Source organism: Myripristis murdjan, chromosome 16 (assembly GCF_902150065.1).
Source record: "Myripristis murdjan chromosome 16, fMyrMur1.1, whole genome shotgun sequence".
NCBI lineage: Eukaryota > Metazoa > Chordata > Actinopteri > Holocentriformes > Holocentridae > Myripristis > Myripristis murdjan.
Genome location: NC_043995.1, coordinates 24,704,780 through 24,993,137, shown reverse-complemented (window position 1 = coordinate 24,993,137; position 288,358 = coordinate 24,704,780). Strand labels below are relative to the sequence as shown.

The 288,358-nt window shown below is 42.8% G+C and overlaps 3 protein-coding genes across 6 annotated transcripts; 2 read left to right on the top strand and 1 right to left on the bottom strand.

The window, feature by feature from the left end:
• Window positions 1-8,419: 8,419 nt before the first annotated feature.
• On the bottom strand, window positions 8,420-27,113 carry fam110d (family with sequence similarity 110 member D). The gene is made up of 2 exons (XM_030073498.1): window positions 26,983-27,113; window positions 8,420-12,225 (listed from the first exon to the last, which is right to left on the bottom strand). Exon 2 carries the CDS (start codon window positions 11,464-11,466, stop codon window positions 10,114-10,116), a length of 1,353 nt encoding a protein of 450 aa, XP_029929358.1. The 5' UTR covers window positions 11,467-12,225; window positions 26,983-27,113; the 3' UTR covers window positions 8,420-10,113.
• A 22,943-nt stretch (window positions 27,114-50,056) lies between these two features.
• Window positions 50,057-87,332, top strand: slc9a1a (solute carrier family 9 member A1a). 3 transcript variants are annotated; one of them, XM_030072276.1, is made up of 13 exons: window positions 50,057-50,748; window positions 50,901-51,218; window positions 63,873-64,345; window positions 66,455-66,705; window positions 69,087-69,304; window positions 70,314-70,516; window positions 75,601-75,690; window positions 78,471-78,541; window positions 78,715-78,891; window positions 80,558-80,684; window positions 81,342-81,443; window positions 82,646-82,727; window positions 83,677-87,332. In XM_030072276.1, the coding sequence occupies exons 2-13, from the start codon at window positions 50,927-50,929 to the stop codon at window positions 83,967-83,969; spliced, it is 2,379 nt and encodes a 792-aa protein (XP_029928136.1). In that variant the 5' UTR covers window positions 50,057-50,748; window positions 50,901-50,926; the 3' UTR covers window positions 83,970-87,332. The 3 variants fall into 3 exon arrangements, with proteins under 3 accessions (XP_029928136.1, XP_029928135.1, XP_029928138.1); XM_030072275.1 differs by having other exon boundaries at window positions 50,057-51,218; XM_030072278.1 differs by lacking the exon at window positions 83,677-87,332 and adding an exon at window positions 83,030-83,106 and having other exon boundaries at window positions 50,057-51,218.
• Window positions 87,333-96,675: 9,343 nt separating this feature from the next.
• LOC115374115 (mannosyl-oligosaccharide 1,2-alpha-mannosidase IA) lies at window positions 96,676-280,326 on the top strand. Of its 2 annotated transcripts, none has more exons than XM_030072870.1 (12): window positions 96,676-98,223; window positions 179,414-179,510; window positions 202,484-202,599; window positions 221,443-221,523; window positions 258,130-258,224; window positions 263,706-263,829; window positions 264,048-264,141; window positions 266,778-266,893; window positions 271,685-271,904; window positions 275,966-276,138; window positions 277,456-277,571; window positions 278,948-280,326. In XM_030072870.1, exons 1-12 carry the CDS (start codon window positions 97,666-97,668, stop codon window positions 279,087-279,089), a joined length of 1,932 nt encoding a protein of 643 aa, XP_029928730.1. In that variant the 5' UTR covers window positions 96,676-97,665; the 3' UTR covers window positions 279,090-280,326. The 2 variants fall into 2 exon arrangements, with proteins under 2 accessions (XP_029928730.1, XP_029928729.1); XM_030072869.1 differs by having other exon boundaries at window positions 263,703-263,829.
• Window positions 280,327-288,358: the final 8,032 nt, after the last annotated feature.

Here is a 288,358-nt window from a genome sequence, read left to right as displayed (position 1 = left end):
TGTTGTTTGAAGACCTTATAGACGAAGCTGTACTGCTATAATATCATAGTTAGTCTCTTATTTAAGCAGTAATACACAGAATATTCACTCCAATGTTACTGTGAATCCCTCCTTCAAGAATGGTTGCATTTATTTCTACATTAATACCTAAATAAATTCCTAAATAAACCCACTATATGGTGTCCGAGCTTGATTCACACTTTACTTTTTTTACTTAAAAGTGAATAATTAACTGCAAAACACCATTGAAACTTAATTCATAATTCAAATTATGTGCAGCATGTATGGTACGGAGCCACGATCTTCGTTGGATTGTGCACAGTAATTCAGAATACTGTCGGTAAGTTTTGAGAGCTCATGTTGATAGCCTGAGGAAGGTAATTAGAGAGAACGTCAGACTTTGATGGACTAGACTTCTCTGGGGTAGCGGGAGGTTCATGTGCAACTTGTTGACATCAAATTAGTTTGCAGGTTTCGTTGCTATGGTTGTAAAACATTAAACCAATCTCTAATTTAGCCTTTATCAAGCAGACCTTGACTGAGTTTTTTTTTTTTTTTTTTTTCCAAATAGCATCAAATTGTGTGTGCACAGCATGCTGCAGGATTACCCCTTTAATTTTTTGTTTTTCAAACCTCTACTAAAAAAAAAATGGGATGTGTTACACAAATTGAAAAATCTGTTATTTTAATAGTTACTGCAAAACATTAAATCTGAGTTGCAGAGAAACATCTTCCCACCAACGCTGATTACGACTGACAGAGGTACTTGAGCACGATGCAATTAGACACCACAGAGGATAGTATGTCAGGTGGGCATCCTTGGTGGTTTCTGAGGGCCGTCACTGGTCGAATCCCCGGGGGAGGTCCTGCCCAGCATGGCGCCGTGGTGATAGGCCTTCCCTTGCCCTGCCAACCAGACTGGGGTTAATTTAGGAACGGCTAACCCCAGAACCGTGGGCGCAAGGAGGGCGAGGTCAAATGCTCGGAGCTGCTTTGATGGTGGTGGAGGCTGGAGAACGCAGCAGACGCTCTTGATCTGGAGCCTGACAGATCCTGCTGGGAGGAAGGATTGAGTGCTGCTCATCGCTTATGCTGTTCCCATGGGGTTCACACACAGCTTACTCACGTGTGTGTGGCCATGTGGCAGCCACTTACACACACACATAAACATACACATACAAGCACATTCATATGCGTGCACACATCGTACATGCAATGCATCTACTCAAGGACACAATTCATTCTCACACATGCCCTGTATGAGCTGACCATTCCCTGCCCCCTCTTCCACAGCACCTTCAGCAAGGCTCCTGCTCCGTGGGAATATGTGTGAGCTCGTCCCCTGCAGATAAACAGTTTGCAATTAGAGTGGGAGAGACAGAGACGGAAAGAGCAGACGGTGGTTTACTCTCCAATCCTCCTGCCTCTCCTCTTGGTCTGCAATAGTTTTATAATCAGGTGGCTCCACTGGAGGGGCAGTATGGCCTCCTCTTCTCTCCCACAGCCTCAAGGTTACAGTCTTAAGCCTGGGCTCAGTATCTGTTTCGCTGTGTTCGAGAAATAAACTTTTTAAACAATCACAAACAAAATTTCACTCTGGCTTTGGACAGTTGTTCTCAGTAAGGAAATGCTATGACAAATAGCAATGGAAATGCATTTGTCAGATAATAATGATTCAGCAGTATTTACAGTCTGCGCATGTAGAAATATCATGCAACCCTGCAACATCCCTGTTGCTCCTTTTACAAGATGCCCATCATGTTTGTCTGGCTATTACTTACTGCAGTTAAAGTACACGTCCTTGTTTTCATCGTCGTCGGGCATGAACTCTGACTGCTGTCATGAAAGAATTATGTTCGACCCAGCAGCTGGGAAAAGGTTATTCCCATTACATGTTTTGTGACATTTCATATATTTGTTTTAAATTCAACCAGCTGGATGTAAACTAAGGGTGTAACCATTTTATACCAAAACCAAAAACCATGAATCTCCAGTCCATGGTTTACCAAACTGTATACGCATGGTTAACCGTGATTTTTTTTCAGCCACTGTTCTTTTTTTTCTTTTTCTTTTTTTTTTTTTAGCATGATGCAAAATTAGAATGAACACATCCATCATGTCAAACATTCAAAACTGCTTTTGATTAATAACAGTGTTAGGTCTAATAACTGACTTTTACATTAAAGCCACCACTTTGAGCAACCAAGCAGCCAAAACTCAATGCCACCCCTGCCACCCCATGTAAAAATGTATAGATCTGCCGCTGCTTAATGTAAAGCATATGCGCCTGCAAAGTGTGGTTGTACCTGTCCTGTATCTATACGTTAGGAAAGCTGTCACTTCAAAAAAGTTAGAGGTCTAAAGCCACTTTATTGCTGACCTGAGGGCTTGAGGGCTTTACCAACACTGAAGATTTGTGTGAGGAGAAGGAGGAGCTGAGACTATTTGAAGTTGTAGATGAATCATCTTTTTAAATGTACATTTTCCCAAACAAATTTAACTGCCTGTGAAACACATCAAAGCTCCAATCTAGAGAGGCAAGGGCCCAGACATTGGTTGTAACCGGGGCATATTGTGAACATATGGTCTCAGAGACGGCTCTACCCCATTTGATAAAAACATCAAGAACTGAAAGCGAAAGAGAGTTAACAAAACCTGTAGGGGTGCAATAAAGTGACCAATAAGGGAACTGTAACATGAGGTAGGGTTATGAACTTGGTGCCCTTGTGGGAGTCAAATATCAGAGCTGGAGGAGCGTGGATGCATGTTTTCGGGGATACAGATGAGGAGCGCCGGCCAGCTGTCGACCTGATGTTTTCTTGTTCCCACACGACTGGGAATAGATCAGAGCATATGATTAGGCCACTTTCTCCCTGCCCAAAGGCCTCCAAGGCTCACCCAGTGAAGAGCACGCTGCAGACTGTTATTTTGCAGAAGAAATCAGCCAAGACGTTAAGAGAGATTTGTCTATAAACCAGGTTAAGATGTGAATACTTGTGAATGTGAATAATTCTTGTTAGTTATTTGATGAATATAGAAAACACACACACAACATGCATTTTTGCAACATGCAGATTTCATTTAAAAACTCTCTGGGTGTCAAGGTGGCCTAGAGTTTACATGGTGTGTTCTGTAACAGAAAGGTCAAAAGTTTGAGACCCCAACAGCCATTTTGCGCGTCAGAAGACTCCCGCCTGCTTAATCCCTGCAAGCAATCCCAGATATCATGTGAAGGCTGAACTCGTAGATGCATCTTCTTGATGCGACATGAGGTAATTAATGCTCTACTTGTATTGTGCAGAATCAAGAGACGTTTGACAATAATCTTTTCAGACACGCTCTGAAACTGACCTTGCACTCACGCTGGGAGCAACTCGGTTGATGGGTGGTTCTATTCTGACCGTCTGGTGGACCGTGCAACTCATGCGACTACAAAGTCAAAGAATGCATTTTTGAATAGCCTATTGTCTTTCATAATGTTACACTGTTTTGATGAACATAATAGCAGACTGGCGAGTGCTAATTAGGCATCACTGAAAATAAACAAAACAAATTCATACAAAAAATGACTTCCAAGCCCGCCATCAGCTCCGACAGTTGTTGCAGCCGCTCTCCAAGCATTGTTCCTGTGGTTTTATTGCTGCAGTCTTTTAAAATAAAACCTGCTTTGAATCACTGTAATCAACTTGTTGTCCATTCAGGCGTAACTACTGTTCATGAAACTTCCAGTTGGGAGACAAAGAAGTGTGGAAATCTGATTGGCTGTTGGCATTCGATGGCTGTGAAACATTCAGCCATGGCTATCTTTTGTGAACTAACAAGCTTGTTGTGAGTCCATGGATTGGCTCAGTTTCCCTGGCCGCTTAGCTCTGTTGGAAATGAATAGACTTACGGTGACTTGTGAACATGGGGTTAGAGTGCCTCACACACAGTCATGTAAGCTTAGGCAGGCAATAACCAGCAACACCAGACTATTGCATGTCTAGGTTAGTTTTACAGTGACAGATTATTGTGCGTCTGTCCTGACCTTTATCTCTTTGCCGCCTTCAAAACAAAACAACACCATTGTCAAACTATATTTAAATATCTGTTTTTAGCTTACCAAGACACCAAATGGAAAGAATTTGCTATGTCAAAACAAAAAAAACTTCACTCTCTTCTTAAAAGTGACTTCTTTGTGATGCTGATTAATTTGCACTTCTAGCAGGTTAAACCAAACACCAAGTATTATTTGTAGCTACTGTCTGACCCCGGCCTGACCACACAGCCTGCAGCCCAGCAGCCAAAACAATGAGCCTGTCACAACCAAGAACATTACTTTCTCTCCTCGCTCTCTCCTGTCAAGACAAATGTCGTTTGGTAATTGCATTAGTGTGTCATGATGGCAGCCCATAAGCTGCTGATGTTGATTACATTTTAATAAGGCAGCACTCTGTCTCAGCCCATAATCTCAGCCACATTTCTTCAGCCATATCAGTTACAGTGCAAACACCTCTGCAATAACATGGATTTACTCAGTATTTACCAGTGCTTATGTGATATATTTGATGTTGTAAATGGTTTGCAGGGTTATATGCTACTGTGACTCTTGAGACTCAGCAGCTGTCACTAATGACATTAGCAGATTTTCACTGCTGACTTGTGTGAGTTGGTATTACTGATAGACATCTTGTTAAAGAAGCCATTTTTTAGTAATACTCCACCAAACTATGACATATTTTTGCTTTGTCACTGGCAGTGCTTACATGCACAGAGAATTCAGCTCTCAAATAACCTGTTTTTGGGTTGGTGTCTTATGCAAACATCATAATTAGGTTAAAATAACCGGGATAAGCTCACTCTCAAGAGAAAGCTGGTTTAAAATGCCTTGTTTTCTCAAATATTAAATGGGTTATTAAGTGGGTTACAGTGGCAGGAAAACATCTTACTCCTTTCACTTTGGGTTTTTTGCTGTCAGCATAAACTCACACAGGGTTGTGCAAAGTGCTATTGTCTGTCATGAGTGTCAAGAAGATTATCAATATATTAGAAGTAGCTCACTATGGCTCATTCAGAGAGGGACGGGGTAGCTGCCCGCTGCACGATTTTGTACTTTTTCACAGCATTGTTGCAAAAGTCACAACAGGTGAGAAGGAATAGTCTGTTCATTGGTTTATTCATGAAAACAGGGAATGTTTTGTAGGGTCGCAGAGGTTCATGTAAACAGCTTGACCTGATTAACACCATAACCTGTGTTTTCAGTGGCAGTATTACTCCCTGCATGTAATCGTAGCCATTGAGCATTCAAGTTTCAGTTTCGGTTCAGCCCAGCTGCGGTCGGCCTCTGCCCCAGCTCTACAATGAGGGTCAACTGACCTCGCTGTACCTTGAAAAGAAGACACATAAAAGGGGTCCTCTGATCCTGTACGTCTCAATTGGAGCTGAACCAAAGCGCCCTCCGGCCGTCCTCCTGTTGTTCCTCTGTAGTCTCTCCTGACGTCAGACGGTCATTTGAAGATGGTCTGCGGCTCCCGGTCAGGTTTCCCACAGGGCCGAGCCACAGCCCATCTCCCCAACCTCCCAGGAGGTTGAGGTCACGCATGAGAGACGGGAGTGAAAAGGGCCAGACCCCTGATTTACGGCCTGACGTAGCAATAGGATCCCTGTGCTTTGGGATGGTTTTTGTTTCAGAGGTGGGGTCCACACCACAGATTCCCCCAACACCTCCTGCCAACTTTGGTCTAAAGTTTCCGCCATTTACCAGGTCCTGGACTTCGGAAGGAAGGGGATGGTAGCTGAAAGGTGAAAAGGTCACAGAGCTGTGCTGGTTACTACGTAAGGTATTAGGGCAAAGGCTAAGACCTGTGCACAGTGATAGCGTAAATGTGCAATCCCAGATGTTACCCGGCGCCGTTATGTAACCGATTCGAGTCGATTGAAATGCTGCTGTGTCAGACCATTCCAGTCATGGCTTGGAGCTGGTTTTGATGTAGGTCTTATTTTTAGTCTGACGGACGACGTGTCAGGTTTGAGTCCACCTTTGTCTGCATCAAATCAAACTGTGAGGTCAGGTGCTGTTGACCTCTCTGGCTCCCAGTTCCAGACCTCGTCCTGAACCTGGATCTTCAATTACAGCTCACCACCGGTGGTACAAACAAAATCCCCCTTGTTAGCTTTCTGATGTTTGAAGCCACATTCCCCATAAAAGTGTGCCCTGGCAACAGCTGCTAATTGGTAACAATATGGTATTCTTGTCCTGGAACACTGTACAATACTCAGTGTGTGTGTGTGTGTATGTGTGTGTGTGTACTTTCCCTCCCTGAGTCATGAACTGAGCTTCTCTCAGGCGTAGACAGTCTGCCGCAGTCTGCTGAAGCTGCTGGCCCAGAAGAACTAGGCCAGATTTGACACACTTCACAACCCATGCTAACCCTGAGAGGCTGACACACATTGCTTTTCAGAGCAGAGGGGCAAAAATCCCAACTACAAACACATCACTGTTTTAGGCCACTTGGATAAAAAAAAAAAAAAAAAAAAAAAAAAAATGACAGCATCTGAACTGAGTTGCGATCAGGCAGTAGCCCCGGAGGTTTCCATCCCAAGACAGACTCAAGTACTACCTGCCTGCACAATGTGAATAACGTGATGTTGTGACAGAAGCCACAAGCATTCAAACCCAGAATGATTTAAATCTCCAGGCAAAAGGGCATCTAATTTCTGTGTGTTGATTCTTCCCCTAGAAATAGGTCATTTACACTGGTGTGTCAGCCGGTGCCTACACACACACTCTGATATTCATAAAATGAACAAAGTAGAGGAACTCAGCAACCCACATCTTTGTTTTCTAAATTATGAACGGTTCAGTTTCATCGGTTTGGAGCTCGGTACATCGCTATTACAAAACATGGAGGTTCAAAACATCAGGGTTTAATTCATTGTGACCGCTAAGCTTGCATGTAAAGTCAGAAATTTAGGGCAGGATTTGAGCACTTGAACGGGATCTGCTGGTGGGTAAACGGTGAAGCAGGAGGTCTGCAGACCCCCTGCAGTTTTATGTCAGGAAAAACCCACATCAGCAGCATCAAAGCCCAGAAGAGTGGATCCCTGCCAGTTTATCACCAACTTTTTAGCCAACCAGGCATTTTTTTTGGAAGCTCAAGTCTTAAACAGGTAGCTGTAGCTCTTTTCCTTACCCCAAAAACTTTGCTTGCTCAGCAGTGAACTCACCAAAAGGGTCGCCATCAACCTTACAGTAATGGGATTCAAATTGTCTTCTTCCAGCTGTTACCTGTTTATCCCCAAACAGACTGAGGAAGAGAGGGAGTCCAACCCAAAACGTGACCATATGTTTAAACCTTGTCCTATGAACCCAAAACAGGATGTCACAGCAGGCCCTCCGGTCAGAGCTAACTGACACACACACACACACACACACACACACACACACACACACACACACAGACAGGAGGGCCATTGTTTTGCTCCACATTGGGAAAGACAGAGGGAGGGAAAAGGAAATGTGGTAAAGGAGAGAGAAATTGGATGTGTGTGAGTGTGTGTGTGTGTGTGTGTGTGTGTGTGTGTGTGTGTTTGTGCTGGTGTTTGAGGCGTACAGATTGCAGGGCTAAAGAAAGGGCAAAACAACACAATACAGTGTCTGCAGTGACAGCCGGCCAAACCATGCGGCCGGGTCGCCGAGACTGGGTTTTTTGTATCCTTAAATGTCCTTAAGCCATGTAAGATTTGTGTGTGTGTGTGTGTGTTTGTGTGAATGTGCGAACTGGTGCATGGAGAAACAAGTGCTGACTCAGGACTGGAAACAGGAGAGAAACATAAAGGCAGAAAGTAAGGGTCCACACGGCCCTCGGAGACGCAGCATCAGGCCACACAGAGCCCTCCTTGTTGTGTATAAACACAACCTGTTGCGGCTCACTCGAGGCCGTGCTATGCAGGGAATGCTGAAAGGATTAGCGCCTAGCCACTTGAGATAATGTGAAAAATGAGACGTAATGTGGTGGAGGGAGGCAACAAAGAGTCAAGGGCGAGACAGCGTCACAACACTGACTCACTCAGCCATTACACTCTAAGAGGATTAGACAACAACTCAGTCATAGCTTATTCTCTGGGCTTATTTTTTGCACAGGCCACCTTTTTAACAATTAGCCTTTGATAACTAATTAAAAAGAACACTATATACTATTAGAAATGTATGTATATTTGATCAATATTATATTACAATATTATTTTTTTAAGATTTTGATTGAATACTGCTTTTTTCTGTCTGATTTTCTGATCATGATGTCTGATGGTGGGTGCTGTGATTGATGCACATATAAATACTGTACTTCAGTAATTAAGTCATCTAACAACACAAAAAAAGTAGTAGAGGTGTTTTTTTTTCCACAAATATTTCTTTTTATTCATTTTTATTTGCTTTGTACATCATACACAAACCTCTTTGGAATAAAAACCAAATCTCATATATGGAAAACAAAATATAGAGATTCAGAATTTATAGAGCCACATTGTAAACATGCAACCAGATGGTTTTTCAGGGGTAGGGGGGAAAAAAGAAATCCATGTTGAACAGGTTCAGAGGAGTTTAGGTGCCATGCTGATGATACATATGGGGGGAAAAAAACATACCAAGGCTGCAAGAAATTGTGTTACTTTATCACTTGTACAAATATCACATGCCCTTAGGTTCAATAACACTTAACCTGATACACCTCTTACTCTAACCTCCACATTCCACGGCAGACACCCAATTCATATTTCAGTGGCATCGTCCAGGCAAAGCAATGGAAATGACCTTTCATGGAGATAAAGGGAGAATCACACAGGGATTGATGAAGTGAGGTAGGATCTGTGGTTATCAGTGAGAGGAGGGCAGCTTCAACCTCCCCCTCGTCTCCCCTCGCTCTGATGGAGGAGACCCAGATGATCACATTAGCCGCAAACAGGCTAACGAAACCCGCCGGGGAGGTTCAACTTGTGTGAACTGCCAGGTTTACACAAGTAGAAATGATATGCTAAATTATCAGGCAGTAGGTTTCTGTAAATGCATGGTCCCATACGCATAAACCAGAAAATTTTCAGCGGCATTAATTTGAAACCTATTTTGGGAGATTTAAAATGATGTGGCTGTTTGCCTGAAAAATAATCCAGTTGTGCTCTCAAGGGATTGACCACTGGTGGGCTGCCTTTCCCCATCTATCATTTTTACCTCACTATAGCTTACACAGTATGAGCAAACTGAATAGGCGTCATGTTGTGGTGATTTATATAAATGTGTCATAAGTGGTCACTTGTGTGTACTGTGAGAGAATTAGCCCTCTTCAGGGGTGTGAATTTGAAATGACAGGATCAGAAGTACTGGCCATACATGGCTCCTTGTCCTCTTCTATCCAGGTACTCTTTACAATATAGCTCAGTGTTCTAGGTTATAAGAGATGAGTCTCTGTACAGATTCAAAGCTGTATCTCTTCATCTCTTTCATTTCCTCTGTCTTTCTGTCCAGTTCAGTGCATTAACAACCCCACAGGGGTGCCTCTCATGTTTGTTCCAACGCCTGCGTTTAAAGAGTAAAAAAAAAAAAAAAAAAAAAAACACACACAAACTAAACTGGGACAGTTCCAAATGAGGTACTCATGGTTCACTTCACACTCACACAACAGTTCTCCAGTTTAGAAGAAAAAAGCTTAGTGGTTTTTCGTTGTAAATTATTCATTTGGGGAGAGTGTTGTGTTATATTCCATGTCAAGGACACTAAATTTGGTGTCCACTGTGCAATGACGAACATACACTTTTATATTTATGTGCCTTGTGGGGGTAGGGGGGTGATTTCAGACCAGTCCCGAATCCAGCTCTGTCAATAACTGGATAGGAGCTCTAAATGGAGAGGGAAGCAATTTCCTCTCCACACACGCACATGCACTGACACTGTAATATTTTGCTGGGGGAAATGGTACCACTCAGCAGCAAGGTGTAGCTATACCCACACGATATTTCCATAGGATCCATAAATACAACATTTCACTTTGACAGGAGACACAAGTAGCAGTATAACATCCAGTCTTTCAGTCCTGCCTCCACTGAAGAAACAGTCCTTTTGGGTTCGGAGAAAGCAAAGGATTAAACGGTTGACTCTTTGGGCCCTTCACGGGCAGCATTCTTACAACCGTAAAGCCACTTGATGACGCGGGCGTTTCTCTCAATGATTGACACACCAGACGGGAGCTGCTCAGTGAGCTCCTCCTGAAATAAACCTTCTCCTGAGTGGCGGGAGAACTCACTGGGTTCAGAGCCTCCGCAGCCTCCCCCGCTCACGCTGCGGAGCGCCAATGATAGAGTGTCAATAGAGCTGGCACCAGACAGGAAGTTCTCCCGACCCAGCCGCTCGATCATGTCGGTGTCGAGTCCACAAAAGTCAAAGAAATGCTCCTGCTCTGATAACGCCACCGAGCAGCGGAGACGCAGGTCGGACTTGGAGCGCCACAGCCCCCCGAACTGCCTTCTGGGTGGCGGTGGTGGTGATGCTCGCCTCCAGGGGTCATTGTCATCATCATGCTTATGTGAAAGGTTGCCATTGGTGCCAGTGCCTTCACTGATACCATTTGTAAATCCATTCTTAGTCTGTTCAAGTTTACAGCTAAATCCAGGGCTGGGCATAGACCCTGGACTACGTTCATGGTCAGTTTTACTGGACCTCCTGCTCCCTGGTCCACCATCTGTGGTGTCTTTCTCATTGGTCCAAGACATACGGGAGTCTCCATCCCGTGATGGAGCTTTCTCTTCTCCGATGACCATTTTCTGGGTTCCCCCCTCACCGCCGCCACTCTTCTCTCTCATGGAGCCCTGGAAGAGGCGGCGGACAAAACTGTAGCCCTTGATCTCCATGTTGTTGTTTTCTCCTACTGCTGCACCACTGGGACTCTTGCACTCTTTCTTTTGCCGGTAGATGACCAGGGAGTCTGGTCGCAGCATGCGTTTCCCTGTGCTCCTCCTGAGTACAGGGGCACTGTGGGGTGCAACAAGTGGGACAATTCCAGGGGTCCTGGGGCTGGGAGGCATTACATTGTTGATGTTGCTCCTATTATTAGCCTGAACATCCAGTGAAGTCCTTCGGTTTTCTTTCCTGGAGTCATCGTTTTCATTCTCATCACGCGAGGTGTAGGAACCGGAGAGTGTGGAGAACGGGGTGTTGGACGACCGGCGTGGGGGGAGGCGAGTGGTTGCGGTGCTGGGCATGACAAGAGGTCGTCGGGGCTGCGGTGGTGGAGTGGCACAAGGCACCAGTACAGGTTCCTGCTTGGAGTTGATGACCTGCTGGCTCTTAACATATTTGGCTTTGTCTGCCTCCAGCCTCTCCACAGCGCTGACTGAGCGGCCATGGCCCCCACCGTCTATCTGCCTACGCAGGTAGTCTGGGCCCTTGTTGAGGAGCCTCAGAGGAGAAGGGGATCCAATCGGGGTAAGTGGCTTCATGGTGCTTCACTCAACTGGGAAAAGACATCAAAACTGCAGCCCCCAAATGGCTGACAGCTTGTATCGTGAAAAGTGTCCCCACAGGAGCTAGCGCTGATCCTGTAAAAATTTCAAAATGAGTGAGAGTGTTTGAAAAAGTCTTTAGCTATGGAAAACTCTGGCAGCGCTCATTCCTGTTCTCACAGCTCTTGAATCTTCCTTGAGTGGTAACAGATAGGTAGCAATTCCAGAGACCACAGAGGCCAAGTTTGTTGTGAAGTTTTCTATAGATAGCTTTTCGTCTCTTTGTTGGGCAACGTTAGAGCCCAGACAAATTGATATCTCTATCCAGTATTTACACAGGCATTTGGATAGGCGGGCAGGGCACAGGGAAATCCTTTTTCCGTCAGCCAAGAGCACTCCCAAATGAGACGCTCCCTGCCCACAGCACAGCAAAAATAGCAGGCAGGGTTCACTTTGAAAGGGTTACTTTTTCTTCCCCCACGTTTTCTTCTCTCTCTCTCTCTCTCTGTCCCCCAACAACACCCTTTTCTGTTGATCTTTTCAATGACGGCTGCACAGGGAAATGAGATAAAATGGCTTCAAATATTTGCTTTGTGCAAACGGTCTGAGGGACGCTGGGTCAAGACTCTTATTGTTTGGCGTCCGTTGTGGTTAAGGTGACCTCGGGGTGGCCGGCACCAGGGTACTTGTTTCGCTGATGGACAGATGGAAGGTTGCAGATCTTGTCCTTGCCTCCACTTCACCTGCACCAAGGACCTTTGGGAGAGGGGGAGAGATAAAGAGAGAGAGAAAGAATGGTTTTAGTTGGAATGGAAATTCTCCAGGGTAGGCAGCAGAGTCCAGATGGCAGAAAGGACATTAGTCCCTTAAGCTACGCTCAGATGATGCTTATTTAAAGCTGGAGGGAGTCCCATGTCTGGAGCTGGGCAGAGAGCAACACTCACATTGCACACAGCTGAATTTTATGAGAATTTACAAACCGCCACTTTGTCTACATTGAATATAATTTGTACACTAGATTTTGGCATGTAGCTGACACTGTTATCCATAGCAAGACACAATGACACTTTTTTTTTCTTTTTTTTCGCTGAAAACTACAAGGGCAGCCTGCTTGAAAATGTGTCTCCTGCACTTCTACTGAACCCTAAAATCTTGAAAAAAACATAACATATATGAATTCCCCTCTGTGCCTGCAGGACATTTACTGTGCATGCACCGCTGTGATAGAAATGTTGCACCCACACCACATTGCATATTATGGTGTAAGGCTTAAAAGGTTTACACGAATTGCAGATGCATTTGAATTCAACAGCTGCACTAAATACTAGATTGAAGCTGTTAATGTTTATACAGCCATAAGACCAGCTTAAGTAAACCAAGCTTCTCAAGTGACAGATCCTTTGTAGACACAGTTAAACAGCCTTGCTCTTAAAATTAACAGTCCCCAACAAAAGTTAAATGACACATAAAACCAAAAGGAGTCCATGACGCTGTGTAACAGATAGCCGACATTTCTCACTGATACTGCGCTCGGTAGAGAGAGAGAGGTTTCATATTTTTAGGTTGTCACAACGCTGCATGGGATTTGTGAAGGAAGAAGGACAGAAGTGGAAGGAGAGGACGACGCACGTGCTTATAACGGGATTGGTTGTACCAAAAGAGGTGCAGGCACAGTATTTATAGCTGGGAAGCATCCAAACACAGTTATCATGTGTCTATGTGTGTATGTGTGCATGTGTGTGTGTGTGTGTGTGCATTTGGGCATGTGTGTATTTGTGTCTCTGCTCCAGTTTGCTTGTAAGTTAGTTTGTGCCTGTGCCCTTGTGTGTGTGGGTGCATGTGTGTGTCAGCACAAGGCAATAAGAGCCTTCCCTGTAAATGAAAGTGGGTTGCACACTGGAAAAAAAAAAAAAAAAAAAAAAAAAAACAACTCCAACTCAACTAGTAAATTTAGTCTCGTATTCAGTCTTAAAATCTTTTTTTCCCCCCATGAAACAAGTGATGAAAAATCTGTGTGTGCTGAGATAATCCCACCTATTTTTATTTGTTTCACCATTTTTTCAGGGAACAAATATGTTGAAACAGCGCAGAATAAGGCAGATCAACCCAGTAGTATCATGAAAATTACACTTGATTCAGGAAGATTCTTGAAACTGAGATTGTCTCATCCCACTGGCAGATTTTTTTTCACTTGTTTCAAGACCAAGAATATTTTAAAACTTATATATAAGAGTAAATTAATTGGATGGAGACATTCTGCAGTGATCTACACACAGTTGGTCTCAGTCCTTTTGCAGATTCCTTATTCTGCTCCTTTTTATGTGCACAAAAGAGGTCGTGAAAGGCTGCCATGGGTAAACACAGAACACAGCTTTGAAACATAAAGCTGTTATAAATACTTGAGGGCACAGGTCGTGCCTGTTTTTCATCCACTTCCCTTCAAACTGTATTAAGACCACCGGTCTCTCAGTCAGGAGAGAAACATGCTCCTTTTGCTGGCAAGTGCTATATTGTTGTTCTGACGGTTCCCTCAGGGTCACTTAAAACGTATCAAATGCTATTTTAGCCTTTCCTCATTTGATGGAAAACAATGAGCGACCCTCTTTGGTAGGAAAAGGATCTATGGCTCGTCCTTTACGATGAACCGGCTGACACCAATCAACAGTGGCATCTACAAGCAAACACTTTCTCATCCAACTTAACATTTTCATTTTTTTTTTTTTTTTTTTTTTTTAATTTTTGAGCATTCTCAATTTTGACATCGTAAAGGGAGCACTGTAAAAAGTCAAAATCTTACCAAGATGATTTGTCTTATTTCAAGTAAAAATGTCTTATTTCTAGTCAAAATATTTCATTACACTTAAAATAAGACATGATCAGCTCAGAAATTACTTGTCTTTAGACAATTTTCACTTGTTTCAAGTGAAAATCTACTTGAAACAAGTGAAAATTAGCTTGAAAAAGAAACAAATTTTGCTAATGGAACAAGCAAATTTTTACTTGTGACACAAGTGAACAAGTAAAAATTTGCTTGTTCCATTGGCAAAATTGTCTAAAGACAAGTTATTTCTGAGCTGATCATGTCTTATTTTAAGTGTAATGAGATATTTTGACTAGAAATAAGACATTTTTACTTGAAATAAGACAAATAATCTTGGTAAGATTTTGACTTTTTGCAGTGAGAGTGACAGGATGATCTGGTCATGAGCCACATTTGAAACTTGACAACATTAGTACTTTACACAAGCTTCATGCAATGCCTAAGTCAGACCTGAGCAGTCTGCATCAATCGGCTGAATGAAAAACTGCTGGATTAAGGATCCTAACGGAAGCAAACACAATCAAGACACTCCCTACTGTGCTCTCTACCTCTGAACCGAAACATATCTGTGTGAAATTGAATCACAAGCACTGGCACGCTTCCCATCTATCTATTTGCATGCAAATTATGATGTATCAGAGTAGAAGAGATGAAATGTTGTGCTGTGCAGTTAAGAACAATGGAATCGCTAATAGCATCATTAAGTCTCTAGGACGGCAATTTAAAACAATCAAAAGTAGCTTTGTGTTTTCTATCTGTAATATTTGTTCAGTGCAGTATGAAATAGCACATGTGCTGATGCTCCCATGTATAAGACGCCCATCTTGGATATATGTCCAGCAGTTGGTACGCTAATTGTTTTTGTTTTCATCTTCTAAATAAGCCCAAAATGCAAAAACAATATCAGTTTGCCCAATACTAATCACTTCTTGAAATCCATTTTTCTGGTGAGTTGAGGAAGACTATTTATTCTACTCAGCCCAGTTGATGAAATCACACATTTGCACTTTTTTCCACATTTTCTGCAACATTTTGGAAAGATTGCTTGAGATGCATCTCATGTAAACTGAGTTAATGTCACTTGAGAAGGTTACGTATTTTGCATGCCTGTCCAGGTCTTAACAGCCACACCTCTCTCACACAATGCCTTCAAATAGCCTACTCCAATAAATTCACTGAGGAGAGGGGGGGGGGGGGGGGGGGGGGGGGGGGGGGGGGGGGGGGACGGGGGGACGGCACAGGCCTACTTGCTACGTTTTCCAGATGTCAGAGCACTAAGTTCTGGGAAAGGCAGCCATTGTTTAGGTAGGGCTCCGGGAAAAATGTCTCACAACAGGTGTGGAGGAGGAAAAAAGGGCTTGGAATTGGCCAAAAAAAGACAAGAAAAATGGGCAGAAAAATGAAGCGGAACTGAGGATGGGGGTTATGGTGTCTGGCTGGGTTTTTGGGTAACCTGCGCACTATTTATTAGACGCGACTCTTCCGGAGCAATCTGTTCCCCATCTGAGTTAAAAGTTCAAAGTGGCAGGTTAATGGTTATTGAAGCATTAAGATTAGCACCATGCCTAAACAAGAGTTTCTTAATATGTGCTTTCCATTGAGGGATGGAAAGGAGTGGGTGCAGGAGGATAAAAGGGTGGCTTTTACCTTATATTCATATGAAGCATGGGGAAATGTCAGCGGAGACAGGCATTATTAATCCCCACTGACCAGATATAATCACGACCTTGAAACCCCTAACAATATAGCAATAAATCCTGCTAGCACTCCGCTCGTGGAAGACATCTGGCTGTCCTTTGCTCTTCTCTTTCCTTTTTCCTGCGTCCTGCTCGTAACGTCCGCGTGTGCTCATCGAATCTGACATTAGGGGTTCGAAGGGAAGGAGACAGGCTCCACTTTCAGAGGTTATCTTTTGCTCCGAGCGCTATCTTGGACATCGCAAGGATGAATGTGAGTCACAATGCGAGCCGTCGGTGGTTTGGGACACTATTTAACGGGAAACTGAGCTAAATATAGGCGGCCGGTGGTCTGGAGAGAAGTGGCTGCAGGATTCTTCTCGACACAGATGAGGATCAAACCGATAAAACAGAGAAAGCTCGAACATCAGGGAGTTTCTGTGAGTCATACGTCCACAATGAAAAGGGTCAAGTCTGACAAGCTTTCGTGTCCCTCTCGTGCCAGCACACACACACACACACACACACACACACACACACACACACAGTGGGCGAGCCTGTGACTCAACCTGGATTTGCACGAGAACAATAGCCACCATTAGGTCCATTGACCATAATGAGTCAAATTAGTACCCAGCACCTTCTGCTGTGATCCTCGGGCTTTTGAAAAGCATGAGGCGGCTGCAGAAGCTCTCTCCTGTTACACGGCCTCCTTCGTCTCTCACAGTGGGTAGTTATTAACCTCTAAACCCCTTTCCATCCTCTCTCATCTTCTCTCTGTCCTCCTTTCCCCTCCCTCCTTTCTACCTCACCCTGTCTCTTTCATTGCCTGCCCTCTCCCACCCTCCTTCTCTCCCTTCATCTCTCTTCATCTGTTGTATTTGCTGTGGGCCTCCTCACCCTCCATCTTTCCCTCCCTCTCTCTCCCTTTATGCATCCTGTGTATCTCTGCCCCCTCTCTCTCTCTCTCTCTCTCTCTCTCTCTCTCTCTACCTTTATCCCCCCCACATCTGCCTGCGCTCTTCAAAAGCTTGTCTGGTCTGTGACAAAAACACATCGGTGCTTCAGCAGACATTGCAACACTGAGTACTATATATTGCAGATTGATATAAACACAATGATGATCCAACATGTGACCAGTTCATGAAAGCTGTGATATTTTTCTAAGCAGTGAGTTTCCTTTCCTTTCTTTAGAAAAGCCCTCACAACAGGAAGTGATGTGTTTTACATTACTGGCAGCGGAAACAGCAAATCCAGGTTGAGTCACATGCTTATCAACTGTGTGTGTGTGTGTGTGTGTGTGTGTGTGTGTGTGTGTATTAGCATGAATGGGAAAAGCAAATCTGTCAAACTTAACCCTTGACTGGAATAAATACCGTTGTTTCGTCCCTAGACTCCGCCTGGGGAATTACCAGAAGGAAGCAACGTTAAGGATTCAGACTCAGAGTACTGACATGTACAAGATACTGAGGTTTTAATGTGCATCAAAATTATCCAGAGAAGGGAATAAATCAAACTCTCAAGCCGCTTCAGTGTCCGCTGTCTGGACAGAGAGAGAAAAAGACGAGGGGGAGGAAGACAAAACACATCCAACACACAGCGAGTGCACAGCGACCTGGCCCGTCACAAGCGCTGATAACCACCATGGCTGAGCTGACAAAGAGAAGAGCAGCAGCTTCAAAAACTCAAACCTCATCAGCACACACACACACACACACACACACACAAAAAGAAAGATATTGCAGTGCAGGTTGTGTATGCTGTTTGAGTGGAAGTAATCACCGGAAAATGCAGTGGAAAAACATCACAGTCATAACTGCTTATCACCAAGGATTGCACCAAAATAAATAGAAAAGAGAAAATATAGGATTGCTCTAGCATGTGTTGAAAGGTAACTACACACCCGGAGGCTTTGAAAATGATGTGCTTTTTAACTGTGTGCCCCCTTTCTCCCTGACCCATCCTCCATCTCTCTTCCTCAATAACCCGACTGCCTGGCCTCCAGTCTGTGAAGCGGATGGCCCAGCCTGCATGGAGGCTTAACAAGGCGCCCCCATGAAGCCAAAGAGGAACCAGATGTCTTCTGTCATGCCATATCAAGGTGCTCGGACATCCCTGTCGGAGAGACCCGTCATCAAAAGCGACCCTGCGTTTCACTTTTCCGTTTAATCAACACGATTATTTGAGCTACTTGCTTTTCATTCCCTGAGAAGATAAAGAAGGTCACGGCTACGTTTTGTTATTGATTATAAGGCCACGCACACATGCTTGACTCCATACCGAATGGGGGAAGCATGGAGTTCTGCTTATTTTTCTGATGTGAAAACAGTGCCCCAGAAAGAAGCTAAACAAAAAAAAAAAAAAAGAAAAAAGAAAGTCCAGGAAGAGCTTGTTTGCTTCAAGAACCCACAGAAGAGCAGTTTGATCTAAGCTTGCGAGGCGTATCCGAAGAAAAGCCAGCTGGCCTGGTATCGAAAGGTTAGAGGAAGTTCCGCCGTGAAATATGTGTTCAGAGGGGTAAACACAAGATAAGAGGTTAATAAACTCACGGGGACCACCTTTGTGGCTGTTGAATGAATTCATCACGCTTACCTGTTAAATCAATCTTTGGACAGATGAGAGACATCTGCTGCCGACGAGGACCCAACTGCCGACCTTTCTCGGTTTCTTTATACTAACATCTGGCATCCCTATTAAGGATGACACGGACTAACGATCGTCACTGTTGGACTCGTGGCGTCTAAATGTTCAAACTTTAACCGCAGCTCATTTAGATGTCTTTATATCACCTCCAAAGCATCTGTACGCCCATCAATTCCCCACAGTCAACGTGTGAAAATAAAGCCTGTGGCCACTATTGGGTCGGGATTAATGACTTCATCCAGTTCGGTCATTAACCAACACCACAGAAACAGACCTCAAGCAAGTCTGGTACAGGGCTGGGAGGAGAAAAGTGGGCGTCTTCTTGAGTTTTCTCCAGAGACAGATCGTCACTTTGCATTGTTAATGGGCCAAAACAAAAGTCCTGCCTTGGGTCTGCAGATAAGGCTTGAAGACCTGACTGCCCTGCCTCATTAGTCAGGGAGGGGAAAACACAAACAACAACATTGTGACAATAAAATATAAAAGAAACCAGAGCCAGAGGACAACCGGGCCACCGTCCCCGTAAAGACAAAGCCAGGCGACAGCAATTGTAAATCCAGTCACTATTGTGGAGCCTTGGGTGCCATTAGCCATTTGATCTACAGTTTGAGGCTACCGAGGGTTTTCTCCACATTCATGAAGGGGCAGCAGAAGGCCACATGGAATGACTTAAGGGACCCCCAACCTGAATAGACCTCCTCCCAAACCATAAAATAGACGCGATGGGCTCTTAACTCACTGTTGGTGCTCTTTTGTCATTCAAAGCTAATCACTGTAGTACAGCTGAGCTCTGGAGCCCTGTCCCAGTGAAGCAGGGCCTGCACAGACATCAAGATGACAGCGATAAGATACGCTCAGGAACACGTCTGCTGTAAGTGCAAGTACGTGTCAATATTAGCTAATGAAGGTCAAGAGTGAAAGCTCGCTGTAAAAGGTGGCGAGCATATTCTGGTCACAATAATCAAAAACCTTTACTTTAGACCGCGGTTGTGTCTCACCCGGCTGGATCCCCGTAAGTCGAGCTAATAATTAAAACACCAATCATCATAACTAGATTCTCGAACACGTGACAGTCAGCCAAAAACGGCCATTGTAAGCCTGCTGCTTCTCAGGAATATGACGCCCATGCAATGCTAACACAGATAACGCCTGTTGAGATAAGATATTCGCCATTATTTTTGCTTTTATCCACAGACTACACACAAGCTCCCCTTTCTTCACCAACTCTGAGCCCGAGAAGAGTGCTGTTAAAGCTGATAACTACAGAGCGTTGACCTATATAAGTTTATGACTCACCATTTACTTTTTGTGCTACACATTTTAAAACGCTTTAACGAGCGACGAACACAAGCTTCGCCTACCGCCTCCGTGTTACAGACCCTGTAAAACACAACACTGCTCTCTTCAGTGGGCTTGAAGTTCTACTTTTATGAAAATTACACTTCAAATGAGCCATCGAGCCTGTTCTGAACAAACTCTGCCTTCACTGAAGTCAGCTGAAGGACAATCTCTGAACTCCCTTCACCTCCCTGCTGTCCCAAAATCTAACCCCATCCAATGAAATTACTCTGATGGGTGATTTTATATAGTATATCCTCGTCCAGAGATGCAAACTGTAAATCTCTGGACTCCATCATTTTGCTTTTGCATCCAATCTTTAAATATTGTTGAGAAGGACAACTTTATCACTGACATATGAATTCAAATTTCCACTTTGATTTTTACATGCGTAGCTTCAAAGTGCATCACCCTGAACTTTGACGGACTTCAGCACCAGGTGCATTGTGTCTGCTGAAAAAATCCACACTGTAACAGAGAGACACCTGAGCCAGCCGACTCCTGTATGTCCGCCCAGGCTGGAATGTTAAGCCTGAGCTGCGATACCTCACTGTCGACAAGTGACCTAATGAAGGGTGAGCTAATGCACTTGCAAGTAGATGACATATAGAATAAAAAGATCCTCTTTATAAGAACCTGTACAGAAACTGTACTGTCGAAGCTTCACACTCCGTCCGGCTGGCAAGCATGCAGGGAATGCAGCTACAGATCCAGCAGGAGAGTCTACTGGTGGGAGATGAGACAAGTTTTTATGAGTGTGTGTGTGTGTGTGAGTGTGTGTGTGTGTGTGTGTGTGTGCAGCGGCTGGGAATAGACTGTGTCTGGAGATTATTTTGATGATATTTTGGGATGTGTGTCTGTTTTGAGGACTGTGTGAATGTCAGCGCATGTGTGTTTCAAAGAGAGAGACAGACAAAAATGTTGTACTGTCAGTTTTTGTTGCCCTACCAAATATCCCAGATCTGCCGAGCATTGTTTTGTAAATTATGACCACTGCTGCAGCTCGCTCCACATGCCAGCCTGGCTTATGTGACCAGCAATACAAACCGCAACAAACTACTGTGCGTGCAACTGCAGCCCTGGACTGGGAATGCGCTGCACAGCTCAGGGTAGCACAGATCCCCCCAGATATCCAATTCTGGAGTTGTTTATGCACTGCTGTACACAGGCATAAATCTGGGCACATCCCTCGATCTCCCAGAGTCTTAAATTATGAAGGCCTGTTCTCACACTGTGAACCCTCATTAAGCTCTCAGCTGGTGTGAACGCTCCAAAAGAGAGCTCTGTCTGGCGAGCCGCCAGATGTTTTATTTCACCAAGTCGGCACATTTTTCACTCCGCGATGCGTACGTCTGCTTTGACAAAGTGATAAAAGACAGTTCAGTGGATAGTGGCTGTTAGTTTTACAAAGAGCAGATAAAAAGTTCAAACATGGACACCGTCCCAAAGTCAGGCTATCTTACTTTGCACCTGTATACCTGCATTTAGCTCACTGATACAGCCTTTGGAAGCATGGCAATAATGGAAAATGGGAGTAGATATTTTTTTTAAAAGGGAAATCGGGTTATGCTATTGCTTAAGCATGTTTTCTATATTGAGAAACATTATAATAAGACAGAGGAAAGGAGATTTTAGCAGGGTTCAATCCACAGCCAGCAGGGCACATAAGGAAGCATATTCAACACACAACTGCCAGAAAGAATAAAAAAAAAATGGCAAAGGTGAGCAACATGTGCGTAGTCCCAACCTCTTCTCACACTATCAGCAAGCCAAGGTGCCAAAAGACATTCACACAACATTTGCTGAACTGTCCTAACCTCATGCTGACGACGTTACATCACCCATGTGTTGTAGGAGCAGTAAAACGTTTGCACCAACTCACGAGGTCTTGGGGCAGGGTTGTTTGGGGGTTGGTTAGAGCTTTAAGCTGCTCCAGCTGTGCTGTGTCCCCAAACACTGGGTCATCTGTGACCGTGTCACCAGGCTCCATCCCACCCCCCCCTTCCTACTGTGTCAGGACACACTCACCACCACTTTCACAGTGCCACCATCGATTTGCTATCAGTGCAGCTGAACTGCCCTGGAATGGTGCCCTGAATTTGGCCAGGTCCATACTGTGTGATTCATTTGTTGAAACAAAATGTTCCACTGATGGCTGTTCTAGCAAAAACTTTTTAAAAACTGAGCCATTTTGCATGCTGGATGACCAGATGAAGGATGCATTGCCAAAACTAGTTCGCTGTGGCACAGATCATTAGTTTTATGAGTGTTTTGTTCTTGTTTTTTTTTTTTTTTTTTTGCTGACTGCTGTTATAGTTTTAACAGTGCAGCTATCACAAGCATGGTGAAAATGTCAGCTAATGTGACCTGAGAATGACGCGCAACAGAATCCGCAGCACCAACACTTTCCTCGACAAAGCCTCAAACAAGCCAAATTTTTCCTGAAACTTTTGACTGTAAAAACAGAAGCAACCGCGGGGAAAACGAGCCTTAAAACCTCCGCAGCACAAACCCGGAACGTGCTCTTCTGTTTTTACTTACTGCCATCTACGCTTAGCTGTTAACCTCCACTGAACCTGCCAGCTGTCTTCTCTCATTACCGAATGACCGACCTGCTTCCCCACAAACAGGCCCCGAGAGCCGCAGAAATAGAGCCCACCATCTCTCTCCTCTTCCTCTGCGCTCTCTCCCTTGTCAGAATCACCCAGACTCCGGGGGAGTCAGGACAAGGTTCTGTGGATGTCGGAGGCTGCATCGATGGTCTCCTACCGCGTCGAAGGGAATGTCCAGGGTTGTGTCATCTTGCTCATGGTTGAGCGGACATTGTGCGGCACGTTTGAGCGTGATTGGATGTGGCAGAGCTACAGAGGCACCCAGTCGGACTGTGAACAATTACAGGGATGTGAGAGCGACAGGGAGAAAGGCTGCTCTCACAGCTGTCATCCACACACTGGGGACTGGCAGGAGATGGAGAGATGTCAGATCATGTTGCATGATTTAGCTGCCCACAATAAATTATGGATTGAGTTATGAGCCCATGGAGATGAGTGTGATGTAATGGCGGAGGGATGACTTGAAGGCTCAGAAAATGACAAGCTTGATCATGATGGTGCTATCTTTTGTGGGTGAAAAGTTAAAGACATGAGCATTTGGTAAAAAAAAATTGGACTTGGTGAGCCTAGTATCAAGCCAGTTCTGATTCAAAGACATTTCACAACAATATGGCAACATAAATCTTCCAAGAGAGATGAACCAGCAAATATTAGGTTTCATTCCAACATGCTGTGTAATCAGAAATTGATACCTGCAATTCATTGCTCAATAAATGTAATTCTACCCAAGATGTTTTAGCATTTGGTATGCAAAAGAATACTACTAACACTTAGATCATTCTCCATAATCCCACTGAGCATTAGATGTCTTTGAAAGGTTTATTGGCCATGTTCAGCCCAGTTATTATTCCATATTTAAGTAATGCATTGGCAGGTGTTAATATCAAGCATGTTCACCAGAGAAGTTCATATGTATATGGTAATGCTTTATGCTTTTTGTCTTTTATCCCAGAATACAAAGACAAAGAGGTCAATTAACCTTTCACTTTGAAACCCTTTCCATTTGAGTTTTAGCTTTAACCTTTATAGCCATTTATATCTATATAAATATTTACTCATAGTAAAACTGTTCGATGGGAATATGTTTTACTTTGCATGTCAGTAATCCTGTGGAAAAGAAGGTACTGCTGTTTCACAAGGTAGATATCTTGTTTTTGACCAAAACTCCTGTGGGATGTAACTGTGAAAACGATGAGTATCTTGACAAGCTCTTCCTCTTTTTCAAGCCGTGCTTCCTGAAAGCAGTTGGCGCGGAAGTTCCCAGAGACCGTAGGCACAATGGCCCAAACCAGGCGACAGGAACAATAAAGTCAAATTATAAGCCCAGGTCCTGACAGTTTGTGTGAGTAGCACGGTGTTTGAAGTTTCACACTCTTGTGCATGTCAAAAGTCTGAAACCAGCTGCTGCTCTGTCTAACACACTCACACACACACACACACGGACGCACATCACAGTGCCAGGGGGGAGATGATGTCACTAACAGAACCTGCTTTCCCCTCTAATTAGAAACTTGAGTTTTCCACCATAACTTGGGGGTCTTTACATGCAACCGTGCAACAAAACAAATATTAACCATAACAAGTGTTTGGCATCCCTCTCAAGAAAATAGTGTTTTCAAGACTGAGCTATGTAGGGGAGCTTGACTGTGACTTGCGGTATGGCTGAACTTTAAGTGATAAGAAACACATGAGTGGCCCACTGTGAACTGAAACCATGCAACGTCCTGTGGCTTCCGCTTGGTCTCCGCAAACAACACTGATGTGGCTTAAAGCAATCAGATTATACACTTGTGGAGCCTCGAAAAAACACTGCATAGAAGAAATGAAAGAGAAAAGTAAAGAATGAAAGACTAAGGGAAACAAGGGTGGACTAATGCTTCCCATAAGATACTCAAGCCTTTGATTTATGCCAGATCATGCAAAGGTCAGTGATATAGCAACTTCCTAGTTTTTGTTTAGATGGCTATCATGTGGTGAATGAGCGTGCACTTTGCATGAATCGGCTTGAACGTGTGTGTGTGTGTGGACGCACCACCAAATGATTTCTGATGGTCACACAGGGCAACATGACTTTTTGTCTGCAACTCCTTCATCCGTGACCGCAGCCATCACTTCCTCCATCACTGCTGGTGATATAATCACTCTTAAGTGGGAAGGCAAGGCCTAAATTACATTTCATTTAGTCATATTAATGATGTCAGGGTTCCTGTCAACACCCCAGACAGGGGCTGCGGCGGGCTGCTTTGTGCTGGTGCCCCTGGGCTCTCTGCTCTGTGACGGCAGGAAGTATTCTTGTCTGCTCCACTGGGATCAGAATCAAACACAGATGCAGCCTTATTACAGCTGGAAAAATTAGCACACCGCCACATGAAGCAGCCGGCGGAAAGAGGGACTGAAAATGTTTACGACTGCTCCACACTGTAATTTCGCAGGCAGGTATACGGTCGGGAGAGACACAGTTTCCTGTCATGAGCGTCGGTACTATGAGGGATTGATGACACCTGAAGGTGTTTCTGATCCATGCAACGCAGTGACTCATTTCAGCACACAGGCATGTGGCTTACAACAAAAACAACCCCAATCAAGGAGTGGTAGCTGGCAGACACACCTAAACCATCTATCAATTCAAAATACATCAGGTATAACCTCTGCTCATTTCAAAAGGATTACTGCGGATTATATAAATTTTTATGTGAACAGGCATATTTAATCATATTTTACCACTTTGCACTGAAGGATCAGCTCCCCCTCTGAAAATCAAGGGTAAGTTATTCTTTACCAATACACAATATGGCACAGTCTGCCTCTCACATGTGCTTCAGGTGTAAACTAAATGATTACATCCATAAGGTATTCAAAAAGCATGAAATTAAAGTAACACAACCCTTCAAAACACACGTGCCATGTCACCTATGGATGTCAGAGTGTTTGGAAGACATGTGTGGTCTGTTTCCCTGGCTGTTTAGACTGGCCCAAAGTTGTTTATGCTGCTGACCCCACACTGATCAAACCAACTGAGGACCCACGGGCCTCAGCTGTATCCGTGGATGGGTGGGGGAGGGGAGACCTCGAGGGCACATTATCGTCTTGAAAGGTCCACAGTCCGTGGTGTTTTTTAAATTTTAGAATAGGTGGATTGCATCATGACTGTCTGAGGAACCACCAGGTTAAGCTTTTTATTCTTTGGTAACCTCTCATTTAATGCTGTTATGTTTTACAGCTAGGCCAACTTTCTATTGGGGCACCTCAGGACCCCACAATTCACTATGACATGGATTTGCTGCAAATTAAATTCCTGATTGATTGATTTTTTGGATCATGGCTGGGGCTGTGTGACTACTCTCCTCCATGTTAATAATTGCCACAGGAAAATGTTTCGCTGAATTCAAAATGCCAAAACCTAACTCTTTTCTGTGATTAGATGGCCCCGAGCCAGTGCAGTGTTTGGCCCATTCCACTGATTTAATCCAGATGTAAATATTTACTGTAATGCAGAGTTAAGATGGGTTAACCCTGTTGCCCCAGGTCAGCTGTATGCCTTCCAATCAGAGCCAGAGCTGGTCAATCACAAATCTCTCTCTCTCTCTCTCTCTCTCTCTCTCTCTCTCTCTCTCTCTCTCTCTCTCTCTCTCTCTCTCTCTCTGTGTGTGTGTGTGTGTGTGTGTGTGTGTGTGTGTGTGTAACTTTAGTAAAGTCACGCAGCTAATAGATTAAGCACTGGACCACTTTAAGGAGTGAGTGAAAGCAGGGGCCCTATGAATTATTGCACTTGTCAACTTCTCAAACTTGTGGGTCGATTAACGCTCGGCACCCTCAGCAATGCCACCGGCCCTTCTAAGATTATGCCATCTGCAGCGTTCCCTGTGGATTATCTTAATATTCCGTTTGAAATGTCAACACAGACGTTTCTGCGAAGAATTTGCCATATACAGTAGCATCTGCTACAAGATCCCAAGCATGACTCTGAAGAAGAGGAGCTAAAGTAATAAACTATAAGAGGATAGTGTGGACTACCACGGAAACTAAGTTCCTATAGGAATATAATTTATCCAACTTCCATATGGAGTCATTAAAGTGTCAGGTTAGGCTATCTAATGTTATGTGAATATTATTGTGATATCAGATATCAGTTAGATTAAAAAATACCATAAAGTACAACAGGTAACAATAAAGTCAGAAATGAACCTTACAGACATTGCGAAAGTCCGATTAGAAAATATTAACTTTAACTGAGGTATCGATCCTTTTAAATATAGGCTACTGTTGGCTGTTTTTTCAATAAATAGTTACAGATGAAGTCTACTCAGTCATACGAGTCAAATGTGCCCCAGTTTATTTGCGATTAGCCCGAACTCTAATCTTTGACCTGCGTAAAACTTCAACTTCCAAAACCGGGTCGACTGAAAATGACAGTAATGCTCACCTTATCGTGCAAGCGAAAGCGATCTTGGTTCAATCTCCAGTCTTTGAAATCCTTTAGAGGTGTGCGGATCCTCTGTGTGACAGCCTGGGCTCCAGTGCGCAGTGCTGGTGCGGCGCTGATGTGCGCTGTGCGCGGACTGCCGGCTCACTGAGGCGCGGCCGCCCCGCTGCAGCCGGATAAGGGAGTCCCGACCTCCCCGCCGCAGGGGGGCTGGGCAGGTACGGAGCTGTGTAAACTGACTCCTGTGGAGCCTGGGGAGGAAGGGGTGGGGGCTTGGGGGTCGACACTGCAAAGAAAACCCAATCTAATAAGCCTCGAGTATCGTATCAGGTATTAAGATTTTTTAAAAACACATTTCAAAGAAAAATCAGCCACCGTGACGTAATTCTTTCAATTTCAATCGCATATTTTCCCTAAGATTTTTTAGAAAGATTTCTTAAATAAGCCAAAAGAACAACTTGCATTTAAATGACACTTAATTCAAGAAAATTCACAAGTTCACATCATTTCACTTTACTGGCTTATTAGTTCCATTTATTTATGAAAAACAATGTTTTAAGATTCATTAATCAGATTTATTAAACAATCCTCTATTCCACTCATTCCAATTAACTGAAACATTTCTAATGATCCCACATCACTAGCACATTATTTTTCTTGATCTGCGAAAAATAACATTTGGAGATTAAGTGCTTAAATTAAATAGCTTTTGTCGCTTTGTGATCAGAGCACCAAACCATTGATTCATTGATTGATTAATTGACTGACTGCTGTACTCAGTATTGTTTTCATGTTGTTGATTAATGGCTCTTAAACAGTGCTCTTGACACATAATCTGAGCAGGCTATGTGAGCTGTAATAGCCAAACAATTACCACACATCTCATATGGTCTGATCAGCCTCACATGTTCGTCTTTACATTTGACAAGCAGATTGTAACAGCAGCAGGAAATGTGCTGTAAATCCTTAATCCATATCATGCATGCAACTGAGTCTGCACGACTCCTGGCTCCTAGTTTTCGAGGCTATCAAGTACAACACTGCATCTACACAACTCTTATGAAACACTTTTGCTCATCATCCTCTGCTTCATCCAACTCATTTTTTTTTTTTTTTTTTTTTTTTTACTTTTGTCTACAGTGAGTGGAAATGATTTGTTGTGGGTGTTGGTTGAATAACAAAGCAGCGTCATCGTGCTCTTGTTATAAATGGACTTAATTGTCAGGGATGTCAGCATTGAAATGCAAAGAATAAAGTGCATCACAGCCAATGTGCAGCAGTCATGTTTGTTCTTTCTCTCCTCATGTGATCGCCTCCTCTCCTTCTGTGTTTTCTCTGCACGCCCTCCTCTCCTTCTCTCTTTACCCCCTCTGTCATAAAATACTGCTCAATATGCCCGGCTCAGAGAGGTCTAGAGACGAGTGGAGCGAGAGAGAGAGGGAGAGAGAGAGAGAGAGAGATAAAGGATTGATCCACACATTTCACACACACCTGTTTCTCATTCCTTAGCTCATCACTCTTGACAGGGCAGACAGGCGAATGAAGAAGCGCAGCACACACTGAGCCACTGAAAATATTTTACCAAGAATATAAACACATTCTGAGACAGCGACATGCGAAGGCTCACACCATACGCGCCCTCCACTCCTCCAACATCTTACTGTTGAGGAGCTCTTGAGCAAGACTCTTGAGCTACTCCAGTGAAGTGAAAATGTTGTTTTTTATGGGATGTTTCATGCTCAGTAAACCATCTCTGGGTAAATGCAGGTTACAGTAAAAACATATCTATATGCTCTTGTATTATAGAGGAATGCAATTCCTCAGAATAGTAGCTCTTGTTCTCTTACATCTGAGGCTGACAGGGTAGACACGCTACATTTGGGGCACCTCCAGACTGGAGCCATGCCTCTCCTCTGCCACATCTGTGTGTGCAGTAATGTGATCTGCTGATCCCATTCTCCGACCTTTGCCCTTACGGCCCTGACTTAAGGAAGCCACACTTCCTGCTGGGCACTGTGCGCAGAGGTGGCAAACCACCCCAGCCTTGTTTGACGCCATCTTTACCCCCATGGGGTCGTGTGGATCCTGCATTCAACAAGTGAGTTCCTTGCTGCAGCTTGGTTGTGGATCACCGTTGTAGCAGGTGGCTAATTCTTGGCACAGTTCCTGGTGCCAGTCAGCTGTTTGAGACCCTGTTAACATGAAGCGATAATCCTGTAAAAGCCGGGAGTGATCACGTAGCAAGAGGCAGAGGGTCCAAAAGAAGGTCTGAATGTTGTGGTTCAACTATGAGGGGTCTATTTGGTTGTTGTCTGCTGGCACCAAAAAGAAGTGTGTGCCCCACCTTGGTAATATCTGGCATAAATCTCTCTTCCCCAAGAGCAGAGCTCACACAAGTCTTCCTCAGTTTATGTCATGTGCATTGACATATGAGGAGCTGTATACCAAAATACAGCATTTTTTTTTTTTTACCTGACATTTGTCACACAACATTTTAAAAGCTTACATACGGTTTTGCAAAAAGGGCAGCTGTAGTTGACAGCCTTCTCCTCTCGAGGATCTACTCCAGCACATTTTGAGGGATTGCTGCAGAGTCCATGTCCATTTTAAATACTCTTTCCCATCTTCTTATTCAGACACCTCAGCACTCTTTCATAAGCCTGCACTGAACCAGTTTCCTCAGGGATTGGAGTGAAACCTCATCCATGTAGCTTCTGTTTGCACATATTATCCTACATGAGGACATCGGATACCCAGGAAAAATCAGTCAAGTATTAAATGTCAGGTCGTGACATGTGTTTTTCACATATATGCCCCATCATCACATGATGAAGCATAAAACCCCTGCAAAGGCATTCAAATATGCACACTTGAATACTTGCGCATATGCATGCATGTATACATACGCATACACACACACACACAATTAAAACTATATCTTCTACCATAATTTATGACATTCAAATATAACAAGTTTAATGTATACACACATGCACACTCAGATGCATGCACACACATGCACATGCACAGATTTGAACATTAATGACACCTCAAGGCGAGGAAGCCATATCACGGCCCGTTTCCTGCCCTGGCCCATCTTAGGCCATTTGCTGCCATCTCTCTGGCTGATGACGGCCTGTGAGCCATGTGGTGGCTATTTGGAGCCACAGCGGTAATTGTGTAAGGCGCCCATTGATGTGTAATAGAACTTTGTCTTCTGCAGGAAAGGCTCAGTAACCATCAACAAGGGTTGCCTGGGGCCCCGTAACCTATGCAGTGGCATCGTTCAAACTTGATGGGGGCCATTTGTCTGGGAATGAAAAAAGCTTTTTTAATTAGGCTTTGATAGTGAATGGAGTGAAATGGGGAGGACTCATTTCCCCCTCTGATAAATGCATCATTCTCTCTGACTGCCACAGATTTAACTTATAGTATTATGTGGCCCAGGGACTTTCCTGTGAAACATCTGTCTCAGACTGTCCACAACTGTCGCTCTCCACTCAGTATCTTTCCTGTAGATATGCAGCCTCTGAATTTGAATCCTACAACTCTGACTCAACTACATCGTGTCATACAGCGACTGTTTCATGAACGGGGATTTTCCATATTTGTAACACCTACCTGTTGTCATTTCATCCTCGGTATCATCCAACTGAATGAAGAGACAAATGGAAGCGCCTTGCAAAAAATTAAATATTTATTTCAGTTCCATTAGCACACACAGGAAAAACACATAGCGAGCAACAGCAAAAACAAGACTTGGCTCAATAAACATACATGCAGGCATATTTCAAGTCTTCCTCAGGGAATGCTGCCACGTTTTGCTTGTCTATTGCCCTCTATGCACATTTTCGTATATGCACTAATGGTTTCAAAATAAATATTTCATTTTTTTGCATGGTGCATTCATTCTCCTGTTCATTCATTGGGATTACACATAGGTCCAGTTTGGAAGTTGCACACCCACTTTTTTAATGTGTCATGCCAGACTTTGTTTTAGTGTTGAATCCTCTTCTTCTCAAAGGTTTATTTGGGCTCCAGCGGACAGATTTTTTTTTTTTTTTTTTAAGAAGAGCAGGGCTACAGAGAGTATAGAGAAGTATGATTCTTAACCATGATCTGTGGACATGTAGACTCTTTCCTATGTCTTCATCTCATGTCATCTCAGCATGCGTACAGAATCTGGGCCCTGTAGTCTGGACATGATGGCTGACCTGTACATGCTCCCACCAGTTACCTCCACTGTGTTCCTTGCCCTATACCCTGACCTTTACCCCTCTCCTGCCAGCTATGGCGTCTTTTGTTTAGAGTTTACATCTGGTGGTGGAACACCATGCTTCTGCTTTGTTTGGATTAGCAGTCACAGTCTCGCCCAGAGAAGAAGGAAAGAGAAACAAAACAAAAAAGGGAGGGAGATGTTCCCAGACCCCTACATAGCAGATCCGAATTGTTGATCCGGTGGCCTGGGCGTTTGAACGTACATGGAAAGCGACTTAGGGAAGCCTTGTTGTGTTTAAGCTCCAACATGTTGGAGTTCTGATTGATGTCTGGGCTTTTGCCAAATCCTAGTGAGGTGCTAAGCCCTGTGTTGTGGATCGGAGCCATCTGCTGATGTGTCTCTGGACAGCTTACCGCCCAGTCCCATTGTTTGGTGAGGAAGGCCGTCATAATGTGACGGGAATCCGAAGTGAGCAATGAGAGGGGCAAGAATGCAGCATGTGTAATATTTTCTCATATTAAAGAACAATATTTGTGTAAGTACAGAAAAAAGGAGCTACATTCTCCAGAGCGCTGGGTATTTCCAGTTGGCTCAGGGAGTCATAGCCTCTGGGTGAACGTCTTTGTCCTAGTGAAACAATACCAGACATGGACAGGCCGAGCCGTAGAAGGGGCTGGCATTATGAAAAGCATGCTGAAGTCAGGCTCAGAGGTCACTCAGCCAGTAGGTCTCCATATAAACAGACCAAACCAACACATCCAGGCTTTCAATGAAAACAAACACTGGAAGGTTGAGGATTAGTTTTTGTATGTGGGTCAGTGTCTTTCAGCTGGATGGCTAGAAAGCTTGTCATACCTCGGTGGCAACTCTGCCACCTGCAATAATATTGAGAACTGTCAAAGTGAGGGTGTTTGTTGGAACAGGACTGAAAATTAGGACACTGTGCTTTTGCTTTGAGAGCCTCTCAATGTTGTCAAATTAAAGGCATTTTAACCCTGGTATTTGACAAACTAGGTCAGGTAGTGGCTTTCAAATGCAAATATTTGATCAGGCTGTGTTTTTAAATTCATTGTCAATACAACTTGTGTAAAGCAAAATCATGAGGCTAAGAAAGTGTACTCTGTCTTTTAAGTATATTTTGAGTTTGTGGATGCATTTTTTGATTTATGCTCATGCACACTGTATCTCACACATCTCAGGCTGAATTTAGACTCCAAAGCCATGTGAGTGTGTTCACTCTTCTCTCTCAAGCAACTTTTGCAAGCAGTTTGAGAATGGCCAGCCCTATAAAAGAGGATGAAGCTGGACAGTCAGTGCTTACTGGAAGCACGACAGACATCAAAGGTCTTGATCACAGAGGGAAGGCAGCCAAGGAGACTGCCCATGCACTCTGAGAGGATCTGTCAGATGGCTGGCATGGGACAGATGTGGAGCTAGATTCAGGCTAATCACCTCAGTCTGGAAAACACACAACCTCACTCACTCCAAGGCGACAGCATGGCTCACTCAAGCCTATAAACCTGGTTCCATTCTGCATGAATTGTGATCTACACCACCAATTAGTCATACAATGGAGGGCTCCACATCCCAAACAGGCCACTTCCACTTCTACTGTACCCCTGCAGCGGAAAGACCGGGTAAAATCACTTCCATATGTATTCAGGTTGGCTGATGATATATGGCTCCTGTAGGCTAGGTAATGAGCTGCACCAAACACGGTGGTAGCCTGGGAAGGATGTTTTGCAGACTCACCCTAAATCCTACAGTTAGCTTACAAGCTAAACAAAGTCTTGGCTAAGGAGAGACAGCTTTTCCTGTTGTAATTCACTCTTGGATGTGGTCAACCGAAAGGCGACGTTGCCTATCTCTCCATGGTTCAGAAGCTCTCTCTCATACCATTTCTTGTCCACTTTTGTCTGCAGCAAGAGGACAAAGGCGTCATCACCTGTCCCCTGACAGAGGTGTTGAGGATGTAAAGTGGCTCTGTGACAAGCCCTATTGTCCCCTCAGGCATGACGGGTTTGTCCCTCCTTTGTACTTGTCCCTCAACAGGAGACACGGACGTCTTACCATGTGGAGGTTCCAGCCTGCGGGGACACGCATGAGTTCACACTTACCTTATGTGGCGTCTCGGCTTTTTGAACAGCAGGGTGGTCGGATGTGGCCACGCTGGTGGTTGTCATCACCTATCTTGTCCCAAAACATGAGGTTAAGTGGACATACCTTGCAGGGAAGTGACATGCGGTGATAGGCATATTTTGGTTGTTTCTGCTTTTTTTCATGATTAATCTCACGGAAGTAGTTCTTTTAGAAGTTCATTTATCTAGACACCTGATTTGGAGCAGAGCTATAAAGGTTCTGCATTGCAAAGAGGTTTTTAGCATTTACAAAGAAAGCGTTGTGATATTATATAAAATGTATTCAGTGCAATTAAACTGTTTTAAATCTTACTGAGTGGGGGTCTGCAGTTGTTTTATTTGGCCATGTGTAGACCAAACGGTGCTCAAGTTAATGAGGGCTGCAGTGCAGCAGCTTGCTGCCAGGCCCAAGGCTTCGCACCCAGGTGCCGGAGTGCCCCTTGCCCTTTTATAACTGTTTGACAAGGACAGAAACAGGCAACCAAAGTCTGCACCAAGATCTGAGTTGCAATTTAACCGGTGTCCAAATGACCATGAAACCACAAGGGAGAGAGGTCATGGATCAAAGCCAAGGGTATGGATGTAAAACTCTTTAATGTTGTACATTTCCATCTGCCAGGGCTTGATTTAAAATGACAGCCATTTATCAAACACGCACACACAGTCTGCATTTACAGCTTTATATCATGTTAATTCTATTGAGAGAATGTCTGTTTGTTTCTAATGAGTTCGTCGCCTGGGGAAACAAATTCACAGTAACTTGAAAGATGTGTCTCCACCCTAACAAATGTTTCCTGTTAAGATGCTCAGCTCAAAAATGTGGGAAGGGAAAGGAGATTTTTTGTAATATGTGCCAGTTGGGCATTTGCTATTGCCGTTTGCAACCTCTCAAGAGTTCATTGTGTTTGAAAACCTTTGATTCTCAACTTTGGCAAATGTTGCCCTGATGCTGGCGGTCTGCAAGCAACCATGTTTCATGGCTGTCAATCACGGAGGTGGTCTTAGCATTTAACCCTGTGGAGTTTCAAAGGGCCTAGACTTTCCCAATACCGTACTCCTCTGCCTAAATGAAAATCACATTGTCTTCAGCTATTGGCCCATGGCAAAATCTGAAGGCTTACCCCGAATTTAACTTTGATTAGCCTGGCCCCTGTTAGACTGAGTGGCCCATCCTGCTCTGCTCTTTGATCTAGTAGTGATCTTGTAGGAAACTTTAGTGCACCCTAATCAGCAGTTTGTGGACCAGTCCAGAGCTTCCCTGAGGGGTACACAGCGAAGACTGACCAACATTGTGTGCACTATGGATTGAAGCGGACGGGAAAAAGCAGGGTCAGATCAGCAGACGCACAGACTGGCTCCAGCCATGGATAACCTCAGGGTACTCCCATGCCTAATGTCATGCTGTCGTTAAATCAAGGAGCCTCCGTTAAGCTGGACACAACTGCTTTTGACGCCAGGGTCTGACACACTGACACCCTTTATGTGACCATTACAGGGGCCATTGGCCAGTCCAGAGTTGTTGACATAAAGGGGAACTTTGATGGACCTTGAGGGCAGCGATAAATCCACAAACACCAAAGTCCATCCCCTCTGTGTGACCAGTGGCTGTCTTTTGTAGATGGTCTACGGTCCATAATGTTTCCAGCAGCCCTTTGTCTGAGTCCCACTGGGACCACTTACGCTAAAACGCATGCAGTCGTGGTATTGTGAGGTGCTGCGGATAAAAATATTCACCAAAGGGCTTGCCAAATCCCAGCAGCTTGGATTGATCAACTACTGCACAGCCTCCAAAGGTTTTCACGGGCCAGGTTTAACTTAGGAATTGGTTGGAGAACTGGGACCTCTGTGCCCTTAAAACAATGCCAAATGGAGCTTGACCTCCGTCACTGCCTTTTGCCTCAGACCTCCCAGTCACAGGTTGTTTTCAAAGGCCACAGGACTGTTTTGGTCAATATCCTCTGTCATGTGGGAGAGTTGACCCTAATCACCCTTGTCACATTTTGAGTTGTTTTGTTGCCACCATCCCTGTTGTCATTATTAGACAAAAAAAAAAAAAAAAAAAAAAAAAAGACAAAAATGTTTTGTCATTGTAGATTTGTATAATTAAATATGAGTTTTTGAATACTTTGCAAATAATAGTTTATACACTTTGCTTGACAATGTCTGCCTCTTTATTGTTTTTCCTTTTTTTGGACAAACTTTACTTGTGAATTTTTGTTAATGCAACTTTTTTCTTTTAATACAATTCACTGCATAAACACATTTGGAACATCTTTCTTCAAATCAGACAGGACTGTAAAAGCATCTAGTGGGCGCAAGTAGCACCATGTCTTCAGATAGCAGTACAAACCTACTGTTCTGTTATCACTAATAACAGATTGGCTGCAGTGAAAAAAAAACAAAAAACACCACCTTAACTTCAAATCTGTTTGTCTCCTTGTTATTCTTAACCCCAGTACCACTTCCATTATCAGATGTAGGTTTCTGCGTTGTCTCGAGGGACAAAGCATCGACAACGAAGACGCTATAAACAGGAAACAGGGGCCCTCCCTGGTTTTTGTTATTTCTCCCAGGAAGAGACAGCCCCATTCCAATGAGTGACACAAACCAGGTCCCACACACATACACACACACACACACACACACACACACACACACACACACACACACACACACATACACACACAGGATCTATCAAGTATCAGGCTTTATTTGCCTACTTGACACCCTAATCCCCAATGTGTTAACATGGTGAGTGGAATTTTACCTCGGGTTTTACAGTAAGCTCCCAGAGAACAATTATCTCCTCTGAGAAAGTCCACCAGTTCATAATACTACATACATAAATCCTGAGTTTTTGCAATAATCTGATTTTGGAGAGGGAATGAACCAACCTTGGAGAATTTTTGCTTGTGGAAATCCAGTGATTCATGAACACGGAAAACAAACAAAAGGACAGCAACGGGTCTTATGACTTCACTGCCCTATTTCCTAACATCCCACTTCCAGTTATTGGCACTGTGTTTTCATTTGATTCCTTGGATCTGATATCAGCATAGCAAAAATGGAGAATGAGTCTGAAAACATTTGACAGAACAAAACTCATGAATCAGAGGGAAACATTGCCTCAGACTGATAAAAGATTTACCAAGTTTCACTTAAGCCGACGGTGCTGGGAAAGCCAATGGAAAGTTACTATTGTGTACCTTGACAGATGCCCGTAACACTGTTCATTTTGTTTGCTTTGGCGAGGAGAGTTTTCGTTTCATGTGTGACTGAGGGATTGAATGCCTCTTGCTATCTGGAAAAATTCGTCTCTCTCTCTAGCAAACCCCTTGTTCCCAGCTTCTATCTCTTTGACAAACACACTCCCACCTCCTGATGAGGACTGTCAGAGCGAGCGAGGGATGAAAAGCGATAAGAGGAATGATTGCAGAGGAAATGCAAGGGTCATGTGCGGACTGTGTTTTTGCAGGCCTGCCTCTTTCTCCGCCTGACCTCTGAGTTTCACATTTTCAGTTTTATCTGTGTGTGTGTGTGTGTGTGCATCTTTTTGTGAGTGACGGACAATGAGAGAAAGAATTTTAGTGCATGTCTATATATGCATTTGTACACTGTATGTGTGTGTATGCCTGTGTACACTCACATATGAATACCTGCAGCATGTTCCTGTTCAAGTATTTCAGTGTGTGCATGTTAATAACACCGATTATGATGAATGATTGATTGTGCAGCCGACTGACAGGCTGTTGTAGGCCGATGTGAGCAGGACAGATAGACAGCTAATCAGAAAAGTATGCCATACTCAACTTCTCTGGTTTGCTGTGGGAGTCCTGACTTTGCTCACTCTCCCTCTCTCTTCTGTTTTGTCTGTCTCCTGCTTTTTCTCTCCCTCCCTCTCCCTCCCTGTCCATCTCTGCCTCACTTTCTCTCCGTCATTCTCGTAATAATGTGATGATTACAAAAATCCAGGATGTTCAACACAGCGCTCACATCCTCATGTACTGACGGCTCACGTGGACTCCAGAGCTTTTTGAGTTACTATGAGAACAAAGTTTGTCTTTTTCGCCTTTCATCTTGTTGCAATCATCACTCCTACTTGGCTTGATGTTTGTACTGTAGAGCTTGATGGGTCTTCATGGTTGTCTGGTCAGATGTCACGTCTGCATAACTCCGACTCGATGCCCTCCAGACATCCAGGATTGTTGCGTCACTGCTCTAACTCCTCTGCTGAGAGCGACTGGCATGGATGAGTTGAACCAAAGTTGAGTTGCATGAGCAGAGAAGGCAAACCAGGCAGAGTAAAGTATTAGAAGCAGCACAGGATGTTGCTAAAATTAGTTGAAAGGAAGGTTTATGGACTATCTGAAGACTGGAAAGGATCATGCACATGTGCGTGAATCCACCTCTTGTGCTTACGTATAAGTAAACACACATAACAAGCATGCAAACCTAATAATCCAGCAGCAAATTTAGTTTTGCTTGTGGAAATAACACCACGTCTGTCAAATATAGACATTAAATCAAAACCTAATATGATATGTCAAAGTGGAAATACTGCATGGTGTGTTGACTTGCATTTCAGGGCTCATTGTGAATGCATGCAAGTTCTTATCAAATGGGAGAGAGAAATTTTATACATGCCACTCAAAAGAAACTGAGCTCGCGGATACAAAGACTCTTATTTTAACTCAGACACGTGGCTCATCAATAATTTTGTTTCACTGGGTGGCTGCAATAGAGTCAGGTTCTTATTACTTTCTGTGTACGCAGACCGAGTTACCTAAGCAGCGAAGCGAGGACAACTGTCCTCAGATAAACTTTGCAGACTTAAGTGGAAAAATTGCTGGTTACTATTCAGCACATTGGGTCAAGATTTACATATCATTTTCACAGTATCTATGCAGTCAACCGCGGAAGCACTGGAGTAAAAAAGTTACACTGAAAAGTGAAACACATGAAGAAATATACAACGATAAGTGATGACAACTGTAAAAAGCACTTGGCTGCTGGACAGATACTAAAAATATGAGCCGTTACATTCATTGCAATAGTTATCATGCCTGTACAGTGTTTTGTATGGAAGGGTTTGGAAGGCTATAGAAGAACAGGGGGAGCTGCAGCCAGTAGACATTAGTGTGAAACCATGCTTTTTGCAATGTGCTTTTATCCAAATGGCGATGTAATATTTAACTATTGCACACAGCATGGACCTTTTTTTTTTCTTTTTTTTTTTTTTTAATAAGTTACTGTGAATACACTTACAGTACAGTCCTCTGGTAGCTAAAGGGCCTGACCCTAAATTAGTTCACTATGAATAAATCATGGGTTAGAGAGCTGCACTCTTGGCCAGTCTTGTAGTCTAGCGAGCCACATTTATAGTACACTGTGATCTCAAAATCAAGCCTGCTAGCTAAAATTAGTTAGAATTTATGCACTTGAAACATGCACATACACACATTCTCCCTCTCTGTCATAGACCCATTAAACAGTTTAATTGCAATTTTAGGCTGTACTTCAATCATATTTCTTTATGTTTATGTGCAGGCAGACACGTAATGAACTAAACACACATATACACTCACACCGCCCCCCCCACCCAACCACGAACACACACATGCACACACCACATCACACAGTCCCTCTGCTCTCTTGAATATTAGGGAATGTGGTTCAAGTTCTCTCCCAAACAAGCATCATGACATGTTTCTTTGTTTCTCGCTCCTCCGCCCCACTCCCTCATTCCTTATGATCGCTGACGTGGTGAGACTCCACAATCACCCACTTTTTCTTCCTGTCCCAAAAACAGTACAATTGCTATTTGTTTCTCTCGTCTTATATTCGGCATTGTTATTCTGGGGGTCAAGACTCAAGACAATGGCTTATTCAGAAGGGGCCTTGCGGGTGCATCCTCTTGTACGAGCCGTGGATGATGTGCTCAAGTAGTTACGACCTGCACAGAGGGGCTTTTTTAAAATTTCTGCCTGGCCTCTGAATATTTCCTGAACACCTTTTGAGCTGCATCCTGTTTCACTCACAGTTACACACCTTCATCTAGGAGATACAGCCGCTGAAAGCCACTGAGCAGCTTGAGTGCAGCAGTTTAGTGATTACATGCCTTGCTCAATGGCTCCTTGACAGTAGCTGTTGAGGTAAATGAGTGTTTACTTTCCCTGTCCAGACTTTCCCACTTTTAATAACATCCCTATCCTTCCTCTAACCTTTAGGCTATAGCACTGTCCCCATTTTACACTGAAATAAAATTCTGTCAACATTATTGTACTCCACACAGACTTGCATAGTAGATGATGTCTTTATTTGGAATCCGTCAGTGGGCGGGGCTGATTACAGAGCGCTGTTTGTCTGTTGTATTGTTCCTCTGGTTGGTAACCACCGCATGTCTGGGTTTCCAGAGGGCATTGTTACCGACGGTGACTCCTCATGTCAGACGAGCACTCAGCACAATGCCGTTTCACACAGCTTAGTATTTGTGAGTGTAGCACTTTGCTAAGCCTGTTGCGGTTAACGGTAGGTCTACTGTAGTTTGGGCTCTGCCGGTTGGAAGCAGTGTTCATGATTCATGGCCTTTTGTGTCCAATTAGATCAAACTGGGCTGCCAGATGTGCCTTCAGCATGTTCATTTACATTTTCAGAGGTGTTGACCCCCGTGGCTCACCATGTTTGCACAGTGCTCTCCTCTCATGTAGGCTACTGTGTATAATATAAGCTATATAAAGCCTTAAGGGATTTTTTTGCATGTGAGTTGGTATGGTTTCCCATACTCATTTGTTCTCAGGTTTGAATTTCATGTACTGATATTGCTTCCCCTCAGGAATTTCTGATATCTTCCTGATTGTTGATTTGCAGATCCTTATCCCTACTCTGCAATCTTGCATACCTCAGCCCAGCTAGTGGCTGCATGCGCCCACCCTCCTCTACTCTACACACACTGGGCCTTGTGGTTTTGGGTTTAGTCCAGAGTGCGTCTCTGTGGTCAGCCGCTCCTTAGACAGGCTGAGTGAAACAAGAGCTAAGTTTCCCTCTCCTCACAGTGGCACCTACCTAACATGTCATCACGTTTGCACAGACAGACACACGTCAGCAAATTGTGGTTCACGGTTAGTTTTGGGAAACTCTTTGTCATTCCTTGGTTTGGGTTAAATACACTTGGGTATACCCTGGTCTTTTTCCATCAGCTCCAGGGTTATCAGGTCAACCGAGGCTGAGGCTCTGTGGTGTCTTGCCCCAGAATGAGGGGCTAGCGCTGGGATGGCGCTCTGCAGAGCCTTGGGGGTAGGGGGTGGGACACTGGGTGGTGGGGGGCTCTCCAGTTCTCTAATGCAATATTCAAATCTAGCCTCGGTCTCATACTGCACTGTGCCCCACTGCTGTAAAGCTGTCCTGTCTCATAAGCGTCCAAACTGAGTCACACTCCCCGCTCTCCACGCAGCCATTGCCTCTACCGCCTTCTGACATTCTCGGCCCCGCTCGAGGGCAGAGGGGAGAAAGGAAGGCGAACATACATGCAGGCACATGGAGAAACACACATGCATGCACTCATGCACTTGCACACTCACATATGCAGGCTGGCAGACACTTTTTACATACCCACACATATGCACATGCACACACATGCACAGACATCTCCTGTAACATAAAGAGGACACATTAATGTAACAACTTGCAGATATGTGGGTGAGTGAATGTGAACATGTGTATCCTGTGTTCTGACCCACTTAGATGTTGTATTTATGGAAAATCTTCATTGTTCATGGTCATATGGACTGGCAATAGTGCATTGTAATTCAAGACCATTAATACAAGGAAAACATAATTTGTGGACATTAAAGAACTGACTCTGACATGGTGGCAGTAGTTGAGTGGATATTGAGAGTTTGAGGTCATACGCTAATTGAAGAGCAATGCATGCAGATGCACATTTAGAAATATAAAGAAAACATTTTTACTTTGTTCAAAGCAAATACTCTACAATAATTTATCCTTAATCAAAATACTTAACCCAATGGCTTATGCTAGTAGTTATCCTTGAGACTCATTGTTATTTGATTTAATATGGGTTGATAAGATTAATATAAATGGCCAATGGCATGCATATTCCATCTCATTCAGGGGTCCAGGTCTGCAGAGAAAGAGGCACTATAATTGAAATGCTCATTACATTAACATAATAAAGCGACACCTCTTGGGATGATTGGATCATAGTGTTTAAATGGAGCTAAAATGCTGCATGCAGTGACTTAAAAGCCACGGTAAACTGCTGACATTTTTCTTGATTTGCAAGCTTCAGTGTATCAGCTAATTATACAATGAAATCACCTTGATTGCGTTTTAAAATGGTAATACTGCTCACTGGATTATCCTCCCTTGCAGAAATAATGGAACCTTTCAGGGACCTCTCTGCGGCAGCCGTTTTATTTCAAATCAGTGAACACTATGCATTAATGTTTTAATAGTGTAACTATTTTATTTCAAATCATGCATTAATGTTTCTTGGCTGCCCTACTACCCAAGGCTATTTTAGATGCATGGTGGAGAGAGATACAGCGAGAGCCAAGAAGGATGCAGCTGGACTTGTGTTTGCCCACCTCTCCTGGCTCTGTCTTTGTATGCTACTGTACACTCACAGGCAGGGTTACGCCATTTTACCTTCTCTCTCACCCGTGCAGTCATCAGTGTGTAGATGAGGCTTACAGTGAGTCCTATAAACTACTTGTAGGCATGCCTAAACAGCTCCCACAGCCCTCTTTAGAATAAACAGGCAGTCTGTCAGAAATAGTGCCCTACTTGGTTTATGGGGATCTATATTTTGGTCGCTCCGGTGCTGAAGATGAGGTAAGGACGGAGTCCTGTGGTTGTTTCCCTGGCAGGGGCTCTCCATTTATAGACTCAACTGCCACTATATTTCTCTCATGTGGTTTCACTGAGGGGTACAGTGACAGCGAGCTCTGGAATCGACTCGTCACCCTGACACAGTGGCAGTGGTTATGTGCTTGAGACTCAGACTTGTTGGGTTGATTAAAGAGAGTGACAAAGCATGGTGACATATTTAGCAAAGCCAAAGCAAATGACAGTTTACTTAGGATAGCGGTGTTTAGAAACAGATGTATCATGACACAATGACCTGAGACAGTTTGCATATGCAATAACGCACAGAGGAAAATGCACATGCACATTTTAGCTATGCAGTTGCTGCTGTACCTGTAGAGACTTTTGCATTCACCTTTTTTTCTTGAACTTTTTATTTTTGTACACTGTCCCTTATATCTCTTATATCTCCATTTATTGATGCTGTCCTGTTTTGGCTTGTTTTGTTGCATGGCTTGTGTATGACTAAATGATATGAATGTCCATGTGTAGATGATAAAGGCCTAGAGAATCTGAAAAATGTTGATTAAAAAAAGGGTGAGATTTGTGAGACCGACATTCATAAAGTATCCCAAAACACCCGTTGCATAAAAAAGGAACACAATAAGACAAAGTAAAAGTAGCCACACAAGTAAAAATAGCAGAAAGTATAGGCTTAATGTGCTGACTTATGTTTAAACTGAGACTGACCTCAACTTCAGTTTTCTTTTGACAGTTAAAAAAATGTCATAACATACAGGCTAAAAGTATTTCTAAGCTAAATGCATTCTCTTAAGTTTTGAAATCTAAACTTTCATTAATTTAATATTACAAAAGTAGTTTCCAGCTCATAAGCTTTCAGAATAGTCACCACTGTGTGGTCATAATTGCTCAGTGAAAACACCGGAGTCCAAATGACAGGTTACACATTTAATAATACATGAAAGAGTTTTTTTTCTTGCAGTGGTAAATTATACATGAAAACAGTGGTGGTGAATCACAGAGCTGCCATGTCAAGGTACATGCTGGAACATCTCCTGCACCTAGCCGAGAGGATGATTTGTGTTCAGGCTCGGAGATTGTGGGAGCAAAGGCTGAGTCAGATACTAGTTAAGCGCCAACAACTTTCTGAGTGGCGTAATGTGTGTATGCGTGTGTGTGTAGCTGTTAGTGGGTGGAGTGTGCATCTGTGAGGTGTGTGGAGAGCAGGAGAGATAATACTTGGTGGGTGGGTGTGCATGTGGATATGTGGGAGAGAGAGAGATGGAGAGAGAGAAAAGGAGGGGGAAAAGTGATGCTCTTTATCTTACACTCTGTATTTTCATATTTTGTCTGAACACTCTGCAGAGGTGCTGATGTACAGCTCATATCACAGCTGACCTCGTCTAGCCCAGCTTGAGGTACGACGTACACCGTCTCCCCCTCATCCTCTCAACCTTGTGGATGAAGTCATAACTCCAGCAGATGTTCAATAGCGTCACATCAACATGGAATCAATACCGCCCTCTAGAGGTTGACTAAGAAACAGCACTGTTTGGCAAGCTGTGAAATAAAAGAGACTCACGTCAACATCACCAAGTTAATCAATGTCCTTGCATGCTCTGAATCAGGGGTTTTCAAACTTCCTCATATTCTGGAAAATGTGGTGAAGCTGGAGACTTTCGGCCACGTGGTAGGCTGCTTTGAACGACCTTCATCTGTGGCTGCGTTGTTGATTGCAGTGACAGAGGCACCTGTGTGACTGATCTGAGATTTGGATATGTTTATTTGCTTAAGGAGCGGTTTCAGAAAAGTTTTATTCTCAGACTGCTGCAAAATTTAGAAAGCTAAAAGAAGGAAATATCAGCAGGCTGGTTGTAAATGGTATAGTGTGAAGCAGACACACAGTGATGACTCTCACACTTCAAGTGGTCATTTCACTGTAAAAAAATGCACTTACTTAATGCACCTTTAAATTCTGATGGAGATCACAGGGTTTCCAAAGATATCAAATATGTGATGCTGAATGAGAGGGAAATGTATAATATGATGTGGAGGACATCTAAATCTTTTTTTTTTTTTAATGTTATGTAATGGTGCAGCCATAAAACAATGGGTTGGAATATTTCACTCAATATATGAGAGATATAGCTTACAACCACCAAATACACACTATGTATGTGTTTGTGTTGCATAATGTGGGAAAAATGTCTGTTCTACCCTTGAAGCACCACGTGAGAACTTTAATGTAAAATCAATGTTCAAGGGACCCCAATTTTAAGTTATTTTGGCCGAGAAATAAAGATATGAAGAGACCGCCAAATAGATTCAAAGTGGTGTGACAGGAGCATAGTGCATTTTGTAAGACATTTTTTCTAGTGATTTAAATTATAGTAATATTAACTGTTCCTCATCTTTCTGGGTGTCCCCATTCCCCACTTTGAAAACCAGTACTCTAAATCTTGCAGGTAGAGAAAATGATGGTGCACGCTGAATACAAAGTCATGAGTGTATACAGTGGATACCTCCCAGCAAATTTTACCGCCTGCTTTGAAGTTCAAAGTGGCTCCCTTCCCCCTGTCTATTTTGGGGGGTGCCAGATGTGATCTGGGCAGAATCGCTGAGAGGGCGCACCTCTCATGGTAATGAGGTAAGAGTTATGGTTCGCCCCGGAGACAAAGGTCTGCCTGGCCAACAAAGAGAGGAACACCTTGGAAACCTCGACCTGACAGAACAGAGCAACGTCTGGCTCTAGAGCACAGAGGGACTTTTATTGAAACAGTGTGTGTGAGAACAAAAACACACACCATGTGATGTTCCATTTTCAGTAAGGCCACATGGCTCCCCCATCTGAATCTGATTTTCACAGCACAGAAAAGTGAACTCTTGCTCAGCGATTTGAGGCCTTTCTCACTCTGTAAAGAGAGTTTCGGTACTTTTCATCGCCATGATTACTGATACTGATCATTTCAGATGTTGACTTCAAACTCACCTCTTAACTCTATCATGTTTTTCATTACTTGATGGCTTTCCAATAAATAAAGTGTTTTCCTCCAGGTGTTTTGTTCCACTTTTCTCCATTGATGTTTACTTTTGTAAAAGGAGATGTGTGAACAAAGTTTGACCTGAACGCTGTAAAACTTCACGTGACTGGAATGATGGCACCACCTTCAGGCAAAGAGAAGCACACACACTCATTTAATGTTCACATAGCCAAGCAATGACATCTAGTTGACTTTGGGAGGTAGTGCTGCATCATCTCTGAAAACGACAGAAAATATTTTGAGTGAGTCAGGTTTTCTCAGATAGCAAAAGTGTCTGCCTATTTATATACTGCTTACAGGTAGGAGGCAGTAGTAGGAAACAAGAGACAGAGACAGACAGGAAGAGAGAGAGAGAGAAAGACAGAGAGATGGGAAGGAGGGGGCTGCAATCTAATTAATGAACTATATGCTGCAGTGAAGAGGCGGTGCATGTTAACCTTCAGCTTTATTTGATGAGCAAATTAATCCCAGAAACCATAATGCCAAATCGGCCGCACTCATTTAATGGTTTATGTAAAGTCCTCATTTCTTATCAGTTGTTTTCTTGATTGGGCAATTTTGTAATGCCTTTCTGCATCACTGCAGTAGGTCTTGCAACAATTTCCCAGAATAGAAAAAAACAATACATATTAATTAAAAGAGCGAGAAACGGCAGCAAGGCAACCCACTTTGTGTGCAGAAATAGTTTATGGTGGCTGAGACTCATGAGCCTGAAACTACATGTATGCACTCTAGTGGTCAAGGCTCCACCTCTGCCAGAAACCCCTCCTGGCATTTTTCCAGTATTTTATGGAGCTCTCAGCCTTTCTACTGTTAAAGAAAAAATACTAATGGGAGGGGACTGCAGGCATATGTTTTATAACTCTACAAAAAGGCAACCTACTGTATGTGGCATTTCCTCAGGCTCTATGTTATGCCAATTCACACCTAATTAACAGTTATCGGCTACATGAGTGAATGCTATTAGATCCGGTAAACTGCTAAAAACTGCTGAAAAAATGTACATGGGTCATGTTGATCATGAGCAGCCAATTAATTACACAAGAATAATTATATGGATCCTCATTTCGCCCCTAGTTAGCCACGACCACATGACCATAATTACGGAAATATGCCTTTGCCATAATAAATGCTATGGAAATCATACCCAGAGGACCCCAGTGCTCTCCAATAATTACTATATAGTTATTAAGGTGATCTGGCATCTGTTAGAGCAGTGATATTTACAATGGGGGGCTGAATGGGAGTGGGGTCGCAGAGGTTTACAGCAAATGATCTTGTGTGTATGAGACTATGCGAGAGAAAGAGAGAGAGAGAGAGAGAGAGATAAAGCGAGACGGGGATTTGGATGCTCTCCAAATGCCTCAGCATGTCAGAAGTGACTGTTAGCCCAGTGAATCCACAAATAACCATGGCTGCCCAGCAGTCTACCCTGGATACAATTAAAACTGTCAAAATATTTTGCTCTTGTCAGACAGACATGCTGTCAGAGCTCGTCAGCTTTTACAGAGCTCATATCAGGAGGCAGTGGCAAGGTGGCAGCAGTCATGGCACCACATTTGTTTTTCCCAGTCTTATCCCAGATTCTTGCTTGCTCATCATCATTACAAATCCAAGAGGGGACGCCGTGGGCTCCTGTGGCCAGCCACTAATGAAAAGCCACGTCGATGCAGTTAGGCCAGGAAGCCATCAGTGATGCAGACAGTGTCTCAGCAGAGGTATGAGCAAGAAAGTCTGTTGTGAAGCCGTTCATATGCAAACCATATGACCTGTTCACTTCACTGGGCCAACAGGCTTCTACCACGAGTGTTAGGGTTAGCATGGACATTTCTAACCTGTTTGTTTGTGTATTGAGCATCTATGAATAAATGTGCCTCTGAGTACTGTGTTATTGCTTGCCAGGTTTCAGCAATGAGTCACTTTTTCCAAATGAAATAAATAATTGGAAAAGGAAGCAAAAAGAAAAGAAAAGAAAAGAAAACAAAAAACAATATTAAACAAAGAAGCAAAAACAAAATGAAGAAAGAAAAAAAATATTCAAAAGCCACAAAACTAGTCAGTTCTCCTGTTTGTCTTTAAGTGAAGATGGTGGAGATTGCTTCCAGATTTCTTCGGTAGGTTTGAATACTGCATGGCAATAATTGACTTGTTTTGTTCCACATTTCGTGGTTTGTGGGAGAAGACATTATGACCAGTACCATGCAGATAAAGGCAAAAAATAGAAGTTTCAAAGTAGTTATATAAGCCAATCTGGGTTCAGGGTGAGCCCGTTGAGGTAGTAGTTTTTTAGGATTTGAAATTCTCTAATTGCACAGTGTAGAGAGTTTAAAAAATTGACTTCTGTCACTGACACCCAGCGCTTCTTTAGTTTCAGTAATACGAAAGAAAGACTGCTGGCCAAAGTAAACCAGCTTTGCTCTGCAGCCTTGGCCACTGGGGTTCAATAAAATTGCTTTTGCATGGTTTTGGATGCTCACAAAGCCTTCATGCAGCATGCTCCAACACACAGCTCCTTTTTCTTAAGGCTAGGTATTTATTTTAGTAGAGTGCAATCTATCTTTGATCAGAATTTCGATTTTCTGGCTTCAGCTGTACAGTACAGATTGACCTTGACTTTGAGCAATGAACCCATGGAGCGTTGAGTTCATGTGGTCTTAAAAAACATGGTGTATTTGCTATAAGTAGTCTCTGCATAAATAAGATATGCCAGGCGTGTGTTTAGCTCTGTGCTCCTGAGTAATTTGCCTCATATCCACCAACCACAGCACCGTGCCTCCTATTATTTTCTCAGAGGGTTTGATGACGTTTGGACTCATGATGCTGTAATCTGTGCTCTTGGATAAAGACTCTTGGCACCAGGAGCTCCCCACAACAGAGCAAAGGCCGCAGATGTACGCTATGCATTTTCATGTTCCAATATAGACTGTGCTGGGTATAACAGGTTGCCACATTTTCTGGATAATGGTGAATTTAATTATCCTTACGAACTGAAAATTGAACCATAAATTCATGCTTGGTATGGTGCACTTTGTTTTTGTTTCAACAAACCAAGCACACATACATGCATCGGAGAAATAACAACAGCAGCAACAGGCCTATTTTATGAATGGACTGAAATCAAATCAGTGGCCACTCCTCTCTGATGTCTGTACTGCATTTTAATCAAATTGATATGTCTAGAGAGAGACAGAAAGATAGGGAGTTGGTTGCCTGGGTCAAATGACATTGTGTGCGTGTCCGTGCATGTGCAGGCCCAGGGGCATACAGTGCAGAAAACGGTTATCACCATTGACCATAACTTATTAATGCTGCACCCACTCTCTTGACAGCAAATTCTATCAGACTAGACATAATGCAATCCATTTTTGTTATCAGCTTTGGCAAAGAAATAGTGTGATTGCTCTGCCCTTCACCTACCAATCTCCTGTCTAGAAGTCTATTAAGTTGCCATTTGAGTGCAAAACTGTAATCAACCCAAGTGTCTGCACCTCACCACAGGCATACTCACTCTTGGGTAACTGGCCTAATTGTTGAGGACTGTACGTAGTTTAAGCTGTATAGGTCACACCAGCTCTCAGCAACAGTTTTCCCATCACTACAATTTCACGTCAAATCACCAGAACAAAATGACAATTCGCAAACAAAGGGTTGTTTTGGATTTTCCCTGGTGGAGAGCTGGATTAGCATGGGCAAATCTTTACACACACTTGAGCTGTCTCTGTACTACACCAAGGTCACCCTCTGATGGAAAAGTAATTAGTTTGATGAGCAAGTTAAGTTCCTTACTTGAATAAAGCTTCCCTTGTAGGACAACAGGCCCGCTCCATGTTAATGTTTTAGGTCTTAGAATAATTATATAGGGCTAAATTCGGAAGGTGTGTTTGGTAATCCACCGACATGTGAGCCATAATTTTGGATTCCAAGGCCACTCCCAGAGCTGTCCACCAGGAACAATAATCAGCAGTGTGGTGTGGTGATTAGGTTGGCTGTATTTCCACTAAAGGACACAGGGTCACAAGTACGAGCCCTGCTGAAGTGCTCTTGCAGTCACCGAATCCCTACCTTTTCTAGGGGCGCCGGTCTGTTTCCGATACTGACCTCTGACCTCACTGTGGAGAGAAGCAAATGAAAGGGGGAATTTAATTATGGAGCATCTGGAGAACGTCCCATTCTTTCTCTAACTAAGATCGGTTGCTGCAAACTTTTGAACCCCTACGTCCATTCAGCCATTGTGAATATGATTGCCCTTACTAATGCCAGATCACATGATGCTAAATCCGTATACTTAGAGGGCACTGGCATCCCCTGGGTATCATTTACATCATCTTAGATTAAGACAAAGCCATATTTTCATTATTATGGCCATGTGGTCATAGCTATCTAAGGGCCACATAATGATCCATATAACCGCCCTTGTGAAATTCATTGAATCTGCATGCTCAGTGTATCGTGGATGTTTTCAGCAGAACTTTCACATCAGGATTTCAGCAGGGTGTTGTGGTGAGTAGGGTTTCCCTTCTCTACCCACTGTGACAGTAAGCGACCACCATGCTGTGTTGCTGGTTTCTTTGAGCAAGACACTGTGTCTTTGGACTGTCAGAGATTTTCTATATCATCAACAGAGGAGAGTTGCTTGGTGGAGATTTATTTTCCTTCTTTATCAGCACCATAGGTATTGTTCTGTATCTGTGGGTGTACTGCCTTCCAGTAGACACCTAGAGCCTCCTCTCCAATAGATGTCACTATAGTCAGACCTCCCTCACCCCCTTCCATTCCACTCCTCCTCCGTGTCCTCCCATTTACAAAACCTCCGCGAATGGTTGTGGGGTTTGAAGGTTGTATATAGCCGCACATCACTGGAGATTGAAAACAGTCCTGTCTCGGCTCGACGGCCCAGGACAAGCTGCAGAAGGCGGTCAGACCTCTCCTCCTCCGCCCCCCTCCTCCATCCTACCTCTGAACCCCACCAACCTCCGGTCCTGCAGCCGGGACGTAGTGTGTGTGTGTGAGAGGAGAGAGAGAGGGTGGAAATGCCGCATACACGGACGTGAACACTCAAAGTTGGATTCCATAGGATAGCCAACAAAATGCAATGTGAGAGCGGTGTCGGTTTTCCTCAAGGTCAATATCTGAGCACCGTCAGACGCGCCTCACGGACGACTTTGCTGGCAGTCGGAGGGGAAGAAGAGGAGATGAGTGGAGGGGATGCCGCGGGGTCTTCTGCTCTGTTCGCCAGCATCAGTGATGACACCTTTCACAGACGCGGACACTGATAGCCACTGACAGAAAATCAAAAATCTGTCATTGGAGAAACAGATAAAGAGCATTATTAGTTGTGCGCGTGGTTGCTACAGTCCCCACTAGCCGCGCGGTATCTTGGCGTTTCCTGCTTTCTCCAAACGGCCTGTCAGTGTTTACCTGGCTGTGAGCGACACTAAACTCAAGCTAATTCACGTCAAAAAAGAGATTTTTTTTTTAATGTAGGCAACACGAAAACCGACGGCTCCATCCTGTTTCGCATGTACGTCGTTTTCCAGAGTTGCTTCACAAGCGTTGCACAATTATAGCAAAGTTGCACCCAACTTCCTTGAACTTCCTTGGCTTATTGTTTTCCACGCGTGATTTTGACAACTCTTGTTTTTGTTTTGTTTGTGTTTTTGTTTTTTTCTCAAGTGACATCGCTGGTCACCATCGACAACATGCCTTCCAGGACGGGCTCACACCGCCCGGCCAGCTTCGGGAGCAGTTTACCGGAGCGGGCTCTGCTCCTGGTGCTGGTCTTGGTGTTCCTGCAGGGCTCCGTGCTCCCCCTCGGAGCCGCCAGCTCTCCGGATGTCAGCCACCAGGACAAAACGGACAACCACAAAGTTGAGGCCCAGGGGCACAATTACACCAAGAAGGCTTTCCCCGTCCTGAGCATTGACTATCACTACATACAGACCCCTTTCGAAATCTCGTTATGGGTGCTGCTGGCCTCTTTAATGAAATTAGGTGAGTAGCAAGGCAGACAATGTGTGTTTTAATGGGACTTACAGTAGATGAGCCACATAAGGAAATGCCAGGGTTAAAAAAAATGTAGTCGGTGTACTGGGGTAGCCAGCAGGAACTGGCTAATTGATTGCAGGTGAATTGGCCCACCTTCAGCCAGATTTGCAGATGCATCACGCTGCCTTGTATTATCAAAACAAATCAAGATACTGTGGTATCTATTTTATCAGAATGCTCTTTGAAACACATTGTGGCTTAAAAATAAATCTATTAAACCAGGCGATCAGACTCTGGCCACAGTCACTCAAGCAGACACAGCATATTAGCAATGCAGATTAAATTCCTGATACAACATCTTACATGTACATTTTGAGCAGTGGTATTCCCATCCAGAGCAGTTTACAGGGTGTGAGCAGTGTGTGTGTGTGGGTGTATGGATTTTGATGGACACACACTGGTAGTTGCAGGGGTCAAAGTTGTCACTGTAAGGTTACAGGACCAGCTCTGACCTTTACCATCCTGCCGCCTGGCACATCTTTAAATGCTGCATAGTATTTAAAGATGCCTCAGGTGTGCTGACACAACAAGCTGGGCCAGGATAGCTCTATTCACCCTGTGACTCATATTCTACAATCCATAGTGCCGGTCATGCGGCTCAGTTAAGTCATCAGGTCTGTCTGCTGCATGGGGGGGAGGTCCATTTGCCAGAGTTGTGCTTAATCTCTGGAACTCACTACAGTAATAATGCATGACTAAGCAGGCTTGGTATAGTGGTTTAGATAACAGGAACTTAGCAAATTACAACAAGGAGGGTAGCTCTGTCTGCGTTGCTGTGAGGTGTTTCTTTTGCATCTTTGGTTTCTGAGACTGTTGTGAAATACTCAGGTCATTGTAAGTCCAACCACGTGTCATTTATTAATAATTCTTGAAATGAACTAGAGGATAAATGCCCACTAAATTACCAAGTGAGTGACATTTCCGGCTTAAAGTTTAAAAAAAAAAAACTGTGGAGCACACAAAGCAGATTCTGCCCTGCTGTCCAGTTCCCTCTGATGCATCAGCGACTTCTTTTTCCTCTCCTGGCAGTGCTCTGCCCCTGTCTGCTGCTTGGCACTCTTCCTTCCTTTTCTCCTTTCCCTCTCCTCACTATCCTGTCTTTCCCTCGTTTGGTGCTCCCTCCTCCTTCCTGTATGCAGTGTGCTTTCGACGGGACTCTGCAGTGTCCCCTGCTGTCTTTTCCTGAGAGCCAGCAGCTTGTCAGTTCCTTGTGACATCACAGGCCTGACTGAGCACCAGCGTGTTGGAAAGCCAGGGAGGATATTGCCTCGTCCTCCCCAGCGAGAAGCATCATTTCTCTGGGGAGAGGGACAGGGAGAAGGAGCACCTGGCTTGGGTGGTTCACTGGAAGGAGGCTGTTGAAGGGCACGAAGATGAGAGATGGAAATGGAGAGGGAGAAAGAGAGAGAGCAGGATGGATGATATTTTATGAAGCCGTGGGAGATGGCAAAGAAATGAGACTGAATGAGAGAGGGCGATGTCAGTAGCAGCAGACCATGGTGACCTTAAGCATCTGATTATCTCAAGACTGCTGAAAATGGGCTGTTGGTAATTTGATGTGGCTGCTACACTGCTCAGCCTTGACTCAGTATCTGATTCATGATTGTGGACCTAATATCTTACAAGCCCAAAGGCACATCCACTGACCATTTATCTCTTTAGCAGCCCTGTCTGGGAGTAGTACATGGTTCCTTTCTTCAAGGACAGTCAGAAATATTTCACTTGAATCGATTTTCTGCAGTGCCAAGGGTCCTCCATATTAGTAAAGACCCATCAGACTCAATTCCCCTGTGTATGTGTGCTAAAAGTGCTACAAGGGAGAGCCTCTCCATTTACTACAAAATTGTGCATCAGTAATTAATCTTTAGTACACAAATAAGCTATTCAGCCAATAGTATGAAAAGCTGTAGCTTACTTGTAGAGGCTGACTGATTTTTGAGGCTGATATTGAAATTTGGGAGAAACAATATTCCAATAATTATATTTTGACCAGAATTAATTTCTACATTAAAAAGCCCTTTTGTAGCAGCAAATCATTGAAGTTAATAGGCAAATAGTTGTAATAAAGATAGGATCTGGAGGCTTTTGTATTTGACAGTTGAGTTGTAAACTTATTAACTTCCTAACACAACCCGCACCACCATCTGCTCAGCTGTGACACGCAACTCTGCCAACTTGTATGCAATACAAAGTATTGTAAACAATTGAGTCTGCTGGTTAAAACTAATGAGAAAGCTGTTTTTCTGATCGCCACAAGTTCTTTTTTATTGTAACCCATCTCTGTTTTTGTATATGGGTCATATATGCTGATATCCTTTTATATCTGTGATAAGACAATATGAACCGATAATATCAGCACCGCTAATACCGTTTGGGCTTCTAGGCAGGATGAGGAGCTCGCACAGGGCTTATGAGGTAGGCTAATGGTCAAGTTGAGTTTTTTTTATCTGTACTGTGTATTGAATCTTGCCGCACAGGAAAGGTGTGTTTCAAAGGAATCTCAGTATAAGTATTACCAGTAGGCGTGCATGTAAACAAGCTGTTATCTAAATGACCATTTTGAGTCATTTAGATAACTGCTACATTTTTCATTTTGTGAGTGTAATCTATAGCATGGCAGTAGGGCTCACACTTTAGACTCAGTGAAAAAAACTAAACAAAACCAAGAAAAAAACCTACACCCTTGGCACCATCAATGATTGTCATAGGCAGTAGTATCCATCATAGTTTATGGCCTTATCAGACTTTCATATTGGACTGTCAGCTGGGTTGAACCTGAAAGTATACAGCAGTAATGCAGTGGTGGGACACATGGTGGAAGGTCCCCAGTTATAAGTGGCTGTAAAGCTCCATGCAACGTGCCTGGTGTGTCACGTTAGTCTCGCCTTCCATTTACAATTCAAACATGGCAAAGCAATTTGAAGAAAGGACATGCGTTAAGGAAAACCACACTGACACTCCATGAAACCTACACACACACACCCCATTACACACAGAGCTGCTGTTATCGGAGTTCACTGTTTGTCGTGGTGGGATGCAACCTGAGCTGGGATTGCCTTGTCTGGGAGTGAAGAAAAGCGAGAGACTGACACAGTTGGCTCCCCCGCATTCTCTTAACCCCAACCCAGCAACTGAACAATAGACACAGTGACATGATATTGACTTTTTCAGTTTATATCAAGGCAGTTCTCCATTTCATAATCTCCTCTATTTAAAAAACAAACAAACTTGTTTCTCTTTACTATGTGGAAATAAACATATTGTTAGTTGCTTCCTTATCACATATCAGTAGGCTATACTTACAAAAAACATTAAAACAGTACCATTATCATAGATTTTTGAACAAACCTGGTTGTCTAACCCTCCTGTTCAATGAAACCACCTTTCTCCCCATAGCACGTATGGCTTTATATGTGTAATGAGGCAGTGTATACTCTTGTTCCCCACACCACAATCCTGTTTCAAACCAAAATCACGTTAAATTCCAGAAGAAAGATGCGATTACATGGAATATTTTGAGTCATAGCAAAGCCAAACAGGGTGTTGTAAACCACAGATATCAAGGACTTATTAAATATTAATTTACAAAATCAATGAGAGCAAGGTGTTCAGTTAAGACACGACTCATGACGCTCACGTGACACTTAATTAGCTGCCCAACCCTGGTGTGGTTTTGTATTTTGAATTTAATTAATGTGGGAATACAAGCGGACTTTTTGATCAGCTTTTTGCTTCGTGCCAAAAATAATGGTTACAGGTCCAGTTGTGTTGTTAGGCAGTATTTGTAGTGCTTTTGGGGATGCTCATTCTGTCCACTAAATTTAAGGCAAGCTAAAGCATGACCATATGCCGTGGCAAACCGAGTAGCCGTAAGTGAACATGGCTATCGTTCCTCTTGTCACAATATTAAGTTGATCCAAGAGCAGTATGCCAAAAAAGTGGGAGTACACCTTTAACTGCTTCTGAGTACCATTTTCTACCTACCTTGCAAGGCTTTAAGAAGCTTGCCAAAATTTACCACAAAGCTGAAATCCAGCTGGCATAAGGGCAAGAATTTAATCTCAACACTGATAGACACTGATTGCTCAGACTCCAAGTCTATCCTTGTTTCTCAGAGTCGCCATTCTTTGTACATTTCAGGTGCCATCTGTTATTGATATGGGCCATGTAAGGCCTGTATTGATTGTGGGAACACATGGATTTTCCATGCACTGTTATCAGGCCACAGATAGTAACCTCAGCTTGATTGTATTGGGTATTGTGTTTTGCAGTCATTGTTTTACAAATCACGAATTGAATTGATCACAGTCAACTTATGTTTTGATTATATTTATTAGCTGCAAACCTGTAGCAGTAATGACTTACTCAGGTAGTTGAAAACAGTCAATAGACGGACAGTTTTGCAGGAGAGTGGACACTTCATTTGCCTTTTAGTGTGTTTATTCTGTGTTACAGCAGGAGAGAAAGTTTTTTTTTTTCCATTTAAATAATTATCACCTGTTAACCTGATGAACCCAAAACATGCTGGTTTAATGTTAAAGATCTTAGCTGATTTTCTCCTATGCCCTTGGTTCCTTTTGATTTATGCATCTTTGGAAGAGCTAAAAAGAGAGCTTGGAAAGTTGTGACATGTTTTTTGCCCTTTGTGCACCTCTGCCTTGCTTGACAGGATTCTGCAAACTCAGCTCTGGTTTTCACAGTGTGTAGTGTCACTAGTGGACTGCACAGTGGTCCAGCGTTTCCAAAGGTCCACTACCTCTTGATTAATAGGAATTCCACAGTTGTTTAGCTGATTTGGTTTGCAAAGTAAACGGTTCACTATTAGATTAGGCCAGTCCTTACAAGGCTGCTTTATCTATAGTAAACATACTTCAGATGGTTTTAGACTGATGATAACCAGGGAGGTGGGACACATTATTCATATCAGTGGAGTGACCTACAGAACCACCTGTAATATACTCATTGTACCATACACCTGTTGCTTCAAGTACTGTAATTGTAACTGGTCAGATAATTTAGCTGCTTTCCTAATGTCTTGAGAACTAAAGAGTGTGCCAGAAGGAGCCTGAGAAATGAAATCAGTTGGCATAAAGTCAAGACTGGGGTCCCAAAATTGATGGTGTGTACTCTCTGTGAAGTAGCAGTAGTCTCAAATGTTATCAAGAGAAGTGCATTTCATTACATTAACATTTCAGGAATTGAACTGACAGCTCAAATCCAGAGCGGCTTGCAGGGAGGCAGGTAGGCGGTCAGTGTCTGGCACAAGAACATTTCATACAAGGCATATGGCTCTTGATGGACATGTTTATTCTTGCAGAGAGCAGACTTGGCACAGTCTCTCTAACCAGTAAGCCATTCTGCTATGCAATTAGCCTCAACAGGACATAACAGCCTCACAAAATAGTAACCAAAATCACTGAAAAGAGAAACAAAGGAAGGAGAAGGAAGCAGGACCAGGAAAAACGGGATGGACGGTTGGTTTTGCAATCAAACCCATAAGCAGGGATGTAGTGTGGTGGGAACATATTTCTTTGTTGTGAGTCACAAAGAATTCTAAAGTTACAGGACTTTAATTGAGTCATAGTAGCCTCCATACTTTCCTAATCTCAAATGGCTGTGTGTCAGAGATTGCAGGAATTGCAGAGTACATTAAACACCTCACCCTAAACTGCATTCAATCAAGATGAATGCCGTTATCTGTCCAAAAATGTTTTCATTTTAGGTATAGCCCAGAACAGTTTTTCTGATTCCTCTGGGGAGCTGTGAGATGATATTCATGTTTGTCATTATTAGTAAGGATTGCATCTTGATTTCTTGTGCCTTTTATTTTTAAAACACATATATGTGCATTTTCTTGTAATATAATAAGATTATTAATTCCCTATGGGAGTCATTCTAGTGAATAGCCTTAAAAAGGAAAACAGGTATAAACCATTTAGATCCATTGGCTCCTCTCATAATCATCATCCTTAACATTAGTGGTTTCAGCTGAGGTTGTGTTGTCTGGCTTATATTTAATAAACGGTACCATGGGTGGACCTGTGGTTTTGAACTTCACTATTGTTTGAAAAACAACCATCTTATCTTGTATATCGCTGTCTTCTTTATGACTCATCGCAATCTCTTGCCAGTCACTGCAGTGATAAGTAAAGTAAGCACAGGGAGATAAAGATCTTGTTTAATTGTAAGACTAAAGCTCTGCTCCTAATATATGAGAACCCTTAAGGATGCATGTGCTGATCCCAGCAGTTGCACTCACATAAACTGCTTCCCTACGTCGCCTTCTATGATAGTATTCCCCAGTCATGTGCCATGGAGAGCCAAGTGTGTACAGGTTTTCCTTCCAACCAACCACTAAACCACTTCACTTTTTGGCTCCATGGCACATGACATGACACCACCGCTCTGAGGAAAATCTGAACAGAGCCTTCCTCTGTTTGCCTCTCTGTTTAAAATATCAGAAACAGACTGTGATCATCAGAAGGTGTAGATCTGATAGATGTTTGATATTGTCGCTGAATTTTACTGCACGGACTTGCTCCAGTGAAAGGTGTGTGCTGTTTTACCTCAGCACAGCTTAGACACACAACCATGGGAAAAATCCCCATTGTGTACCAGCGGGCTTTCTGTGCGGGTTTAACTGCTGGGTTAACAGTAAAATAAATTAGCAGGCCATTATTAATAATTCAAACCAACATGTGTTACATAAGAAACTGAAGGAACACAATGGCCTGCATCACATAATCAAACAATGACTCACAAAAGCAAGTCCTTTGTGTGGGTCTAGATTGTTCAGAATAAGGCCTGCATGCAATAAATGGTTTGTGTATTTCTTCTCCTTCCCTTGAACAACAGACTATCTGGGCACTGAACAATTGGTCAGCCAGATTGAAAATGCAATCCTAAAGGAAGGAAAAACAGCAATGGCTTGCTTTGGATCAGTCCCGTATCGCAACAGTAATTGTGTTTCATCATTTGGTTGCTATTGTGCATTGTGCAATTAGTCACCTGGCAACAAGACACATTTCCTGGTTGTGCTGACACGGAGCACACATGCAGAGGTGTTAGAGCTGCTAAACCAAAGGTGCTTTTCGACAACCTTTCTACATAAAGGCTCTCACGAGGGAGTAGCAGCCTAGAATGACCTGCCTGATGTCCTAATTAAAGCACCAAGCAGGCCATTTAATGGAATATACAAAAAAAAAAAGAAAGATTAAGATCCAGGGAAAGGAAAAGAAAAAGATCCTCCAGTACATGTATGGTTTATTAATACCATGCTCATGAAAGTACACTTACCCCTGCTCTCATCTGTGTCTGGGCAACAGTTGGGTGTTACGAGACATGCGTTTGCCTTTCAGCCGTTTCCTTTCCACTATCTTATCCTCTGTGATATGGCTCTGTAGATCATGAGCACTGGAGGCCTTAGTCGGAGTCATGCTGGAGAGATTTGAGAATGTGTGAGCTGTCACCACTCTGCCTTGGTTGGGCGCTTCAGGCACCATCACAAGGCCTCCATTGACCACGGGCCCTAATTCAAAAGGAAGCCAAAGCCGTTCAGAGGGATGAAGAGAGAAGTGATGCGGACAAAGCACACACTTTAGACCTGTGCAGTGTGAAATGTTCTTTTATGACTACGTCTTTTCAGATTCATTCAGGACCTGCCCTCTGCTGAGCTAATTGTCCTGAGTTTTGGGTGCGTTGAGAGTTTTTATAGTAGCATTTGGAAGGGTCAGTATTGATCCTGAAAGAGCCCCTTGTCCAGGAGCAGTGATGAGTCATTCTCCTCCTGGTTGGCCAGGGTGCACAGTCTTCACTTGTCCCTCCTGGTCAACCATGAATGATAATGGGTCATTTAGCATTCCAGTCCTGGATCCAGTGCTCAGTCTGTGACTGCTCGAGGCACCAGCTGTAATCACGTTAGCCCATCCAATTATGACCTGTTTGTCTGCTTCAGGCTGGCCAGACCAGATTTTTTCTTGAGGGTTTTGTGTAGATAACTTCCCTTACACGACTTTGTCCAACTGTATTTTAATCTAACATTTCGGGCATATATATATATGTGTGTGTGTGTGTGTGTGTGTGTGTGTGTGTGTGTGTGTGTGTGTGTGTGTGTGTATGTGTGTGTATCTCTCTCTCTCTCTCTCTCTCTCTCTCTCTCTCTCTCTCTCTATATATATATATATATTGATATCTATATAGATATACATATACATATAGATATATAGATATAGACATATAGATATACATACTTATCTATCTATCTATCTATCTATCTATATGTATATATATGTATTTAGCTGTTTTATAGGGCTGTTTGTTTTCCCTGAGGTTTAATTAAAACTCCTGTGAATTTCTGATGATTACTCTGTAGCCTCTGCGCAAACTCAACAAAACTTTAACTGATGTGTTGATATCTGAGACCTTTTCATAAAATGTGACTGTCACAATCATCATATTGCTCCCGTTCAACAATTGCCTTTTTGAGCTTGAAATGACAAGTCATTGCATGTTATTTATGGGTCATTATTCAGGGGTCAAGAGTCCTGGTGCAGAAGGATCCCTGGCTCAGGTTCATACTTAAAAGCACCAGCAAGAACACTTTCCATAAGGGACCATGGGACTCAGTGTCTACTAATAATATCCCCAAGCTGTTTTCTCACGCCATCCTGAACTGTGCTTTATAGAAAGCCCTGCGCTGTCCTACTGTAAGTGTTACAGAACGGCGCTTGTGACCACAAGGTCGTCTGTTTGAACTCCACTGAGAAGATCTGGTTGGGGGGAAATGGAAAAATTGTGTTTTGTTGTATTGTATAGCAATATAAACCCCAAGCTGGTCAGTGGCTAACAATACAGAATGTTAATGTTACTGGGCAGCTCCTGTGTCTGAGTGTGTGGGTGTGTGTATTTGTATAGCCTTCCCCACCTCTGATGATAGTCTCTCTGGGTGTTGCTGTAAATAAGCATGCATTCTTTGTCAACTTACCTAATATACCCTATGTAATATACCCTATTTGACAATTATAATAGGCTATATTAAGTATATTATACATAATAGAGCAATATTGTTACAATAAAACACATGATACTGCTAATCTGTTTTATCAGCTGTATACAAAAGGTGTTTATTTTCACCGAGTCGCTATGAAAATGCAAGCATAACACCTCATGCTATGAATACGTGATTTGTTGCCTCAGAAATGTAGAGCATCAGTCCCCTTGAGGTCTGATTTGGAGAAGTAATGTGCTTGTTAGCAGCAGACCTAGCTTTGTAGTATTAGCATGCAGCACTCTTTCATCCTGCAACAGGTCGAACAAGCTCCTGACGGCAAGTCATTTTCCATGGAAGACTGCTGAGTGTGAGGTGTGCTAAGAGTTGTTGACAGGGGAATTCTGAAGTTATTTACCTTGCAGGCTGCAACTTAGATCAACATAGAGGTAAACAGGGTTACTCAGTACCAGGAAGAAATTTTAGACAAATCACTGTTAGGGGTGGGCATTTCAAAGGATTCCTGTAGCTGTTATCTGTGGACACAATTACTGTAGTGGTGGCGCTCAGTTACACGTGTGGAACCTGCTGGTGTTACACTGAATAAAGATCTCTGTGGTGTTGCTGTCTCCTCCACATGGCTGTATTAATTTTTCACAGCTCCTTTATTCTTGCACAGTGTTGATGGAGGGGTTTAGAGGTTGTGAGCATGTCAGCAGTAAGTTGGCTTTGATTTTGAAGCTTGCTGTTAATAGATTCATGCTCGCTTCTTAATTGACACGGCGCTTCAGAGAGTCTGAGAACAAGCTGTGGAATTCACATCCTCCTCTCCACATTGGGCTTCGGGAAAAGGGAAGAGTCGCACAGGGTTTATGTGTGCTGCCTTCCAAGCAGTTGTCATCAAAGCATCTTTGTTAGCCCACCTGGCTGGATGGCCTCCGTGGAGTTGTGGGTGTCGCCTGGTCTCTAATAAGGTTCACTGAAAAGAGAGAAGCATGCAGCCTCTTGACATCTTATGGGGAAATTAGGCCTCATTAGACCATTTAATACAGAGATTCTTTGACTAGGTTGCCTCAAAGCTAGCTCAACTAGAGCTTTGAAATCACAGCTGCACACAGCTGTATTATGAACTCCACAGACATACTTTGTTTGCTTGTGCACTGAAACACTAAGATAGTGTTCGTCTTCTGAGTCTTCATTAACAGAAGGCCTTGCATCACCCATAGAAAATTTCACATTGAGCTAAGACATAGCAATGTCATGTTTTAATGTTCAGTTGAGTGTAATTCCAGTTCTTTGGTTATGTCTAGATGATAATCCTAAATTTACAAAACTTACACAATCTCATGCTGCACACTTCATTCAACACAGTAGTGCTTGACTCTGCCCTAACCTTCACCTTAAAGCTAGGTTAAGGTTAAGGTTCACCTTACCCTTAACTCTGGTTTATCTGGTTAATATGTAGTCAGGACATAGTTCTTTCTCCTTCTTTATGGATTTATTTTACTTTTTTATTTTTATTTTTCAGTACTTTCCATGGTGATCATTGTCTACTGCCAGCATGTGTATGAGGCCTGGCCTTTACATAACAATCAGTGTGACCTGCACATATGAATTTGCTGCTTCACCATGCTGACTCTATGAGCTTTAGCAAAACCGAGCAGGCTTGAGCTGTTTACCTGTCTGCCCCTCCCCTCTTTGCTCAGTGAACACACCCTGTGACTAACACACCAGATGGTGCCGCTGCCATTGCACCTTTTATGTTTGTCTCAAAGAGATTGAATGTCGTAGCCATGGAGCTTGTTGATGGTCTTTTAACATATGCCACAGGGTGGACGCTTTTATCTAAGGCGATATGCAGTCCTATGATTGCATACTTTTTTAGCTTGGGTGACCAAACTGGAAAGAATTGCACCCCTAACTACACAACATTCATCCGTTTCATCTGTTTCTATCTAGCTACCCCCTTTGATGGTTCAAATTTCTGTGTGTGTGTGTGTGTTTGTGTGTATGAATGTGTGCGTTAGTGCAAGTGTTGATGCATTATAATGTCACACTATTAATTTAATGGCACTGTGCCATTTGGAAGGTGACATGGCGCCATGTTGCAGGGGTGTAAATATAGCCGGGGTGGGACCTCTCATGCTGTGATGCACGCTGCTGCCGCTTTGAAGTCTTCATCCACTCTTGCTATTTATGTAAAGACTGCAGTTGTCTTCCCATTCTTTCATGTATGTGTAAGCCTTCCCTGTGTTTAGGTTTTCATGTCGGACTTTATAGCAGCACAGGAGTAATGGGATTTGTGGAGTCCACACCATCTTACATGCCCTTGATGGGTCTGCCTTCTAGAGCATAACAGTTTTATTTTCCCCTTTGTTGAAATCCATTAGGGAGGCAGTCGATCTTTCAGCTTGAAAGGACTTTTAACTTAGCTAACTAAACAGTATCTGGAGACTTTTATCAGAGCTGCTTATACTGTGACAAGTGAGTCATACTCTCTTAGACGATAGTTGCTAATTACAAAAGGTTTTTTTGAGTTACACCCTCTGAACTCTTGCGAAACTGGACTAGTGTGTAAACAAGCAGACGAATTAGTTTCTTCAAACATTTTATACTTTCACCATCATTTCTCTCACAATGGATTTGATGAAAGTCAGCCTAGCCCCAGACCTGGTGAACAGCCACATGAGATGTGTCTACAAGGAATGTTTTGCATATCATTTCCATTTTTTTCCCCCTTTAGGCAGTCATTTTAGCCATGTGGCACATCAACAACTACACGACATACACTCCTTGTGCTCTTTCCCAGCCTCTTTGACCCCGTGATGTCACATCCTCTGACGTGCCCAGAGCTGTCATGGAGCTTACTGCAACTAGCATGCAGGTTGCAGTCTGCCTGCGTAGGTTTTGAATGAAGGAAGAGCAAGCACTGGCATGTCTAATCGGCCTCGAGGACATCAGAAGTATTTCTCTCACAATCTCTTGCAGACGTGGCCTGTTCAGAATGTTAATTCTGTTCAGTTTTGAAATTAACATGGATGTTGAAAATCCAAAATGTAGGGATATTCTTGCTAGGGCCATTTGTCCTCACTTGGATGGTTTGAGATTTGCTGTGTCGTCTAGCTCTGCATCATGAAAGTGTCTGCTCAGTGTGAAACTGAAAGTGGAATTTGATGTGCTGGTGGTGCTTGTACTCGTATAAGTGTGGTATGTCACAGGTGATTGTTCTTATAGTGGTGCTTATCGCCAGTGAGTTTCAGGTGGCTTTTGCAGTGCTTTGGAGTTGCCTGTTACAGAGTGAGAACAATAGATGGGAGCAAGGCCAGTTAATCTCATGCACACCCCCGCCTCTCTTATCACTCGTACTCGCTTGTGCACACACACGCACACACATGCATTAACATCGAGGTGAAACGGTTTTTTTTTTAACAATAATAGTAAACTTTATCTGTGTAGTGCATATCTTAAAATTACAAAGAGCTTCACAAAGCAAAAATGAAAGAACAGAGAATAAAGCGGATCTGTGCCATGGATTCTGAATTTCCTTGGCACATCATTCGCTCTGTCCCTTCATCCCTTTTCATCTCATCCCTTCTCTTCATCCTTCCTCCCAGGGTTCCACCTAATCCCCCGCCTATCCAGCATCGTGCCAGAGAGCTGCCTGCTGATTGTGGTGGGCCTGCTTGTTGGGGGGCTCATCAAGCTGGCCGGGGAGCAGGTCCCTCCTGTGATGAACACCAGACTCTTCTTCCTCTGCCTGCTGCCGCCCATCATTCTGGATGCGGGCTACTTCTTGCCCATTCGTCCCTTCATGGAGAACCTGGGCACCATCCTGATGTTCGCTGTGGTGGGCACCTTGTGGAACGCCTTCTTCATCGGGGGCCTTCTGTACGCCGTGTGCCAGATCCAGCCGGACAATCCATCCAGCCTGCACCAGATAGAGTTGCTGCCCTGTCTTCTCTTCGGCTCCATCATCTCGGCGGTGGACCCCGTGGCCGTGCTGGCTGTGTTCGAGGAGATCCACATCAACGAGCTGCTGCACATCCTGGTGTTTGGCGAGTCGCTGCTCAACGATGCAGTCACTGTGGTGAGTGATCAGGATGGGAGGAAGGTACATTGTTGATGGTAATGATTTCACCGAAAGCATGCCGTCTCTTCCCATCCATCTGGCGCTTGGAAACGAAATGTCACCAAGAAAACTTGATGGCACAGTCAGCTGCTGTGCGGTACCTGAAAGGCATGTTTTTAATTCTCTTTTTCCTCCTCCAGGGCAGTCACAGGATGCGTGCACAATTTAGAGGATGTTGAACAAAATGTAGTATTGTTCAACATCCTCAGGTGTAAGTGTGTGAACGTGTTACTGTGACACTACAGTCTCTTTAAGAGTGCTTTCAGGAAGACGTTTTTGCTCGCTTATTGAAAACAAGTGGCATTAAGAATTAGCCTTAGACGATCTGATTTGTAGATACGTACAATGGCTTTGGTTGCAAACAACAAATGCGCTGTAGTGTCAAGATGATATTGGCAACAGGTATGATTACAATGGATGGGTACTGACACTTGCCCAGCCCTGTTTGTCACCAGCACCAGCCTCCTGGGCACTCCTGTGGCACTGTTGTGAGAGGTGAAAACATTTTGTCCATCCTTGAACCCTTTTCTGTTTCCTGTTGTAAACATGGTGTTTGGCTGCAATACAACAGGTGTTTTCAACTGATTGTTGCTCTGGGAATAGCAGCCTGGGGACTGCTGTTATTGGACTGAGGGCGAGAGGGTATTCGTGACAGCAAAGTGAAAGTCGACTCCAAATTCAGGTTCACCTATCAGACAATAACTCACTTGTACTTAGTTTTACTTATCACTGAAACTTGGAAAAAGCTCTTGTCATTGGCATAATCAGCTATTTTTGAAATAGTAGTCAGTAGTTGACTTTTCTAAATTTTAGATGTTTGAATGATTTTGATTGTTCACAAACAACAAGTGATACGTGGAAATATGTGTTTAATAAAAAAACCCAGATCACTTCCAGCATTCTAGTTGAATGGATGGTGTCAGGGGCCACTTCCAAAACCTTCTACGACCACCAGGAGGTCGTGAACCACCAGTTGAAAACTCCCGCCATATAGTATAAAATCTCACCTTTACGCAGCTTGTCCGGGTCTCTTTACAAGCGTAGTGCAGTCTGTTTTTCAAACTTTTCTGCTTGGAGCTTAAAAAAACACCAAACCCGGGTGTAGATAATGGACTTGAGAGGCACATGGTCTCACTGAAATTAATTAAAAGTAGCTTGCACATTCACAGTAATTAGTATCTGTCTGAATGCATATGAAAACTAAATAATGAAATAAACCAGTAATCAAGCCGTTGTGTTATTTACAGGCAGGATTGAACAGCACAAAGTTGAGTCTACATTACATTTGACTGAGTGCTCGTGGATGGTAGACATTTGATTTTGGTTGCGTGATTGTGGCTGTTGTGACAGCTGACCTGCATTCGGTGTCATGTGTTTCCTCCCTGGAGGCAAAATTTATTTTCAGTTAATTTCCATTGTGACCTGTTAATGCGATGTTCCTCTTTTTGAGACACAGTGGCTTTTTTGATTCACACCAGCTCAGTCATCAGTACAGGTTAAGACTTTGCAACATGGACAAAATCATATATTACGATATTTTTGACTAACGATATTGTGGCAACTATATCACTATTGGTGCTTTTACAAAATATTTACACTATGATAAAGAGTAATTGTGGATTTGTTGAACGAGCAGGTAAATAATGGATCATCTAGAGCAGTCTAATGAGTTCAGAAAACAGCATCCCTTTACTGTTACCATTTAAAACCAGGAAAAGACAACACTTTTAAAGTGATATTATTGACATAATATCAATATTTTGCTCAACCCTAGTACAGGTATCCTTAATATCAGTGATATCATCAAGTGCTTATCAAATCATGAAACACAACAAGTTATTTTTGCAGCCTTTTTGTGTCCGTTGCAAATAATTAAACACAGTATGTCTTTTCCATATGTATCCTTTGTATCTCTACCCACATCCAAACTTCCCTTTTTCATCCTTTCCCATTCCTCATCTCTCTCACTCATTTCCCCACAATCGCCTAACCATTCTCTCTCTCTCTCTCTCTCTCTCTCTCTCTCTCTCTCTCTCTCTCTCTCTCTCGTGTTCTTGCCTCCTTCAGGTGCTGTACCACCTGTTTGAGGAGTACTCAGGTATCGGCACGGTGTCGGTGTTGGACGGCTTCCTGGGAGTCATCTCTTTCCTAGTGGTCGCGCTCGGCGGCGTCCTGGTCGGCGCCATCTACGGCATCCTCGCTGCCTTCACGTCACGCTTCACCTCACACACACGTGTCATCGAGCCGCTCTTTGTCTTCGTCTACAGTTACATGGCCTACCTGTCGGCTGAGATGTTCCACCTGTCCGGCATCATGGCGTGAGTCACACAAACAGACTGCAAATACACACTCTCAGATGTTGCATTCTACTTTTTTTTTAAAAATTCCCCTGCATGTAGCATATTAACCTAATTTTGTCATTCATTTTATAGCATAGTAAGTAAGGTGACTACAGAAATATGACACAATTTTGGTGAAACTTGATATATTCCATGAGTTGTGTTTACCGATGTGTTCATTCTCAACACCCCGGGTTAGTATATAGTATATAGTACAGTATATATAGTGTGGTATAGTAGTATATATAGTATAATTTGGAGCAAAATGTGCAAGACTGACAAACAACTAGCCTTAGACACAGTCATGGGAGAAGTAACTCCCCTCCTTAAGGCGTTTATTACTGTTCCATTAGTCAGTTTGCATTAAAACAGTTTCACATCACCTCATCTTTACACATATGCCTGTGACAGCTCTTGTAAAATACCACCAGAAAAAAAGGGGTCAACAGGTTTCACATTTTACTAGCAGCAGCTTTCAGTGTCTCTGCATGACTCAAAACGTCCCCCTCCTTTTGTCATTTCATTATCTATTCTTTAGTTAATTTTTATTCTTCTATATGATAAGGCAGGAGTCAAGTCTGGTTCAGGGGTGTGGCGAGGATTCATCCGAGAACAAATGTATCTAATCTGGTCATATATCGTATACTCCACAGTATGTGACCTTTAGAACCATCAAGATTTCCACAGGAATACCAGTGTCTTAGGTGTAGCTGCATTGCCCTATTTTTACAATTTACATTTCTAGCCTCGGGTACTTTAATCCAAAACACCTTACAGAGCCAGGAGACCAGGGGAAATAAATCTTTCCTCATTGCATTGCATGCTGGGGTGCAACAGGAGTGTGCACACTTACCCGCGGTTTTGCATTTTGCTGTGCGGTGCTGCTACTGATTTATGTTCCTCCTTCCTGCATCTGCCTTGCTTCTTTAAAAACATTTTCATGACCGTTTCATCTTAGCCAAATCAGTGTCAGAATTAAACATAAACATACATATTATCACTTGCGACATAATCAACGTGACATCAATAAGCATGAAAACATAAAAAAATGGAATGAAATGTAATGATAGGTAAAAATAGACACATTTTTCATCACTCTGTCCGTCACTGTGACAGAATGTGATGAACTGTTGCAAAATCATTGCATGACATGATAAATATTCAGCATGAGTGGTTCTCCATGGGTGGAATTGAAGAGTGGACAGAGTTAATGTTTACTCGGTGAGCTGCCCTATACAGGAAGAGTATCTCCAAATTCAGAACCGTAATGTATTGTTTCTTCCTGGTACTTTGGAAATACCATAGCTGTGTCAGGGGTGTCTACAGTGTATTGCGTGTTCTCAACATGTGTGTCTTCGCTCAGTGGTTTGGTGTTTTGGTCCCTGCCAATACAAAATCAGTTCATCTGCTCCTTGTAAGACAGTATCTCAGCAATACATCCTGGCTGGTCACGCAGACTAGCAGCCTAATGAATGACTCCGCTCTGACTGCAATCAACCCAACCCTCAATTTATGGTGCACTGTCATGCTCTGAGGTGCCGTTTCCTCGTGACCTGCTGCTCCTCCAATACATGCCATTCCATTTTCTTCTCCTCCCTCATTCCACTCCTCCCGTTTAAGCTCGTATGAGCTGTAGATCATGCAGGCAGGAGCTGCTGATATACTGATTCTCGATGGTGTGTCATGGCCGCTGTAGCGGTGAGGACAGTGTGTTCCTGGTCCCGCACATCATAAACAGAGGATTTGGAAAGATGCTTTTATATCATCTGTTGATAAAAGAGAGGTGAAACAGCTTACCAGTGTCAGCTCCTGTTATCCCTGCTCCCTAATGCCCTCAATACTAAACCAATATTGCCGTAGAGGTGGAATTGGGTGGAATGATGAGCAGCTGCGGCGGCTTACGTAACTTGGATGGCATTCATTTTTTGGCCTCTGCACTTTTGGCATGGGAACATTGCATGACAGTAGGATGGAATAGAGAAGTGGTCACCAGACGGGGATGGAGACATCTCACTTAGTGTCGTGTGTTTCCGAGATCAGTATGGAACTCAAGACGCATAATTTGGCCGCTCGTTATGTGGTAACGTCTTACATTACTGTTGCCGTTTGTTGCTGCTGTGCAGTCCAGCAACTGTTTAATTTAGATTGCCTGTTCCCTTTGAATTTCCCGAGGCAATAATCAGTACTTAGCTTTGTTTAATAGTATGAAACTAAAAAGCATCAAAAGTTAGGGTGGACGTTTTCAGAGGAAACCGCTGACATCTCCTTGTTTAAAAAGAAAAATGAATGAATGTCTGCTTTACATTGACTAACTGTCGTATCCCTTCGACTGAGCATCCACTTGCGTCTTGTCCTTACAGACTGATAGCATGCGGAGCAGTCATGCGCCCCTATGTGGAGGCCAACATCTCCCACAAGTCCCACACCACTATCAAGTACTTCCTGAAGATGTGGAGCAGCGTCAGCGAGACTCTCATCTTCATCTTCCTGGGTGTGGCCACCGTGGACGGACCACACAACTGGAACTGGACCTTTGTCACTGTCACCGTCATTCTGTGTCTGGTGGCCCGAGTCATAGGTCAGCTCCACTGCAGTGATTCACATAGGCTCTTAATGTATATTTTATGGTGCCAGGCTGGGATGTGTCACATTATCTAAAGTACGTAAAAGCGTAGCACAAGGCATGCTGCTTGATCTGTACTGGAAACTGCTTTTAATGAAACGAGTTTGTCAACCAACAAATGAGGTAATGATTGGAGTGGATTACTATTGTCACTCAAAATAGATAAATCCAGTGCAGTCATGTGTTGAGCAATGAGCAAAGTAAAAAGAGATGAGTTGTACCGTCTTTAAAAAGAAAAAAAGTGGGGAGAGGAAGGGATTTCCAAGTAAATAAAAGAAATGTCCTTCATTCTTTCTCAGACGAGAAAGAGGAACACAGACATCATGTTTCATTACACATTTTCAGTGTGTAAGAGGAAACGCGACTCAGGATATCCATGTTGACATCAGGCTGTCACAAGTCTCTCTGTGGATGATGTGTCATGCTTGATTTATTAGAGTGGTTAGAGAAAGAGAAAGAATAACAATTATAATAACATGTGCTCCTGAGCTGACTTATTTCATTACTTTATTGTCAACCTCAGTAAATGGTGAGGCTTTGGCCCCCAAACCTCCCCACATGATTTTGTGATGACAGCATTCATCAAAGACACAAATGAAGAACACACGCACAATCTTGGCTGTTTATTATTTGTTACGCAGTCATCACATGATAACCCCTTACATGTATGGTATGAAAGTTGTCATTGAACACATACAAACCCAAATGTACCTAATACACAGAGTTGTGATAGTGTCAGAAAATCAGCTATATCCTGTGAGAAAGTGCACTCAGTTGACTTTACTGTAAATGTCTGAACTTGCTGCCAATCATTTTATGGCCCTGAATTCTAAGTGATAACGAACTAGGCTCAAAAACATATTTGTTTTTTTTTTAATTACTCTTTTACTCAGGTCTGTTACACACACACACACACATACCAACCCAGAGACTGAGCAGTTTTTCATCACTTTGTCCCTCCCAGGTGTGGTGGGTCTGACCTACGTGATCAACAAGTTCCGTATTGTCAAGCTGACCACCAAAGACCAGTTCATCGTGGCCTACGGTGGCCTGCGAGGTGCCATTGCCTTCTCCCTGGGCTTCTTGCTGGACCCAGCCCACTTCGCCATGCGAGAAATGTTCCTCACAGCCATCATCACTGTCATCTTCTTCACTGTCTTTGTCCAGGTACTGGGACGCTGTATGTTTTGTTCTGTCTTCCTCCCAGCAGACTGTATGGTCACACTTCACTTGTTCATTCAGGCTTTTTAAAGTGTAGCTAAATTAAAGTTTTAGCCGAATTATGAGATGCCATCATGGCTTTCATTATCGGATGGTTTCAGTTCTTTAAAGGTACATTAAGCTATATTATATTCTCTGTGTTGCAGTAAAAGGACCCCTTGCAATGCGAGGTCCGTAACTTTGTTCCACCATAGAATTTATAGCCAGCCAGTTCTTTTTCCCTGGTTTTAGCTTTCCAAATTTCGGCTCAAATAAGCGCCCTCTCTGCCCTCCTCTTCACCAACTTGTCACTTTAGCTTCATTCAAAGCTTTTGTGAAACCGCACATAATGCAGATAAACATATTCAAATGTAGGAAATTCGCATGAGTGCCTCTGTTGCTGCAGTTAGCACTGAGACGGCAGAAGAAGTTCATTCAGAGTGAGTTACCTTGTACCTTCACCACATTTTTTTTAATTAATAGAGACAAAATAACCCAAGTAATCCAACAGGAGCCTTGTGAGAGTGAAATGTTTCCCTCATTTCCATTCATAAAACCGATGTTTGTGACTGAACTTCTGTTTTTTCAGCTCTCAACACCCTCTGGTGGTCAGAAGTCACTTAGTGCAGCTTTAAATTTGGGAACATAACAAACAGACTGCATTTATATGGCACATTTCATATAATTAAATGCATTGCAATGTGTTTTACAGTTGAGCAAAACAGAACATTAACTAGACTCGTAAAAGACAATAAAACAACCTCCATACCCATAAAACTGATTGTATTTCAGTTTAGGAACAAGCTTCTATGGAACTGAGTGTACTTAGTTGTAGGAACAAATAATAATAATAATAATAATAATAATAATAATAATTTAAAAAAGGGTAATAATGAAATGAGATTCAAGTAAATATATATATATAAATAAATAACTGGAAAATTCTAAGGTGAATTTAAACGGGAAAAAAAAACATTTGATGAAGAAGTACAAATAAAGAGCATCAGTGTTAAAGCTGAAGAACAGGATTTTTTGACATTATTAGAAACATCCATTGTGTCAGTCCTATGACTCTCCTCTGGTGTGCAAATGCAAATAAGAGACAGTGCTATCCAGTCATTTCCTGTGCAGCTGTATTCACCAGTGATATCCTGTTTGGGCATTAATATACTGCTGGCTACTAATTAGCTGATCAAATTCAGTGTTTGTTTATTTTGTTCAAATATAGTACTAACTTCATTCAGCCTCTGGCAGCCAGATAGAATTTGTTAGTGGAGGACATTTCTCTGAGTGTATGGAGCTGAAATTTTCATTCAGGGCGTGTTTGGATTCACACTGACCGACACGCTAACAAACTCAGTGTGGCCTGTACAAGTACAAAAGCTTCACTTGCATGTCCAGTAAAACTTTGTGGTATGTACTATAGTGGCCTTTGGGCATGCTGAGGGATGAACATCAAAGGCGTTTTTACACATTCTCAGGAAGAGGTTGGTTTTGTTGGTTTGTCTAGAAATAGGTTCACGCCACTGACTCAGCCTCGAGTGGTCAGTTTTCCTCAGCCTGTTTTGAAGCAAACAGCCTGCTGCTGGTGGTGTAAGAAAATGTCATTTCAGCTATCGCTCAACAACACTGACAGACAGGCAGCCATGCAGATTCACACGCCAAGAGTGCGAAAAAATGGGAAGGAGAACACAAAACAACACATGCAGACGCACACAGGCCACTTACAGCCCTTTTCCTTCTCCCTTCTTCTTCTTCTCCCTTCTCTTCATGTTTGCCTTCAGGGAAAATACACAAAGTACATAAAGACATGACAAAGGCATGCACAGAGACATACACAAGCGCATTGCTCACACAAGCCATGAACACACGACACACACTGTATTATCCGTTCTCCATTTGACGTAAAGCACCATGCATTGCCTCTGCCCGGTCCTGTCGGATAAACCGCTCTCCTAGTGAAACTGTCAGAAGACGTTTGGACGTGCATCGTGTGGATTAGGCCCAGAACGGCAGCAGCTAAAATAAAACCCTTTAGATGTGTGCTCTGCTCAAAAAGCCAGGCTAGAAAGATGATTTATTCATGCTACAGCACTGGCAGCCCCTGATGCTGAGAGAGATGCAGACTGGGAGACAGGGTCACCTTTCACCTGCAGTGTAACAATGGCTGGAAGTGTGTATATGTGTAGGGATGGGAATTGATAAAATTTTATTGATATCAATGTCATTATCAATTCTGCTTATTTGTATGATTCTTTATCGATTCCCGTATTGATTCCTGATCAGTTTAGGCCTATACAGGTTTCATCAGCATCCATAACTGAAAATATGAAGCATTGCCTCTGTGTTCTCCCTTCTGACAATGTTAGAAATCTTGCTGACTGTGCCCTAGGAAATCATCCTTTTTTCAGTCACCGGGAGAAGGAAAGATATGGAGGCACTGTGTGCATAGTTTCCCGTGCCTCTTTTCCCAATTTCCGGGAAAACGGAAAATACAGAGGTCACTGGTGCTCAGGCTTAAATGAAGAACTCCTGATAGAAGAAGTTGATAAGCTCGGAGGCATACGTCTCCAGTTCTCAACTATATTACTCTATTTTTGTCCTTAAAGTGGACCAAACATCCTCAGAACGGAAGATCCTCCAGTGTTAGGGCTTTTTTGCTGGCCCTCCCTTTTTGAAGATGCTAATTTGAGTCACAGGGTTCCCTGGAGTGATGGAATTTCTGGAAAGTTGTGCAATGTTGGAAAGTTTGTTCCAAATATGGAAAGCCATTGAATTTAATAAATTACTGGGACAAATTCTAAAATATGTTCAATGTATCAAACCAGCTAAACATATATTGCACAAATTATTTTCCATTGTGTTCACATTATTTTCACTTCCCCTGCAGAATATGGCCTCTGAAACTGGTTTGTTTGTCCAGGAAAAAAAAACGTCATGTCAGACAGGTCATGGAAATTCAGTATTTTAGTCATGGAAAGTCATTGTATGTTATACATTTGAGTCAGAAGTGATGTTCCTGGGTTAAAGGTAAAGGTTATATTAAGGCATAGTTTTAGGTGAAGGTTAATAGCTGATACTGAGCATGTAGTGCAGAGGCTGAAAGGTTGGGGCTAGGGATTTGGAAAAGTATAGTCATATATATGAATGTGTGTGTGTAACTTCTGTGTTTTTATGTGGTTACTTTGTGTGGAAGAAGCATGCGTGTGATAAAGTGTAGGGGTGTTTTCCTTTGCATGCATGCATGCATGGTGGCACAGCGGGCTATTATTTAGGATCCGAAACCTTGTGTCATCCACTTGTGCCATTATAGTTAACCAGATTGGCAGGCTTAATCTTCTTATGAGAGAGAATCATATGCTAAAGCCTTGATGCGCACAAATGTGGACACATGCACACACGCACACACGCACTCACACACCATTCCCCCATAAATGCTGGCACAAATTCAAAGGACTGCTGCAGCCAGCACTGCAGTAATGATGCTCACTCTGGATTCCACCAAATGTTATCCAGCAGCGGTAAAACCTCTGACTGGCATGAAGCTTAACTAAACCTGTGGAGATACACGAAAACACCTGAATCATGGGAAGCATCATTTAGAGGAAAAATCCTCTCTGAAAAACTGTATCACTGTTAAGAATCAGCAGCAGGTTTTGCACTTTATATTCCTGAATCTTTTTCTCTGGCTGAATGTCAATTTTGGTATCAGACCATTAGAATAATTATAATAATAATGCTAATAATTATACTTAACAAGCTTATTTGTAGCTGCACCATTTCCCATTGATGTTCAACAACCATACTGAGAGAAATCCATCATGGAATTGGCACAGATAGCAGTTTATCCATAGACAGCAACCTTAACTTGAACCTTAATTAGACCAGAGTGGAATGCAGTTGCCAGACCTGTTGCATTTTGAGCAAGTGATGCTCTCTCTTTTTTTTTTTTTTTTTTTTTTTGCAACTGGAAAAACTTGCTCTTTTGCTCTTACCGTCACTATCACTATCGCAGCCCAATCCCTATCATTATTTCTCTCTCAACCTACACATATAGCCCTGCTTGGATAAAGCCCAAGCACGTTCTATGAGGTTTGTAGAAACTCATTCTGGGAAGTGTAGGAAATCACCACAAATAGACGAGGCGGTTTAGGAGAAATTGGATGCAGAAAATAGGTGAATTACACTACTTGAGCACAAAATAACTCCTGGAATTCACTGAGCATCACACACTGATGATACATTCGGAGTGTAAGATTGTGTCAGGATGGAAATTTACTTTCAGTGCATAGACTGCTTGAATGCTCCCTATGTGCATTGTGCCAGATGCTAAGAGGTGAGCGGCACATTCAGCTTTTTGTCGTGTGCTTTTGTGTTCTGACAGGGATTTGACGTGCGGTTGCATTTTCCACTTGACCTGTTTGCTTATCAACATGACAGGTTTCCCAAATGCGTGTTCTGTGACCCACAGTAAGCGGCTCATAGCTATAGGATGCTGATATGGACATAATACTTCTACTACTTTGCTTTGGAGTCACAGGAGACACATTATCTGTCACAAAACTGCTGAGTTTTAGCAGTTCCATGTCTGGCGTAGGCTTAATTTGAATTTAGAGTAAGTCCCTTTACCCTGTGCCCCTCTTGGTTACATTTTCCAGAAATGCCTCCCAGAGAACACCACTTTGCAATGGAAACATAAAGTGTTTTATTTTTTTTATTATTATTTTTTTTTCTTTGTCATATTTAACAAAGAAAATCTTGGTGAAAATGTCTTCTCTCACTCTGCATAGTACCCTCCTGAGGTCTGTAAATACTTTTTGGAATGATTGCGCCATTTACTTAATTGCAAAAATATGAAACTAAAGACAATCTGATTATTTTCTCTTGCTTGAAGCATTTGCATTGGACTTGTATTTGAAAAGTTCTCCATGATGTTAATTTTAAATGCTTACGCAAATCTACATAAAATCAGCATTGCCTCATCCTGTCTTTGGTCAAGGTTAAATGTATACCGGTGAATAATATTTTGTTCCTCTCTTCCATCTGCTCAGGGTATGACCATCAAACCGCTAGTGGAGCTGCTGGCTGTGAAGAAGAAGCAGGAGGCCAAGCGCTCCATTAACGAGGAGATCCACACACAGGTACGCACTCACACTCACCTTTGACCCTCATCAGCTTTTACTTTCTTTTCATCCTGTAGGTGCTGAAACCACAAAGGGGGTTCAAGTACTGTGAAAACTGCTGATGCTTTCAGCTGTAAAACTGACGGAAGTAGCAGTGCTGCCTCACACAGCAAATTAAGAATTTATGCTAAGCAACAGATAAATCAAATGCCAAAATGGTTGTAAATATCTCAAATCACTCCAGAGGACGTGATTTATATAAAATGCATAACATGCAGAGTATTCTGAGACATGTACTGTAACAACTGCCCTGAGATGCCTCCACCTCTACTTTCCTGGCCATGTTGTCCAATTTTATTGTGGTAGATGCACAAACACAAACAGAAATGTCCGTGTTTCTATTAATAGGCATTGGAAAATACGGTGGTTGCACCAAGAGTTTCATTCGGTCATAAACTGCTTCTGTCAGTGTGATACATTCTTTTCAGTTCTGGTTAGAGAGTGGTACCAGATGTCATTTGACTGGTTATCAAATTTTGATTGTTGCTTCCCCCTGCTGGCTGCATGTGGGACCATACGTTCCTATCAGCCATGCAATGCCTCCATAATGGATGTCAAGCTGCAGCTTTCCATTTCTGTTTCCTGTCTGCATTACTTAGCAGTGCTATTCCCTAACAGCATCTTGGTTGCCAGCCTTGCTTGTTAAATATAACATACACACACACACACACACACACACATACACTGCTTCTTATATCTGTTCTCTTCCAGCACTTGTTCACATTCATGAGTGACCAGTGTGGTCTGCAGTCCCTGAGAGGCTTTTTTTTAGCTATTAATACAACCTAGATAAGCATATATACATGTACACAGTCACACACTGACAGGTAGACGCGCGCGCACGCACACACACACACACACACACACACACACACACACACACGCACACACACACTCATGGTGTATGCGTCTTTGGGGATTTTGGTGAGTCACCAGTGCTCCAGGCTAGAAAAGCAGGCTGTCCTTATGGGTTGTCCTCTACTGTAAAACACCAGTTAGTAGAGTCAGTCGAGCCGGCTAAGGGCACATTCAGACTGTGCTACAATGTACAGGGATTTGTCCAAATGTGCCATTCAGTCCTCTGGCATGTAGGCTGTTGAATTTATTTTATTTAATTTACTTTCTTAGTACTATTAAAAAAGCAGCTCTGTGTAACTGTGCAACTAGTTTTTATTCTGCATGTTCCTGTTTCCTCTAAGTGGCATTGTTATCTAAAAGTAACTTAACTGCCCTTGTTAAAAAAGGGACTTTTCTACCCTTTTGACCCAGCCACCCCCCCCAGATCCAGAGTGCTGGCCAGTTTCACTATGAATCAGTCACCTCTGGCAATAAAAAGTGTTGCTATGGCAACATGGATTGTCAAACTGTGAGCTGTAGCTGCAATCAGACCACAAGGCCAACACCGGGCTCGCTGCAGACTAAACAACAAATGTGTCTGTGCATACCTCAGGTTGTCTGGGTAGCCAGGACTGTTCAGTGAATCTGGCTTGGACTGGCTTTCTCTGATGGATTTCATTTTGAAGCTCTCTGTGTGCTGATGTTCATAGTAGCAATATTAACATGAAAGAAGATGAAAAACATATTCATGAGGAACATGAAAAAAGATATTCTTTCTTTTTATGAATGGGTGCAGTGATAAAGAAGCTCACTATGAGTAAGTAACACTCCATCCTTTGTGGTGTTACAGCTTTCACACATTCAGCAAAGCATGTCTTCTATCAGAGGCTCTTCAAAAAGTCTTGAAACGACTAAAATTTATATACTAATTATTAGGTCTTAAATGCCATTAGATAGTCTTGAACTTTAATTTATGAAGCCCTATTTTAAGATAACCAGGTTATAATATTTTTTTATCCACATATTTTTTTCAAGTATTAGAGGCAACATTTCTGATGTTAAAAACCTCTAAGCCTACTGCTCCACCTAATTCTACTCTCTTAATACTTGTCATACTGTGTCATACTTACCCGTAGAGAGAAATCCAAGAAAATCCTTTTAACTTACCTGTCTGAATTTCTGTGGGGAAAAAGGTGATGGTTACATTTGGATGATTATAGAATTGTTTAGTTCAGCTCCTGCAGTAGCATATTCCTGCCTAAAACCCCCCTCTACGCTGGACCAAATGTAGAGTGCTTACCTTTATTCCTGCCTGCAACACTTATTTGAATAAGAGAGAGATAAACTGTCCAAAAATCAGTCTTGAAATTTGTTTTTACATAACATTCAGTTCAACTCTCTGGTAACTGCATCCTGCATGTTCACCTCAAGTGGTATACATGCCTGAGAATAAAATATCTGTCCATATCTGTATCTATCAGAGCCCCAGTTATCACAAGAGTTGGCATCACAACCAGTAAAAACACCTCCAGCTATTCTGCCTGGGAATTGTCAGCACGGTCTTTGACCAGTCAACTTGCTTTTCTGAAGCTACCGCACTATATAATGTAGAAATACAAAATGTAATCTGTTTCAGTGCACACATGTTTGCCTATTTGTTGATGTTTACATTCTGGTATAATATAGCCTGCAAGATATCCACAGAGTGTTGGATATAGACTGGGTTTATGACATGTTTATTGTCATTTGTGTATTTGTGGCCTGCTAAGCCTGCTGTTTGACAGAATAAATAGAGAGATTCCTCGGTGCTGGCGGAGTGCCACAGTGAGAGAGTAAATCAAATCTGGACTTTGCTTAGTCTGTCTGTTCTTCAGCAATATACTGCCTCTTTTCATCCTCAGTTCCTGGACCACCTACTGACTGGAATTGAGGACATCTGTGGACACTACGGCCACCACCACTGGAAAGACAAGTATGGATTTTAAACTGATTCAGCATTACAGTCTGGAGTCATCACTGGCTTATACATTTAAAGATTCATAATGACTCTCTCTCCCTCTTTCTCCCTGTCCTCCTCCTCCGCTGTCTCTTTGCCCTGTTCTTTGTTTTTGCCTGTTCCTGCCTCCCTCCTTCTCTCCCTCTCAGGCTGAACCGCTTCAACAAGAAGTATGTGAAGAAGTGCCTGATTGCGGGCGAACGCTCCAAGGAGCCCCAGCTCATCGCCTTCTATCACAAGATGGAGATGAAGCAGGCCATTGAGCTGGTGGAAAGTGGAGGGGGTGTCAAGCTGCCCGCTGCCATGCCTTCCACTGTCTCCATGCAGTGAGTAGCCACTCTGTGTCTGGGGTATCTGCAGGTCCTTCCAAAGTCTTAAAAGTCTCAAACTATTCAAATTTAAGGCTCTATAAAGTATGGCCAGTGTTTCCCACACATGTTATTTTATACTTGAGCACCCCACCCAGGTATATATTACAGCCAAGTATATTTTAACCCATTCAAGGTTTCCCATTAATGAATTAAAATGTAATTTCTAGTGCCACAGTTTCACATCCAGCCCCCCTTTGTGGTCACCATCAACATGTAGCACTTTCATATGCTGACACAAACACACACAGTCTTAAACATGTTATTGGAAGGGCTGGGTATCACAATTCGGTATTTTTATGGTACCCTAAATGCCTCGTTCTACACAGTATTGGACAAAGGAAGTGTTATTCGATACCATGTTGGTTTCGATTGTTTCAAAACATCATTAACAACAAGCCGCCTACACAGCTGTGCTTTTTTGGGTGAGTTTATAAAACACACTGCTGACAAAGATAGTCAACAGAGCAAACACACACAGGGAGAAACAGACAGGAAGAGGAGAGACGGGGCAAGCCGGTGTGTGTGCAGTGAGACAGCAGAGGTGTGTATGTGTGTGGGAAAGAGAACTGAAGGGAAAAGCAAGGTGAGCAGGTTGAAATAGTCTTAGAAAAAAACATTAAGTTTTCAGCAACGCCCCGATGCCATTGCTTTGTCAAAAACTGTCAGTGGGGCTGGCAGGATTACTGGTTTTATTTCTTTACGTTATATGACTGTTTTATTTTCTTGTGTTGTACTGCATCACTTACACCTTGTTTTCATTGCATATATTTTAAGGAGCACAGTTCTCTCTCTCTCTCTCTCTCTCTCTCTCTCTCTCTCTCTCTCTCTCTCTCTCTCTCTCTCTCATGCTTTATCATTTTCATCCTGTCTCTTCTATCAAGAGATGTTCGGATGTCTTTGGATTTCCTGTTTGGTGGCACATAGCTCTAGAGGTAGAAAGGATGAGCAATAACTGGAAGGTTGCTGGTTCAGTGCCCCAGCACTGACAGGGGGGTGTAATCCAGCTGTGAACTGGTGTGTAACTGGTATTAAATATACAATGCTCATCATCGTCTTTCCAGCTTTGTCATCATAACCCTTTCTCCCATTTTCCCTCTGTCAAGGTGTGTTTTTCCTGTCATTGTTTGCAGTGTTAACATGGTGTAGTTGAAGCAACTGTGCAGGCTTCCTTAATTTATTTCTCATCTGCATATAGTAGTCCATGATAAATGGCTCAAATTAAACCATGGTCAGATGTAAATTGCGGTGAAACCGCATGAGTCACTAGCTTTTACTTACATTGTGTAAATAGAGACACTTAGTGCAGACAGTGTGGGAAGCTTCCTCAGTATTCTGTCAGCAAAGTTGTAATCATCACAAAACATTCGGTTTACTCTCCAGCTCAGTCACAGCAGAAATTACTGTTTTCTCTCGCGAACAAGGAAATGTGGGAAATATGATTTAAATAATTTGATGATTAGCATAATAGGAATGCCATGCTTGTTTTCAGAGACAACATGCACTGAGAAACATAGGGGTGATATATTGACTTTTGTTCCAAGCTGTATACTGTCTCTGTTTTGTTTGCAACCATTTACATACAGTTCTTGACAGTAAGGCTGTTTTTCTGCATCTCTCCTAGGAACATCCAGCCCAAGAAGCCCCCGCCTGCCCTGCCTCCAGAGAGGGCTCTGCCCCAGCTGTCCAAGGGCAGAGAGGAGGAGATCAGGAAGATCCTCAGGAGTAACCTTCAGAGGACACGCCAGAGGGTAGATATTAGCTACTGTAAAACCTTACTGGTTTGCACTGATTTCAGAGCTGGATAGTTTGACGCAAAGCTCCATGTTGGCTTCACAGAAATGGGACATCAGAGCATCATCTATAAAATTTCACCAATCTGGCCTTTACTGTGTCAGGCCAGGAAGATAGGCATTCTCTTCTTCATCATCATCATGAAAAGAAAGGTCATCAGTGACTATCATCCAAAAATTTACACTGTAATATAGACAGTTGTTAGTATGGAGCATTATTGTCATTCTACAAATATAGATAGATATATGTAGATAGATAGATAAATAGATAGATATATAGATATAGATATTTAGATAGATAGATATAGATATAGATGTAGAGATATATAATCGCAGCCACATGAAATATTTTCTACAATACCAAATGAAAAATGCTTTTTTGACATGATGGGTTGGTGGTTAATATGCATAATCACTGTATTTTGACAGGATAATATCACAGTATTGACTTTTGGATATTGGACAAGCCTTCTACACACAATAATTCTTCTTTGTGTTTTACTTTTGTCATGATATCCATGGTTGCTTTAGATAAAACTAACCTGTGACTTTTATGCTTCTATGCGATCATCACAAGTTGAGTATTTTGTAGTGACTCTCTCTGTCTTCTCTCAGCTGCGTTCCTACAACAGACATACTCTGGTGGCAGATCCGTACGAGGACGGCTTAAATGACTTCCTCATCAAAAAGCAGAAGATAATCGAGCTGGAGAAGAAGGTATGATTGATTACCTGTCTCGGTGAGGGCAGAACCTCTTTAAACTCAATTCCAGCTGGCTGTTTTCTGCAGTGGTAAAGACAACAGGTCACGACATGATTGAACAAAGCTTATATTGAACAGTGGCCAGCGCCAAAGAGCAGTTGTGAAACTGTTGGAGATAAAATTGACATTTTCGGTGTTTAGCAGACTCTCTTATGGGATTTGGCCCATAGCAAGTGTATTAATAGAAAGAGTGGAAGCTCAAATCCATGTGTCACTAACGTTTTAAGCAGCCAGTGAAGAACTTATTGACACAGAATACACCCCAGGAGACAAAATGCACTCGCAAAACGGACAAACAGAGAACAGCACCTCATATTTCATACAGGGCCCCGAGCAATTAAACAATTCAGCCTAAGCTATGATTTGTTACTCTAATTAGAGTCCTCCTTCAGCCTCCTAAATTCATTTGCACGACACAATTAGGGACTGATTCATTTGTACAGTTGAGTTGCCCTACTGCAAACTTCCATTTAATCAGCCTGAAATTACACAATGAAAATAAATTAATAGTAATGATTTGGGTAAATGGAATGTGCTAGAAGCCACTCTAGACTCACAGGACTAATGCTCCGACTTACAAACCAACAGATCGTTTGAAATTTTAATGGACTGCTTCACTGATTTCCATCTTTATCTCTATGTATTTGTCCTTCAAGTGGTCCTTCAAGTTCCTTTGATAGTAGTCTTTGAGTTTACCATTAATCAATGCTGAATCGGTGAGATTGTTGCTTGAGATGCTGTGTTTTCCCAGAATGTTTTTTGAAAAATGAGGACCCTTCCGGCTGATGGTCATTGACGTTATCAAGGCTTTGTCCTTACCGCAGTGACCCTGGTTTCATTCCAGCCCGAGCCCTTTTCTGCACGTCCTCCCTTCTCCCCTCTCTACTGCCACTATCAAAATAAAGCAAAATGCCAAAAAAAAAAAAAAAAAAAAAAAAAATCTGTGGAGCTCTGTAATGATACTGCAGCCACATCTACAACAACTTCGCCTTTCAGCAGTTTTCCAAATATATTTGCTTGTTGGACTAGTCGTGTGGTTCTTTACATGACTGGAGAGTGAAATTTGTCAAAATAACTATCCCTGTTGGTGTTGCACTCTGTTAGTGTGTGATAGGCCGAATGATGCCAGGGTTCAACATGTTCCTGTGTGTTTCCAGATAACAGAAATGAATAACTACCTGACAGTACCATCTGCTCCTCCTGACTCCCCGACCATCACCAGAGCCAGACTGGCCTCAGGTAAACACACACACCTCCCAGCCACAGCAGCATACAAACAGTGACAGAAAGCACCATTTTATTGTGACGCAGCACATTAAGCGGTGGGATAAATCATCGTTTCAAAGAGGGATTTACAGCGACTGGCTCACGAGTCATTGTTCACAAACCCTTGGCGAACACTAGTCATTAAACACTGTAGGATGCACTGCTACTGCTGTTGTCCTAGCTGCAGCAATGTTCCACTCTGATATTTCCCCTGTGATGGAAATATGTTTGCATGTGCCAGCCGGCATGTAAACCAGTGTGTGGTTTCATTTTAGGCAGAGATACAGATTTCAAACCTGCTCAGAAGCAGAAAGGGGACAAAATCAGTCCAGGTATGTAGCGAGTGTAGAGAAGATGCGTTTTAAGTTGTGGTCACTCGAATGACTGCTACAGCTACAGTCCTAACATGCATGCGTCATTTTTGTTGCTTGTTAACTTTCATAAGTTCTGCATTATGCATGAGGTCATCTCATGATATGATTGACAGGGCCAGGTTTAGATGGATTGTATGGCTAACAAACAAACAAGCACAGCACAAACCTATTTTCAGATTGTGGTGCAAGGTGGAGTTAAGCTTGTTTTTTTTTTTTTTTTTTTTTTTTTTTTTAAATTAACTTCCCACTGAACGTGCTACCGTGTGACAGCATGGGTTCCATCAAAAATCATTGTGGCTTGCTTTGCATTGTTTCCATTGTGATGTGAAATGTTTGAAAAGACCATGAAGCCTGCAGCTGTCCAGTTTGTACAGTAATGGTACAAGGGCATCTTTGTTGTTGTAATGTTTTGTGACTGTATTCTCCTCCTCCCTGTATGTTTGTGCACGCTGATGGAATGACTGTCTTGTGCTTGGGAACAGATCCCTTTTAATGAGTCCAGTTGAAGGTAATCCTCTCTGTATTGTACCTTTGGCCTGTCTGCCTAGACCCGCAGGCCTACAGTGTGAAACCTACGTCAGACAGCGTGCCCACTATCCAAGTGGACCTGGCCTCTCCTCAGTCTCCAGACTCCGTCAACCTGATGGATGAGTTCAGAAACGCCCGCCAGCCGGAGCAGGATGAGGACCGGGGCCTGATGATGAAGCCTCCCTCAGAGGCAAAAGGACCCAAGAGGCCAGAGGACGCAGAGGGAGCCAAGGACCAACAGAGGCTGATGAGGTGCCTGAGCGACCCGGGTCCCAGTGCTGATGAGGACGAGGATGAACCCTTCCTGCCCTAAGATTGTTCCGTGCACCGGGTCTGACACAGAGGGGCCGGGATGCATGCCCTTCTCTTCAAAACATGGTTGTAGAGGAGAGAGGGTCACTTTAATGCTCTAACCTATTTCTGGTTTAAAAACCAAACAAGCCAAAACTGCAAAAGGAGCATAAACAGTATGTTCTGTGTGAACAAAAAACAAAGAGCAAAAGAGATTGCTTAAGCAGAAAAAAGAGCCATCACTTTGTTATCGTCATTGCTCTTTATTCCTTAAAACAGGATTGGACAAGCAGTCGCTGCTATCTGGGAGGTTTTGGTTTTCATGGCTGATGTGAGACATCTGGGATAGAACTATGCATTACCAAAGGTTTGGACTGTTTTAGTGTCGACATTGTCATCTTTATTTTTAGACAGCGTCTTTCATGCTCATTTTAGTGTGTTATGTTTAATGAGTTCATGCTTGTTAATTTTGTTGGTGTGTTTATGTTTTCAACAATAATTTCTGTCTTTAAGGCTACATTCTGGAGGATGTGCACGTCAAATAAGTCAGGGCTTCTGCCCTTAATGTAATCAACATAGCAAATGAATTCAATCCAGTTTTCACATTCAGTCATAGCACTTACTTTTTAGACATTCCTTTTAAATTAATGTTTCACTGAAACTGCTCTAAGATTAACAATGTACAAACTTGTATTCAGTCACTTGAAATCGCTGATATTCAAACTTCAAGACTGTAGCTTAAGTAATTTGCCTTATTTTATGTCAAACACAGAGTGTTTTTAGTCAGTGCATTTTTTCTTGAATGGAAATCTTTAAATACACCTTTAATTTCAGGGGTACTAATGTGTGTGACCTGATGCCAGTCAGGTGGTTTAGGCTTTTACTTGATGTATCCATTGTTCATGGGATGTAGGAAAAAGTTGGATGTATTTCATCACTGTGCAATCCTCTGTGAAAAGGACCACTCATCTTTACAGTGGAGTCTCGTCTATGGAGACCTGTGGCCTTGCCCTGTGGAATCAGTCGAGTGTGGACTTGAAATTTCTCACTGCTCCACAAGAGAGTTTTTCGACCTTATCACTCGAAAGCATTCAACGCAGACAGCCTGACTTAAAAGATGTGCTGCAAAGCTGAGTGGTCTGTAGTGTATCATCAGAGAAGCCACAGGCTGTGATCCCACGCAGATGCTTTGTTGTCAGTGATCAGCCTCGATTCCCCACCGCAGTCGTCGTTTCAAGTCACGTCTCTGCCTTGTGTGTACATTGTTTTATTGTTTTTACCTCAGTGTAGAACTCCCTTTAAAAACACTCAAGTAGAATTATCTCTGAATGATTTCAATATTGGGTTTCTTCCCAATTTCTCTCTCCTTATAGCTTTGCACATTGTTGATTTGATAAGCTAGACTCCCTCTTATCGTCATACCCTGCATTGTTTACCCTGCCTGTTCTTAACTTTCACACCACACAAGCTAATCTGTTTGTTCACACAGTCTATTTTTGTGATTCGATCTAAAGGGTTGTATGCTTGTCATCTTAAATACTCACCTATTTGGATTCTCCAGTTTTTTTAGCCTGGCTTTTCAAGTCACTGTTGAATTTTCGTTATTTTTAGGACTGAGGAACAGCGTGTACAGGAAATCATCTATGTCTGTTAATCTTTCTCAAAGCCAAGACTATAGGCATGCCATGGCAACAAAGTAATTCTATGCAGTATAGAGGTGTAAAATATGTATTATTGATTATAATACCTGTGCTTTATTTATTAATACCCTTTAAAACCGAAGTAATCTTGTAAACATGAGCAACATTGTGGCAAATTCCTTCTGCTGTTGTTGAGGCTGAAATCCAATGTGGGCATTAAGATAAAAAGGTCATAAAACCTTGAACATCCCTGAACAGGAGTGGAAAAAAAATGTTATCTGCACGCACAGAAACATAGTCTAGAGTTTCATTAGTACTCCAACACTGAGAAATTCTCTACTGTACCGTATATAGGTGGTACAGTGTGTATGATAAGTTATTATAAAATACATTGCTTGTCTTTTCTACACAGCCTCTAGGTGAATTGGAATATTACAGCAGTCCATTATGTCCTGTGATGATTTCCTGCTTATTATTCACTTGGATATCTCTAGGAAAGGCCCTACCATGTTGTATTTTATTTATTGCACATTTAGGACAATGAGGTGCCGCACAGCCAATATCAATTTGATTGTAAGTCAACATGTATTTTTCGCTCCTTAGTGTGTCATCAATAGCACAAGGGTATATTTTCTCTGCGGCGAACATTCAGTGAGCTTGCTATTGAAACATAATCCATCTGTGAGTGAGGGACTGCTCCAGTTTTCTGGTTGTTTTGTAGGTGTTAGAGTGACCATTGACCCCTTCGCGATCCTCTGAAAGTATCGCCTTACGACCAGAGAGCTCCCATTACTGCTGAAGGGAAAGAACACCGCAGGCTTGTTCATATTTCTCATTCCTTACTCTCCTTGGCTTCTGTCAAGGCCTGTTATGGTTACAGTGTTGAGAGTTATATGAGGAAAAATCGTTTGCATGCACATACGCTCATGTACATCTGGGTGATTATATGTGCAGAACTTGTTGTTATGAGTGTTGCGTGTTCTCCAGCCAAGTGAGCTCCCTGACACGTCCCTGCTTCCCCTGATTTGAAATGAAGGATAATTGTAGGCTGAGAGATAGGAAGGTCAAACATAAACCATCTAATTTCCTTGGCCAGACCAAATTGAATTTACACACCAAAATGTCAAAATGCATGACGGGAGAGTGTTTGAGTGTCAGACTTTGCTGAAAATGTCAACAAGGACAAAGCCAAAGACAGGAGGGCTGTTTTAAAACGCAGGCTTTAAACGATGGGTGGCACCCGGTACTCAAATCATCTTTTTACCGCCGCTAATCAGGGGAGCAGTGAGTAAGAGTGTCGTTGTGTTACCTGAGCAGACTGCAACTTCAGACGGCCTTGGAAAGGAAGAGGTCGGGGCGGATAGAGCAGCGGGTCAGCCTGTGAGTCTCCTGTGGTAGGGGCGAGTATTCAGGATGAGCTCCCAAGGGCAGGACCACCCCATCTCTGCCACACTTTTTTAATTTAGTCCTCTCCATTACGTTATGATGCCCGGTTAAAGGTGCATTTGGCCCGGCTCCAATTTGAGGTGCGAGATAAAGGACACTGATATTTACCTGGAGCATTAAATTTACAAGGTTCTAAAATGGGGTGTAAACTGCAGCTAGTTTAGCACGTCTAGCCTTGAGAGCTGAACGTGTACCTGTGAATGTCTGCTTTATGCAGTGCTGTTGGGAATACTTCCATATCATCATTCCAGATGGTGTCTGATTTAGCATCCATTTAACAGCAGTTTATGTTGTGCTCTCAGATGTTGCCCCCTTAACACTACTATTCTGCCGAGATTTTTTAAAATAGGTTTCAGGAAGGCTACAGCAAATGTAATGCATTTGTAAACCTACTCCCGAGTGTGAATATATGTGAGTGCATGTATGCAAAGCAGAGCTGTGGTTTAACACTACTCAGGGATGTGATTGGGCATGCAAAAAGGAAGGTGAATGAGGAAAAAAAATCAAAATTTAAAAAATAGCAGGTACTTAGAAACAATCTGAAAGACGAGAAATCGCATCCTTAATTACTTCAAACTATTCCAAAGGATTTATTTTCCCTTTAAAAAGGACAAAAACACTTAGTTTTCTTTTTCATACCAAATACGTCCTCTTGGGCAAACATACTCCATTGCGAGTAATGTTTGATTCATGAATGCGCAATCTTAAGCCATACAGCCTATATAAGAACCTACTTTGTCATGTATGTGTCATTTTGCCTTGCTTTGAGCACAATATGGTGCTCTCAGGAAAAAAAAAAAGAAAAAAAAAGTTTACATTTAAATTGCTTGTATCATTTTTGCTTATTTTTTTTCACTGTTCAGATGAATGCTTGCTTTCTTAAATCTACACGTTTCACACTGGATGTTGCTGTACAGCAGTGAGTTGTTTGTACGCAGTTTCATCTTCATGAAAGTGTTGTACTGAATCGTAATATCAAAACTGTTGCCTCACCAGGATTCACTTAATCTTTGTGTGCTTTTTCTTCTTACTTTGCTACATTAGCTTTATAATTCTTCATGTGCTTTATTTGTTCAGCTGCGATATTGCACAGATTTTCATGCAAGTTTTGGTTTTTCGAATGCTTTACGGGCGCTTGAATGCAAAAATCCCATGGTTTTTGTCTCTCCATGTGCTTTAGTGGAGTTTCTGTGTTTTGCATCACTCTATGTGCTTTACAAAGGTTCATAGGCTTTACTGTGTTTTTTTCCATCTCATGTTTACCTGTAACAGCACTCCAAGGGCATTGCGAACCAAACACGTACACCTAAACAGTGGTGCTTCAGGCTCTTGCTTCACGGAGTAGACTGAGTTTGCAACAATGATAAGATGTGTTTAAGTAACGATAATTATAATAATCGGTATGTTTGTAATTATTAGCTTACACGCTCAAAATCTGTGCTTATAAATTCAGTTTTTTTTCTGTTGGATAAACCAAGGGAAAGGCTTCAGCTATAATCAGCGGCACATGCTGATTCATGAGTCATTTCCCTAAATAGTGTAAGATTTGACCAGCCTGGCAGTACATGCACAACAGGCAGTAATCATATATGATGCATGCATGGTCAAGCCTGAAGGATCATTAACGTTATCACCCAATAGTGTCGTTACTACACACCACCTAAAGGCTGTTTCTTTGCTGAGCCCACGTTGACCTCATCTTTCTCCAGTTTGCGTAACGGGGCCTCACCATTTTCCACCACACCAAGCACTTTACTAAGCAGGACCTTTATCTCAAAACAACTATGTTGAAGAGAGAGCAATAAATGGCTGTATTTTCCACGCAGTGCATGGCTGTAGGAAGAAGATTGTACATTGTGGTGAGCCTTATAAACAGTTGGTGTTTATCATAGCCAGCTTCACACAGGAGAAAGACAGACATACAATCTTGAGTCTTAGTGAACGCTGTGCTCTCGCTTGATGACTGTGTGTCAAAAGGCATGGATTGTATTGACCTGTTATTCATGTTTTGTTGTGTTTATCCTTCTCTGTCTGTTGGGTTGACGCGTCAGTCGATGATTTGCTATTTGCAGATGTAAACTTTGCAATAATTAAAGATTTTTTATTTTATATACATGTGAATGGGAATATATGAAAAAGGAAAAAAAAGAGTAATAGAAATCTATAAAATACTGTACAAATCACAACCTGAAACATAACACAAGTGTGCACTATCTTGTTGATGATTAGCCTCTAGCTTTCAGCATTCCATCCCTGTAACAACCAGTAAGAGATCTAGTTCAACGAAACTGTACACCAAATTAAAGTTTTACTTTATAACACTGTTGTGTCAGTGTGCCTGTGATTTTTGGCAGATTATTTTGTTGTGACAAAAAGAAAAGGTGCTTAATGATGCAAATTTAATTATTATTCTCTACATGCGCTGCCTGGAATGCATCAGGTGGGGTAGCGGGGCGACTTAGTCCATCCTTCAAGCAGAGGCGTGGGTGTAAGCCAACGTGTGGGCAGGCATCTTCCCCTGCTGAAGTGCCCTTGAGCAAGACACTGAAACATCACCAGCTCTCCAAGCAAGAACGACATCTCCTCAACAGGATCAACTAAGTTTCTGGAACCTGCAGTTTCATTTTTTGACCAGAAGGGAGAGCATTTGACCATGTCATTACAATAAAATGAGAAAGCCTTTGCCACCTTGAAAACCAACCTTATACAATGATTGCCTTCAGCGAAAATGCTAAAGAGTTGGATCATTTGTATGTCTGGAACACATTTTAGGATTTGGCCCTTTGTTGAGTCTAATAAACTCAGAATGAGCGGGCTGCTTTGCCAAAACGTAATGGCATCCTTAGCCTTGGCAGTGGCGCAATTTGCATGGAGAAGAGCTGTGGCCCATTTTGGCTGGGATGGTTTGTCTGTTAATTCCAATTCTATTTCCATTAAATGGAAAGTCACCATGACTCCCTTGTTAACAAGCTTGGCTTGACAAGTAAATTCACTGTAATATTTTGGGAAAGGATATGATAGTCATTTTAATTGTTGGCAATTGTTGCTTTCTATCATTTTCTGACAGATCTTCTGGTTGGCCAAATTCATTTTGCATGTAAACAGTGGTTCCAATTGCTGCAGTTGTTAGTGGTTGAAAATCCTGTTTACATTTACATTTTAGGTATTTAGCTGATGCTTTCACCCAGAATGGCTTACACTCAGTACAATGGCAGAATAAGCTTAAACTCCCAGATCACCAACATCAGAGGAAACAAATTGTTGCATTTGTGAGAGACATGTTTGTCCATTCCTTTACTCTGTGTTGGTATGGATATCACGCTACATACCAGTAGCATTAGATATAGTTGGAAGTTTAATATGTCCTGGACAGTTTTTGAGATGAGATCCCATTATTTTGTTTTGTTTCGGAACGAATGGCACTTCTGTAACATCATCTTTATTTGGTTATAGCACTTCAGAAAAAAAATCTCTTTCCTTTCATATGGAACATCTTCAAATTGTAGATTGGCTAATATTACAAATTACAGTCCTGATGTTTTCTTTTTTTTTTCTTTTTCAGTTTTTAGCTTTGAGGTCAAATCCTAATTAGGTTGCCCTTAGCTGTCATAAATAATTGTATGAATTGATAAGGTGAGTGGTGCTCCCTTTAAATTAAAGTGGAGTTGCCGCTAATCACTCACAGTACATCTACTAAATAAATAATTTCTGAGACATTACGAGGGATTGATGGATCTCATCAAACGAGCAGAGATGCCTCTTATTTTGACCGAAAACTAAATCAAATTTTAAAATGTATTGTGAAAGAGGACAAAAATGACACAGTACTAACTGCTTTTATAAATGCATTTGGTTGCAAAGAGAAATCAAGTAAGTGTTTTGTTTTTTCACACATGGATGCGACTTCACAAGCATTTAACTAACTCTGACTTCATGAGTCCTATTTGTTTTCAGCAGTGGATTAAACCCAAAATAAACCCATGCCAAATATTTAATGGCATTCCTCGGTGTTGCAAATTTACATGTGGAGTGTGAAATAAGCCTGAGAGCTTTTCAGATGGACTGTCCTGTCTGTTTATTTATTTCTAGTTTGCTCAAGTTAAATCACCGTGTCTCATTTGCCTGTCATCTGGCTTCCCACTGTGGACCAAAGCACTCTGGGTAATATGGTGGGGGGAGTTAAATTGGCTCTATTTGCATGAGGGCTCTTCTGTTGATTTTATCCTGATCACATTTAATGTTTGGAGTGAGTGCCCTTTATATAGAATGATCCTGTTTGTTTTGAATGATGGAGTTTTCTGACCCACACTCATCTCTCAAACAAAGCTGGAGAAACGGAGGGCTTGTGGCTATTTGCCAGTTGTTGTGGTTGCCAACATGACTATCAGCCAGCGGTAATGTCTCAGTAATGTAGAATGCATGGTTTCCTCCTAATTCAATCAATAATGTCACATGTAAAAAGTGACGGTACTGACTAAAAGGTGAGCTAAATGCAAACTCAAATGTGTTCGGCTTCAGCAGCCATGACCTGTCAGGACTCTGTTTCCGTGCAATGTGCAGTAAATACCAGGTGATGGCGCTGCATAGCCATAAAAAAAACAAGTGCTGGCATCACAGGGCAAGCTCCTGGATTTTTTTCCTACCTTTAATTTCACTGTAGAGATGGTTACTTTATAGAAAAAGAACTGCATGTTTAATCAGTGTGTTGGAAGGGGAGTGAGTGCTTCTGTGTCCCCATTCCATCAGTTTAATGGTGTGTTTGCTATTGCAGTCTACTCTCATTTACATGGCCCATATACCCCCTGAAATGTATTGCTAATTGTTGTGCTCGGGCAATAAAAACCTTGAACCACTGCATCTATGTTCCTCTCAAGTGAATATTCTAAAATGGAACGAGCGCGATCAATAAGTGGTGATTTTCAGCGAGGCGTAATGCGCTTTGAAAATATTTTGTTACAACAAGAAGTGTTTCCATTATGACTGTAGTGGAGATGGGTCACCGTAGGGCAGCATACAAACATCAATTTGCCGTTTGTCTCGTGTAAAAAAAAAGGTGTAGGCTAGATAAAAATAACTCCAGCATGGCCATAATGACGTGCTCTGACATTTAACATGCTAGTTTGTCAGAACTCCTTTTTAGAATAAATGCACAAATGCACAATGCGTTTACAACCAGCGTAGCACACAAGCGCACACACTAGCTACAAGGGCTTGCAGTCACAAACAGCGACCTGCCACCAACATGTTTGCAAATATGAGTAACACTCTCACGAGGCCCTGAACTGAAGGGCCCTTTACTGAGGATGGATGATACTAAGTTATGTACGTGCACGGAACAGAACAGGTGGAAAACTGCATAATGCACAAAAACAAAAAAATAATTTGCTATGACTATTGCTAAAAGTAACAAGCACTTCAAAGCAAATCTGCCTGGGGAAAAGTGCCAAGCTTGAAATGCGTTACCTTACCAAACCTATTTCTGTGTCCATTTTGTGTCCAAGACTATTTTTGTGTCCATTTCTCGCTTTGAAGAGCTTGTTACTCATAGCACTGGTGATAGCAAATCATTTATTTGTTTTGGGGCATTATACCGTGTCCCACCTGTTCTGTTGCATTTGCTCTAAGCTACTGGGAGCCTATTTTTGCTTTTCCCTTTTTGTGAGGATTTCTAACTTATATGCATCAAACTTGGGGTCCCAGTGTCATAAAATTGACAATGCACCCAAAATTACAGTTACCGTGCTCTTTGAGAGTTATTCTGGCTTCCCTATTGGGTCTCTTTCTGTGTCTCCCATCATGCACCAGGTTCAACAGCGCTTTCCCTTGTGAACCACGACCCCAAGAACCTAACCCATGTGCCCTCGATATTTACGTCTTAAGTTAAGCAGCCAACATCAAATGCTGTGCCTGGCCATTATTCCCAGTGTTGGGGCGTGCTCTCCAGTGGTGCTTAAAAAAAACAAATAGTGGGGAATGTTGACATTATTAATCCAGACACGCTGGCACCGGCCAATACATCTCTGTCTGCTGTTTGATGTATTGGAATGAGCAGAACGCAGAGATGGTCTTTTTCATTGGCATCTCAGATGATGAATAAAACATCGGTGCAGGTTGGGACAGAATTGAATTTTTGAATACAATGCTGGAAGTGGTTATGGATCACAGGACATTTTACAGTCTATGACCCGCTGTGTAAAATTTAAACACACTGGGCAGTGTTGGGACACATCCTGCATCCTTTCACAGAGGGACATTCAAGACAGCTTAATAGTCAGTAGTCATACACAATGAGGAAAGGAAGAAAAATGCATGTGTGTATTGGTTTGGTGCTGACGTACAGGGCAGACATCAGAAGAAGAAGAAGGCAATATGTGCCGAAACATTGATGTGCCACTAAACAAACGTTATTGCATTGTGCATATTGAGTAGTGAGTGTGTGGCTCTCCTCTTCCTCTTCATTAGTCATACACAGACACCAGAATAACGAGACATGTCCTGGCCTAATAAACAACACTGTGACTAAGTGCACAAACCAATATTTCCCAAACAGATAAGGTATCACATCTCCAAAATGAGGAACGATTTCTCACTGATCATATCAATGCAAATCAAATTTAGAGCAGATGGCACAAATTCATATTGCACACCCCTATTGAATTTGTGTAAATGCCGATCCCCAAGTGATAAACAATGAGTCAGTCTAATAATCAAGGCCAACTGATGGATGTATCCTCAAACAAATGCAAATAACTTTGCATATAGCATTACATTATTCTTTGCATGCAGATAAATTCTTTGTCCATAAAGAATCCGAACACAGTCTGTCCTATATCAGACTGATGAGGTTGCTATCTGTGATACCACTGTTGCATTATAAAGAGCCAGTGTGTTCACTGCAAATGAGATATTTGCTGTAAAATGATATTCTGCATCCAGACAACTCCGCTTTGTTTTCAACGGTGAGACTTAATGCAAAGCATACGAGAAATGGCCTTTGTGGGAGCCATTTACTTGTGTAAACCATTTGTTTTTGATGAATAATGTCTGTGCTTTGATTTCACCCTTGCCTGTTGGTAGTGGTGAGAGTGTACTGCCTTGCTCATCTATCCTTGTGATAAACTAGGCTGTCACTGGCCGGCACAGCTTCATGCAAGCTCAATGACTAGGCTCATGTATAACTTGGCCTTATATACTTGGCCTTTTGAGAAACATTGACTTGATGTGTCTATTAAGTTGTTTCAAGAAGTAGCCCAGCAGCGGCAATTGGTATTTCATTTTTGACAGAATCAGCATGCATGAATAATCAATAAGGTAGCATTTGTTTAAAATTCCTGGGTGTTATTATATGCCTATGTTCAGAAACGGTGCAATGAGGTACACTGTAGCATATTATATGTTTTGTTACCACCCGCAGGATAATACAGCTAATCTGTTCAAATAGAGTTCCAGCCAGTTATACACACAAGTTGAGCTATTACAAAAGCCTTCTTTAGAGCCAAAACCTGTCCTTTTGTCAGTGACAAAGCACCCCAAACCCTTCACAGTTTTACACATTCTCAGAGGAAAGGCATGCGGATGTGGGGGTAAACCCCCCACCCAGCTAATTCGAGAAATCTGTCTCTGTTTCATTTTTATTCAGTAAACTATGGACAACTAGTCAGATTGAATTAGGGCTGTTGAGGGAGATGGCTTAACAGAGGAACTGTGGGTTCAAATGCAGCATGAATTACCCATATAACAGCTCATCTCACAACAAAGACCTGACAATGACAAAAAGAGCCTGCACAATTTGACGTGTTAGATTTTGCTTATTTCTTGTACAGGCATGGGAAACTCAAACTCAGATAAAGATCCTATTTTGTTGTGAAACACTCTAACAAGCGAGAATCAAAGAGTTCAAAGTGCATCAGGAGTTCATCACACATCAATGACAATGTCGGGAATGTCAATGGCATTGATTGCCAGCATTGAATATGGGTGGGTGCATGTACTTTCATTTGCAATTAGAGACGAATATTGTGATGGATCAGGCCCATCTTTTCTCATTTCTGTCTTCAGCCCCATATGTGAGTCAGGTGGATAGTGCTGTGCAGGCTTTTCAGTAATGGCCACCTCATGGCACCATCTATCTTATTTAATCTCTAGACATCAGCATGTCTATAATTCATCCTGCGCATTGCTTATGCAAACACTAAACTTTTTAAATTCTTGGTGCGCTGAAACACTTTTGTCATTGGGCTGCAGTAGAGGACAAATTCAAACCATCCTAGGTTGCCATGAATTTTACTTACTGCTCTCTCAAGCAGCATAAAACTGAATAATAATGCTGCATCTTATCTAACCTGCAGTTAACTTTATCTGTCATCATTATTTTTGCACATGACCTAATCTGCAGTCAAAGATGCACTTGACCAAAGCTGGTGTTTATCATATCACCACAGTCCTCCCCAAAACTGCACTTAAGTTCCTGTGATTTTCTCCTCTGAATTATGTTATGATAGGACACCAAGCCCTTGTGTGCCTTAATTACAGCTCGATAAATGATGAAAAACATGGCCAGAAGCATTGGAGGGAGATTCTGTTGTATTGAGAAAATACAGTCTCCAGTTTACTCAGTCATCATATTATTTTTATTTATTCATTATTAAATTGTTGTGTAGTTTTGTATCATGTCCTGAATTGTTTTTGTTGTTGTCGTTGTGGTTCTGACTGTTGGCTGCAAAACTACTTGCCCCGCTGGGGATAATAAAGACTACCTTGAACCTTGATATTAAGATAAGAAATTTTGACAAAGGTGGATTCATGCAAGGCCTAATGAACTCAAAGCCAAAATGAAAATCTGAATGGGAGAGTCTATCACAAATAGCCTTAAGATGTGTATCTGGATAAGATCTCCATAAAAAAAAATAAAAAAAAAAACCTTCAATCCATTTATGCAACCTTACGTTACTGTCTTTATTATGCCTTTACTTATTGGTGTCATCTCCCCACCTACAGCAGAGGAAGTTATATAACTCTGTTCAAAGTCAGTCTTACCTTGTGCCTGTATGTGGGAGGATGGAGGTGGGGGGTGGGGGTGGGGGCTCTGATCTAATCCGCCTGTTAATTACCAGTCAATCACAGCCCTCTTTAGGCACACCTAGAGAACTATTACCTGCCCAAAAACAATTATAATAACAAAAAAAAAAAAAAAAACACTTTAATATTCTTGTAATATTCCCATTTCCTAATGAGGTCCTGGAATGATTTATTGCCACTCTTGAGTTCAAAGTGACCTCATCCTACTTCGTGGCATTGCTATAATATTCCTATAGGGACTTGAAGTGTTGCGGTCAGTCCGCTATTCTAAAACGTGTTACAGGATTACACCAGCTCCTCTTCCTCGGGGTGTATTCCAACAAGGCCACCGAGACCTCTTCGCCTGCCCATGAGCTCAAATGTCTTAACCGTGTTTTGATAAGCCGCTGTGAATATCTATCAAGAAATCCGCCCAGCCCACTGGATTGTTGAGCAGCGGACAGTCTCCTTCTCTCCCTGCGCGGCTATATGTTAGATTTTCAGCTCTCCCCTCTTCGTTTTACGCAAGCGGACGTCCACAGCACAGCAAGAAGTGCGCACTGTAGGCGAGGGAGGACACGGCAGGCGGACGGCGGGTACCGGCAGACGCGGTGTGCTTTTGTTGGGAAACCGGGAGGGCTGGATGGTGGATTTGTTTATTCTGCGGATTTGTATGAGAGGCTAGAATAACTTCGCATGGGACAAACCCGCCTTCGTTCATGTCGTTTGCTCAATTGTTTCGCCCGGCGCCTTGACGCCGATTGAAGGAGGAATTGGTTGGAGGAGCGATATTGACAGAGCGACATGAATAAACACGCGTTGTCGTCCACCAACTGTAGCCTACAGGACAGACGCAAACCCGTGTGATTTCAGTCTGATACCCGGAGCTTACAGATGATCACAGCAACGCGGGTCGGTATAAACGGAGGCAACGACAGTATGCTCTGCTGCACGCTTGATTTTGTACCATAGGCCAGTGTGTTATTGGCGATTTGCACGCCTTGTAATAATGCATCAAGAGACAACTTTATTATAGGCCAGACTAATTGTGACTCACTCGTGCGTGGTTATTTTCCCTTAAAGTGCGTCTGCATTTTAGCCTGGATTGGACGTAGAAATCCCGTTATCGCTGAACATAGATTCATCTATAGTGCATCAGTAAACGCCAGTGCCATTTATTACCCCGGAGCTCTGCGCTGCTTTGCGATTTACATTTTTACCATCGGGATCCTGCAATGTATTGATGTCGCTAATTACGTTTTGCAAGACAGACCTGAAAGTGCAGCGGCACCGTTGCCAAATGATTGCTAAACTGTAGATGTAGGCAGGCCTAACCTTTGCTTATGCAGATCCAATCGATAGCGAGATAAAGACAGCTCTGGCAGCCTGTTAAGGCCACTCTGCAAGTGTCATAGGGGTGTGTTTAAAACCCCGCACATCAACTTTTTTACACATGCCACAAAGGCACATACAGTAAGGAAGCTGCTCGGTGGAGAGTTGAGACTGCCAAGCCACACCGTAGGCTGTAGTCTCACAGAAAACACTGTAAAGCAACATTTTACGAAAGAAGTTTCAATGGTTTTCCGAAAGTTGCCCGGTGTGTCGGCATCGGGCATGGGTCTGCGCCTGTCCCAGAAATTCGTGTTTCTGCTTTTTCTCTCGGGATTGGTTACACTGTGTTTTGGGGCCCTATTCTTTTTGCCCGACTCTGTCCGACTAAAACGGATTTTTCTATCTAAGACCGACACCCAGCCAGTCACTGTTGGCTCCGGCTCCGAGAACGATGCCAAGGAGCACTTAAAAAGGGCCAAGGACCAGGAGCATCTGCGGGGCATCACCTCGGGCAAAGGGGAGACCAGCACCAAACTGAAAAGCCTGAGCCGCAAGCCGTCCGTCTCCCATGAGGCGACCGAGGAAAGGCTCGCCGGAGGGAAAGCGCAGGAGGATTTGACTTTGTTCAGGTCGAAAGCGGAGTCTGCTTCGGAGAGGGCGACCTTCTCCAACCATGGTGCCAGCTCGGATACTTTCAGTTACAACAAGTTCAAACAGTGTCTGCTCAAGGCGCCGCTGGGAAGAGAGCAAGGCAGGCCGAGCGACCCCAGGACCGCGGAGCGCCGGGACAAAGTCAAGGAGGTGAGGATGAACTTTAGCACTGGCTGCATGGAGATTATGGGAACCAGGTTGTTATGGCCAGGGATGGATCGCTGACATATTTTAACTTGCATGCATCCAAATATGAACTTAGCCTAGTTCATAATGGAGAATGACTCTCTTTCACGTTCTACTAATGCATTTGGAAGCCATGCCAAAAGCACAACAGAAGTATTTAGGAACAAGTTTTAGATTTTTAAGTTATCCTACTGCCCAGATAATAGCCTGTCTTCTATTACTGGTTGCACAGATGTTCTGTCATATAAGCAGGATTTAAAGAGTTGGTGGCAAATGATATTGGATGCAGAGATGTTGTCATGCCTTAATGCCCATGATTTAAATAAGTTTCAATTGCAAGAGGCTCATTCCTGCTGTCATAACATAAGAGATATTCACACGATTTCCGAGCAGCAGTAGCAGCAGCAGCAGCAGCAGCCTTCTTTACTGAGCTGTTAACAAACTAGGCGTGCACACCTGGAAGGAGCAATTACGTACCCCTTGTGCAATTTGATTTATCTGCATTTGTCTGACAAGTACAGACTTCCTTCCCAAAACAGCCATGGGAAAAGTGGTTTGCCAGCCTCCCGTCACATGCATACAAAATGAATTCCTTTTGGTCAAATCAGTGGTCCAACTTTACGTAAAGCCTGCGGCTGTTCTTTCGTAAAATCAATGAAGACAGAGACCAACCTTGACAAACTCAATACATGTCTCTGTTGAGTAACATGACTTGAATGTTTATGCTTTCTTTAGCTGAGTTTATATGGATCATACTGTCTACAAACATTCATAATATTAAAATGCCTTGCATAACCACTTCATATGGAATACAGTGCCCTTAACAAATTATATGGTATAAACCTTTAATAATAAGGATAATTTTGGCATTGTTTATGCCATGTAAATGCCAATATTGACTATATTTTTCAGTTGGAAAGCATAATATGCAATGACTGTACTCTTACAAGGTCAACAACATGCTTCAACATTTATTCATATTTGATGCCTTGGTGCATGTGCATGATCAGATAATGTCACCAGTTCAATCAGAAGGTAGTTGAGAGTGATGAATCACTCTGCTTCGTGATCCCGGCCCATATCATATCACAATCACAGACGAATGATTTGACTGTGTGCAGCGACGCTCTGGCCAGTAGCTCTCGGAGCTCGGTGCCAGCCCGTGTTGATCCCTGTGGGTCCAATAAGGGCTCCGGAGTGGGAGTGTATGTGGATCACACATCTGTACCCACTCAAGGCAAGTGAGGCTGGTGAGGGGGTGGAGAGGGCAGCCACTGGCCAGCCTGTGCAGATGGTTTTCTGCCTTGCCATGTGACACGGATAAGTCATGTTGTCACTCTCACTTGCAGCCTGCTGTCACCCTCTCACTCTGCGCTCATGCCTTTCATACCTAGAGGTGATTGTGCTACATGATAACTCAGCCATCAGCGGACAGTGAGGGGTATTTGCCCTTGTCCACTGAGCTCTCCCTGACTCATAGCTTCTTCTTTGATGTTCTTTCAAGTGAATGTCAACATGACTTTGCTTTCCCGTACTGTTCAGCTGAGCTCTGCAACGTTCTCCGCCTCCGGGTCATTGTTGTCTGAGGAGAAAGTTATTTTTCACCATGTCCTCTCATACCAATTATTGTCTCAGAATATTAATTGTGTTTCTGTGAGTGAAGACCTTTCTTAAAAAACATCCCAGAGCAAACAGTCTGTGCTCAGTTGCTGTGCACGCTCTAGTGTCTGTGTAGCCACAGTCTGCGTTGTGTTCTTGTGGTTTCCCATTGTTGTTGCTACAGTTTCCACTGTTTCAAGCCTGCTGGCAGCGCTCCAGAAGGCTTCTCTTCTCCTGAAGGCTCGCATTCATGCTGCCAACACAGGCTGACACATTGCAAGTCTGCGCTTTGTCCAGGTTTACAAATGTAAAACAAAACGACAATAGTTACAAAAACAAATATAGTAATAACAATTTGGATGTTTTTGGCAGTTTTGATGTTTTTATTTTTCCTTAATGCATTCACTATTATTTAGGGTGCAATTTTGAACTAATGCAAATGCAATTCTCAGTTTTCAAGCCTATGTTGTGGTTGACAGGCAGGCAGCAGGACTGCAAAAATGTATTATTTCATGGCTGGGGAACACAGAAAGAGGGTATCTCCCTCCCAAAGCAAACAAAAGGGGCCTCATCCAACCCACTGAGTGCCTCAGTAACCAAACTATGAATGGGCATCGTTTTTCTAAGCTGCCAACAACTAGAAAGTAGGCTCCCCGCCTTTCTCCTCTGTGTGTGCACCCACTGCCAAGAGAGGGTGACACAAGGGACAATGGCGGCCTGATCACACAAGGTAAATGTTTGAAGGCAGCCCACTCCTAGCTCGGCACTGCAGGGTATCGGCGAACTCAGCCAAGTTGCCAAGGTGCTGTATACCTTTTCCAGCGACTCCCTGCTAGCAGGTAGTTCATTCTCCTCCAAAAGTCCTCAGCAGGATGAAGATGAGGGTAATTTTCAGATGGCCCCCTATTTGTTCTCCTGTGATGTCATGGCTCATTGAGTTTCCCACATGGCTGTGTTGCTGCCTCATTGGCTACCGCATAGGAGATTTGATATCGGGGGAAAAGGGGACTGGCGCCGGATTGCCCCGCGAAGACGTGCGCCTGGAGCAACAGGAGGGTGTCCCCTTGTGCGTGCCTTTTTTGTTATCAGTGTTCTTTAAATTCAAGTGCGGTTAGAAGTCAGAGTGCAATAATGAAATATTGAAGATGCAGAGCACAAAGGGTGGCTCATCCGAGCAAGCACAATTGTCAGGGCAAATAGAGCGTCAGAGATTGAAGGAAGCTCCGTACCCAATCCGAGGGCTGAGACACATCCACAGACGGGGGCCTCTTTATCTGTCTCCTCTGTCTGTCTGCACAGCATCACACACAGCAAAAGAGAAGAGCACATTAAAAGACAGTCTTTACAGAGCTCCCAGTTCGTTCTTTTAATGTTTTCAGAGATACGCCGGCACAGGCAAATGAAGGAAGGCCTTTTGCCTAAGTGTACAATGCGGGCGCTACAGTACGAGGTATTCACATGGGGAGAGGGTAGCACAGGGTGAAAATAGAGCCGACTGCTAAGAGTAGCACAGTGAGAGGACAGACACACTGCAGCCTTTCTGTAGCAGAGGCTACTCCAATGTTGTGATAAGGCCACTGTCTTCAGGGCCTCTGTGTGTGTGTGTGTGTGTGTGTGTGTGTTCCAGCATGTGTGTGCATGCGCTGGCTTATCTAGATGAGCATGTGCTTGGACTTGATCGTGGAGTTTGGCAGTTTCAGTTGGAAGTGTTGCCACTGCCTTTATCAGCCCCAGTCCAATTCCAACTGTGGTGAAGCTCTTTATAGGCTATACGGCAAAATGGGCTACATCTGCTCTCTTTAAAAACTACACGATCAGCTGGATGCATGTGGACCACAAAATAATAACCAAATGTTAGCAATTCAGACACTATCAGGAAAAGAGGGGGAATATCCAAGTAGTTACGATGGAGAAAAGGAGTTTAATTTAAGTCAATTTAAAATGCAGTTACAAAAAAAGTGTGTATTGTAACACACTTAGGATATACCATCATCAGTTTGTTGGTCCTCTTTGACAAACTAACAGCACCACACGCATTTGCCTCATTTACTCCTCTTGTCTTAAACCTGAATTTGGAAAAGTATTTAAAGAAAACAACAGAAGGGGAATTCGTCCAACATTAGCTTTTGAGTTGTTATTTGGGAAAGGCAGATTTTCTTCCACAAAATTCCCCAGAGTCCTTTTTTTTCCCCCCATCACTTTGAGTTTTGATGTAGAGTTCGCTGTTAGCTTTCAAAATGACAGCCACCAAATCCCATGACGCACAGTCATGTTTCTGTTCCCATAATGAACATCTAATAACAATAATGTCACTTAATGTACTGCAGATCAAAGACAGGGAGAAGTGGGGAAGTTTGCATAACAGTGGTTGGTGTGCGGCGATTTTGCATTTTATGGGAAGTTTGATTTTGCGTGCGATACTGTAATGATCCGTGTGGAGAAATTCCTTTCTTTTTCCTTTGTACCAACCACAAGTGAGGTCAGAGGTCAGGGTCAGCTTACAGAGCAGCAAACCTGGAGCTTGTTGGGATTCAGTGTCTTGCTCAAAGACACGTCAGCAGGGTGGATGCTCGACCACATGTGGGCTTGACCCCGGGTCCGCCAGTTGAAGGATGGCCTTCTCTTTTCACTGCTCTATAATTTCTGATGGGTAATAAAGGCACTAGAGCGTGACTGTCTATAAAACGTTCTGTTCTTTGTTCTTGGGACCGACCATAACAGCCCTAACGCCTCACGTCCGCACAGAGAGGGGATAATACATCACGTTATTTGAAGAGGATTTACAGTGACATTGGTATAACGCAAATAAACATGTAAATGAGTGAAAGTGGTATCACAGCAGTCAGTAAACCGAGCACTTAGTTCACCCAGGCGTTTCACGGGCATTTTCCATTTTTTAGCACCGATTTTACGCCTAACCGTGTTCTTTAATCGCTCTAAGGCCAAAATGTTATTTAATCCGTGTGTAGGTGTGCGTGTTCCCACAAGCAGGAGAATCTGGTACCTGTAAATGTTTTACATTTGGGACCCTTTGATGATGAACGCTGATTAAATTTGCTATATGCGTCGAGAGACAAAAACACATTATGAAGTATATTAAATTGCGTTCCCTTACATCTATTACGGACCAATATTGTAGACGACAACAGTGTTTTCCCCAGGTGTTGTCTGTGCTCAACTACACATCTCAAAGTTGTACTCCAGACAGACTTTAAAAGATGGAAGAATATCATCAGCGATCTCATATAGCGCAGTAAAATTTAGATATTAAGCTCTTGATATCACTTTAATGGAGGATGTGCTCCCCCAGGGGTTGACAACTACTTACAAATTCTAGTTGTTGCTTTTTATTAGTACATAAGCTGCTTTTGCTGCGCATGGTACGGCTCAATCGACTCAACTCCATCCGCCTTTTCTGGTTTTATTTTGGGGAAAGGTTGGGGATGGGACCTGGTACTTTTTGTTGATATCACCTCCGTCAAGGTTGCAAGTGGGCTGAGCCGGTACCAAAAGGTGATGTGAAAACACCGCAGAGCACAGAGAGAATCGTCACTTGAATCATCACTTGTGTCGCCGTGTCATCATTACGTGTCACAGCTGTCAGGATTTCCCAATCTCTCCTGTTTTTTTTTTTTGTTTTTTTTTTTTTCAGCAGTCTGCTGTGTTACTGTCAGCCTCTTCTCAAAAACAATTGGCCTCCTTGTTGTGACAAACAGCCACATACACAGAATCAAGAGCATTCCGTCGAAATCCTCTGTCGTTACTGTGTTTGACGCATTGAGGATGATGTCACAGCAGTTTCATGCGGCGTTGCTATGACGATAAGCTACACTGATGGGGTAGTATCTGCTTTGGAAAACGAAATCTGCAAAAGAGCCTGGTACCAAAAGCAAGTCGAGTCGAGTCGAGTCAAGTTGAGCAGCTATAGCGCCAACCCTGAAGGTATTTTGAGTCACTTGCTGGGAATCAGTATCGGTCTCTGAGTCTCTAAAGCAGCCATCCAGGTTTAGGAACGGAGAAGTTGTCAGCCAGGTTGGCCAAGAGAGGCAACAGGCAAACATCGTCAAAAGCTTTTCTCAGTTTGTTCTAGACCTGTAAAGTGTTTTCAGTTCGGAGGTCGGGTGATCTCCCCACATCGGGCAGACTGGCCAAAGGTCTTGTTTGGGTATTGCAAGATCCCGGTGCCTGCGTGGCTCTGGATCTATATCTATTGATGACAAGTCTGAGCCTGTGTATTAGGGCTGGGCAGTTTGGGTGAAATCTACATCATAAGACACTTAAAAAAATGTTTTTTCATATCAATATATGTTAAAATATAACTTGAGCATGCAAAATTACATCTTAAATGATCAAATCAGTGTTCATCCCTTTAAATCAAATGGAAATATAAGGTGTCTAACAACACTATTATACACTTTTCACATAATATTCTTAAAAAAAGTTAAATGCATAATTTTACATTTATTATTATTTTTTTTTTTAATTAATATGAATTATTAAGACAAAAAATATCAGTGTAAACAATAGAATGGTGTCATAGCATCCCACCATTATTAGATCTTCACAATCTGATATTGATATTGATGCTGAATCATTGCTGAGCCTGAAATTGGAACTTTTTGGTAAAAATCTATTGTAGCGTAAAATCCTTGGGGCTTCCCTCTCCCTATTTTATCCACAATAATAGCGAGCGTGCCATATAATGCTGTCTCTTCAGTGCAAGGACTATGACTAACCTTGTGGAAAATCTCAAATAATTTGTCCATGGTGTAAAAACTGCAAGTGACAACTCAGAGACTTACACCCACCTACATGCAAGTCACACATACAAGATAACCAAGTTAAAAAAAAAAAAAAAAAAAGAATAAAAGCCTCTGCAAAAAGGTTAGCAGGTAGCTGGACCTAAAATCCCCCCATAAGAGACACGACTGAAGAGTGAGGTGTCTGGCTGAATAAAGTGTTGCCCTTAGGCCGGCGCTTCTGGCCAACTGTGAGCACTGAGACCTCCTTCCACCGCTGATTTCCCCCGGCTGCCTCCCGCCACGAACCAGGTGTGCCAAAAAGAACCTCTCTCTGAGCCAGGAAAATGACCGCCTGAAGAGCAAGAAGAAAGAAACGGGAGAAGAACAAAAAGTCCAGAGAAAAGGCTCATACTCTCCCCGGTGCTCCCGCAGAGGTGGAGTATTTGTGCTTCCCCTTCCCTCTGTGGATGCCGTGCAAATGTCAGCGGCTGGTGTTTGGAATGTGAGCCCATCTTTGTCTTTGGTCTGTGCATGTGGGCGAGTGTGCTGATGAGCCCGCTGGATATTGATATATTGCTCAAGTCAATGGCAGCTGTGGCAGATATTATCAACATGTCAATGTGGCTCGGCATCTAAGTGGATGCGAGCCTGCGCTGCCACCGGACGAATGAACCAAAATATAAAGGAAAATGTTTTCTGAGCCATTTTAGGCATTCAGCTGAGGGTTTTTTCTGGCTCAACTTCCAGTAAGTGCAACAGTAGAAAGTATTTTAGTTTCTGAGTTGCCAAATTTATGAGCAGCCAATGGCAATGAGTGCAAGAATCAATTCCACAGCAGCCAGGCAAGCTAAAATCTTGATCACTGTGATCATATATGATAGAGAAATGCATGGTAAAAGCATTAGAGCCCACAGAGAAGATTATTTTTTTTTCATGGATGATCAAAGCTGATTAGTAAGCTATACAATGGCAGGCACCTTTCCCTGCAGGAAAGCACTGCAGATAGTGAGTGATCGGGTGAACTGGAGAGAGGAAGAGGAAGGATGTGAGCAAAAAGGGGAGATGTTAGCTTACATCCTTTTTTGCATTCACGGCAGTTTTTCCCTGCATTCCCTTTGTGGTAGGGGCGCTAGCTTCAGGGCAAGTCTCTGTAGAGGCATGCTTTTCAAGAGCACTGTGTGTGAGTGTGTGTGTCTGTGTGTGTGCTTGCCTCCTGCGCGTGTGTACGCGTGCATTCGTGCAAATCGCTCCGTAGATAGAATTTCAAGAAGAATAGGCCAGTTTGTACATGCACATTCTGGTTTGTACGTTTGCGTATTGTGTGCATGCCTATGTGTGTGTGTGTGTGTGTGTGTGTGTGTGTGTGTGTGTGTGTGTGTCAGGGGTGGGGTGGGGAGCCTCCTTCCTGAAAGTGGAGGATTACGTTACGGCTTGAATGAATGAAAGGCCTTGAGTGCGTCTCTTCCTTAAGACGCTACTAAGGTGTCATCAGTCACTGGTGAAACTGGGGAAGAAAGAGAGAGAGAAAAGAGAGAAAAGAGAGAATACACATCTCAGACTTTATGACAGCTGTGTTTGTGTCTAGGTATGTATTTATGTGGCTGTTATGGTTGTAGTTGTGCCTGTGTTTTTTAAAGTGAAATGTGTGGCTTTATTTTTATGATCTTACCAGACAAATGTGATTTTCAGAATGGAAATGGGCCCCCAGGCGATGACTGGTTACCCGCCTCAACGGAGGGAAAAAAAAAAAAAAAAGAAAATGCACCTTCAGGCAAAATTTGCCAGAAATTGGCTGGTGGCTGTTTAAAGTCACACACAGCTTGTAGATTTTTCATTTTTGGATGATGAAGCCAAGTCAACAGTTTGCAGATGTTTTCTCCAGTTCAACAAAAAGCCCTCTTTTTCCACCAACTCAACTTTTTTTTTTTTTTTTTTTTTTTTTTTTATGTCCAACTGCACTTCCATGTTTGCAGACTCTTTTAATCAGGCTCCACCGGTCTATTTGCTCGGCGTGCGTTTCAGAGACCCCCTCTCTGTTTACTTTAACTTGTGGGTGTTGCGTCACTTGCCAGTAAAAGCACAGGGTCACGTCCCGGACCAGAATTTGTCCACACTTCGACCTTCTTCTTGAGTCCGAGAGCGCTGGGAGCTGGGAGCTGGGAGCTGTGCGCCGGACTGTGCAATCCTCCTCCTCCTGGCTTTGATAGGGAATTTCCTTTTGACTTGTGTTTCCTCTTTTCTCCGATTTCATCACCCAAACTCTCGACAATCTTTTTACACTATCAGTACCCCTTTTCCATTGCTAGGATGTTGCAATAACTTCCATGGAAGCACATTCATCTTAAGTTAACGGCAGCACTGACATAATGAGGTCATTGTGAGTATACCTCTTAATCCTTGCTTCTGAGGGCCTGTGATTACTGGAAAAAAAAAAAAAAAACATTTATTCCGACTGGCTGCTCTCAGGTTGCACAGTGTCCCTTTTTTTGGCCAGTGGCTTTTTGATAAGGCTAAAATCCTCATCTTTGCCAGTCATTCCCACCACACACACACACACACACACACACCAATACAGATAAAGGCAGACAGGCAAACATACGCCCACTCACACCCCCACTCCTCTTTTTTTCTGTATTTCCTATGCCTGTAGCATAGCTTGCTCAAATTTTCCTCAGGCATGCTCATCACTGTCGGGCACAAATGCATGAAAGGCTAATGAGCATGCTTCCATGCCATTATCGGCACACTTTCACCGCTGCCGCTGACATTATTAGCTGTATAATAACAAGAAAGAGAGAGAGAGAGTGAGAGAGAATGAGCAAGCCGATGTGACTGTCTGTGCCTGTGTGAAGGTGCCTGGACTTCCAGCGTCATGAAACCATTATGCCACGAAAGTGCATGCCCTCTGCACAGGCAGTCGGCTTTCACAAACTGAATGTGTGTATGCTACAAAGGCAGATACAGTGGAGAATATGAAAAGTCCAGGGATGGCCTTGTTTGCTGCAGGCCCTGTTGACATCCTTCACTAGGTGCTGAATGAAACCACTCTCTCCTCCCTCCCCTTCCCTCCCTCTTTGGCCTCGCTGGCCTGGCAGATGCCAGGAGGAGGGAAGGAGGGGGGAGAAAGCGAGAGAGTGAGACAGAGTGGCCTAGATGTAACCTGCAGGCTATCTGAAGCCCCCAGCTGAGCTCCAGCCCCCTGCTTTTATGCCTGCCTAATTGGTCAGAAGCAACATGCGTGTAAAGTCTGCTGCCTGTGCGTGCAGTGCAATGGGAAAACATTAGAATGGACTTAGGGACCTGGCTTGTTCTCTATCGCTTCGTCCCCTTTGTCTCTGTCCCTGCCTGTCTTTGTTATTGTCATATTTGTGATTTTTTTTTTTCCAGAAAGCGTCGTCCCTCATTCTGTCTCTCCACCTTTGTCATTTCTCCCTTTTCTTCTCCCTCTTGCTCCTTGGCTGCGTGCTGCCCCGAGCATTTTTACTGCCCCTGCTTTTGCCAACTATCCCCTCCTCTGCATCAGCAAGCCAGTTGAAGCTGCCCGGTTGCTATCGTTGCAGATTGGCCTGTCTGCATCGTGGATATCATGTTGTGACATGGTTACAGCCTGCCTTCAAGATGGCTGAATAATGCTGTCAAGCCTTTGACCCGCAATTGAGGCAGATTGCTGGAAAACAACATCCTTTTTTATGAAGTGGCCTGTTAGGGCCAGGACTGGTTTCTCAAAACACCCTCAGCAATGGGAAACATGGAAAGCTTACCAGGCAATTTTCTCGGTCACCAATGTGCATCCAGCTTTCCGGGTCTTGAGACGGAAATGAGAAAGTTTAGTCCAACAGAGAGTCTCCCCAGTGATTTTCCCCTTCATCAGCATCAGTGGGCAAATAACCATTAATTAGCTGAATGCTGCTTACACGACATTTTAGCCAGAGGCGGGTGTATTTGTTCATTATTATCACAATTAAGTCCCTAATCAAATGGCAACAACAGTGCTCAGTGCTCATTAGGGAACCATATAGATTTCCCCAGTTTCCATCAAGGTCCTATGTTTGGCTACCTGGATGCAATTTCCATTCTGCAGTCTCTGGAAAGGTAGAGAGGCGACAAATAATCTGACTCGATAGCCTACTAATGATTGTCTGCATGTGTGAGAGCAACCAGTATGCTGATCATTAATTGGATGGTGAGTGTAAGTGACAGGTTGTTGAACTTATTTCTTGAGTGCCCACACGGAATCCAGACTTATTAAAAAAGCTAGAGGGGCATCTGCTTTGGCTTTGCAGAATAAATAAAACCTTCAAAAATTGTTAGCTCATGCCTGTTTATCTTGACCAGAGACCAAAATGAAGTGTCGGCCCATTGAGAAATGCCGCTCAGAAATCCCCAGTTCAGTTGTCAACCAGCCGTCATAGTGTCACTATTTTAAAGGTTTCTCTCTTAAAAAAAAAACAAAAAAAAACAGCTGTCACATGAAATTCCCCAAGTCAGTATTTCAAAAACACACAATATTCTGTCTGTTTTTTTGTGAGGAAAGGTGCTGAGATGCCTCACAATTTGAACCCCTAATGTCCTTTACTTGCCAGAACAGTTAAGAGTTGGCATCATTTTTAAGAGGTGCTTTACTTTGTGTAGAGAAAACTGGAGCATGATGCGGTGTGTCTGAACAAGAGGGACAGGTGTTTCCTTATCATCCACTCTCAGAAGTGTCAATGGTTCACGGTTTCTGGAGAGCCCTGGGCATCACATGTGTTGTTTCACTTGACAGATTGTGAGAGCTTATGGTCATGTGACATCACAGCCCGCTGAAGCCGAATACGCGCGCGTCTCTACGCTGCGCCGTGTTGCCAGCTGATGCTGCGGTGAGCAAACCGAAAACCCGGCTAAATCAAATGGAAAATCAAAAAAGTCCCCCTCGTTTTCTCGCAAACGCAATCTGTGTTTCACTTTCTTGTTTCATTTCCACTGAAGTTCTAGAGAATCGATACCGGTGTCAGATAACAGGCTGGTGCGAGTTTAAAATAGCACATTGGCATCTGCACATTGAGAGCCAATATGAAGAACCACGTGTAGTATTTCCAGCATCGAAGCAAAATGCTCCTGATATTTTCACCCGGAGAGGATTATGAGGTTGGTCACTGGAGAAACAAAAAGAAGAAGTTATATCTCGATCAGTTCTGGCCAGGGCACCAAGAGGAATGGTCTTTTTCAGCAAAACATGGTATCAGCTGATCATTTAAAGGCACTGGAAAGGAGGTATCGGTGCGTTGCCACCCTCAGCTGACAATTGTGCACCAGTCAGAAACAGCTTCAGCGTCAGATTCTCATCGTTTACATAGAACAGAACAGGATAGAACAGAATAACTTCAATCAATCAATCAATCAATCAATCGCCAAATAGTAGTGGAATTGATAACTACTTACCCGCCTTCAGCTCATTTTTCTACCCTAATCTCCTGTCTTCAACCCGGGGCGCAGTGCTTCTGAGTTGTGCAAATGATCTTATTAGGCTTTTTTTTTTTTTTTTTTTGCATGCCACCCGTGCTGAAAGCAGTATCCATCTCCGAGCTAATTTGGCCCACCATTAGAGGAAAACTGCTGCTAACTAAAGCTCCCCCAGAAGATCTGAGTCTCTCTCTCATAATGACGCCCTCCGTGGTCTTGTGGGCTCGCTGAGAGCAATGAAAATGACACGGACAGGTCTGTTATAATGATGTCCCTGGCTGACCGGGGTCAAACTCTGTGGCTTGAACCTCCACGGGAGAATTGCTTTACCGCAGGATTTGTGCCAGGGATTAATATGGACTCTTTTAATTTACCCAATTCAAAATGTAAATTGCAAACTGCAGTTCACATAAGCGTGATAGAGCCTCCATTCTTGGTAATTTAATTACAGATTGAAACCTTATTATGACAAAACGTGTCTTGGCTTTGAGTTTTGAATAAAATCAGCTGCACTTGCTGAATTGATTGCATTGAAATGATTTGAATTCAAAATCGATTAGCATTGACTTTTTTGAGTTCATGGCCATAATCTGTGCAGGGCTGGACCCAAGGATTCAACTATTCAAATATTCGTTGGTTGGGTTGGTATTCGGTTTTCAATTTTGGGATCTGGACAGTCATTCTCTTTGTATATTTTGGCAAAAGGCGCTCAATTAAGGCGATTATTATTAACAAATAACAATAGAAACAAAAATTATGTAGAAGATTGCACCCAGTAGAGCAGTAAAGTACGGCAGTATCGTGAAATTCAGAATGACCCGTAATCTCTCTCTCTCTCTCTGACCCGGGCAGAGTGAGAGAGAGAGATGGTCAAGCGAGGTATACAGTGAATGAAGAGAGAGCAGAAATAGCCAAAACAAATGTTTTGACTCACAGCAACCAGGAGGGGTTCTTCATCATACAGTTACATCTCTGCACAGAAAAATTCCCCCGATGAGGCTCGTAGTTTCCGAGATTAGCCACCGACAGACTCCAGACCAAATGCGTGATCTCCTCCTGGCTGCCTTGCAGAGATAACAAAATAATGCTGGGGAGGCGGCTGCTTGAGCATGACTTGGGAAGGACTCTGGACTCTGAGCTGAGATGGACACAACACAAGCGCCGCAACACGTGTAGTAATCTCCTGTCTTCAACTACCGAAGCTCTGGAGCCCAAAACATGCTGTTCGGGGACATCCCTAAATCTGTGTTCGCTTAAGTGCTGCACATCTGTGTCAAAGTGTTTCTCAAATGAGCCAGGTTCTCGGGGGTTGTCAGGCTAAACACAGCCTTGTGGCTTAGCAGCAGTTGAGTTTATTTTGCTTGGTCGCTAGCAGATCTGAACCGCTTTAGCTCGGTCACCACCAAGTGTTACCGACACCCTATTAAAGGGTTCCACTGGCATGAGACTGCAAGAGGGCCGTATAGGACAGTCAGAAGCTTAAAGCCAGTTTGATATTTGCGCTCAGTCAACTCTGAAAGTAAAACACAGTAACACGGCGGCAAAGGCAACTGCAATGTCACTCTGTGAAAAGTACCCAAAGACTTTTCCTCATCAAAGAGGGTACAGGCTTTAAGAGAGTTCGGTGAGTTTGAAGACGGCCTGAAGGCATGGCCTGATGTTTAAAGCCAGTTTGAAGTCTATGCTCATACACCGTTAAAGCATTTCCAAATACTCGCAGCAATTGTCACATTGAAGGTATCGTCAGACACGTCTTCATTTGAAAATCAAAAAAAAAAAAAAAAAACAATCCGGCGTGTTTTCCTCAGAGCCGTTGACGAGATGGTTAATGCTAAAAGCCGCTTTGAATTCTGTGTTATTATAGATGTGAGAGATGTCACATGGCACTCGCTGGAACACGGATCGTCTGGTTAGATGTGTTGCATGACGCTCCCTCATCCAAAAATCCAGGCCTTCGTGTTCTCAAACGTTCTCTCGGGCCGGTGGAACAAATTCTGCCGGCAAATGGGAAACACATGCGCGTCGTAATTCTATAGGGCGCGCTCGTGTGTTTGTGAGGAGGACGAGCGAGAAGGAATGAAATCTGTTTGCGAGTTGTGGGGTGTTTGATTGGGAGGTGAGGGGGTGACAGCAAGTAACCTTCCCCTTTTATTTTCAAAGTAAAATGAGACGGATGGCCGCAATTAATTCGCCAGTGACCATTAGCGGAAGAGCCAAGCCCAGCAGAATCAAGCTGCAGGGGGGTGGAACAGTAGAGAACAGCGTGCATGAGTGAGTGTGTATGGATGCATGTGTGTGTGTGTGTGTGTGTGTGTGTGTTTATGCACGTGTGCAGTCCTTTAAGCACAGTTTGCCTGAGGGCCTCTGTGGCGTACTGACTCTGCAGGAGGTGACTATATGCTGACGAGTGTAAATGAGAGCTGGTGGGTCCATTTAACATCTGCTCCAGCCGCTTCCTGTTAACTCGTTAGAGAACACACCTTCTGTGTGTGTATGTGTGTCTGGTATGATCCATTGTACATGTGCACATACACACATACACACCACCTCCACTGGTGTTTCATTCATTTTTCCAATCTGTAGACTCTCTCAGGGTAGGCCTAGGTATTCTCATGTCTTGATATTTGGGACGTGAATCCGCCGTCAAGGGGACAGAGGCTAAATGTGCTGTGAACTTCTGAAGTTTCAAAAGGCCCTCACGGCATTTCCCCCCCCGTTCTTTCACAGACAAGCTTAGAACACAGAGGGTAAACGAGGCTTCTGCTTAGTCTGATTATTCAGCATCACTGCCCTTTACTCAACGGCGGCTGTGCGAGAGAGGGGAAGCAGGCGTGTTGAGGATGTGCTTAGATGCCGTGTTACCTCTTCTTTGCGGCTACTACGCTCCCTTTTACATCCTTAAATGTTCGACGTGGCATTTCATGTTTAACCTTTTTCTGCAAACTGCCACACGACGGGAAACCTGTTTTTAGGAAGAAAAAAAAAAAAAAAAAAAAAAACTCTACCTCTGTCTACCTCAAGGCAATTGCTCTGATTGCTCCTTCAGCTCTGTCAGTGTTGTCGCCTGTCAAGTGTAAAAAGTGTTACTGCAATTATGCCCTCTCCAAGACCCAACCGCCCCCCCGACCCCAACCCCTCCTTCTCATGCCACGGTCTGACACGTACATCTTATTGAACAGTGCTGTTTTGGTTTGTGGATCTTAAGCCAACGATAAGCTGTAATTTCTGAAAACTTCTCTTTTTGACTCTCCGGTTTCTGCAGTCTAACCGAATCAGATAGGGAGAGATTTGCTGGGCGAGCAAAGGACACGGGAATGACAAAATAAAATGGTAAATGAAGCAGTGTTATATTAGCAAAATGGATATTCAGTTTTCATTTCTTGAAGGTGTATGGTCAGGAGGTGCTGCAAAAAGATGGAAATTATTATGCCACAAAGGCTGGTTCTGTGGTGTTGTCAGCTAGAACAAAGAGCATTGTGGTGGATTAAAGGAGTCTTTGTGCATGTGTGTATTTATCTGTTGCTGTGTTTGGTGGTGTGTGTTTGTGTTTATGTATATATGTGTGGGAGGTCTTCCTTTGGCTCAGTCTGCCTTACTCCTGCTGTCTACGGTTTGTTTCTCTAATTCCAGGGAGGAATCTGTTTTATGTCTCACAACCAGCTTGAGCCAGTTTACTCTGAGGAGATCAATGTGTTTTGTTTTGTTTTTTTTTACCCCTTTTACATCAAAATGTTCCAGAGCCAGCTTTTCTAGGACTTGGAAGAGGTTTCCAGGCACCCAGAGATCTTTCTGTCATTCTGCGACTATCAGTGACACTCTGACTTACAACAGCCAAACAGTAATCATGGAAGATGTCGAAGCCATTGTTATGGTCATCATTACTTACCCCTGTGCCGCTGTGATGTTGCATTTGATTTTGGAGAAGAGACTGAAAATGACATTGAGGACACTAGAAGCACGAGTGCTGAAAAGAGGAATCTGCTTTTGTGTAGAACAATGCACCTCAACTGAAACATGGCGTGCAGTTGCAAATGGAGACAAATGGCACGTTTCTCTCTCAACCACTAGCTGCACAATCTCTCGATAGAACAATCTTTTAATAATGTGTGTGCGTGCAGCCGCGCTCCTCTGTCTCTCGAAACATCAGGAAAGATACTTTCACACTGCTTTGCATGACATGTCACATGTTTAACTAATCAGGAATGCTCTGTGTCCTAAAAAAAAAATCCACCCCAAGAACTTGGAGAGCACTACCTCGGCTGCAAGGATAGTTTTGGTGCCTCAGCCCTTGCTGCAAAAAGACGGACTGATTTCTCTGGTGGAAACAGAAGTAAGGATTTGTGGTTGCTAAAAAAAGTTCCTGTGTTACTGGGACAGTTCATCTGGTGGAAAAGGGGTATTTGATGACTTCTCTCTCATCCTTGTAACCCTTTCTCTTGAGGTTTTCACAAGTTATCTTTTAACCCTGTGATAGTAAGAATAATAAATTAAAAAAAAAAAAAAAGAGAGAGATTTGTCGGCCTTGTTTGCAGAGGCCTTACTGCTAGTGTGCAAGAAAGTGCATGGGCATTACTGCATTTCTTTACTGTCAGGATAAATTGCATTTATGGCCTGGCCAGTCAGGGGATTGTGTGTCTATGTTTTGGTAATTATGATTAACGGTGTCATCATGTCACATTCTTGGCCAGTGCCTGCTCATTTATGGTAATGCATTGTTTTGTTTGATTGGTGCGCGTCCAAAAAGAGATTTGCAATCAGCAGCAGCAGAGCAAAAAGTTGAATGGGTCGAGTGCACAGCAGGGTTGGAGGCTCCTTATTTGTGTAGCAGTTATAAGGCTGTGGTGAGGGTGGGGGTGCAGTGGGAGCGTGCACAAGCAGTTAGATGGATGCTGTTTCCTAAAAACCAAAAAAAGACCACACTAAAAGCAGAATTCACACACAGAAATCTGTTTCCACTGTATTACTTCTTAATTTATTACATATGACTTTTTGCCCTTGCACTCTTCAACAAACTTCTCATCGAGAGCCCCGAGCTGTTGCATGAGGGTAGCGACTATTGTTCCAGTTATACACCTTGGGAGTATAGCTTTCAGTGTGCACACTCAACTTTTCTCTGTGCTCTGTCCAGCACCTGGGTAAGATTGGACGCGCATGTTTTCACTCAGCTCGGTTGTACAAGAATGCCTGCAACAGCAGTAACGCCACACGCTCTGGCGTCTGGCGGCCAGCGGCGGCCGACTTCTTTTAGCAGGGAGCTCGACACATGAATGAACCGACGGCGTATCAGAGCAAAAGGAGCTAACAGAGCAGAAAAGCCCAAAACCCAAACAAACAAATGGCCCTCGTTAGGTGTGGGCTGTCACGAGGAGGTCAGCTCGACGCGATCAGAGGAGCTGTTGGCACGGCGACAGACAGCTCCATCCATATTTATGCAAAAGATTTTGGCATTGCTGGCTAACTCCTTATGGCGTTGCTCCGCGGCTCGTCAGCCACATCCCATTAGCCTGTCTTTTTTAAATTTTTTTTTTTTTTTTTTTTTTTTAGGGATGTGTGTCGTCTGGAAACTGTTCAGAGATGTTGAATAAAGCGATAAGCGCGAGTGTCACTCCTGCTTGAAGAAATGCGGTGAGGCGGAGGCGCAATAAAATACACTCAGCACCTTAAAACTGTAATACCGCTTTCATAATGTTGTCACCGTGTCAACAGTGAAATTAAAGTTAAAATTGAGGAAGGAACAAAGGAAAAGTTGAGTCAAGGCTGTTCCCCGCACCTCTTCATGTTCGGTATTAAAAACATCAGGAGGACAGTGTCTAATAGCTTTGGTATAATTGATGTTGTATTACTTTTCATCACTCAAGGTGTTCAATTAAGTGTTATCTAAATTATATTCAGTTGTGCAATTATTATATTATGGCTACACCTGACTTTTCATGCTCTGTGGTGCATTCATGTATTTTCTCATATTGTTGCATACTCTCTGTGAGGATCCCCTAGGTAACATAGTCGACAACAATGTGAACGTTCATGCAAATATTCTACCCGATGCACACTGTGTAGTAATCTATTGTTAGTGCATTGTTTGCACTTATGTCTCCCCTCTCTGTGCCACCGTCTGTCTATCCTGCCTGCCTGCATCCGTTATGCCATTTTTTCCACTTAGCTTGACACATTTCACGAGTTCAATTCCTATAAAAACAAGTTAGAATTTTTGAGAATACTCATATTAAATTTATTAGTCTTGCATGTGGTTGAGTTGATGTGCAAATGGGAAAATGTACGCACACACACACACACAAAAAAAAAGCATTGTGATGAATTGCAACCTTTGTGTCATCTCCACACACATTAGCCCACGCTGTCTGACTGTGTCACTTTCTAAATCTGGCAACTGTGGACTTGTCCTCTTTGGAGGTTATCTTGGGGGACTCGTGCTGGGCGATTCATCTACCCCTCCCTGTGCACTGAATTCATTTGTTCAGTGTTGGCATTAATAATTTATAGTGAGTGTGAGCGAAGGGGAGCCTCAGCTCTCTGGTTGTAAGCCTTGTCTTCCAATCTCCTCTATCCCTCCATCTCTGCTGCGTTCCTCCTTGCACACTGTTTCATTTGAATTCCTCATTGCGTTCCCTCTGTCTCTTTCCATACTGCTTTCTCTTCATCTGTCTTATTCAGTCTCCCTCCATCGCCTCCTCACTCCGTCTGATCTGCTAGCTTGTTGTTCATTCTGCCACTCTTTATTGGAGATACTTCTGCAGTTTGCCCGTCAAGTGTGAGAGAGAGAGAGAGAGAGGGATTTTCTTTCACGTGTGCCCTCCTCCATCAACCTATCCTCGTGAAACAGATGGATCCCCTGGCACACGGTTGTCTTGTTAGGACACACTGTAAGCACTGCAGGTTAGAGGGCACTCTGACTCACTCGGTAGCATTACAGTCTGGACTGTAATCATTGCTCGCTCCCATTGTAATGTCTGTCAACTCAATTTCCAGTCGCAACACTGACACAAACTATGATTACACAGACGCCGTCCAAAAATGTGTAACATAGCGGGGCAAATTGTAGCACGGATCAGCGTGTGGCTCTGACAGGCTCGACAGGCCTCTCGGCTGTGTGTGTGTGTGTGTGTGTGTCGCAGCGTGCCAGGCGTGATGCAGCAGAATCACCGAAACTTGTCGTGATTAAATTGACTGCAACTGCACATATCAAATCAGATGGGGCGATTATTTTTACGTATTTCAAGGGGCTGCCGACGCTCCCTATCGGCTTGCGCTGATCAACAAACCCTCAAGAATGATCTGTGATGCATTTCGGCGCCTAAAGCTTCGGCATTCGCTCGTGTGAGCCATCTGTGGAGCCACTGTTTGTTTAGCTTATTTGTTGTCTTGGGGAGTTCATTGCCAGTTCAAAGGCATTTCGGACCAGCTGTGTTGGATGGACTATGCTCTTTTGAAGTGTGTGTGTGTGCACGTGTGTGCATGTGCGTGTCTGTGTGCTCGTCGGTGTGGGTGGGTGAGTGTTGGCCCGTTCTCCATGGATATGAATACACCAGCTGCTGAGGGCACGGTACCATTTGCTTCATCCACATGGTGGCCATACATTTGACTTACATCACACTCGGAATTGGAAACCCCGCACACGGAAATAAACAAAGCAGCATGCAGGGGGAGTCTTTAGACAAAAAAAAAAGAAGTAATCGGTAATCCTTTTTTCATTGAGTCTTCCGGTTGGCTGCCCTTTCCTTGAATCTGATATAAATTGAACGCGGCTGCCATGAGATCAAAAGGGAAATGTCAAAGATCGAGTGTTGCCCATCCTGCGGGTCACATCTGGATACAGATTTAGGTTCCACATAAGATGAGATATAACTTTATTAACCTTTGAAGGAAATTCTTGTACCAGAGACTGCTCAAATAATTACAATAATAAAGTAAAAACAAAGTCGTAAAGCAAATGACAGCACCAGAGATGCTTAAAAACAATAACATAAATGAATAAATACTTAATTAAAATAATACAAAACAGGAAAATAAAACAAAATAAAATAAAATAAGATAAAAATGAATGGAATACAGTTGTCCCTTGCTATAACGCGGTTCACCTTTCACGGCCTCGCAGTTTCGCGGATTTTTGTGTGCAATTTTGCATGTTTTTTTTTTTTTTTTTTTTTTTTTTTTTTACAGCGCATTGAGTTCTGCGTCCTGATTGGCTAAGGGACTGTAGACCATTGTCAGTCAATCTCGTCCGTGCCGTGTCTCCTGTACAGTACAGAATTCGTTCATTCTATAATACTGGACTTATTTTTCTACGAAGGTTTGAACTTTGAGAGTGTTTAAACAAGAGAGAAAAGTGAGAAAATGTTAATGCCTGTCTGAGAAGAGTGTATGAAGTGTGTAGTGAGGGGTTTTACAGCCTTAAAACATCTAGAATAATTGTAAAAAAGAAAGCTGACTACTTCGCGGATTTCGCCTATTGCGGGTTATTTTTAGAACGTAACTCCCGCGATAAACGAGGGACCACTATACTAAATAATATAATGCTAAACATAATAAAAGCAGTAGCTCTGGATTCTCAGCACTGAGACTCTGTTTTGTTGTTTTTGTTTTTGGTTATTATTTTGTTTATGTATTACCTGCATCACCACAGATTTTGAAATGAGCTCTTGAGCCGTTTTTACACGTGACGACAAAATGGCATTTAGATGATGTTTTGCCTCTGTAATTCATGTTTTGCTTGAAACGGGATGTCGAGGCGGGACATGAGGCGGGTCGGGTCGCGGCTCGGACCAAAGCGGGCCGGGCGGTGAAGATGATGCGTTCTGTGTGTTGTTGACGCGGCGATCCGCCGTGAAGCGCTTTGTGCAGCATCTTGAGCTGCACTCTTCCCTATTTTTCAACCTGTGATGTCTCAGGAAAGCACGGCGTCTTAGAAAAAGGGAACCGTTTATTACTTGCGTGCGTCTTTTAGTGCACCGTGAAATAACCACTACGCCATTTTTTCATTTCCTTTCATTTCAACGGGACTTAATTCTTTTTTTTTTTCAAATGAGGAAAAGTCAGAAAACTATGCTTCCCACCCATTAGTGCTGCTCAGCCCTGTCTTTCTCCCTTTGTGCAGACCTCTCTCTTGACTCCCCCCCTCCAGACAGACTGCCACAGAATCAGGCCCTTTTCCCCACCACTTAACATATGAACATGGAGATAAATGCGCTAACCCCTGAGGGTACCTGCCGTCTACTGACATGCATTAGCATAAACAGAGCGGCTCTTAAATGCTCAAAACATCCCGAGCAGCTCCTCTCCCGGTTCATGTCTCATGTGACTCGGGCAGGGCGTTTTAGTATGCGCGGCGCCCACCCATTTTATTCGGTGAACTCTCCCTGCATCACGGGCTGGTGAAGTTCATTAGCGCGTTCGCTCTCTTGTTAATGAACGCTTGCTCAAAAGCATGCTCTGGCACTTCCTGCTCTTTCTTGGCCAACATGAGGCCGTACCTCCTTTTTCCTGCATTTCCTAGGGAATACATTACTAGTGCCTCCTGATAAAGGAAGCGGTTTCGTCCTAGTTTATGCCCCCCCAGCGCTCGCACCCCCCTCCTTCCCCTCCACACTCCCTTGCTATATGTGGATAATTAGGAGTGTGGCTCGAGCAGATTTGCCCCCCTCTGTGTGTACTCTCAGATCTAATCTCACCATGTAATTTTCAATAGGTGTTGGTGACTCATCTCCATAAGCTATAGAGACATTACTGAGGCTGTGTGTCCTCAAACTACCCCTGTGTGACATATAAAGCTCCTCAGCAGAACTCAAGCTCACCAGGAGATAATGGTTTGATAGGATTCACACAAACATACACAATCGTGCAAATGTATGCATTATAAATGAGGCACAAACACACACACACACACACACACGTACATATTTACCAACTTGTGTCCATGATGTTTCTCTGTCAGCTCCTTTTTCCTCAGGTCTGCAACAGGAAACAGGAAGGAGGCAGTGTTTTCCTCAGAGATTGAGGTTATCAGTGGCCGCCTGTTTGCCTTCTCCCTGTCATCCACAGGCAATACCAGCAGATCAGAGGTCAAAGGTCACCTCACACACATCCATACAAACACAAACAGCGCGGGATTCAGGAACTGCCTCGACTTTCCAGCCTGTTATTGCTGCTTTCTGGACGTCCAGCATATCGGCTCGTGGAAAGTGTCCTCTCAGCAGTTCGCGCTCGCCCGCCCCCACCCTGTGCAAAGACCCTTATTTTATTGGACAACGCTCAAGCTGGAAAAAAGGAAAACAATTGAGATTTATGAGTCATGTGGCCTGTGCACTAACATTGTGCTTTCCTGGCCCTAAGGCGGGCTGTAAGTCAGTGCTCCTTCTCTCCCTCCTCCTTTCATGCTATCACTCACCGCCTGGCTTCACAGTCCTGCAGCCCTCCTCTTCTCCCCTTCTATTATCTCGCCTATCCTCTCTGACTCCTTGTTCCTTATTGCCCCCCCCCACACTCACACACACCTCCCACCCCTTCTGGTTTATTTGGAATGGACCCCGTTGCTCTCCCGCGGAGCTTCAACATACTTTAGGGGTGAGGTCTTATTATCCTGGGCATTCCAGCGATCACCTTGAGTACGTTAGCAGCCTCCGATTTGGAAGGCATGAAAGTGGGCACTGTTTGACTTTTTCCCCTCAAATATTTAGAGTTAGGAAATGAAAAAGTTCTGGCGTGTCACTGACAAGGGTTTATTTTTGGGCAGCACTTTTTTTTTGGGGTAGCTTCCCCCGCTTCCCGCTAACCCCACCGTGAAGCTGACGGTTCGTAAACAAGAGCTTCCGTAGCCGGAATACAAAACAGACGGGGAAAGATTTTCAAAAGAGGAACACAGTAGTGGAAGAGAACAAAGTAAAGAAACATGAGCACGGTCGGTTGTTTGTGTGAATATGTATTTATGTTTATGCGTGTGTTTTTTTTTTTTTTTTTTTTTTTTTTTATGACACTTCCTGCTGAGGTATGCTGTGCCCCCTGGGCTGAAAGCACCAAGAGAGGGCTGACAGGTCTTGCTGCCTAAGACAGAGTTTCGCCCCAGGAGCCTCCTGTACATTATAGCTAAATATACAGAAGGGAAAAAAGGAAGAGCAAGTGCATATGCTTTAGTGTTATATCTGTTTGGTTTGTTGGAGAAGAGTGTATCAGCCGGAGACAGCTCCATAAGCCTTATGTGCTCCTTTCCCACTTTAACTTCCATAGGAACTGAATATATGCCAAAAGTGATTTCCCACGTGCCTCACCAAAGTCCGAGGAAAATGACTCAGCAAGACCATCTAATCTCCCAGTTCCCAATAAACCACACACACACACACACACACACAGAGACACACACAGCCACACTTTCATTGCTTACTTTCACCGTTCCAGTTTCCCCTACAGTGCCTCTACCAAAAGTGCTGCTGTGGGTCCCGGGTAGGAAAGGCAACGCTGGAAAATCGCTGTGGGGATCAATAAGGCAATTTTCTGTTGGGTCAGCCGCTGACACTCAGGTTATTTACTCTGAGGGGGCGGAGTGATGGCGGAGCGGGGAGGAGGGGGGGGTTTAGCAGTGGAAGGGTGAGCGTGTTGGTCGACATATTGCCTTGCTTACCTAATCTCTCCCTGAACACTGTGATCATGACGAACAGCTCCTGTATTGTCCTAGAGCAGACAGGAGATATCCCCCCCGCCTTGCTTTCACTCATTCTCCTGTGTCTGCTGTGGCAATGGCCTGCCAAATTACATTTCCTTTGCCCCGCGGCACTGTGTTGTATATTTATGTATGGAAGAGTTAACGATGGGTGAGATTTTTTTTTGGGAGGGGGGGTGGTTTCATATGTTTGAGCTTATTTAGGTGCTGAAATGTTTATCAGGTGCATAAAGGGACATTTCAGCGCACAGGCGGATGGCATTTCTCACTTTGGTGATCCAGATTTCGAAAGCGACTGTAAGAGGATTTTGGGAGGAACTCCGTAGGATATGTCATTAGCATGCACACAAAGAGTTGATTCCTCTGATCCCGGCGAGGAGCGAACGTGCCTTTGGCTGCAAGGGATGGATAATAAGGCGAGTTTAGCTTGAGGCGTGGACGCAGAGCTAGCCCAGCCTGAGGGTTATTCACTAATAGCATTAACCTGCTGTATATTGAATGGATTGTCTGGTTTACACCGCGACTGCACTTTGGTATATACAATATGAAAGCTACGCCGCAACTTTTTTTTTTTATGTTGTTTTGGAAATAAGAGTTCAATCTTTGCATCACATGATTTTTGTATTACATTATCTGCTTATTCATTCCACCAGGCTGCACTGATCTATTCTATTCTATGTTATTCTATTCTATTCTATTCTATTTTAGGCACATTCAGGGAGATGCAGTGCTCGTGTAGGCAAAAATAGAGAAGGCACTGGCAGTTAAATTAGGGGTTTTGGAGAAGGAAATCTTTACAGCACCAAGATACCTCAGTGTGGACGCAATAGGAAATGGCACTCAAGTAACGATTGCAAATTCTTCAGGGCTTAGTCAAAGAATGCAGGAAGGTGAATGACCGAAGTGGTCTGTGTGGGTGTCTGCCATTGCAGAATGTCTTCAGCCTGTGGGATACCGCGCTTTTTTTTCCTCTTTTTTTTTTTACTTCCAGGATTTCTTTAATGAGCGAGTGTGTAGCACTGTGGATTATGCACACCCCCCTTCTTCTTCTTTGCCTGGGGAATAATGGAATCCTCAGAGGAGGTGTGAGTTCAGAGGATTTACTGTATGCATAGGTCCTATAATAATATTGCCTACGATTGAATTCTTCGAGTGTAACATCTAACAGGTTATCTGTGTTACATACATACTGCGTGTTCAGTGTTGAAACCTAAAGATCTGAATTTACATAAATGGGTCTTCCATGCAAATGAGACCCATTTGTGATCTTTGTATGCTTTGGAGATCAAACGATAATTTATTCCGCATTACATTGTGATTATACATCGTGATGATAGCGTCAGCGTGAAATAAGAGACCTGAGATGTTAACATTAATGAGCACAATCATTTTGTCTCATTTTGGCCCAGACCTGTGTGAGGACCAGTGACCCTTTTTTGCTACTCATTCCTTTATTGATTCAAACCCGCACACACACACACACGGACACACACACGGACATGCAAACACACACACACCATTTTATATGTAACTGGTAACTAGGTCATGGAAGCATTTGGATGATCATGCCTGATTTGCAGTGTATTAAATTGATGGTTCTTTTTTAAACTGTGCCGCATGTAAAGTGTACTCTGACCTTTCAAAATGCGTATTGAGCAAACTTTGATTTGATGAACTGTAACCGCACAATGTCACAGCAATCACAGTAATTGTTCATGTGTCAGGGTCTGTTTTTTTTTTCCTCAAAGCAGACAGAGCACAGAGCTCGCAGTGCAGAGCAGTCACTCAGGGTTCAGGCATGTACAGTAATCTCACAAACAAGCCCAGAGTAAAGCCAGAAATACCAGGTGTAGGAGGGGGAAAAAAACACACAAAAAAACAAGACTTCTACTTGTCCACAGAGTACACATTGGGTATATCAGTCAGACATCTGATTTGACTGCCTTGCCCAAGTGAAATGTCCTCAGATCACAGGCCCATCTTCTTTCCAATTACAGCAGCAGGGCTGGTGAAGTGGCCTATTTGCTTGTCGAGGCGCACAGGGCATGCTCTGCTAGTTGGGATGACTGGCATCGAGGATGGGATAGGGAAGGAGAGGGGGGGTTCAGATGCAGACGGGCCATCTGGTTACTTGGGGAATACAGTTACATTTGTTCGAGCTGCTACCAATCTCTGTTCATGCCTGTTAGCATCACATATTCATTCTGATCACTGTACAGTCTGCAGAGAAGAATACAAAATACGAATTTGACTCCATGGCAATCTAAAACTAAGTAGTGGTGTGGATAGGAAACTATAAACAGGGGACGGATGTGCACAAACACGTCCTTTGTCCTGCTTCTACCTGTATATTGTATAAGACCAGGTGTTAATTTGCCTTAATACTTTTCCTTTTGGTTGCACGCCTCGGCAGTACAATGGTTGACATCATATTTCCAAATGTAATTAAGATGTCTGATGAATTGTGATTTATTGTTTCATTCTTACTAATTCAAGCTGTCTCTCTCGCTGATGTATTTTTATCTGAGACGTTATTATACTTAACAAGAGAAGCATATCTCATGGCGTATTTAATTGCATGTGTCTGTCAAGTTACAGGATCTGTTAGTGTTTTTTTTAATGAGTGTGTGTATGCACTGTCCTTTGGCTCGGTGTGTATGTGTGCAGGGGAAAAAAAAAAAACTTGTCAGATATCTTATAATAAGTCTTATATGTTTTTGCACCAACGCTTGTGTGCACCGTTTGCCATCAACTTTGACCTACAGCACCAATTATTCATGTGATGCCTGTCTAAGTGCATAAAATACTTGACAGTGTTCCTAGCAGAGACTGACAGCCGCAAAGACAAGCGTGAGATGCTTCAGAGACAGGGAAAATCATGATAACACAGTAAGTCATCCCGCTCAGAGAGAGAGAGACAAATGGAGAAGCATTGAGAGAGGGAGAGATGAAGGGGGACGTGAGTGGATGAAACAATGTTTGTCAGTAGTGAGAGTTGCGGTCAGGAGGAAAAAGAGCCAATGATACCTAGCCCGGCTCAGTCTTTCATGAAAGGAAGCATTGCGTCGCCCGCTTTGTGCCACTCCAAAGACACCTCTAGTTGGCGCAGACTTCAGTGAAGAGAGGCTGCACTTTGTTTTCGTCCAGCCCTGAGAACGAGTCTTCGCTCTCGCCACGCCGCGGCTCTCCCCTGTTGATGAAAAGTGGAGTGAGAAACAAAGACGGCCATTGTTTTACTGTCTGCTTGGGGGGGGGGGGGACTAATGCGGCGTACACCTCAATAACAAGGATCGCAGGGAGGCCTCCGCGCGGCCCCCGACACCCAATAGGCTGAGTGACAACCTAGTTATTACCGCAAGGGATTCTGGGAAGGATTGTGGGGGGCGGCGGTGGCATGGGGGCTGCTATTCATAGGCAGTCTAAACCGGGGAGCCTTTTCATCGGAGACGAGAACAGTATCACTCTTTGTCACGGTTGAGGTCACGGGCGCATGCAGTGGATGGGGGGCATTGTGTTAGCAGGGGTGTTGCTGGTGGTGTTGGTGGGTCCTTATGGGGGGGGCCGCATACAGGCTGGTGCACGGAGGGCGGGCGTCCCCCCACGGCCCCAGAGTGACATCACTGCCTCCCTTGTTCCTACCCCTGCTGGGCACCAATTAGCCTGTCTGTGGCTGCTATTGGAGCCCGGGCTTTTGTGTCGCACAGAATAGCAGCAGCAGGGTTTTGTCTCTGGACATGGGGCCCTACCCACAGACGCTAGCCAGTCAGGAAACAGGATGTTGCGGCAGTAAGTGATAAGACACATTAACTGTCATATGCTGCAGTTTTAACTGTTTTGTTTGGCGTCGGACCGAGTGGCATCTCACATGCAGTTTCTCCTTCTGCAAATGTCACAAACAGGAGAACTGGCGTGCTCAACTCCATGGCTCTTATGAAAAAAAAAAAAAAAAGAAAAAGAAAAAAAAAAAGAAGCTGTGAGCATTCTCAAATAAGTATATAACACTTGTTTTAATTCACACAGCAGCTGACAAACTGAATGTGTGCTCAGCCTTGGCCTTTCTCTGTGTTTCTCCACTGCAAATGTATGCTGCACCTACACTGGGCTCTGACATGATTAGAAAGCGTTAGGTTGTTTCCTGTTTGTGTTATTTAAGAGGGAAATGTGCAGATGTGAAAGTGGGCCAACACACGATATGGTGAAATCCTTTATGAGTGTGCATTGTGCATAATGGGTAGGCACCGCCGTGAAAGTGCGGGTACAACATCGAAAACACGTTAGCGCAACACTCAGTGTCAAACGTAATTGTGGCTTCTAGTCACATCTGACTTTGGCTAATCTGGGGGGATTGACCGAGATTCATTCAGAGGACACTTACAATGGCAACTCCTGGCAGGATTATGAAGGATGGGAGAGCACACGGCTGAAAGGGGTCAACTACAGATGTCGATCCAGCTCCCTCGCTTGAGCCTTTTTCTACCTACCAATCACTGTCATTCAAAAAAAAAAAAATTCCATCTCCTGGGATGAGCCCTCTCTGGTGTTTGTTTGGTGGACCGGGTCATCCGTCGTGGCTGATGTGGTCGTTGGACCTTGACATTTATTCCTCTAAAGCCTCTCGAAGAATATTGTCTTTGACTTTATCTCCTTTCACCTTGATTCCATTACCTTACTGTGTGCTTCCTACTGTGGACAAAGAGGAGGCCATTTAACTGAATGACTGCCCCATTCCACTGTGTTGTAATTGGCTGTTTGCTCTTTTAGTGTCCTTGATAACTGCACTGAAATAGAGGCTCGGTGACCTTGTGAGGCTCCTGGCTTTGGCAACAGTGAATCATCGATTATGTTTAAGTTAACCTGATAACCCCGCTCGGAGCGTGATGATCAGAGTTGTGATACCATGTTTATTCTCTGTGGCTGAAACAAAAGGTCAGACTGAATCCAGCCGTGTGACCGGAGATTGTCCAATAATTGTCCAATTATTTTTGCCTGAGGGATCTCATGTTGTAATATCAAATGTCAGGCGGGATGCGTATTAGCAAAGAAACCCAAGTCACCTCATTGTTTGTTTTCGTCAAAGAGACTCACAAAACCCTCTGAGTTCACATGACAGACTGCATGGAAACACTTTTTTTTGCTTATTTTCATACCCTTGATCAAAAATATGAGCTTTATTCAAGACAAGCATGGCAATTAGCATCAGCATCGCTCCGGCTACCTCCCAGATCTTAGCTCCAGGCTGAATTCCTCCTTTTGGGTCCTCATACATTTTTAAAGAAACAGTTAGAGGTTTGTTTTAGATCCTTGTACCAAAAGCTGACATGTTTAGCCACCCCCCCCTCCCTCCCTGTCAAGCTGTTCCCCCCGCTTTGGGCAATTTCTCAGCTCCAAACCGCTCTTGCATGTGACCATTAAAGACAACAATAATGTGGAAATGCCACTGTGTCATGAATCTTACACCCAAGTAAAACACACTTGTTTTGAAGATCAGAGCCTGAATAAGAAAATGTCGCATCACTGCACGTTTAAAATGTGTCTCTGCGCCAATGTCAGCAAGACAATCTTCTCTACAATTATTGATTCCGATTTTGATCGTGACAAGAGGAAAGAACAATTTCACACATGTGCGGTGAGAAGTACCGTCCACGCCCTTCCCCAGCATTCAGTTTCACTTCCGCTCAGCTGTTCACCTCAAACAGACTTTGTCGTAGCAGTACTTAGTTCGCGCTCCTACATGGCGCACTGCTGAGTGACACATGGTAGGGTCCTGTCAAGGGTGGTCTCCTGGGCAGGCGCTGTTTGCTCCCTCAGTGAAGCGAAGTGGACTGCTGACTGACATCTTATTATAGGGCCTTGCTTCTCCCTGACAGGCCTATCTGGGAATTGAGAAGGTGATTATATGATAGGGGTTCCTGCGCTGCTCCAGGCATGCTTTTTTCCACATGTGAAGCATTAGCACCCCATCTGACGTCTTTTGTCAAACGTGTAAATGGAAAAAAAAAAAAAAAAAAAAAAGTTCTGTGTGAGACTGTAGGCTTTCTCCGCCTCCGTCTTACTAGGAAGGGTGTATGCAAAATGTAGATGTGATTTGCATAATATTTAAAAGTATTTACATTGTTTTATCCGTTCTTCTACTCACATAGGATTTTCATTTTCAGTTTAACCTTTATTCAACCTGACATTTGGTAACTTTTTTTTTTTTTTCTTCCCAGGCAGCTGTTTAACCACAGCTTAAGAGCAAATTGTTTGTAACAGTGACACTTCAGTAAGAAAAAATTCAGCTCTTGTGGAGGAAGTGGAGAGGATATTCTTAGAGTTGTTGGAGTTTGTTAGTGCCTCTGCGTACTGCTGAGGCTGATTCTGCAGTAGGTGATACCAGATGTGGTTTCTCGCTTTAGTGCGACGCCTTCTCCCTTCTCAGACCGGTGTAATTCTGTTGCTTTTTACTTCCCTTGCATGTCTCATACACCCCATCTCTAGGCCCTAATTAAGAAGTGAATGTTTTCCTCTAGGGCATGAATGTGTATGTTTGCCTGTGCAAGTGTGTGTGAATGTATTAGTGCTTCTGCGAAAGCAGTAAAGGAGCATATCTGCCTGGATTCTCTGCGCTTTTGAACCGAATGTGAAGTCGAGCAACACCGGGTGCAACACTATGGTCTGCAATGCCATCTCCAGTCCTTAGATGCTATTTTTTTTATTACATGAAATTTGTAGATGTAATTGTATAGTTTATTTTACAAGCATAAATGCAACCACAGTGACATATTGAGAGCAGTTTCATCGTATTAAAGTAGTAGTACTAGACCTTGTCATTTCTTTTTGGTGGCATTTTGGAGCTACGTGGTCAGTGCTGTACTATTTGTGCACTGTACCTTCCAGACTGTCAATCAATTAGCGGTTGTCGGTGTCGTTTTCCTCGGATGTTCTGTCGATGAAGTTTCTTTCCTTTGCCTGTTCAGCCACGGTGGCTGCTCAGACTAAATACCCAGTTCTTCTTCTGTTTCTTCCAAACAAGCTGCTTTTTACTGCTGCTGCTGGAAATATAAAAACCCATCACTTCTTACGCACCAGAGGATTTTTCCTGGTTAAGACTCAAACAACACCGGGGTTGTAGAGCAGCAAATGTTAAAGCTTGTTGTAAAAGTTGTAGTAGGCTATCAGTTGACAAGGGAGAGTCAGAAAATCGACATTTATTTTTTTATGACGATGTTGTGGGTTATTACTTAAAGATAATGTTGGCTACTGTACTTCTCAAGACCTGCCTTTCGAAGTACAGGTACAGACGTTTGAATGCTCATATAATACACACACATAGTGGCCATCACTCTGCTACACCAGTCAGGTGTGGTCTGCAGCTTCACCGGTCCACTTGCGTCTGGGTGAGATGGCTCTATCCGTCTTGCATGGCCAAAGCTCTGTCTTGACAAAGCATGACAAATGAGAGAGGCCTCTCCCTCATTACCTAGACTGTAATCACTGTGTCCCCTGATAAGATAACTGTTACACCCTGGGCTCGGTTATTGACAACATTAACAGTGGTCTGGATCATTTATCTGTGTGATACATGCATGTACAGGTGTGGTGGAATGGAACAATCGCTAAATGCAATTGACCTATGCCCTTTTCACCTTTGCTGTGCTTCGATCGTGGAAACAGCTGGCTTTGATGGCCTTGAGAAGATTAGCCCCCGGTCAATTTGACACACATGCACGGACACAGAAAACCTGGTCAGGCACTTAGGCTCGCACATATGCACGTACACGCCCTAGCATTCGCAGTGCACCCAGACAGAGTCATCTATCAAGTTTGTCCTACAGTAGCTGGCAGCCACCATAGCCGACATGGTGAAAGTGACTTTTGTTTTGATGGTGCCAATACACAGCAGGGGGTCTGTCCTCCACTCCCAGCCCGGTTCCCAAGGGGAGCCCCAGGCTAGAGTGAGATAAGAGCCCCACTGAAGAACACTGTTCGGGGCTTGGCTCACTGCTGTTGTTGCCTTGTCCCCTATGCTCCCCCCGCAGGCCTGTTTGAGTAGTTTCAATTGGTTGAACTAACCTTGGCATGATTAGGCAGAAACAGAGAACCCATTGCAAAGCACAGACTTGCCACTGGTCTGAATGGAGGCACTCATGGGGGAAGTGAGCAGTGTTTAAACAGCCATAGAATCTCACTGTAGTGGAACTATTTAACCAAGTATTAATACAAAGTCTTGTTAATGGTGCGCCAATTTGTCCTTTGAAGCCCTTTTCCTAGCAGGCTGTGTCGGCAAAATTAGAGCAATGCACACAAAACATAAACAGATGTTTTGCTTCATAACAGGCCACGGAGGTTCCCTGGCTTTTTGCACTATTTTGTATTTGCTGCTTTGGTGCACCACACAAGGGAATGTGCTGTCCAAAGGGATGTGTTGGCGATCTAAGGAGGATGTGTGCATGATCATATGTGTACGTGTGACTATGCCTTTGTGTGCGCACGAGCGTAGGTATTGAGCTGCCTTGGTTGGAGGCTTGCCCTGTCACAGTGATTAGTCATACAGGCAGATGTGGTCGGCAGGCCGCGTTGCGTAATTTGGCCCAGATGTAGGCTGGCGCACTGGGGCTGTTGAGCCGAGGCTGAGCTGGAAGCTCTGACTCCCCCGATTCCTCATCACTATTGTTTTTCCTTTGTCTTCAGCTCAGGGGGTTCCCATAAAGGCTGAATTTCCGAGTCTCTGTGGTCAGGGAATTGGATGGTTAAGGGAGATTTTACTAAACCTTGGAGCCTTGACAGTAGAAGGTTTTTGGAACAGCCTGCCTAACTGCTTGGCAGTATAATGTCCTCAATGCCACACCCTGTTCTGTTTTTTTTTTTTTTTTTTTTTTTTTAATAAAGGTCTACAGAGGGAATTCGTAGGCTGTTTGCTTTATTTCCTGGTATCCTCTATCCCTTTCTGTCCAGTGATGATGCATGATGGTGCTTGTGAAAAAGCTGAGCAACACTGAGTGGGAAAAATGGAAAAGATAACTATAAGATGACCACAGTTTTCAGCTTTGGCCCAAGATTTGCAGGAGTTTTTTTTTTTTTTTTTTTTTTAGGGGAGAATGAAAGCGGAAGAACTGCCTCAGACTTTGACATTTTAGTTATCTCCGGCTTTCTCCTCTCATGCTGTCCCTTTTTCATCGCTTTAAAAAGCTGCTTTCCCCCGCTCTCTTCCCCATCCGAAACTGATTGTGTATGACAGGAGCAAAAGGCAGGGGAGTGTGAATGTCAACAACTGATTAAATGCAGTTTGGATGTGGAGAGGCACCTATTCTGGAAGGATGCAGATACATTGGTAGTGTCAGTGTTCATGTGCTAGAACACATTGAATCGGAGCATAATGGATTCTAATTGCACATTACCTACCGCGTGTAATTCATATTTTAACTGACAAAGGGGTTTCACAGTTCACTTGACTCAGAGCACTGTTCATATGTTGAAACTTTAACCTTGCTACTGTCTTTGTCTTTGCTCCATATAATTGAACAAGATCCCTGCACGCAATTTGCCTTAGTTTATTTCTAGAATATATCACTTTACTTCGTGAATATTTAACAACATGCCTCCGAGGAAAGAAGTAGATTAGCACATTTGCATTGATATTCAATTCCCTTGAAAATGTTGCCTTTCATTTGACCTACTTGCGTTGTATTGCTAAGGTGTGTTCTTCTGGCGCTGTCTTCTATTTTGGACACAGGCCGGGCTCCAAGTTACAGATAAAATGATTTACGTGCTCTTTGCATGACCGGTCAGCACTTTAAATCTGTCAGAGAAACGGCATTTGTCAGCATTAACAGAACAGTGCCATACTTAGTCATCTGACGCCTATCAGAGGAAGGGAGAGGGTCTGAGACGGAGATGAGAAAAGAAAGGGCGATGAGAGCGAGGGCGAGAGTTATGAGAGGGAAAGAGACAAAGAGAAAGAGAGAACAATTCACGGAGCAGGAACGAAACAACAGAACAAACAGCATCGAGCATGATAAAGGACTGGTACAGAAGATGAACTACCTACTGGCCAGCTCTGTAAACAGACACACTGGAGACACACTCCACTGGCCACAGCAGAGGCAGCAGAAATTGTGTTAATCAGTATTTTACAGCAGCCACATGTCTATAATGATGCACAAGTGTTGGCCATCAATTAAGAGTGGCTGCAGCTGACATGCCTCCTTCTGCACCAAACCATGCTAGATTGCCCACCAACACACGGCCCGTTGTTTCATGTGGCGGTGGCAAAACCTCCCATCTACTTAAGTAAGGAGCCTGGTCTCCTTGAATGAAAGACAAACAAATGCTAATTCTAATTTGGAAGCTTTCTCATTGGAATAAATGGGCTGTGTCCTCCACTGCGATTCAAATTACTGTGATAAAGCTACAAATTCGCTCGCGGTGGATAAATCTAAGGCCACACAAAGCAACCTTTCCTGAGGTAATCATTATCATTTCTGTCAGGTAGTGGTTAGATCAACCCCGTAGCTTTCGCCGTCCTTGAGGCATCCAGTGGGCTGCCTGTCAGCCTTTAGAGACAGGCCATTTAACATCAGCGACTCGGTGCTTAAAAAAAGCAGCTATTAGCCTGTCGTAGCCTCACTAACCTGTTAACCCAGTGTCACTACAGTGGTCAGGGTTCAATTAGGACTAAACACAGTTTCTGTCATGGCACGTGACACTAAATAAAGAGGACAATTCCAAACCAACAGTGTGGCAGAGGCTTTGAACGAGCCACCTGGTAGAGGTGGGAATCTTTGGGAATGTCATGATTTCATTCAGTTTCGATTCAAAAACAGTTATCGATTCAAAACACTGTATAGGGGAGTTCATTTCAGGCTCTTACTCTGGTGCACTGTGCATTAAACCAGTCTGGGTACTGTATGCATAGAATACTACACAGACACACAATCAAATGTTAACCTTGACTAAATCGATCAATTTACAATTTTCAAACTTATCTGTAAACAATCTTTAGGCTCTCTGCATTAATTTAGTCCAGGTTTGAGCAATGTGACTGCAGTAGTTTTTGCATAGAGAGACAACAGTGAAATCAATGTTTTCTTTGTTTTTCACAAATAGAACAAACATTCAACAAGTCTGAAAGCTGAAAGTGTTTATGCTCTTTTGTAACATCCCTGGTTTGATTAGTCATTACGTTAGGAGCTATCAGCAAATATCTTTCCTTTCCCTGAACTCAGTGTGAAACCAACTTCATCTTGTCAGGCCCATCTTCTTGCCTCAAGCTGCGTTGTGGTACAGAATGTTACCAAACAATTTATGAAAGGCAGACATTATGTAAGGCAATTGTTTCACCATATATACTTGAGGTCTGACTCGTCAGCAAAACATTTTACCAATCTTCTAAGCAGGTTAGTCCGGCAAATATCAAATACTAAGCCAATTTTACTCTGCCTTGTCAGTTAAAAGCCAACAGGAAAGCTTTCAGTATCATCAGTGCTGCAGGGGTGCAGGTCTTTTGAAACGAAACAGGCTATGGACAGAGTTATTTTCCTCACCTGTTCAGTGTTGACTTATCACACTCTGAACTTTGTGAATCAATTCAGAATCGCAGATGATAAGAGCCATGACTTGATTTTTCCACCTCTACTATTCAGTAAATTTGCCCATCATTACTCCCCTTTTTCCAGTCACCTCAGAAAAAAGTCACTTTTATGGCCTAGCCCTGTCTTGACTCCCCTGATGCACACCAACAAACTCATTTTTGGCTGGGATTGTGCCTCGATCTGGATATTTAAGTGGAGGGATGAGGTCACTGGAGGACAGTACACCTTCAAAAGGAACAAAAACATCTCCGCTGACTTTTCTTCAATGAAAAACTGGCAAAATAATAATAATACTAAAAAAAAAAAAAAAAAAAAAAAAAAAAAAAATGTTATTCCAGAACCATCTTTACATTCAGGTCTCTCTGCATGGAATGAATGAATACCTTATATATATTTATGAAAAAGGGCCATGACTTTGAAAGTTTGCACAATAGCAGCAGACTGGCAGACGATGTGGAAGGAGAGGTAGAAGGGAGAAGAATAGATGGTGCTGTCAGCATCTTAGACACATATCCAGTTAATCTCTACCCCACAGCGATGGAGGGGGTATGGTGGTGGAGGGGCTTTGTGATGGCTGACCTCTTGGCGCCCCCCCCTTGTGACGTCGAGGTGAACTGACACACAACAGGCTGGGGAGACGTACGTGTGGGTGTGTGTCTGACAATAAAGTACATCCAGCATGTGCGTGTGTGTGTCTGTCAGAGAGAGACTATGAGATAGACTGTGTGTGCATTTGCATAAGCATTTGCATAATGCATGTGTGTGTGTGCATGTATGCCTCCCTATGCCTGCATTAGTGTCTCAGCCCGCCAGTATGTGCTTGTGCTGCCCCTTACCATCCATCCCATTTCTCTTTCCGTCTCCTTTCTCTACTGTTTTCATCACTCAGGAGAAGGGTTTTGTTTGTGTGTGTGTGTGCGTGTGTGTGCGTGTGTGTGCGTGCATGCAAATATGTGCCTGCGGGTCTATCAGAGAGAGAGAAAGCACCTGTCTTTCTTCAGTATAGAGTAATAGTGAGAGAGCGCTGTGTAATGAAAACATGCTTTAACATGCTTGTCAGCTGTGAGAAAGGCAAATTATGTGCTAAAAATAAAATCATCAATAATCGCTGTAATCACAACTTATTAACTTATGCTACTGCTAACATACACTTACACCACTCGACAAAGGATTAAGCCCACTTAGAGCGGAAAAAAGCCCAACAAATGATGTTTAAAACCAAAATTATACAGTCTAAAGCTATAAAGTGGTGAGAGTTACTTTATCATGAAACCGGGGAATCGGAAATGAATCCTCTGCTAGCTGGTGAGACAGATCCATCGGCAATCTGAATTTCACTGTGAAATATGCAATCTTCCGACGCAGCTGCAGAGAAATACATTTCAGACATGTACAATTCAGCGAGGACCAAATAAAAAGACTACAGTCTCTTAGTGTTTCTGAGCACATGATGATGCTTAGCCCTCCAGCAGGCATAAAATGAGACATTATCTGTCTATGCGTGTGAGTGTGTGTGTGTTAGTAAGTCAGGGCAGTTGGAGTCATCTGCTCGATGTGGAATCTGAGACCAGCATGCTGAGGTTGGTCATATGACTTGCAGCGATGAGTCAGAGACAGCAGTGGGAGTCCTGCTGCCTGCCTTGCCAGCCTCAGTCTGACCCTGGGGCAGCGCTCTGCCCCGCTGTGCCAAGTCTCTGCCACTCTCGGCTGCTCTTTACCCATTAGCCCGAGTGGGCCAGCGGACCTCCCTCTCGACCAGCAGCATTAATAGCATAATGGATGTCATGGTTGGGGGTAATTTTGTGTGTGTGCTGGCAGATTGTTTGTGTACGGCGGGAGCATATGTTCCGGATGGGAGCGGTCTTTGTGTGCGTGTGTTTGTGTGTGTGTTTGAGTGTGTGTGTGTCAAGGGGGCACCTAATGTACACAGGGGTGCTTTGGGATCAATGCCTAGAGTAATGGAGACTGACATTCACAGGTTGACCATATACAGCAGAACAGTGACCCTGCTGGTCACTAAATTAGCAAGGAGACTGCATTAATATGTCACCTTCAAAGGGTCTTAATAATGATAATCATAGTAATAAACTATACTATAAATTGAGGATATACTGATTGCTGCATATTATAGAAGATATTTTAATGCACATGTTCATTAAAATGCACTTTCATGTCATTAAATTTCTTAAAAACTGTTGTTTTTCCATTTACTGTAATTAATTAGAACATATATTGGTGCTACCTGTTTCCTAATAATAATAATTGATATTGGTATTGTTATGACCCAGAACAACCCAGAAAAGTCCATATCAGTCAATCTCTATTATGAATAAAGAAGATTTAATTAAAAACAAATCACTAAGGAAGTTAAGGAAAATAAAATACAGAGAGGGGAAATGGAAGGCTGTTTCATAATTCCCCCAAAATACCTTTTCTGTAAAGGGATTTAGGTCTGTTTTTTTTTTTTTTTAAATCAGAGCTCAGAGGCTGCTCATTCCACAGGGGGTGTCCCAGAGGCTGCTGCACAGAAAGCCTGGTCCCCCATGGTGAGATCTGTCCTCTGGGCTTAGAAGAGCAGGCGGTCGCTTGACCTGTGTGCGGAGGAAGGTTTTTCGAGTAATAAGTTCCTTGAGGAAGGGTGGGGCACTTCCACGGGAGCACTGGACTGTAGTCAGGAGGAAGGTTTTGAATTCAGTCCAGGAGCAGTGGTGCAGTGAGGCCAGGTGGGGAGTGAGATGTGTGGGCGTTGATGCACTCTCATCCTCCTCACGCAGCCCTTTTAATATACAAAAGTGGGGTGTGGCGATTTGGGTTTGTAGACATGCACTCCCGTGGAGGCATCCAAATTCCTGCGTCTGTGCCTCTGTTTATTTGGCTAATTACATGCACTTCAGCAACTTGGCTAGAGGGTCGAGAGCCAGGTCGATAACTGGAAGGTTGCTAGTACAATCCCTGCCTTGTATTACATCGGTGGCGCCCACCATCCAGGCTCAAATACCCTGAAACAAAAAACGTTGCGCAGCGGGAGACCTTGCACTCAGACCTGTCTGAAGAAATCTGTTTGTGTAGCGATCCATGATGAATAGGTACCTCAGAGGCATATGCAGATGCAAGGGATATAAAACAATCTTCAAGTAGAGCTCTCAATCTCTGTCTATCTAGTTATCTTCGCATCTGCCTATGTATCAGTGGAAAATGCTCTGATCTGCTTTTGCGGAAGTGTCCCTCTCTCCCCGCTCTTAAAGCTCCCTCCTGGCAGAAGATAGATATAGCTTTCCACTCTGCCAGTCACCCTGTCACACGGCTGCCATTTCCTCCTTCAGGGTCTCCTCTCCTGAGAGCTGGCCTGTCAGAGACGACATGGCGGTGGAGAGTCGGACGTGTCAGATTGACTGGGGTGTCGGGGTAAGAGAGGCGAGGAGGGAGGCGGGAGACGTAAGGGGGACACTCTGAGGTTATCAACTAAAACGAGGATGATTACCCTTCGCGCGGCGCACACAAAGGGAAGCTGGCAAGATCCTTCGAGGGGCGTTATTATCTTTGGGCACCTCTGAATGGACCGTTTTAGTTAATGGAAGTGGGTTCGTCTCTATAGTCATCAGCGCATCCCGTGGAAGCGCTTCCGTCTTTAACCTTTGCCGGCCGCCAGCCCGAGTGATGAAGATGCAAGGCGAGGCTTCCTCACTGCATTATCATTATTGCCCGTGGCGAGCTCTTTCACGCTTCTAGCATATTCTCCACCGAAAACGTACATGCCAGCACGCACGTTCACACATGCACATATAGACTCTGCACCACCCATAAACCATCTTGACCCTGGGATAGCAGGCAGTCTATTTAGCTGATGGATATGGTATTGACTTTATGGACCTTCTGCCGTCGACGAGGGCCTGACATGGATGGCTGCCCGCCTTCGCAAGGAGTCAGTCGAATGTGGATGGATTGACTTGTGTATCGATAACTCTCTCTTTTCTGTTGGGGGGCGGGAGCTTTATGACCGTGGGCGGGAGGGGAGGTGGAGGTAAGAGGGGAGAGAGTGTAGCAGGGAAATCTTAGCTATCAGTCGCTGAAGTTGTTTCTCCTCCAGGACAATAAGAGCCAAGCTTTAAGAGGATGGGAACAGATAATGGAGAGGGCAAGAATCACCCATCTTGTTTCACAGCGCTGACTTTCACTGAATCCTTGAATATTCAAATAGGGATAAGACTGGACAAGATGAAACTTTAATGATCCCTGTGGGGGATTTGGGTAACGCTGACTTATGCACGCTAGGCTGTACACTTTTAGGCAGTGCCTTGTGTTTTCCTATCATCAATTTAAAATAGTGCTTTTATGGTAACAAGCTGAAACTTTAATGGCTGAGGGTTTGCTTGTTCTAGGGTTTAGCTTGTGTAAGCTTGCCAGCCCCACCCTGTCCAACTATCTCTTATGAAATGTAGTCGGGGAGGGGGGAACAGGGGGGATGACAACATTAACTTTGCAACATGTTTTAAAGTGTATGAGCATGAAGATGGTCTCGCCTAAAGTATGTTTTAATCTAGCCAAGGGCTACTGCATACTGTTTTTTAAACAGACTCCCCTTAAAACTTGAAAAAAACGCTCTGCTTTTGATTACTTTTTTTAAATGAACCCAACTTCTGGCTCCGAGGTCAGGCCCATTTATCATTTCGTTTTGCTTTTGTTGTTCTTTTCAGCTTGGCTCTGCTGAAATCTCCAATCGTTGGCGATTTGTGAAAACGTTCAGGTGCTGGCTAAGGCTTCTGCTGTAATATCCGGCTCTGACCATGCATTTGTCTGAATTCCATTGTGTCTCCTTAGTGCAGGTTATTGATGGAGGCTGGGTAAGTAGCTGCAGTCTGCTGGTGCAGTGGCCTTAGTCTTTGTTTTCTCATCTCTCCCAAACTCTTAATGGCCTTATTGGATCAATTAGGGCCCTTGCTAGAAAGGTGCTCCGTAACTCATGATTTAGCCAGCCTTCATTAGCTTATTGGGGTTGTTAATAGGCTTTGTGTGTGTGTATGTGTCTGCATATGTGGGTGTGTGTGGCGGCGCCTTGTGTTTATTAGGCGTGTTGGGATTAAGTGTGATGTTTGTTATCTTTTGTGTTCCTTTTGTTATCTTATTGCCAGTGATTAGATTTTGTTATATCGGTGCCTGTTTTGGGAATGTGAGATCGATTCGCATTGAAAGGTGGGACTAAGTGGGAAAGATTACCTTCCAAACAATGCTAAACAAATTTGAATATGCGCTTTGTTCTTTCATTAGCCTGTAATGATACTTGCCACGTTGGCTTTTCGGATTTCACAGCAACAAAATGTAAAACGGTAGGAAAGAAACCTTTATAATTGCAACCCGCAATTCTGTTTGAATCTGAAATAGAAATTCTGTCATTTTCTGTGAGTTTACTGTACCTTGCAATTGGTTGTATGATGTGGGTTTTTCTATTCTGTGCTGCAGATGTACGTCACGTCACTCACTCTAGGCTAATTTTTTTTTGGGATGTGGCCCAAGTGTTGCCAAGTGTCACCCGTCTGCATGAAAGAGCAGGACCAAGCATCATGCCTGCTGTCCTTGAGGGCACAGATGTGCACGGCGCACATCTAAGCGCAAACATATATGAAAGAAGCAGGAGCACAAACCCATGTTTCCCACACAACACATGCTCAGATGCTCGCAGGAGAAACAGAGCGTGAAGCAATCTCCTCTGTGCCCTCGCATGCACAGTTGAAGTATTGTTTGGATCCGTTTTTCCGTTCACGTTGTCCTCTACCTTTCAACCTCTCTACTTCCTTTTCTTCTCAATTACAGCGTTTTTGTTTGTGAGGGTGGAATGAAAGGGAGGAATTATGTAGGACATGCCTGTCTCGGTCGTTGATTTGTTGCTACTGTGCCGCTCGAATACAAGGGTTTCAAATCATGTTATGTGCAAACCTTGTGACTCCAATTTTGGTGATTCTCATTTTTTTTTAAATTCATGTAAAAGGTTAAGAAGTCCTTTGTGCATTGAGAAAAGAAATAAAAATCTCATGGTTAAAAAAGCTATTGGATAATCTCAAAAATCATGGTCATCAAACTGAAAACAAGGCTGTTTTTCTTAGCTGAAAAGTTCATGTTTTGGGAGATGCAATGATCTCACCCAACAGTGAATGTATTGAGTGTTTGTTGAGCATAATAGAGTTATTTATCACCATTGGTTTAGACATTGCCTGCAATGATTTTTTATCTTATGATTGGTGCACAGAAGCCTTTTTGCTCTGTACATGTGATAGTTGTATTTTAACAGATCGTGCGGTATCATTGTCGAAAATTATTGTCTAATAAAAGATGTTAGCCGGGCTAGACACCTTCCTCTTTGTTGATAAGATTATCCTTCGACGCTAGAAGTGCTCGGTAGCAATAATTGTCACATCTTGGAGTTGTGTTTATCTCAGCTTTCAGAACTCCAAGAGTTAGCGGGAATTTGCCGGAGTTTAGATGACAGGCCCATTATCAGGCTCACCCTCCCTGCTCCGTCTCTGAAAAAAAGCCCGACGCTGTTGGAGGCGTATTTTGACAGTCTTTCTGAATTCAGTTTATGCATCAGTTAGAAACCACACAGGCTGCCCAGCCCCTTGTGTCAATCACATTTGCGCTCTCTGACTGGCTTTAATCTGAATCTTTTATTGTGCAGACATCAAAAATGCACCAAAGTGATAAGCGCTCCTGCAGCCAATGCAGTCCATGAGATAATAAAATACTTGTGACAAGCATGAAGCCTTTTACACGGGACCTTTTTTTTTTTTTTTTTAACCAGACATAAAGAATTTGTCGATGAACTTCGTTTGAGTGCATCCCTTCATCAATAATTCTTTGTAGTTCAGTCAAGGTGAACTGAGGCTCGCAGACACAGGCATGAGTCAGAGCAACAACAGAAATCATGATGGTATTTAATTCAGCTGAATTAAATAATCCGTTGCTGCGTTTGCTTTAGGGGCTCAAGAGTTTGTGTGCCTTTTGAGTCAGTTTTGAAGGCCTGGTGTGCTGGTGTGTACCGCATTAGTGAGCCAAATGAGATTAAGCCAATTCAAGAAGAGCCCGTTTATTGTGTGTATACCCCCAACCCCACCCTTACTCCCGCCACTGCAATCCATTTCAATGCAGACTTTTCATATCTATTTCCAGGGGAAAAAAGTGTTTTGAGAAAGAACACGCTCATGAGTCACCATTTAAAGCTCACACACACCGAGAGCTTACCATTTTCTATGTTTCTCCTACCTACCTCCTCACCTATGTGGCAAAGAAGCTGTTGCGTGTTTTGGATCCTGGGTTTTATTGCTTAATTTATGAGACGAAGACGTAATAAAAAGGAAGTGCACAGGCCTGTGTCTGATGAATGTTTCGTGCGGTGAGATCCAAGTTGGACGCGCGCAAACCACCGCATGATCAGACAGTGACGTCAGATCATTGCATTTCCTCTCTAGCATTCCTCCTAATTCCTCTATGTGTTTTCCACCTGCGACTCCCTCTCTTCCCCTCCGAGCGTTTGGCTGTTTGGACGATCTCCGCCTCTGTGATTCAGAGAGCTCGCATCCCACTCTGTTTACTTAGAGCCAAATCAAATTCAGATGGAAACGGAAAGCGAGAGGGAGAGGCTGAGAGAGAGCGGCGAAGGCCGAAACAGTTTTAGTTTTAGCGGGGAGCCGCCCTAAAACAGAGATATTAGGGACCTTGCAAAGCGTGAATAAAACAAACTCTCTCCACACACACACACACATACACACAAAAGCACAAACGTTCTGACATTTCCGCTAACTAGGGGGAAGCAGCAGGGTAGAAGCACTGAGGGCGCTCATGCATGTTCATTTTTTTATCAGGCCCTGCACTCCAAAACATCTCAAACAAACATCCAGAAAAGCCCAGCCGGACAGGCTAAAGAGAAGCAGCCAAGCTCCATTTAAGTAGCTGCGTTTGTGTTGCTTGCTTTCATGCCGGTTTGCATGTGTGCATGTGTGTTTTTAGTGCCGGGATCTGTGTTAGCACACGTGCGTGAGCCTGTGTTTTGTCTCAGGTTGCCGTGTGTATGTTGTCGCTGTCTCTGTGTGTGTGAATGTGCTTGTGTGCGCTTTTATCTTGCTTGGTTTGCACGGGTACAGTTGTGTGATTGTTCTGCACACAACACTTATCGTATGTGTTTGCGTGCATATTTTTTTTTTTTTTTTTTTTTTTTTTTTGATCTATAGTCTCAGTGTTCCGTGTCTGCTTATGCAGAATCACACCTACACGCCTTTTTATGTATGAGGAACTCTATTTGATGTTTATCTGTTTTATGTATGTGCGCACATATATGTAATGCAAATGTTTCGCTCTTCATATGAATCAGAGGTGGCATTCAGAGTGCAGAAACAGAGGAATACATTGAAATTTGTCCCGCCACGGCTCTTTGGTTATTTGTTTGTGATCCGGGCCTGTGTTGACTTTATAAACAGCTTGGGTCGGCCCATGTATTTACTTGACGCCCTTCTGGACTAGAAATTCCATGAACACAAACACCGCTAATATGGGTCAAATGAAGACATTGCCCAAAGCAAGGGAGCGGGTGTTCATATCGGTGTGTGTGTGTGTGTGTGTGTGTATGTGCGTGTGGTAGAGACGGGAGATGAGAGTGCAAAATAACAAGCATGAAACCGCCCAGACCCACAGCGCACCTGTGCTGCACATGTAGGTGCAGAGAGGCTGAATTCAACGAGAAAGGTACCAACAGCAGACTAATAGCAGGTGCAGTCCAAAATAACAAGCCTGTAAACTGTAAAGGCCTGCAGATGGCTGTGGTTCAGAGGTAGCTCTGCGTCACTGACAGTACACTGCGTGATACCCAATCAGCTGTTATATATATAAAAAAGAAAAAATCTGCTAGCTGACATTGCATCTGTATTCTTCCAACATTTAAAACTGCCGCTAGAGCAGCACGATGGTGACTGGACATAATTTTGCGTGTTGCCCTGACACTGTGTGAGTAAATCTCTTGGTTACAGTGATATTGTTCATACGAAACAGCCATTGGAGAGTTGAAGTTGTTGATTTTTGGATTATAAAACACCTGCATTGGGGGCCGGTAGGGAATGGAAAATAAACTGCAGTGGAAAAAAACAAGAAAAAATCTAGATTATAATTGAAAAGTTTGAAGAAAATCAAGATTTTTTATTTTTTTTTTGGCCATATTGCCCAAAGACAGAAAGATGGAACTACGTGAAGAAAGAGAGAAGGAGCGATGTGGCACAATAATGGCCTGTATAGAGTTACAGCTCATCGAGTACGTGGACAATTTTCCTTGACCTGAAAGGAAATTAATCATTAACCAAATTATCCTTAAAATAATGAAGCAAGTTACTCCCCTTAAAAAAAAAAAAAAAAAAAAAAAAAACTCCCCTGAAAACTGCCTTAAGGCAACAAACAAAAATGGAAACGAGAGAGAGAGAGAGAGAGAGAGAGAGAGAGAGAGAGAGAGAGAGAAAGAGAGAGAGAGAGAGAGAGAGAGCATTTTACATCCCATCAACCGACCTAATCAAGGTAGTGCCTTCATATTAATCCACATCAATATGATTTCACAGCGCCATCACTCTCATGACGGCCGGTGACAAAACCAGAGAAGCCCGGGCTGAATAATCGATGATATGCTAATTAGTGCCACATCAACAAATCAACCGTGCCCCTGTCAAGGTGTTTGATGTATGCCTCCGTGTGGCCTGTGATATTTCCCCAGCTCCTGGAAGAAGGGCGTTGATGCCACTCAGCCGTCCTCTGTCGCACAACAACACAAACTTTCTATGGAAATGGACACACATACACACACACATTTTGTGTATTTGAGTACCACTTGTGCACCAGTGTGAATAAAAATCCTAACCCATGTGTTTTTTTTTCTCTCCCTCTCTTTCTCTCCCCATGTGCTGCTGCGGTGGCTGCTGCCTCTCTGACACCTTCTCAACAGGTAATATGATTTTTTCCTCTTTCAGCCATTCCCATTCAGTCTTACAAGTTTCTGCCAATAGCAATGAGAACCGGGATGGCAGTTAATCAATAAATTTAATCATATTGGGACTCATATATTATTCCTCATAATCCCATGTTGGAGAGCTGCTCTTATAGTATTTTATTTTGACTCTTGCTTTGTGGTCCTCGCAGTCAAGACATTGGAGATTATTATGCATGTTTTTTTTTTTTTAATAGATGGGGAGTGGTGTGGAGTTGAAATGACAACGACAAAAATAAATAAATAAATGTGACTCAGCGACACTAGAGTGGCATAAGCTCGGGTGTGGGAATTGCCAAAGTATTATCGAGGCATTATATTTTTGGAGTTGCCACTCTGAAAAATGTGACTCTGAATCCAGCGGCTGCTTTGAGTCGAAGAAGAGCTCTCCTTTTAGATCTGCCTTGTCTGTGTGGGGCTCAGAGAGGACGAAATAACCTCGCTTTAATCCCTGGAAGCCCATCTGGTGTACGAGTGTGTGTGTGACTGTGTGTGTGTGTGTGTGTGTGTGCACGCGCGGGCACGAGGATGCCACACTGCCCTTATTCACAACTGTCCATATTTCAAATCCCCTGGCAGCCTGTGCTCCAGCTTGCTCCCCGCTGCCCAACCCCAGCGCCGCTGTTGTTGTTGTTTGATGTTTCCCTCCTCCCTCCTCCTTCCCCTCTCCTCCTCCTCCTCCTCTAACATTTTATAATCCGCCCATTTCATTGTCTTAAGCCAGCGCAATTGTAATCCGCCTTCTTGCTATTACACTTGTTTCACTTGACCCCGTTCTCTTCTTACCCAAATGGGTCGCCGCCCTCGTCATCCCCCCCCATCTCCTTTCAACACCCTCCGCCCATCCTCATCTTCCTCCTCCTGCTGCTGCTCTCCTTTTTTCCCCGCGACACTCCCTCTCGACACACTAAATATTGATGAGATTTCTCGGAAGTGTTTTTTTTTTTTCCAGGTCGTGTCCAGGTGGTGTGTGAGGGATGTGGGATGTAGGCATGATGAAGGGTGTGACTTGGTGTCAAATCTCATCTAGGGTAGTGGCAGATGATCCGCCACCGTCAAACAGCTGCCAGACTTCCTCTCTGCTGCACGCTGTACTGTGTGCATATGCGCATGCTGGAGTGTGTGTGTGTGTGTGTGTGTGTGTGTGTGTGTGTGTGTGTGTGTGTGTGCATGTGCCCGTGGCAGTAGCTGTTGCTGGAATTGTGACTCCTTTGTCCGATCCGCCGCGCAGTGAATGGCAGTGACTCGCCGAGTGTAGGTGTTTTTACAGGTTATTTAGAGGTTGCATTTTGGTTGGTGAGGGCCGATGTCGGTGATACACACTGGCATACACTGACTGAGAGTGTTTACATTGCTACTCTCTCCCCACATCACCCATGAGTAATGTTTTCTCCCCCATTCTGTCTCCCAAGCCCATGTTTTTACATCACGGCTACACCCAGGAGACTGTTAATGCACTGCAAATGTCATAACATGACAGGTCCTGTTGCCCGAAACGACTATCCAGAGCTGGTGTTTAGTGCATTACCCAGTATGTATACACGCACGCTGGGATGTTGTGCTTACATTTATTTTTATCTTGTGGGCGCGTGTTGTCTGAGCAAACAAACAGACGTCATCTGGACCGCAGCCTTGTCCTCGCACAAAATGTGATGCTGTTAGCTCCTCTCTGCCTCGATCTGATGTTTAGATGGGGAGGGGAGATTACGGACTGATTAATTTGCAGGGGAAGATTTCGGGGGGCCAAAGGAGAGTGGATGGCAGTGAGCTAAGCATCTGGGATTATCCCAACTTAATGGGGGGAATAAAGCGGCCTATGAGTGGCAATCCGCTTTCCATCCGCGCAGATTCCCGTCACATTGACGTGTGATGTCGTGGTGGAGAAACACTGCGGCGGGTGAGGGAGGGGCCAGCCCAACAAGAGGCACTGTCCTCATATTCAGCTGGAAATACTTACTTACAAACTAACTGTGGAGACTTTACTTTTACGCATCCTAGAAATGTGCTTTATAAATAACATATTATTAATATATTTCTATCTGACCTCAAGTGAAAAAAAAAAGAACCCAACTTGGCTCTCCTATGATTTACCCATCCATATATTTTCTATGTGATTTGGTGAGGTTTCCAGTCTGCTGTGCTCTGTAGGTGTTCTTTTGTGGAGCTCACAAACTGCCAAAAATACACAACGGCGCAGATACCCAAGAAAGTCTGCAGCCCTTGGGGGGTGATGAGTTTCATAGGGATTTATTTTCTGCCGAAGAGCACCAGCTGACGGTGCCAAACGGTGCCAAATATGTACTCGCTGGGGGTCGATTCAATTTGGTGTTCTTTGGCAGCAAATAGCTCCTAACAAAACTCTTTGTGTCCGTCGGCTACGGATTACTGTTTATGGAAAGAGCTGCTGTTGTGAAATGTTCGCGTGTCAGTGTTTGACAGTTCAAGCTCCACAAACCATTATACCCATGCAACCGCATTGTACTGGAGTGAAGGGTGACAGGGAAGGTCAGTGTAGACTGGAAACCTCACCAAATCACACAGAAACTGACTCAGTGGATAAATCACTCGAGGGTTAAATGGGAAAATGTGTGTTTATTTTTATTTTGAGGGAATAGCTCCTTTAAAAACGCCACAATCCAAACATTAACCAGCAGGACTGGTCAAAAAAAAGAAGCTGCTTTCAGTTTATCTTAGGAACCAAGCTGAAAAATAAATAAATAAATAAATAAATAAATAAATAAATAAATAAATAAGTGAATAAATAAATAAGTGCTGTAGTAGCGAGAGATTGTGGTTTCTTTCGCTGTAGCATTTCTTATCAGTAGACATTGCACATTGTAAACGTTCAGTCTTGGCATACATTCTTTACTTTCCATAAGAAAATAACAGATAAAACTGTAGTCATTTCACTATATGGCTCTCAAGTTAAGTTCTGTGCTCAGAAATCCAATAATTCAGCCTTTAGGTCAAAGGATCTGCTTTGCATTTAGTGCCCGTTCCTCTCCGGTGGAGATCACCAGGGCCTTTCTTATCAGAGGAAAATGTGCCATCTGTATTTAACCAGACCAAACTGTGGGTCCATAAATCACTCACTATCATCAATCAGTGGGGCAAAGGAGAGCGGGGACTGTCCTCCGCAGGCTCAGGGTTGTGTTCACTGTCAGCTCCGTGCTTGAAGGGTTGATGGTACAATAGCAAAGCTCCTTGATGAATGGACTCTCGGAAATCAGATTGGTGAGTGTTAACAGCCCGGAAGCAGAGAGCTGCCCCTCAGGTAAAAGTAGTATGTCGACGTTTTTGGCAGTTTGCAGCGCTACGACTCCACAGTAAATGGATGCCTGACAGTTCGGATGGCCTCCTAACTGCACTGCTCGCTGCCGCTCTGTACTGTGATGGGTGTCACGGGAATCAGGATGGGAGATGCGCGCGGAGCAATGGGTGGGTGGTTTGTATTAAAATGTCTGCATGTGCTTTTTAGATGGGTGTGGGCGGTTGCATTTGTTTGTTTTGTGTGTGTGTGTGTGTGTGTGTGTATGTGCGCGTCTGTGTGTGTATGCGTGCACATTTCTGTGCATTCCTGCATGTGTGGGTGTGTTTTTTGGTCTCTGCTCATAAAGCGATGTGCGCATATGTTAATGAGTGTGTGTGTGTGTGTGTGTGTGTGTGTGTGCAAAATGAATGTGCAAGTGCGTGTTGATTCGCTGTTCTCAATGCATTGTGCTTGTGTGTGCACACCCTTAGGCCAGCCCCATTAAAGGCGCTGCATCCTCTCATGTCAGGAGTCCTTGAAAAAACCACAGTATATGCCTCTGGAGGTTATGATATGGTCTAGCACTGGAAGATTTATGATATTTACAATATTCCAGTCCATCTATATATAGCAGCGAATACCCCGAAGGCACGACAAGGCATTTGTCTGTTCACATTCCTCCTTCAAAAATAACAATTTCCCCCCATGCCACACAGTTTGTCTCAGGCGAGGAGTGATCCAGTCCAATCTCCCAATTATGTCTAAAAACATGTCATACCTCTTCGTCGCAGATATGATGGCCACAGCATGTGTCATGTGAGTGTGTATGTGTGTGTGCGTGAGAGAGAGAGAGAGAGAGAGAGAGAGAGGGGGGGAGTTTAAGAAGACATGGTGGCGTGCAGTCGCTAAGCTCAGCGTTTTTCTGGGAAGCCGTGGACACCGAACAGCTGGCAGGGGAAGTAGCTGAGGACTAAATTTCCCAGGTGTCTCTCTGTTTCCAAACACAACTACCTGTTCTGTCAGCGAGGAGGAATACTGGTTTATTGCTTTGTTGTGTTTGTTTCTTGCTTTAGTTTGTTTTGTGGGGAGACATTTTTCTAAGCCCCCTTTTGTTATCTCGCCCACACAAATAATTTGCGACTCTTTTTATGTGTTTGTGTTTATATAATAGCATTTTATTACTGTGTTCTTGCGTCGCCTCTGATTTGTCATTCTACAAATAAACCCAAGATGGACTAAGACTACCGGAGGAACCGGCACTGTAACACTTCTGCCTATTACAGCCACTACTGCGTAGGTCCGAGACACTCCAGAGGTATTATTATTCACTCTGATAATTTTCTGAGAAAATGCAAATGTGCTCACAATGACGGTTATTCTCCAAACGCTCTTTTCTAAAGAAACACTTTATCAGGTGAATATGCCCAAGTTCTTTTGCCTTCCCTAATCCCCTCAAAAGGTTCTCATCTTAATTACTCCCTGTATCTCTCCTCCGATGTGAAGCATTTCAAAGAATCCCTGTTCATAGGACAATCTCTTTAATGAGTCCCAATATTGTTGGCAACAACAATGGAGGTATTTAAGGGGATCATATCCACCCGCCTTCACCCTGCCTACTCATCTCCCTTGTCAAGTGATAACACTCTTATCTCAGCAGCTGCCCTCTCTCCAAAAAAAATTGGGCGGGCCTCTGACATTCCCCTCTCCCTCTGATCTTTTCCTCAAAAAATTATTTCCATCTTTCACTGGGAATATGCACCTGGAGGAGGGAGGTGGGATTTTTGCACAGCTTTCCTCGACTTGGCTTGATTAGGAGGAGGGAGATTGTGTGGCACATTTAATGAACTGAAAGTATTATCTGTGTGTGTGTGTGTGTGTATGTGTGTGCGTGTTATCAGGGAGATATGGATGAGTATGCCACTGCAGTGTCTCTCCACTGTGTTGGCAGAGGTGACAGGTAACAAATCACAACTGCGCCGGTTGATTTTAACTGTACTTGAGAGAAAAAAAAAAAAAATACAGAGGGTAAGGCTGCACTTATTGTTATGCGTCTGTTCATTCGATATCCATCAGCATCACTGGGAATTGCAGATACTGTTCTGTTCTATGCTGTTGTATTCTATGCTGTTGTATTCTTGCTGCTACTTCCTCTTGAGTTACTTTTAGCAAAACAACTGATTCTGGACTCCCATTATGGATAGTGCACACATTTTGATGGGAAGGGGAGGTTGCACAAAACCAGTTTTATTGGTCTCGGTCACAAAGTGGGACTGTAATAGAGACGAGTTCCAGTGAAAAGGTTTTAAATCCTGTTTGCGCCAGCTGATGGTATCAGGTCCATGGTATCAGGTCCATGGTATCAGGTATGGACACTGGTGGGAAATCTTCACAGTGCACAGGGAGTCTTGAATCGAGATTTAGGAGCAAAACACAAAACTTTCCTCTAAACAGTATTGAGCGAGTTCTCTGTCCCCAGAAAGCTCAACTTATTTCCACTCTTACAGGTACTTTTCACTCTTTAGCAGTGCTAACATCTTACTGAGATATTTCAATACTCACCTTCCCGCTGGGTGTTGTTGTGCATTATGTACGGGTGAGGGAGAGAGAGAGAGGTGGAGGTGGAGGCGGTAATTCTTGTCTCTGTAATGAGGAGCAAGATATTATGCTGTTGTTGTCCTTGGTTTCTGGTCCTTCTGCCCTGTCGTCCTGCAGGTGAGTGATGAAGGAAAGAAATCAGGCTGCAGAGAGCGGACTACGTAGGGGTCGCGGGGGTTAAGAACCAATGAGCTCAAGACGGTAATAGGATTGGCCCAGTGGGTGGGCTGTGTGTGTAGGTGCGTATGTGTTTATGTGCTCCTGTTCTCATACTTCACATATGTCACCAAAGGTGATTGAAAAAGAGTGATGTGTTGCCGGCATCCGAGTGTCATGATGAAAGATGATGGCAAAGAAGGCCGTGGCGTGCGCGCTGAGGTTTGCTTCGGAAGAATCAATGCGATGATTGAATGACTGACTCTCATCTCTCCCTGTCGCTCCTGAAGTGTAATTACTGAGGTGGAATAGCCAAGTCTCTATAGATCATAAATCCCAATGTCTCTGCCCAGTGACAGCGGTGGTGACCAAGACCAATGGAGTGTGTCTGCTGTGGTGGAGTTGCACTTTCCAACTTTCACTAGTTTATTTTTTTATGTACTCAAAGTGTATGCTTGAGGTTTATTTTTTATGGATTAAGAGTAGTTTGCCATTTCACGCCATGTGGTCTCCCATTGGAGTGACTTTAACAAGCAGTAATACTACACACTGCATGAGTTAGCACCAGATATCTCCTTAGTAAACTTTACTTCAAGTGTTGTGCATCTTATTATTGGTTAGAATTTAAGCTTACTCAACTTTTGCATTCATTGTAAACCAACTCTGGTGAGCTAAGATCTAAAAAATAATAATAATGATAATAATAATAATAAAAAAGAACCTTGATCTTGATCAAGGTTCTTTCCCTAACACCTAATCCTAACACCTAATCCTAATCCTCACTTCAACTGACGTTTGAAGTGAGGATTAGGTGTTAAGAAAAGGATCGGGGTTGCTGTTATCCATATTATCATATTGTGCTTGACGTATCTGAGTATCTATCTGTCTATCTATCTATCTATCTATGCAAAAAACTCAACAGCAAAAGGTCTGTCCAGAAACAAGGACACAGCTGGGCTTATTGTTGAAGAGTGCTGTTGGGAACTATTTTCAGCCAAAGAACGCCGGCAAACTGTATCTATCCACCTTTTATTTGTACTAGAACTAGAGTTGCACTCTTTATTCATCAGAGAAAATTTGCCAAAGTGCACACTGTTTTTCAGCAGAGCCCGCCTTCACCTTCACACAGCGACAGAGCGCACATTCATACCTGCGAGCGGCCCTGTCTGGGCACTCGGTGGGTTTCCTGAGCTTCAGGGCGCCTCGACGTCCTGGAGGGGAGAACATTATTTATTCCCTTTTTGTGCCTGGAAAGTTTTGCTTTCGGACCGTTTTGTCACAGTCTCAGTCTCTTGCTTTTTTCCTGCTGGCTGCAGCTCCACAGCAGAAAGCACCGGCGCACTTGTTTGAAGATTTGAGGTTTGGGTTGAACTGAGTGCAGCTGGCAGTTTCTTTTTATTATGTGTGTTTGTGTATCTGGTTTATGGCTGGTTTGATTACCAGGATGACGATTGGGTTCAGCTTGTTGTACTTGGTTGACCCCCAACCACTTTGAATAGGTGTGTGTAACTGTATGTGTGTGTGTGTTGGTTCTCATGTGACTGGATGCATATGTATGAGTGGGCAGATGTGAGGGAAGCGAGTGCGATCTCCTGTCTGCTTACTGTAGCCTGTCTCTCTCTCTCTCTCTCTCTCTCTCTCTCTCTCTCTCACACACACACACTCTCTCTCTCTCTTTCCCCTTTTGGATGATCAGTATTCGAGGCTGGAGCAGACAGTGTCACAGGTTGCCTCAAAGCACAGCATGGTTAAAAAGACAACATCAGTGGCTCATTTCCCTTGACTTCCCTTGTGCAGATTATGGCTGTGAGAAAATGCTTCCCCACATATCCAATTTCCATATATAATAAGCGTGTGTGTGTGTGTGTGTGTGTGTGTGTGTGTGTGTGTGTGCGAGTATGTTTGTGTTTTTGTGCACATATTGTATTCTACATGCTTGTAGCTGTATCATTTATACAAGCATGTCTGTGTGAGTGTAAATGCCTGGGCATATAATCCTGATTTCAGTGTGTGAACAGGGGTTACACCTGTTCCACTCCGCTTTCTGCTGCAGCACAAAAACAGACACCAGGGGACGTCAATGACCTGCTTCACCATACTGTGGTATAGTGAGGTGCAGGCTGCCTTATTATTTATGATTTTTTTTGGACCTGATCCATTTGATACACCCGTATTCAAACAATCAGATCCTGCCCAGTCCAATATCTCACAATAAAAGCAGTGATCTGCACCAGCAGACCTACCTATCAAAGTAGATTACATCAAGCAGGATGAAGGCAATATCCAGAGCTTCCTGATGCCATATTTATTCAACGCACTCCTAGTTTTTTTTAATATGGCACTGTTTTTGTCCTTAAGCTGACTTTATAGATATATAAGGCCGCTCACATTGCATACTTAAATGCCGGCTAATGAACAATTTATTCATTTTAGGCTTTTGTCCCCGCAATTTGTCCCAGCAATTTTGTGATGATTGAGGGAGTTAATATCAGTGGATATATGCTAGAGGCCATGACAGTCACTGAACGTCTTCCCCACCCATCCGACAAACAGATGAGAGGTGTGAGATGAATCGAAAGACTCATTCTTTCAGCTGAGTGAGCTTGAGAGATCGGGCTTCAAACACTGGAGCCAGACTTTCCATCACTGGCATTGGATATCATTATTCTATAAACTTGGTTGCATTGCCTTGCAAAATAAAATACGACATAATCATTTTGGTGGTGTTGGTAATAGTTTTTTGTGATGCTAAAAACAGTAAAATAAAGTGGATCTGGGCTGTTGAAGTCCTTACAGACTTCAAGGTGCACATTGCAAGTGCTGATGGGGCGATTTAAGTGAGGACTGTGTAGACTCAACTGACAAAAAACATAGAATAAGCATATAAATACAGCCGAGTCTACATGTTTTTTTTTTTTTTTTTTTTTTTTTTTTTTTATCATTGGTCCTTCTCATGAACAAATAATGTGCTTGTTCTGTTTTTTTTTTTTTTTTTTTTTTTGGTTTTGAGTTTAAAGGATCCTCACTTCAGTCAGCCTTGCAATTTTGCGTAATGCACCTTTAAGTCACCTTCTATTCTTTATAACGCACCAAGTAAAAGTACAGTTATCTTAAAAATTTTGTTCTCATCCATTCTATTAGAGCTTTTATGTGTATGTGTGTGTATGTGTGTGTGTGCACGTGTGTGTGTGTGTTGTTTTGGGTCAAGACCAATCAAATACAATGGCATTTCAGCTTCACATGTTTATGAGAAGTGTACAAAAAGTGTTGATCTTCAGTTGAATGCAAAACACTCCTGCTCTGTGTCACCGGCAGTGATGCTGTTAACCTGCCGCCCCGTCCTCCCCGCTCCATCACCCTCGCCGGTAAAAAAATGTCAATCACATCATCTCAACAGGCCCTCCTTTAAAGGGGTCCGGTTCTCGACAAGAAAGCAAAAACCCTCGTGTTCCTCTTGACTTTGAATTACGTTCGAGTCTCTCTGGTAATCGTTGGACAATCAGATTGTATTGCTAACCTCATACTAAACCCACAGTCATCACATTTACATTTACATTACATTACTGCATATTTATTCATAGGGCACTGTCGCGACTTGGCCTGAGTGGAATGATAGATGAAGCTAATGCATTTTACTCAGAGTTGGATGGAGGGGCACAATCAATAGGATCTAAAAACCCTTCCACTTTGCACAAAGAACGTCGCTGGACATGATCTCCAGTTTTAGCAGCAGCAGCAATCAAAGCCAGGAAGGCTCGGAGAGGAGATATCGCTTTCTGCTTGCCCTTTCATCGAGTGATTGACAGCTAATGTCAGTGACCAGAAGAAAATGGGGAAAAGATTTGCTGAGCCTGCTTAGGGCTGTGCTTGAGGATGTGTGTGCGCGCATGTGTGTGTGTGTGTGTGTTTGGTGACACATACCCACTGTTAACTAATGGGTATGTTACATGCACTTGCCTGTTCGCATTTGGCAAGCACGATCGGTGTCAGTCAGGGCGCCTGCGTCCTGCTAGGCGTGTAAAGGGCAGCAGCAGGCGTGTGTGGGTTTATTGCTCAGACAAGCGTCCTGTTCTCTGATGTTGCACTCCCTCGGCTGCACCAGGCTGGGTCACCGCAGGCTGAGCTGGCCCAGGTCAAGATGGAGAGGTGTGTTTCTGGGGAGGTCAGGGGATTGGAGGGGGGCCGGTGGGAAGACATTCACCTGCTACCCTGCTACAGTTGCTGGCTACATGATGGGGCCAGTATTTGTGTACAAGCACACAACATGGACATTAGGGGTGTAATGATTCATTCAGTGCATCAATGCATCGATTATAAATTCTGCTAATTCAACTGAATCAAAGCACAAACCACTTACAGTGATCACGTCCTCCCAGGCTGAATTGACCACTGTAAGTGGATGCTTATTACAACCATTTTTGTTTTTTGCTTTATTTCCCTTGCAGATGACCATCTAATTAACATTTATATATTTATTACATGAATATAAAGTCATGAAACAGACAGCTTTGCTTTTACTGATTTTGTTTGACTGTCAAAATACAATTCAGCTGTTTCAGATGCTTTTCAGGTTACCAATTAAATTCCTGTATATTCTGAATATGATACAGTACAGTATACAAAATATAGATCAAATTATAATTTAGCTATAGCCTGAAACAGTATTATGCTGGTTGCAAATACAATAACATCAGTAGGGCAAATACTAAGCAACAGCTTGGCTGTGGTTTAAGTGAATTAAAAAAAAAAAAAAAAAAAAAAAAAAAGTGATTAACCTTAGTTTTTCTCAAATATTTCCATATTTGAAAAGACTAATTGATTGCAAAAAGCAAAATATTTAAACAGCATTTGTATAGGAATGATTCTGTCCAAAGCTTTCTGATCAATATAAGTGGTTGATCACTGTAACCGTGATCACTGTTACAATTTCCGCTGTAACAGAAAATACTTTGACTTGAGGAGCGCTGCGGCGGCTCTCCTAACGCCCTAACCCTGGTAGAACGAGTACAACATAGAAGGGCTGGGTCCTTACTTTAATGGCCTGGGTTCAGTTCTGAGCAGAGCCCCTCGCTGCATGTCATCCCCCTCTCTCTTCCCTGCCTATTCTGTCTCTCTACTGTCACTGTTGAATAAAGCACAAATGCCACAAAAAGGGAAAAAAGGAAGAAAAAAAGAGATTGCTGATAGATGTTTATTTCATGACTGTAAAATTTTGGCTAAAAGAGTACTGAATTGAATTGTTGATTACAAACTCAAATCAAATCTAAGTGAATCTTTCACAAGAAGAAAAAAATAAGGCATTCTTAAATTTAATCAGCAGCTGGTGAATTGTGAATCAAACTGGATTTCTGTAAAGAGGCGTTTTCTGTAAAGAAATAGAAATCACACCCCTAATGTACATGCATATATGCAGTGATCACGTGTAATATGAATGAGGTGGGGAATCAGCACACACATCCACCACCAGCCTAGATGTCTGCGCTCCGTTTCACTCTTGCCCTTCATGCAGGAATTCCTTTTTCTCCTTTTTTCCAACCAGTAAAGCCACTCAGGCTTCTCCACTGCCTGTCAGTTTATGTTCCTCCTCCGGGCCATGTAAAGTGGCTTAGGTGACCCTGCTGTGATAGGGGCCTTTTTAATGCCATATGAAACCCTCCCCCTGTAGTCTCCTTCCAGCAATATAGAGCACACACACACACACGCGGACACGCACACACAGTCATGGGGCTGTAAGTCATGTTGCTCAGGCTGGAATGAGAGGGGAAGAGGGCAGGAGTCCACAGCCGTGACCACCTTAAGCAGTGAAGGTGAATTGTGTTGTGGGTGTTGGTATTTATTTCCCCTCCTTTATAGGGGCCATAGGGACTGTTGGCCTGAACCAAGGGTGTTTGTTAGTCAGGTGTAGTACGGCAGTGTGTGTAGGTGTGTGCATGTGCATGTGTGTTTATGGTAGAGCTTGAATCGGGCCTGGTATTTTGAACCAGATGCAACCTTGGCTGAAAAAAGAAATAATAATCGTAAAAAAATAGAAAATAAATAAATTCTCCCATCCTGACCAAGTCCAACAAGTTTAACAAAGTGATGAACCTGACCCTGACCAAAGCCCGACTTCTCAATACAACCTGACATTTATAATGGGAAATGTATCTTTAGACTGCTCAATAACTGTAGTCTATGTGCCTGATTGAAATGGATGGAAAGATTGAAAATGTAAATTTATCATTAAGCTATATCAGTCATATTGATCCAGTTTAAAATGATGTTTAAATGCCACTTTAACAAATTCTCTCATCAATGAATAACTTAGAGGATCCAAATGGGGGCCCAAAAACAGGGTCCGAATGACTAATAAGGACAAAACATGTTTAAAATTTGGTGCGATATTGAGCAAGAATGCCTCAGCTGGTAGGATCCAAAAGGTAAAAAATACAGATCAGTTTGAAAAATACCAGAATTATCCTTTAAGAAAATCCAGCATCCATCAAAAGTTACAATAAGTCAGAAAAATGCAAAATCTGAAACCTATAGATTCTTAAAATTTCTGACCTGTCCAAACACCCCTAAACCTAAAGCACCTAAACACCCAGCTGGCCACTGTTGGTTTGTTCTGTGTCAGTGAATTATCATCATGCAAACTCCACTATCTTCAGTAACGTATCAGCTGGAATGAAAATCAAAGTAGAACTGGAACAACAACAACAACAAAACCGTCTGATTTGTTTTGTAAAATGTCGTTTTGCATTTGATTGCCTCCAAAGATGCTTTGGGAAGCCCAGTTGCATTTTCTTGCCTCTGTCTTCGTTCTTGCAGTGTCAACTCTTGTGTCTGTACACCACAGCCTATTAAATATGCCTTTAGTCTATTAAATATGCCTTTCACTGACTTCCTCTGCACTTTAACAGACTGAGGTCCCCGAGGCACAATTTCATGGTGCCGCCCCCACAACTTGCCACGTTGTCCAATCCAAGTCCTCTAAATTACCCAGAGTGCTCACGCAGTGGACAGGTGAGCCACCGTCCCTGCCTGTGCCAAGCGTCCCACACGTATGCCCATATAACTCTTTCCGACTGCTTTATCGCCATCCCATTAAAGCACGGCTAAATCAAGCGCTGTCATCTTAGAGGCCATCGTTTTATTTTCCAGAGAATTTACAATGCCAGCTTTACCTGTCTGTTCAAGTGCTTCATTTTTATTTGTTTTTTATCGATTTCACAGCTGGCAGTGCTCACTGGGCCGCCATGGTACGATGAAAGCCCATCCACCCCCACGCACCCTCCCAATTTCACCGACCAGCCCCTTAACCCCTCCCCCAACTTTCTTCTTCTGCCTGTCCAGTCTGGTGTTTATAATTCGATTGGATTTGATGTCTGCCAGCTTAGCTGAGCGGCTGCTCACGCATTAGGAAAATTAGCGCTGTAGTCATAAAATGGAATTGGCACTCAGTGGTGGTGGTGTGATCTAGGAAGTGTGTGTGCATACATGTGAAGCACTATAAGGACACGGCTGCATGCTGCGTGTGCTAAAGTGGCTCCATCTAGAACAAACCGGCTCCACGCTTGTTCTGCTCCGTTGCCGTATCTCATCTCGAATTCCTTTATTTATCTTTACCTCCCATTTTTTTTCTTCTTTTTAACCTGCTCAAATCTGTTTCCACAAAAATGTATGTTAAACTCTAATGCAGATTGCAAGGTTTCCAAAGAAACCAAACATGTCCTGCTGAATTACAGGCAAGTGTGTATAAAATGATGGAAAAGACATTTAGATATTTTCTATTTTGTGTAGAGCCATCTAACAATAGAATTTTAGGTTTGAACATGGCACTCAATATAATCAAAAGCTCTGAAACTGCTGGTTGCAAGCTATGTAAAGACAGTTTTTAATATGGAAAAATAAAATGTTATTCTAACTTTGAAGCTACCTAAAGGGAAATTTAAGGGAAAATCAGAATTCAAGGGGTTAATGTGACAGTGAAATGGCAATTTGAGAGCATTTGCTTCCTTAATTGTATTTAATTTGATGTATTTCCTGTTAAAAGATGTTGTTGGTTTGGGGCTTAACATAGAGAGGCATCTTTCAAAAGTGTCAGCCAAGTCAGTCGAGGAAAGAAAGGCAGATTTATTTGATTGGACTGGTGTGATTGTTCAAAAATGTCACATCGATTGCAGTGTTTTTCATGCCTACAAGTTCCTCATGGAGTCAAACTTGAAAATGCACTATTTTGCCCACTCTTTTGCAGTGCACTTTTTTTTTTTTTGTCTTTGATGTAAAAATACACAAAACAAACCCAAATGTCATCAATTCTTTTGAATTTATTGTTAAGTAGGTGAATATTCTGGAATGGAGGGTGGACTAACATGTTCATTTGATTGAAACTTTGTAGGAGAGTGAGCTTTCTGTTCCTCGTAGTATTTGTCCTCAATGGCGAGGTGAGATGTTGTTCCTAAGGCCGTCCTAAACACGACACCGTGTCACTCAGTCACTCCGCTTTCCTGTTCTTTTTTGACACTTAAAAGCCACCTGTTCTTGTACCTTTGTCTCCTCGTCCACACTTTTATTGGACCTTCCAGTGGCACCTTCTTCAACTTTGAGTTGATTGTTTTTCCTACAAGTGAAAAGACAAGGGCTGATGGTCACATCCGGCCCAGGACTGGCTTTCTGTCTGCCATCCTCTTGCCAATAAAGTAGTGTCTTACATGGGGACACATTCAGCAGCTCCAGATAGAAACAATTTGTGCAAGACATCCTGGTATCATACTATGCTATTTCCTTTTCATTCCTCTCTCTCTCTCTCTCTCTTCCATCTCTCATTTTCCTGTCTGTGGTGTCACACTCACTCGTTCCCTCTGTCTCACCAGCATACAGGCATGCAAACGAGCAAAACTGACAGACAGATAAAGGCAGACACACGTAAGCACTAACATATGCAAAGAGAAAAAACAATAGCTGACAAACGGATAGCAGGCTGTTGTGCACAGGATGCACGCACACACACACACACACACACACAAGCTCCATACCACCACCTCCTTCACATCATCCTCTGCCACTACATTTTCATGTCTTAATGCCAGAGCTGACAGGGATAAACACGCCTCTCAGGCTGAACCCTGGATTCACAGTGCATTCACATTCAAAGCGGCAGAGACCCCAAAAGTCTTCTGTTTGTCTCTCTTGCCCTCTTGCTGTCTCCTTCTCTCTCTCCCCTTCTCCCCTCTTCTTGCTCTGTCTCATCCTCCCCTCTTGTTTTTTTTCTCTCTCTCCATTGTTCTCTCTCTCTTTCCTTTGTACTTTTTCCCCATCACATCTGTCTTTTGACATTTAATCTCGCTCCATTTCCCTTTTTTCCTCCTCTCCCCTTAGTCTTTTGTGCCAGAGTAGACGTTATAGCACCGCTCGTGGAATATCTTAGATCAATCATAAATTTGAATAATTGTGCTGCTGAGTTTTCCTCCTCATGGACATGTCAGGAAGAAAGGGGCGCGGGATGACTTTGTGCTAGGACAAGGGGACCAGGATAGGCTTGCGTCTGCCCTTCGTCAATATGTTTTTTCAGCGGCTGAGATCAATGCTAAGTCCATCTGCCTTCTCAGTCGAAGAGGGCCTGATGTGAATCTTGATGCGTCTCTATGCAATATTGCCTTCCACTTGAATGAAAGGAAAGGAATAAGAAAGGGAAGGGAGAAGGAGTGGCAGTAGCCAGAGGTTAAAATGGGCTTCAGACTGAAGGATTGAAAATTTGGATCACTTGACTGGGTGAGGAAGTTTGGGCAGGGAAGATTAATGAGTAACACTCTCTGCAGGCTGGGTGAATCAAATTTAGTATCATGACATAACTTAGTATGGGACTAATGCCAAACTTGCTCATGCATTGATGATGAAACTTGTTTCCCACTGATAAAATTCCCTGTATTTTACATTATTGTAGACATTATAAAGCTGGTAGTTGGCCTTTGGTGATACATATGTCATCCACATTTCTACTTTTGCAGCTGTATAAAGTACAAAGTTAGAGCATTAGCAGAACTTGTTTTACCATTCCATGACTATCTCTAAGTTTTTTTCTGCTGTATTTCTTTCCGTGTGAAGACTGAAAAGCATATTCCTGAGTGAACCAGAAATGTATTTTTCAAAATAATTCAATTAACAAGAGGGTGAAGAACTGAGAAGTTCTGTACTGCAGGTTAAATACGTTGTTATTGCCTGTTGACTATTGGTGCTCTCATGAGATGTTTATACACAAGAGATTTTTGATTTGATTAAGAATCATTAGGAATGTGGATATGAAGCAGATAGAGGTCGATGATAAAACAACTGCAACAGTCTGTTCAGGAAATTGCTTCCCTTTGCTGTGATGCAGCCTTTAAGACCAGGAAAATACAACTTTTATGTCATATACCGATATCCAAAATCCCAGAAGATATCTAGCCTCTTACCATAATGCCAGTGAAACGTAGAGATGTCGCCCAGCCCTACACCCTTCCTAGCGTCATCAGCTGCGGTCAAAGTATTCTTGAACAAGGCACTGACCCTCCCGCTGCTCCAGGGAGCCACTCATTGCACTGGTACAGTCCATCAATACGTTTCTGAAAAAGAGCAACCATACTCAAATGGGGGGCAGGCAAGAGCAACCAAGTCTGACAAAAGACTGAGGGGAGAATCAAGAGGTGAGAGAGGGGGTGAAGTCAGTGGGTGAGGGGGGGGCGGTAACTTTTCTATGCTGCTGTAAAGATACCGTCGACGGATAAAGGTCATGCGCAATATTGAGAGGAACACGAGCTCCATCGTGGCCTTCAGGCTAAAACCTCATATTGACTTTGTCTCTCTGGATTTTCAGTTCTAATCAATGTCTGGTCACTGAGAACCATCTATCTGGATCAATGTGATTGGTAGGTTTGGATCCAATCCCAACAGACATCAACATGAGGCAGGGTTGCTGCAGGAGGTTATAGAAAGAGGGATGTGTATGAGTCCAGCTGAGAAAATGAAATTGTGTGTGTGAGTGTGAGTGTGTGTGTGTGTGTATTCCATGTGCTACCTCAAGACTCTCACACCATATTGATACCATCAACTTTAAACCCATTAGAGAGCCCGGCTTGCGGATTTTCGTGATTGCTTGTACCTCCCCCCTCTGTTGCTTATATACAGCACCTAATGCAGATGGCCATTTATCATTTCCTCCACATACATTCACAGCATGGGACGAGGAACGTGGCAGAGCACATATTTATCAGTCTGTTATTTACAATCTGTGATAGACTGTGTTGCTTGGAGTCATCTGTACCTGCAGGTTTCACTGCTCCGCTCAGCCTGCAGAGTAAATAATTCAGGCAGAGACACAGACACCTGCCTCAACACCACCGCCGAGCAGATTAATAACAAACGCTCCCTCGATCTCTCTTCCATTTGCTTTACCTCTCTCTCACATTACCAATCAGACACGTACTTTCTCTCCTTCGCTTTCTTTGCTTTCTCTGTCTGCCTCTGTCTAGACACACTCAGGAGCGCTCACATACACACATACAGGGAAACACACACACCCCTTTAGTAATAAGAAGAAGCCCCAGGGTGTGATCATGGAAGAGAGAAGGGTGTAATATGAGTCTTCCAGGGACTTATCAGTGTTTTGCAGAGACACAGGCACAGGCACAGGAGGAACATAGAATTAGAAACCAGGCACAGCGGGTAGCGCTTCATACATTTTGCAAATGCCTGAATCGACAATTTCTACTGACCAAAGAAGTTGTCTCCGAAAAGTTTATCCTTAAAGCGGCTCTACTCTGTCCAGTTTGAGCATTGTTGCAAGCTCAAATCCTTGGCCATCTGTTTGTCTTGAGAGATACTGCTGACTGAATGAAAATGTATTCTCCATTTTCTGTGTAACTACACCACGTCAACACACAGATCCACCAAAGAGAGGAGATGAGAGAGTGGGAGGAGAGCGGAAATGCAGAGAGAAGATGGAAGAAGTGTGGTTTTCAGAGAGGGCAGTAAAGATGGGAAAGTTAAGGAAGAGGAGCGAAGCGGAGGCATGCATGGAAGAGGCGAGTGAAAGCAGGCAAAAAGAAGGAAAAACAATAAAAAAACAGAAAGGATCAGGGGGTGAAACAATAACCCGTTACAAAACAGCCAAGACGGACCTCTTGTGTCGTTTGAGTTTCTCGCTTCGTCTCTCTGGATCTTCCATAACGGCCATGTTCAGGAAAGCAAGGCGTTGCAAAGACTCTAACTCATTTTCTCTTGCTCCCAAGATGCATTTTAGGGGGTAAAATGGATTGAAACCCTGAAGCAGAAAGCTTCTCTGAGAAAGGAAACTGTTTTAACGCCATGTTCTTAGTCTGTGGCGTTTGAAGAACTCAAGGGACCGGCAAGTGCACACCTACAAACCTGCAAAAACACTTTTCCAGCCACTTTATATGCAGGAGGCAGTCTATTTTTCAGTCTTGTGTGAAAATATAATTGTAAGAATTTATATCACATCACATGCAGCATAAATTTACATTTTTTTTTTTTAATGTAGAAATGTTCTTCGTGCTTTACAAGCTTTCATCCAAAAGGGCCTTATAGTGCAATGAATGTAGGCATTTGTAGCAAGTGTTGCCCAGTGGGAAGAAGGCCCTCTGGCAGTGTTATTACCATGTTCTACCCACGGAAGTACAGTATACAAGCTATCCACTTATTTTCTCTCACGTCGCGGAAACACAGGTTCTTAATCTGTATTCAGTCGCTTGAGATTTCATAGTTATTATTTTTGACTCTTCGTTGCCGTTGAACAATGGTGGAATCACAGCAAGACAGCTCCATGCCTCCAAACCCCCCTCAGGAAGTGAGTAGGTGGTCCCGTTCCCAAGGTAAACCAGCAGGAGGTTTCCAGGCTTAGATTTAGTATGCTATTGATGGCTTTATGAGCTCTGGCGGATCAAAACTGAACCAGAAATAAATGATTAAATGAATTTATCCGCCAAATTAAAACACAATATAGCAACGAGCACTCCGTTATAGAATGACATTAACGTCACATCATGCATTTCTATTTTGATTCTTAAATCTTGACAGGTGAGGCAGGCGGAAAATGCTCAAACATACACTCAGTAATATACAGGCTAATACGAGTATGTTTTTCTGTTTTATAATTCATCTATTTTGTTAGAATGTGGGTATGTGAACGGCTTTGACAATGTACCTGTGACTCTAAAATACAATTTCCCTTGCCTTTTCACACACCAATTTGAAAACTAATAAATAAGGTAAAACTTGTGCCCTATGAATAATGAAGTCCCTGTCTGTGCCAATCAGTGACACCTGGATTTGAACTGTAATTTTAGCTCCCCCATGGGGCAATCAGTGTACTTTTAAATAGCCTTGTGGAAAGCAGCGGGGAGACGCACGACTTTGCCACAATTTGTCAAAATCAGATTGCTGGTGTCCAAAACATAGCAGGTGAGAAATGGATGAGCCAACAAATGATGCAGTGACCCCCTTGGGCTAATCAGTGTAATACTGCAAGAGCATAGCTGTGTGATGCGTCATTTGCCCTGGCGTCTCAAAACTCAGCAGTTATAGCACACCCTTTAGGCCAGTTAGTTCAATTGTAACTATGCCAGAATGGAGCGATGAGATGCGTCATTCCCTTAAGTTCCAAAATCCAATTAGCAGAGTCTGAGGTACTGTAATATATGTGTGACGTACAGGCAGTTAAACAAACATCGAATCGTTCCCATTAGGCCATTCAGCGTAATTCTGAAAAAGTTGGAATGGAGCAAGGGCACATCATTTCCCAGGGTATCCCAATAAATGGAGTCAGAGGTATTGTGTGTGATAGGCAGACAGACAGATGGACCAAAACTGATATCCAGCCAATCTCCATGATGAGCTTGCGGAAGGCTAATTAATCCTACGACAATTAGACAATGACAGAGATGTTCCTATTTTGCTTAAGACTTTGCCCGATTTCTTTAGACACTTTGCCCCACTCTTGTGCACCTTTGTTCATAAATGAGCCTCTGCCCGCCCCATTCAGACCTAAAGCCACCTGTTCACCTGCCTCCCACGCACAAATCATTTCAAGAAATGGCCCCATCACTGCACTCCAAAGCCAGGTAGCCCTTATTAGAAAGCTTGCTTCCCCCAACCCCTGTAACCCCATCTCTCACTGCCATTTTAGGGTCCTCTCTGTCTTCTCTGGTTGTGTAATAGTTGTTATCTAAAGGGCCAGGAGCTGAGATGATGGGTGTTTCTAAGGGGGTGAGGGTGGGAGTGTAAGGGAGAGACAGTAATCTTGGGGCTTCAAAGCTGTGTTTACGATGGATGGCAGGGTCACCTTCAGCTGTTGTGTTCCCTGTCTGTTTTTTAAGCTGATGATGGAACTGTTCTCCAATTGAACTGCCTACCTTCACTCAGGATAATGCAGTCGCCTCTGGTTCTAAGCTTACCCACGTCCAGGATTTACCTTAAGACCCGTGGTCACAAAGTTGAATGGCATGTTAGCGCAGCATGGCCTGGCTCACAAATAGATGCTGATCAATATGGAGGGAATCGATAGCTTAGTGCATTAGTGTTTCTATCACTCCGAGAATGCGCCCTTTTGCTTGCAGCCTCAGAGTGCCTCAGATACATGTCTCGGTGAGCCCTGAGACATTTTTTTGGAGTGGCCCACATGTATTATTTCTCGGATTCGATAATGTCGATAATGTGGCATATCTGTTTTCCTCCAGGTTCATGTTTCAAAATGGGATACTGCAGACCTCAGTCATCAGTGGTCCCTGTAGGCTTTATGAAAGCGCTTTAATGTTCTTACATCATATCAATAATATAATTTGCTGTGTAGTTTTCACTAGTTAGCTCTTTTGGATTTCCCCAATGGGGTCACCATGTTAAAAATGTATGCAGCCAGGCACTGTATGATGCTTGATTCTTTGGATAAAAGAATGCACCAAATTGCATGGTGTATGGGGAAATGCAGTGATTATACAGAACCTATCACTTTCTCTTGCAGGTTTTGAGATTTTGCACCTATCACTTTCCCTTGCAGGCTTTGAGATTTTGCTTTAAGCTCAGCCAACATGATTGTATTCATTCTGCTTTCAAAAGTGACTTATGAAACGTTCTTTGAATTCCCATTTGTGCTTGGCATTCAATTTCATCTCCCTTTCTATTCGCACTTATTTTATTCTGCTGGCTGGTTGGTTTGATTGGCTGCTTATTTTGGAGTGATGGGGATTTTGGATGGATGGAATAATTTTCCCACAAAAGAGCTGAAAATATATTCTAAGTTGTGTGAAAAGTTCTATTCAAAGTGGTGCATGAAATGTTTGGGAGCGCATTCTTTTTTATTTTCATTAATTTTTGACAAGATGCACAATCTTTCAGTTTGATTTAAGTAGAAATTTGCATGGCGAAATCACAAGTCACTGTAATTGCCCCCCTGGGAACTTATATAACATAAATAGACTGCCAGTATTGTAGCTCTCTGATTCTGGACACTATGTATAATATAGCTCATTGTATGAATCTGTCACTGTCATTTGATGTCTGCAGGCCACATTGCCTGGTGGCTGAGAATCCCACAGAGAGCCGTTGATGTGTTAATGTAGTCATGATCCTCTGAAAAGCTTAGGCGGCCATTGTTTTTAATTAAAGATGATATTTTGGGGATTTGTGTGGGTGCAGGAAAGAGAATGCATGTTCTTCTGCATGTGAGTAAGGCAGAGGATAAGGGAGCAGGGGGTTTATTGTCTGAGCAATGAAACTGGCTGTTTTTTTTGACTGGGATTTCATTAAAGTTGGAGAATAGGGCTGTCACACAGTTCCGGCAGGGTGACTGATGTCTCCCCACTACCTCAAAGGAGAAGAAAAGGAATATATAACTTCTCTCGCAACCTGTGTTCATAACTCAGCAACAACGCATTGTTCACCCTGGCTTAAAATTACTGGTGTCTGAAACTGATAAATGAAATTATATAATAAATTAAATAAATAAATTAAAGCACTGTTCCTCCAAGAGGTTATTCTGCTTATCTGTACATGTGGCGTCTGCAGGCCCAGTTATTAAATTAGAATTTACGAGGTCTGTTGGTTTCCATGCTTGCTAATGGAAGGCTGTGCCATTTTATCCCTTTTATAAAGTGCTTCTTTTATTATTTGCATAGAGACGGTAAGGCATTGCTGGTGGTTTCTTGTTGCTGTTCTGAGGTCTCCTACGGTCAAAAGCACAGTGCTTCAGAAAAGCCGCAGCTAGCAGCATTATTTGGAAAAAGCAGAAATGCAACAACAAATGCAACAACAAATTATATTTCCTTTCTCATTAGTTTTATCTGCAAGACCTCCTACATACTCTTCAAATTCAGCAATAAAAAATTAAGTTTTTGTATGCAAATGGGGTACTATCAACAGAAATGTATTAAATGAATTAGAAAATTGGTTTCAGTGCAGTTTCCCATGGAAATGCCATCTTGAGGGGAAAAAACTGCAGGTGTAATTGAACACTGACAGCATTTGGTGTCCTACTCTTTTTTAACCATGGAGAATATTTTGAGATGAAAGCTGAGGTTGGGCTTATATACTCAAGACACCTTTCAGTTCAAAGGCTTGCCTTGGTGTTTGAAGAATGGCACAGGAAAGGAAGGTATTTCAAAGCCACTAAGTGACACACTATATGGGTACAGTACAGTATGAGCCATTCTCTGAAGCACTGCCAATGTGATAAGCAGGGTTGGGAGGGTTACTTTTAATATGTATTCCACTGCGGATTACAGAATACATCCTCCGAAATGTAATCTGTAACGAATTTTATGACTCAAAATGCAAGTCTGCTGATGTTAGTATTTAAACCTGATCTCACCACTAACTTAGCTGGCTTGTCAGTGGATCTTCAGATGGTGAGGAATAGCCAACAAAAAGCACAAATTTAACTTTCTTGAGGTTTTAGGTCAATTGATGCTGAGAGAAGTTTCATTGCCAGCTGATGCAATTTGCACCGCGCTGTTATGTTTAATATATTTCTTGCTTGAACATAAAATGTCCATGCTACTTCCAGGCTGTAAAAACCTTCCGCTCCATCTCTTCCTTGTGTGTCTGTTCTCTGAATAAATTAATGAAGGAATGAATGGATTTGGATGTGATGGGACAGTTCCAATGGATACGGATGTTCCAACTAATTAAATATTGATGAAAATATAAAATAAATGAAAAAAGAGATTACTTTGACTCTAAAATTCAAAGTAATATCTCCACAGTAATCTCAGTATTTCTACAAAGTTACTATAATCTGATTACTTTATGTTATAGTTACTCATTTTTTGCTTTTTAAATGCATAATGCCATTACATGTATTTCATTACTCCCCAACCCTGGTGAGGATCTATTAATAAATGCATTTAATGAGCATTTCCTTTCAATTTGTCAACAAGGCACACATTCTTCCTGTGATTAAGACTTATAATTAATGATTAACTGTATGATTCAGGTTCCTGTTGGTACCATGCCTTGCAGCCATGATGAACGGCAGCAGCTAAAGTGTATACTGTGCTGCTCAAACCAGTATCTACTGTCAAATTCTGGAAGCTGTCGATGTGTTTTTGCACCATTGTCAATAAAACAAATTCCTTCAGGCTTACAGGACTTGGCAACAAAGGAGACTCTAATCCTCGTTGCGATTATGCTTTCTCACAGCAACGATGACGAGTAAACTGCAGTGAGTTGGCCACGAGATTTCTCTTCCACATGGATAAGTGCAAACCTACTGATGTAAGTGCTGCAGACTGGCAAAATGGTCAGCTAACTACAGAGAAATACTGTGATCGACACTGCTTAAAATTGCATGGCTCAGAACCGCCAAACATTTGGACTGAATGGTAATATTCTTCCTTATTTTGTCGAGATATGACATTGCTCATAGAATAAGAACTTTTTCGAGACTCTGTGGTCTGACAGCCTGACTGGGCCAGCTGAGCATTACTGAGTCGGTCAAAACACACCAATCTGTGTTTGCATAGTGTGATCGGTGGTTGGTTTCTCCCTACCAGTGTGAGGACTCGAGGCAAAATGCATGTGTAAATGACACCCGACAGACAGGCAACACCGATTGGAAACAGGTCATCAGTCTCACTCCTTCTTTTTCATCAAGATTAGAGTCCTTTTATAGAAATCCAGTTCTTCTCATCTCACCTTGATTTTGGTAAAAGCTATTAATGGTGCTCCCGTTTTCCTCCCTGGTGCATCTGGGCTAAAACTGATCCACTTGCGCCTCTGCCTCTTTAAACAACTTTTGCTGTAACTCTCCCTACACGTGCCTCTCCGAGTGAAACACCTGCAGACGGACAGCGAAGCTTGTGGCATTGTTAGAAGTTTCTACGGGGGGGCGTTTTGAATTCAGTGCTAATAAGCATGGTAGGTTCACTGTCATTATCCTCACAAAACACAGCGTGGTTCCCAAAGTGGAACCCTATCCCCAGGCAGCCCGCTCAAATTGGCAATTTCTTGCTCACAAATTACTTTCCACTCCTCTGTATGTCCTTATTTCACCATCCTTTTTCTCTGATCCGCCTTCTGCCTTTCTCTTTCTAATAATAAAAGCGCCATAATGATCAGTATTTATTTTCTCAAACATCTCATACTGGGCACTGGCCTAGCGATTTTGCTACCCAGGCTTCCAGAGAAGGGAGCTGCTGTCAGCAAGACCAATGAGCAGGCAGGAAAGGATGGTGAGGTTTGGGGGATTGTAGGGATGTGCAATAGCTCTTAGAAAAGTTACGGTAACTCCACCAAGGCAACAGACAGCTCGTCTTCCATTTCCTCCATTTCCTCCATCAACTGTTTTTTCAGGGTCTATTGATTGGTCTGTCTCAGTGACCTAAGGAAATTGAAAGGAGGGAAGATCATTTGACTGCAGCCTTGTGCGTCTTTGTGCAGACCAGCATCTCTTTGGAGTGCAATGCAGCTGAATGGTTGAAAGAAAGAATGACTCAGTTAATACTAGCGCTAATCCAGTGCTTCAGCCTTGGTGTTACTCTGAGTCATGACTCCCACCGAGCCTCGAGCAAAGTATAGAGACATTTTTCTTCATACGTCTTGTGGCATTTCTTGGCTGAAAATCTGTGGGAAATCTGTGAATTCTGCATGCTGCTTGTATTTCTAAATTTTACTACCACCGTTTGCTGCCTTGAAAAAACAACGATTCAAACAAACGCTCTAGATTCTGGTCGGGCAGTCATATCTATTAAATCTCATAAGCACAAGACAACCGATCATTTCCTGTTTTCATACAATAATTCACCTGGTTTATAGTTCCTGTCATCATTCACCCACTGCTCCAGCCCAGTGGCATCGCCAGTCATACCCCCAGGCCTTTGGATCCCTCTCCTTGAACAGCCCTGTGCTCCCCTTCCCCATAGACCATTAGAGGCTGGTGGTCTGCCCACCTGCTGCTTGCTCCCAGCTGGCCATATTTACGGAAGCTCTGATGAACAAAACACCTTTCAAAATTGTTGCCTGTGGCTTCTCCGACTGGCGTAACTGGTGCTGAGGGTCAGGAGGTTAACTTAACATCTTGTCTGAACAGCAAGGGCGCATCAACAAGAAACACAGAAAGCTTTATCATTGAGCCTGTCTCCATGAGTGCAACAGGTGACGCAGCGGACCCTCTTTCCCCAGAGCAGCAATGGATGTCCGATGTCTGTTTTGGATGTGTCAGCTGCTCCACCACTACTCACCTGTTTTTCCAGAGGCAAAGTAGCATAGTCATAGTTTGAGTCTTGAGCTCATAACGTATTGGTCAGCCTTTTGTTTACATTTTTATTTGACATGTGGACTTGACATTTGCAGTGTAGACATCATCAAGCCATACTGATGTGCTGCTTGGATGCATGGATGTTCCTTGATCAAGGTTTATGGCTGACATGACCAGTGAAAGACAAGTGCCAATCATGCAGGCCATACTGAGGAGAAGAACTGACTATAGCAGAGAGTGTAGCCCTGCATATTTGATTTCTCATGTTTAAATATATACTGTGAAAGTCTGAAGTTGTCCATATGTCTGCACAACTGCCACTAAGACAATGACCTGCACATTTACTGTAGTTTTGATTCTTATCCTGATCCCAACTGTCTATAAAACAGTTTTAAAGGCTTAGCTTGGTCTATTCAAGACTCTGGTGCCGTATCTTTCTCTTCATTGCTCATCAGTGAGGTCTGCTGGGGCCACTTAGATGCGTTAATACTCCAGGTCTGTCTCCCCAACAATTCGGGATCTGACTCCAGACATTTTAATAGGCTCCTCGTGGCTATTCTCTCTCTCCTGGCATGAATCTTTCATGGCGCATTGAAAGTCTCAGCCCTACAGTGGGAGAGACTCAGGAGAGGACTTGGCACAGGCCACCCATTGCTCCTAATGATTCATTTTGGAAGGAGTGGTGAAGGCACCTGCTGGAGAGTGATGGAGGCACCACACAAATGCATATGCATACATTCTGTGTATATAATACAAAGGATTTACATAATGGAAATATCTTGGCATAAATGTGAAATTTTGTCATTAGCAGTGTTGGAAGTATTGTTTTACAAAGTAACATGTTACTGTAATTGCACTACTTTTGGCGGTAACTAGAAATGCAAGTAATTATTTTTTTTCAAATTAAAGAACACAATTGCCGTTACTGAAATTTAAATGGGCTCGTTAGCTCTTACTTCTGTCTTGATAGCAGACAAACACAACCTGTTCTCTGGATTTATGAGCTAATGTCACCTGACTTTATGGTGCACAATGAAAGAGTGAATCAACCGATCAGCGACTGCACACAATGGCTGACAGTTCAGGCAGTAGGAGCTTTCTGTCCTGGAAATATGGGCATTATTTTTCCCTCCTTGAGATCAAGAACAAAAATACAGTGTTAAGTTGTAGCCAGTGTGCAGGTGTAAGAACGTTATCGACATCAAAGAATTGTAATTGTAATCTTCCAAACAACACGGTTCTACAAAACTGATCAGACAAGACCTCAGTGCTGCTCCGCTGACCAAGGAGGAGCCACTCCAGCTAAACAGCCTAAGCTTGATTTTAAACCCAAGAATTCAGAAATCAATTTGGAAGCTGATATTTTCAAGTAACACAAAAGTCACTTTCCCTCCTAACTAATTACCTTTATATGCAGTAATTAGTAAAGTAATCCAATTACTTATCAGAGAAGTAATAACTGTAACAAATGACTAATTTCAGTAACTTGCACAACACTGGCCATTAGTTTAAAATACTTTATATTGGATGAGATAGTATAATTTCATCAAAAATGGGCACCAATAGGAAACAGAAAACTAATGCAAAACATATGTAAATACATAGAAGCAAACTGTCTTGTAATGATTTGTCAGTGCCTTCCAGAATAAAGAAAGTCTGAAGCTTACAGCCAAAAATCAGGTGTCGTTACAGTGATTTGTTGTTTGGCACAAATTATGCAGCAAGCAGCTGGGTATAAGCATTTTGTGTCTGTATCAAGGCCTGCTGACTCAATTATTGTTAATAACAAACACTGTTTGGACTTTTTTTTTTTTTTTTAACAGAAATCTGTTACATTCCAGGTGTACAATAACTTTGCATATTGAAGCTTTTAGCCAGGGGTAGGGAATAGCTTCACAGTTGCACAATTGATGACGGTTGACTGAGCCAGTGATTTTCAAATATGCCAACGTCCTTATCTCAAAGTGCTGTAGGAGCATTGAAATTTAGGATTTTAGCTAAACCAAACTATCATTTCCCTTTTTGCCTCAATGATTCAAACATATATCTCTTTAATAGGGATTACAGCTGCTCAGTGGGCAAAAGAGATTGATTCGAGACGTCCATTATTTCCATGCATGACCAATCTGCAGCTCAGTGCAGCCTGTATCCTCTAATGTCTGTCACTGTGACTCTTGTTTTGGAGCTTGCTCGTAATTGACATCAGTGTTGTGCTGACTCAGGACGAGACCTCAGCAGCCCTCAGAGATGTGCAAGGCTGGGTAGCCACTCACTATAAATGTGTTTTCAACAGGAGGGAAATGGCTTCACTCCAGTGCAGGTCTGACACTGGACGCAGGGGGAGGGTGCAGTGAGGTACATGTGGGAGGTAAGGTGGGAAGTTCAGGGGAAAATGGGCAGAAAGCTGATTCTGTATTTTCTCTGCCAAAGGTCCCTTTGGCTTCAGGTGATGACACAGCACCTCGTTAACACCGCGGTGTCTTGGGACAGCCATGCCGGGGTGCCATGGTGATTTATGACCCATGATCCACCCAAGCCTCCTCAGATTAAAGGGATGCTTCACGCGTAGCACCAAACATAACAATTGCATTACAAAATGTGCTGGGAAGGAGAGTGCCAAGAGCATTCTGAGGCATGCCTCATGTGTATTCATGAGATTCTTGTAATATGGTGTGAAATGGTCCACATTGTCTTAGAGAAGAGAGAGGCACCGTGGTCAGCATGGTTTACACAGGTTTTTATTGATGGTTCTGGAAGACAGACAGCTCTGTGCTGAGAGTGGGGGATTTCACAAAATGAAACGGAGAAGCTCATAGCCAGCTTATGCATAGCAGAGGCAACAATGAATAGGAGGCTCATAACCTAACCACCATCGGTATCTCAATTTGAGGGAGTGAGAGAGAAGCAGACAGTGACGGACAGACAGGCTGACTGGTTGGTTGATTGATTGACTGAAAGCACAGTTACGTATTCAAAAACAGTGAAGCTGACTGCGTTAGAAAGCTGCTCCACAGATTCAACCCTGTCACCGAATTTGATGTGGAGACTGTCAGTTTATGACTGGAGTATGATTAAAGCAAGTGGCATCCAAACAGCTGCCTTACCATGTAGCTGTGGGAATCACTGTGCTTGTGGAGACTCTGAATCTTCATGTGTCTCATATTGCAGTCCTCTGTTGTTGTTGTTGTTGTTTTTTTTTGGCTCCAATTGTATGCAATAGATGCTTTGATTGGCATTTTCTCCTCCCTAAATCAGCAGTTTGCCACCACACTGAGTCAAAAATAAACTTTGCCAGTCAAAGCTGAGATTGATACATTTGATTTTATTTCATCTATGAAGGGTCCACAGTCAGCTCTTTCCTGGGTGGAACGGACTGATGCCGCAGTGAGCGATTGCTCATAGGATTGGAGGGAGAAATGTGGGAGAAATGCCATTTGATGGATGCCTTTATCCAAGCGCCAGGCAGTAAAATGAGTGCATACATTTTCAGCATGGATGGTCCCAGTAGGAATCAAATCCATAACCCAGGTAGCATATTGCCATGAGTCTCATCCATTGAGGTACGCTGGACACACACACGCACACACACACACACAAACAATCCAGTTAAGACTGTCAGAGAAAGAGTTTCTTAAACTGCGGGCAGTGTGAGTACAGATACTCACTTTTCTCAGTAGTTATCCCGGTTCAAAATTGTTTTCTACAATTTCTCCAAGAACAGGTGTATGCTTAAGTGCAACTTAATTAGCAAATTACAGCTCAGTGCTGGTTATCTGCAGCAGAGGAGGACAAAGGTTAGCTAATGTTGAGAATCTCTGATCTTCAAGCTTTTTATCTTTTTTTTTTCTGCCTCAGCCATAGTTCTGAGAAGAGGAGCTCACACCCTGCGGAGAACCCAGCATTATCAATAGCTATGGATTTTTACAACCTCTGAATAGGTGTCGATCAGTTACGTGCATTACCCCAAGTTCTAGCACCTTCCATCTTTTGTTTTATTGTTTCCAGGATGTGGTATAGATATTTCATTCATTCACTGAAATCTTGCTTTTTATTTTTTATTTTTCAACATTCTGCAACCAGCTTAGTATGCTCTGAGTTACAAAAGCAAGACCCTTTGAAGAACAGCACACAGCTAGAGAAGTTACCAGTCTCAGTGTGACAAGGCATCTTGCTGTGCATTAAGCCGGAGATCTGCACTAAAAAGCTACAAAGCGTTCCAGCTCACCAGTTAATCTCTGGATATCTAGCTCTCCTGGACAACTGGCTCCTAGCCCAGCTATCAATACCATGTTTACAATGCACCAGCCCAGTGATAATACAATGGAAATACAGCCCTAGGTCCCCAAGCGCTCTCCAAGGATCATGTTCACTGTGGCTGGTAAATGTTCAAGTCCTCCATCATGTCATCAGTTGCTCTCCCAAGTCTGATCTCACAGTTTCATGGGTTATTATGGATATGTGGAGGTATTTTTTTTTTTTTTTTTTTTTTTAGTAAATCCATGGGATTTAATGTGCTACATCTTCAAATCGGATTATGTATGTATTGTGGTAGACTGCATTATAGCTTTTATTTTGAAACAGCTGAAGACTGCTCTGCTCCCATAACAGGGCCTATAAAGCCATTCAAAGGACTTATAATGTTACTTAATCTGAACACCATGTCAGACTTTTCCCCCTGGCAGCGTTCTAACATGCATGCTTATGTCGTTAACACCTTTTTGGCTTCAAGGTTAGTTTTGAAATTTTCCAATGTCATTGCCTGGGAGACGTCTCAGTTCAGATTGTCTCCCACCCCCCTCAGCTTTGTACCATATGGTGTGTAGCTTCTGTGCGCTGTGTCTTTCAAATTGTTGAATTTGCACGTCACTGGGTATTATCCTCTGCTTTATGGGTATTATTCTCTACTTTTACATCGATGGAAAAATTATCCCTGTAATCATACTTTTTCTTTACATTCCCCCATGATTCCAGCATATGACTCATAAAAATTTACATATCAATTGAGCTCTCGCTAATGGATAGTGTATGGGTGTGTGTGCCTTTGAGATTTTCTGTTTGTGCAAACAGGCAATCATGAAGGTAGCCTTCAGTTTTAAAAAGAAAAATATCCATCAAAGAGGCCAGATGCATAAAACTGTGGAGATGCAAGATTAAGAGTCTGTGTACGCACAAAAGCAGAAATATGCATACGCACTCTTTGTGTCAGATGTATAAAACCATGTGTACGCACTGTTCTGTCTCATTGTTTTTGTTGTTTGCATATGCACAGGCCTCATGCCCACTCGCAGTGCTGCTCATTCATTCTCAAGACATGGCAACATGGATAACTTTTGTGCATGTTTCAGTGCAAATTATTTAGAGGTGATGTGACATTTCAAAGCTTATATCCTCAAGTTCATCTCAGTCAATGAAAAGGATGCCCATTTTCTCATAAAAAAAAAAGGAAAAGGAAAATGATTGGGCTGTCAACTGATACATTTTTAAATGACTTTAATCAAGGTAATTTCTGGATTAATGGCGCTTAATCACCTGTTTAAAATGTATTAAAAGATTTGGTTGCTCACCTTCTCATTGTTGTACAGTGTATTTTGGAAACAGTTGCTGTTTTGCAGAGTTTATATGGTGGAATCCCTCACAACATCGGCGTTTTTCAGCCAGATGTCTTCAACGGTGCTGATGGGCTGACAGTCCATGGAAATCCATTTAGCAGCTTCACCACTCAGTTCTGCTGTGTTGACAGATTTGCCTCTTACACACTCCACAAGTGGGGTTTGATGAGCACTGCCGCTCTAACATCACTACTAAAACTGGAAACAGTCGCAGGAACATGCTTAGATGATGAAAATTGTTGTGCTCTGAATGAATGTCATTCCATTATTGCAGTTTTTCCCTATGGCTTTGATTCTGTCCAGAGATCCATTGGGAATGAGTTTCTTGAAAGAAAACTTGCCATCCAGCAGGTAATAGGTTGTCTTGTCCCTCAGTTTGTAGGTTATCATTATTGACAGTAGCTTCCCCCTGGCAGTGTGCACTGTGTCATGTGTGATGTTGTGTGGGGTTAGGGGTTAAAAGTGGGTCAGAGTTCAACTTCTCAACACGTTAAGGTCTTCAGATTAATTGCATGCAGTAAGCTGTGAGCTTTGACAGCCCTTGAAAATGAACATTGTAGCAAAGATATTGCTGATTGTGTTCAATATGATCAGAGCCAGGCATGTTGCATCATCTCCCCGAGGGATTTGAATGAAATCTTTGTCTTAATGCAGTGCAAACATAATCACTTATGCAACCGCTCTTGTCACTTGTATAATCTGGGCGACTGACCTTTGACATCACAGCTCACGATTCGCACATTGCACCCCTGTCCAGTCCATGATTAATTTAAATCACTGCCTACGTTTAGTTATTGATCTGCTTTGCCCAACAACGAGCCAATTAGTGATCCAAAGAATAGTCAATGTCTTGTCACATTTTGACCGTGTGTCTGCTTTATGTGCCCTTGGAAAACAATACGCTCATCCATTTGTTCTCTTCAACAAGGCAGCCGTGGGGGTGGTACAGTATGCTTTGCAATGGCTGCATCTATTGATCAGCACTGCGTGTGTGTTTATATGTCATGGCGAAGGGTTGTTATACCAGCGATCCTGAGGCTGTGTGACCCTGGTCCGCCCACATGAGCGCAACACCGAGGCTTTGCAAACGCAATGCCGAATAACCTGTTGCCCTCCAACAGAATGTAACATCAACCTTCAGCATGTGACTACAGCAGCATCAGGGTTTGCTTTTGGTTACAGTCAAGCTTGGAAACAGTGTAGATATGTAGCGAGACATGCAAAGTTCTCTGCCATGATATACTGTTTTACCGCTGCAGCAGTCTTTTAGGTACGTCTTGGCACAGTTCTCTAAGCTGATGTATATCTAAATACCTAAATAGCCACAATCTTGTGAAAACATAAAAGTTAGCATCTGGACATTTAGAATTATGTCACACTGATTCATGCTGCCATTTCCTTTTCTCTATGCCTAACAGCCATGCTGCCTGTGCATACCATCTGCCTTTGTTTTCTAGTTTTCCTCTCATTCATTTGATGGTGGTGATAGAGTTCTGCTTCCCTGGCGGGTTTTATCATTCTGTTTGTTCCTTTCTGCTAAGGCTATACGACATAACATCAGAAGAAACAAAGGTGGACACAGAGTTTTAACATTTACCAAATCTCACATTTGTGGGGAAACTTTTCTCTTCTATTACTTTTGTTCTTTTTCTTTTAAAGCCCCCTGGAGATTTCCGCTGGGCTGGCATTATAGAAGATGGAGTGGGTTTCAAATGAAACCTGAGACATTTGAAAATGCTGAGGAATTTCATGGAAAAGAACATTCTGCTCAGGGTACACTCAGACACTAAGGATATATTTGTTCTTTCAACACTTTCTCACAATAATGATTACCTTTGCGGATATATTTCTACCATCAGTATCGTTGGTGCTAGTCTCCCATCATATTGTGTGCTTGTTTTTCACATTTGCAGGGATTGCTCCTGCATAAATTATTGATATTTGTTTATTTAGGTGGGAAATGGAATAAAGCACCTTATTTGAAATGCTGCCTGCTCAGATTTGACGTCACACTGCAAATACAGAGACCTGGACAGGCAAAAAAAAAAAACAAACCAAAAAAAAAAAAAAAGACTATGAAATGGAATTAATGCCAGCGAGCCAACACAAAGCAAAGATGAGCCTGAGCCTAATGCAGACTGTGCTGTATATTGTTCAGTGCAGAGTGCTTTCATGTCTGTGGCAGGATGAATACCAAACTGACTGAATAGCTTCAGAATAATTCAATGGCACAAGATGCACCTGTTCTCCACTCTCAGCTCTCCAAACCTTGATCCTTGTTTTCAAGAACCATGTGCAGGACCATGTTCCCATCCGATGTGACTGTGGTTGTCCTAGTGTGAGAAAAGGCTCTTGCACCTGCAGTTGTGAGGTGTCCATAATGGGCTTTTTGGATGATAGGATTTTCTGCTGGAGGTAATCGGATGCATGTTGTCTAGTATGTGTCACAGGCTTAGATAGATGTTGCTATGAGCCCACCTCTGGAGAGCTAGGAGTCTCATGCAGTATTGATAATAGAAGTGACATCGTGCTTTTTCTAAACCCACTGAGTGAAAAAAAAAAAAAAAAAAGAAAAATCCTGACCTGTCAGTCCATCTTATTACATACAGTATGACATTTAAGATGGTTAATTTAGCCACAGTTATTGGACAAATATCCATTCAAAGCTGGAGCACTGTATCGAGCAATTTTGGCTTCATAACAGGCACACTTATACATTTATTTATGTTTATTTTATTGTGCTGATGACAATCAATGAGCTCAGTGAAGTGAGTTATTTTGAAAGCACTTAACAGTATATTTAACTGATGGAGGCATGTGACAGCTAAAATGAGACCGAGATTGAAATTGATTTTGCAACTGTGAAGGAGCTCTTCATGTGTGTATTGCTCTCCACACCTTGTAACTACATGGTCTAGTGTCTCTTTATTACCTAAACAGTGTGTATTAGCATCCATCCATATTGTCTTCATAGCTGAAATGCGGTTTTGCTTTATTAGAGTCAGAAGCTAAATGTCAAGTGTTGAGTGTTTAGTTCTGTGGTATGTTCAGTGTGATATTGATTTGATTATCTATTATTTGGATGGTTTCACAGATCTCCGGCTCCCGTTTTGATAAGCTGGCATAATTGCTTCTATGCACAAAACTTTCACTGATACGTTAGGATACTTGGTTTGACATTTCATATTAGCAGCTGAACCATTCGTACACATAGCTTATGTCATATCATAACTATGTCCTCTTTCAATCATGAAAACATTTAATATAATTAATGGAGTGGATTTCCATAGCTTTTTTCTAGTCTTCCGAGCACTCAAAGCACTTTACAGTGTTTGCCTCTCATTCACACACTGATGTCAGAGGCTGCCATGCAAGTTGCCGAGCTGCCCATCAGGAGCGGTGAGGGGTTTAGTGTCTTGCTCGAGGACACTTCGACACACTCTCTGGTGGAGCCGAGGATCAAACCAGGAACCCTCCGATTACCAGACGACTGCTTTACCTTTTGTATTGCTGTTGATCACAGCAGTCCATGCAAACTAAAACCTAGGCTGAGAACGCAGACATTTGTTCTCCCACCATTATAACATCATTTAATTCATTTGAATGCAATGAAAGCATTGTGGGAACTGTGTGAAAAAAATACAGTGATGATATAATAAATATACCAACCTGAAAAATGGCAAGCAGGTGTGGAAGAGGTATAGACGTTTTGCACATCTTCCCACTGCTGCCAACTGGGAGAACTTGCCACCAGACTAGACTCTCCAGCGACTTTATTTCACCAAAAATGAGAAGCGACAAATGGAGCATTTTTTTTTCCCCCAACCATGGTTAACAATATTAATGTGTTGACTCCCTCAGCATTTGTTGACAAATATGCACAGCTGATTTTGATTTACCCCACATGCTTGTCTGACCCAGAAGAGCGGTGATGGCCTCACAGCGCCTCCCATACTCTGCACAGCCTCTCCCTCCACTGAGAGGGCCGAGTGGGCAAATAATACTGATATGCAAATCAGCTTATGACATCTTCCGGTGACTTCAAGGGACTTTTTAAGCAGCCACAAGCCACTTTCCCAGGAGGAGAGTTGGCCACACCGCTCCTGACGGACTGGTTTAATTTTGGCTCTTTAAGGCCATGGTGCTGTTGTAAAAAATTTATTCAGGAGGTGATGTTTACAGCCCCCCAGAAAAGTGAAAACAAACAAGTTCATTGCCTGAAACTCTCTTTTCTGTTTTGATAGTCATGAATTTATTTGATTAATGTAAACCAACTTCCTCTCACATGCTGCTAAGCTAATTATAACTGTGCGTCGCTGCAGGTGGAGATGTATCACTCAGCTACTGGCTTTTCAGCTGAAATTATTAAATTCTCCTTTCTTCACCCCTAACTTCCCCATCTCGCTCTCCCTCGTGCTGCATCAAACACTATTCACCTCTGTTGTGCAAATCAAATCCAAATCACTTTATCCATAGCACAGAGGAAGGGTTAGAGGGCATTGATTTCCTTCCTTGGATGTATTCTAATCTATTAAGCTATCTTTTCATCTGGTGACATCATTCAAATCTTAAATTTAGCAGAGGTTAGCTGCAGGGGAAGTGTCAATCCCATTGTTTGGCTATGTGGTTTATGTATGATAATTGCATGCTTGTCCTTAATCCGGTCCTGATCGATAAGCCATCATTGACATTGCCTCGGGCCTCTCCGGTTTAATTACATCTGGGTTTGGAGGCAAGTTGCTCTGTTGTCAACCCAGTGATTGGTATGTTTGCCCTCTGTTTATGTTGCAGATGATGAAGTTTGCGTGGGACAACTACAAGCGCTACGCCTGGGGTAAAAACGAGCTGCGGCCTTTGACCAGGAACGGGCACATCGGCAACATGTTTGGTGAGTGGCACACTTTGGCCAGAGGCTCCACAGGCCACACGGATCATGTTGTATAATTTGCATGATATTTTGACATTTTTTTTCCAACAAGGTCACCGAGGACTAAAAACCACCATATGAGAGACATTTTAAAGATTAGAACAGGAAGCGCCACATAATGAGTTGCTAATTTCGTAAAATTCAATATGAAAAGGGATCTACCGGCGATCTAACTTATCATTTTGAATAAAATTCATTAAATCCCATTCATCATCTTTGCTGTGCTGCCAGCAGGAAGGCAACTCAAGTCACACCTGCTTTTTTCTCCGCGACCATGTAGTCGTCAGCATGTTTTCCTTCCCTGTCGATCATATGGCAACCCCCACAACCCGCTAGTGATGGCACAGTTTCGAACAGTCTCTAATTGGAGACAGATCCGGAGAGGTCCTCGGGTCAGCTGCAGCGGAGCATATCAGTCAGTTCCCATGCTGCTGAGCTGGAGGGAAATCCCGCAGTAGAGCTTTTAATAAAAGGCGGATCAGCACCTAATGAGGGTTGGATGGGTAACGTACGCCACACCTTCCTTCATCACATCTTTGGGGATTCAGGATTATTAAGTTGATGATGCAAGACCTCTTCAAGATACTTGATCTCACTGCTGCTGTCATAGTCTCATTTTGGAGCTGGATGGGAGGTTTTTATGAAGGACTCTCCATTAATCATGTCACGATTCAGTGCAATCAAGCTGGGATTATTTTCCCATAGAAATCTACCAAAAAATGGTGAAAAGCGTTCATCGACCTACTTACAAGCCGTGATTATGAGGCAAGACATCATCTCATCTAGAAATTAGAGGCTCTACCTCAAAGCACTTACCTGCCTGGGTCTTTTACTTCATCTCATATAATAAGAGCTCATCTCTGAAAGTGTGACACTATTCTCAAAGAGGACTCGGTTTTTCAAAAAGAAGAAAAAAAACAAAAAAAAACAAATGCTTTGACTGCGATGTGCTGAAAGTCTCCCAACACCGTGCATTAATGTATCCCAATTCTTACATGACTTTTCCTATACATCTTATTTTCTCTTTAAGTGGCTGCATTTTTATTATTCTATGAAATTGACTTTGAAAATAAATGGAGACTATTTCGACAGTTTTCTCGACATAAAATACTCCCATTATTCCAGAGGTAAATGTCTCTCCTTTTCATCCTCCAGCTCTATTCAGCAGTAAGACAGATCTTGCTTTTATCCAGTGAGCACCATCAAAACTCTATTGAAACTAATTCCACACAATAGATTGCTCACATTTTATTTATTTATTTATGTACTTATTTATTTACTGTTTTTTGTTAGGACATACAAAGGGATCACATAAGACTGTTACCACCGTTATCACTTATAAAAGAGCAATGAAAAGTATTTTAAAAAAAATACTCACATGCACAGAGGGAGTGTGTGGACTGGTGGGGGCCCAACCTGTCGCAACCGGATAGAAATTAAAGAGAAGTTACACACGTTTTCTTTGTTTTTGTAACACCGTGTCAATAGAGCTTGAACTGGGCACAAAGATCCCACTTCAAGTTTTAATTAATAAAAGAAGTTTATTGTGTTTTTGATAGTCGGCCCCAAAAGTCTTAAATTCATGTAAACCATGCAGAGACTGCTGGCCTTTTTACATTTAAGTTATGCTTTTTTGAATATGGGGCTGTGAATCATTTTGTAAGAGTATGTGTCATTTTTTTCAGTCAGATGGATGCCTCATTTTGCAGCAAACTTTTCAAATAACATTTTTATTAGGGCCAGAGGTTTGTACTTGTGGATAGTCTACTCCGCAAGTTCCAGCATTTAATTGCCATCTTTATCTGTGCAGCACGGCTACACCTTCATGCGGATCCAACAGATACGCAACCAATACAAGTCAATCGTCCCAAACAGCATTGCTAAAAGATAGCTTGTTTTCGGGAAAGGGCAACGACTTTCTTCAACCCGATACAGTTAATCCAACGAGCAAACGTATTTCTATTCCGCGTACAGCTGGCATTGCTTTCCTGCTCTCCGCCACCCTTGATTGCTACGCAGTGCATTATCTATGAGCAGCAACAAAGAGACAGAGGGAGAAAGAGAGAGAGAGAGAGGGGGCATCATGCTCGTGAGCAAATGTCATACTGTGAAGTGTGGTGGGGGAAGCCAGGTATGAAATTGGATGCTGTGTTCGGTAATTTAATCCCATGAGTAAACGGAGATGCAGCAAGATTGGATCCACACTTAGCTTTCTTGTCAAAAGCATGTCAATATGCTGAGAGTCACCAGAACAAACCTTTTGCTCTACAGTAAGAGAAACACAGTCGCAAACCAATGAAAGAAAGAAAGAAAGAAAGAAAGAAAGAAAGAAAGAAAGAAAAATCCAGTTTCCACTGCTCCATCACCACCCTCACTCCCTATCCTCTCATACTGTCTCTTTACAGTATATTATCCCTTTTCTTCCTTTTCGCATCCTCTCTTCCTTTCATTATATTTACTGTAATCCCTCTTTCGGCCTCTTCACCACGTCACAACCCCCAGGGCTGAAAATAGCATATTCCCTCTCTTTATTCTTTTTCTCTCAGCCGAAGATGACTCTCATGCCCTTTTTCTCTTATTTTCCTTGTGTCATATAAAATCTATATTTAGAACTGATTATTGGGAACTGATTAAAAGTATGTTTCTTTCTTCTTAGAGAAACTAGAGACAGAAAACTGAGCTATTTGTGGTTCTTTCAACAATGCTGCCTCCTTTTGACATTTTCTGTTTTTTTGTTTTTTGTTTTTTCCATGTTGTGTGTGGGAGTTCTAGAGTCAGGAAGCAGAGACTGATGAAAAAGAAATGAAAATGTGCATGCAAAAAATAAAAAAAAATAAAATAAAATTCAATGAGTGTTATATTAGCACATATTTTTTCAAAGATACAAGTTTAAAAAAAATATAAATCTCAGCTTTTCAGAACCTAGTGAGGAGTTGGCTCACAAATAAATCTGTACTAGCACTACTGATTGGTTCAGTGTTAACCGTGTGCATGTTGTCTCATGTTTCTGAAAGCAATTTTCTGCAGTTTACTTTTCCTCTTTGATTTCATGAGATTAGTTCATGACAGATTAATGATTCCCTATATTAAATCCCCTGGCCAATTATGAAGCAGAGGAGCGCACGGTGATGAGATCAAGGTCAGATCATATTTTAATGCGACCGCTGACTGCTTTCCATTGTACTGCTTTGTCTCCAAGCTTCAGAGGTCTTTATTAGTAATGTTGCATGACAACGGAAATGCAGTCACTCAATTCCAGCAAGCAATATCTGTTATTAACGACCATGTAACAGCTAATTTTTCTGATTACACCACAGCAGGATGTGGAAGAGGTTGAATACTGTTATCTGCTAAGTACAATTGAATGCATGGCCAATTTAGGCAGTTTTCATTGGTTAAGTACTGACTGATTCAGCATCACTATTTACAATAAATGAATCCCCTACTGCTTTATTGTGCAGAAGCATAGGTGTTTGCACTGTGCTTACGTTAGAATACATCCATGAAGGTTCATTTGTGAGCTTGATGGATGTTTTCAGTTGGATGGTGTATTCCTCATTATTGGTTCTTGTATATTTACACATTTTGAGCATCTGTGTTCAAGTATTGCGTTCAGTATTTGGTGCTGGTGGAACAGTGGATGGACATTTGTGCAGGTTTTCAGAGTGAATGAGTGAGCGAATTCACTGTGGAGGGTAGATTGCTCGGTCTGCATGTGCCGATGTTGACTCTCAACAAGAATAAATGCCACAACAGGAGGGGCTCACGTCTGTTTAGACTCAAGTGACTTTGTCGAGTGACAGTCAGTTTTGTCAAAGGAGAGTCAAAATGAAGTTTGGGTTATTCACTGTTTGCTCCGTTGCAGCACATAGACCAGAGAGGCAGAGGGAAAATTGGAGGTGGGAAGGCACGTTGGGAAGATTTGTTAAGCAAAAGGTCTTAACTTGCATTCCTTTAGACTTCACCAGCTTTAAGTTTCTAAAGATGCATGCGTCTACCTAGCTAGGTTGGGATTTTAGCCTTAGGAGGAGATAATGAGTGCAACTCCAGGCAATAATGTTCCTCGCTCTTGATCAGTGCTCCTCCGCAGCCTCTCCCCTCACATCTAGTAGATCCATCGGCATTTCTATTAATCACTTTGATAGCAGTTTTCTTTGACACTTTCTCTCTGGTTTTCAAAGTCTTTGTTTCTGTTTCTGTCTACCGTCTGTCTCCCCGTTCCTTACTTTGAACTTTCTCTGAATTCTTCCTCTTGTTTTTGGTTTCCGTGTGAAAAGTTTGATTTTTTGCTTCCAGAGACATGCCGACAGGCTCTTGGCTTGAGAGGTGTGCTTGTGCCATCATGGATCATTTCAGATGGAGAGAGATGATAGCTGGGCAGGTGTGGGAAGGCGAGGTGAGCAGTAATCGCCATACCCCTCGGATGAAAAAAAAAAAAAAAGAGGCAATAGCCTGGAGCAAAGGAAGAGGTGATTTTATGAGCATCATAAGACTTAGGGTTATTGGGACAGAATTTGCTCCGGCTCCCGTGTGTAGATATCAAGAGTGTGGGAAAGTGATGCAGAGTCATTTTGGGACACTTGTTAACTGCGAGATTTGCTAGCCAAAGCCCTAAGTGCAATGAATTATTTTGAATGTTTGGCTCCCAGAGCTCTCATGCCCTAGTTTTGTGATAGGAAGCGTTAACTAAAAATATCAGTAATGATGGGTCTATATTTTTTGAGCATATACTGTACGTGAGCAAGCCTAGTTGGAGCCCTGAAACAGCGTCTGGTGTCCCTTGGATTTGAATGATAATGATGATGATGATGATGCAACAGGAGCAGGGGAATATCTGGGAAATAATATGTTGTAGCTGAAAATCCTACATATGCAACTGTTTACCAAAGGAGCTGTTAAGAAAGCACATCACTCCAAGTGAAGACAGGCAAAGTCAAGACTGGAAACAAAACAAAACAAAACAAAAACAGAAAAGCGCATGTTTTTCATTGGTTTGACCTTTATATGTTCTGAATCACCATTACACTGCTGGGATAATTACATAGTTAGCCGAGGTATGCTGTTTTTCTGTCTAATTTAATTGAATGCGGCTTTTTAGCTTTGTTTGAAAAGAAACAGTTGTGGCCACTCTGGGAAGGACACCTTAAGACAGGCTTGTGAGACTTGTTTATGTGTTCATTTTATCCTCATTCGCCCCTTGTAAATCTCACCATTCACCACCATGCAACTGGAACCAAATAGGTTGGACAGATTGCTTTTGCCCCTCATCTTTTATCAGTTCGGCCCTATAAACAAGGCTGTGTTTCCTCACTGAAAAGAGAGCAAGTCGGGAGCACTCCATTGTGACAAAAAGGAGGTCTCAGGATCTCTTGGAGTTCTTGGACAGTGTCCAGGACATGTTTCACTCCTTTCCTTTGTTACTAGTCTGGGAAATAGCAAGAGAAAGAGTCCCTCAAGTCAACGCTGTCTACCCATTTTGTGTCCTTGAAACCTTAGAGTTATTTTCCCCTTTTTGGTTGCAACAAAGAGGGAGAAGGAAGATTAATTGGCCTCCTGTGCTAACCTCTTGTAAACTGGAGGGTTCAGCAGCCTCCCTCTCTCTCTCTCTCTCTCTCTCTCTCTCTCTCTTTCTCACCTCCTCACAAAACACCCAGGGACACCAAAACTTAATCCGTTCTTTGTTGCTTCACTGTACTGAAGGAAAACAAGACTGATCCAAGGTTAAGACCTTGTTTGGAGTTTGTGATAGGAATCGCTGGACATTGTGCTGCTTCACAAAACCACACTTCTGAGAAATGAGATGTTATCAGTGATTTACTGTCTTACATTGAGTCATTTTAAGAGACGCCACGTTGCAGGATAAGCAACACAGCTGAAAATATCTATTATTCTGAAAAAAATGCAGAGTTAATTTTCACTGTTTGTCTGATATCAAAACATGGAAGTTGTTAGAAGTTACCTTGAGAACTTACATTACTGCATATGCAGTTTATGGTAAACCCCCATGCAATGCTTTCTAGCACTTTCTTCTTCTTCTTTTTTTTTTTTTTTTAGGATTTCTTTTTTTGACATTTCATTTTATTTTGATAGTGACAGTAGAGAGAGACAGGAAAGGAGGGGGAAAGAGGGGATGACATGGAGCTTGGTAGCCCTGGCAGCTCCACCGAGTGAGCTACCAGGGCAAGAACTACAGCAAGAGCTCCTACGCAGCTCACACCCATGATGCTCTCTGTAGACCTCCTTCTCTGGCGCTGTTATGGATTTTAGGGCTCTGACATGAGCAACTAATTTCCCACTCGCATTAGAGCTCTTGTGTACTGTATCACTTTCTTCTCTGAAGTGAGAAGCCAGCCAGTCCCAGAGCCTTAATGGGGGATTAAAGAGATGTTCATCCCTCTGTGAGCGACGTCATTACCCTGGTGCCTGAATATGTGGGTCACTAACTTAAGCACACAGCACATTATATGCCAAGTCAACCCCTAGCCCACCAGATGCTGAGGACAAGGCCCATGATTGTGCTGGAGAAAAGACCATAACATTATCTGTCACAGCTGCTGCTCCCTCACCCTACCAAGTAGATATTGCACTCCAGAGATTTTTCAATAACAATAGCTGTCCTATTGCCGTTAAGGGGATTAGCCACAGGCTTCTTTCTGGAAATTCTTTGTCCCTGTACAAAAAAAGAAAAAGTCTTTCTACTCACCACAATATGTTTTGCAATTTTGCCTGCCCTTTATCCTACGTGTATCGCTTCCCTTTTCAAACACTTTCTTTTGTCATCTTTTCCACTCCCCAGTCTGCAGTCTCTCTCGCTCTGTTTTTTTTTTTTTCTTTCATCCCAAGAGGTGCAATTAAAGGGCATCAGGTCACCAGTTCTTCTCCTGCAATGCAAATTGTGCTACTTCTGGCAACGCCGGCTGAACCCTTCACATTTTTCTCCTATGGAATGCCTGGGGACTATTTAAAGGATAATTCCGGTATATTTCAACTTAGGTTCTATCTTTATATCTTTTGAGGTCCAAATAACTGATATGAGCAAAAAAAAAAAAAAAAAAAAAAAATTGAGATCGTTCAGCGAGAAAGCCGGGATGCAATGTAATCACGCGGGGCAGTTAGGCTGTCAAATTACGTCCACCAAAAGTGTTTATTGAAAAATCCCAAGGGCTCTTCAAATGATGTAAAGTGCAGCCAGGTCCTCTTGCATGTTTGGGAGCATGAGAAGGCGACAGAAGATTGTGTGAAAATGTGATTTCACTTGGATCGATGGCACAGATGATGAAGCCCTGGGTATTTATTATTTAGTCCTGTGTCGTTGGAGGGGGAATTGAAAAGTGAAATAGGCATTTTATACAGCACTTGGGGTCCATGGATCCCTTCAAGCTGGTAATGGAATTTGATGATTTTTCATTGTCACACATCATCATTATTATTGCGCTGTAAACAAAGCAGTGACAGAGTTTCTGATGGCGTCTGCAACGAGGCTGTGAATGAACTCATAAGAGGGCGCACACATGCATGTAGACAGGCGCAGACGCATGCACGCGTTGTCGTCACAAGTAAGACCGTGAATCGACCTTGAGCACCTCTTTGATTCGCGACTCCTCCTCTTTTTGTTTTCCAGGGAACATATTTATTAAAAGCATTCAGCTCGGAACCGCTCCCCCTAACAATTGCCTACTCTCCTCTCCGCCCCCACATTAAACAGAGCATACAGTTTTCTCCTTCCCTTGTAATTACGTTCCACTGTGCCTTGTGCGTGGTCTTGCAGGGAGCACTGTGAAGGTTGGGGCGGTGTTGCCACCCTCATCATTAGAGTTAAATGAAGGGCTGCGCAAATAGTGCCTATCACTGCCTGTCATATTATAGTCATAAGCAGAGTGAAGGGTTGTCACCATCCACCCACTTTCTATTTCAATCCCATCCATTTCTACATCCCATGGGCTCTATCTTGGTATGGAAGATGTCATCTATCACCATAGCTACCAGCGTTAGGTGACAAATCAGTATCTGGTCCCACTCCCCATGGAGAACACGTCCCAGCCCTCCATTCAATATTGCCTATTTGTTGTGGAACCAATAAGGCTTCCAGCAGAAACTGTCAGCAGGGCACATCACAAATCATCATAATTGTAGACCATAAAGCATTTTATCTCATCCCCTGAATTACATATAACACTGGGGGATGGGGACATGATTCACACACAATGGCCCTCATTTATCAAGCTATTGTACGTTCAAATCTGATCTTTAAATGGGCATATGCTCATTTCACTGCAAAAGTTGGTATTTATCAATTCCATCATTCCTCTAGCCCTAACAACAGTCTCAGAACTGCTTGGGAAGTGTGTAAGCTCATTTCAAACAACTACAACTACATTTTGCAGGAGAACTATTGAAATGACTGGCATTGTAGGCTACTAGAGCTTTTTGGCTTTAGATTTAAGGTCAGACTATTTCTTTAAGACCTGAGACTTGATATGGCATGGTTAGAATAAAAATTAATTGTAAAAACAGTTTAAATAGCGCTTTTTTATGACAGCCTTTAATCCCAATAAGACTGCCAAATAAAACTCTTCTTTTGGCGGTGACCTCTGCAACCAAAATATCAACTTCTGCTTCTTTTGTTATATGTTGCCCTCTGCAGCTTGCATGTACGGTATGCAAATTTTGCAACACCAGATATTCTTGTATAGAGGCCAAGAGTTGCCAATAGCACATCATTTTGGGGTCATCATGTTCCACGTGGTTCTCATTGCACGGCTGCCTCCGAATGATCAATCTGCAATGTCGTGTGCACTCGTTTTGGTGGCATGAGACAGTTTCACAAAGATGTGGCAAGCGTCTTAGGGTCATTTTCATCGTGGATTCTGTACTCCTCTCCCCCGTAGTTTGATGAATGAGGACCAGTGTTTTTAAGATGTGTCAGTATTCGCGCAGAGAAAAAGACATGTGTATTCAAGTGGAATTAGTTCTTTAAAAGCTGCAGTGCTATAGCCCCCTCGGATACTGAGGTAGAATTCTTTCCAGCTGTAAATGCATGAATCCACATTTCAATATTCTGAGCGCAACATCTTATTTTAGCCGATCTACCCATAGACCATATGTTAAAGGAGATCTTGCCACTCGTTCTGCACGTCTCTCGGGCTTACAAGCATTCTTGCATGCCAGAGAGTAGAAGTACTGCATATAACATTCAGGGCAATGTTGCAGCACAGATGAATACTAAAAATGATGGGTTTCGTGCATGTTTTAGGCAACTCGGAATTACTGTGAAAAACTAACAAATAAGAATATGACCACAACCGCTTACCACTACCCCTAGTCACCTCCCTTTTTTTGGTTCAGTGTTAACTCAAGAAGTGTGGAGAACAAAGAGGAGAGGAAAACATTTGACTTAATTCTGGGTGGATGCTGGGACATTTAAGGTACAGGCAGATGAGGAACCTGACAGCAAGCCCCTGATAGTGTGCTCTAGGGGCAAACCTTCTGTCAGAACAGGTTTCGTCCCACTGCATTTAATGATGGTCCTGGCTGCACAGCTCTGCATCTGCTGGCACCGGAGTGAAGACAACAGCCGGGAGATTACAGGCCCAAACAAGCTTCCACAGCTCCAGCATACCCCAAATGGGCTGAACACTTGGCTCACATGAGTTTCAACCACCTGAGAACCAAAACAAAAAGTGGGCAGCCTGAGCCGGTGTGGTTGTGTAAAAGTTTCGTTGGGTAGCAACAGGAGATGATGAGTTCATGTGTTCATAATAGCAACTGAATAAATGTAAGCCTGCACTACCTGGGCTGAAATACTGAATATTGTGATATTTTCGTCCATACATGGCATTTTCTATTTGATTAAAAACATTTGTGAGGTTGCATAGGTAACTTTGATTACACAGAGTTTTCATTTATGTGCAAATCATGTACTTAAAACATATAATTTAGGAGGAGAATTTTAGAAGAATAATTTAGCATAAAAAATAAATTAAGGGGAGCCCCAGTGGCCCGCCTGCTAGAGCGGTTACCACATACAGATAAGGCTTGTCCTTTTGTGGCACTTGTGCTGGATGTCATAACCCTTCTCTGCAGGTGTTTAAGCAAAAGTGCCTAAAAGTGATATTTTTTTCTTTTAAATTAATACTTTAATTAAAATAGATGAATTCCAGCAATATCAAATATTGCAATATTTTTTTTAGCAGACAGTACTTGTGATATGAAATTTTGAATACTGCCCAAGAGAAAAGAAAAGTTCAGAGAAAGAATCACTTTATATAACTGGGAAACAGACCGAGGAAGTCGAGCATGATAATTCCATAATCTTTCATCACATCAAGGATTTGCTGCGATCTGCTGTGGGGCTCCTCCTGTGCCCATGACGTATGCAGAAACTTCTTAATGGTAACACGCATTGATGGGGTGCCAGCGCTACACCAATGCTTCCTAGCATTAGCTCTTTCCTCTCCTCCATTAGCTCTCTCTGACTCCCTCTGTCGCCGTCCTGTCTCTTTCTATTCTGAATCTGAACTACTGTGACCTGTTGGAGAAAGTCATCTTACAGCAATACCGAGCCAAACACAAAATGACGGAACACGAAAAGGGAGCCATCTGTAGTTAACATCACCGCCCAGTTTTCTTCTTCTTCTTCCCTTGCTGGATTAGTACCAAGTTCCCCTCAGTGGACATGAGAGCATCATCAAGCCTCTCCGCAGGGATTACAGCCAAGATGATGAGAAACTGAGTGCAAAATGTATGACGAAGGAGGGAGATTAAAGGGATTGTAGTCTATTCTACTGTAATGATTCAATGATTGGTGGTGGTTGAGATGATTTCCCCCCTTCACCGTGAAGAGCTTTGAGTATCAAGATAAAGCGCTATCCATTATTATTATCATTATTATTTTTATTATGGTTAGGGTCAAGGGTTAGGGTTAAGGCCAGATTTTCGATGAGTGGGCGAGGCTCCCAGCACCATCATATTATTTCTTCATCCAGGCAACGCTGTCTTTAAACTCTGATGTTTATGTAATCGACCGGTGATCAGTGTGCAGTGACGTAGTAACGGAGTCCCGGGTTGGACACTCTGCTGATGACATCTGTGCAACCTGAGACATGGTGCTTGGCGTATAGTAATCTGTGTTTGGCGGTTTTAATCACAAACATTGCTTGCCAAGTTCTTAAGCTTGCGGTGGTATTAAGGGGCAGCTTTTGCTTCATTCACTTTTTTGAAGGACTATTAATATACTTTTTCATCTTTGCCTCATTGCAGCCTGTCCTTCCACTCAGCCTAAATATTTTACTAGGCTGAAGAGTCTCGCAATAACTTGTCCTCCCTTAAGTGCTAACGCGTCCGCCCATCTTTTCATCCATCATCTATGAAGCTGTCCACCGTGACTTTTATCAGACTTCCCTCTTGTCAGCGACAGCCCACGTTTTAAATTCCCCTCAGTCCCATGTCTGCTTGGTGCGAAAAGGAACATTTAAGTTTTTCTTTTTTTTTGTGACTCTCTCTCTCCATGATTCTTTAATGTTCATACAGTAACTCTCTTGATGTTGTCTCTTGTCTTCCTCTGAAAACAGTGCTGGCAAAAAGCAATGTTCACCCAGCTCTCACAGTTGTAGTAGTCTCACTCTTCGCACAGTTGCAACCCACACAGCAGAAATCTCTTTGTGTCTGCGATGAGTATCACACCTTGCAGCCGTACGGCTGGCTCTGGAAGTGCAGTTAAGTAAGGCTTCAGACAGACTAGTAGCAACACAAGTTGACCTCTGCAGACTAGCTCATGCACATGCACACACACATGCACATTCACCTACACCTTTTCACATGCAGTTTCTGTCTTCCCCCCTCTATTATCCTCCACCAGTGTGGGTAGAAAATGCCTTTTTCCTGTCCTGTGGCCAAGTACTCATAGCAGATCATGACAAGGTTGGATTCCAGCTCTGTGGAGTGTGGACAGAAGGTAGCACTGGTGTGACTGTTGTCTCAGAGTGGCAAGTAGAAGGAAGGATGAAGTGGTGGCAGAATGAATACATAAAATTGCATGAAATTAATTCCTTCTGTTGGTATGTTTTGCTGCAAGGGTTAGGAGTGTTCAGACTGGTACTGCAGGCTGGGCCATACTTCAGAGGAGGAGAGGGGGGCAAAGGCTAATGGTGCCAACAGCCCCTGGCATTCCTGGAAGTTCAAACAGAGGAAAGGGTTGTAGAAAGACACAGAGGCAGGGATGGAGCAATGAAACAGAATTTGATATTGAGTAATTTGGACAAGTGTTTCAAGTTGCTTAATTTACATTCCACAGAGCAATACTGTCAGAAAGTTTGTATTCGCTCTGTAATTGAGTGTGAAATTACAGGTGAGTGAGCCAGAATACTTTTTAATGGCTAGGTAAGTGGTCAGTAAATGGGCTGTCTACAAATTGATTAGAACAGTGGAATGGATCATATTTTTTTTCTTCGCCTAAAATCTTACACTACATTTTTTTTTTGTTACATCAGTAAATCTACAGGGTTAGTTGTCCATGAATGCCAGAAGTTATGTTTACTTCTTCAGTAGAAACCTGGGAGAGTCATAGCTTCTGGACTTCTTATTTAAATAGATTAAGTATTTGCGCCCTTGTATAATTTCTCACATGCACACATGCGTGCACACACACATTCATTATTTCTCCAGTCTTTCACACCTACATGCACACATAGCATAGAAATCCCCCCTCACCCAGGGTTCTTCCTCTGCCTCAGAGCGCCTGTGGGCCTGCACAAATGATGCGGAGCGGCTGCTCTTTTAAGGTGGCTTGTTTAATTTCTCCAGTTGACGGGTGCTCTTCATCAACAGGTTATTTCGAGTCTCTTAAATTGGTTGGGCTGAACATCACTCACTGGTAACTAGTGAGCTAGAAAGCGCCATGCAGATGAGAAAAAGTCCAGCGGACAGGCTGGCAGCCCCGCCTCATTCTATCTACAGGAAAAATTAAAGATGGAAGGGGGATATCTGTCAAGGTTGCACCTGGAACTGTGGCTGGAGAATCAATGCAGTCTTGATCCTGCTGAGCTTTGATCTCTTGTTAGCAAAAGGAGGTTCTTTTAAAGAGGAAATCCTATATGAGGCCATTGCCATCTTGTTTCATACAGTTTCAGAATTTACAGTAAATTGCAAGTCCTCATGCTTGGTTGAATTGTCGCTGCAGCACCTCATTTGAGTGTCTTTATTAACTGGCTAATCACGGCCTCTGGCTTTAGTTGTCATCTCCAATCAGTGTTTGCGGGTTGACAGAGCATCAGATGTGTGATACCCTCTCCTACTGTGCGGGTGTGTCTATTGATCAATTCAAGATAGACTTTTGGGAGAGAGGGAGCGGGTATGAGGTTCGATAACACTGTGTGTAGTGTGTAATCTCATCTGAGAGACTGTCATATCAGACAGGGCTGCTGCACTGACACGCCATGCTCTCCCAGAGTGGCAAATTAGATTGCTGCAATTAGATTGACGTGTGTGCAGTACTAAGGCTGGAGCTTCCCTAATTATGTATTTTGTATGTGAGTGTGATTGGATTAATGGCTTCTGTGTATGTATGTTGATTGGTGTCTTGGTCTTTGGCACTTTGACACACTATATTGATACTACAGCCTATCCTCAGTCTTCTCACATTTAAACATGTTTTGGTTGTAGAAAATAAACACTCAGAGTAATTAATGTACAGTTACCATCAAGAAACCACCCATAGAGCCAATTTCACAGCCTGTTTCGAGGGAATGCCTGCCTTGAAAAAAAAGAAGAAGAAAAAAAAAAACAATGAAATGAAACAAACAAAAAAGTAATAAGGAACATAATTAAAATCAGCACCCATTAAAGTCTGCTGCATCATAATATTAATTATGCTGCCAATGATGTAAATGAGAAATTGGTACCGTCTCGCTCTGACAAGTCTTTGCCTGTTGCCCTGCACAACATGCATTGTGCATTCAGGAGCACTTCAAAATAAAGGCTCCTTGGTCTTCGTGATTGTTGGTGCCTCAGTCACCATTTTCTGTAGTCCTCCCAATGAAGCAAATTTATTGTGACTCCAGCTGTAATGTACCTTGATTTATCAATTCTCTGTCGCTCTCTGGTTCCGTCCTCCTTGCTGCCAGGCAAGGGCTATCATGCTGGAAGGCACAAGGCACCATTAGGTACATTGGCAGAGTCTTGTTTGTGTGGCAGCTCGACTGTGTTATTATGGTTGGGGTGAAAATGGAGGGAGAAAGAAATAGAGGGAGAGGGATGAATGGAATCAGGGTTGCTTGTCTTCAATTCCCCCCTGTGGTCCATTGTTAGTACTAACTATGAAGACAAATACAACTGGAGGTTTTTCCATGTTGCAGTTTGTACTGTGCAAGTTTGGTTGCAGCTCTTGTGTGGACATGCTAAATAAAACATGGGCTTGCAAAGGGTAGCCATGGCAGCAAGGCAGTGATACAGTTGTATTTATAGAAATAGGAGGGATTCCGTTCTGTTCCTTGGACAGGCTTGCTTTGAAAAACAATTTTTGTTCAAGAAACGACATGCCATCGTCCAGTATTTGACCTGTCTCTTTGCTTGGGCATCAGGCAGTGTAGAATAGTTGAAGAGACTAGATTAAAGAAAGAAGAGCGAGTGAGACAGGCCAGTTGTTTCAAGTTCAAGATTATTTAGAGCCCCAAATCACTGTTTACAGTCTCAAAGGGCTTTACAGGCCCACAAATAAACAAAAAAACAAAACAGGACGACGCCCCGTGACTTAGCCTTCATAGTGAGCAAGAAAAAAAGCTCTCCCCAAAAAACACAGTTGGAACCGGGAAAAAAATATAAGAAATCAATTGACCACAGAGACAGGAGACCCCTCCATGGCCAGATAGGTGTGCAGTAGGTGCCGACCCAGTTGGCAAATTACAAAGCAATACAGCTGAATTACAAAAGAAAACACACTAGCAGAAAAAAAATAAGGGTAGTAGCTGTCTAAACAGAGTAAAGTCAATGACTATGGAAGTGCAGGAGCAGGAACAGGGCCATGCAGGAGGAGCAGGACCAGGGATAGCAGGGCATGGAGACAGAATCAGGCTGCCGACCTAAAGATAGGAGCCACATTCATGCAGCCAGACATGTACACAAACCACTCAAATAGACAGAGGAGAAAGAGTTAGTAACACAGAAAACAACATGGTCAAGACTGAAAGTAGAGATGAAGGTGAGGAAGAGAGAAACTGAGTAAGATATCTAAATCGGCAGAGGCTAAACTAAACCCGAGAGCCAACAGGCAGACACAGATCATCTGGAGATTCTATTATCCATAATTTAAACAAAAAATATCTCTTAAGTCTTAGGTATGGTTTTGGTTCTTTGTGTCAAGAAAGAAGAAATTTTGGTAGCACACAAACACGCCTCAAGGTTCGCCATTGCATTGTGCTTGATAGGTATGGAGATCTGAGTGTCATTAGCATAACAATGGGAGGTAATGTTACATGAAGAATATCACCCAGAGGGAGAATATAGATAGTGAGTGGCACCGGGCCAAGGATCGACCCCTGAGGAACACCACAGTTAACCTCTCAGTACTCAGAGGTCATATTATTGTAGCAGACACTGCTTTCTCTCTGAGAGATAGGATTTAAACCGAGAGAAGGCCAGGCCCATAGCAATCAAATTTTCCAGGACCTTTAACAATATGGTTTGTTTGACTGTGTCAGATGCTGCACTCAGATCAAGTAGGGTAAACGCAGAGTTAGCACCAGCATCCATGGCTAGTAAGAGATCAGACCTGATCTGACTGATATGAAAGTCCTGACTGATATGCTGTTATTTAAAATTTCAAGGTCAAGGATAGGTTCTTTATGCAGAGGCATGATAGCAACCAGTTTAAAAGCAGAGGGTAAAATGTAGGGCTGGGTGATGTGGACAAAATCAAACATCACAATATTTTTGAGTGAATACCACGATGTATTGTGATGATACTGTGCTGATACTTTCAAAAGATATTTACAAACAATTTGTGTAATAAACAGACATTTGGATATGATGACTAAGAAGCTACAGACAAATATTAGAATGGCTCGAACAATCTGATAAGTTCCGAAAACTCTTTTTACTGATACTTAAAATCCCAGACGATATCTATTCTCAAACTACAATATTGATATAATATCGATATATCGCACAGCCCTAGTAAAACCCCAAATTTAAGTGACGACTTTTGAAGACTGAGCATTGTTGGGCCAAGGACAGGGAGGAGCTCTGTGTAAAGATTACCAGGTAGGGGATCAAGCAGGCAAGAGGCTGGTTTAGCAGAGTGCACCAAGTTGGAAAGTGTGTCTAAAGAGACAGTATCCAACTGAGTTAGAGGGTGTGCATCCTGATTAATCTCCACAGCAGTGGCAGAGAACGTGCGGGTGAGCTGATTTGGTGGCTCTCTCCTTTTATGAGGCTGACAAATAGCATATCTGGATTTGGGCAGATCTGCATTGCAAAGTGCGAATTTTCGTCATCATTTTGACACAGTGAAGCTTTCCAAAATGCATTTCAAAAATTTGCACTTGCACAGTAAGATGTGAGTCCATAGCAGGCCACCAGTAGTGGTCCATCAGCCAGTGTCTAGTGTGAGTTTTGCCACTTCAGTGAGAGGCAGGCTGTGCACTGAGCCATTCCACCCACCTCCTTCCTCTTCCACGACTGCACTCATTTGGACAGGGGTGCTACATCAATGTCTCACACACACACACACACACACACACACACACACACACATACACACACACACACACACACACACACACACATGCAAACAAACAACTAACAGCAAAACATATTCTTTTCAGCAGGGTCAGCTTTTGTTATCCTTATGATGTAAATAATGTTTCTCAGTAAACAGGCCTCCATACAGCTCTGTCTCTGTGGCTTTCATCTGCTCTTTTTGTACTCTTTTTAAATTGGCCTTTTCTCATTCTCTGAAGCAAAAACTTTTGGATAAAGCTTCCATTTCAGAGGCAGATGATGTGAGATTTGTGGAAGGCTGTAAGGCTGTCTGACATTGACTGCTTTCTGAATAACTGCGAATCTGCAAGATTTTTGTCCCTTGTGACTAAAGATCAGGGAAGGCACTATGGATTGAGGTCCGTCTGTCATTTGCAGCTGAGCCTCTGCTGGCCTGTTGTGGATAAAGCATTTTTAATATGACCCTGATTGGTCCGCCACAGTGCCACCACCTGGCCAACAGGGCCATAAGCTTCACATTCAGTATTTCTTAACTGGGTCAAATTTGATGAACCCTTTGGGAACGATGCATTTTTTACATTCACATTCGGCATCTACTGAAACCAAATGGCCCACCACAGTGCCACCAACAATCTTTAAGAAGCAATATTTCTTCTGAAACCACACATACAAGACTGCTTGAGGTTGACTGGAAAATGAGAAATACATTCAAAGGCACAATTTGTCCAGTGTGAAGAGTACAAATTGTGCAGCATATGCTTTAAAGCAAGGGGTGAACACTTCTAATGAGCTTCACGTATGAGCTCTTGTTCTGTGAAGTAATTGGCAAAACAGTGGTTTAGAATGATAATCAGTGGGATTAGTTTCCCCCGCTTGCATCTTGTAGTAGGGATCTTATATGCACAACTACAGAGGGAGGTCTCTGTGCAGGTTCCTCCTGATAGTGGCACTGTCAATTTCTGCCAGCTTATCTCTGGACACTCGCCAAGCACTTTGGGCTCTGCATTCAGAAGTACTTTGGGGTTTGCTGGCACACCTACAAACACAGAGGCAGAAAAACTTTTAACATCAAAACCCGGCTGATTTGAGAGGAATGTGTGTAGTTTTAAACAATGTGTCGGAATACGTCCAATTGATTTTCCGCTCCTCATCCGTTATCGATATTCTTTGACTTGTCTTGTTCCCGCTCATCAAGGAGACTAAAGCTGCATGCTCCTAGAAAAGTCAATCTTGATTGATGGCCATGGCATTTCTCACATCTCTGTTTCTCTATACTTCCAATCTTTTTTTCCTGTGCAGTTTGGTAACCCCTCTTAATCCCTCTCCCTCTAACTCGCTCTCTCCCTCGCCCATTGGTGCTCCCCATCAAAAGTCCACTCACCTACAATCCTCTCTTCAGTGCAATTTATCCTGGCGCTACTCATGTGCCTTGAATGGCAAATGGCCAGCGATCGTTCTCAACACATAGACGCGCCGGCTGCTAACCCTGTCTCTCTGTTGCCACGTAGCATTAGTGCTAACAAGACGCTTGTTGCTCTGGGCATTGATAATTGGACACAGGCAACCATTGGTAACAGGGCAGCGTAATTAGTGTGAATCCCAAAGTCTCCATTGATTAGAATCACCTTGATAACATCAGTGCGGTGCCTTATCGACCACATCCATAACATTTTATTTCTCCTGCTGTTTGTGCCATAAGTAAGAGGGATAATTACGTAGACTGAAATTAACAATGTATACAGCTGATTTAACTCCCTGTTCTCCAAGGATGCATTAAAACACTAACCCTAACCACAATATAGTTTACAGAACTATATTGTACTGTGAATGTATTCAGTGTCAGCAGAATTTGTAACGGACACCCGATATCAGTCATATGTTGCATACATACAGTATTTGTTGGGTAAATGAAGCTCTTATGGAGATGATATCTCTGAATTATCTTGAGGGATTAAATAAGGGTATGCTAAGATGAAGCAAATCATATTAGCTTTGTTTCATTCAAGTAAATACAGAATGGAAATAAATAGTGTGTGCTGTATATGCATGTGTGTGCATATGTGTGTGTGTGTGTGTTCGTATTTGTGTGTGTGTGTATGTAGAGTAAAGGACAGAGAGAGGGAGAGACAGAGAGGGAGCAAGGCCAGTAATATCGTAACACACGCGCACACTCACCAATGTGAGTGATTGATCATGTGGTTTCAGGGCGTCTAATGTAACCTACCTGACTGACACTGACTGGCCTGCGACGGCCATGATAAATGAACATCCAGCAGCCAATGTCTCACTAATGGCTTTCTGTAGACTCTGCACGAACACACATACTCACACAGACACACACAGGCTCGTGCACACACTTGCAAACGCACACACTTAAAACAGTAAGACCATAGCCGAGTTAAAATGTATTGCAGCAAGCTCTGGCCAAGCAGGGGTTGTGTAATGTATTCATGGTATGGAAAGTACGAGTGCATTAAATTTTGAGCTAACTTCGGCTCTCATTCTACCATTTCCGATGCTTACATTTTTAATCGCATGTCTGTACAATTTCTGTAGCTCATGAGTACTTTGCAGTTGGCTTGGGAAAATGTTTGAGATGGTATAGAGCAGGGCTTTTCAAACTTTTCCATGTTCCACACTTCCAAGTTGATCTTCATAAACTGCAGACCCTGATTTAAAGGACCCTGATATAAAAATATATTTTGGTTTCATTATTAAATTACTCAGATGTCACACTTAAGTGCTGATAAATAGAATCTAAGTGATGAGATTAAAAGGTTAAAGCAATCACTCATACTTTTTGTTTGTTTTGCAACAGTTTCTAGTCAATTAAACTATTCTTCATTTTGCAAGGCACCCAGGGAAGCCCCTCAGGGACCTCTGAGTGTTGCAGAAAGCTCACTTTAAAAAAACACTGCTTTCAAAGCACTAATAATTCCTTCACATATTAGTATGTGATGGAAGCAACGCATAGAATATTGCTGCAGAATATTGTAAAATGGCCTCAGTCTCCCTTTTGCACCGTGTACACCGCAGAGTCTTTTGATTGATGGGCTGTCATTATACTTTTAGAGGTTTGCATCTCCTCCATGTATATGAGGCTGTATTTACTGTCCTTTTCAGTGATAGGTCATTCCGAGCAGCTGAGAGGCCGCGAGCATGCTGTACAGGCCGTGTTTATCAAATGCAAGATTGCACCGAACGTCCTGCCTCATTCTCGGAAGGCCTCTCATGCATATTAAAGGTGGCCAAGTCATCATCCAACTCATCCTCACTTTGCTGGTAACATTAGGATTTTTATATGCGCACTGTCGTCAGCTTTCTGACGTTTTATACTTCGACCAGTTAGATATCACTTCAAATGGGGGGGCAAGAGAGTGCACAGAAACACATGTTGAGTCATACCCTGTGACGTCTTGCATAGACGTGGGTGAGTTTGTTTCAATATGCACGATAAAATCTACCTTTTACCCTCATCCCTCAGGGCTCCTTCCACTAGTGGCATAGGATTACTGAAATTAATAAGGTTCCTGTTTGGTCTTGGACCATGCAAGCCAAAGGAGTACGCCATGATGGATTGATCTGCTCCTTCCTTCCTCAGAGTCAATCAATCATCTGTGCTTTGGTGCTGTTTTCAATAGGAATTTTCCACACTCCGCTGGCTTGCCAGTGGCTACATATAGCTACCTCAGGGGTTGGGTAACCGGCAGGGGGTTAGCTATCTGATTACACCCCTCCTCTCAATTGTCACAAGCACAATCTGTCATCAAAGAGAGATAGGCTCAGTAAGCGTACTAAAAGTCCTTCACCACATCGTAGAGTCTCAAAATTTGCATCACTTTTGAAAATAGACCAGATTGTCATTGGGTGAAAAGGGACATTTTTCTCCCTCTGTTGCTTATAGGCCTTTCTTTCTCAGCAACATAAACAGAAAGTCACGCTGATATTTCAATGAGCATCCTACACTACATACTAGGGCAGTGCTAACAACCTCAGCAGATGGTTCTCGTAGCGTTCTGTACATGTGTCTGGCTTCAGGCTAGCACTGTCCTCTTCCTGACAGAGCGAGGTGAACTGCCGTCAGGCTAAGTACAGCTGAAGTGGAGTTATTGGTGAGTGGGCGGATGGTGGGGAATTTGTGTGGTGAATTTGAGCTGAATGGTTGTACTGCCAATACGGGAGAGGACCTAAGAAAGCTCACCCATGGCAGGCGTCTGTACTTGGTGTGGGGTCATGATCCAGGAATTTACATATTGAAATGCAATATTAAAGGCATTAAGCATGGATGAAGAAAAGCGTGGACTGTACTTTCTCTTCATGCTATTGTATTTTACTGGAATTACTTAAGGCCACAGCATATGGCGCCAATCACTCAGCCATGTCAATCATTGATCCCTGTCCAGAGTAGCCTTTGACATTCTGCCTGACCTCATCAACTGACTCAGATAGGAATGGAGATGAGGTGAAAGGCCAGTGGTGTGATGGTTTTACTCTGGGTAATCATTCAAGCGGAGCCTGCAAATACACGTACAGCCCATACTCCTTATAGACGGTGATTAAAAATGAAAATCCTCGGGAAAAAAAAAAGAACAAAATAGCAGAGTTTTTAGTTTCAGCTGATAGTAGGAGAGAATGAGAAAGTGAGATAAGGTTGTTTGTTCGACTGTTGGAGAGAGTTTGTTGTCTGCTCTCAGTTGTTTAGACCGCATAAGACAGAGGAAAATCTTGAGCCATCCAACACGGTCTCAGTTTTATGCGAGGGAGCGGTGCGAGTCTGAAAGAGGATGAGCAAGAGAGAAAATAGCCTCTGCACTCTGTAGCCTTTTGTTTCTGCCTCTCCATTTTATGTGTTGTTGCCCAAAGGTATGGTTATCATTTGCATATCTGATGAGCTTTAACAATGACTCCTGATAAGAATCAAAGAATTAAGTGTGCCAGGTTGCTGTGCGGTTACATCATATCAGTCCAGCCATCGTCTGTACATTCTGTTTCCTTCAAAGACAAACGTAAAGATTTTTCATCACATTTCTCATTTAACCAGGTCAGTTTCCACACTATTGCATTTTCAGTAATTGTCTACAATATGAGTCCCCCCAGCATTTTGATTCACAGTCTATTTAGTCACAGTTTCTTGTTATTAAACTTCCAAACTGTAATTTGCCCTTCAACTCTTTTTTTTTTTTTTTCCAGTAATTCATTAAGGATAATGTTTATTTTCCTTTGTGCAGAGCTATCTCTATTAGGTTCAGCTGCATTTGCATAATATTCGGTCATATGAGGATGAAAATAGGCCATGCAATCTCACATAAGGCCACCAAAATGGAATAAACACCTCTTAGCGTTTCTCATTGAGGTTGTGAAGGGAAATGAATAGCTTCAAATGAGATTCACCACTGTCACATAAACACACAGGCACACATACACTGGTACACACACGTACACAGACATAGAGACCCAGGTACACTCTCCCATGCCCACACACACTACCACAGATAAATGCAGGCAACATACACGCACTGATTTGTTTTTTTATTTATTGTTTTAAGGGATCACACACTCCGGCGGCAGATTCCTAAACGACTTCACTTTCATTCTCGGATGTCTGATGCTTTTCCGCTGATGTTTTTAATCTGGCAGAAAAGGTGCTTTTCATCCGGGCCACACAAAGCTGTTTCGGTATTATCATTCAGCATCTCTGGGGCAATTACAGTAACTCAGTGAATTAGGCGCTTTCAAGTTTTGCTTTGCATCACAGAGGCTGTCAAATGATGAAGACTCTCACTAATCAGACCATCATTTAAAGGCTTTATTTATCACTCATCCAAGGACATACCTTTTAAGTGCACTGTCCATTTAACAGCAAAAGAACTACTTGTAAACTCATGAATTTTGATGAATTTGTGGTATTTTATCACCGTCTTTGCTTTCTACCCATTTAAAAACAATACAGTTTGACGTATTTGATGCAGCATTATGCTAATTTTCTACAAAGAAAAATCCATCTAGGTAATTTCCCTCTCCAGCACAGGAACTACTGACGTAAATAGTGCAGAACCATTGAGATACACAGTGTTTGATATGTTGCCAGTATATGTCTGCCTTTATGCTGTGCATAGTATAAACCAAATGCAATACAATACAACAAGCTGCCTTAACATTTAACAGCCTACAACTTTGGGCAAAACAGTTTTAATGACCCACTTCTTTCTTGCGTTTTTTAGGTGGGCTGAAAGGAGCCACCATCATTGACTCACTGGACACGCTGTATATAATGGGAATGACTGAGGAATATAATGATGCCAAGGAGTGGGTGCAGACCAGCCTGGACCTAAACTCGGTAAGGCATTGCAAGCTCATGTTTCTCCTCTAACTGGATAATTTCTCTTCTTGTCAGGTCCAGCAACCAGTCAACAGTCCCCAAAATATTACTACCCCCCTAGAGAGATTGCCACAACTCACTTACAAAAATCCTCCCCAAACTCATGGGCATCCAGTGTCCTATCATTAGACTCGGTCAGACTTTTCTCAGATTGGCATAATAAAGTTTTCAGTTTGGTCTTGCGTGCTGGATCGATTTTAAGCCGGGCTATTGTGGCTTAAACCAGCACTGTGTCCACTGGGTCTGACAGTTTGCCAAAGCTGGGGACATTCCAGCGGGAATCAAAAGCTTCCTGTGCGGCCAGTGGCCACGCTTTGTTACTGTGTGATGTGATTCTTTGCCGCTCTCAGTGGCCTCTGCAGGGCGGAAAATGTGATAAATAAAAGAAAGAGAGGAGGGGAGGGGCGGAGTGGATGTTTCAGATAGAAAAAACTGAGCGAGAGCAGAGGAAAAGAGAAGCCATGGCCCCGTCATTGAGTAATTCTATAATAATGGGCTTTAGTTTTGGGGTCTGGAACGACTGAGGTCTGCCAGTTCTGATATTATGTGAGGATTGAGGAAAAGCCAGCGAGGGTGCCAGCTGGGAGAGGCCCTTCTGTGCTTTGTCGCTAACAGTCAAGTGCAGGCCAGTTTGTCTGTGGTTGTGTAAGTACCCATTAAGAGAGGTCATTTCTGGGCCACGTCTCAGTCAAGTGTTACACTGGTCATAAGAATGTGTGGTTTGCACAATTATATCTAATTACAGCGTGTTTACAAACTTCATTGTCATTGTGACTTTGCCAACATCATGTTTACAGCAATTCGCTGGCTGTGTTGACGAGGTATCGGACGTGCTAATTTGTTTGCTGACAAAATTAAGCGTTGAACAACCAATCTTTCAATTCAGGTTTCTTGCTTAGAAATATTAATAACAATACTAATAATAATGATAGTAATAATAATAACTAGAAAAAAAAGTAAATGTGTGTAATTTTGTCCTAACAAAGGTTACATGGAGTCTCCTTAGACTTGTTTACACTTCATTTCCATTGATGACACTTAGGGAATATCTATTAAATTATTTTACCCCAAGAGAATCAAACAGGTAAAAAAAATAATAATAATAATAAAAAAATAAAATAAAATAAAATAAAATAAAATAATACAAATCCAAATACTAAGGCATAGAGTTATCCTACTTTTACGTAATTTAAACAATGTTTAAACTTTTTCTTTCTTTCTTTCTTTCTTTCTTTCTTTCTTTCTTTTTCTTTTTTTTTTTTTTTTTTTTTTTACCTTTTAATGAAATAATAGTGGATGTAATTTTGTCATGTATTGACAGGTTGGCCTTTTTTTTATTATACTTCATAGATGCAGTTTACATAACATAATGACATAATTTCCACTTGTATAGTTAACAGCCCCTTCCCTACATTACATACAATGAATTCCAGTGCAATGAGACTGTGTGCAGGTGCCTCACTGTCCCTACTTGCATGTACCCAATTATGCATGATGTTTGATTATGCATAATTTGGTATACTAAGTATATCTAATTAAGTAATCCTTATTACTATGTGTTCTATAATATTTGTTGTATGGTTTTGGTTTAGAAACCCTTATTTCATTTTGAACAGTGTGATATTCCATTGTGTCACTTTTTATACAGTTAATGTATGCAGTCCACCACAGGGGACAAATGTCCTTGAAAATAAAAGATACTAAAAAAAAAAGACAAAAGCTCAAAAAAGGCCTTATTTGGCATACGTGGCATGGTGTGCGCAATGCCCGCAATAGTTGGCAACTGCACACCATTTTGTGGGAGTAGATGTTGCCATGCCAACTGTCATACACATGTATTTACTCAGTGGGAGTGCAGCTCCAGGATATAATAAGGGCTAAAACACACTCGCACTGTGTTTATGATGTGCTTTCATCCTGTGGTGTTCAGTCTCATGCAGCGTCATCTTGATCACAGTCAGTCTTGAGGCCATAAAGAATGCACAGTGTGCATTAATTTCACCCACACATCAAAGGCAACTTTCAGTCATCCTCTGTGTTTCTCACAGAGGACACACACACACACAGACGCCACACACACACACACACACATACACACATCAAACATCCACTCACACATAGTCACATAGAAATATGCACAGTGAAAGGCAGAGAGAGAGGAAGAGAGAGAGAGAGAAATAGAGAAAGACATGCACACACATATGCACATAACACCTTCACTTGCACTCACCCTTTCACTCATTCACTCACTCACTCACTCACAGACACACACAGTCACAGAGGTATATGCACAGTGAAAGACAGAGATGTAGAGAGAGAGAGAGAGAGAGAGAGAGAGAGAGAGAGAGAGAGAGGGAGGTGCACACACACTTGCACATGACACTCACTTTCGCTCCCTCACACATGCGTGCACTTGCACACACACACACACACACACACATTCTCCCTCTCCCTGTGGCCAATCTATCCGTGTGAATGCAGATGACCATTAACATTGAGCGGCGCCGGAGCTGAAGGCGCTGGCAGCCCTCGGAGCCTGACTTGAGACAGCCAGTAATGGTCGTCACTGTCAAACAGCCACATCGTCACCAATCATCAAGACAACTGCCACAGATTTGCTCTCCAGACTGCTGCTCCCATCCAATGATCAGTGGCCTCTAGTGGCCAAATCCACCATGTGGGCTTGTTCTGCTTCGTCTAAACCCATTTTCACATGAGGGTTCCTTATTCTTAGGGTTAGGGTCAGGGTTTACAGTTACAGCCCTGGGTTAAGGACTCACATTTGGCAATCAAACCCCAGGGTTAATGTCTTCAGAACACTTGTAACAGGGTTTTGGATGGAAACAAACATTGTGATGCTTTTTAATTGTATTCTGTTGCTCTGTGTACAACCGGGAGAATGAGAGCACACCCAGGGCTTTGTTAAACACAGACCTCCTTGAAAAATGTTTGATATGAACTCATGCGTTTATATATAACAAGATATCACCTCTACAATTATCCACCAAGTAGTGTCTGCACATCTGCATGCTATCCTTGAAAAAACAACTCCTGGCTGAAGATGCGAATTGTCAAATACACTTAAGAATGGTTCACCGAGCCTGCCAAGAGCTCAAGGCAATTTTCTGATGTCCTAATTTTATCACCTAAGCAAGTGCAAGCCATATGAAAGCAACTGCAACGATCTAGCACTTAGAGAAACCTATCCAGCAGTGTGCTTATTTTTTTTTAAAACCCACTGTAGAAACGTTTTCCTTTTGCTGATCCCCATGGTAATCATGAAATCACATCCATATCCATACATATCTCAGGCAGCTGTCTTTTTGCGCTTAAAATATCTCATTTGTATGATTTTTAACCCAAACAAAAACAATTGGATTCTTAACTTTAATGTTACGGTTCTTAGATTCTCTGTAGTTTACTTGTATGAGAGTGTGATTTGTAGGAGACAGGGCTCGTGCAAACTGCAGCTAAAATACGTCTGGTTTAATTTTATGGATTTAATATTATTGCATGAAATATTTGAACTACAGTATGCCTTGGGAGCCTTAACGCACAGAATCTCAGACATGCTGCCTGGACTGATTTTGGGGAGCATCTTCAAGAGCAGAATCTTTTCTGCCAAATATAGCACCATAAGGAGTTTTTGCAATAAATGTTATGAACTCCTTTGATGTAAGTGTTTCTGACAAAATATTTCTCTGCTCGGTTGTGCACAGCGATTGCCCTTGATGTCAGTTCCTCATTGCAAAATGCCGTATTCTCGCACTAACTTGAAAACTTTATAGATTGCACGCCTGAAAGCAAAGATAAGGTAACTTTATTCACAATGTCTTTGTGGTGCAAATGGGACCCATAATATCCTGTTGCTAACCCGGCTGGGGACATTATTCCTCACTGATCATTTGATCCACATTGTATTTCCCACTTAGGAGGAATCTGTTTCATATTCACTTTGCTCCACAGCATTACAATCAACTAATAACTTACACATAAATAAAGATAAATTTCTAAGTAAGGCGCAGAAACTTTCCTCGAGGTCATTGCCGGCAAGGTGAACCTTTGATGAGTACTGTACATTTGACAATGCTGCTGATGAGCCTGGCGTTAGGCTGTTTTCCAAGCCAGGCATTTACAGAAGCAAATGCATAAACATAATGAAAGTACCACTTTTCAAGATTGCAATATATATAGTACATAATGTAATGTTCATGTACATAATAAATCGGATGCATAATAAGCACCAGGTGATAGGCAGTGGACGAGATTGTACATAAATTGTCGGTGTTGAACAGTTACATGCAAGCTAGCATGCACACACACACACACACACACACACCTATGCTGTCATGTGCACAGAGCTCAGAACCCGGTGATCTTGATTACAATCATAGCATTGTAACAAAGACAGTCATTCACACCTCAGCCTGTTAGTTGCATCTGTTCATCATCCAGAGTTTGGTACAGGATGACAGCCGCTCCATCACTTGTTAGCAGTGAATTGATAGACGCACGTCAGAATGCGTTTGCTGCCAGGTGTCTAAGTATCTCCGCACAACCAGGAGGCAAGGACGAGGGGAACCTTCAAAACCCGATCACCTTGGAATTCAAGAGCCAAATACTGCACTTCATGTCAGACTGTAACTAATGGGTATAGGAAGGCATAAGCCACTATTTTTCTTTTTCTGTTTTCTTTTTTTCTAACTCTGTGAACAAATTAAATTGGTTGAAATGTGTCTTGTCCGTTTGACTTTGAAACAGCAACAAACTCCACTGGCAAATCCTGATGCAAAAGTCTGATGAGTTGCTCAGCAGACAGGCTCTGCAGATCAAACAGGCCTACTCTGGTGGCGGAGCCAATTACCAAGACAAGAGGAACTCCAGAATGTTTCCGCCAATGTTAACTTTTGCAAGATTTCCTCAAGCTGTTCTCACATAAAGCCTGAATAAGTAGCTGGCGATGTCAGCGTCGATTAGCATTTTGGGGTTTCTTGGGTCCGTCGCTGACTGTAGCTAGAATTTATTCTGGTGATTCAGCTTAGGCTGCATACAGAGCTATATATTTTGTTTAAAAAGGGTCTTCCGCTTCACAGATTCATCAGCAAGAATTGTGAATAGTCGTGAAAGAGTGGTCTTTTGTGGCAGGTCGCCAGAGTTAGTCTCCTATAGAAAGGGTAATGAACAATAATTAATGAAGATTTTTAGGTTGAGTTGTATTCCCTCCTGACACCTCACCAATTTTATTACTCTTTCCTGGCCCTCCCCCTTTTCTTCTAGTCTTTCACTCACTCTTAATTCTGTACTCTGCGCTTCCTCATTGTCTGGCTCATCGCTTCTCACCCATCATCAGGAAATTTAGTAGAGTTGGGCGGTGATAAAGCCGCACAAAGAGAACAGATCAGTATGATCTGAGCTTCCCAACCTTCTGTCTCCTGTGGCTTTCACCTCCTTTGTTTCATTCTCTCATAACAGAGAGACACATAGGGGAGGAGAATAACAGTAAGAAACACTGGAGGGGTATAAACATTCACCACAATTTTTTTTAGATTGTCTGTAGACAAAATGTTCATGCTTTTGTTAGTCTGTCATGTCACTTTCTTAGCCAGCTTGGATTTGGTTGTCTCTGCTGTCAACAGACTCTAAGGAAGTAACTCTGAGATGCTGATAGACGCTAAGAGGCTGTTAGTGTTGCTCAAAGGGGAAAGGGGAGTCCCTCTTCTGTGTTCAGTGATGGACCCCAGGCCACTAACCACGAACATGCGCTGGCATTAATTCCAGATACACCACAACAAAAACCTCCTGAGCCGAACCAGGACAGGAAAGTGACTGGATAATTAGCACACCCAGGCCTATAATTCTGCATCTCAATTGAGACTACAGTGAGTGTGAAGTCTCGTGGGTGTCGTTTGGAGAGACTGAAGGAAGGAGCTGTTTATCTGTCTTGGTGCATGCTGCATTTCCCTGCCCTTGAGGGGTTCAGGAGTGCAGATGCTGGCATATGTAAGCAAAGTGTCAGTAAATAGGGCAGAGCGCATGGAGAGAAAGAGAGACACCAGAGAGGGATTGAATGGACCTCGCTCTGTCCCTGAGGCTCTACATGACGGCAGGGGGGAAGGGGATGACGCAGACGTGTAAAACATGGGAGTTGTAGTCGGTGCAAATGTGAAGCCGGGATGTAACTATGTCACTGAACCAGGTGGAGTTATTTACGGATCAAGGAGGTTTCATAACATAGCAGTCTTATGGGTTTGGCTTAGATGATTCATTTATCTAATGTTGAAGGGCTAAACTGGGAATGAATTCAATAAGAATTTAAAGACAAAAGTGCCTTTTTTAATCACTTGACCCAATATGTGACTAAAGGATTGTTACCAGAATCATCTCTGTATATTTAGTGGTTAACGCTGATAATAATGGTAATAATAATACTCTTAACCCCTAGAATCTGTGCACTTTTGTCCAATTTGCTCTCCCTGGGGACTGTTAGATACAGTTTGCCAGTGTGTGTGCTAATGCATGAAATAGATCCCAGTGAAACTCTTTATGCCTGAGGGCTGCGGATTATGCTGGGTGTCCATATTGTCTTTGCTGTTGCTGTTGAGTTTTTTCGTATGTAAATTTCTGAAGGTTTGAGCTCCACAAAGGAATACTCATCCAGTGTTTTGGGATGCCAACAGACGGGGAAGACTGCAGCAGAGTGGAAAGTTAACCAAATCACACACATCTGGGTGGTTGGACAGCACCGGAAAATATCTTCTTGTATTTTTTCAGTGAACTATTCCTTTAAAGTGTGCAGGATGGTAAAAGGAAGGCTGTCTGTTTTCAGTCGTAAAATATGTCTTCCTGTATCCTGGGGCTTACTGTCATGATAGGTTAAAAAAAAAAAAAAAAAAAAAATCAGATTCTGCTCCAGAGCCAGAACTGCCAGGCTCAGCTGGGTCAGTTCACATGAGCAGGTTTTTGGCGAGCTCCGCTTCGAGAACAATGCAATGTCAGTGAAATTTTGGATCTAAGATGTGGACCTGGCACTTTGAAAGCACACTGAGAGCTTATTTGAGTGTTCCTGTCCAAATGAGCCAAACAGTTATGACTTATTGACTGTTACGTAAAAGAAAAGGTAATTTTGTCTTGTGAGAACCCAGCAATAATTTCTGTTTTTGCAAGTAGGCTATTTTACTTTTCTACCACTGGTAGGGGGCTATTTCAAGTAATTGTAATTTTACTGTATTTGCCTTCACTTCATGGTTTACTCTCCAGTTTAATGAGTTGTTTTATGGCTCTGGGATATGGACAAAATCAATTAGCACAATATGTTGGACTGAATATATATTGTTGTTGTGACAATATTGTAAGGATGATTGTTTGCGTTTGCATAAATAAATAAAACAATCATCAGTAACGTGGATATGATTGCCTAGCAGGTAGACACAAATAATAAAATACCTGCAACAGTCTAATAAGTTCAGAAAACTGCATCCCTTTACTGTGATGCTGCCTTTAAAACCAAGAAAAGTCAGCACTTATGCTCTATCACAATATTACAATATCCAAAATCCCAGATGATATTGCCCAGCCCTAAGTTGTTGTATTCAAATTTTTGAAAACGAAGGAACTTTGGAGCGTTTTGCAGAAGTGTCACTTTAGTTTTCACGGCAAGATTGATTTAGGTGCAGTGCAGCAGCAGCAAAGCTCATTTCTGCTGCTCTCACAGCTTTAAAACCAAGTGTGGACAGCAGTCTGGCAAGTGTTCTCATAAAAAAACAAACAAACAAAAAAAAAAACCTTTTAAATTTTGGGGAAAACAATGGGAGTCTATGTCTGTCATTAGGTTTGTTGGCAATTACAGAGGGTAGTTAGGAGCTCCACTTTCCTCAGTAATTTGTAATTTTACTACCTGTCTTGCCTGTGCTAATTTATACCGATCAGATTAACGTCTATCTGAAATTAAGTGGAAATACAATGGAAAATCTGTCACAGGAACGGAAATCTTTAACCCCTGTCTAGGTTAATTTACTTGATGAAAACAGCCAACAATGCCTGTGTCTTGTTTTTGTCTTAATCTGTTTAGTCCACAGGGACAAAGGGGGCCGAGGCTATGATTGGGAGTTGATGGTCTACTGCTCTGGACAATGCAAAATGACAGTTGCACAGGCAGTTCTCTATAATTTCAATTTAACAAATTTGAGACTGAAATTCAAGATAAAGTAAAGCAATAATAATAGTAATCGTCCTGTGTGAGAACAAATCTATATATGGAGCTCCTTTCATCCATGAGTTTTACCCACTCAAATTACAATCAGGCTTTGTCCTCCCAAATTCATTTGTTTTTTTCCCTGCTGTCAGAGTTGAGTGAGCAGAGAGGAAAAACAGCCTGGAACAGCACATACACCCTAATCCCACCTTCTCCACACAACGTTGAATATCACACCACTTTTGTTCATCACGTCCTCTTCAGCATGCTTGAAAAGTACGTGATAAGTGTTTTTGTTATGGTACAGGTGTCCAGCTTGTTCACTAATACCAATAGTGGTATAAAACTCCATCGGCCATCTTTGACTTGCAAAACAGGATTAGGCTTTCAGATTGAGAGGAGCTCAAGTGCACTGGCTGTACTGGTACATCAGTGCAGTTGAAGTCATTGAGGTTTTGGTAGAAGGACTGCAAATGCTCTGCACAGTGTGGGTTGTTGTTCCGATGAACCCCAAAGGGGATCCTGGGCCCCAAGGCCAAAAAGAGTTTGTGCAACTAGTAAAGTTGGGCAATTTGCTTGCAGACTCTCACACAAGACACTCCTCGCACACAAGAGTGAAAGTTGGGTGAGAGTGTGGACTTGGGAGAGGCGCTCCATCAAGTCTCAGAGATTGCCTGCAGCATATCACCCACTGATATACTGCACAATATGGTGTGCATACTCAACCACAAAACACTGCGGAAAACACACTTTCTCCCCTGGAAACAGAGAGAAATGTATTGGCAACTTCTTCTAGCAAAATTGCCAAAGAATGAAATGTTGACGGAGTTCAATTTTGCATATGCCTCAGGCAAATGTGAACCGCATGTGTAGGCTGATACCCTAACCAGCAACAAAGAATATCTTATTGGACTATTTCACCACTTACTGTGATGTGAGTATTTGAGTTAGGATTTTGTGGATTTTTTTTAAACAATGTTTAGTCAGAGAAAACAGGCAGATATATGTTATATGATATATGAGCCTGTTTTTATAATCCGTTGTTAATCAGATGTCTAGATGTAGATTCTCGTCTGAGCGTGGCCTACAGTGACGGCGGTTGGCGACCGGCAGACATGGAGCTGGGTTGTTGTTTACCTCTGCAGAGATGTTGTTTGACCCCCAGCGACCTCCTGTCTATGGGAAACGAGACCCAGCTTGCTCCCAGTCACCAAGACGGCTCAGGAAAAACAGTGTCATGTGCAGTGCAAGGAGATGCTTGGCTGAGGACGCTGTGCCTCTGGGCTTAGGTCAAGCTGAGCTGACATTCTGTCTCGGAGAGGAAGGGGCAAAGAACTTTTTGCGTGGGTGGTTCATCATTATAGATATTTACTAGCACTTTTTGTCTTGTTGATGTTCCCTGTCGCTGTAGACTTATTGGCATGTACAACTGTTGACATTGCTCCTCGGCTATTACGAGAATGGCAGGCAGAATTAGCATTAGTCACTCACTCTGAGCCATATGGACATTTAGAGCCATGGGAACATGAAAAACAAACAGTTTAGTTTACATCGACAGTTTTCAGAATGACCTTAGCTGCTGAAATGTTTTTTTTTTTTTTTTTGCCTCGATGATATTAGTGCTTATTTACTTGGAAAGTTATATTTTCACAGTACATGGTTCAAGAACAACAGAAGCCACAAGTCACGGTGCAAAACATGGTGAAACGCAGACTAGACAGATTGTGTCCGTCTGAGAGGATTTATCATTGTGAACACGATAATGTAAGAACAATATATGATAGAAACTTCAGGGTGCTCCCCGCAGAGTAGATGATCCGATTAGATTTTGAAGCATGCTGTGTAAATTTGCAAATTAATGATGAAACTACCACAACTTCTTAATACTTGAAGTGATAGAGTTCAAATTAATACCTTCCGACTAGAAATATTTGTGGATTAATGCATTAATTAGCCTAATTAATGACCTCGTTAGCGCAAATGGTTATGTCTAATATATCATGCTGATTATAGAGGCATATTTGGCAGCTCAAGTACCACTTGTGTTTCCTATTTTTTTTTTTTTTTTTTTCATCAGTCGGAGAACAGCAGGCTCCTGTGCGGCTGAGACAACATGAAGGATGTGGCTCAGTCAGCAAGGCCGAATACAGTGGGAGGTATACGATGACAGGCAGAGGCAGCCAGCTCTACAGACAGTCAGAAAGAGGAAAGATGGACTGCAGCGGGGCGCCTAATAGCGGGAGAGCGCGAGTGTGCAGCAGTGTCCCACGAGACCTATACATTATCAGAGAGCCCTCAGTGGAGCTGCTCCTGTCCCCAGGAGAGAACAGAGGCCAGCGCACACAACACCGCTGTCTTGTTCGTGGTTTTGAGTGGATTTGTGTCTATGAATGTGCAGTGAGAGCATCAAAGGCCTGAGCCAAATTCCAATAAACCTCTCTCATTTTTATTGATAGTTTTCACTGACAAATATCTTCTCCTTTAGAGTCTAATGGAGAAGATGGAGGGGCTATGAGTGAAATGAGAGGACGGGGTAGCTGCAGCTAGGCTGTAACTCATCACCCGGGCAGTATTTGATTAATTATTCAGCAGCCTCTTAATTTGCAGCTTAATGCATCCAGCGAAGACGTTTATGATATAGGCAAAATTTTCTGTCTCTCCCTCTCTCTGTGTCTGGAGTCTCCTGGCAGAAGAGTTTAGAGAGAGGTTAGCACGCTGATTACACACCAGATTCTTAAAGATATGTAAAAGAAATGAAAGGTGAGACATAGCTACCTGCTGAGGTTTCAACCGTAAGCCAGTAGTTTATCTTAATACCCCCACACTTGGTCTGTTTAATCAGGGTTTATTGGCATGAAGATGGGAGTGCGTATTCACTGATGCATCTATTGAGGGCTTGCAGAAGTGCATCATGGATAAATCAGAACTCTCTGAATGGAACAAAAGTGGAGCAATCAAATGAAAAAGACTTGATATACTCTGACTCGCTAATCGTCACGTCTAATATTGATCAGTTAAAAAATCAGAAGCAGTCACTTTCCATTCGAGGATACCAAGCTGAACGGGGGCTGCAGAAGAATAGGGACACGACTCCCTGATGTTTTGATTGTTACTGAAAAGTTAAAATGAGCCTCACTCAAAGCAGCACAAACCCTTTTGATTAGTTTGTTTTCTTGTGTCATTTGGTCGGGTTCAAAGAACAGTGCGCTGTTGACTAATAGAGTCAAATTGGAGCTTCATCTCTTGGAACATACTAATGTAATGATGGATGGCATTCTCCCTGCCGACCACCATTAACTTTATTACGGAGGCCTCTCCTAACAGCAGTTGCATAAGTTTTAATAGCATACCACTGCAGAGTGAATGTGCAAATATGCATAAACAAAATGTGTTAGTGCAATATATACTGTCGGTCTTTAGGCCAATAGATTTAAATTCAGATCGAATAATTTAATCGAGTTATTTTCCTGTCACTGTCTTTTCCATAAGGTTGATATCACCAACCCAACATATTGAGCTATATGCTCTCATCATTTGTTAGGGTCCCTCTCATAGTGGGATGAAGTTTATGGCTCCCTCTCCATCAGAGTGGGCTGTTTAGCATGCTCCAGAGGTTAGCGGTCATTAACGGTAATGCCAGGCACCGCTCTCACAGCTTGGATGCTAATCAAGCCCATAATTACTGTACATTAGAAAAAAGCAGCCGCAGCTTTCTGTCCCGATGCTGGGTAGTAACTAGGTAGAAATGAGTGGCTCTGAGAAACTCTCAGCAGAGGCATTAGCAGCATCCTAGTATGCAGCGTGCTACTCTGAGGGGGATCCGCCTGGCAGGACTTAATTGGACCCTTTCATGATTTTCCCATGTTAATTAGTGATGTTAAGTTAAATCCCAGCCCGTCAGTGTGATTCAGCAACTCTTGGTTAAAGCAATCATCTGCTTAATTTTTAGCTTTGGCTCATCAGGTCAGTTTTAGCATCACATCAGTAGATTTGGCTTATTTATGTGTCAGAACCAACTTTGAGAGAGCCAACCGAAACCTGGATTACGGCATCACCAAGTGTCATCTGCCCAGTGACAATGATGCCTCTTTATTAGCTGTAAATCATTACATTAGCGTCTGAGCAGGACACACTGCTGGGCAACAGTCTAGTCACATCCTTGGCATAAATGAGCGCAGTGGCCCTGCCAATCAGGCTCATGTCCCAGGCAAATCTGGGCTGAGTCCGATAACAATCTCTGCCATGCTTGTTGAATGCTCATCAAGAGAAAAGCTAGCATCAAACAGTGTCAGCAACAATGCATGGTACTTGTGAAGCAGAACACCTACAAGCTGCAACAGCAGTGTACCCAATGAGTCATTACATTCATTAATTAATTTTCTTTTCTGCTGTGGTGCCTCCTGCACAACAATTAGATTACACAGAACAATTAAAATGGTAATTTGTTTCCATTATCTTACGTACTTTAAAAACTAAAGGCAGTTTCAGATGCAGTATCCAGTCGCTCCCTCAGTTAGAGACAATTTTTCATTTTCATTAAACGATCTCTTTACCTTTTGGAAATGATAGCAAGCAAAACTTTATTTACATAGCTCACTTCATCACAGGTGGGGGCACAACGTTCTTCACAGAGCGGGGGCTTCCACGGAAGTTGCAGCCACAAAAACTATGTGGATAGTGTACAGAATAAAACATTAGACACAAGTAAACACAATTAAAAGGAGGTAGGAATAGAAAATAAATAATAAAAAATAGAAAATAAATAAATAAATAAATAAATAAAAAATAAAAATAAGGAAATAAATAAATAAATAAATAAATGAATAAATAAAAACTAAAACAAAGAAGGAGAATAAAATAATTAAGACCAGCAACCAGTAAAAAATAAGATAATTAAAATAATAAAAATAAAAAAAAAACAAAGAAAGAAAAAGTGAGTTAAAAAACACACCAAAAAAGTAGGACTTGAATAATAATTACATAAACTATAAGTGGCAGCCGGAGAGCTCCAGCAGTTCTTGCCGAGGTATTTAGATCTCGGCTTGTTTTCCCTCGGCACTCGAGATGTTTTGTGTCTGTTTGTGCGAGTCAAAAGTTGTTTAGTACTTTCCAGTCGCAACACAGCAATGCAGATTTGTTCCAACCCTATCCTCGCTATCCGGTAATCATCGTTCAGACAGTCGCTTCTCTCTCCTTCCACGGTGCTTTCTCAGAGCAATGGGCAAATAAATAAAGAATACAGAAAAAGTGGAAGAAGAGATTTGTCTCGGAGGCAGAGAGCTTCTGTGTGTTGCCCTGACAGCCTTGTGTTGTCTACTAATTAGATGCTCAGCCTGAGAACGGCGAAGAGACAGATGAAAAAAAAAGAAAAGAAAAGAAAAACAGGTGTTATTCCCTTTACCTGGTTTCCCTCTCATACATATAGCGGAGCAATTATAGTTAGAGCCGCTGACTTTGCTTCAGGAGTGGGGCGTTTGCTGCACCATGCCTCCACTTGCCTTGAGCAGCAGTGAAGGGTGCTTTCACCCCTGCCTTGTTGGGAATGGTTAATTTGAACTCTGGAGCATTTAGCGCCTTAATCTGGCCCGCGTGGAGATACGGAAACACCTTCAAATACATCATGAGAAGTGGTTTTCTGTGCTGCTGCGGGTTTCATTTATTTGCCAAGGGCCATTTATTCATTATGTATTTGAAATTAAACTAAACCTGAACCACAGTCTTAAATTTCTTTCAAACTCAGATGAAGCATCATTTTCTCCAGTCACGCTGAAAGAGCAGGTTTTAGCCCAAAACCTGCTACATTTGGCGCCCTTCCTTGGAAATGACAATCAAGTCCGGACTTGAGGCAGGGAAGTGGCTCGGGAATAGTGCATTTAATGAAACTGAGTGATTTCTCTTGACATCTTCCCATTGTTGTCTTTGATTTTCTCTACATGCATTTGTTTGAATGCCACAATGATTATTTATATTATCATGAATTTTGAGCAACTTAAACATTGACAGAACGAGAAACATATTACAGTTTTTTTTGTGGAGCTTTATTTATTTATTTTTGCTGATATTATGCATTTATTTGTTAGTTTGTTTGTTTTCTTTATCAAATGCATACGGTAGAATTAAGTGCAAATCTGAATGGCTACCCCGACTGCACAGAAAAATGTGTTTTGGAAATAGCTGTTCCAGAAGAATACCCCGAAAAATTAAACCCAAAATTCACCAAAAAGCCATTCGATGCTGAAATGCAATTTGATGAAAATTCTATCAGAAGGTTTCCATTATACCTCAGTGGATTTGATGTGTTCTTCAAATAGCCCATTTGCGTGAAGGGGAACTTTTATACAAAGCTCGGTGAGTGATTTACGGGCTTTTGTATTGGAAAGTGAAAGTCTGATCAGCAAAACCCTTGTCAGTATTAACCCACCCGCCACCCCCCCTCCCCGTATCTCAAGCCTGTCTTGCTGAGTGCCACCATCACTGGTGATAAATAGACACTCTGTGCCTAATCACTGCCATCTTAGTGCCATTATAGAATGGACCGCTCATTTCAGGGTTGGCAAGACGTCTGAGCTCAGCCGCCATGCCAGAGGCGCTGGCGCTTTGTCTCAGGTAAAGTCCCCAGCCCCGCTGACTTGAGGGACGCAGCCAGAACATTCATCTTCACGTTACTACAGTTATTACATTGAGTGTGTTTCACAGCAGTGGGAGAATCACTTTGTTGCCACGTTCATTAGCTGTACTGTCCAAAGAAATAATATGTTGAACAGTGACATGTGCAGTAAGAGACAAGGACACTCAGTAATAATTGATCCCAAGGCCTTGAATATAGCAGGCAAAATATATCAACGGAAAATGGGTTTAAATATATAAATATTTGAAGAGATGATATATATGGAGATAAATGATAGCACTGAACAGATGCCAGTGACTTTCCATCCCCATGCTATCTTCAGAATGGGGGTAATTGCCCTCTCTGACACCCAATTAAGTTTCTTTATCATCCATACTTGAAGCAGCAATTTACCTCTCAAGGATTCTCCAAATCAATAAATACCCGTCTGCCTCAACCTTCAGCGAGCATAAGAGGCGATAATTATGGTGACATATTGAGACACATGTACTGCTTAACACCTCTAATTTCATATTTCGTATAAATACGGGAGTAGACTCACTGTACGTGATGTTGACAAACAGAAATGAAGCTTGACAAGCCAATAACTGTCTAAAGCCGTATTTGGATGGGATTAGTTTTATTAGAGGCGGTGAGGTGATGTGATAATTACGGCAGTGCTCCGGTGTTAGTAAAAATTCTAGCGTCTTTTACCTTCTGTGCTCTGTAAAAAATAACCCCAGGTGGTGTTAATTCTGTGCGAATCCAAATGTAAATACAAAATATTTTGCCGCTTCATGTCGGAAATAATTTTTCCTGGTGTTATTCTTTGTTTGAGGTCTTTTGATCTTGGAGCAGGCACTCGTGGAAATTCAGTTCACAGCATAATTATTATCCAACACTGCATAGAGGACTGAAAATCAGAAAAATCGAAAGTCGATCAACATCAAAAAAACAACAGCATAGGACATATTTGATGTAACAACAATGCTGAGATGGAGCTGATACACCCACCTCTGTTTTCACTAAGACATATTTATTCTGTCAAGAGGTCCAACATATTACAGGGGTCCTGCGATTATTACTACTTTACAGACATTGTGCTGAAGACTTATCCCGTCCCAGTAGGGCTTGAGAGCGTTCACAAGCACAGTGTGATGAGTTGTCGACTTACAGCTCCACTGCAGCGTAGCAGTTATTGTCAACAGGTGCCTTTGTTTTGCATTTCCTCTCTGCATTAGATTGTATGCTGGCAGCATGAGAACACACACAATAATGCTCTGCCGGTTCACAAGCAGGTAATCCTAGTATTTGTGTGCATGCGGCAAGCAAACTCAGAAAATGCAAGTATCCGGAGCTTGTTGCCTTAGGATCAGCTACTTGTATGGTGAGGAGGGTGCACCTGCATAGCAAGGGTTGATGACGTTTCTATGCAAAAGTTATAGTATGCGGTAAGATAAGACATAAAATCACTGTTTAGAGAGCGAGTTGTTGAAATTACAAAAGCTTTAGCCAACTTCAAAAATTAGCTAAATTTGCTTATTTATTTAATTATTTATTTATAGTCAACTCAGAAGACAGGGTCAAGTGCTGGTTCCCAATAAAATAAAAAAAAAATCTATTCCTGAGAAATTCTGTTTTTCATTTTCATTTTTTCCTTTTCAAAGTCATTGCAGAGTAATTATTTTGTGAATCAGTCCCTTTTCTAATCAAAAGCTACAAATTTCAGATAGATGCACGGCACAGCTCAGTTCATCAGCATCTGACTCTAAACGTACAATGAAAAAAAGATGAGACTCAGCCAGCGTTTTGAAATACACAATAGAGTCCAGCATGAATCACTAAACTCACATTGTGCAGGGCTCCTATTGATCAATACTTCCCTGCAGTTATAAACGGCTCTCAGACAAAAGCGGAAACAAACCACCAGGGAAGATTATCACATGGCTTTGACTCGCCGGCCTGACTTTATTGAGAATGGCCTCGGAGTGGTCTTTGATTTCTCCACAGAGGGTATCTCTGTTACACATACAATAAGGGTGGCAGGGGAGCTCACTGGTTAGAGAGGCTGCTTCATCAACAAAAGTTCACAGGTCTTATCCCCCACAACAGCTGTATCCATCAGCACCCGGGTATCCTGCGCTTGAATGACCAGTAAAACACTAAACTCCTCCCTGGATTGTCATTGCGAGTCACTCTGAACAAGCTAAATGTACCAACCACAGGCTGCTGTAAATATGAAATGAGAGTAGCAGCTGGAAGGGAAAGAAAATGGATTGTTGCAGCCAAATCTTTGCAGTTGCATCACAAATCTGCATGACTGCTGCCACGATCGTTGTTTAGACAATTGTGTGCATGCAAATAATGGCTAAATAGTATGCAGCCGCTCCACTGATATGATGAGAGATGGCTGAAAGCATATGTTCAGTACAGTGTAGGTCGACTCAGCAAGTAACAGTGAATCGTCCAGTGATGGAGATGGGTCTCCAGATTTAGGTTACTGAAAACAGGAGCTTTTTTTTTTGTCCACAGCCTTTGTCCCTTTGGTGCTCATTTGCGCTCAAATCATTGGGCGAGGTAGCTTGAGAAGAGTCACCTCACTCATGTTCTCAGGACCCGCTGTTCCCAAGATCCTACAATGTTCCTTTTGTTCCCTCTATGTCTTTTTTTTTTTTTTTTTAACTGAAATCAACCCCACTAATCCTCAATCCCATGTTCCCGCAATTTATAAAAGAATACTGATTTCCATACCTCTGTTATGGTATATTAAAAAAACGCATAATCTAACATGTGGTATGTGTTGAGTAAATAATATCGTGATTGAAATGGTGCAACTGGTCAAGCCACGTCCAAAGATGCTCTCTTATTCTCACTGATATTAACATGAACAAAGCTGGCGTTGACATTGGCATGAACAACATTAACCACATACAGTAGGGCTACATAACATTAAGCATTAGCAACATACACGATCCCAAAATGCATAATTTGATATGTTTGTTCGATATATGTCAGCACAAGACAGTGACAATCAGCTGACCAAATACTATTATCAGCTAGTTAATAAAACATTATAATTAGATTCTTCACTATAGCTGCCATTATCAGTAGACACCTATTCCAGATGTTTTCAGAGGTGGAATTATCATTTCCCAGACAAAGCGCATATTTTACCCAAATCTACCACTAATTCAGTTGGGATTGTATACGTTGCATATTTAGGAATCCAGCGACCTGCACAGTGACGCGTGGGTGTGTTACAAAGCGTGAGAGGACCCATTAAACAGTGAACCCAACCTTCTTTTTTTTTTAGTCCCTCTCCGCCTACATCAGCATTTTGAAACATGCACTACATTAAACATAGAGAGTGGTGGAGAGGGAGTGGGACTGGGAGAATCAACCATCAAATCAATTTGCTTATCCACAATCAAACTAAAGCAAGACACCACGAAGCATCCAGTTACATTTAACTACAGTTGACTTGTAATCCCAGAAAAAAAGACAAATGTCATTTTAGTAAATCATCCCCAGTTGTCACCTGGTACACCTGGATATCAAGATTCCTCAGGATTTCATAAACGTGCCGCCGTGTTTCTGATCAGTTGTAATAGTGCGGCGTGAACATGCAACACCTGGGTGTCATGAATTTTGATCACACACCGGCGGCCTGCTCCATGGAGAATTCACAGCATGCAGCGAGTGATGTGAAACATTTATCGACACATCTGTTTTTTCATGCGGGTGAGATGACTCAAGGGCATTGTACCTGGTTATCTCAGTTAAAAAATGCATAGACACACACACATACACACACACACACACACACTCACACTCACAAAGCTATATGGCCATTAAATATGAAAGAAGATAAATTATGATTATTACGATGAATTATTTCTGTCTTTTCCATTAAGGTCGCTGTGCTGCTCTACCACTGATTGAGGCCTGGACCGAATATGATATTTGACGATTTGATCTCTCTCTCTCTCTCTTGCTTTGACAGAATGGTGAGGCATCACTCTTTGAGGTGAACATCCGTTACGTCGGCGGGTTGCTGTCAGCATACTATCTGACAGGAGAGGAGGTAAGATTAATCGACGTCCATTATCCGTCGCTTCTAGTGAGAGCTGCTGCTTCCTTTATCCCAACCTGGCCCTGGTGTTTGAATGATGAACAGGCTAGCTGTGCGTGACTGCATTTGTGTGTGTGTATGTGTGTGTGTGTTTGTGGTGCATATAATCTTGCGTTGCATGCTCACACAACTTCCCCGTTTCACCCTTTTATTTTTTTCTGTTTCATCCGTAACTACATCGCTCGTCTGTAGTAGAGATCATTACAACTCTGCTCTCTGTAATGACCCAGGGCTCTGTGACTGAACTGATGCAGTGGTGCCTTAGAAGTTAGAAGGTATTATAAGAGGTATTATTTATTTATTTTTACTCACTGCTAAAAAAAAAAAAAAAAAAAAAAAAAAAAAAAAAGCGAGCGACACTTCAGCCCAACTCAAATGCGGCATTTTCTCCAATGCTCCACCTTGGCCGGCCTCGTCTCTACACCATGGATATAAGACAGATTCCAGTCCAGAAGATGGTGATTTATTGGTGATTTATTATATTACACTGGTTAAAGTTATGCCAAGGTTTGAATTGCTTGCCTAAAACATAGAGCTTGTCCTGCATCATCATGTCAGGTTGCAAATTAGCAGGTAATCTGTTTACACCTCTGCCAATTGGAGCCAAAGCCGATAATTACCTTGGACTGTTGCATGGCGCACACCACGGGGCATAAAAGGCCGGGTTAACCAGTTTACACTGAGCTCAGGTCCCAGATGGTGGTGGGATTTTAAGTCGCTGTAAAAGGGGTATTAGAGATGCTCTCCTCTCCTGTCGCTGAGCTGCCCTTGAAGAACAACTGTGGTTGCACCGGGCAGCTCCCAGGTGTGAATCGGTGTAACTACGAGAGTGTGAAGCAAGGCGCTGCTAAAAAGAGGTATGCATGCTCGGTAAACCTTGACTGGGTAAATAGAGGTTACAGAATTGCCTCTGACAGCCATACAGCGCAAATGGCCTAGTTCATTATCAATGTAGTGTAAAAGCACTAGAGGTCAACTTGCCACCGTAATGAGCATCTCGCCTCTAGCAGCCTCCCAGAGCGTACAGAACATACTATAGTGTAGATGTACTGTTCCGAATGGCCACTCTGCCGAAGAGGCTGACTTCCATGCAGAATCAGAATTAATGGAGAACATATCCAATGACACATGAGTACTCGAGTCTGTTTAATGGACATTGATTTGCAAGCTGAGCGAGTTGAGGGGAGAGCAGCGTAAAATTCCCCACCACTGCTGGATGGCTGAAATATGAATGCATTTTCTGCATGGAGCACAAAATAATGTTGAATTCATTACATTTTTGTGCAGTTAATGCCATCCAGAAAATGGGCTTCTTTTTTTTCTCACATGGTCCAAAGCCATTTCCATATATCTCATCAATAAATGACATTTTATTCATGCGTGCATGTGTGTGTGAGCATATATACTAAATAAAATAAATAAATAGAAACGTGATTGTCATTCAGTCACCATTCAGTGATTACTGTCAAACCTTTTACACCTCCTTTTTGTTTTTCATTTTCTTTTTTGGACCATAAGTGCCGTTCCTCTGTTTCCTCCTGCAGCCACACTGGAGCAAACCTTTGTCTTTATTATTATTGTTACCATCTCTCTGTGCGGCTCAGTCAATTACGTTCAGTTGACTGCAATCCCCCCTTCCTGTGTTCTTTTTCTGGGGACTTCATGCGGTTTTTAGCGCCCCGTTGTTCTCCGGAGATGGAGCACGACATCTCAGTTTCCTGACGGATGTATCAATATACTTTAGTGCGAGGCTATTATCCATCACTCGGCCGGTTTGTGTGCCATGCACGCCCACCCTCCGAAGAGATTCCTGGAACGAGATTTATCTCCACCTGGTCCCCCAGACCGCAATTCCCCAATTCCCCCATTTCCCCCATTCCTCCATTAGGGCCTTTTCCTGGGAGTCTCTTGTTCCATCCAAATGATAAAACCAACAGATTGAGGGGCTGTCGTTGGTAGAAACAGGTCCGCTTACCGCAGAGACTTAAATCACCTAAGATACAGTGTCGGCTAGGGAGGACCTTGCCATGGACGATTATGGGATTGTGGATCCAGTTTGACCAGAGGACATTTGGCACCTGGTGCTGCAGTAAATGACTGCTGGGGAGTGGGTGATGATAATGGCTCCTTGTGGGATGCAGTTTGCTGGAGAAATGCTTGGAGCAGGAATGGAGAAACACCTGACCATTAATAACCTCCTGTTGTTATGACCGTGTGTGTGTGTGTGTGTGTGTGTGTGTGTGTGTGCATGTGTGTGTGTGTGTGTGTGAGTCTCCAGAATCCAGGGATCATGGCTAGACTTTATGGAGGCAGCCTCAGGTTAAATGTCTTGTTCAAATGTGCCTGGCCGGTCAGAGCTGCTCCTGCTCCGTTTTCTACTCTTTCATCTCTCACCGACACACACACACACACACACACACACACTCCTGGCTAGGCCCAAATGGCTCTGACTGTGCTGGCAATTACTGTAGGTGTACGATGTGTGTGCCGTGCTGTGTCTGTGCCTGTATGTGCATTTATCTGTCTTACCAATGCTTCCATATACTGTACTGCATGCACTTGGCCCTCATTTACCTCCTCATCTCCATGACATGCGAACAAATCATATCTCTCCAGTAGTTTATGCTATGTGTTTGCTCATACGTGCGTGCATGCGTGGATGGATCCACGTGCATGAAGTCGAATGTGTGTATGGGTTTGTGTGGGTTTGTCCATGTTATTCACCATCATCTCTCCTCCATGTAAGAGCTTAAGTGTTTGCATATGAACTCGACCTCTATTTCTCCACTACATTTGTGTTTGTGCTTGTGTGTGTGTGTGTGTGTGTGTGTGTGTGTGTGTGTGTGTGTGTGTGTGTGTATGTTGCCTTTGTCAGCCTCCGTTTTTATGAATATGAATGTGTGTGGTGAATGTGTGTGGTGGTGGGACCTTGTTTGTTCCAGTCTCCTCTTCCTCAGTAAGAACAGAACATGGCAACGGGAAAAAAAAAAAAAGAGGGGGGAGAGAATGAATTCTATCAGCCTTGTGTGAAAATTGCCCCTGGGTTGAGCTAAAGCAGCAGGGAGAGAGGGTGGCAGCAGCCGGCAGAGGAGAGGAAAGAAGTGCATTCATATGCTCATCAGCAAGGAGGCGAGAGAGGGAGAAAGAGCAGAGGAGGTGAGGGATAGAAAAAGACAGAGAGAGAGCGAGAGAGAGCGAGGACAAGAGAGTCAGAGATAGGCAGGACAGAGGAGAGAAGAAGTGTGTTCATATGCTCATCAGCAAGTGTAAGAGCGGACGGGGCGACGGTACAAGGATGCAGAGCGAGAGTGGAGAGGAGAGGGAGAGAATAGAAACAGTCAGAGAGAGCATAAGTGAGGGAGAGGACAGACAGAGGAGGAGGATAGACAGAGGCAAAGAGGAGGGCGAGGATGGAGAGAAGAGAGAAAGGGACAAAGGCAGAGAGAGAGGGGGGCGAAGGAGAAAAATGATACTACCAGGGAAAAGTGAGAAAAGAGTGGGAAGTGAGACAAAAGAGCAAGGGAGAGAGACAAAGAGAGAGACAGAGAGAGGGAGTTCATACGCACATTCCCCCTGCAGTAGACAGGTGCTGATTAAGAATCAGGCATTACAATCATCGACAGCAGCCGTGCTCTGAACCCCATTTTACCCTGCAAAATCTTGTCAAGCCAACAAATAAAGGTCAGTGCACTCATTCTGAAAAACAATGCTGCGAGACCACATACAGATGTGGAGAATTAACATGCTGCTGCGGTTCTGCTGCCAAGGAAATATTGCGATGGGGCAGGCACCTTCTCCTAGCTGAAGCACTGATTCTTATCCCAAACACCTGAGACACGTTCCCTGCGATCCACTGTAAAGCCGGCAAATTTGTCGTTGTAATTAAATTGCAGTTATGTACCATCATGCCAGACTAGGAATCAGTAACTCTAAAAGCTGCTTGTGCATGGTCAAAAAACATAAAAGTCTATTTTCCTTTAATTGGCTTTTCTTACTCATTCCTGCTCACAGAGATGAATCTATCTCAGCATGCGAGTCGCCAAGACATCACAGGTGCAAGACAGAGAGCCACAGTCGTGCCTGCAGGCATTTGAGATCCTCCAGTCCACCTGACTTACATGTCTGGGGGGGAGGGGGGACATGAAAACACTTGGGAATCTGGGTCGTTTTGGCTGTGAGGCTCTAAACACTGAGCCAATCTGACATTCCAGGTCTCGTGTTACTTTTCTCAAATTCCCATATTTTTCTCAAGACCTTGGGGTCAGTTTTTGAGGCTTCTTGGCATCATTAATTACCTCAATTTCGGAAATTTCCTAGTGAGAGGATTTGGTGGGGGAAGGGTAGAGTGGTTGCACCAGCCTGTGTTGTTTTCCTTCTAATTTGGGTGACCCACTTCTGCCTCCAAACATGGTTTTATTTTGCCCCATAAAACAGGAGAGCATGTATGGATGATGCACGCAGACATCACGACAGAGACAGACGTTCCTCGCCGTAAATTGTACATTATCTCATGCGTAATCACAGCTTCATCTGCATTTCTCTCTCTCTCTATTTGCCTTTGCTTCTTCTCTCTGTGTTGTCTCTCTTCTCCATCATCAAGTCACATCCTTACAAACGCTGCGGAAAACGCAGGTGTCATGTCATCTTTGGCGATGCATATGCATGAACAGAGGAACAAAGTTTATTCTTAGAATGAACAGTTTGACCTTTACTTGCCTGCTTGACGAGATCATACGGAACAAATTGATATTCATAACGCAGCTAACGTCAGCCTGCCTGCCTTAACACTCAATCAGCGGCCGAATACTTGGGGAGAATATGAATATTATCTGTCTATGTACATGTTCCTGTCCCTGTCTCTGCCCTTGATTGTCTTTGTTTTTGTTTTTTTGTTTTGTTTTGTTTTGTTTGTTTCTCTCTCTCTCTGCATTTTCATTTTTCTCATTCTGTAATGCTTTCAGAGAGTATTCAGCCACTTAGGCGTACTGGCATTTTATGATGTTGATTGAAAATGGATTGAAGATTGCGATTTTTTGTTGTCTAAAGCATCTATACACAAACTCATTAAAGATAAATCTGACTTGATGCCCGGTAAAAGCACCTTTGGCAATAATTGCAGCTGTTAGTCTTATTGGGAGCATCTTGGCACATCTGTGTTTTGGAATTTCCGTGCACTCTTCCTTGCAGATTTTTGTCAAGGTCGGTCAAGTTGGCGGAGAGAGCCTCTGTGCATCGTTTACCTCCTGCACCGAGACGGCTTCATGTGCATTTTTTCAAAACTCTAGGTGTGCCATCTTGTGCCTGATTTCCAAGGGTAGCTTCCTTTTTAGTAACTCTGCTGTGGAGCCCAGATTTTCAAAGAGCTTCTGATCCTTCTGGCATAATTTCATTACAGTTAGGGAACGCTGTAGATCTGCCAGTGGTGCCTGGATTTGTGGTTGCTGTCCTGACTAAATCAAGTCATTTCGGCTTTGATTTCTGACATGTTACTCGGCGCTATTGGTTTGTAATATTAATCTTGGGTCTGAAGTCCGATACCATTATCCCATTTTAGTCTGGTGTTTGCTCCTGATATCAGTCCTTATTCAAAACCAGGCCATTTTTATGCTTAGTGCATTTCAGATGCTTCTATTAACATTTGTCGTTTTTGTTGTTCTGTTGGGGTTTTTTTTTCCTGCTTGAATTGAAACAAGGTGTCCATTAGCCAGACCGCGCACTTCACACACAGGAGACTATTTGTCACGCAAGATGGTTTCCAAGACATTTGCACAGCCATCTCTCTGGCTTTATTTTCACAGAACAAATACTTGGCCAGCTCTGTCTTCAATCCACTTTTTTTTCCTGCCAGGTGGGTCAGAGGCTGCTTTATTTTAACCCCCATTTTCCCCGGCTTGACATCTTTACGCTGACATTAACCCGGTCAGGTCCACCAATATCCCAGTATAAATGCACAGTGTAAAAAATTGTTTTCCATTTTTTTCCCCCCTCTCATGTTAGAGCCAACCGTGCTCTTGTGAACTTCTAACAGCTCGCTTATCCCTCCATTCCAGATCCATTCCTCCTCACAATTTTGTTTCTGAATTATACATACAGGTCCTTGGATTTCATGGCAGTGGAGACATGTCTTTTATAGACATGGGCTTCATTCAAAATCATGTCCAGTGAATTGGCCACAGTTGGTTTTGACCTCAAGCAGATTTTTTAAATTAATTTGAAAAAAGTCAAAATACATTTTGACATTGTGGAGAAAATTCAAAGGGCCTGAATATTTTCAAGTCTCTCTCTCTCTCCCCCAGTAAATTTCTCCCTCTCAGTCTCCGTCTCACCCCTGTCCTTATATACTCCGTCATCCTCCCCGCTGTGACCTTGTGTCCTGATGGAAAGGGTTGGGTTATAGGAGACAGAAATATATTCCAGGTGATTTTTCTTCTCAGTAAGTTACTTTACAGTATACGGGGAGCCAATTGAATTAATCTGAGCCCCAGTGGTCCGGAGAGCGGTGATATTCATCAGAATGTGCACGGTGAGGATCCCTTTTCAGCCAACCCCAGGGAGAGCCAGGGATTTACTCTCCTGCCAGTGAAGGGTAGAGCGCTTCTACCAAGGCCCCCCTCCCCCATCACACCATCACACTGGCTGCTTCTTACATAAGCTGTGCTGATAGGGTGGAGAAAATGGGAAAATGAAGTCTGGTTGAAACGGGAGATATATGGCCTGCCCGGGCAGGTTGGGTAAATTGTAGATGAGCACGATACATTGGGCAGACAGTGCTAAGTATGGCCATATGGTGATGATCTGACATAGAGGCAGGCTAGTATCCAAGCAGCTTCCCTTTGAAATTCGTCTGTTTTCCAGTCTAGGGGAAATTGAGTTTCCATGTAAGTAAGAAGAACATTCACTCTTGCTCCTTTTAGTGAGAAACAAGAGAAAACAGTTTGTGCTGCCCGCTATTCTTTGATGTCAAGCTGCCACGTGTTACATGGTTTGACTGGGGATGAATTGGAGGAGACGGTTAAGGTGACTGTGAGAGTTTCCAGCGGGGTTTTCTGAGTGCATCGCTCGGTTCAGGGCTGTTGCTGCGTTTCTGTTCAGCAGTTCCAAAACAAACTTTGAGTCCACATTGTTTCAGCGTCTGGCAGAGCTGGGCTATATTATTGTGGAATACTGATATCTTGGTATGAGACTAGGGGCCCTATCTTCTGCCACCCGCTACCCGCTGCCACTACCCGCTACCTGTGAATTGCGCATTTAGGAGCTTCCGCTATCCCTAAACGGTATCTTGCGCCCCCGCTACCCGCTATACCTTATGCCGACTCCTTTATTTGCGCCTGGAGGTGTGCCCGTGGGCGTGTTTTATGCGCTTTCCCTACAATTGCTATCTTGAGCACACACTTTAGGGAAAGCGGATAGCGGGTGGTCAGGACCACCTGCTATTTTAGGCTGTTTTAACTTGGACACTTACGCCAGTGTGTTTTATTGTTTTATCATAAGCCAGCAGCTGTGCTATATTTTTATTTTTAATATTTTATTTGCCCAATCTACCTTGTCAATAAATTAGTTTACACATAGTTCCACCTCTGCCTCTTGTGTCTGTGTGGTGTGGCCCGGGGATTTTACTCAATCAGTACAACCTTGTGACACGTCCACTTGGACACATGTGGACGTGCACATGCAGCTCCACCTCCCGAATTAACTCGCCTATAATATAATATATAATATATATATATATATATATATATATATATAAAAAGCCACCGTGCTTTACCCTCAGTTGAACCCCTGAGAAAATCTACCTCCCTCTCTCCATCAGGGGTTTCGGTTTGCGGATTTAGGATTTAGGATTTAGGATAGCGCAGCCTGCCCTTAAAGGCAATGGCACCTGGCACACTGATTGGTGTAATTGACGTAACGCCCAAAACACGCCTATGCATAATATAGCAAGTGTTTTACGGATAATGGCAGGTGCGCAAGATAGCAACTTTTGCAGGGGAACGCCTCTTGCACAATGCTAAATCCCCAAATAACGGGTTTAGGGACTCTGGCGCAAGATAGGGCCCTAGATGTCGTTTGGGATTTTGGAATATTGTGATTTCATTTCAGTGGTGCCCTCTCCTGAATTTAAAGGCTGAATTACAGCAAAGTTTTTCATTTTTCTAACTTAATAGCCTGCTCTGGCTGAGTAACATTTTTTTTGCCTTTACATGCTCATTATAGTCACATTAGTAAGTACTGATTTATAATATCTTATGTAAATGAAGGCATGAAAACTCATTATCAAAATAAATATTTGGTATTTTCAGTGTGTGTACATGCATACATACATTATACATACATCTGAATATCAGATATCAGTATATATCTGAATATCAGATTTTTCCCTCATCATTTCAATTATTGATCAGATTCAGCATCCCATAGATGCATTTGACCTCAGTGTTACCTTTTAACTGCAACATGCTGTCAAGTCAGATTGACTCCTGTTGTACGCCGCTCTCATCACAGTGAGGTTTGCCTTCTGCTACCGTTAGCTAATCGAGGCATCTCGCTGCTTCACGGAATGAAAACCATCCTCCTGTGTAGACAAAGCCTCACAGTTCACAATTCAGCACTGATGATGGCGTCAACGCTGGAGTCAGGCAAAGTAAATGTGTACAGTAAATGTGTACAGTAAATATTGGTGGCACAGGAATGAGCCTGAACACGTGCCTGTGTGTTTGTACACTGTGCTTGCATGTGTGTGCTTCTCTGCGTGCGTGTGTGCGCTGAGATCCTGTGTGCATTTTATCTGTTTGTCAGAGAATATGTGCTTTTTTTTTGCTGAAGAGCTGCATAGTGGTCTTGGAAAAAATTTCATTTCCTCAGATCAAAGTGGATCATCATAATCGCACAGTAACCTGCTGCGCTCCGTATACACCGCCGCAGGCTTAGCCGTGAAAGGAAAGCTCCCGATCCCAAACCCCCATTCTACTCTGTGTACAAACACCTAATCCCATTTGTGCAAAGTTAAAATAACTGTGCTCTGCTCTGTTCTTACACCATTCAGTTTTATTGTGGAGTCAAGAGGCAATGGATGAGAATAACATCTCATAACCAGGAGCTCATGCATCATGCATTCTGTCTTGTTCAAATGTTATATGCATCAGAGCATTTAGCCTATTTAATATTTGTTTGAGTCGTGTACAGTAGACTAATAATAACTCACTCACTCAATAAATCTGTCAGTCAAAAATAAGCTAACAGCTTGTTTTGCCAGGATTGCAACAAAGCTGAGCTTCTAAAGATACCAGCACGGAAATGTGGTATGATTAAAAAAGCGAGGTGTTTTTTTTTTTTTTTTATTTTTTTGCTACTAGAATAACACAGTAGCTTTTTCTGTTTTTTGTCGTTGCTCTTGATATATTCCCATCTTCTCTCCCTTGGTCTAGTCTTTTTTTTCGGTTTTGTTTTTCTTGCAGAATAAACCCTTCAATTACCCTTTTTTTTTTTTAGTGCTACCTAACATTCCTTCGGGAGTAATTGGACGTAGCTGGGGAGAACTTCAGCCCCAGCCTAAATGAGCCCAAACCTCAATAGAAGCCCTATTGAGAAGCGAGACTGAACCTCGGGTGCTTTTGTGTTTTTTTCTACCGTGTCAGGCGGAGGGGACACGATGCAGACCAAACAAATCGAATTCAGGGGATCGTTAGGCTGCCCGTAATGATGTCAGCCTTGTGGCATCCAGGCCTTTTCATTCAGACCATACATAGTTCACAGCCTTGGGTCCTTTTTTTATGGACTTTAGTGTACCTCTCAGTCTAATAGCAGTTAAAGTGGAGAAAAGAGGCTTTGTCTCAGAGGATAAACTAAAGCTATTTAAGCAAAACCTATTTTCTCCAATATTTATTTTGTTGTAGTGACAGTGGATCCAAAATGCATAGAATGAAAAAGTAAAAAAAAAAAAAAAAAGTGTAATTTGCCATCCTAGATTTTCAGTTTAGAGACTTTGATATATATATATATATATATATATATATTTTTTTTTTTTTAAATCTTTTTTATGTATTTATTTATTTATTTTTTCCACAAGCAAGCGTGTGCAAATTCCTCAGCCCTCTAAGAGTAAAGAATTTGATTCAGTGAAAATTGCCTATCACTGGCCCAGTGCAGTATATAGCATTATTTAAAGGGTCAAAGAGCTGGCTTTAAACAGTGAACGGTATCGATCCTGATGGCTTTGGCTGGTGATCAATGCTCTCCTGGAAATGGAGTGTCTCTGCGTTGCGGGGCTGGCGGATGATTTGTGGCTGCAGAGGTTTAGAGGCTTAATGATGCATGCAGCTCATATAGTCGTGCATTTATGGGAAAAAAAAAAAAATGATGAAAATATGTTGCATCTGTTTCATCTCCATGCAGGTAGCTAGCTTGGATATTTCTTTTCACTGTGGGTGCAATCCATAACAAATAGAGTGTTGGATGGTGTTTTCTATAGCATCTGAGCACTGCTGAACCCCACGGTGATTGCTTTGTTTGACATCCGAATTTGCACAAATCTTTTATTTACTCCACAAGAGCTGATGTGTTATGTGTAAACCATTTGAAGTTTGGGTATGAAAACTGCTTACAGCATAAGTGATAGTGAATTGAGGCCTAGCCAGTTGTTTTTTTGAAGTTGAAATAAAAGAGAGAAAAAAGAGGGAAAAAAATATTGATAGCATTCGTTTTTCGAGCATTACAATACACATCGTCGCTCATCCTGCCAAGAAGCCATTTTGAATTCAGACAGAGTTGGCCACAGCCTCTTTTTATTCAGAACAAGACCCCCTGGAATTGCTTTGGGTGTCTGCCCCTCCAAACATGAACTAGAGAGATAAACAACTAGCGTGCCTGTGCGAGTTCATATATCTTTGTGTAAGTGTGTATGTGTGTGGGTGTGTGTGGGTGCCCTGCAAATGTTTGTATACCAAACAATAACTCTTCACCAAATATCAAAGGTGCAACACATTGAATATGATCTGCCCCTCTCCAGAAACATCAACACTTTGTCACAAAGAGGAATCAGCGAGAACAGGGGACAGGACGGTCACAGACGACCAAGCCAGAGAGCAAACAAACCAGAGTGGAACAGCAAACAGTGTTGGCAGCTGAGCCGATTCTGAGTGGATTTCAGGTCAAGAGGAAACTTGCGACGTAATATTGCCATAGAGCCGGCATGACAATTATATGAAAAATAGTCCAATTTCGTCCGGGAGACTAAATCTGTCTTATTGAATCCCATTTTGGTTGATTAATATTTCTGTGCCATCCCCAGCCCAGCAATACAGGACAAACTGCCTCAGCTTTTTCAATTGCAGATGTAATTGAGTGTGTGTTTTTCATGAAGCTGCAGCAGCCATTAATTAAGCACATAAAAGCAACACATTAATTGTGGGACAGGTTAGAAGGCCTAGTTGCAGTAATCAATTAGACGATAAATAATGAATGAAATCTCCCCATTTGCTGCCGGGGGAAATTCAATTATTTATTATCCTTGCTTCTTCCCGTGGGTAATTTCCACGTCTGTCCAATGGCTCCGCTGAATTATTGGTTTAACATCTTCCTTGTACACACCTGTAGGCATGTGCATGGAAGATCAAACCCCCAGGTGCAGCACACTCACGGTGCACTTGCATTAATACACATAGACACAGACACACACACACATAAAAATATACACACATACACATGCACAATCCCAGACAGAGGCAGTAATTGATCTGTTTCTTCATATTTAGTGTAACACAATTAGCTAATGGGCCGGCCGCTTAGTAGGCATGCAAGGAGAGATTTGCAAGCGCTCCCTTTGGTGCTGATGATTTAGAAGAATGAATGGCCATCGGAGCCCGGGCTGCTGCTCCCCGCTCTTCCTCCCTGACAAATAGCCCTTGCCTGACTTAAATGTATCATTACAGCTGCAGTGCGTGTCCTCTTGCTTGCTGTGTGGGTAATGGAGCTGAGTGCTGCTGTTGGGGAGACGTCCTTCGGCTGCCAGTCAAAGGATGTGTCCAGACGCAGGTTTTTTGAGAGATGCAGCGGTGATTTAGTGTGAGGTGCTAAAAAAATGATCTTGAGTTTGTTACAAAGCTGCCGCCATGGCTTGCGGCATTAATTTGATCCCTCCCCTTTGCTCAAACTATGTTTTCACCTTCGCATTTCTCTGTTTTTCTTTTTTTATTGTATTTCTGTTACTCTTTTTTTTATCTTCTGTGCCTTATCTTCTTGGCTGGGGTATTGCACTCATGTCCTCGCCAGCTGAATGCATGGCTTCTCTATCTTCCACTCCCCCCCTCCCCAATCCGCGACTCCCCTTCTGGAGTGCTACTGCTCTCAGCTACACACAAAGTGAAATCGCCCTGGGATAAAGGAGTCAGCTCACAGACCCCACCTGAGGTAGTTACGCTTCGCTGTGCATCTGAGGGAAGAGGAGACGAGAACATATTTATGGAAGAGTGTCCCCTAGGACCTGTGGGAGTGTCTGTGCTCACAGTGTGCTTTGGGCTAGGGGAGTTAATACATCTTGGTGTTTGGGTGACAGAGTTCATTCTCTCTATCTCTCACTTTTCCTCTCTGATCCCTCCATGTAACCTCTGCAGGCATTTGAAGATCACATACAGCACCAATTAAAAAAAAAAAAAAAAAAAAAAAACTCAGAGGTCTAACAAACTCAGCTGGTCAGATCTGCGGCCCCTGAGATGTATTTTCGCTCCTCCTTTTCTCTTTTACCCTGATTTGTTTCTTATGCAGTCTCTTGAATCACACTGCACAGTCTCTAGTGGCTGGCATGAAGCAGAACCAATCACAGAGAAACTCTCCCGGGCATCGCGTTTTCAAAGAGAGGCTCACTCTGTGTCCTGATGTGCCATTATGACTATTTCCAATATGTAAATGAAACATTGTGCCTCCTCAACTCTTTTTATCTGTTAATATGAATCACGTAGATATATTCTCTCCTCCTCAGTTATCTGTTGCTGTGCTGCGGTCCACTGGGAAGAAAGGACGAGATTAAAGAATAGACTTTTTCACTGCAATTTACCATGATTGATTGCTCTCAGCTACTTGTCAGCTGCTATCATGGCTCCTGCTGTGAATGCATCCAGTTGATTTGATGCTTGGCCTGAGATGCACTTAATACTCGCAATCCCATGGTGCACTTGGTTCCTCGGTGTGCTATAAGGCCGAACATGGCCGTCACTTCAGTGATGGCTGGCTGCTGCTGGAGTCAGTGTGGCGCATGTGCAATATTCTCTACAGTCACATAACTGTGTGTTCTTATATTAATCCAGTGCAGGTTTGCATTATAATTACATGTATGCATGGTTACATACACTGCAAATTGCATATGCTGATATTTGTGTAACTTTTTACACATACCTGACATGTGCTTCACATTCTTTCTAAGTTAAAATGCTACCCCTGCTGCTATTTTGCATGCCACTGTAGTAATACTTTCTCTTACTTTCTCAAACATTTCAATTTAACGTGTTTTAATCTGGAATTTTTTCGTTTAGCATGTTTATATGTATAATACTCATTTACCCTGTTCATGTTTACTGTATCCTTTTGCTAAATGCTAAATGCAACAACCCATATTCCCCCATGGGGATCATTAAAGTTTCATCCTATTGTCCCTGCAGCTGCTCAGTATAATTCGTTTTATTCAGTTGAGAGTAAAGAACCTTGCTCAAGGGCATTTTAATAGTAGTTTTCCAAGAGAAAAAAAAAGAACATTACTCATCCACTTTCCAGGCCCGAACTTACGGAGCCTATCAGGGGATTCGAACTGGATACCTTCCAGTGGAAAGCCTGCTTCTCTTACTTTTTCGGGAGGTGCTGCCCCACGTGCGGGACATCCATGTCAGGCCAATTTTTGCTTCCTCTTATCCACAGTAATGGTACAGGTGAAGATAAATGCTGACTTTACAAAAAGGATTTTGCACTCACATTCCCCCTGTGGCACTGGGATAGTGAATTCATCACTCTTGGTTGGTTGGAAATAGGATTACAGCGCATTCTGACAGCCTGCTTTTGGGGGAAAAAAGAGGTCGATGTATCAGTTAATATGCATGGCGTCTCAGGCCCATAGTTCTGGGCCAGTTCTCAAGTGAAAGAGTATGGAGATCAGGAGCTCTGCTGAAAGCCCAGAGCTGGTCCTTTCGAGAAACTAGGCCAGCTGCCATCTTTGCAGCAAGGTATTTTATCACTATGTGACAGTAGCCAGGTGGTAGATGTCATATTTAGTGGTTACAAATATGGTACAAACGAATGCTACCGCAATGTGTGAGGGCTTGCATTTACACTTTAAACGGCGCACATCCAGGCACATATACATACCCACACTGTACCTACTGTCACACACACAAAAGCATTCACACACACCTACAACCCCATGTAAAACCCCTACACGTGTGAGAGGGAGGTGTAAAATCTGCAAGCTGCCTCAGGGTGCTGTGTCTTCTCCCCTAGCTCTGTCTCTCTGCTCCTCCTCTCGCTCCGTTGTGGATCAGGGTCACCCTAGTGGGCCGCGTGCCCATGGCTTTGGCTTCCAGCTGGAATGTGTCCGATTAACACGCGGAGACGGGACAATCTATCACTCCATTAGGGACAGACGGAGGGACTGCTGATCACGGCCGCTCAACTGTTATGTGCGGCCATAAAGATAGCCCCTTTTCTCTACTCTTCATCTCTTTTTACGCTCTACCCTGGCCTCCCCCTCCCCCTTCTGAGGAGATGTAATAGACTGGCCTTGCAAAAGCGCTGACTGACCTGCATTGTCTTTTAGGCTTGCATCAAATATTGAAGTATTTGAGGCCATGCGCAATATTTTTTACAATATCAAACACCCCCCACCACCACCACTCAGGGTTCCAGGGCCATAGCCAGACCAAAGCACAGTGACTCTTTTGATGGTGTTATTCTGAAAAGTGTTGGAAGTTTCAGTTTAATGTTTGTATCCGTGTGTGACTTCTTAAAGACCCCATCACTTTGGGAGAGAAATACTTTTATTTTGAAGGGTTAAGGTGGATGAGCGAGGATGTTTAGATATTTGTGAAGGTTTTATTGGTTGAACTTTTAATTCACACGCACTAGTGCAGGAAGATGTCACCGTGTATGATACTCTGCCTTACAGGGAGTAGAAGCCATGCAAGGTCATTTCATGTGGACTTTCCAGCAATAATTGGATAACGGATGTTGGATGTCATTTTTTTTTCAGTGTTTGCACAGTTTTCTTTGATTGAATAGTCATTTGTTTCATTTAATTTCTATTTGATTAAAAAAAAAAAAAAGATAAAATGCTCCAGCACTTTTCTCAGCACTGCAGCTTGTGGCAAGTTACCTATATTAGAGCAGAATGGATGCACAGAGAAACAGTAACAGCATGCAGCGGTAATTTTGATTACACACTCAACAGTTTTGACTGATGTGCAATTCATGTACATAAAACATTTAAATCAGGAAGAAATTAGAACAAACGCTGAAATAATGGTGATATTTTGACGCGACAACATTGTGATATGAAATTCTGGACATCACCCAAGCCTAGTGTCTTTCACTCTCTCTCACAAACTCACCCACACTCCCACCCACACACACACACACATATACTTTATGTGCTTATCACTAGAGATGACAGGCACCAGTCAGATGTTGTCATTAATATAGAAATGATACACTCTCTAAGCGTGGTCTTACATGGTCTAAACATTGACATTCTCAGTAAATCGGTTGTACTGTACATCCGCTAGTATTCCATGTCAAATGCTTGATTTGCCTTGCAGTTGAAGATGCAATAGTAGCAGTAAGCTAAATAAACGTGTGTATTCTATCTGCTTTTAAACTATAATTGGGCAATTTGTTTGTGCAGCCATATTAGAAGTAATTGTGGCTATAGCCACTGTGACAGATTACATTTTCATAATTGCTATAACAAAAGCATGATTTCTCTCACCAATTATCATAATGGCCACTGTTATTCCCAAAGGTTCTTGTCTTGGAAATGTACATTACCTGATAATGGAAGAGATGAAAAGTGGAGGGAAAGTGATTACACTGTCAAGCCCTCTTCCTCCTCTCTCTCTCTCTCTCTCTCTCTCTCTCTCTCTCTCTCTCTCTCTCTCTCTCTCTCTCTCTCTCTCTCTCTCTCTTGCTCTGTAAAGCCCATGGTCTACCTGTATCCATGGCAACCTGGAAGGCAGAGCACTCCATGAGATGAAGGGAACAACTCCAAGCCTAGAGCCATAGCATATTTGTTTTGATGTCTTCACATTGCATGGGAGAAGACGGCATTGAACGTGTCTAGCTCTGATGTGCTGGGACACCTCGCTGCCAGTGGCCACTTTGCTCTCCCCCGTCTACTGCACCGTGACATTTCAAAACCCATCAAACAACCCAAAAGAGAGTATATCTGAATTGTTTCTCTACCCCTCTCCCTAGATCAGCATATTTGAGCCCCTTGATGTGATGTGTTGTTTTTTTATTCCCTTGAAAAAATATCCTCAGCTGACTGTGAATGAAGACTGCTGGGCAATTGCATAACATTGTGAGGTCAGCAAGATTTAACACACTCAACAGAATTGCACTGTGATTCACACAGGACAATAATGGGGGTGGAAGAACAGACATATCAAGGACATGTTATGCGTGCGCTGAAAATGGAAAGGCGAGTTTAGGATCATCGCTGGACCGTGATTCTTTTAATAATGTGTACTTACATTCCCCAGAGCCAACAGGAAGCATCGCCATTGTTCCACCCCATTCCCCTTCCATGTTCATCATTGCCTCAAAGTGAATTCACCGCACATCAATTCTCTGCGGCCAATTCTACCACTCTTTCTGCTCCCCTTGAGCTCATTTGCCACCAATTCCTCTTCCATCATCCAAACTGTTTTTGGAGGCCGCGATGGGGCCAATTCCACCCAGGATGACATTTCATTACAGCCATGAATTGAACACATGGTGACCTCCCCTCAGCTCTGGTGTTGGTGTCCTTCTCGTGTCAGGTCAAGGTTTCCTTTTCCTTTTCTGAAGAAGCACAAATGGGCTTTTTTTTTTTTTTTTTTTTGCCACAAGCTGCCTGAGAGCTTCGGCGGCACAATCACTATGCCCATAATGATATCAATCAGAGCCAATCAGGGTGCTCGCTTTTGAAGTCGTATGCTAATCTGGGCCTTGATGAACCCCCTGTTAGTGTGATTTGTCCCCAGCACAGTGATTGCATTGATCAGGTTAACCTGCATTGTAACTCAGTGGGGGTAGCATGTCTTGATTCGCCTGTTAGAGATTTGAGAAGGGAAAATGTCCTGGAACTTCAAAGTAAAGGAGCTGGCTGAAACCGGCAAAAGCTGGCTGTGACGAGGAAAAGTGCCAGCAGAGTGAGGCTGGGACGCGCTTTCTTTTTGTGCCTAACAGTGTCTTGGCACCTTCCACATCCCCAACGTTGTCCCCATGGTTCATGGACAAGGAGTCTGGCATTCGCCTTTGGTTGGACCCAGGAGAAAAGCTCTTTCATGCCTCTCCAGTTACTCAGCTCCCACACCACCATTCTGTAGCTCTCTCAGGTATGTTACAACATGTAGTGGGTGGGCAGATTTTTTCTGGCTATAGCTCTGGCTCAGTTTGACCATTCCTTCAAAAGCAATTAAAAGGTCAACAGTCTCTCGGAGGCTTAGAAAGAGGTAAGCTTTATCCCTCCATGAGAAAGGGAAAAGTTGAAAAGAAAAGGGAAAGTCATGCAAATAGAGCTGTCTCGCTTATGAACTCATACGTGCACGTGATGAAGAATGTACGGCAATCACATTTTAAGTTTGTGCCTTTGTGAGAAAGAGACAGGTGGAAAGGGAGAGCAAGAGAGAGAATGTGTCTGCAATACAGAGTGTGAGACTGGGATATGAGAAATCAAGAAGACGCTAAGGAGGGAGAGGGACCTTTTTATATAATTAAGCTATAATTGCAAAGCTTTGCACTGAGGTACAGTGACTGGCTGTCAGGTAATTAGGCCACTTTAATTGCCGCTCAATGTGGTTCAAGTGAAAGCGGCATTTTTTTTATCTACACACTCGATTTATTCCAAATATCTAATTGCCTCTGTAGTGTTTTCACCCTGTGACTCTTTCTTAGTTTGAGGGAGAAGTGAAGTCATTTCTATGTCTGTGAGCTAATTGGAAAGTTTGGGTCAATGGTGAATTGCTAGATCAGAGGGATTAGAAGAGGGAGAGAGAGAGAGAGTGAGAGAGAGAGAGAGAGAGAGAGAGAGAACAGAGAGAGAGAGAAAGTGAGAGAAAGAGGGGGACAGAGAGAGAGAACAGAGAGAGAGAAAGTGAGAGAAAGAGGGGGACAGAGAGAGAGAGAGAGAGAGAGAGAGAAAAGCAGAGGAGAGATAGTAGAGGCAGCAGAGAGCCGCTTCACAGCTGCCAAGCAGGTAGCTGCACTCACAATGTGACACATCTGCCACGACAAACGGGGTGCACAGAGGAGCTGCCAACTACTGCAACTCCTTTTTCTCTCTCACACACACTCACACGGAGACAGGTGAGCTCTTCTCACATGCCGCTAGAATTCGAAGCAAGCTATAGTCGCACCAGGTGCTGAGTGAAAAGAAAAAAAGAAAAAAACAGTTAAATCTCCAGTGTGGACGTTGCTGTGGCAGGAGTGACAGCAGGCCTTCCCAGGAGACATCTTGGCCCTGCCATTGTCACCACCATGTGCATAGCAATCCCCAGCAGCCTTCTGAAATTAATACAAGGTGACCAGCAGCCTGCTCTCTGAGCCAGGCTCAGGACAGCAGCCTTATTCAGGGTGACAGAGCCAGTGACTTGTCCCGACAGAGCCTGGGTGTCCTGAATGGGCCCAGACGTTACCAAACGCCACTCTGTTTGAAGTGCTCTCTTGATTACCGTTGACTTTGCCTTCGATAAGGGAAATGAACAGACCAAGGTGACTTTCACCGAGCACTGAGTCACCCAGATAAGTCGCTACTTTTCTTTGTAAAGATTTAAGAGTACTCAGATCATTGCTTGAATGAACATTTTGGATTTATTGCCCTGACAGTTTAAAGCATGGCCTACACGGCTTTGTCAACCCCCGGTACACAGTTTCACCCTTGTTAAAGTTTGTCCGGGATTTGCTATGTCGTTACAGACCAGCAAACAATTGGTAATGTAGCCCTGTGTTAAGCTGATTGTTTTCTACGCGTCAGTAAATTACATTTAAACATCTGAGTCCAACCCAGGGCTAACCACTGGCCACTGATTCACATAACAGCACTGGCAGTCAAATGTAGCCAAACCAGCCAACTAGTTGCACACACATACACACCTGCATGCACACACACACACAAACACACAAACCAAGTGCACACACTGACAAAAAGACAAACCCTGTTGCTCTCCACATCATACCCTGCCAGAGAGCTGCCATGTGTTTGGAGCAGGTCTGTCACATCAGGCTTATCGATCGGAGGACCCTTGATGCGATCAACAGCTGTCTTTCAGCTGAGTGGTGAGCTGATGGCCGCCTGGGTTTGCTCTGCCTCAGCGTTGGCCGTCAGGGTCAGCTGCCTACCACAAGCACCCCCTGTGTGCTTATTCCTCCCTGAGCTGCCAACAAAGTAACAGCAAAGCGCCTCACATGCAGTGGCCCGCCTTTGAATGCTGGTATGCTCGTGTGCAAGTGTTATTCAGTCAGCTTTGAACCCGTGGCCTCCCTGTGGCAATCCCAACCAACTTCACTGAGCTCAGATTGTGGCTTTGTAGCATGGAGCTAAGGCCATATAGTCTGACCAGCAGGCTCACCATCAGAGGGAAAAGGCACAGTTGTATTTTTTTATTTATTTATTTATTTATTTTTGTTATTTGACTAGTCACACAAATGCGTCCTTTTTGAGAGAGTATATTGATCTCGAGCATGGCACTGAAATCTGGATTTCCAAACATCTTAGTGGAGCCTTTGATTTGCTCTGCCGTGCCACCCATATCCCTCATCCCTCTCTCCTCTCTTCATTCCTCCCCTCATCTGACTTTCTCCCCTGCTTCCTGCCCTTTCCTTTCCTTTTCCTTGCCCTTAAATTCCCCTCCTCTGCTACGCCCCTCATCATCCTCCCTGTACTCCTGCTTCCTCTTTGCTGTGATGCTCAGCTAGCAGTAATATTTAATTAGAATCAGAATCAGAATCATCTTTATTGGCCAAGTGTGCTTATGCGTACAAGGAATTAACTCTGGTTTACGGTAGCTACTAGTACTTAGATATACTGTATATACCTCAAGAACAAGACAGAAAGGCAGCAAAAGGAAAGAATTAAATACTAATAAGAAATGAAATGCTGACAGTTAAGTATGTATGCACAACACTATGTAGTGGTTGTATGGCTGATTAATTTACAACTATATACAGCACTTGTATATGTATTTACAATTGGACATTTATACTGCACATCTTATTATAACAAGAGGTACAGTAGCACACATCAGAAATATGGAAATGAGAGAAGACAGTTTGGGCTGCAAGACTGTCTTTTTACACAAGTGTATGCGGAATCTAAGTGTTAAGGGAGAGAGGGCTATTTACAAACTGTCATGAGTGCATAACAAGCCTCCATTATTGCACCATGCTGTTGAGTGCACAGAGCCTGTAGGAAAAAAAAAAAAAAACACTATTCCTGTGTGTGGTGGTTTAAGTGCACGTTGCTCTGTAGCATTTTTCCACCGGGAAAGAGTTCAAACAGACTGTGTCCTGGGTATGTGCGGTCTGTCATGATTCTTCCTGCATGTTTTGGGCTCTGGAGGTATACAAGTCCTGCAGTGTGGACAGGGGAGCACCAACATTTTTTTTTTTTTTCAGCTGACCTTACTGTTGGCTGCAGTCTTTTCCTGTTTTGTGGCTGTTCCAAAACAGACCATGATGGAGTTGCACAGAATGGATTCAATGTAGAACTTGCTCAACGTCTCCTCGTGTAGCGACCAAACATCTTCAATTGTTGCAGTGTATCCTATGCTGGGCCTTTTTGAGGATGGAGTTAGTGTTGAGCTGTCACTTCATGTGCTGGGAAATGGTAGTTCCCAGAAACCTGAAGATCTCCATAGTTGTCACAAGGCTGATGGATATTGTGACAGGAAGCAGTGCTGATGGGCGTCTCCTGAAGTCCACTATTGTCCCCACATCTTGAACAAGTTCAGCTTCAAGTTGTTTTGACTGCACCAGAGTACCAGAAATTCAACTCGTCACCAGTATGTAGGCGCATCACCACCTTACATGAGCCTAATGACCACAGTGGCATCTGTGAACATGGGTTTAACAAGTGGGTCCTTAGAGAAGCAGTCATTGGTATAAAGGGAGAATAGCAGTGGGGTGAGGATACAACCCTGGAGAGCACTACTGATGACTGTCCATATACCAAAGTCCACAAATAGGATCATTGCATATGTCCGTATTTTGCAGTCCCATGTAGACTGCATCATCCACTGATCTGTTTGCTCAGTTGGCAAACTGCAGGGGGTCCAGCAGGTGTCCTGTGATGTTCTTCAGATGGACCAACACCAGCCATTCAACAGACTTTTTGACCCCAAATGTCAGAGGGTTTCTTGGGGACCGGGATAATGGTGCAGCATTTGAAGCAGGAGGGGACTTGACACAGCTCCAGGGATTTGTTGAAGATCTGCGTAAAGATTTGCGCCAGTTGGTCAGCGCAGGCTTCAAGACAGATGGGGGAGACACCATTGGAACCCGGCGCTTTCCTGGTCTTCTGTGTCTGGAAGAGCTGGTTCATATCCTGTTCACATATCTTGAGTGCTACCTGTGTATTGGGGGTAAGGACATCCCCACTGTCGTAACTACAGGCTTTGCAGATTTTAGTTTCCGCCTGTAGGTCAGAATGAGATGAATGAAGCAGAGATCAGAGTGCCCCAAAGCTGCCTGGGGAAAAGGGTGTCATGCATCTTTAAGAACTATGTAGCTATGGTCCAGTGTGTTATTATCCCTTGTGGGACAGTTAATGTGCTGTCTATATTTGGGGAGTTCATGGTTTAATTTTGCTCCCATTAAGTTCCCAAGGATTATGAAAAGTGAGTCGGTATGTTTTTGTTTCATGCCAGGATTTGCAGTACATCATTCATGCGAGCTTGGGGTGTGATTTAAATACCAATCCGGATGAAGGAGGAAAGTCCTGGGGTTATAAAATGGCTTGTAGTTCTTGAACAGTGTCTCCAAGTTCACGCAGCAGTATTTACTTAACACCGTTTCATCTGTACACCAACCTTCATTTATGTAGAGCCAAATTCTGCTAGCCTCTGCTTTCCCTGATAGCTCCATTACGTGAACTACTTGATATAGGTGGAAGCCTGGCAGATGTAATCCACTGTCAGGGGTGTATACGCAGAGCCAGGTTTCAGTGAAACAAAGGGGAGCAAAACATGCAAAGTCCTTGTTCATCCCATTGAGGAGAAGTAGCTTGTTCATTTTGTAGGGCAAGGAGTGGAGATTTGCCAAAGGAATCACTGGGGGCACAGTTCAGAAACCCTGTTGTTGGAGCTGCACCAGCACACCTGCACGCTTCCCTTGTCTGCACCTCTTCCAAGTCCCGTTGAGAGGCGTTGTTCCTCCTTGGCGCCAGTTTGAAGATTTGCCTCGGCCCCATCTTGATGACTTGATGACTTAGCATGAAAAGGCCAAGTTGGGAGTATCAGACACCATTATTCACCATCTTGTTAGAATCTTAAGCACGGAGACACTGGAGTGCCTGTAATAGTTTAAAAAAAAAATAAGCTCTTCTGCTCTTCTGCCATGGAAAGAAAGTGTGAAAGTGACTCATCTTTATCTATTTTGTCGTTACTGTGTGTAGCCATCTCTGAAAGTGACATAGTACATGCTTTTTTTTTCTTTTTTTTTCAACAGGCTGTGTTTTTGCAAAAACCTTTGTGGCCCAATTCATTATTCTTGGTTTGTCCAGAATATGAAATTCCATGCAACACTAGCTCCTTGCTGTCAGTATTAACCATGTCATGAAGGAAAACTGGACTGTACCATATTGGCATATTCCAGGGGAATTGGCCAAGGGCTAGTGACCACAAGTTTGTCAGTCCTAATCTCAGGTGGCAAAGCTACAACCCTGATGCCCTCAAGCATGGCTTCACTGTGGCTCTGCCTCAGTGGACACGGTCAGCACTGCACCATTGTTACCAGGACTACCCAAGTAGCTCCCACTATTTTCTGATATGCTGGAGCTTCGTGTTTTTTCAAGTGCTGCACATCCAGACTTATCAACGTAACAAAAAAGCACAAAACATAATGTGATGCAAAAATAAGTACTATTAATTTTGCTCAGCTGTGCATGGGCATTTCTTTGCTGATATATGATAATAGAAATTTAATTAGAATGTGCAGGGTGTTTTGGAATATGAGTGTAGGTCAGCACAATATTTTAATCATGAAATTCCCTTGTTTATGCTTTTAATGTGTTTTAGCCTACAAGACATTTTGCTGGTTGGGGTAACCTACTGTATTTGTTTTGTTTTCCCCTCTCCAAGTGCCTGAATCCAGCACCTGGGTCTTCTGGCCACAGTCATGCAAATCTATCCAGTCTCTCTAACATTATTTCGCTTTCAAATTGATGGAGCGTGTCCAACCCCAAACAGCAATCCTTTTTATTGTCGAGCTGTGTGTCTGAACTTGAGTAGGGAATTGTTCTGATGTGTGCCAGCACAGAGACAGAGGAGTGGCAGCAGGATGGATGCCACCCCCCAGTGAGAAAATGAGTGGAATCACAGCATTTTCTACCCAGCTGACACCCAAGACAGATGGAGCTAGTGAACACTGTAGCGCAGCCCCAGCCGAAACCATGGCAACAGTGTGTACGCGGCAACAGGAAGCCTGCCAGGCCAATCGGAGGGGAGAATGCATTGCCATCTAAGTAGGTCCCTGAGGTAGACTCACAGAGGATGATAGCCTAACGAATGGAGGTTGGTACTGAAAGAGTCAAGGGAATCCATCACTACGCCTGTGGAAGATCGAAAGCAATAAAATACCGTACGTTCTGTATCCTACAAGGATCACTTGATATAGGCTGCCACAGCTAGCGCTTTAGATCACAGGCAAAATGCCATGTCTTCAGAAATGCCTTTGTAGCGCTGTTAAATAGAAGTTGACTGAAGCCTTGAGGCATTTCAGATGAGTGTTTAGACAGTGTGGGATGTGCACAACAAAAACCTGAACTCCCTTGTTTATTTGCTTTTTTTATTCTTACTCTGTGTTGAAATTTCCTTTCTGCTTGGCCGATCTGAGTAAAAGGTCAGCTAGAAAACAGTATCCTTGCAGCGGGTAGGGATTCAGTGTCTTGCCCAGGGACACTTGAGCAGGGCAGGCTTGAATCAGAACCTTCAAGCTGAATGAAAGCCAAGGTCGCTGTGCTCCCTACACCACCCTGCTTCCTTGGCTCCATATTTATGAATGATTTTAGAGCAAGGGATCTATCTCAGTTCATCAAAAGATTTACATTGCAGTAATCTGCTGGCACTACAAGCAGCCTTGGCTCAATTAATCAGTTGAGTTGCTGGTCTCAGGATGATTTCACTAGCATGTATTGCATTATTGACTGTATGTTGACACATGCCATCTGAATCTCCATACTGATCCACATAGAGAGGAAAAACAAAACAAAACAGAAAAAAAAAAAAAAAAAAAAACATCAGATGGTGCATGGTCTCAAAGCTCAGTTCAAGAAGTTAAAATCTCCAAAATCTAATGACGTAGCCAGACAGTCCAGAAGGTTCCCCGTCCAATGTGACTGCTAGCAGGCTTCCACTGAAAACACATGTTATTTTCTCTACACTTTGCTGGAAGAATTTGCCGCAGTAAAAAAAAAAAAAAAAACATTTCCAGCATTATCATGTCATCTCACTCTGAAATGAACACACATGGTGTAATGTCACTGTGTTGCGTTGTGCTAAATGTCATAAAAAAAAAAAAAAAAAAAAAAACAATATCCCCATTCCAAAGGTAGGGGGAAACAATGAAAAGACTACATCACATTTTCTGAGTATGTCAAAACTGATATTTGTCATCTGTTTTTTTTTATGGTGTGAAATTCGTTTTAAGTGGAAATTCATTCTGTAAGCTGTCCTGTGAGATTTCATTACCACTTGCAGGGTATTAAAGGTAAAGGTAATCCCTGCACGCTGTCATTCTTCGATCCTCAGATCAATAATGTGTGCCATCTTTGCTCACATTCCTGCCTTATCTGGGCTAGTTTATGTCTAAGTGCTCAAGACGCACTGGCAGCCTCTTTCTCGCTCTGTCTCTCTCTGCATTCCCAGATGAGCTCTACAGCACTGTAATGCCTTTGTTACGACTCCCACTCTCTAGGATTTAGTAATTCTTCAGAATGATAAAGCATACATTGACAAAGGTATAATTGTATGCATTACCATTTTAAATTGTTTTTACTGAGATAATACCTTTACCTCTTTACCATATTCCCTAGTGTAAACAAGCAGAATCCTCTATTAACCTTATAAGCTGGAATCAAAGCAATTTTTTTTTTTTTTTTTTTTTTTTTGCTTTAATATACAACATTACAACTTGCCGATGAAATGTCCGTCATTATAACAAGTGCCATTCACCCTCTCCCTTTGAAGAACTTGTGAAATTGAGTTTCTGGAGTGTCTTACTCTTTCAATTTTCAGGGAAAGGCAGTGAAATTTTGTGGTTCTGAATGGTGGTTATCTTTGCTATGCAGCCTGTGCACTGTGCTAAGCTGAATTGCCTTTCCCTATAAACTCTGTGGAGACTCTGTGATTGTGTGGGCTTCTTTAAGAGGATAGATTACACACAGTTTTTGTCACTCAGGGCACCAACTTTACTCCAAAGGCATTACACTTGAGAGGCGTGGAGGAGTAAATGACAGAGTACACTGCTCAGGATCACATGCATCATAGCATGTCCCTGGGTTCCTAAGTGCACTCCACTCACATTACTGTACCTTTCACCACCTTTCCTTTTTCTTGTCAGCAGAGGAAAACACAGTAGCCTCTGCAGAAGAAAAAAACAAATGATCACGATGTAGATTCATTTCAGAGTGCACATAGCCTGGCTTCTTAAACCCCAAAAGAAATGAATACTGTTTAAAAACAGGGCTCGGTGACTTACATCGCCTTTCTGGTCCCATTTGATTGTTTTAGGGTGTAATTATGTTTTTCCATGGGTAAAATCGCCAAACACAACACAGCTACAGCTACACCGGAGCTTAATGTGAGAAATGTGTGTTCTCCCTATTGTATGCTAGATTTCTCCCTGCATGTTTGTTTGAAGGTGCGTTTTGTAAAATTGTGACAACCTGGTAGACTCAAAGGACAAAAAAACGTGGAGTAATGCAAAATTCGGTGGCTGCGTCTACATGATTCTCATCAGTGGACTGACGATGAGAACCCTTCATCCTCATCTGACAAAAAAAGATGGAATAAAAATGAAATTAGATGGGACCCGTAAACTAATAAATTAAATAGAAAAACACACAAAATCCCAAATCACATAGTCAATACAGAAATCTTTGCTCATTTATTTTTAAGTCTGTTTTTATTTTTTCTCATTAACCGCCATTGTAGCTCTCAGTGATGTAGCTACATTAATCTTTGAGTATTTAGCTGCAGAATAGCAAAAAGAAAGCATCGACAAACTAAACAGCACCAGAAACACTGGTGTGTTTAAAAAACATTTTAATAGAGTTTGGGTAAGGCTTGATGAAATATCTGTTATATCGATATTGCGATATGAGACTAGATATCATCTGGGATTTTGAATATTGTGATATGGCATAAGTGTTCTCTTTTTCCGGTTTTAAATGCTACATTGAAATGCAATTGAATGAACTTGTTAGACTGTTCCATCTGTTCTTTGATGTGCTTCTACCTACTTGGTCAACAATTCGACATTACTTGATTGTTTCTAAAAAAAAAAAAAAAAAAAAAAAAAAATCTTAAATATCTTCATGAAAGCACCAATAGTCATTCTTACAGTATCATCAACATTTCAATATTGAATTATTCGGACATTATAATATTTGATTCCGTCCTTGTCCGGACCTTGTGTTAGGGTGGAATCTCCCTTTAATTACAATGGAGACCTATAGCAGAGTTACATGAGAAAAGCTCTCAGACTCCCCTCTCTTCTGGGTTTCTCTCTCACACACAGACATAGACATGCCCACTTGCCGTTGTAAACAAACACACACATACAGACGCAGACGGTGCACGCACACGTTCACACAGCAAATAAGCTGCTCCCTGACATGCATGACATCAGTGTGGCCATATCCTCGCCTGAGTTGAGTCTTTGATGAGGCAGGAAATGCTTTGAAGCCCGCCTCTGCCGTCAGGAACTTTTAAAGAAGCCCCACTTGTCTCTTTCCTCTCCCTGTCTCTCCCCCTCCACAAGCCACTAACACACAGTCGACTGATCCGCAGAAACACACCAGGCCGGGGAGATAACCCAAATCTGATCTTCCTTGTCTTGCCTTGCCTTCCCTCGCCACAGTCAAAGCCACAGACACACACCGCCCATTCTCTGCCTCTCTGTCTGCCACTCTCCCACAGAGAGGCTGTGACTGCTTTGTCTCCAACCTTTATCCTCACCCCCTCACCTCATTCAGTTGATCCAATCTCATTACCACTCTCCTGCAATCCACCGGCTCTCTTTTCTTTCTTTTTTTCTCCCAGGCCATGTTCACCTCTCCTTCTGAGAAATGAACAACAGGTTTTCAGGGGTATTTTTGCTCATTCTTCAGAGGTACCTTACAGGAGGCAATGTGGACTCGCACTGAGGGAATATTTCGTCTCACAGCAGGAGTTCATGCCATCTCTGCACACGCCGGATGGTGCCATTGCAACCACTGTGCTCATGAATGGGGGTGAATTCGTGTTGTCTCTCTGATCTGTTTACATTCTGTGGCTGATTGCAAGCTGCTGACAGGATTTAAAAGTACGACACTGTAAAAAACTCGAATCCATCGCCCACAGAGTCTTGCAGTGTCACAGTCATTCCCATGTAACTGACAGTCTCAGACAAATTTCCTGGAGTTTCTAGAAGTATCGTCTAGTGGTGCCCACGCAGGTAGACACCTGGTGCTGTAGGTCTTGGCTGAGTGGGCCAAGAGGCGCCTCCTGTCCTCCTACACCAAGCCTGGGAGACTCTGTCATATCCCTAATGAGAAGTGGACCTGACATCTTCTCCAGCCACTGCTGCTTTGTGCCCCCACTCGTTCCTGTTCTTGTCTGCTAGTAACGATGGCATAGAGGGTTGGACACCAGGCACATTGGAGTTTGAATTATTGATGGGTCACTGAGTCTGTCGGCTGTGTCTGCGGGCACAGGGCCCACCACATATGACGTCCATCATTGCGTAAAAAGGCGAAGAGTGTTGCTAAGTGACAGGAAGGGTCTTTTACTTTTCCTAGGTGACAGGCTGGTGCAGCATTAGGTTATGTGGTCAAGTGGGCCAGCATCATGACCTCTCAAGGTGTGAAGACCGTGGCACACAGGTGGTAAAATGTGATTTGCTTTGACACTCACAGTGGAGCTCCACAGTTGTCAAGAGGTTTCTAGGTAAAGAGTTTTCATGTTCTTCCTGCAGGTGTAAAATGACGTTTTCTTTCCCTTTCTGTTTTCCCCTTTTCCATCTCACACATGCATGGTATTGTCTTAACAAACGTGTAGAAGAATCAGCAGTCGTAGAGGAGCCCTTTCTGATCTCCCAGTCAAATACTGAAGCGTACAGTGCCACACGGTGGCTGAGCAAAACCCTGTCCTGTGAAAAGGCTATACAGACGCTGAGAAAAATGACAGTAATGGCTGATCATATTTACAGGCGTCAATCAACTGAATCTTCACAAACCATCCATAATCCCCTGTAACAGGAAGTATTTTTTTCTTTTGTTGGCATTCACACACACACACACACACACAGGACCAATACTATATAATGGTTTGCTTCCCTCCCGGTAGTAATTAGGCTTTAGGGAACATTAAGAGTGGAGGCACCAGGCGTAGAGGCTGTGTATGCACAGTAATTGTATCATGGAATCGGGTGAAATAACAACAACCATGAAAGCTGTATTATACCAGCAGTCAGCAAACTGTGAAATAATTTGTATTACGGCTGTTTTGTGGGTCAGAGGGAGGGGTGGAAAGTGGGTGGGTGGGTCATGTATTTGAGTGAACAACTGATGAACGTTGCTTACCATGATATGCTGACTCATTTAGAGAGACTCCTTTTTTGGGGGGGGGTGAGTGGGGGCACTTAATTGAATGCACGCCACTTTGTTCTCCGGTATGGGCTTTGGTGGGCGCTTCCGTTTTACCAGTGCGTTTGTTGTCTGAGAAGTCCTCATGTCTAATTAATTTGATCCCTTTTTGCATGCTCTGCCCCGCTCACTCTCGGGCGACGCTGCGCTGCATAAATTATGCGCTTCGCTTTTTCTTTTCCGACGTCATGGTGAGCAGGCAGCGTGGGACTCCGCGCCGCAAGTTAGCAGACACCGCTCGGTTCCGTCTCTCCTCGCCAGCTGATGCTGAAACGTTTGGTATTTCATGCACAAAGTCAAAGCTCGCTGGCACTGTGGCTTGAATAGAATCGAACAGAATAGAATTGAATAGATTGGGGTAATAGCTCATTTTTGTTTTGAGTTTATTACAAACTAAAGCACTCTGCAAACAGCATTAGTATTACCAGACGAGGCTGGATATTTGTTTTTGCCCATGCACATTGCTTATTTTAGTCAGTCGTCTAAATGGTGAAATAGTGGACTGTGGATCCAACAGGACTGGCAGAACTTCAAGCGGCTCCATATCTTTTATAATGCTAGACGCAGCTGCATCTCTTCTTTGTTCCATTGTCATCTCTATTTCTCTACTGTTACTCTGCTTATTTAATGCATCTCTTTTACTGCTCACTTTATATTCTATTTCTGTGCTTATATTCAATTTGTCTTTTCCCCTGCTGAATCCTATTACTTTGCTTCCTCAACAATCTAATTCCAAGACGAGGATCATTAATCATCTGATCTGATGTAAAGAGTGATGCGGCTCTTCCCTGCCACCACTTACACAGCCCTTATAACGCAGATGCCGGGTGTGCTAGACGGTAATTACATGAAACACCAGATGTCAATCCAAACAGGATTAGCTTTACACCAGGACGTCAGAGTGAACTCATTTCATTCTGAAATTTTTACGGCGGGAGTTAGAGAAAATCACTAATATGTTTTCTCCGGATGGGATAAACCTCCCAGTGTAAAAATTAGCAATCTCCAGACTTCCCCTGGTAATTCTAACACCGTCTGGAGAGGGCCTGAGATAAATGCTTTCTTCAGGCTTCTCCTCTACCCAGCCCATGTTAACCTTGAATGTTTTGTACTGATTTCATGCAGCACTAATGCCGTTTGATGGAGCCAACCTCTATAGCTGAATACTCAAGTCTGGGGGAAAACCTTGCTCAAAGGCAGCGATGTTCTACCTCCTTAGATTCAAATTTTAACCAGGCTTGAGTAGCAGTTCCTCAACCTGCTCCGCTTCACAGTCGCTTAGCGCCAGTAGCTTGTGAAATGAATGAAATCAATGTGCAAGCAAAGGTCTTCTTTGGTCAGCATTCTAAGAGTAGAAATACTGGGGAAGGGAGTTGTGGCGGAGAATCGTGATACGCTTTCTAGTTAGTGTGACCATACAGGTAGCCATTTCTCCTTGAATAATCCCATGTTTACCGGGTCCTCTGCCTGGACCAAGAAGATACACGGTAAAGAATAAGATCTTAATAATGATGTGAGCCTCTGGGAGGGAAGCTAAACAAACCAGCAGCAGTGGCTGGCATATAAAGAATCGACTGTTTGTTTCAGTCAACTCGTACTGAGCAAATGAGCTTCTTATCAGGGCCACAGCAGAATTAAAGCTCAGATATCTCTCAGCCAGCAGCATCCCACTCTTTGAACCATGCTGTAACTTGTGTGTGTGTGTGTGTGTGTGTGTTTGTGTGCGTGAGTGCACATATGTGTGTGACACATATTTTTTGACTCACACCACAGAAATAGTCCTTTGTGTTAGCCGTCATGCACAAACAAACCATAAACAAAACACAGAGACGCACGCACATACACAACAAACTGCCTCCACCCCCTCCCACACACACACACACACACATACACACACAAACACACACGCACACACACTTACACTTAAGGTGCAAATGAGCTGAAATTTAATATTTGGTGTAATGCAATTTTAAAATGTCTTTGCTTAGTTGAGCATCATTACCACTCATCCATCATACTTTGAGCCATCATGAAGTCTCTCTATTTGTGATCTAAATTTATCTGTATTTCAGCAGCGTGGTGTAAAAGTCCAGTTTGCACACTGACATGACCTTTTGCTTGCCAGCAGGGTGATGGCATGTTAGATGGTGCTGAATATCGCAGAGACACACAAAGCTGCGACAGGCACATAGCAACATCTTCTCTGACCTTGGACAGAAAACACTCTGGATCATACAGATAGCAGAGGAGGAAGATGGAGACTGACAAAATTAATGTGGGCTTTTATGCTGGTGGGAGATGGCGACAGTGGCAAGAAAGGACAGTTTGTTTATCCCCTTTCACAAGTTCACAAATTGGAATTATTCATCTGTGGACCAGAAAAGGGTTTATTTATTTATTTATTTATTTATTTATTTATTCATTTATTCATTCAACTTTTGATGAGTGACATCCAAATGTTCTCAAAATGTCACCCACTGAGTTTTTGGATTTGGTTGTTATTTTTAGCGCCCAGGAACCTGAAGTGACTTGAAGTAAACATTTAATTCAGAGGAAAGTGGCTGCATTGAAATAACTCCCTCTGTGCCGGGCTCGTATCAAGACAGCAATATGCGTGCACTTTGCATATTTTGCACGGTCTCAGAAATAGAGGGCAGAATCAACGAAATCGTCCTCTAAAACCGAGATGGATTTGCCATCAAACGTTGTCGAGCACATATCAACTTTTTCCGCTTGCCTCGTCTCCTGCGTTTCACCGACATGAAAAAGAGGAAGTGGCAAGACGGCAGGTGTGGAGACACAGAGGTTTGTTCTTGTGTCAGAGGCCTACAGGTTTGCTCAGAATGAGTGACATTGCCAGAGAGGGATTTGTGCAGCGGAGGAAGCTTTCTCGCCGGTTGCGGATGTGTTTTAGCAGCCAGCCACATCGTTACCGTCATTTTATTGCCACATTACATAACCATCATACCTGTCACCTGTCTCATCAGACTTGTTAATGTGTCCCCGGTGCAATAAGGAAAGAGGAAAAACAGGAGGAACAAGAGTCAGCCTCCCTCGGTAGATTATCAAGTTAAGAATTCTGAAAGAGACTTAAATCGGTATGGTCAAGTCTGTGCTATGATTAGTCTTTGTATTGAATGCAATAGCATCCTCTCCTGAGACAAGTGAGAAATATGGATTAGAGTATCTGCAGAGGTGTGACTGTGTACTAGAGCCCAGCCGATTTATCTCATCATCACAGATATATCAGCTTTGGTGTATACCTTGGTCAATATGCAAAAAAAAAAAAAAAGATGAAAAAAAGATATATTTCAGTGAGAGGGGCATAAATAAATTAAAAACAGTGTTATCATTAAATAGTTTTCTCTATCAAACACCATTGTTTACAATGCTTTGGGTAGCATATCATAACTATGCAGATGGTGGTGCAGCTTGTGATAAGAAGTTTATTTTTCAACTGTAAAATATCAGCCCTCCAGTGCTTTACTTTATTGCAACTATTTGATTGCCAAAGCTGATGATTTGCAGCTACAAATGATTGTTTTTATGTATTAAAAAAATAGAGAGAAAAAAATGTTTTTCAAAGTATTCTGTGCTCAAATATTGGTATCAGTACTGACATCAAAAATCCAGTATTAGTCATACTCTACTGTGTACCATCATCTTTGCTTCACAGGGCAGTGGCTGTTATTATTGACATCCCACTTTCACATGAACTTTAAAACATAAACTCTACAGGTCACTTTGAACACTGCATTTTCCTCAGCAGTGAATTGTAAACAATAGCCACTGGAAGCAAATCATGTGTTAGCAGAAATATCTTAAAACAATATTGAGTATTGAGAGTAGGGATTGCAGAGGCTTAAAGAAAAGGTCACAAAAATGTGGTATTGTGGTAGTCTTTTTTTTTTTTTTTTTTTTTTTAACGCAGTACGCTGACCTATTATGCCTTCACAGTTCGATGCTCCCCGCTTCGTGTCTGTTGTTCCCTGAAGGAATATTGAGAGGCTTTACTGGTAAACAGAAGTGGCAGGCCACGTAAAGTTTTACCAAGCATCTCTCTCCACTGGGCTCTGACAGTGTTTTCTCTGTGAGAGATGACTGCATGCCCGATATGTGTCTTCAGCAGTTAAAGACTGATAGAAAAGCCATTTGGGTCCAGCCTGCTGTCCGTCGTCCTACAGGGAATTCCAATTGAAAGCGAAGAAAGCGAGCTGTCTCCTGTCACAGCTGATCAATGCAGCCCCTTTGTGAGATCCCCCCGCCCCCCACATCCTGCCATCGCGTTCTGATGGGCGGGATGAGGCAGAAAGTGGCAAACGTACACTCTGTCGGAATATGCTGGTAGCCGTGCGGCCCATACACACACAACCTATTTCCATTAGCACTTCGCTAATGAAGCCCACGTGCCAGAGGAGGCTTGCACTGTGGCACCGGGGCCCCGTGTGTCAGTGAAGATGGATTTATGAACAAGGCCTGCAATTTAGATAGTGTGCTGCTGTACAGTAAATCATAGAACAGATGCCAGCCAAGGGCTCTTTGCTGTAATTAATCACATAATTTATACGCAACTAAAGAAGAATAAATAACTGCAAAATAATCACTTTACCTTCCTCAATCGCTTTTGTTACGCACACAGGCTGCTAAATGTTATTCGAATTTGTATATTTATATATGCATTTGTATATTTATATATATATATATAAGTATGCAGACGTGTGTGTGTATGTGCATGTGTGTTTGTGTGTTCGCATGCTTGCAACTTTTTAACTTTTGCCACAGAGATATGCACGTGTGAAAATGATAACACACAGACACTGTACACACACGTACACACAGACAGAGTTGGAGAGAGAGAGAGTGTGTATGTGCATGGGCATTGCTTTTGAGCCATGTGTGTCTATTCTGAGCGTGTGTGTGTGTGTGTGTGTGTGTGTGTGCCTGTGAGCTTCTGGTTTGCTGGAGCAGTGGTGGTGGTAGAAAAGGAGCGATGAGGGGAGATGAGACCAGGCGGAGGGTCATTAGTGATCTCTTTGATAAGAGAGAGTGCCAGGGGACTAGACAAAGATGCACACACACTCATAGACACACACATACACACACACTAGGCTGTTTCATTTAGGCCACAGCTCTAACTATGTACTGGCAGAATTAATGAGTGGCTGTGTGTAACACCAGCCTGGTCATAACCCAGTATGCTGAGACACAGGCTTGTTGGGCTTTCGGGTAGCTATAGATAATACTAGCAATAATCTTTGTTTATGCAGCAGCTTATTTAAAAGCATGTTTTCAGATTGCTTTCCAAAACAGATGTTTACGTAACTCCAGAGAAAAGAAAAATTCCAGTTCTTTTCTTCCTGAATATTATATTTGACATATGAAATGAGTTGTGATACATCTCGAAAAAGAAAAAAAAAACTTAATTATTTGTAACTAATGCATTTGCACATCTGTATCTAACTTTTTACCCAACTCCGATTAATTTATAAATAGTTCTGTATTTATAACCATATTTTGAACTACTTAATAAATCTAGGAATGATAGTCTATCAAATATTTATGAATATGTTATGAATCATTTGTTAAGGAGCGTTATTATAGTGTTTTTAGGATACACAGTTTGAACTTTTTCCAATGTGCTGTGCGTTTTGTAGGCCAGAGATTCTGCATGGCAACCAACATCCTCTGACAACACTTGTAAGCCTTTGAGGAATACCTGATTTCGGATGCGGCAAGAAATGCCTTTTACTTTGATGAAAAACTGCAGGCACTCGCGATTCATAAATTGCTCCAGTCAATTCAAATTCTCTTTTCTCCCATGATTAATTATGCATCCCTTCTTCTTGACAATGGCAACGTCTGTGATGTAGTGCTTTTGCGAGGTTGTAAACATCCGTGAGGTTTGAGCACTGATAACATGCATGGGTGTATCATTGTGGACGCTCATGGGTGGGTTTTGACTGGTGGTTTTTTTGCTTGAGGTTTTGCATCTCCTGACTGTAAAACTGGCTCCGAAAGCAGTGTGTGGGGTTAGGAGTAGTTTTCATTTATGCATTAGAGTGTGTGAGATACAGGCAGTAGTGAATATACATGTCTTTTGTTCATGTGCTAAAGCGGTAGTTTAACAAAAGTAATACAAATGTCTTAAAGAAATAGTTTTCCTAAGCTTCTGGAGATTTAAAAACCCCTCTAACTTGCTGAAGCAGTGGGACAGTGCTGCAAATATTTTGTGACAAATAACAGAGTGAGGCTGAGGGCTACAGTCGGTGGTTCAGTGTGCTAAACAGAAGCAGGCTATTGTTTTTCACTTAGGCCAGAGGTAAAGACAAGCCTTGCAGTCATAACAGGAAAGGTGATAACAGGTCTAATGGTGGAGACTGGTGGCAGCCATTTATCCGACTTGTGTTTGTTTTACCCATATTCCCTTCATCTTTCGTATTCTTTCTGCTGAGTCACTGCCCTCCATCAGCGCCACACGGGCACTCTCCCTCCCCTTCCGTCTTTGCTTTGTCTTTGTCTGGACCCTCTTTCCCCTCAGTATACTCAGTGTCTGTCTCCTCTCAATCATTTCCCCTCCTCCCTCTTGTCTCCAAGGCTTTCCGTCTCTTATATGAATCTCCACTCTCTGCACTCTCTTTCCTTCTCGCCTCTGCTATCTCTGCCCTTTCTCCTTCGTCTTTTCAGACGCCTCTTTGCCTTTGTCAGGATTCCAATGTCTTACTCTGCTCGCTTTATTTCTTTTTTCCCTCCCCATTTTTTGTCCAGCGCTCTTCCCACTAGCTAATACAGATCTGACGACTGATAATCCGGCTCGTAGTTGATGCATTGCCCCTCCCTCAGTCGCAACCTCAGAGAGTCCGAGCAGCGAAGACGGGGAGAAAGTCTGGTTTTAAATGAACTGCTGTAGATTACATCAGCGAGATTGGTTTTAATCCTGCCAGAGCTCCATTGTACCCTGCCTTGTTAAGTTTCACATAATTAACTTTAGAGGGAAAACTGGGGGAATAGGTGTGCTGGGCTTTGCACTTTGATTTCTCAAGCTGTTGGCTGTCAAGGTGATTTTTTTTTTTAGCACAGGTGGGCCGTGGGACAGCTTACGGAGTAACTGTATTTGTATGAGTGACTGCTTTTTTATGTTCATACACTTAAAAAGCATGTTTATGAGAGAAAGACACCCTGTATGCATACCATATATATGCTGCATGTATATTTATTCACAGGGATGTATTTACAGGGGAGTCCCCCTCTCTTTTCTTGCTTCCTAGTTGTTCAAGAAGAAAGCAATGGAGCTGGGAGAGAAGCTGCTGCCGGCCTTCAACACGCCGACAGGCATCCCCCGAGGAGTCATCAACCTGGGGAGGTGAGCCTCAGCACCAACCTGCACCTCCAAGAGCCCTCCAACAATTCCTGATAAAATACATTATCACTTTATCAGGTTGGCCAGTATAAATCAGCGGCTATGCCAGCATTCGCAATATGTTCATCTTGGCAGCTCCCTCCTGAGCACCCCAAAGCCAGAGGATGATTTAGAAAACCTGATAAGGGTGATTTGTTTAGGGTCTCATCCACATGTTTGAGCTGAGGTGTCAGTAAATTTGAAATATGCTAATAATCCGCCATGCTCCAAGCTGAAGTTGCAGTTAGTGGATATGCGTAGACCTCTCCCGAGTCCGCATTTATATTCATCCATCACCCTACAGTGCACACAGCAACAAAAAACTTATCTTAAAACCAGCACTACTAAATTTCAGCATTCAGTTCCAGTGTGTCAGGACAGTTTGACCTGTGTAAGTGAACATTCGCTGCCTGCCACAGAGGCCAAAAAGAAGAGAAAAGAGTTCCACCAGATCTATAATTTGGGGGAAAAAAAAAATGTTTCGCTCCATACCCAGGAAGAAGTCACTGTGACAGCACCCAGGATTTTTAACTGCGGATGAAAGTACATTTTGTTTTTGGGGCACCCCATTAGCTCGCTTGATAGAGCACGTACCACTTGTCCCGACCGCAGCATCCTGGGTTCGAATTCAAACCCAGGCCCTTTGCTACATGTCATCCTCTCTCTCTCCCCTGCATTTCCTGTCTCTCTCTACTATCACTATCAAATAAAGCGGAAATAACAAAAGAAAAAAAAAATGATAGTAAGGTACATTTTGTGGCCCAGAATATCAAAATATAAAATTCTTTCAGGTGTAAACATTCAAATAAAAGAGTTCATCTGTTTATTGGTGATGGAGCAGCTGCAGACTGTGCACTGTAATAATATCTGGCATCGAGAGGACAGTTACTCAGGTTCACAGACGTGCGCGGGGCTGTCCTAGTCTGTATGAATAAGTCTTTAAGTGAGTCATATTAACTTTCAATCTGTTCCCAAACATCGCTTAGACAGTCTGGAATCTTTATTGACTCGGTGCAGTTAACGCCAGGGTCAAGCCACATGACTTGGAGCCTGATTTTAAGTGCAATTTGGCCATTGCAAGTCGATTTCAAGCTCTAGGCGTATTCAGTAGATTTAGTCACAGATAGTCTCTTAGTGTGAGAGAGGCTAATGACTCAGACGTTTGTCTCCTGATCCAACAATCTGACAGCGAGACTGGCAATAACCGAGTAGAGCTCACCGGGAAAAAAAAAAAAATGCCTGTCAACATGATGAATTGTCATAATAACAGTTCTGTGTAGGCTACTGTGACAGTCAAATTATCACCATTAGCCTACATCCCACTAGCCCGGTGTGCCCTCTGTTGTGCCTTGCCAACACGGATACAAAAACACCAGGATACAAAGACGACATCATAAGTCAGCGTGCACTGACAGGTTTAGTCCGAAGCGATCACCTGTGGTCAGAGAGTCCTGTGATCAGACCTTTATTCTATATCCGCAGTGCAATCTCTGATTAGACAGATACAGGCATAGATATCTCATATGTTTTTCACTATCTCTTGATAAGGCAATTGTTTTTTTAAATCTGCATTAGAAATTTCAAATTTGGATCCGGTCATTTTAAGGAATACCAAAAAAAAAAAAAAAAAAACTTTTTCTAATAGCATTTTCAGATCTGTATGCCCAGTTGTTTGGTTCCTATGGGTAGCATCTCATGTTAGCATAGCATAAAGACTTGAAGTCTATGGGAGTCATTAGCCCTGTCCCATCAAAGTGAAAAAAACATGACAGCAGCTCCGAAGCTGTCTTATTTGAACAATTTATCATGCGTATTTGAATGGGATCTACCTGTACATTCAGTGTATCTCTGCGTTGGTTTATTTTTTCACTTTGACACTTTGTCATTATTCTAACCTTACACAAAATGCTACCCATAGGAGCCGAACGGCTGGATGTACAGATGTTAAAATGGCATTGAACGTCTTGTCTCAGTCTGAGTAAGTCAGAAAAAGATTATTTTACCCAAAACACTGGAGTATTCCTTTAAGAGAATGTCCTCCTTCTACTAACTACTTACAAAACAAAATCTAAAATCGTCAAGTGGACCATCCGGTTAAAAAAGACCTGCTCATTGTGACTCATTCAGTCAAGTCTTGTGGCCAGTATAAACAATATTCATCCTCCTCACTCTTCATCCTCCTCTCATCTCTCTATCTTATCTTCTGAGAAGATACTCTCTGGCACCTCCGCCATCCACCTGCTACCAATTAACCCACCAGCCTAGCTGGACAGATGCTGGCAAATTTAATTACCCTATTCTACAGTTAATTCTTGCAAGATCACTAACATAGGCCTGCAGTACAGATGGGTAGGGAGGAACCAGGCTCCCTGTAGTATGGTAATGTGGGGCCTATGCAATGATATAAGCATACAAACATATAAACAGGCACACATACACACGCACACACAAATGCACACCTGAGAGAATATAACAAACAAAAAAAATATAACCTGACAAGGCATACAGTACACACGAGGGGAGAGGATCTGATATGAAAGAGTGTGCATGTTAGCTGATAACATGATGCTTCTGTAAGTGAAAGATGCGTTAAAACACTAGAGGTATTATGAAGGTAAAGCAAACTGACAGCTAGCACAGTTTTAATGCACTTTGTTTTGTGCTCAGTCAACACTAAAGACTGGGATAATTTCTGCTGTTTCCTCAAAACGCACAACACGCCAATTTCCTCCAACGCATTATGCATGACAAGTGATATTGATGTTTGCTGTTTCTGTTTTTGGTGGCGTATTCATCATTTTCCACACATTATTAAATCAGATCTGATGGTTGTGTGTGTGTGTGTTTGTGTGTGTGCGTAAGTTGAGGGAGTAGGGGGTGAAAAGATTAATGGATGTTTCCTAGTGTTGCTGCTTACCAGACAGTAGTATTACTGATGCCATAAACACACACACACACACGCACACACACTCCAGCCCTTGTCCCACACCTCCGCTCTGACTCTTGGATTGAGATTCGTGCCAAAGAAGAAATCAGATTTGACTCCAGCCTGAGTCACTAATGATGTAGCCCTGAAACTTTTAATGGATGCTTTCATCAGACTTGCAAAGCCTTTGATTCTCCTCCTCCCTCGTACCCCAAAACACCTCCCACCTGACTCTCGCTCTCCCTTTTAGCCCCTGCCTTGCAATTTAAGTTCAATTCATCACTTTCCTTGGCACCGCACGTTCCGCCTAAACAAATCATAGGCTAGCCTCAGTGCATTAGCCCTGGAACCATACATTTACCGTGAATTTAGATTTGCAGGGAGTGCCATTACCCATACTGAATGCAAGGAGTAAAACTTAAAGGGGGAAATGTATTGCTGACCTGAATTGACTCCAGACATCTCACAATAGCTGAATGTTCAAATAGATCAATAAGCTTTGGACAGGTATACTTAATGCCTCTTACAGATCTCTGGAGATGTAGATGGCTATTGATTGCCATTTGAAAGGGAAGCAAGGCTCTCACTCAAGCCTGCCAGTTGTTACGATGCATTAAGTAGCGTCTGGGTCCGAAAGGCCAAGACGTCCACCAGGCGCACCGTCTCAGAGATACTTTCTTTGACTTTGCCAGCTGCACCGTGCGCTGTTGGGAGTGTGATGAACAATGTAATATCTGTGAGAATTGCTTCTATAAGAGGCTGTGGATCAAGTGAAAGAACCACAGCGCAGAGAGGCTGGGGTGTACGAGTAATTTTGCTGGTGATACTGGAGCGCCTTATGAAGCTGGAATTGCCTGCACAACTTTTTACCTCGCCTTACACTGCAACAGAACGTACAGAACATAGAACTCTGTGCCGAACTTAAATGAACAATCCACTTTGAAATATCTGGCCAGAGGTATCATTTTTCTCTTATTTTGCTTTATCACAAGATATATTACAGCACTTGGGCCATCATATTGCACACAGTATGATAAAGAATTAATTTCTTTGCATATCCTTCGGAGACATGTTCAAAGTAAATTCATGTGTCTTGTGCTGACTTTCATAATGTTACATCATTTGATTGCGAGCTAGAAAACACCAATCAACTAGCATTACTTGATAATGAACAGACAAAAACTAAATAACATCATTTCGGATTTTTTTTTCTGTCGACCCTGGTAATCAGCGTGAACTTTGAGAACTGCAAAGCCCGAATGGCTGTAATCAAATTTTTGTTCAGCTTGCTTGCCAGCCAGAGCTATTGTCCATGAAACTAAATCACATCAGCACAGAAACAAAGAAATATAATTGGCTGTTAATAGTTGATTACTGCAGAAAAGTGAAGTCATAGCAGTGATTGTTACTTGTCCAACATTTATCCATCATCGCACCACCCTACCAAACATCCCCAGTGGCCGAAATCATTGAAATCAGGCAGCCCGAGGGGCTTTTGTTCTCTCAGTATGGGCTGCGAGACAAAAGCCTCTTACAACAACTATTGCAGCATGTCTCTTTCATGCATGAGCCAACCACATATAATGAGCAATTTAAACCGCATGATAGTCCGGTTAGCTGTTTTTTGCTGATAATTTAAATGACTTCTTCATAAAAGTTGTCATCTTTGTAACCCCTACTACTGTGATTATGCATAAGCCCACAGACACACACACACACACACACACCAAGTGATTTTTGTCACTACTGAAATATTTATAATACGAGGAGACTTCTTGCCTTGCAGGAGGCCGCTGTCTGATAGGCCTGACTAAAAGTGCCCTGCTCTTGTGGGAGAGAGGCTGTCAGTGGAGTGATCTTGTCTCATTAATGCATTCATTCTTCATCTGGTTCACATTATGGGAAGAGCAACACTGATTTCATTTCAGAGGAGCATTTTTGGGCTATGACTGAGTTCACAAAGAGACTAAACTAACCTCGACACACTTTCTACTGACCAAAAACAAGTTAAGAGTGAGGAGGCTTGCTGCCTCTTGAGAAAGATGTGTGTTTGTGTGAGAGAGACCTGCAGGACTGTGTGTGTGTGTGTGTGTGTGTGTGTGTGTGTGTGTGTGTGTGTGGTCTCTTCTTCAATGACTCTGCAGAGTATGTTGCCTGTTAGTCAGTGATTTTGTTATTTTTGCCAGCATATATTGAGAAAGTCAAAGCAATATTTTTCAAAATATTACACTGATGATAAAAAAAAAACCTCAGCATCACCATTACAAAAAGCCAATGAGTTTCCCTGGTTGCTGACATCTACAGTTGATTAATGTGATTTTTGCTGTTTTGTTAATTGTGCTGACAGTGAATGTGGTTTAGGGTCACCTACCCAGATATTGGGATGCAGATATTAAACGTGTTTCCCTACATAAACGTGTTTATACTGTACATGTACCTGTGTGCACTGTATGTGTATGTGTTAGTTTGTGTGTTAGTCATGGTACTTACTTGCTTTATTGCGGTGGTCTCTGTTGCAGTGGCACCAGTTGGAGCTGGGGCTGGGCCTCAGCTGGGAGTAGCATCCTGGCCGAGTTTGGGACCCTGCACCTCGAATTTGTCCACCTGAGCGAGCTCTCCAGCAATGCTATCTACAAAGAGAAGGTTCACCATATGAACTACATATCCCATATTGCCTTGCAGAACAGTCCACCTCCATTCTGTGCTGTGGATGTTGCATATATTTAGTGTTTAACAATGTGTGCGATTGATTTGTCATCATCCTTCATTGCGATATAACTTTTCGGCGTCATTTTAAAATTGTGAAACCACTGAAACGCTTTAGCCTGATGGTGGTCTTTTATTTTCTGATGCCTCTGCAGGTGATGAACATCAGGAAACTGCTGTCCAAAATTGAAAAGCCCCATGGTCTGTACCCCAACTTCCTCAGTCCTGTCAGCGGCAACTGGGTACAACGTAAGTGCTGGGTTTGTCACACATAGCAGATGTTTTATGCATCGCAGTTACACTGTCTGCTCGGTTCTGTCAAGATTAGGTGTAAATTGTGGGTATACAAAGACATTTCGATTTGTGTTTGATTTGTAGATGGAAAATCAACATTTAGAACATCATTACTCCAGCGTTTAGGAATATTGCAAATGCGAACAAGCCTTTTACCGCTTTAAAGTAGGTGTACATTAGTTACGAGTAACATTTCGCTGTCACTTATATTGATGCTGTTGTTGGCACTTTATGACTTTGGTTAGAAACAGCTTTCAGCAGGAGAGACAGCTGCCTCGCCTATACCAAACACTTTTCACAGTTATGTTTAAGATAAAAGATCTGAAGACAGGTAAACTACAGTCTATTAATGAACAATTTAGAACTTTTCCACCATTAAATTCTCTCATTTTCATTACATCTTTACAAACACCACTTTATATGTTGTACAGTATTGACAGTTGAATCATGTTGAATGTTGAGTTACTAAGTAAAATGATAAATAGGTATATTTGACATTTGACATTGTCAAATCACTACAGCAGAGGATTTTGATTTCATGTTCACGCAGTTTGTTAGACACCCTTAAGATTTTAGATGCTTACTAATGAAGGTATGAAAATTCAGAAATTTTATGGTGTGGTAGGTAAATGCCATAGTTGTTGCATTTGTTGTGTTTGTTATTTATTTATTTATTTATTGAGTTCTGAGTTTGGAAGACAGTTGCACTGTAGCACCTACCTTGGACTCGCCTTTGTTGTGCTCAATGAACAAGCCCAACACAAATGACCAAAAACATATTTGTGGTGCCTCCTACTGGCCAGTGTTTGAATAATTATGCAAACAAGGGTCAGTTCATTTTCAGAAGATACTGCAACTGACAAACACTGGCAAGTTTGTCCTTTTGTTTAATTGCTTGCATATATATTTATAAATATATTTATAAAAATGCATAATGGCAGAAATTCCAGATGGCAGACATGGGTGGTCATAATTGCAAAGTTGTGAAGCGTGGCTGCTTGAATGTATGTACAGCACAAAGCTTCACATCAATCGGACATTTGGTGTGAGAGTTACAGAGCAAAATGTATACATGTGTGCTATAGTGCCACCATATGGCCAGCATAAGTGGCCGGACTTGCCTGAGTAGTGGGGGGCCATAGGAGCCCAGCTGCCAAATATGATTGCTCTTGGGCTTGGGCAATTAATGGAAGGCAAGCAAAGCCAGAAGCATTTACAGATAAATACAGATAAAAATACTAATAAAAACAAAGAATGCTCTCAGACTTTGTCAACATTTCTACATTGTTCCAACTCAGACACGCACTGGGAAAGTCATGCTGGTCGGCTAGGCATAATAATACGGTGAGCCGTTTAGTATCCCATCACAGGTTAAGATATCAGTCCATTTTCCCTATATCAGGTAGCATTTTGTGACTTCATTGATTCGCATTGTCCATTTTCACCCACTCGTGAACCTCGTCTGTGGCTTTTGTGTCGGATGCACCGCAGACCTTGAGCCACCTCATGTGTCAAACCACTTCTTGAGCTTCTCGTCTGTCATTCACACATCCGTCTGTTTTCTTTCATTTTTAATATCAGGCTCATAGCGATGGCTATATGACTCCCATTGCTCAAGGTTATTAAAATGATAATGAATTCAATTACTTCAGGAAATTGGATCTTTCCGATTCACCTGAAAGGAGGTGCAAAGATGGGGGTTGGGAGACACTGGACCTGAAAGTGCTAATCTGGGTGATTGTGCCGGCTAATTGTTGTTGTGGGTGAATGTGTAGGGAAGCAAGTAGATAAAAAACAGGACGAGAGAAGCAAATAAAGTGGCAGGTAAAACTGTACATATTTATCAGCACAAAGGCATAGGAAGCCTTGGCTGCACAGCTCTCACTCATCTGTCTCCGCCAAGGACAAGCACAGCTTTCACTGTGATAACCTTGCGGGGGAGTGAGCAAAGGTGTGTGTGCATGCAATGAGCATGGGTGGGTGGATAGAAACTTATGCATGCCTCCACTGCAGTATCATATCCAGCTTTTTGAATTTGAATACGGGCTTAAAACAAGTGGGAGGAAAATCAACAGCCACTTAACTTGTTTCGATTTCCACTTACGAGCTTTGAGTGTGTTACATCATTAAAATTTTGGACAAACTTTCAAAATAAACTGTTTTCATGCTGTGGACAGAGAGTGTGGGTAAAGTGTGGGTAACGTAAAACATGCATGCACACAACTAATTATCCAGAAAAGGCTTCAAGAGTGGTGGAGATGTGTGAAAACTGAGAAAATATGTGACGTGTATGTCCGGACTAAGTTCACTTTGAGAATGTAAACATATTGTATATTGAGGAACGGCTGCAGCACATGAGACACAAACAACTTGCCCACCACCGCCTCATGAAAGTTGAATTCCCGTTGACCTGCTGCTTACAGAACATTGCATTTGCACAATTTGATATGAGTCTAGGCAGACAGAAATTAGTCAGACGTGGTGGCCTGTGAGACGGGGGAATAATATGTTTAGTGTGCATGGGAAAAGGACCCATGTGTGAGATTACAGAACAATTTCACCCACACCCTCCCCTTCTCTTCCCTTCTCAGATCACGTTTCAATCGGAGGCCTAGGGGATAGCTTCTACGAGTATCTGATCAAATCGTATCTGATGTCAGACAAGACGGACGAGGAGGCAAAGAAGATGTACTACAGTGCGCTGGAGGTATGGAAATCCTAATCTCATATTGCACACGGAGCCGGATGTGCCCTGAGGGTGGCTCGATTGTATAGATTTTTTTACAATTCTAATTATAACTTCATTTGTGAAGAACTTTGATAATTAAATATGCAAAGTGCTCCGCACGTGAGACAAATAAAAGACGCAGAAACGGTGTTACAAAAGATAACACAAGGACGGAGGCTAAATCAAAAACATAGCCATCAGGTTGGAGGTGGGGGGGTGGGTGGTAAGATGGAGACTGTTGATATGTTAAGGAGTGGGACAAGGAGACACTGTAAGTACCATGGCTCACAAGGGCGCTCACGCTTCCTATGGGAAAGCAAAAACATTACGAAAAAAATGCTCAAAAAAAAAAAAAAAAAAAAAAAATCACAAAAATACAAAAGCCTTAAACAACTGCATGAACAGAGGCGTGCTGCAAGCGAAGAAACCACATACATTAAGAGAAATGTTGGTGCATTTGTTTCCGCTTATGAAGCGCAGTCAACCTTGTGGGCCACCACACCAACAAATCAACAGCGGAACAACAACACAAAGTGAAGCATCATTACCTCTCAGTATAAGTGTTTTTCATGTGACGATGACTCTCTGCTATAGAAATTTGGCGGAGCTCAGTCGTGAATGGGCAGAAAACTGGCGTTTGGTGGGTGGCTGTACGGGGAAACGCTTCACCGTGACTACATACATCTGTGACAGCGGCGGAAATGGGAGAGGAGGAAGATTTTATCAAGCTGGAGAGATTCCTGGTAGTGCATAATGTGATTAGCGCCGTGATTAGATGGCAACTGACTTGTGCATGTACTCGTGTAATGCAGAATGTGAGCATGCCCACACAAATCCGTTATTACCACTTGCTTAACCGAAAAGGATCTGTGCCCATGCAAATGTACATGCAACCACACACATACAGTATACAGTATACACATGCATTAAAAAAAAAAAGCCTCTGTTTTTGTCTTGACTTGAATTTATAATCTTAGGGACCAAAGCCTATTCCCTCAGCTCATGACTAAAATATATATACAATAGCTTTAGACTACCATGTTGGGATTTCCTCGTTCATCATCAGAGGGTCAAGCCAAAGGCGAAACTACTAATTACAGACATCCCCTCTCCCTCGTGAGTTGCTGTTTAAGTGATAATGGCAAAAGACCCCCTGTGGTACCAGGTTAAGTTGTACATGTTCGTGCAGGGATCTCAGGTGTTAGCACTGTACAATTCATTAGCTTTGGTATTCAAATTAAAGTAGATTACTATTTGAAACACCACGCTGAATGGAAGAACATTTCCAATTATTTCACACAATGATTACTGCAAACAGCGGCTAATTAGGGGGAAATTCATCAGTTTCTGCCCTTAAGGAAAGTGTTCGCGGAAAATCATGTTCACAAGCATTCGTTTTATATAGATTGCTTTATTTTATCTTCTGTCACTGTCAGTTGCTGGTGTGTTACGCTAGAGTTTTCTTTATTTATTTAAAACTTATTTTTCCAGGGTTTCATATGTGGAACAGTGGTTGTAGGGAATGGGGATGGAGAGAAGGTTGCATGTTGTACATAGCATACTTTATCTCTGCCAGTTCTGCAAACCCCACTGAGGTAGTTTAGAAGTTAAGTGTCTTGCTCAAGGGCACCGCTTCCGTTTTAATTGTAAGAAGGATATCCTTGGTGCGCATATTTGGTGAATTAGGTGGTCTTAATTTCATCATCTGTTTTTTACAAGCACGTCCTGAAGGGGCTGTTAAGAAGAATGAAAAATGAATGAACAATTAGAGGCAAGATACACTACTTTTAACCCATTTAAGCCCACCGGCAACTATAGTTGCCGAAGTCTATGCCTGTCATTTTCTACTCAAAATAAAAAATCTATATGTTACTCATATAGTTTTCTTCAATTATATGATAGTAGACAACTTAGACAAAGGTTTTAAGAAAAAAAAAAAAGTTTGCAAGTGCTTCCTGTCAAATGACATCATCGACTTCCTGCCCCTTCCTCCCGAGAACATGGCGGCAGCAAACCCTCCCAGAAAGAGCTCATTTTCTTTAAATTATGATGTTTTCAACCCTGATATGTATATATGTATTTAATCATACAAGTCTCTTGAATAACCCAAAAAAAGAATTTTGTACCTGGGATGAACAGTTTTTTGTTTATGGGCAAATTTGTGCAAGCGGCAACTATAGTTGCCGGTGGGCACATAGCTTGTAACTACCATGGGAAAACACTGTTTGCAATATTGCTCATGAATTACTTATTTTAAATTGTAGAATGATGTACAATGGCTCATTTTAATCCTCTTAGATTACCTTTTCTAACTATATAAGGACACTGGTGTTCAAAAGCCACATGTCCCTAGATTTTGACACATTTACACACCTCATCTTGCTCGCTGCTAACATAATCGAGCCTACTTTGCTTTAGTATTGAACTGAGGCAAAAAAAAAGACTGTTGTCCAATTGGAGATGCTTTTCCCTTCATACACAAGTACTAACCCCAACCAATGCCCCCACCCCCTCACCCAATCCCCCCATTTGGTATCTAACACACACACACACTCTCCCCAGGACCTCTCCCCAGTCCCCCCCAATCTCCTCCTCTGCTATATGTTAGCACTTTTCATATAATAATCACGTACCAAATGAATAATCATGTATATATCCATGGATGACATAAAAGGAAAATCAGTTTTTAGAGGTTTTGGGTCATGTTTGAAAAATGAAAAGTCCATACTGTTTTTACATGAACTACAATTCATAATGTTTATGTGTTATACGATGTTTATCTATTTCACATGCACTTTATCATTTCTAACTTTTTAAGTGCTTTTTAAACTTGTTATGGACTTTTAAAAAATGTTAATGACCCTTTATGAAATTCTTGTAATTAGTTTACATTTGCTGCAATTGGTGCTTTGATGTATCCAACTTGTTCCCACATTTTTGTCAGTTTTGGATTGACAAAGTGTTATTTAATGTTTTAAACCTTTGAATTGATATTTTAATCTTCAATTTTGTGCTAACACAGATTTGAGCTTACATGTAGCTCCAGCATAAAGATTGTTTATCATAAAGAAAATTGCTGGAATATTTTTTTTTATTTCATGATTTGATTTGACCATTGTTTAACATGTAGCTTAGAGGAACCAGGATTCGAACCGGCAACCCTATGATCATTGGGTGACCCCATCACTATCTGCCTGGGCCAATAATTCATATCCATGTACAGTTTTAGATCAATTGCTCAAGCCAAACTGAGGAGATACAATGGCAGCTTACCAGCCATTGATTTACTGGTTTAGACCTTGATACAAGGTATGTGCCCACCGGCAACTATAGTTGCCAGTCATTAAACTGCTATTTTCTTCCAAGCAGAGTACAAAATGGAAAAAATACATACATAACATGATTGTTAGTGACTCAACTGACATAATTATATGCATGAAACCTTTGAAAAAAATTTGGGCATAAATGGGTTAATCCTCAGCCTTTGCTGGAGTGTTGCTGCTGACAGTCAGAAGTCTCTTTTCAAATGCAAAATGAGCAAGCCAGAGAGAATATGGAAGAGAGCAAAGAGAAGGTGTGCAAAAGAGCTAGGGCACAAGAGTGTTGAGTTATTCATAACTCATCTCGAGAGATGTGTCTTGCTGTTCTCACTTTAAAATAAATAAATAAATAAATAAATAAACTAAAAACACTGGGAGCAAAACAATGCTCCATGGACATGAAAAGTAAAAGAAAAATGTGTGTGCATTTCTTTAAAAGAAAAAAAAGATCGTGGTTCATTTCTCTTTCTTTTTCGAATGAAATTAGTACTGGACGTCTTCAGTTACCATGAGTGATTACTCTTGCAGTGCCATGATAGTTTAAACGGTTTAGTGCTTGCTGAACAACAGTGGTTTGGCCAGGCTTTAAGTAGAAATTAGAGCACAGTGAACACACAGAACCTGAATAAAACTCAGTTCTGTCACATTTGGGTTACTTAATTTAGTGCTGACCTCAGCTGACGGGGTACACGTTTTGATAATTCCTATACAAATGCAGTGCAGAAGGAGAAGATACTTGTGCACACTGGTAACAAAATTAGTCTTGAAGCAAATTTGCAAGAACAAAACAACAAGTGAACGGTTTATTGCATAAAATCCTAGTTGCAAATCAAAGCACTGTGCAGGATTTTTCAAGTAATCATTACAATATTAATTTTTGGTGGAAGTCCAACGAGATGATTGCCAAGAAAACTGAAGGCCTTAACACTGCATTTTCCATTATGAGTGATTGGGTCACATTTTGTGGGAAGTTTGCTGAATGGCACAAAACGAGAAAAGGAATTGCAAGAGAGAGGAGTGTCCCATCCTCCCTAAATGAGATGCCATATTCCAGCCGCAAGAAGGGACTAATTGAAAAAATTAATCGTGAAAATAGAAAACTGCCCCCTAAACAGCGGTGGGAGAGCAGTGAGAGGTTCAGTGCTTTGGGCAGTTCACTGGCATTGTGTTACATCATTTCACGGTAGCCTGTTGAAGTTCATTTTTTCCAAACAGTTACCTCTTGCTGACATTTGGAGCTGCCAGCGTGCAAAGTTGCCTTGTGTAGCTGTGATTTTTATTGACACGGACACTATCATTACCACTGGTGTAACACTGAGGCTACCTGTCGTGTCGACCATGGCCTCATTTGTTTATGGCTATTACACAAAGTTGTTACCGTTAATTTGACAGTGATGTACTGATGTTTAAGAATGCTGTACCGAGCGCCGTTGAATCTCTCTGACCGCAGGCGATTGAAGCCAACCTGGTGCAGAAGTCACCCGGCGGCCTCACCTACATGGCAGAGTGGAGGGGAGGAATCTTGGACCACAAGATGGGCCACCTGGCCTGCTTCTCCGGGGGCATGATTGGCATCGGCGCCGATGATGGAGTGCCAGAGAAGAGGCAGCACTACCTGGATCTGGCTGCCGAGATCACACACACATGCCACGAGAGCTACACTCGCTCAGGTGAGAGGGGAAGCCACAGAAGTTGGGCAGAGGTATTTAGAATTGCTCAGGCTCTTTACTCTGCACAGTAATTAGTTTCAGCAGAATCACAGGCAATCTGGCGGCATTGAATTGATTGTGCATGGATAAAAGACATTTCACAAGTAATCTTCTGCGCAACACCTGACACTTTAGGACGCTATCATCAAAAAGCCGCTCATAATCTATTCCCGTGTGGTGCTCATATTTTCCACTATTCAGATCAAAACGATAATGCTTTTTTTTTTTTTTTTTTTTCAACATACCGCATACTGCCTAAGAAATTTTATGGTTCATCACTGATATACTACACTGCATCTGTCTTGTTAAGAGAGAATTTGGTGGCATACAAGTAAGAAAATAGAGTCTGGGAGAGCTATATTGTAAATTAAAAGGGCCTCAGGCATTTTAATTTCACCCTGAATCAAGCGGAGAATGGTTCCTGGTGGCTACACCTCAACAGAGAGACGACAGGCCTAATGGGGAGCAGCAAAATCCGATGCGTCTCTGGTGTGGAATTAAAGTTCTCAATTATTCTCTAACATCTCACAGCTGTAGGCAGCAGCAACAGCCGACGTGGTGCTACTTGTGCCATTCCTCCCAGTTTGTTTGATATTGATAATCACACCCTGTTGTAATTCAAATCGAACAGTGCTGCAGGAGAGGGGCCGGGAGATGAAATGAGACAGAAAGAGCGAGAAAAAGTAAACACTGTGGCAAAGACTAGTCGAGACCACTGGCAAATTAGCTGCAGTGCCAACCTGAGAGGGAAATAGATGAAAGAGTTTTGATGTGGCTTTACTTGCGGACCCGAGGTACCCAGGAGAAAACTACAAGAGAAATCGAGAGTGGGAGAAAAGAGAGAGCGGGGAACAGGGGAACACATTGCGAGCAGCAAGACATGACCAGATTTTTGGGAACAACCAATGTTTGATCTCTTTTCCCGTCCAAGGCATCTGTCTCTGACCCTGACAAGAATCTTTCCAGCTAATTTCAAACAATTTTTTTTCGCCTCTCCACTGCCGGGTGGGCTGTGCGGATTTGTCTTCAAGTGTTTGTTCGTTACCCTTCATTCCTCCAGTAAGCTAATGTGACTCATCACATAACAGGTTCCTTGATACGTTCAGAATACTTTTGATCTGCCAGCCCGAAAGGCTTCTTGAGCTTTCTCTTTCATAGTCATCCACCAGGTTTCTCTTCACTCATTAAAGGGAATGGATGGCGCTTAGCAGTTCTTGGATTAGCTGCCCGTGGAGGAGAGAGAGAGAGGGAGAGAGAGAGAGATTCACTCTTGCATGTGCATAAAGTGGCTGCTATTTAGCTGTGTCTTGAATACTGATACCATAAAGACTCCTTCTGCTGCTGCTTTGGATCACTGCTGTCTTCACAGCAACAGGTCTAATGGGAAGCAGCAGGAATAGGAACAAAAGTTAGGAAAAAAGTTATTGGTTTAGGGGGAATATGTGTTGTTTAACTCGTAATAGTCGGGTGTGCTTTTCACTCTATCACTTAGGTGTCTCTTTTTTATTTATTTGTTTATTTTTTTATTTTTTACAATATACACTACTCACAAAAACTTAGGGATATTCGGCTTTCGGGTGAAATTTCAGGATGAACCTAAAATGCATTATAACCTTTACAGGTGAACTTAATGTGACCTTCTGTAAACTTTTGAATGCACATGTCCAACTGTTCAATGTTTCAGTACTTTTTGCACAAGTTGCTGTTCTCTAACAAGGAGCTTAACGGCAAAATTCACATCAGGTGTTTGATGCTCCAGCTCATCGAGGTCGTATCATTAGGGAACGGCTGCTGGAGACTGGGGTACCTCAGATGGAGTGGCCTGCACTTTCTCCAGACCTGAATCCCATAGAAAACCTATGGGATCAGCTGAGTCGCCGTGTAGAGGCTCGGAGCTCTGTACCCCAGAACCTCAATGTCCTGAGGGCCGCCCTTCAAGAAGAGTGGGATGCCATGCCTCAGCAGACAATAAGTCGACTTGTGAACAGCATGAGACGTCGTTGTCAAGCTGTAATTGATGCTCAAGGGCACATGACAAGTTATTGACACTGACATTTTTTGTTGTGGTATATCCACCACTGTTGTTGGCTTTTGTTTCAAGAAATTGTTTGAGATGAGGAAATCACCAGTGTATGCTTCTACTTAAATGCCCTACTTTCATGATATAATATCACTGTAGCGTGAACTTTTTATATTTTCCATAAATTTCACCCAAAAGCCAAATATCCCTTTTTGTGAGTAGTGTATGATCACTGAGGACTGAAATGCCACCTCTACCACCAGTGCTCTCAATTCCTCTGCTATCAGATAGATTATTTGCTGCTTTCTAAGATTTATATGCTGTATATGGCCAATTAACCTGTGATCCAAACTGGGAGCCAGTGGGCTAATAGTTGCAAATAGTTGTTAGACATTTTTTTACTCCTGCCTGGACAACCAGATATTATCAGAGGGAGGTGATATAGCACATAGGTACTATAGCACAGTTCAGCATGTGCCAGAAAGTGTACACAAAAAAAAATTCCTCTTCTAACTGTATTTTAAATGCCTCAGTGCAGTAAACACCCTCTGTTGGGAGCGCCAGAGGCATTCAAAGAAACGCCGAGAATGATTTGCACATTTTGTTTAACCCCGTTTGCCTGCTATCCACCCGATCAACTTGTGGGGGAATTGATGGTGTTGTCTGTACCGCAGGTTTGAATTGGCATTAGCAATTCAAATCACAGCCATTAGCAGCCGTGGGAGAGAATTATCTGGTTCACAACAGGTTGAAAAAATGAAAAAATGGATGAAAAAAGGATGGAAAAAATGTGGAAACAACCCAGAGGTGGTTTACAGCAAGCTATAAATTCCTTGGAAATCTGTTTATTAATTGTGAACTTGACTGGGAGTTATCACTTGATAAGTAATTGTGAGTCACTGATCATTTTGTCTATATATCCACCCTACCAGCCTACCTACCTATCTACCTACTCATCTGTCCACCCACCTTCTTATCTAACTGATGCTCTCCTGTTTTTTTCTCATTTCCTGTTAATATTCCTCTGATCATTATCTTTATATGTGAAACGTGTATGTGGATTTGTGTGCAACAGTACAATACTTTATATCCCTACTTTCTCCCTCCACCTTACTCACACATGCACAAACCCACACACCCACATACACAGACACAGACCCTATAATGAGCTAGCTGACCCGTAGACCCCGCTGTCTCTGACAGTTACTTTTTTGTATTTCAAGATGATTCTCTGTCCCAACCGGATACAGCCACTCACACTCCAATCTCTCCTCGGTGACCACGAAGACCCCGCTGCCTCCAACCATGGACCAATTTTCTAAAGGGGGCACACAGTGGTTCTTTAAAATCACAGTCGATAAGCCCAAGAAAAGGTCTCGGCAAATAGAGCACGGTGAACAGAAACACAATTTCAGAATCGTGTTGCATGCCATAATACAAATCCCATTCTACAGTAACTGCCTTTCTAAATCTGAGATGTTGCCATGCCAATGCTCCTGCCCTGACCGTGGTTTATAAAGACTTAGAATAGATTCTTTTGTGGTCTGGTATCTTGAATGAAATCTCTTTGGGAAGCTATACAGTCTTGAATTTTTTGTAGAAACAGCCTATAATGGGAGGGAGAGGTGGATAAAGACGAACAGAGAGGCCCATAGACCATCTGGACAGCAGGGGAAATCCTAATTGTTAAGCTCATACCTCAAGCCCTTTTAGTGCACCTCGACTGAACGGCCTCTGGATAGGCATGGAAGGGCGCAAGGGCGTAATTTTGTCTAGAGCGCCAACACAGGTAAAGCCGGCACTGCCTCTGTGTGCTAGTGATGTTATATTCATTAATACAAGCCACTTAGGAATAATCAGTTTGCTTTAAAGGAGGTCTGATTTAGTGAAATGCTGTTGAGTAAATGTTTCAGTAAAAATCAACATCCTCCATGGCCATTATATTTGTCAGGATTTTGTCTCATGCTTTGCCCACATTCTTCTGCATTAATGTCTCCTGCAGCCACAAAACTGGGGCCTGAGGCATTCCGGTTCGACGGCGGAGCTGAGGCCACAGCAACGAGGCTGAGCGACAGGTATTACATTCTGCGGCCGGAGGTCATCGAGAGCTACATGTACATGTGGCGACTGACCCATGACCCCAAGTACCGGGAGTGGGGCTGGGAGGCTGTCGAGGTGAGAAACGTCTGAAAATGGGGTTTTACAGAAATACACATGATGCTGTATTTAAGAACATGGAACGAAGAAAGGTAGCAAAAACCCACAGCACTGATAATTTTGTACCCCATGTTTTTTTTTTTTTTTTTTTTTGTAAGGAGTGCCATACACTCTGTCATTTTGTAAAGTGTGCCAGCCTACTAAGTCAGGCCCTTAAAAGACCCCCAATTAGCCTCTGCTTGCTTTCTTGATAATGTGTGGCACAATGCATTAGCTTGTAGATCAAGCAATTCCACCAGCAAGAGGTGAAGGTTGTGCGGGGTGCACCACTATTAATGTGACAATAGTCAGCACATTAGCTGTAGTAAACTGTAGAGGGCCGGCTGATAGATTTAGCATTAATTTAGTGTGCACAGAAGTGAAGAGATCAGGCTGACGAGTTTGACGGGCCTTTAATTATCGGGCACAAAGGTTGAAAGCAGTGCACAAGGCTTCTCTTCATGCACATCAAGCATTAACACATTGGGGTCTTTGCTAATTAGCATATATAAACCAGCCCTTTGTAACAGGGGTAATAATGTGCTAATCCGCTTGGCTAGCTCAGCCACTCTCCATTAGCCCTTGTCAGATTTAGCATCACTGTGCCGTCTAATGCATAGCCAGCTGAGGGGCTTGACATTTCCCATCAACTCCTCTTCCTTTAGGTGTGCATAAACACAGGTCTGATGAGCACAGGGCTTTCTTCTTTGTCAGCCACTGTCATTATTTCAGAGGAGTGTGGTCCTTTGCCACCAAGCCCCATGACCTCATATGTGCAGCATGCAAATTGTTTGGTTGCATGTCACTCTGCACAAGTGAGGGCATCTTCTGCTTAATAAGGTTAATGAACTGAGGGGGCGAATTTCCAAAATGATTGCACTACTTCTGGGGCCACTAAAATGAGACAAAAAAGAAGCCGTGGAACTCGCAAAGCACAAGCAAAGGTGGCAATGCACTCCTGACTGCACTGCCAGACAAATAGCATGAGAATGCGCCCTTGCTATTTGCTTGTATTTAAATGAGGTAATATACATACATTTGCCACAAAACTGGCCCCGTTCTATGCAAATGAGCCTCGTGCCATTCATGGTGCTATCAGCAGCCACGATCCATTCTTTTAATGTTGCGAAATCACCCCTGAATTTATTGATAAATGAATGAGTGAATGACAGGAATTTTTACTGTCCTTCCTGGGAAATAGTACAATGAAGCCACTAATTGCACAAGGTGAAATAAGGGAAAATAGATGTTCACATTCAACCCTGGTCCCCATATTCCCACTTTGTCATCCTTCAGGCCCTGGAGCAGCACTGCAGAGTGGACTCTGGCTTCTCTGGGATCCGAGACGTCTACGCCACTACAGTCGGACACGATAACATGCAGCAGAGCTTCTTCCTCTCAGAGACGCTCAAGTAAGGCTTTTCACCTGTCAACATCTCGCTGCTAAATTTCACAATCTTGGCAGCTAAATCGTCCGGGAGCTCAGAACAGAACTGAAGTAGAAAGCAATATAGTGAATATATAGGAGGAGTGCAGAGTATTTCACAGTGGGAGACCAATCCATCTCTATCTTATTGTCTGCTCTGTCCTCGGAGCACAGTCGTCTTAATGTGAAGGAGACATTTAGCATAGATCGAGCACTCAAGCACAGTCTCTTCACCGGAGAGTTCAGAAGCCATGTTAGGTTATTCCACTCACTTTGAAAGGGTTTCCGCATTTCACCTGTGAAACAAAGGTGGAGATGGTGTTTAGCTGGTGTTCATTTGAACGCTTCAACCTTTGTTGGATTGCTAAGCAATGCAAACCTATCCTCATGTTATGTTAGACCTAATAGATGGTAGAAGAGGTTATGATGGGGGCACTCCGGTGGCTCACCAGATAAGAGCATGTAGCGGATGTTCAAGCTGAGTCCTGATCACAGCGTCCTGGGTTCGAATCCGACCTCAGGCCGTTTGCTCCATGTCATCCCCCCTCTCTCTCCCTCTCTCCCAACTGTAACTGTCAAATAAAGCAGAAATGCCAAAAAAAAAATCTTAAAAAAGACAACATGGTGCAGTTCATTTACTCTACTTGATGCCTTGGGTTAATGATGTTGTTGTTGTGACAATGTCAAGACTCCAGTAAAAAGTAGGGTTGCACACCGAGCTAGGAACCAGTACTGCATCTGCACTTGTTAAAGGAACACTTCACACAAAATCCAGAAAAGACATTTTCTCACTTTTACCCCTGGATATTCTTTTATGAAGTGTCAAAAATGTAACATGGAAAAACTCAACAGAGAGGTCTCATTCCAAAAACAATGACATATCCACAGACGTCAGGAGCTTCATATGGAACTCTTTCCTTCTTAAGAGCAAAAACTATAGCCTATCTATACCATCACTATTAGCCTATAATTGTGACTTGTTGCAGGCAAATAATTGCAGTACAGTTTGTTAGTTCTTCTTCACCAAATCTTCACCCCAAAAAAACTTTTAATCCCCAAGGGCTGTGGATTATGCCAGGGATCTGTGTTACTGTTGTGAGCTTGGTTTGAGCCTCACCACAGAATACCCCAAAGCTTTTTTGCACTGGGTTGCTGGGGGACAGGGCAGATGGCAGCAAACTGGAAACCTTGCCCAGTCACACAGAAACTGCCTGACTGGATAGGAATACGTTTTTCTCCTTGATGCACAAAGAATTGCATCGTTTTGTTTTGTCTTAACATTTTATTGTGTTTGAGTCATTAATCGGTGGGTTTAAGGAATCTGGGGAATTAACTTTGGTGGAAATCTGTGTTCCTCCTCAGGTATCTGTACCTCCTCTTCTCTGACGACGACCTTCTGCCACTGGAGGACTGGGTCTTCAACACAGAGGCCCACCCACTGCCTATCATCCGCGACAGCTGCCTGCAGGACGGAGGAGCACAGGACAAGACAGTGTCTGAATGAGACTGAACACCTCGCCGCCCAATGCTTAAGACACTTAGAGATACAGTACACTGACACACACACACATACACGCAGACATACACACACAGTCACACAGATACTGCACACACACAAACACAATGCAGGTTCAAAGTCCTCTGCGGAGCCTGTCATGGACTCTCAATTCCTTTCCAGTAAAGGATCTTGTCGTTTTACGCTGTGATTGTATATCCTTGCGCCGGGACTACTTCCTACTGGCACTACTTTTTTTGTGGACAATCAAGACAAACATGACTTTCATGAAAAGAGCACCTTTTTTTCTTTCCTTCTTTCCTCTGTGAGGAAACCAGTATAACTTGCAGACCCAAATGTATGGGAGGAGGGTTGAACCATGGGCCATACTGCTAGAAAGAGAGAGAGAGAGAGAGAGAGAGAGAGAGAGAGAGAGAGAGAGAGAGAGAGAGAGAGAGAGAGAGAGAGAGATGTAGAAAACCACTTGAGTTTTGCTTTTTTGATTTTTTTGTTTCCCTACCCTTAAGTGATGAATGATTTCTTTTGATCTTGTCATTGCATTTTTTCCTTTGTGAATACACTCTGACCAAAGTTTTCTTTGAGGTTCTGTTCCCCCCCCCCTTTCCCAGTGACGTGTATTTTGGTGAGATTTGACAGATAGTAAAATCGCAGACGTAACGTAAAGGATTGAATGCTAATGAATATTAATAAATGTACAGACAAATGTCAAATGTGATTCTCAGATCCACCTCCAAACTAATATTGATGTCATGTTTCTAACTGAAACAAGCTTGAATGATTTTTTTTTTTTTTCTTTCTTTCTTTTTAAAGTTCGGAGGTGGCAGGAAACCCGTCAAGGTTTAACAGTGGCAGTGTCTTATGCATCCAGGGACCATTTTTACTGAAAAAAAAAAAAAAAAATTGTTTTGGGTTATCATTCACCTGTATGCTTGTGTTCTACTTGGACCAGGGCAACTCTTCCTCAAGCCTCACAGCCTTTTTACGTCCTAATTACAAACAGACTGGTGTCAGTTCTGTGACTGTAACACAAGCACCAACAACAATGCAAAAGGAAAAAACAGCTCCAACTTAGAAGCCACCTGAGTATTCATGGGGTTCGGCTGACTCAGTTGTTCAATATGCCTGTTAGTATTACAATGTTTGAGTCTCACCATTTCACAGTATTGACAGCGGAAATAGCCAAATAAATAAATAAATAAAAGTCAACATGGTTAATATGAAGACAGGCTGTCAAAAAAAATAAAAGAATAAAATTGGATTATCATCAAGGTGGAAGTGCATGGTTTGGAAGGGATTCTACAGGCAGGCTGGGAACGTTACCTTGCTACTGTGTTATTCTCTGTTTGGTTGTTGTTATTTTTTTTTTTTTGTCTGTTCCACCTTCCTTTTCATGTGTATCCAGTGCAGCCACTGACGCCGAGGGCCGAAAGCATGAGACGAGACAGTGGAAATGGGAGTGGGGTTTCCACATTCATCGTTATTCTTATTATCACTGCTGTCCAACACACTTGTAGAGAGAATGTGCTGTACATACGGATGATGTGAGCGACCCCCTGTATGAGCTTGTCTTGACTTTCTTTTGTGATCTTTCTATTCTTTTTTTTTTTTCTTTTTTCTTTTGGTGGTTATTATTTTTCTCAGTTCTCTTTTGATTTGCTTCCCTCAGGTGTTTCAGTAAAAAAGATGAAAATTTTTCTGATTTTAAGTCTAGTTATTGCTGATAAGAAGTATTGTTATTACTTATTCTTACTGTTTGATTTGACTTATCTTTCATTGTTGAATATTTTCAAATACTGATAAAAAAAAAAAAAAAAAAGAACTGTGCAACTTTGTACATTTAAAACAACCACATTTGTTCTGTCATTTTTATGGCCCGTTTTGGTTGTTTACCAAGACTTTGAAGGCTGCCTGGCGTGGTATTTGTTTTAGGATAAGAGAGAGGATGGAAGGGTTTGAGTATCTCATAGGTAAAGCAGGAAAACATCTCGCAGTGATTTAGAAAAACAAGTGGAACCCGACTGACTTACTGATGGCATTTACTCGAGTGTTTGCATCCAGGAAGTTCATTACAGATTTAATTGATGGGAGACGTCTCAGGGTTTGGGAAGGTTCCAGCAATCACGACCGGAAAATGACTGATGGGGTTTAGCCATCACACTTGTGTCATGGTATGAGGCCAACAAAGGAAGATATAATATCATTCCAACTAAATGATTTAGTTCTAACCTGCTGCCATCAGAATCTAATTAGGGCATGCTAGCTTGTAAATATTTTTATTGGCTTTAAAACGGAATCACCGGGAATTATTGACATGATTGACATTTAACAGACTTTTGATGAATGGTCCTCAAATGTCATGCATCCGGCGTCATAAATCTCACCGACACCTTAAATAAAACCTAATGCACCAGTGTGTGCGTTTAAAATGTAAGTGAAAATGTTATCTGAACTGCAGCCTGCATTGCCATGCCATAGCCACCATCCTTCCCTTGAGCGAAGGAGAGATAACGGAAGGAAGGGAGAAGTGAAGGACAAAATTTGTACATGTGACTCGCCTGCTCTGGCCAGGGGACACAAATGGGAGGATCACTGTCCATGTGAATGCACCTGAGACTGATAGTGAAGGACAAACACCACTGATAATCCCCTCCCTTAGCTTTTTTTTTCAGCTCCACCTCTAAAGTCCCTGGGAAGCTGAGCAGGGCGGCACACACAGAAATGTTGGGGACGCTGCCTGACTTAGCGAGGCGCTCCGTTGTTATCTCTGTGCCACAGTCCTTCTGCAGCCACCCTGACTGAGGCAGCTGCCCCACAGAGGATGACCTGCGTGTCATGGGGATCTGGTAATATTAAAATCTGCAAATAAATAATCAACATTTGTTTTGATCAAATTGAAGTTCCACATGGAAGGGGTTTTGGCTCTCAGGCACCACAGTGAATGCCAGAAGGTTTAGGATTTTGAGTCCAAAGCGCAACATGTACGATTTTCACAATCCCACCGCACAAAAAAAACAAATTTCTACAGAGGTTTGACAGAGTTGTTAATCAATACCAGGGGCTCAATGATGATTACTTCTCCAGGTCCAGGTGCAGGTATGTCTGACCTCTAAAAACTCACTCTGAGTCTCCCATTCTCTGTTTTGAACAAAAACTCACCACCAAATGGACTTTCAACACACTCGAAATCCTCCGCCAGGTACTTGCAATTTCAGCTGCTGCAAGATGGAGGACAAAACAATCAAGAAATCAATGTCACAGGACATTTTATTTCAAGGTGAAAAACAATGACAAAGCAATATTACTACTTTTTTTTTTTTTTTCACTGATGTCTTAGGTAATTCTGCTTTTATTTTATGTTGCTATTTCCAGCAGAGGTTGATGAAAGTTGTAGATACTAAAAGTCCTTTTAATACAGTGTATTTGTCTGTGACTGATGATATTTCCGACGCTACCTGAATTGTCCTCGTGTAGTGACCCTGCATCCGTCTGGTGCTCGAGAATGAATAATCATTACAAACACTATTTGACCCTGGTCTGGAGTCAGCGACACAAGCATGAGAAGGGAGAAGCCAGGGGATCCATCACAGGTAATGAAGACACAAGCCAGCTTCCCTTTGTGTTTTCCAAATCCCCTTTCTACTCCCAGACAGACACCGACTCCGACGGCTGGATAAAATTAAGAGTTTTCATTCTAAAACGCCTCATGCCCATTTTTCAAAAAAAATAACTTTGATGTTCCGTTGCTCGTACAAAACAACCCATTACATCATCTGACATTTAACTATTTTGTTTTTAAGTCTTTGGTAAGCTAATAACTTTAAGTGAGTTGTACTTTATATGTCAGCAATAATTTTGCAAGGAAGGACACCACATTTTTCAAATGCGGGATATCTCATTTTGAGATAAAGCCCTTCAAACTACGATTTAAACTAGATCGAAAATAAACTCCTGCTCTCCTTCCTCACGCCTGATTTTCTTCCTCTCAGCTCTTGTCGGCACAATTTCATGTTTTGTTAAGCGTAGTTGTTGTTCTCTCAGGGTTGATGGTAAAAAGGAAGTAAAGCAAGACAATATGGAAGGATTTGTGGGATAGGTCTTGGCCTGTTAGTCTCTAATGTACCAGACTCGAACTGTGCACCGAAAAATAGTTGACGTATCTATTTTATATTGTGAAAATTTATGTGTTTGTCAAGGTCAGGTTTGATAGTTTGATCACCCTCAAATCTGTTGGGGACTGTGTCATGACTGTCAAATAAAAACAAACAAAAAAGCATAATATGAGGTATTTGCACGGTTCAAGCCACTGCAGAAGCCCTTTTTTTTTTCTTCTTGCATTCATGTTGAATTACTGCCACACTAACTATTACTTTTGTTGTTGTCACACATCTGCAATACTGATGCTGGATAGAGGATGCGGCATAAATGCGCCAAGTGGGATTTCTACAACAACTGCTATTGGTACTTTGGAGAAACTGTTGCCAACAGGGCAGACCAGACGAATCAAACTCTATAAACAGACGCGGAGCAATCTCCATGCAAGGTATGCGGGGATAAAAATAAAAGCGTCAGAAATGTAAATGTCAGTGTTAAAACCTGACGGTGGCTATGTGTCATAACATTTCTCATACAACTAGAGGAGCGGGTAGGAGGAGGGTTTAAGGCTAGACAACTTTTCATCTCCAACGCTGTGATTTCTCTGCTGGCGTTTGCACACTGCACGTCTAAATTGGACTCACTGTAGGCAGCAGAGCAAGGGCATGGAGACAAGGCATTTATACGAATGAATTTGTTCTGCACAATGAATTGCAAATAGGATCCATTTCATTAATCTCTATTCAGTGACTCATTCCCTAATCTAATTTTTTTTATGTTTTGAGGAAGATGACAGCCCAAGGGTTGCTTTGGAACAAACTAAAATAGCTCTCTCTTGGATGCAGAGAAATTACTGGGAGGAATCCTGAAAAGCAACACACATGAGTTAATGTAGAGATGCATAACATTCATTTAGTGCCTGGTTTCCCATAGCGTCCTTTATTGTGACTGAAAAAAGATATGAATTTTAAAGAGAATTACATTGAGCAAGGGGGGCCTATAATATAGTGGAGATTGTTTGAGAAGATAGCGTTCGCTGTATTTGATTAGTGCAAAGACTGATGATTGGATTCCACTAATCCAGGCGATATGGAAACCCTGCGTGTTTTCTTTGTCCCCCACCGTTATCCAATTTTCTGATTATTAAAACTTTAATGCGATGATTAACTAGATTCTGATTTTGTGAAATGATACTTGAGTATTCAGACAGGGCATGCTTCCATTTAATATTAATATTCCAACATACATCCTAATCAGATGACTAATTGTAACATTGGTGTCTTTCCATGAATCTTGAGAGTGGGTATGTATTTCCAATTTAGTCTCAGTGCGTGTGTGTGTGTTTGTCTGTATGTGTGTGAGAGATAGAACCTGTCTGTACAGTGTTTGTGCCAGTCTATGTGTCTATGTGTTTGAATTTTGCTGTGTGTGTGTGTGTGTGTGTTCCTCTCTGTGTCAGACTTCTTATATTTATACCTCGGCAACAAAGAGTAGGTTAAAAAAAAAAAAAGGTGTGTGGACGTGTATGCATGTTTATATGTATATTTTCTCACACGTCTCTGTATACTGATGCATCTTGGAGTGTACTGAACAGATGCCTGAGACAGGATGCTGTGCAGCTCCGGTTTGCACTTGTCAGAGCATCCTGTGCTGCTCTGTACTGCCAGCACTCCAAGGTTCAGCAGGCCAGCCTCATCTGCCACCCCAACACCTTGTTAGAGCCCGGAAGGAAACACACCTGCATAATGAGCTGCTAATACTCCTTAAAATAACACAGTCAGCTCAGGGGTCAGTAGTAGGAGGTTTGACAGGAAGACAGTGTGCATATCCGTAGCTCCTCCATATCCACTCACACACTTCAGCACCAGTGTGTTGTTGTGTTAGCGGGACTCTTGAGGCTCTGCTCATCAAGGATACAGCAGAGTTTGGTTTCTGCACGAGGCCAAGAAGCGTTACTGTGGTAAAGGTTCGCGGAGCAAGATTTTTTTTTTTTTTTTTTAATGCAAAAATACCCACTTTATCAGTCTGTGGCTGCAACAGAGAGAAGCATGCTCACTTAATAAGACTGTAATTAATTTCCAAGTGTCATGGCCGCGAGATGTGAGGAAGAGATGCAAGGGAATGAAACAAGGATTCAAATTGAGCCGCTGGAAATCGTCTCGGTGTGCAGGGGGGAAAAGGAGAAATGGGGTCAAAAGTCACGGTGACCAGGCTCTGGGATTGACTGGGATCAGGTGTGACAGGTTACAAGCTCCAGCTGAAGGCGGATGTCTTTCTGACGTCTTCTCCCTCTAAAGCCCTTCCCAAGATCTTTTATCACCACCAGTCGCTAAAAGGAAGAAATTTAGCTCTGAGGGATATGTAATTTACTGATGTCACATTACTTGATTCTGAGAGATAAAGTCCTCCGTGCTGCCAAAAATTCACCGCTATCTCCTGCTGCTACTGGGAGCGCCAAGGAGTAAAATCTAGTAACTCATATAATGATGAGCGATGAAGCTGCAGCAGAAAAGTGAAAAACTGCGGTCACACTGGACATGTGTGTGGAATTCTATTTTAGGGCAGACTCGTCCTTAAAATTATAAATATAGCATATTGTATATCTATATATGGTAGCAGGATGGTGCTTAAAAATGAATCCCCTGACAAAAATCTTTAATACGCTAAGGTGAAAAAAACAGTCCATGTAGCATTTTTAAATCGTAGGAAAGAAAAAGTGTCTAATTTTTGTCGACAGGCATGTTTGCCCTAATAAGTAAACATAACATAAAGTAACATAAAGTTTGTGCTGTGTATGACGCCTTCATGACTGTTTTTGCAGTCTCTACCGTCTGTGATTGTTTTGTAGTGGCCCATCCTCTATGTCAATTAAATGCTTAAATGTTCAAAAGCTTTGAGTAGCCTCATGAGTGGAGTAATTTAACCCAGAATCCTGATGAAAGCTAATGCTAATTGTTATGGTGCGCATTGTCATAAATATTCATTTGTGAACACGGCCTAGCGTCTGTGACACGCTGCTTACTGCTCTCTGAAGAGATTCATGGCTTTGAAGATGCCAGGATTTGTTAGCAGGAGCCATACTTTTCTCTTAGCAGGTGAAGTATTCAGATACTGCCTCTCTCACTCACTCTGTCACACATCCTTGCATTTTAATAATTCTCAGGTGTTCCAGTGACTTTCTCTTGTTGAGCAGAGATTCACACACCAGCACAGACACACACGTGATACTTGTATCTTCATCACCTTTAGGCTGCAGGATGCACATGGCAAACCACAGCAAAGAAAGGCTTGGCAATGTGGGCAAACTCAAACATCAACATGTTTAACTGAATGCCAAATCAATATATTGTGATGATACAACAGGAATGACTTTCAGTGTTTTCATAAGATATTTACACATTGGATTATTGATTGACAATCATCAGCAATGTGAATATTAGGACCAAGCAGGTAGTGGCGAATATTAGAGCAGCTACAACAGTCTGATGTGTTTAGAAAACTGCATCCCATTATTATAATGCAGCCTTTAAAGTTCCCTCCCTCCACTCATTTATTAAGCCTCTAAAAAGCCCCTTAAATAATCTGTTCATCAATATTGCATACATACAGTTAGACATTTTTTTTCCATGAAAAAAAAAAAAACATCCCTTTGTGCTTAAAAGGTAACTCTGAATCTTGCCCTCACTAAAAATGCCCAGATCTATGAATATGCAAATAATCTCTGCCTATGCATCACTGCCTGCTGGCACACCGGCTCATAACCAGAGCTCTGTTCATCGGACGCAGACTCACGACACTAAAGGAAATTTTTGTCAGATTTTTTTTTTGTCAGTGAATCTCTTACTTGCACTAATATTGGTCATGTGAAGCAACCAAATATAAAACCCTCACATGGGAGAGCTCCGTGTTCAAAGAATGTGGAAGTCCTGTCCCATGACTTAAAACCAGGGAAAGGCAATATCTATGCCTTATCACAATGTTACAATATCGAAAATCCCAGGTATCTGATTTCATATCATGAAATCAGTGCAAATATGCCCTACAGCAATGTGCTTTTTGGACAAATGGCTTGAAAATCTGAGCATGAATTTGGTTATATTCAATTCAATTTTATTTGTATAGCGTCAAATCATAACAAAAGTGGCTTTACAGAAACCAAACAGATATTGGCCAAATTCTAGGACGAAAATCTTGGCTAAGGGTGACAGTGGCGAGGAAAAAACCCTTTTCACAGGGCCAAAAACGTCCAGTAGAGCCCGGCTCTGGGTGGGCGGTCATAAAAAGGCTTATTTTGAACCCCGGTCAGTATGAAAGGGGGCAGATACAATCTACCTCATCACCTGGATCTGCTTTCCAGACTGTCCCAACGATCAGGAAGACGTGTTTATCAAGCACATAAAACAGGTCGGTGCAGTTGTAAAATCTGGATTCATCAGGTAGTTAGTATTTGGTTTTATGGCTAGAAACTTCACGGCAGCCTTCTGCAATGCGATTCAGCTGAAAAAAAAAAAACAGTTTCAGAGTTTTCAACTATTATCATTTGTTATAACACAGTTTGTGGAATAATGACTTGCAGTGGCATTGCAATGCAGGTGTGCTGCATGCTGTTTTCACTTTAATCATCGCATTCCAAAAGCAGTGTGATGGGAGTGCTGCCTTGGTTTATTTGAAGTAAGTCCAATCTGTTGTCCTAAAAGCTACATTATGTTCCTCACCTCATCACTCAATTAAATGTGTTTTGAAGCCCCTGAGATGTCAGTCTCTGCAACACACACAGAAGCAGAGGCATGCAAAAGATGTTTACCGGATATGTTTTCAAGCTTACTTGGACAAGCGCCGGTGAGCTTGATGATGTTGATGAAGTGGAATTTTTCGGCTGCACTCATGCTGTTAATTGTTGTTCGGAAATAATGAGCATGTTTGTTTCCTACAGTCTATGCATGGTTTTCATTACAGCCGCATACAATGGTTTAACGAAGGGTAAAAAAATCATACTTATAATGACTGTTTTTATTGTTTCTCTCCATCCCAATTTACTTATGTTTTGATCATACACATTCAAGCACTGGACGCAGTTCCATTGAACCAGTGTAAATGGATATACAAATGTATGCTAATGGATGCTGCTGGAAAGGAGAGCAGCAAGTGAGAGACTTTGAGGCAGG

Excerpts from the sequence above, each read along its gene's own strand:
- fam110d (XM_030073498.1), bottom strand. The coding sequence starts at position 11,466 with ATGAAGCCACTTACCCCGATTGGATCCCCTTCTCCTCTGAGGCTCCTC.
- slc9a1a (XM_030072276.1), top strand. The coding sequence starts at position 50,927 with ATGCCTTCCAGGACGGGCTCACACCGCCCGGCCAGCTTCGGGAGCAGT. Across the intron at positions 69,305-70,313 it reads TCTGGTGGCCCGAGTCATAG|GTGTGGTGGGTCTGACCTAC; the intron begins GTCAGCTCCACT and ends TGTCCCTCCCAG. Across the intron at positions 78,892-80,557 it reads CCTTCCACTGTCTCCATGCA|GAACATCCAGCCCAAGAAGC; the intron begins GTGAGTAGCCAC and ends CATCTCTCCTAG.
- LOC115374115 (XM_030072869.1), top strand. The coding sequence starts at position 97,666 with ATGGTTTTCCGAAAGTTGCCCGGTGTGTCGGCATCGGGCATGGGTCTG. Across the intron at positions 264,142-266,777 it reads CAGCGGCAACTGGGTACAAC|ATCACGTTTCAATCGGAGGC; the intron begins GTAAGTGCTGGG and ends TTCCCTTCTCAG. Across the intron at positions 276,139-277,455 it reads GGGGCTGGGAGGCTGTCGAG|GCCCTGGAGCAGCACTGCAG; the intron begins GTGAGAAACGTC and ends GTCATCCTTCAG.